Source organism: Sinohyriopsis cumingii, chromosome 9, assembly GCF_028554795.1.
Source record: "Sinohyriopsis cumingii isolate HCF-2022 chromosome 9, ASM2855479v2, whole genome shotgun sequence".
Classification (NCBI taxonomy): Eukaryota; Metazoa; Mollusca; class Bivalvia; order Unionida; family Unionidae; genus Sinohyriopsis; species Sinohyriopsis cumingii.
In genome coordinates this window covers 73,965,128-74,228,178 of record NC_142969.1, presented here as the reverse complement: position 1 = coordinate 74,228,178, position 263,051 = coordinate 73,965,128, and the positions used below count along the sequence as shown (strand labels likewise).

At 35.7% G+C, this 263,051-nt stretch overlaps 1 protein-coding gene, 2 long non-coding RNA genes and 1 pseudogene across 6 annotated transcripts; 1 reads left to right on the top strand and 3 right to left on the bottom strand.

Moving 5' to 3' along the window:
- Positions 1 to 32,626: 32,626 nt before the first annotated feature.
- On the bottom strand, positions 32,627 to 43,145 carry LOC149792030 (uncharacterized). The gene is made up of 3 exons (XR_016423252.1): positions 42,238 to 43,145; positions 37,440 to 37,512; positions 32,627 to 32,832 (listed from the first exon to the last, which is right to left on the bottom strand). It is a non-coding gene; the product is annotated as an uncharacterized LOC149792030 (long non-coding RNA).
- Positions 43,146 to 63,072: 19,927 nt separating this feature from the next.
- LOC149792028 (uncharacterized) lies at positions 63,073 to 210,442 on the bottom strand. 3 transcript variants are annotated; one of them, XM_089970520.1, is made up of 4 exons: positions 210,169 to 210,442; positions 132,279 to 132,497; positions 75,157 to 75,219; positions 63,073 to 66,078 (listed from the first exon to the last, which is right to left on the bottom strand). In XM_089970520.1, the coding sequence occupies exons 1-3, from the start codon at positions 210,349 to 210,351 to the stop codon at positions 75,172 to 75,174; spliced, it is 450 nt and encodes a 149-aa protein (XP_089826646.1). In that variant the 5' UTR covers positions 210,352 to 210,442; the 3' UTR covers positions 63,073 to 66,078; positions 75,157 to 75,171. The 3 variants fall into 3 exon arrangements, 2 of the variants coding, with proteins under 2 accessions (XP_089826646.1, XP_089826645.1); XR_016423466.1 differs by lacking the exons at positions 75,157 to 75,219; positions 210,169 to 210,442 and adding an exon at positions 136,850 to 138,867; XM_089970519.1 differs by lacking the exon at positions 75,157 to 75,219.
- On the top strand, positions 147,074 to 171,872 carry LOC149792029 (uncharacterized; annotated as a pseudogene). Its single transcript, XR_016423594.1, has 8 exons — positions 147,074 to 147,643; positions 148,022 to 148,270; positions 168,612 to 169,358; positions 169,528 to 169,746; positions 170,179 to 170,379; positions 170,674 to 170,993; positions 171,176 to 171,324; positions 171,646 to 171,872. The product of XR_016423594.1 is annotated as an uncharacterized LOC149792029 (transcript).
- Positions 210,443 to 223,731: 13,289 nt separating the features above from the next.
- LOC149792027 (uncharacterized) lies at positions 223,732 to 226,745 on the bottom strand. Its single transcript, XR_016423467.1, has 2 exons — positions 226,608 to 226,745; positions 223,732 to 223,910 (listed from the first exon to the last, which is right to left on the bottom strand). It is a non-coding gene; the product is annotated as an uncharacterized LOC149792027 (long non-coding RNA).
- Between the last annotated feature and the right edge of the window lie 36,306 nt (positions 226,746 to 263,051).

Here is a 263,051-nt window from a genome sequence, read left to right as displayed (position 1 = left end):
GACCCTGCTGAACATGTCTACGAGCGCTTCGGCTACACGTTCGGTTTCAATTGATGGCAAAGCTATGGCTTCTGGATATCTGGTAGCGTAATCTACCAGTGTCAAGATGTATCGGTTTTTCCGATCTGTATGCGGAAATATTGGTCCTACAATGTCGATGGCTACTCGTTTGAACGGAGTATCTATCAAGGGCATCTGACCTAACGGTACTCTAGTTACCCTGCCCTTAGAGATCGTCTTCTGGCAAACGTCGCACGAGCGACAGAACCGCGCTATGTCGCGATTGACACCAGGCCAATAAAATTCTCTTAATACCCTATCCGTTGTTTTCTTTACGCCTAAATGACCTGCCATCCTCGACTCGTGCGCGACCTTTAGTACATGTGCCCTAAATTTCTGGGGAACCACTAATTGCAAGAACTTCCTATCCGATGTAGAGTATTCCCTGTACATTAAACCCTTTCGAACAAGGAATTTAGAGGAACCCCCGTTCTTACACTTTCTCACGGTACCCGTTAATGCCTTCTCAGAGGTTGCACGTAAAGACGCGTCACGTTTTTGCTCATTTTGAAATTCTTCGCGGGATATATCAGTAATGGCTTCCGGTACCTTTAACTTACGCAAAGGTTTATTTTCCTCCCTTACATGAGCCCTAGTTTGCACTGCTTGGATGATAGGGAATCGGAAATCTGCTATGGTTGGGAGTCTAGAACCCGGTACGTTGTCAATCGTCAGTTCATAGATCGGGTTGGCTACGCATAAAGCTTCCACAGTCCCGGTTAAAAAAGGTGTATCTATCATTATCCTTGCAACTGGAACGTGGTCGATTGTCTGGTCAAGCAACATGCAAGGTGATTTAAACCCAAGCAATTGATCATCGCAGACTAAGCTCCGTTTCACGACTACAGTAGTGCATTTCGTGTCTCGTAGAACGGTGACTTCTTGTCCGTTAACAGTGCCGTTTGCGGTCGGCACCCGTGCCTCTGGAAAAATACACGTGCCGATTGATTGGATCACATCGCGACTGGTCTCTGAACGCACCACCGGTTCACACACCGCTTTCCGCTTAACTTGCTGGGAAACATTAAGTTTTCCATTTACCGATCTTCTGCCTCTAATGGCTACCGCTACTTTCTGGACTGGTCCCTTCCGCTTAGGACAATAGTGGGAGATATGACCCACTTCCTTGCAAATGAAACATTGCATGTCACTCCGCTTCCCTTGGTTACTCCTACCAGATTTTTCAGGTTCCCTGGGTTTTCTGTCGTTGACCTGATTCCCACCTTTGACATCTCGCGTGATGACATTCTGCGAACCTCCCCGAGCTTCGGCGAACAAATCCGCCTGTGTGGCCATTTCATGTATATTTGTGAAGGACCTTTCCTTCAAGAATAAATATAACTCCTTGCCACAAGTTGTTAACAATTGGTCACGAAGCAAAAAATCGATAAGACCCTCAAATGTCTTGACGACTTTACCACATTCCACCCATCGCTGCAAATAATTGCAAGTCCTACTGACGAACTGGGTGAATGTTTCGCCTCTCTCGGGTTTACTATACTTAAACTTCTTGCGAAACCCTTGCTCGGTTAGTTCGTATTTCTTGAGAAGTGCCTCTTTCAACACGAGGTAATTGAGCGAATCGGCCGTGGATAAACGCGAATACACGTCTAACGCTTTCCCTTTCAATAACGCACTAAGATGGAGCGGCCACTCGTCTTTCTTCCATTTTTGTACCGTAGCATACCTCTCAAACCTATTTAGATAGCTATCCATATAATCCTTATCATCTTCAAATGGGGGCAATTTTGGACCTCTCAGTTTAACATCATGTTCCCCCTCTTTTTTAGCTTGCAATAGCTCAGAATTTCTTAGATGTTCCCTCTCCCGATTTCTATCTTCCATCTCTAAAGTTTCTAACCTTACCTGTTTTTCCCTTTCTAACTTCTCCCTGTCTGCTTCCCTTTCCCATTCTATCCTTTCCCTCTCAGCCTGTTTCTCTAGTTCTATCTTACCCTTCTCTAATTCTATCATTTCCTTCTGGGTTTCCCTTTTTTCCCTTTCTAATTCCCTCCCAGCCTGTTTCTCTAGTTCTATCATTTCCTTCTGGGTTTCCATTTTTTCCCTTTCTAATTCCCTCTCCTTTAATCTTTGGTCCCTCTCCCGGGCTTGTTCTTCACGAACGAAATTTCTAAGGGACTCCCCCTCATAACCAAACTGTTTCCCCAGTTCTACCAGTTCTTTCATAGAAGTCATTTCAAAAGTTTGGTGGTGACCAACCTTAAAGTGCAGTTGTATACAAACCACGTAATTACCACAAACCGTATTTCTTTCACGAAATGCAATAAAAATATTAAATACAAAAAATAAAGTAATATTAGGTATCTACCTAACCTTGGTGCTTTGTCAAACGCATCTGAAACACACAGAAAGCATACAAATATAATAAAACAATTTCAGTGCTCTGTTATATCCGAAATGATCCCACTTCTGACACCATTTGTAACAAGATAACCGGGTGGGATATTTCGGATTAACAACAGAACACGTAATGACGACACATATATATGATTTCATGTGGCGATTTATATGAATAGTGGATTATGAAGATGTGTGCGTATTTATAATCCAAATATTGGATCTATTTAACATAAAAACGCACAGTTTCAAAGATGGAAAAAATATACAAATAAATTTAGTTCAGTAACCCTAAAATACAGGATAAATGATTTCACAAATGATTCAATAATGGAAAGATGAATATAGTTCACTCAAATAGTAAACAATGTAAGTCTTTACACATAGTAAAAAAAAATGTATTCGCTCAGGTAGCGAAATTATGTCACTAAACAAGAACGGATATACAAACTATCCTTCCAGTCCTGAATAATACCCTGGGTCTTACTAACCCAAAATTAGCATACAGCTAAAAATACATGTGTGGAGATGCACTCCGTCACCCGTGCACCATATCCGCTCCACAGCTCCTCCGAATCAATTTCACAACCAATATAGACTCCGGACCCTCGGAATACTATGATCACTTGAAACATTAGACCCTCCGGACACTTGAAATATTAGACCCTCCGGACCCCCTGGTCCTTTGACGGCTCTACAGCTGGGTCACCTTAGTCACTCTTGACATTCCGGACGCTAGACATTAGACGCTCCGGCACCTTAAACGCTCCGGACACACGGACGTTTCTACCCTCTGACAACACCGGACACCCCGGATATTCCTACCATCAAAAACTCACTCACTCACTCACTCAGCCCTACAGCTGGAATTGTGCGAATCCTTTTAGCAGGCCGCTTGCTGACAAAACCATTAGTATTGTAAAGGTCCTTTACGTGTAGTAACGTATTTATACCTTTAGAATTTTCGTTATTCTTTATCAAAGGCACCTTGCACGTGTGGCACAGGACGAATCGTACTCACGATTTCGAAATACATAGACCATATTATAATCACCCTCGGGTATCGTTGTACAGAGAAAAAGAAACGAAACCCGAGTACATGTATTTAATTAACAACATTTACACCATTCCGTGACAACTGTCACAATGCAGGCATCGTAAGAGCATGACAGAAAAATTGTTAAAGCTATGTTAAAAGTCCCGGTCACAAAATGTCCCACCCTCTCTGGCAAGTTCAAGATCAATTAAAATTTTTCATCAAGTTTCCAGCTTTATGGTGGCGTTTGCTATATAATGTACTTGATCCTATTACATCATTTCAAAAAATATTTTAACGGGAAATACTGCAATAAAAATAGATGTTTGTGAGCGTCGTAATTAATTTAGTAAATATATGGTATCTTATTTTGTGCTTTTTCACAACCTCTTGTTATACCTGTCACACGTCAAGTGTTATGCTGTGGCATTGTCAGTCTTTCCACATGTCCATCCGTTATTGTAATACTGGATAAATTTTCATGAAACTTTGCCAAAGCATATATCATTACCAGACTTTGTTGCCACATGCCTCAAGGTTAAGGTCATGGCAAGAGAAAATGTAATTTTATGACTTGTACACTGGTTCAAAGTATAGATTGTGAACCACTTAAGATATTTTAATGCAACTTTGCCTATGAAAATATCGTGATTAACTGGGGTTTCAAAATTTTATACACATGCACCTGTCTCACGGTCAGATTTGCATCAAGGGGTCCCTATTGTCCAAGGGCTGCAGTTTGCTTGCCCTTACAGATCACTGACATCTCACCTCAGTATGCGAAGTTTCCAATTTTGGCTCAAGTAGCTTATTGTTTGTGCACGGTTGTTGGTAGTCTTCCTTTGTTCTTTCTGCACCAGTTCCTAGCTACCGTATATATTATAAGGACAAATTTAAATTTGTGAGCAAGAATACATCACAGTATGTGGGATCAAGCAGTTTACCACCTGATCATTAAAGATGTAATTTATGTGGCAACTCAGAACATTTGAAAGATGGGAACAAAATTGAATGCATTTAAGAAAAGTAAATTAAAGAAATTTGTGTATAAAGCAAGGAATGAAGTAGATGTAAAAGAGCTTTCTGCTTCCACTCCTGGGGAGACTAGATGCAAGGCAAGTTGGAGGCTATGGCTGACAGTAGGTTGTGGGTAGAGGTCACGTAAATATAATGACGGTTGGTTGGTGCGTGTTATAGCCATGTCAGTGGAAAAGCAGAGGTTATTAGTCTGGCTCAAATGGGAAGTTTTGATTTGATATAGTGCCTGCATATTTAAAATGGTGCAAGAAACAACAAGTGTGCTTGGCTTACACTATGCATCAAAGTGATATTTGTGAAAAGCTGGAATGACTATTGTGATGCACATGCAGAAAAGCTTACAAAAGAGTTTATCCATGTTGGAAGTGCAGTACGTGAACAGATAGCAATTACGGAATATGTGCCAGCTGCAGTTGTAACCATGCAGCAAGAAAGAAGAGGCTAGATATTTGGACACTTAATTCTTATAATAAAGTTCTTTCTGAAATGTAAGGAAATCAAACCCCAAATAGTTAGGATGAACATAGATGTTAAATCATAATGTCTACTATAATGTATGTGTAAAAGTTGCTTACCCAAAGTGAGTATGTTAATGCATTGTTGCCTGGTTGAACAGTTGGTCCAAGTAGGAAAACGTTGTACCAGTCAGGCAAAACGTATATGATGATGATGTAGATCTTAGCGTCGTTAAAGCAGAAGCGAATTTTGGAAATGAGGCCATTGATTTATTGCGAACCAGCAAAGTAAAGAGGCTGATTAATAAAGCTAATGTCATTATACACTTGCATTTAAGAAACCATGATGGGTCAGGATAGGTATTAGATAGATATAAAGTGCTTGACCTACAAGGGATGCAGTACTACCAGTTTTGTAGCCAGAACTACATCCCAACACCAAAGTGCGTACAACTATGGTCAATTATTCATTTTAAGAACAAGGCCATAGTTGCAGAAGCTAACGACTTGGTATGTCGCAAACAAGAGCTTTTCAGCATCAATCGGTAGTTACAAGTAGGACCTATTGATTCTTAGGGCTACGATAGTTGAGGTACATTTATCTCCTTGCCACCGCAATAGCGAGATTGGGCAGAATATAAAGAATCGATAACTTAGATTGTCACTTTCACTTATTTGTACCTCAGACTGTTACTCCTCTTTATGTCAGTACTGTTTTCCTAATATATTGACCAAGTACCCTTTGTTTAATAGTCAATTGTGACTGCATAAACGTATATATATATATATATATATATATATATATATATATATATATATATACATAATGTTATAAAACCAGGCTGCTAGGCAAGCTCAACTTTGCCGGCCTTGACTTTCCTGTGAAGGTTAGCGATATTTAACAATCTGATCACCTTAACAATACTGTCACAGTTAATGTCTTTGACTGGAAAAAGGGCATATACTCACTATGCACAAATGAGTCTCAAAACACAAGGCAACATTCGAGACGACTAAATAGAGCTGCTATATTTGGACACAGAAAATAAGCTACGACATCACAACAATCACAATTAGTAAAAGCGTGTCTGCTGCCAGTGCCTCAACGTCTTCATTCAAGCATACCTATTGGAAGCTCACACAAAAGACTGCAGTGTTATTAGCAAAAATCTCCAGCATATATCCTTTGACATCATAAAACTTGTTGCCAGAAAGCCGAATAAGGCATTTTGATCACAAGGTTCAGTGAGCGCCGTCTCGAAACAACCGATATATGAAACACAAATGTATTATCATTTCCATAGCAGTTGTAAAGATCGAACTTAGTCACAATCACTACCTAGATTGCCTTCAAGAGAAAATATTTGGACACTCCATGACCGCCTTACGCAGCGACCACCACAAAATGGGGATGCACTGCATAAATATAAGCCTTATTCCGCTGAACACCAAAATGTGGATTGCCCAACATAATATTACAATCAGGGCATATGGTCACTACCACACCTGACCAGACCAACCTGTATGGGCGGAGGAGTACCTCAACCAACTCTTCGGCTTATGGCTATGGATAAGAATACATTTTTGGTGGGAAGTGAGTGACTTCAGGCACAATATGTTGTTTCTTACAACTGAAGGCTTTACGTGGAGAACCACTACACGAACAATGCTAACTATATGGCTGACCTGGGATGCCGAACTGTTAGCAAGGGTGAACACAATGAGCTAGTACAAAAAGGTCGGTAAAACAGTGCACATATGTACCGCACTACAGTATTTAAGAGCTGGCGTAACCGATGTAACTCGCGTCGCATTTTAATAACTTGGATCGAAGAGGTTGTTTTACCTCTGAGCTGCGTTTTATGCCCTGCGCATGATGATAGCAGGCGTTGCACCGCTCACAAGAAAGCTGTATTTTGCCAAGAGTTGCGACAAGCGCCCATAAATTCCAAGGTATAACAAAAGGTAATTCGCTAATACTCAAATATGGTAATACCCTTCTGCTGGAATATCGTTCATGGTTCTTGAAATGTGCGCTGCTCATGGTATCTCGCAGACATGGACTGTCACGAGTTTTGTCGTACCTTTTAAAAGGCAATGTCCACAACACACAACCCACCGCTTCTCTATCATAGACCTGACCAGCACAGGGCCAGTAAAATGTCGAGCTGGCCCTGATATGTAGTGGATTGTGTCAAAATCAAGTCTCCCGTCGTCTTACTAAAACTATCCACTTACCAAAAGATGAAGCGCGAAAGAGAAGACACGGATAATTCAGATGTACACGGCCCGTTGCAATGAGCTGCAAGATTTGCTAATCGACCATCAGCTCGCAAAAGGCTGGCACGCAGGTTTGAGAACAGCTTTTCACCTTTAAGCCGTGGGCACCGATGAAGCCATTGCCGGTGGCAAAATAGTCCATTGATGAAACAATTGAGGTCAGAGGCGTCAAGTAGATGGTCAACGATAGAGGGGTTGAAACCTCATCTGCTTTGAAAAGGCTGTCCAAACACCTCCAGGATTGGGCAATAATTACTTGGACTCCATTTGGAAAAGAAAAATCTATATGTTCTAAATACCTAATGTTCAAATCATATGTTCTTGTAATGGATGATCATGCTTTTCAGCTGACGTTGCCATATTGCCAAGTGGACTAATAGTATTTCCTTCGGTGTAGCCCACTAATCATATTTGTAAATTAATTATGCATGCAATAGAGAAATAGCTCTTAAAACATCTTATGAGTTGAACAATGTGTGCACACAAATAAACAAGAAGCAAATCTTTAAACTTGTATGCCACACATGCAAGCGAATTGGTGGTACTCATATGTAACTTGTATACTCTTATGGCTTTTGTCTGTATTACTTTTAGCCATTTCTATTCACACACCAGAACACAACCTTTTTCGCCTGATTCAGGTGCTAATGCAAAACTTATTTCAGTTGTAACTGAAGTATACATAATTTTTCCTGATGCTGAGGCCTGAGCTGTTAGTAATCAAATCAAATGGAAGACAAGGAAGAAAACGATATATACCCAGTACCATTTAGAGTTATCTTAAACAAAAAGTCACAATACACAATGATAGAAGTATTGAAAATGCACAAGATTATTTTCTAAGCCAAGCCCAGGATAAGTGGTTTTAGAAAATGCATTTGTTCCACCTATATTTTAACTTAACCCACAAGTTCAGTCACTTGCCTAAATTCAATCAGATTTATGCGTTTATTCCATAAAACACAAAAAAATAATGTACCAAATCATTTTCAGTATTGGGTTAGGGAGTATGCTGTGTTAAAGAGTGCAATCACTTTATTGATTTTTTCCATTTCATTCTCATTTATTATAAAATGACATTTCCTAGTGGAGTGCTAGCAACTGTAACGTGAGGAATATTTTGTACATGCTGGCCTAAGTGTTATGAATATACTGTGCTACATTTTCCTTTAGTAGGTATACAACTAGCATGAGACATGCTTGATTAAATTCTGAATTTGTCAGTTAAACTTACAAGTCCGCTGGTAGAATTTAAAATCTGTGACAGTTTGGGATATTTTTTGCAGTAACTGCAAATAACTTTGCCTCCACAGTCAATGAATTCAAGCCATTGATAATTGTCAAACTATTGTGGCTGAAAATGTGATTGTCTCTTGTGTCCTATTTGACAATTTTGCCGCCACAGAGTCTGGATTATGTCTCTGAAGAAATAGTTAATCTACACTCTGTTGCAGTCTTACATTTTCTATGTTCACTTTAATGAATTTTCTTTCTTTGAATCATCCTTATGTCATACCTTGCAAAAATAATTTACTTAACAATATTTATTCTAATAGAAAAGATCACATCACTTGACAAGCCCTCCTACTAAAGTAATCATGGCATACATTTTATCTTTGAAATTCAAATATTGCCCGCTCCTTAATTAGTACAACTATTTCATATTGCACATTGATGGTTATCCTATGTATAATCAGTTTAACAAAATAAAGACAATACTATCGTTTAATCACTGCATACAGGAAACACACACTTGTGTCTGTAAAGTGTATTTCATGGAATTACTGTGGTTTATTAAAACCAAACAACGATCCACTCGGGATTTTCTAGGGTAGATTCAGAGAATATAATATAGTCATTCAAAACACTGTCAATACATCAGGCCAGATTGTTTTAATTATTATTTAGCCAAAATAACTTAGTGAAGTCAGATGGCAAACATGAGGACGGTGATATATTATGTGGAATTTGCATTGAATCATCTGATCCCAGAAGATTTTATACAATGCCACTAGCTGTGGTAATCATCAAGTGCCTCTGCACGGCACCATAAGGCTTATCAAGATACCATAAGAAGGAAAGACGAAGAAAAAGTAAAACGATGACCCAAAGACAATTCCTGCAAATGTGTGCAAAAACGATTGCACAGATTACAGATGAAAACTTTACTATATTTAGCTTGAAGATATTAATAAATTCTGGATTACTTCCTCCAGTATGCTACAGTAATTCCTGCCAGTTACACTCATAAATAGATCACAATCCTTGCATTATTTTGTGTGTGTCACAATATCTTAATTGATGCAGCTGATGCTACATTCTCCCGTTCAGGGTTGATTCAAACATAGCAATGTCTCTTTGGGATGTGTGCATACATAAATAAATAATGCCTGTCCCTTCATTACCACTCTTGTTGAATTGTATCGTGTCTCTCTGACAACTGTACCTTGTGGGAACGAAATTTATAAACAAGCTGGACATACAATATTGCTAGAAATATACTCAGACCTGAGACTGTATAAAAGACTGCTCATTTGTGAGGCATTATCAGTGCTAGGGCTTGAGGTAATAACTTGCTATATGTTTGGTAAGGTAAAGTAAGGGGCCTTATGACTTAAATTAAATTGAAACTGTGAAAAAACAAAAGGTTCAAATGCAGTAAACTTTTGTTTTCCCCCATTTGTTATTTTACAGTGCCATGAATGGTCATTTCTTTTATCTGTTTAATCTCTAGCCAATTTTAAGACATCATCACTAACCAAGTCTCTAAATGAATTATTGGCATATTTAGCTAAAATGGTGTCTACTGTTCCATTACATAATTAATTGTTTAGCTTGCTTGTATGGAGCTTAACACCATTTTTCAGGACATTATAGGCTTTACATGGCAGCCAGCATATTTATTGGAGGAAATCAACACACATAAAGCTACTGGCAAGCTTTCTCATATACACGCATTGGGTGGACTAGAGAAAGTTGATTAGTTTGGGTGAAGTGTGTGCCTAGACCATCCTGCAACCCAGGGCCCCATGACTGAATACAGCTTAAATAAATTAACCCAATCAAATTCCTTTTTGCATTTAAATGATAACATCCACCATACAAAGTGACACATGTCTCAAGTAAGATTTTCCAATTTGTATATTTTTTGCAACTTTTAATTCTGAGTTGATGCATGTGGATGTGGGTATTCAGTTACTGAATACTTAGCTACTTATATAAGGAGCTTTCACATTGGGAAAAGCTTGCAATTGGGATTTTATTTGCAAGAGGGCAATTAATTGTTCAAAACACTGTTTTAGCTAACTACATATGCCAAGGTTGATGCATAAAGAGGATCAATAAATCCTAGCTGGTGAATATAATTTTGTCAAAACTTGGTAGAAAGCGAGAAGGCCTTTTAATTTTATACAGCAGTTTCATTAAGGAACCAACTATAATAGCATTAGAGGTCTTTGAGTAAAAAACACATTTAGGACCAACTAGACATCAAAACCATATGCAGAGTTCCATTTACGGCCAACTAGACATCAAATAGGTCATCTAGTGAAAGCACAATTTCAAAATGACCAACCATCTAGGAGAAGTAGCACTGAAAGGGCTTTCCAGATGCTCATTAAAACAGCCATATTGGATGTTAGATTGGCACTATTTGCATTAACGTCAACTAGACAGAAGAAGTCTTTCATTGATATGACGATTCATTCAGGAGTGAGTGGCATAATCATGTTTTTTGTTCCAGATATTTTCACACAAATATCATATTTAAAGATGACATGAATTCATACAAGATCTTATGGGTTTATTTCATAACAGATTTTTCCCCCATATTAACATAATCTTTTGAGGACATTTATACATTATAGTTCTAGAAATTCTAACTTTTCATATTGCCAGAAACTATTAAAATCACAACAGAAACTGTTATGTTCTATCTTTATTCAGCAGTAAAAAAATAATTAACTCTTAAAGTATTTTTTCCCCTATATTAACTTTATTTAATGAAGATTTTCATATTATAACCTTTCCATTATATTTTGTCTAACATGGCGTAAAGAGTGCATGTTATAGTAACAAACTTTTACATTGCCTTCACCATCGCATAAATATCTATTGTCAATTTCCTAGTAAAGAATGGCCAATAAAATCAACGGACAGTTAATATTCACTTCAGGGCCACATACTTGAGGGAAATGTGTCATTGTTAAATCAAACATTTTTATTGTGTTTCCTTTGACCTAAATATATATATACTTGCTGTTACTGTAAACAAATGCTGGCTGTAAGCGAATGCTGGTGACCCAGTTGATAACATAAGGATTTCAAAACAAATGTGAGGAAATGAAAACCATGGCCAAAAATGCATGCTAAGGTTCTACTTTGTAATTATTATGTACTTCTAACCAGCAGGGACTGGGGTAAAGAAACCTCGTAAAATGCCGATCTGAGCCTTGTATCCACCAGTCGGGTTGGGGTGAACTGACTTTTTGGGGGGTTTTAAGGGTCAGTCTTTAAAATTGAGGCCTTAAAAATGTTGAGATCTTATATCAAAAACGACAATTCGAGCCTTGTATCCTCTGCAGATTCATGTCAACAGGTGCCCAAATAAAAAGGGATGGTGGTGCAAGGGGCAAGCTTGTCGATGTGTTATAAAATAACTGACTTATCATTGGTGTGGTGACAGGTGATGTGTAATTAAATCACTGTTGTAATATTAATAATGAGTGAGTCTGCACTAAGGAATTTCATACCTCTAAACTAGCTCAACAACTAGAGCAATTAAGAAATATATCCACGTTCCTGATTCTGTCAAATGGCAGCTACAAAAGCATCAGGTAGCTCAAGTGGCATTTACAGAAGGTAAATAGCAGTTATATAGATTATTTTTTAAGGACGTGTTTGGATTTTGCCCTCAAACTGGAGCAGTCGATGGGTATATAAATCGCCATGGTCGGATTTTCCCCTCAGGTTGGGGTAATCGATGGGTAAAGTCTTATACAAGGTAGGGGTTTTCCTCAAGCTTCATGTGCAAGTGTTTGTGCATGTCCATGCCCTTGCATAAAACACAGTACACGTTTTTTATATAGATATTTTTCAGTTGTAGACAGGAATAATAAGTATTTGCGAGTGTTTGAATGGAATGGGTTCATTATGAATCGAGTGGCACTACATTTCAAGAGCAAAATTGAAATGAAATGCAAGAACTGTAATACTGAATTATTGTCGGTTCTGGATCGTAGAATGGGATTGTGTGCGTATGATTGCATTTTTAACGTAGCTTGAATAATTGTTCAGTCATATTGCTACGATGTCTGCATGTGGCAGTTTATAGTGATGTCTAGCACTGCGGCATCATGCTGCAGATGTCCCACCCAGTCACATTATCCTGACACCAGGCCGACCAGTCCTAACACTAACTTCTTAATGTTGAGCGTCTAGCAAGGCAGCTGTTAATACCATTTTTATAAGTCTTTGGTATGACTTGGTCTGGGTTCGAACCCACGACCTCCCGCTTCTGAGGTGGACGCTCTAACCACTAGAATACCGGAGCGGTCGGAATGGAATTGTAACAATTACAATGGATGCAATTTGTGTTATGCTTGTTGGGGTATTCCTCACTGATGGCCGTCAGTGACATCATCACGGGAATGTGTAACAGCCACATTTTGTAAGAACAAGGTGTAGTTGGTGAACAGGACAGCCACTTTTCTGCCATTTCTCCTAGCATCATATCATATGATCTTACCTCATTTTCCTCCATTTCCATGTAATCGGCCATGAAAGCAATAAAGACCTGGAGAGATTTAATAAAAGTTGTAATTGAACTTGCTTTCATAATAGTCTTTCGGAGGGGTCATCTTCCAAACTGCCAGTATCATTGTCGTGTAGAGGTGTAACCCAGCTAACAGTTACATGTTGCAATAACTTATAACTTTGCCATAAGATTGCGGCAACGTTATATCCTTGTGGCAATGTGATTTGGTGAACTTGCTGGAATACTGTTTAATGTTATAAAAAAAAACTTCCTACAACAACCTCACAATATACAAAACCTATTTGCAAATCTGATGAAAGCTGCTTGTGTATCTAAAACACATATTCCCTACCGGTGGCAAGAATGTCCAAATCTACATTACAAAAATGAAAACATTACCATCCAAATAGGAGTTGCGAATGTATGAAATCCTCTTGTTGGGTAGTTTTACTAACAAGATTTAAAGCAGTGCCTTCCATTAGATTTAAATGGGGATAATTAATTTTGTTTAAAGTAGCTTGGTGTAAGGTACTAGTAGATGGGCTGATAAGGAATCCACTGAATTTACAGACTGAAGGTTCAGACATTTGTTTTAATTAGACAAAAAGGAAAGAAGAAAACAATACAACATATATTTTAATATCACTTTAATATTTATTTTCAAGATTTAATTAAGATTATGAGTCAGAATCAGTCTCCAACTCCATGGAAAGTTTATCTGTTACTTCTTCTGCATAGACATCTGCAAATTAGAAAAAAATTGTAATGCTTAAAACAAGTCATATCATCTCAGCACTGCTTACATATGCAGAAGTCATGTTAACTAGCATTATGAAAATTTATGAAATTTTCTTCACTGCACTTGTGCTTCCCTTAATATCGTTAAGCCAAGATACAAGGTAACTTTGCACTTACTTGTCATGTCAGGCAAGTGGATGGTGCAATCAATTTGTGCAAAGATGAATTTAGTTTGTCCAAATATTTCATGTGAATAAAAAATCCAAATGGAGGCACTTGTCCGATCAGACAAGATGTATGTAAATTGTAATTAGCTGTACTCAAGCTCTGATAGTCCTGGGCAATAGGATAAGATGATTTTTTTATCAATTTAGAAATGCATCCGCTTTGCAAATGTCATGTTTTAAAATACGAAATTGAATCCAATATTGATGAAATAAGAGTCATTTGCATAACCTTGTATTTTATCCTTCTGCGTTGGTTGGGTGCATATGTGAGGGTCTCTGATATGGCCTCTTCCATTCCTTTTGCTTTTGCTTTGCCATTATTTTTCAAGCAGGCTTCTGCAAGAGCAATACAATGCTTTAAAATAAGTTTCCCAACAAAGGATGCATTGCATTTTGCTAAATGCCAGCAATAATCAATGGAATGTTTTTAAAACATGTACTTTGAAATGTGGTCTCAAGTTACTTTATCAATTCATTTAAAAATATCTGGCAAGTGATGTGATAAACAGACAATTTAAATCAAGCCATACTTACTTATCAAAACCTGACATATCGCAAGCTCTTGAAATGCTTTTTTCCCTTTACGTCCCTTTAGGCTATACTCGGGCCAGTCTTTTTGTTCCAAGCTTTTTTATCATCCTGCAGACACTATCCCGAATTGTATACCTGCCAAGGGAACTCAAGTAGCATATCTGAAAATAATAATAATAATAATAATAATAATAATAATAATAATAATAATAATAATAATACTAATAGTATTATTACTATTATTATTATTATTATTATTATTATTATTATTATTATTATTATTTGATTTTGATATTATTATTAGTAGTATTTCATCATCGATATGACAAAATATGCTTGTACATATTTCTTTTTTACCATGGTTTTGCAAGCAAATTTATTTTCTACAACTTGAAAACAATTGGTAACACTAACTACGCAACACAATGTACTAACAGCAATTATAAAACAAATTAACCACCGTGAATCTATTAACATCATAAATGACATTCACTCAAAGACTGAATTAAAATAGCCAAAACATATGTAATAGTGTATATGTAGTAAAACACCTGTTACATGTTCATCTCCAAACATGTTTTGGATTACATCCGGAAGACAAAACAGCTGACCACTACATGTTCACCCCATCCCCAAAAATAATTATACAGGCGCCCCAGAACTTGCATAATGCATATTGAGGTTCACAACAGGAAATGAAGGTTATTACAGTTTTTTTTTATAGAAAATAAGGCCCCAATTTACCATCTAGTTGGAGAGTTTGGGATTCTCCTCAAACATCTGGCAAAGGTCCTCTAGTTCCTCCACTGAATCACATGGCGTTGCAAGAACTTATTCTCTATATTCTGTGTCTGGGCCTCGTGTATGAACTAAACTTTTCATTACGAGGGCCAGCTGCTCCTGCAAATTTTCAATATTTGTGTCCAGTTTCATAAGTAAACTGAACTGCAAATCTGTAAAAGATTTGTGATGAAATTAGTTTTGAAAGATCAATACCATTATTATTAACTCCTTAATAAAATCTGTACAGTGAACATTAGTTCAACAATGAAAAATATCTAAGGAATGAAATACATGGTTTATGTACAATATATTTGAAAATAAATAAAACTTTGCCCTGTAATCCTTTATTTTTTTATTCCCTGGACGTGTTGTTTCACTGCTGGTGTCTGTAAAGTTTGTATTCACTGTAGATGGTTTAGGTGTCTGACTTACAGATGACAATAATATACCTAAGAAAGGAAAATAAAAAAACCAATGGAATGATGAACAGAGTCAGACACATCAATAAAAAAATTTATTGTTTATTTGCACAAATAAGTCTTGAACAGTATGTTTTATGACCTATACTTTAATTAATTAACATCTCACAATGTTCAGAAATAACAGCATCTAACCTACAACAGCTTGTGCTTTCATGTCGTAATCTTCCATTTTCCAAACAAATTTTTGCATAATTGACTTACCCATATTTAGAGAGCAGTAAATCAAATAAGAGATTATATAAAAGTCAACACCTGTAGTGTTTGTTTAATTATTATATAATGTACATTTTGTTCCATCGTCAATACTTATTACTTGCAGAGGAAATGGCAGCGATAAATCTTTATATTCTCCGCTCCAGAAGGGATGGGGATGGTGATGGTGTTGTCCATCAGGATGCAGCTAAATGTACAAAAATAATCACTAGTCCTTAATTGCAGTAAACAAGAAACAAAGAAATCAACCTGGATTTTTGGCATGCAAACAAAATGCATACTGGTCGCAATGACAAATGTATATAAGGTAGTGATACAATATGTCATAAAGTGCAGTCATTTTGAACAAAACATCTAATCTCATATATACAGCATCATGAGTAAGTAAGTACACTTAAATACATATTATTAAACACACATACAAATAGATGACCAGATAAACTAAATAGAACATACCAGCAGGAAAAGAGGAAATCTTGGAGTCTGCAAAATACTCTCCATTTCAGGGGGTTTTGGATGAGACGGCTGACCGGAAAGATTACCACTTGAGATTTTTATCTTTTTTTCAGTTCTTCATTCTCGTCTGAAATACTAATGAGAATTTGGAAATACTGTATGATTTATTTTATACACTGACTCCCTGTGAATACAGGGTTTGCAGATCAATCGCTAGCAATATTTGCCACTTTTAAATCCAGCTGGTGAATTTTCACAATGAAATGCATCCAATGCATGGAATAATCCTTGATTAAAGACAAAATAGTGTAGAGAAATGTCCAATAAATTAGTCAAGCTCCAGACAAAACAAAGATATGATTTATCTCTGATTCATAATAACGTTTCTTGTACTAAACATTTTACCAATGCAAATTTCATTGAATTTTGTAAATTGAATGGTACAATTAAGATATGTATATCAAAAGATTACTAATCTTCAGCTTTCCAATTAATGCTAAACACAAGTATCAAGACATGCATTTAGTCTCTCACCACCAATAAATATATTATTAAGTAATCATCCAATATTTACCATCCTGATGAAGAGTGTACCACAGTCATGTGAACTTGATCCAATTCCAACATCACTGCTGCTTGAGTGCTTAGATCCAGTAATGCCTTCACTAACTGATGTCATTAATACCTCTCTCTCATCAAGGGAATTCCCATCATTTTTCAAAAGTGCCATTGTAAAACCTCTGCTGAAGAAACCAACACTAGACCATAACGATTTAAAGAACTACCGCCCGGTTTCTAATCTCCCATTCATATAAACTATCTTAGTAAAGGTTGTTTATCCCATCTTGTATCTCATCTGAATTCAAACAGTCCTTTTAGCAATGTAAGATCTGTATGTCGCCGTTGCCACAGTACTGAAACTACTCTTCTGAAAGTAGTTAATAACATTCTTTTTGCGTTGGATAGCGGACAGATTATAGTCCTGACCCTCCTTGATATGTCTGCAGCATTTGACAAAATAGACCACGATATATTCCTTCACTGTCTCCAGCATGTATTTGGCATGCATGATACAGCCTTACTGTGGTTTAAGTCCTACTTGGTCAACAGGACATAAATTGTGTCTGCAAATGGAATACACTCCAGCGCAGTTGATCTATGTTGTGGTGTTCCACAGTGGTCTGTTATTGGGCCTATTCTCTTCATTCTATACACTCATCTGATCACAAGTATCATAGATCATTATCCAGTGTCTCAACAACTGTACGCTGATGACACCCAAATATACAAATCTAGCCACCCAACTGAAGTTGATGCTACCATTCAAGGTGTAGAGAGGTGCATTTTTCTGATGTGAAATCATGGATGACATGTAACAAGCTGCAGACGAATGATGATAAAACTGAGGCCATTCTGATCACAACACAAAGAGTTTCTCATTCACATCCTTTACCTCACACAATAAATATCACAAACATCAACATTAAATTCACACAATCAGTACGAAACCTATGTGTTGCTCTGGACAGTACTCTAAAATTGCACCAACATGTCATGAACATATGCAAGGCTGCATATCTTGAGCTGAGACGCATCAGCTCCATTCGTAAATATCTTTCAGATGATGCCACTAAAACACTTGTGTGTTCATGAGTACTTTCAAGACTGGACTATTGTAACGCAGTTATGTCTGGTTGATCTCATTATCTACTCCAGAAACTTCAAAAAGTTCCAAACATAGCTGCTTGGATCATACTTAGAGTACCACAATCAGAGCACACCAACAAGCTGCTCTGTAACCTACACTAGAAATTAATTAGATCCAGAATCAAACACAAATTTGTTTCTCTGTGCTACATTTCAGTGACGGACTCTAGTCCAACATACCTCTCCGACCTCACCTATGTGTACACACCAGCAACATCCTTAGGCTCCTCTTCCGACAATCGTATATTCATTATTACCACTATGAAAACAAGGTCATATGGACAGCGTTCTTTTGCATACCAGGGCACAGCAACGTGGAATGAATTGTCCACCGAACTTAGACACAAAGACACAGTGATCCCATTTAAGAGTGCTCTCAAAGCTCACTTATTCCGACTGCAAAAAAAAATTAAAGACCTAATAATGTTTGCTACCTTAAATATTCTCAGCATCTTTTTATGTTTTCTAATTTCATGGTGTTTGTTTTTGTAATCATATCATTATATATGTTTTTTATGTTATAGGTGTTGTTTAATTTTGTAAAGCGCTTAGAGCTTCTAAAGATTAGGCGCTATACAAAGTCCTCATTATTATTATTATTATTATATTTAGCTTGGATGAAAAATTTTGAAATCGGTGGCCATAACTAAAACAATGGCATTTTGTTTTATGATTATAAAGGTATATTGGACACCATCCATAATGTACAATGCTGTCTGACATTTCTGCGCACCTAAGGTTTAAATCTCCAATATTGAAGCAAAGTGCATACCGAATTCGACCGATTGACGAAATTAAGTAAAGCAATGCTTACCATTTGAAAAGAGGCAATTGTCACTAAAATATTGTATTAAAAAAAAATATTAATTTTGGACACAGGGGATACCACCCCCATGTTTTCCTGACTTTCGATGTGTCGGCCTATTCTGTGCACAACTTTGCAAAGATGTAATGTTTATCCATCGATAGATAGAAATGAAATACATTACTGTAGACTGTTTCTGTCAGCGGTTAAGTTGAATAATTAGGTCAGGTTTTTTGTTAGTTTTACAAACTTCAATGTAGAATGCCAATAAATGGCAAGATATATTTTTGCAAACTAAAGTGATCTTGTAAAAAAAACTAGTAAAGTTTAACATTTTATAAAAAATAAGCTATTACGTGGAAGAGAAACAACAATGAATAGGATGCAATGTGTTTACGTCTTGTTGATGAGGAAAAAATACTAAAGAAATTTAGAAACAGGCTATATGGTGGGGAATTAATTTGGAATTTATGTTATAGCGACAAGTTCACATATTGAGTAGCAGACGATTTTGTACGTGTGGGGCAACTTCTTGCAAAATTGGAAACTTGGATTAAAATGCAATATTGTTTCAAGTTATACATTTCGATCTTTCATATAATGTACTGTATGATTATAAAATCTGCATAGTTAATCGGAATTTCTGGGTTACAGATTCAAGATGGTCATGGAGTGGGTCTACATGTTGACGAATAAATTACTTTTTGATCCCGTAGGTGATATTTCAATTCTAAATTAAAACCAATAATACTTAATGGATAACCATAAATGCGACAGCCTGGTGGAGAGGCAAAAATGGAGATAAAAAAAACTTCAGCAGCGGGGGGGGGGGGGGGAGGGTGGCGAATCCTATAAAATTTATAAGGTTCCAAATCTCGAAATAAACCCTCAAAAAAAGGGCTTTCAACCGGAAATAAACCGTCGGCTACGTTTCAACAGGGACCTTTGAATCTTTGGAGGGAGAAACCTCCCAGGGGTCCTCCTGAGTTAGTCTAAATACGGTTTCTGGTTGAAAAACTCATTAATAGCGCTTCGATTTAAAAAATGAACCAATTTGTTGTCGTCGCCCTCCCCTGCTGCTACTCAAATAAACATTTTTTACACGATGAAGAGCGTAGTTTGAGTCAGAGATACATTTTATTATGGTGGGTTCACTCCCTCTGCTGCTCGATCTGAACCCTGTATTATTGTCATTGTAGGAACCCTCACAATGACGATCTGAGAGAAAAAAGTGTGACAAGTGTCAAAATTGTTAATAAATATATATAATTCTGACAGTCACAAATTTTACCTTCAGATTAACAATCTGAACCCTGTATTATTGTCATTGTAGGAACCCTTGGAATGACGATTTGAGAGAAAAAAATAGAGCAAGTATCATACTTACTAAAATATATAATCAATCATGATAGTTGCTCCAAACTTTACCCTCGGATTGACGATCTGAAACCTGTGTTATCGTCATTGTGGGAACCCTCAGAATAAGAAACTGAGAGAAAAAATGTCACTTTGCGCATAATTATATATATATATATTTTTTTTAATGATTATGCGCAAAGTGACAAACTTTACCCTCAGAATAACGATCTGAGACCTGTATTAGGAAACCTCGGATGAATTTCAATGAAATTATTTAGCTTTTTCCTGGCGTTGTCGCAAAAACTCTTCGATGGTCGGTATTTTGTCTGTTTTTTCTAGATCAGTACTCAACCATCGATCGATATCTCGGTCCACCACAATCAGAACAGAGTTGATACTTACCCCGGACACCTTTATTACACACTACACAGGGTTTCGGTCCATCTGACTTTGATTTTTTTGCAGATATCATATGAAGTCCACAGTATTTCCCGTAGCTGTTTTTTCCACACACTGAAGAAGCACCCTGAGGAACCATTCGCATTTATTTGTGGCCAAATACGGACTTAGCATCTATATTATTTTTATCTTTAAATTCAAAATTAAATGTAATTATCAATTAGATAATTAAATTTAAGTTATATTATGATGGATAAAAAAAAGATGAATAACAATACAAACCAGGGCGATAACGATACAGACAGAATATTTTCTTTAGGCAAAAATTTAATTTATGATTTTGATAAGATTTTTTACCGCATATCCGATCACACCAAGAAAGTGTTCGATGAAAGTGATCGTTGCTCGTATAAAGAACTTGCAAGGACCAATTATAATTTCTTACGCGAGTATTATTCCCGCGTGATTGTAAAGTCTCTCAGCGATGTTGTTGTTTTTTGATAAAAGAATGATGCGCTTGATTGTCTGACTGTTTAGTCACATCTGCTTCAGGGAGTTGTAATTCAGCATTACGATAGTTTTTACGTGTTTGTGTCCGATGAGGATTTTAATCGAGTCACAAGTGAATTTGCAGGAAAAGCTGCAGTGGTAGAAGTAATACCAAGACTACGGTCAAGATATCCCGTGTTTGATATTGATTAAAAAATCCCGACCCTCAATGAAATCACTGATCATTTATCAACGTTGTGTGAGTGCCCCGTAAATGTTTTTGTAACCACAAGCGGGTATGATGTGTTACGTAAAACCACTCCGGTGACTTTTAAAGACCGTCAAGAGTTAATCAACACTGCCTCGGAAGATAACCCCGAGTGGAACATTGACAGACAAGCTGGACTTCACAGCATCAAACTCGCAACGACAAGATCGAATAAACCATTATCGGTGTGTAAGAAACTCATCCGAGGAAAACTTAACGGCGCTGAAACACTAACCTGTCCGATTGTGATTCATCCGCGTACAGTTAGAATTTATGATGATGAGGTTACCAATTATCATTTCGAAACCGAAGCTATCTCCGATGAAGATATCGTTAAAATCTCTGTCGCTTTAACCGGAGAACCTGATCAACTTACCGCGATCACTGGCACACGAGGAAATATCGTTACAATATCAAGACGACCAGGACATTTCTGTGGTATTTGTCAACGGCGACACGAATATGATAGTTTTTACGATACGGTTCAATCAGAATGCGTCGATTGTTGCGTTACATGTTTTTCAGATGCGTTTGTGATCGGTTGTTTTCGATGCTCTGGTAAAAAAAATAACAATTCCACGTGAGTCGGAAATTCAGCCAAACAAACTTCCTCGCGAGTATCTGAAATACTTGGCAAGATCAAAATACCGTCGTGTAGGCCATCGCGGACATTTTATTGGAAGAAACCCTGATTATCGATAAATCCGGTCCGGGTTGTAAGGTTATTTCCGACGGTGACTATCTCGATGGATCAGCTTGTGGTATGGGAAAATCAGAATCAGCTTGGAAATCGATCAAACCAAACCAGTCTGTGTTGGTTATCCCGTATCGAAAAACTTTTACAGAGAAAATCAAATCCGATCACGGTATTGAGTCTTACAGCGATATGACCGGTAATATTATTTTTGAACCAGGAACCCGCAGAAGAGTTACTGTGCAAGTGGAATCACTCCATCGTGACCGGGTGCGTCCTGATGTGGTTATCATCGACGAGTGGCATGGGATTCGCAGGCAGATCTTTTTCTTGGTAACTTATTCAAGATCATATTGGACCAACTTTGTCAGATTAACAACGATATCTTCCAGGATAATTGTTCTTGACGCGGACGCCAACGATGATGATTTGATATTGTTCCGAGATATCCTCGGGAGGGTTTCAATGAAAGTTATCATCAACGACTATGAGATTGATCGCGGCAAGAAATTCACCGTGAAGAACTCTAACCGGGATAATTATGAGGATTTGTTAAAAATCTCGCAGGAAATCACGTTGCTGTGTTCACGCACAACAAATCAAACAGTAATTACTCCATTGAGAGCTTAGCTAAGCAACTTCAACACGCAGGATACCGTGTGAGGTATTATCATGCGGCTAACGATCTGACACAAAAACAACAGGATTTTTCCAACGTCAATAGCGCGTACAACGACATTGATGTTGTGATTTTTAACCTTACTTTGGAAGCTGGAGTTAGTATCGTTGATGATAAATTTAAACATCTATTTATGTTCTCGGAGGAATTGGGGTCAGTTGAAGCAACCACAAGCTGATCCATCGAGATAGTCACCGTCGGAAATAACCTTACAACCCGGACCGGATTAATTATGCGCAAAGTGACATTTTTTCTCTCAGATTCTTATTCTGAGGGTTCCTACAATGATAATAATGCAGGTTTCAGATCGTCAATCCGAGGGTAAAGTTTGGAGCAACTATCATGATTGATTATATATTTTAGTAAATATGATACTTGCTCCATTTTTTTTCTCTCAAATCGTCATTCCAAGGGTTCCTACAATGACAATAATACAGGGTTCAGATTGTTAATCTGAAGGTAAAAATTGTGACTGTCAGAATTATATATATTTATTAACAATTTTGACACTTGTCACACTTTTTTCTCTCAGATCGTCATTCTGAGGGTTCCTACAATGACAATAATACAAGGTTCAGATCGAGCAGCAGAGGGAGTGAACCCACCATAATAAAATGTATCTCTGACTCAAACTACGCTCTTCATCGTGTAAAAAATGTTTATTTGAGTAGCAGCAGGGGAGGGCGACGACAACAAATTGGTTCATTTTTTTTAATCGAAGCGCCATTAATGAGTTTTTCAACCAGAAACCGTATATAGACTAACTCAGGAGGACCCCTGGGAGGTTTCTCCCTCCAAAGGTTCCTCTTGAAACGTAGCCGACGGTTTATTTCCGGTTGAAAACCCTTTTATTTGAGGGTTTATTTTGACATTTGGAACCTAATAAATGTTGTAGGATTCGCCCACCCTGCTGCTACTTCCATATAGTCTCAGCAAATGTAAACTGAATAAATAAGGAAAAAATAATTAAACTAAACTACAAGACAAATTATGATATGATTTTTTTACAATAAACACATAATAAGTTCACTAAAGAACTAATAACTTTATGTGAGGAAAAATTAAATGTGGTTATAATTGTGAATGATTATAAAGGAGAAGATGTATGGGGAGGGGTATCTACTTTAATCAAGAATAAAAAGGGAGTAACTTGGGAGCAAAAAAAACGAGGGAAACTGTTTTGCGGGAAGATTGATACATATTGTGATAGAGGACACTCATTTTAAAAATGTATAAATACCTGCTAATAAAATCAAACATCAACAATTCATTGAAAACTTGTTTAAATATTTATAAAAATAATTCAATGGAAAACCTGATATTAGTAGGGGATTTTAATTGGGTGGGGGATAAATAGACAGGGTGGGTGAACATCCTACATTTTCACTAAAAATAATTTGATAAATATATACAGAAGGTTAAATTTGCTCATGATGGATTTTACTTATAATTAAATAGACAACCAAGGTAGTAGACTAGATAAGTTTTGTTGCACAAATTATGAGCACAACATTTACAAAAGTACATGTATCACATGAATAAAATATCTGATCATAATTTAATTTAACTAGAAATAAATACAGAAGGTAAACATAAATGGGGATAAAGGCATTGCAAATTAAACAATAAAATCCTGGAGGAAAAAGACTTTATTTTAGAAATCAGGGAAGAAATAGAAAGTTTTACAAACAAATGGAATAGAGATATAATAAACAAATGGGACAAATTAAAAACCACTTCATAAAGAAAGTGATAAGATACTCTGCAATAAGGAGAGAGAAACAGAACATGGAAAGAGAGCCAATTAAAAGGTAATTAGAGAAAGGAAATATAGGGGAATTGGGAAAAACACTTAAAGAGAAACTTGACAAAATACTTGATAAGGAAAGTTAGGGAATATAAATGAGAGCGAGAAAATAAACCGGAGTATATAAAAAGCGCAAGTATTATATAAAAAGGAGAACTTACGAAGTGGTGGGAAAAAATATATGGAAAAATTAAAAGGTAATGTGCATGAAGTAATATCGGGGTAAAGGAAATCTTAGAATAAATTAAAGAATTTTACAGCAGCCTATATACATCACAAATGATTGAAGATACAAATATAGATGAATATTTAGAGGGGTTAAAGTGCAGGATGATATCGTCAGAATATAAAAGCCCATGTGATGGTTTCATCTTCATAAATGAAATTAAAAAGAGTATAAGCCAATTAACAAAAGTGAAATCCCCAGGTGGAGATGGACGCACCGCAGAATTCTATCAAAAGTTCCAAGGTGAGTTGCCGCCCATCCTAGAACGGTTATATTACAACATACTACTGAGAAATGAGACAATGTCTAAAACAATGTTGTTGTTGTTGTTGTTGTTGTGGAGTTTAACGCCATTTTTCAGCTCACGATAGGCTATGTATGGTGGCCAGTATTAATGGTGGAGGAAGAACCCGGGAAAACCCAGGGAAAAACCACCGAGCCACGAGAAGCTACTGGCAAGATTTCTCATATACCCACATTGGTCGAATCTTAGACTAAACAATGAGGGAAGGGATTATAACATTAATCTATAAAGGGAAAGGGGATAGGGAAGACCTTAAAAAGTGGAGGCCAATCTCCCTCCTAAATACTGACTAGAAAATCTTAAGTAAAGTATTAGCTGAGAGAATTAGAAAAGGAATGGATACAATAATTAACATTAATCAAACATGCGGGGCAAAAGGGCGGTACATATAAAACAACATATTGGGCATAAGAACTATTATATATCTTTTACAGGAGGCAGGTTTGAAAGGTGCCATGGTACTTTTCGACCAGGAAAAGGTATTGGAGAAATTTGGATTTGGAATTAATTTCCAAAAATGGACTAAAATCCTGTATAACAAAATAAGTGCAAAAGTACAGGTAAATGGCGCTAACACTGAGAAATTTGACATTGAGGCAAGGCTGCCCACTATCAATGCTATTATATGCAATAGCGATTGAAATTCTAAGCATAAAAAAGACTTAACAGAAATATAGAAGGCATTAAAATCCCAAATATAAGGGACGAAATAAAAATGTTACAACATGAAGACGATTGAACAAACTCTATAAAAGACCCAAATTCCTTCAAACATCTAGAAAATGAATTTGAAAAATTTTGTAAAGCTTCAGGGACTAAAATTAATCATGTAAGAACCGAAATACTTAAAATATGGAACTGGTGGGGAAATCATCCAGGATTACCCCAACATTTGATCAAGGATCGAGTAAAAGCTTTAGGAACTTGTTTTGGAAAAGGAGAAGAAATGGAAAAGTAAAAAGTTATGAAAAGAGAGTAATGTAAATACCTGGGTACTTACGCCACTATATTTAATGGAACGGGCTCAATTGGCCAAGACATACATGTATTCCAATATTAATTATATTTTAAAATCCATTGACATAGAAAATTCAATATTACGTAGAATAGACAATAAGATTATTAACTATATATTAGGTTATGAGACCCATTATATAGACAGAGAAACCATATATAGAACAAAGTATGGGGGCTAGCACTAGCTAGTCATATCATGATTAAATGTGCAAACATCTTCAATATAATAAAGAAAATTAACTCGGAACCAAAATCACCGTGGGAGGGATTATACATTTATTGGTTTGGCATTTCAATGAGGAACGGGGGGATATTTACAAAAATAAAAAGTTAACTAAGAAACTAGAAGTTCCAAGAAAATTAAAATATATAAAGAACTTATTAGGTAAATACAGAGACAAGAAAGAAATATGGGAACAGGGTACTAAAAAGACGTACAACTGGAAAAGGGAGGATGTTACCAAACGTATACAATACAAATTTGATCAGGAACACATAGCAGTAAATTGGGATAGGGCTTGGGGGCACTGGTCAAAACTAAGCTTCTTCAAAATACAAAGCCTCTGCTATAAGGACATGCACAATGCGTGGCTAACGGGATAGGTAGCCATTAGGAGACACATGATTAGAATATTGCCAAAATGTCTGCCATTTAAACAGGCAAGCTTCAGCAAGTACCACACAATGGTACAGTGTGACAAAATGAAAGAAGAAAGAATAAAACTGATAATGGAAATCTGCAAGAAAGAGAGGTACTGGAGGAATATATTATATTTAGACTGGACATTTGATAAGAAAACTATATATAAAATCACGGATTATATTACAAGTACCATGTTAGCCTGTGGACAGGTTATCACAACTGGACGATAGCCTGACCTTTACAACAGCAAAACCAGGGAGGTGAGGTGGGAAACGGGCTTCAGTTTACCGCCCACATATGGGCTTGTACAACGAAGCGCGAGCTGGAGCCCTAGCCTCACCTCTTACCCAAGGGAAAACAAGAAATGAATCAAAAACCAGATAAGAGTCGGGGGAGATCCGGTCTTTCTCCCGTTTACGGGAGTTGTACCATCAAGCACATGCTGGATCCTTAACCTCACCTTCCACCTCATCGAGGAAAATCAAAATAAAAATACTTAGACAATTTCAAAACCTCTCCTGTGCCTCCAAACTACTCAGTCAGGAAAACTAACATGCTAATCAACAAATATAGAATATGAGTTTCTCTGAGCATGATTCCACTAATGTTTAATATATTTCTCCTCCTTTTTTTCTTCTTTTTTTCCCTATACGCTCTGACTAGTAAAAGGGACAGGGAACCAGCATGCTGGCAAAGTATGAGACATAGACGCTACAGAGCTAAGTCTCAAGGCGCCATGCGAAGTGAACAGGTCTGGAGCAGAGCCTCGGAAAAAACAGCATATGGATATGGACAAACAGTACATGGACAAGGGGTATTTTATTCTTCAAACCAACAATATATGATAATCCCTTATAAAAGTAGGGACTAACATTTTTTGAACCCTTTTGAATCTTTTTTAGGTAATTAGGATAAATAAAAAAAGAGAAGGCCTAGCCCGATTCAGGAGAAACATAACAAAATGAAAGAAATATGAACCTTCACTCGGATACAGCCTGCCTCATTTTAATAGATAATAGATTAATGCGAGAAGCGACACAGCATGAACACCCACATAAAACACTAGGTTTTCCTTTGAGTAACAAATTAGCCACTGTTTACTTGCCAAAATTCTGAATTGAAATTAATATATGTATAATCTGGAATAAAGAGGAATACTTAGACAAACCAAAGGGAAATTAATTTGATATAGAGGCTGCCCTTACACATATATCTATAGCATACACACAGTATAGCAAAATACACATAGCAAACGCAGGACATATGGGACCTCTAGCAAAGGTCACTGATAACTTTTGGGGAAGGAATTTTGAGCTGGGTGAATGAAACCTGGCTCGGATGAACAACCCTACAGATAACACTAAGGTCAATAAATACATACCCTATCAAAAATATAAGTTAAATAAAGTTTTGATCAAAATTCTTTTTTATATATAAAAAACAAACAACACACCTTTGGGGGAAACACATAAAACACCTTTTTCGGCAAGTAGTGTTGATCATCTGTTTGGTGGCCCCCCACCACCACCACCACCAAAACTAAATAAATATCTGAAAGCATGAAAGTAATAAGAGCTTTCAGATTATTACAAATGACGTCTATTTAAAACAATATTGAAGAAATTATGCTTCCAGAACACAAATCCAAAACCATTAAGGATATATTTGAATTTTCATTACATATATAAGTGATCCAAAACTGGATGTGCCTTTCTCCATTCATTGTTGTTCACTTTCAATATTTCTGACGTTTTGTTTGGTGATATCCATCTGCTGTTTAATTGTCGTCGGAGCAAAACACTAAAACTATTCACAAACTCTTTATCACATTTAATACATTTATTTTACTTGCGACATGTATGTGCTTTTTGCTATTTACAAATCTCCATTTGTTATATTTTACACATTTTTCTGTTCATGAACCATCCGCCATACATAGTTTCATTTCTAAAGAACATTTCTCTGTTACGTTTGGATATGAATGTTGTATGTATGAATATGAGACCAATCACTGTGACCTAGCAGACATTTCGGGATGTGGAGTACTTCTCGATTTTTATTTTGTTGATTTTTTTCTCTTTCCACCTCCTTTATAGTGGGATAAAGTGGGGTAATCTGGTGGTATGAGTCAATAAAATTATTGAGACTTGAGGGTGAGGTGGATATGTCATTTTTGAAGGAAAAGGTAGGAAGTGTGTTATGCATAACATTTTTCCTTACTCTTTGACTTGTTAGCAGTTTCAGAAAGCAATTAGTGTTCAATAATTCGCTGATAAGTAGCCATATGTTTTTAAAAACTACATATGACTAACTTTAAGTTTGAAAATTGGCTGATATGTATCAACACCATCCAAGAGGATTCAGCTATTTATGCTGCCTAATATGCAACATTGTTGGATATCAATAAGTCAGCCAAATGGATTCAGTTATGTTGAGATAGTCACTTTGTGATTGCATGACATAAATCACTATATAACTGTGTAAAGCAAAATGGCAGACAAGATGTGCTTCACATTAAGACACAAATATCTAAATTATAATCCAAAATACATTATATTATTAAGCAATATAATTATTGTTAGGTTCGTTAACTGTATTGGTCATAGAGTTTTTGTTTGTCCGTCTGCCTTTTAGAATTAATTATCAAAACTCCCAAACTACTTAAAGGAAGCTTTATGCATGCATTCAACCCATACTCTAGTTGGTCCTAGACGAAAATGGTGCTGCTCAGACATCCAAGTAGGACACCAGTGACCCTCTTGAAAATCGATTTGTTTCTGTTCAATCAAAGGTCAGATCAACAAGTTTTGATGAAAAGGCCTGTTAATTGTGCCTACTTGGTTCTAAATAAAAATGGTGCCAATCTGATATCCAACATGGCCACTATAGCAGTCATCTTGAAAATCTTCTTATCGCTGTTTCAGAATGGAAGTATGCACTGATGTGCGGTCTTCACCAGAAAACTTTTTATGATGCCTTATTTCTCCTAAATGTAAATGGAAAAGATCTGAGTTCTGATATGACTACCTTGGCATCCTGAAAATCTTGTCACCACTCATCCTGAATGGTGGTCATACAAACACAGGTGTTCACTTAAAGATTTTGTAGATAACTTAAAAAGGAAGTCATTTTGACATGCGCAGTTTCATCTAAATTCCTATGATATCTATTTGGTTATAAAGAAAACTGTGCTGCTGACACATCCATTAAGGAAGCAATGTTGTAAATTGTTGTTCATGGTCCCTACGCCTTTCTTAATATAAATTTCTAGGTTTTTTCCAGTATGAAATTAATTTTTTAAAGGTTAACATATGATTATTACTGAATGGAATTAAAGAACATTTTGGATTATAAAACATGCATTTTCCAAATATGAAGACGTTTCTCTTTCAAGACTCTCAAAAATATATATGTCAGAAAAGAATTGATCATATACAAAAATTAATAAACCACAAAATGAGTCACACGAAACAAATCTGACTATATTCCTATACACTGGCACTTAAAGCGATTTCAACGTACAGAATACAAATTCTAACTTTACTTTGCTGACCTGCATTATGTTGCTATGTGCAAACAACATAGTGAACATAACATGTTTTGCTTCATTTCAAACCTTTAATTCCAAAGGATTCGAAAGCAATATATTTGCATTTTATACAAAGTAAACATTTCCTATCACAGTATAAAAACCCACAATAAATGCAAAGTATTAGAATCTTATCTCGTAACAAAAAACGTTTAACCCTGAATTTGTGTGTGCCAATAAAATCTAAAACAAGATTTTTCAACCAACCTAAACTCCTTAATATGATTTGATTAAAAATGTAAAGACATTTACAAAAGGTTTGATTTAAATTTTGCCAGAACACCTTCAAAATTATATATTGCTGTATAAACAAGGGCGGAATTTTCTGTAAAATCAATTTGTCTTCTTGTAGTTTAAGAAACCGGTCCCCAAACCTGTATTGATACATGGGCTCCTATCTTTTCTTAATATATAATAAAAGAAACGACAATTTACCATTGCTCCTGTGGTCCATTTAAGATCTGAAACCAATGCTTCAAGCTACAAGTCACTGTGTAATAATTTCGCACCAAAGATCAGCTTAGAGATTCAGCAATTTTCTAATCCAGGTTTCTCCGAATATTCCAGACCCATTTTTCACATATGGACATTTAGAATGGAGTGTGGGTTCAGAGCAATTACATTTATAAAATTTGGAATCTGCCACCACAATAAGATAGCTTACCAGAAGACCTAGCAAATTTAAGCTAGTATGATAATAGTTATGCATTTAATCCAATGACGGACTAGACGAAACTAAGCATACATGAAACCTGACCCGGTACTTGCCATTTGCGTTAATAGTCACATGACTTCACAAATCTCAAACAACGACATCCGAAGTACAATAGTCATGTGATATCAAAAACAAATTCCTTTTCAATGTTGTAAAAAAATTGATTAGATTAAATTAAAGTCTGATACCTTTTGTAAAAACCAGAAAGAACATATAATTCTCAACATTTTTATGTCGAGAACAACTACAAGAAACTTGGCCAGTCTGATTCATCAAGCAGAGCAATCTTGTTCGTTGCTTCGTATGCTCCATGCGTGAGAGAGCACATGTCAACGTGGTAGTCGCGTGATACAACACAACTCCGGAAGTTGGTATCGGAATAAATATATATAATTTTGTGCCGTTTTGTCTTTGTACTTTCATTTTAACGACTTTCACTTAATTTTTTCTACAATATTTGAAACTGACGGTTGTGAGATTGTGTGTTAAAGTATGGCTAGCAATCAAGATCATTAATACCAGCTCAAATTTCATCAATGCATTAGTTGTATCGCTATTCAGCAGATTAAAGACATTACGATTGTAATACTGGCAATTTCCGAGAAAATAATTTTCATATCGATTTCATGCAGGTATAAATAAATTTAACAACGTTTAAGTTTGCTAGCCATCTGCTAAGCTGCTATGCTTTAACGCCACCATGTTGGCCTCTTGTGATGCTAGACTGGTTTTCATAAATCCAAGCTGTGAAACAAAAAGTCTACTAGATGAATCTAATCCACTGAGCGTTTGGATTGTCTCAACAAATATATCTATGGCAAGCACCCAAATGATCCATACTGCAAGCTCCTAATATACTGGTTACAACTCGATACATTTAACTCACGATCAGTTCAGTTACAACTCAATCATGTATTTTTTTCGGGTGTCAAGTTGAGGAGAAAAATTCCCAGGTTTGTGCAGACTTTCGTCAATATTTGCAAAATTCAAATACTTTTCACTGTTGGGAAAAAAAAATTATCGTTTCTGCCGACTTTTTCCAGATTTCCCAGTAGCGTGGGAACCCTGTGTTGTTACTCCTTCTCGGTGAATGGTGTAACAGGATTGAAATTGAATGGATTTTTGGACTGAGGGACAAGAAAACACAATGTGAGAGAACAGAAGTTTGTCAAATGAAAAATAGATATTCACGAAAATACATACGAAAGTAGATTCACAAACCCACCCACTATATATGATATATAACAACCATATCGAACATACTATAAAAAAGAAAACATATTCATATATGAAAAACATGAATATGGTTCATACATCCACAATATATGAAATTAAATGAATGTGATTCACAGAATGATGATACAAAGGAATAAGCATGAATATGATTCACAGAATCATAAGTAAAAAAAAATAAGCATGGTTCACACAACCATATGATACAAAGAAAAGTATTGCTCACACAGCCATATGATACCAACAACAAACAAATTATGGTTCATACAACCATACCACATGTCCTTGTAAACACACCACAATCTATACTGCCCTTATCCAGGGTTCGGAATTGCTATTCCTTGGCCTTCTCTAGAATCCGGAATACCTATTCAACAATTCCTATCATGTAACAGATACATTGTTGGGTGAAATGGCTTTGCTGCCATATTGCTGGTCATGGCCTCACCATTCTGGCTATTCCAGCCCATCCATCCATCCATCCAGCTATAAATATACCAAAATGGTCATACATAAAGTAAATGCAGAAAAGAAACTAATAAATACATGCTACTTCTTGTTTTACATCACAATCTGCAAACATTTTCTAGTGTTTTAAATCTGAAGAATGATAAATAAAGAAAGTATATTAAAGAGAGACATTTAAAATAAATAATATATATATATATATATATATATATATATATATATATATATATATATATATATATATATATATATACATACATTCAGTTACATATTATTATTTAACACTTATTACTATGGCTGTAGAAAGACATAAGTGTATCGACACTCCTTGACAAGATCCAAGCGACAATATGTCTCCTATAAATGCAGAGAAATTAAATGTACGGTACATGATCAGAGATAAATTACCATTGCTCATGCTATATGGGTACCTTGCCACGACTGACCTATGTCAAAATGCATGTATTCCCCAGTCACCAAAAAAAACAAAAACAAAAAAAAGTTATTAACTACCCTATGTGCATAATCTAATGTCCAATATGGCCACTATGGCAGCCATTTTGAAAATCTTGTTGCTAACTTACCTCAAGGAAAATTATTTTGACATGAGCTTTTAAATTAAATATTTTATTATTAATTTCCACCTGAACATAGAATCATATCAACATGGCATTTCATTTTCATCAGAAAACTTCTAACAATTTCTAAATGGTTCTAAATGAAAATGGTTACTCTATGACCTCCAATATGGCTGCCACAATGGCCATCTTGACAGTCTTGTTATTGCTTGGTCCTTGCTTGATGGTCATATCAGCATGGGGTTTTCATCAAAAGTCCTATGAGGTAAAGTTGGTCCCAAACGAAATGGTGGCAATTTGACATCAAATATGTTAACCACAGCATCCTTTTCGAAAATATTTATATTATGTCCACCGCAGACACAATAATAAAAATCTTGTGATATTTAGTTGGTACTAAACGAAAATGGCAACAATTTTGAAAATTAATTATTGCCACACACCCTTGGAAAGTCAAATGTTATTGTGTTCAGCAGAAGACTAATTATGATGTTTAGCTGGTCATGAATGAAAATGGTGTCGATCTCAAATATGACTGACACAACGTGCATATTAAAAATCTTTTAATTTTTTCCTGATTGAATGGTTATATCAAAATGTGGTGTCCACCAAAAGACTAAAAATGCTGTATGTATATTGTGTACTAAATGAAAATGGTACCAATATTGCATCACAAATGCTGTCATAGTGCCTAATTTGAAAATATTTTCACTTAAGAAATTTTATTTAAGGTTTCAACACATTCTTTTCAGACAGAAGAGTAATGACCTGTTGTAATTCTCTCAACGTTGATATCACAAAATGGTCCTTTTGATATTTTAACATGGTGTATGTCCCATCACCGTATATATTTATATGCCTGTTTTTTAACATGGCTGTACATCACTATACGGTGCTGATTAAAAGATGCATATAAAATGAGAAGAATCTTTGCTTTTGATCAACTTTCAGATATACTTATCTCTATTAATTAAATATAGTGCATTTGATTGGCAGAGCTTATCATTGCTCTCTGGAAGCAATCGGATTTTGATCAGGATGGGATTATGGTTTTTGTCACCAAACTCTTGGATAATATCAAAAGTGAAATCAGATCCATACATGTTAATAATGTGATTGGTTGATCGTGTTGCCACTCTTGAAGCCATATCTTCTGGTGATTTTAGCCAAACTTCAAATATAGATAATATTAATGAGACACATTGTACCTGATTAGCTTGACATGTTACCTGTCTTGATCTGGAGGCTATACTTATCATGCAATTTCTATGCAACATGGTAACTGAGTTTGCAATTTCTGGAGAATAAAAACAAAACTTTTTGGCGATATAATGACATGTTTTTTTATTTGAACATAGGAGTCCAACTCATGTGCTGCATGTGGCAGTCCTTTTGAAAATATGCATTTATGTATTTTAATTAATTCTTATTCCATTTTTCTGTAATCATTAGTGATTTTTTTGTATCTACTACAATATGTGATTATCTTATCAAACAATATAATAACAACCATGCCATAAGAATATTATTAGTGTCATGTAATAAATGTTTTAGATTTTTGTATTTAGTTATTAAACAGTTCTCACTCATGCAGAATGTGGCCTTAATAATGTTATCTCGTTAACACCCTCTTCTAAAAAAGGTTGGTTTATTTGAAAGGATTTGTTCCTACCTTTGCTTTTTGTTGGTTTTGCAATTTTTATCTTAGGTGAACTGACTGAAAAATTGTTAAAGTTACATTAAAAATCCAAATCACACACACTTTTTCTACCTTTACTAATACTGGCTACATACCAAAAGAGCTGGTGGGATGGTCTGTTGTCTATCATAAGTTTGTCTTGTATGACTCCTAAACTACTTGGAGGACTGCCATACAATTTTATACACACATTTATTCCATGGTCTAGTAGGTCTCAAATGAAAATTGTGCATCATCCATCTTAAAAACCATTCAAAATTAATGGTAATATCAATTTAATGTTTTCAATAAAGACTTCTTATGATGCGTACATGGAGCTGGTCCTAAATAAAAGTGTTGCCCGGCTGATGTCCATAATGGCCTACACGATAGTCATCAAGAAAATCTTGTTATTGCTGAGTGGTCATATCAACATGAGGTTTTCACTTAGAAACCTCTAGTCATGTCTAGATGGTCTTAAATATAATTGGTGTCGACCTGACATCCAATGTGGTCACCATGGCAACCATCATACAAATCTTGCTATCAAAATTATACTCAAACAGGAAGTTATATTGATGTGGCACTTTAACCAGAAGTCAGCCTTCTTAAGATGTCCAGTTGGTCCTACATGTGTAAATTAAAATAGTACCAATCTGACATTTGATATTTGTATCTACTACAATATACGACTATCTTATTAAACAATATTATATCAAATATATCATAAGAATATTATTAGTCTGACTTTCACAGCAGACATCTTGAAGATCTTATCTCTAGCCCACTCAGAATGGATGTCTATATCAACAAGAGGTTTTCACAAGCAGACTTACAATGATACCTGGATGGTCCTAAATGAAAATAGTACCAGTTTTGCATCCAACGTGGCTACCGTCACTGGCGCACTTAAAAATCTCATCACTGCATCCCATGAATGCATGATCATTATGACATGAGATTTTCACTAAATCACTTGTAATGATGCATACTTTGTCATAAATAAAAACAGTACTATGCTGACATCGAATATGTGTATCACAGCAGCCAAATGTAATTTGAAAATCTTGTTTTGGGTGAAGAATTCTGGAGATGGATCAACATTCAACCAACAAATGAAAGACATAGTCTTGTCTTTTTTGCAAAGTAGTGCATGTGGTGTCAATGAAGACCCATGTGATTCTTTTTAATGTTTAAGTAACTTAAGTAGCTTTTAATCTATACCATAAAGTCGATGTTTTGCTGACTCTCTGGTAAACTCTACACATGCAGACTTGAATGAACTACATGGACAGTGATGAAACTTGGTATGGCTATTTACCTTTATGAGTAATTGAATCTTGATACAAAATTAGTGACCCATTTTTCAAGGTCTAGTCAAATTCTGTTTGTCAACTCCATTTCAATAACATCATTGGGTGTACATTCTTGAAATGGTTACTTTCAACTTGATGAGGGGGCCCCGAGTTGACGAGTGGTCTAAAGCGCTCTCTGACACGGATCACTGCCATCTCACCTCTGTCTGCGTAGGTTCGAGTGTCTGGCTCGGCCAATGTGGATATGTGAGAAAGCTTGCAGGTAGCTTCTCGTGGGTCGGTGGTTCTTTCCAGGGTTTTCCCGGGTTCTTCCTCCACCATTAATACTGGCCGCCATGTATAGCCTATCTTTTGCTGAACATGGCGTTAAACCCTATAACAACAACAACAACATCAACTTGATGATGACATAAGCCTACTTTTCAAACTCCAGTCAGGAGCCGATCCAGACATTGTTGCGGTGGGGAGGGGGGCACCTACGAGTAGGCAAGGGCAAGTAGTATGGAACCCTAGCTCATCCAAGCCTCGAGAAGGACTAATATTTAAAGCTTTTTGGGAGCATAATTTAAACCATTGATCTAGATATAAAACTTGCCTTTAGAACATGTTCATGGCATCATTTTACAAAACAATATAAGCCTATTATTTTCGTAAGTTTTATGTATAACAATCGTACATGATTATAGGTGTTTCACTAATGAGAATTATGAATCTTTTTTTCTTACATCGTTAAATAGCTTTACGACAAGTCCCACGCTGGCAGTTTGATATGCGCCTTCAACTTCGAATATATACCAAATAGTGAGTCTTCTCTAACAAAGATATTTTAAAATATATTTATTAATGGTCTCTGTAAAAATAATTATGTAAACATTAAGATATGTTGAAGCATGAATGAACAGTGTATTTTTGTCGAGTTTGATCTAACAATTTAAATTAACTGAATCAAAAGTGAAATTAGAACCAAGCTGAAACTCTCTTCTTCATATTGCCATTAAATAAGTTCAGAAGGTTGTGACTGAAGCAAATGACTGCCTAACAGGTTGCATTTACCTTCTCATTTATAATGGTGGACTCTGTTGGTTTCTCACTGGAAATGTCAGCATGAGGGCCTTCAAGTATGTTCCTGTATTTGAAAGGCATAAAAGTCTATAAATATTACGATGGTATTAGATAAACATTTTGATATAGATAAATACAGAAGCAAGATACATTTTTAATATTCATCTGCTACTAGCTTGCCAATCTGTCTATGCACACACAGTGTTACAGTTTTCCCTTTATGCAGAAAAGGAAGCTGTTCAGAGTAGAAAAATTCACTGGCAGCAGATTTTTAAAGGACAAAATTCTGGATTTGTTTACAAAATGTATTTATTTTGCTTATAAAAAGGCTCTAGTTACAATTTTTAAGGTACTTCAAGGGCATAAAGGTCTTTATAGGTTCCACTTTTAAGGTTCTGTTTTGGGCAGGGTGGAGGTGGAATAACATCAAGACAGTGCCTAGGTGTGACAAAATCATAAATCTATCACACACACAATAAATATATGTGTATGTGATTTGGATTTTTAACATAGCTTTAACAATTTTCCAGTGATATCGTTACCATGTCTGCAGTGCGGAAGTTTATTGTGATGTCAAGCAATGAGGCATACTGCCACATACGTGTAGCATCAAGTCCCATCCAGTCCCATTATCGTGACACCATGCCAACCAGTCCCAACACTAACCTCTTGCTGATAACATACCATTATTACAAGTCTTTGGTATGACCCATGATTTCCCACATCCAAGGAAGATACTTTAACCACTCACGCCACTGTAGCGGTCACACAATCAATAACTTTTATGCATCTTGCAGAATTATAAAGAACTGAATTTAAGCTTCACATCTCCATTAATAGTTACATTTCTATATTCCAACATTTCGGTACTAACAAATTAGACTAAATGAAAAATTTAGTTTCTTGATTACCTTCAATGAATTGGGTTATATTGATTTGAGTGCTGACTTTACACATAATATTTGCTAAACATTAGATTCTAATTGAACCACCAAGAAAAATACAAAATGTTAGTAGAAATATGTGGTGATCGGGGAACAATTGTGAAAATAACATTGGAATGGTAATGCACTTCGGGGAGGGACAGTAACATTTGTTTCAAGTGGCTGACCTCAATGGGGTGACTTCTTAACAGTGTTGGTGTTACCTAGTGTTGCACTTATGGAACAGAAATGGTGATTTGCAACACCTTAGACTCAAACTGAACCACCAAGACAAATACAAAACGCAGATCTTTTCAAACCTAAATATAAAATTATATACTTAAGTGTCAAATGTAGAAAATTACTAGCAAACTATTTTCATGTATTATTTTTTCATTCCTACATTCTTACACGTGAAAAATATATCGTTATATTTTCACATTTAAAGAGATTAGCTTATTCCCATGTTGCATTTCCACTATTGGACTTCTTTTTGTATATTAAGCAAAAGCTGCTCCATTTGCTTATTCTATAAAATGCATCATCTGCTACAAGATATATGGCACAAGATGATGGTTTGGTATTTGGAATTAGAAATGTATATTTATGTAGAATAAATTCTTTCAATTGTTGATATAATTATAGTTGACTTAATTTAATCCATAGAAGATGCAAGTGTGAAGTAAACCTCTAGGTTTAGGAAATTGACAGAGACAGAAGTGCACAATTTATTGGATAAGCTGGAAAGCAAGACAATAATCAAAACATAATAATGATTTATTCTCTTCGCAACAGTCCATTACCTAAAGTCAATTGGATAAGTCAGGATCGTGGAATTGATCCCTTCTTTCTGGCTGTCAAAATAAAAATGTAGCTGAGTTTAAACAAGCTCTCTCTTTCCTCATTTTACAGGCACCTGAGAAAAAAACGTTATGGATTTTTCCTCATTAATTGTATTCAGTTTAGCAAATGTGGCAAAATGCTTAAATTGAAAATAATATCACTGAAAATGATGGAAAAAAATCTTCCAAATGCAGCGGAACATGTTACTGATGCAGAAATTGATGTTTTGTAACAACCAAGTCCTGACAATCCTAAATCACTTTAGAACTCGTTGTGATTTATATGCATCAAATGTTTTGGAAAGAGAACTGGAGTTGAGACACACAAATTAAAATGGGATGATACTATACTTATAATTTGATTTAGGCCGTGTGTGTAAAAACATGACAAGATCTGTTTAAGTACCTAATATAACATTAAGAATTATCACGATTTGGGAGTGAAGACATATGCTGCAAAAATTCTCTTTGACAAATTCTGTAATTTTATTTTCAAAATACAAGTTTGTTATTTCTTCATCGGATAAACATTGATATATTTGTCAAGACACTAAATTATATCTTTCAAGATGAAAATAGTTAATTTAATTAGTATGTCTTTTAACTCTGACAAATAGATAGTTACAATAAATTGATAAATTACATTGTGATTCCTTAAGTACAGTAATCTACAGAGCATTATAAAGACATAAACAATATATGCACACCGGAAAGTCATGCTATACATTTGTTCCTTGTGAACGTATTTGTGGGCAGTACGCTATATATTGTTCCCGCGGACGTATTTGAGGGCAGAATGATATATGTTTGTTCTTCGTGAACGTATTTGAGGGCAGAATGCTATATGTTTGTTCTTCGAGAACGTATTTATGGGCAGGTACTTTGTCAACTTCAACCTAAAGGTCAAAACTGCCCATGAAATTGATATATCTGCCCACAAACTGAACACATGACTAGGACTATAACATACGTATGAATACTTATTTTCAACATCATATACATAATTACTATGTAAGAAATAAAACCTATATATATATATATATATATATATATATATATATATATATATATATATATATATATATATATATATGTGTGTGTGTATTGATTTGAAATTTAGACTATATCATGTCCTTACCGTAGACCTACTTTCGGGATGACTGCACATAATGCACCTAAAACTGGTATATATATATATATATATATATATATATATATATATATATATATATATATATATATATATATATATATATATATATATATATATATATATATATATATATTTTTTATTTTATATATTTATATATTTTGCCAGTGGAATTGACAAAAACATGTAAGTTCTCTTGCTCTCGTCTCATGACTTAAACTATTTTACTTTTAACTTTTCTCTTCATTGTAAATATATCTTAAGACCAGAATTAATAAGGATTACATAGCTCACACCCACAAACGTTTAAATAGTCTCTAGTAGCGATGGATAAACATTAATTATAACGCTGAACTAAATCAGGCTAAAATGGTATTGATAACAACATATTGTCTATTTTCTAACTAATCATTTGTTTTCATTTACATGTATAGAACTCACTTTCATTTGTCACAATATAGTGTGCTCACTTGCAGTTAAACAATATAAATACATATATACACACATAATGTAACCGGCCATATACATCAAGCAAAACAAGAGCATTATTTGTAATTCACATGACAGCAGAGACTTTAAAATGCGTCCATAAAAGCAGACTTTAATTTTGTTTTCGTGTTGTATATCATTACTCTAAATCTTTGCTTCAGAAGCTATTATCATTGTCTGTTCCTAGAGGGCTCCTTTCATTCGAGAAAAGAGTCATGCTTTTTGAATAAAATTGGACTAATATACACAAGTAAATGCACAGTTCATGCAAAAGCATTTAATTATTTAGAATCACTACAGCTGAGGCCATACATGAAAGCATGTTGTATGTACTTCATCTTTCGAATTTATTTGTCAAAACATATAATATACGCATTTAACCTGTTCAGGGTAATCTATCACGATAACGAATGCTTGATCATTAATATGAAAAGATTATCACTGAGTTAACATACACATTCCTGCTTCCAACCGCACTGTTCAGAAAGGACTTTCCTCTGTAGGCTAGGATAGATAGCATATAAAAAGTCTAGCCATGGGATAAAGTTAATCATGGAAATTATCTAGACATGGGCTAAAGTCAAGCACGGACAAATGTAGTACCTACATAGATGCATACAGTTATCCAGTTTCATAACTATAACAGAAACATCAATTTAATAAATGATCTAACATTAAAATGTTAATAAAGTAAACTAACATGAAATATTGTCACAAATACCTCTTTGTGCAAGAATGGTATAGTACCAAGTTGTATGATTATATTGCTAACATTATGTAAACAAGTTGCTCAATAACTTATTGTGTCATGACCTAAATGTAAAACATACCTGACATATACCAAAACCAGTAACATATAAAATGTAGGGAACAATGACCTTTCCTGTACAAGTGTGGGTTTAATAGAGATAAGCATCTAGATATATGATTCAAACATAGTTAAAACACAAAATGTGTATGTGGGTCGTGAAGCATGTTAGATGGGTGGCAGTAGACCTATTGTTTGTTGTAAACTAATGCAAACGCTTAAGCGAAACCAGTGAAATGTCAAATGTACATGACAGTGCCATTCTTGTCTTGTAAATATATGGTGCTGATAGTTTTACATACTTGTTTACGCTGATGATTCTAGCATGAACATACCTTAGCAAATAACCTTCAAACACTAAACCAAGTATTTGACGTGTAAAATATGGGTCAAAGCGGACTTACGTTTATGGAAATTATCTAGTTTTCTTTAAAATGATTCTCTCATATAGGTGTATGATTCAACTTAACAGTGCATGCACAGGGTATAAAAACCTATTGGTCATAAGCAAAACACCAAAGCTTCACCTAAACCATTGCAATGTATACTGAAAATATACTAAGACCCAGGTACGCACCTTTTGTCTCACTTGTCCAGTACCGGCAACCACATCCAGAACTCGTACATTTTATCTGTTAGATACAGAGTACTCTCCGATTGCACGAACAGCTTGCATTGGTCCCTTGTAACAGATTGCAGTAAGATGCAGGTATATAATGCAAAGGAAATAAAAAATAACATTTCAGTAAATAACCTAAATTTATAATGGAATATAAAAAACATGTCTCCTCTTTTCAAGCACACATTTGTATATGCTGCAAAGAGGGATGAAATGGAACAAGTTCAAACCGATTCGATACGAAGGATAAAAAAAATTGAAATCTAGGAATTAGCTTGAAAGTATGAATTTGATCTCTAGGATATGGCCCAGAACGCACATGACTATGAGAAAGGGCACACGTAAGATTTGATAAAAGATCATAATTCTGTCGGAAAGGGAGAAAACTATACAGAACTTTTATATTTGTATTAGTCAAGCATATTTATATTCTTCTCAGTGATGCACAAACAAAATATCTTTTATAGCCGCTATTTTTCTGATGAGAAAATAAATCACAGGTGTGATATTGAGATTGTCACGATCAGCTACATTTATATTAATCCACAATGGCAATCAAGTCAGAATAAACTGAATTCGGTGAAAACCTCAAAACGGCACATCATCACGTGCCAAATTCAGCTAGATATCTAAAAAAGATTATTTCTGTTGCTGTTGCAATAAACGGTTCCAAACATATTCAATGTCGTCAGGAAAAACAAACACCATTAAAAATTAAAACATTAACAAACAAATTCTTAATCGTCACAAATGTCATGAAACCAGTAAGGACGACTAATGCATATCATTGGCACGAACGGTAACTTTGAACAACAAAATGTACGATAATTGCAGTGTCAATGGCACAGATGAGAACTTTCAACATGTATTCTACAACTATAAAATACGTTTTGTTTCTCTTTCAAGAAAGAGGGTATATTGTATAAAGGTATACGGAAACCAATTTATGATATGACATTTCCGTTTTCAAGACTGTTTGACGATCCTGCCTGAACGCTCTTATGGTGCCGGAATATTCTACCATGTGAAAGAGTCGGGGTAAATCTTTTTCACACATTAGATTTTTCTTACATGTGTGAATAATTTTTCAACATGAACATAAATAATTGAATTAAGTTGTTTTCTTATATTATAAATACCAAACAGTTCATCAAACTTTAAGCCTTTAAATAAATAAATAAATAGGTAAACACATAATTAGATTCAATAATAAATAAAGAGACGTGAAAAAGAAAGAACATATTCTTCAAAAGCTCCTTTAGTCAAATTAAAATCGGGTTAAGTTTTCAGTCATGGCTCTATCAACAATAATTTGCAACGTCGTATTTTTCGCTGGCGCCCCACTCTGCATAGTAAACACTAATTGGTTGTGATGTGAGTCCTCCCTTGAACGTCTGAACGGAGAAAAGGTACGCCTCGGTATCCTGACGGCTGGCAGAAACTAAATAGTTTTGGTAGGCGTTATTTGCCATCTGATGATACCCTCTGACAGATACAAGGTGATACATAAGTAATGCTAACGCCTGGCATTACACCCAAAAACAAAAAAAAATAGGTTGCATTATCTGAAGTAGGTGAATAACTGCAACACAGGAGGCGCTAGTCGTCAGACCCTCCATGCATTATCCTTTTGAAGTAAATGTCAAATTCAGGGCGAATGTTCCGCTGACGAACATGTCTTCTGCACGAGAAGTGTTTTTAAACAGCTATTTTTTAATGGATGTACATGTAAGCTGCTGTTTCTCTAGGACAAAATATTTCATATTATCACCGCAAGTATTAAATTATATGCATATATCTCTATATTTATTAGAGTTTAATTGGTACCACGGAGCCGTCATTGTTCTACAATACATTTGAACAGTAATATGTACGTCCATACATTCCTGAATAGCAGTTGTCTTTCCTTGTTAAGGAAGGAACATTTCCTCTCCGATTGCTCCCATATAGTAATATTCGAATACATGCTATAGGATCATTGGCCCTTAAAAAGGTGGCAACATTATTGTAGCAGTTATTAAAATGCCCATGACATGGATTGAGGACCGTACAATGTCGCTCCCGAGTGTGATTACCTCCAACATCGTCATGAAAGGAACGGCAAGGAAGAAAGTAGCAGATACAGCAATAGAAGAATCATAACCAGATGAATCATAAGCATATCAACCTTTTAGTTGTAGGATAAAAATAATAGAGTTTATTCAAACACATCAATGCAGTTTGAATTTTACAAAATGTGACCAATATTATAAATTAAGTGACTACACTATCTGACTTCGTATCGCCAATATCTTCGTTTCAATACTATCAGAGGTGAGATTCTCTATCGACCAGAAAACCTTTCGAGACAGTTGCTGACCTTGAATAAAGAACGAAACAGACAAACTAAGGGAGGTATAAAGAAGAAGGGACTAGTTGGAATTTACCTTAATACTGACTTTACACTATTCCATAGGTGTTCCACAGAGACCCGCAAAATATTCCGAATGGATATAACATCGATTGGAATAATAATTAGTGATTATAAAACTAAATATCACAATTATCCTGGGACCCATTAGAATTGCTCATTATAGTTATTACTTGCAGAGTGGTTAAGGTTAACCATAATCCTAGACCATAAGTGTTCCACAGAAAACAGTGAGGTATTCCGAATGGATATCACAATTCTTGAATAACAGTGGCTGTTTTGGAAATATAATATCCTGACTGTCCTGTGATACATTGATATACTCATTTCAGTTCGTAGTTACAGATTGAAGAAATAAACAAATGTTGTCAGTGTTTCTCACGAAGTGTCATTATCATAAAAATATCAGTTTATAAATAACAATTAGTTAGAACTCCTTTCCAAATCAGAAAGCATAAAAGTTTATTTTTTAAAAATTACTTTAGGCCCATAATGCTTTGTCCAAGATGACATGTGCATCCCTTTCTCGACAAATATGCGCAAGGGTACATTTTGCAGATGGGCGCCTTTTTCATAAATTTCCTGTAATTTTAAAGTGCGTCATCCACTGCTTGTATTTAATACTTTCTTATTTCAGCATTTAATATACTGGTAAGTCTGAGAAAGTTCATAATAATGCAATTCCTAAACTAATGCGTAGATTTGAACACAACTACAATACATTATTAGCTTTTTTATGACAATTAGCAAAGTGTTAATTGATTAAGAAAATCCGGTTGTATCAAAGAGTGATTGTTCTCTACATTATTAGACACGACCATGAAGCACTATAACTAACGCCAGTTTAAGCTGCGACTAAATATGCATGCTTGTTATTACAATTACACTCATCAACATTAAATCCTTCATTGTAAGCTTTTTGATTTTTTTAAAAACAATTCTGAGATTCTATTAAAAAAAAATGAATATAGTAAAACCCGTATGCAGCAAATATTTGTAACACTGTCATTTTTTTTCTTCAAAATTCAGTGATAACATCGACTCATCGCCTATTGTTGCATATAATATATGTAACTTGAAAGAAAGTACAAACATGCACCGCGTTTTAAAACAAGGTGATAATTTTGAATATATTGTTAGTGAGTGGTGGAAGGAGATATCATATGTTATGATATATGATATATCCACCAACATGCTATGGTGTTTGCTATGATGTTTTGGTTATCGTTATCTAGGAGATGATCGACCGCGGTGTTATTGTCAGGATCAATCAATTAATAGCATAAAATATGAAGTGAATGCATGTAATAACATAAATCTGAGCAAACATATAGAAAGAAACAATACGAACGCACGTATATACATTTTAAAACAATTTAATCAATGCATAAACACAATGAAATTGAACATGACATTTAAATGATACATTCTCTCTTACACATATAATTGCACAAATTATGCCAACTTCAATTAGCCTTACTGTCATACCGAACAAAAAAATTTCATTATGTAATCGAATAACTGATCGAACCCAAATTGCCTGCATGATTGCATTACCTGGTTGTTTCCGATCCTTTGCAAATCACTGTTGGTGACCGGTCAAGGCTGCCGTATTTCCTTTCCTTTTTTCTCTCAAACCTTTTCTAGAAATCAATAGCCGTAACTTGGCTGTCTGCTGTCCTTTCCCAAAATGTGGTGTACGGAGCTATTTTCCACTTCAAATACATATAATACACGCAATCCGCATCGAAGACGAATTTTTTGGAAAAATAACTCTTAAATTAGCGGACCTGCAGGGCCTAAATACATTATCGTTGTCTTCACGTTGACTTCACGTCCGCTCAAACACTACAATGACTCCCAAGAAATCAACAACTTGACTTCGATTTGATCTTTCAGCGAATGCTATCAGCGACACAACAAAACCGTTAGTATGTTCCCACTGCTAACGGCGATACTAGCACTAATTACAGCAGAGAATTCAGCTGTTGCAAAAACAGCTGCACTTTGCACTGTTGGAACTGCTGCAGGTATGGCGCGAAAAAAAATACAGAAAGAAAAACTGAAAACAGGACACATCATAAATACCTCAAAAGAATGACGGGGATTAAGATTACCAGGAACGTTTTACGGTCAAGGTCTGAAACTGCCAGGGACGCTTAATTAAAGCTTCCGATGTCCAATTTTGATTAAACATAACATCTTCATAGGATTTGTGATGTCTGATAAGTACCGCAAGAACCAAACTATGTTCAAACCGATGTCATTCATTTAATTGGAAGTTTCCTCACTAGTACTCATTGGGTTGTATACGCCGTTGACCCAAGCAGCGTTTTATTATTTTGATTGGTACGGACTGCCACCACTGAGAGAATTTGTGAGTGTATCAGCAGAGTGCAAAACACTGGAATCTGCTTTTCAACATTACCATCACAGACATTAACGTATCCACCTATATGCGGTCCAGATGTACTAGCTATACTTATAGCCCCGTAATTGTCATCAGCGCCGCCTAATAAAGTCCTGCATGAGTATTCTACCAGACGGCATATCCGTCCAACATAGATTTGAACAGGTTACTAGTTTATAATGGTAGATCTGTAAGCAGCAAGGCCCAGGGTGATATAAATTTATACAAATATGCAACACCAGATGAATTTGCTCATCTTGTGCGATTCGCAGATGTTGACACAAATGAGGTTGTTTTTCAGGACCAGAAAGGACGTTGGAAGACAAGCAATATCCCATTGACAGATATTATTCTGCGAGTTCCAGTCGCGACCGATAACAACTTAGTGGTGTTTATTAAAATCGGTAAGATTAAAGACGATGACGTGGCAACAAACAAATACGAGGACAACAACTACACCACGATCAGTAAATGTGTTGGAAAAGCCGATGATGGAATGACTGGCGATTTCAACATAAGGAGAAATATCATTACTAATTTGATAGAACCAGAATTAAACAATGACGCTGCGACGAAGAAATACGTGGACAACATCAGCATCCCGATGATGACCTCGTTAATAACAATCAACGATGGACTGGTAACATTCAGAACTGAATATAAGAATGTAAAGGCGTTTATAAGTTTTCGTAAAAACATACAGAGAACCATAGATAATTTCTTTGGAAATCGAACGGTCATCAACATTAAAGTCTCTGCAATTAACAAAAACTTGTTGATCTAGTCAACGTTAAAACAACAATCGAAATTATTAACAATGATCTCACTAGCATCAACTTTTGAATCAATTCGATAAACAGTGAACTCGATACAATCAAAAAGATTGTGGCTGGTGCATTTCATACGACCACGCTCATCAAGTTTACATTGTGGCGACTGGATTAGGAATATGGTCATATCAAAATAACACCATCAGATATACCGCTGGGGTTACCGGGGTGTATAAGGTCTCGTGTTTAGTGCTGCTTGATTTAAGATAATTGCGATATATCCATGGCGTCATTCCAACGACAGATTTTCTGAAACCTTCTCAGTCATGTTAAATCAAAATGCCGAGGAAACATATTTACTGGATCCAGAATACAAACAATTAACTGCAACAACGTATTGGTGGTGTCTGGAATTCGTCGCGAAAACATCTCAATTGGTATTGAATCCCGAACAATCCTTTCGGTCTAATCAAGCATGTGCGTGGAAGGCATCGCTAGAAAAAATATCGACGAGAACATGATAAACACAAAAATATATCGCAGACGAATTATCATCATCGACAATGTTGTATACGTAGTTTCCCCGCTGGTCACTGGAACAACGATGTTAATCGGCTTATTGTCAGCGACGCACGTGATAACGACCGTTGTTTGAACCGGTGCCTATGTTGTTGTTCGTGTTGCTGGTATAATCAATGTTATCGCGAAAAAATATGTACATGTGCCAGTACAAAGTAGCACGAGCACACGGAAATAACTTACGCTGCGACATCTGCGTACATAAATATAACATAATGTCAGCCTTGTTAAACGACCGTGTACTATAAGACAATGTATTTGCTGCAGTTAGGGATATTTACTATTGATATAACGATAATGCCACCACAACGTTTTCAACGTTGCCAGCGCCACATTTAGAATCTGACTTATATATAATAATGACCGCATACACAATCACACGACTGGAACAGATCATCGCTAACACAACGGCGCCGACGACCACATTGATATCATCAGCGTCAACACGGCCGGAGTTCGATGTTGGTTTACCACCTGCAATAAAAGCTCCTAATGGTCAGTCCCTTGAGATCCACTGTCACAATTACGACTTTATTATAGTTATCCAAATATCAAAGAAAAATCATTTGGTGAATTATCCTTTATACATTCACTGGTATTCTCGCATAAAACCAGCCCGGATGGAACGGTTCCCGTCTGGGAAGCCGTCCATGTGCCAAGAGAATCATAGCAAATCGAACAAATATATGATGATCTTCAGCTTAGAATTAAATCTATAATAGGAAAAGAATCAAAAGATCGCTATCAAAGTACACGAGCCAACGCTACGTGCCGCCATTGAAATATCGACTACGGATTACTCCCTTAAAATATGAAAGTCGTCTATCACATCCGTGATGGGACGGCCGCTGGAAGCGCCAGCTTATTTTGAACCACCACGACCACAACGATCTGATTATTGTTGTTGCAGACATGCATCAGTTACAATTCTAGAGCTTAGACAACACTATCAGTGGATGAGTTTGGTAGAAAGACATAACGAAAACAATAATAAATGCTGCAATATAGTGGTAACTTTGTTGGACACTAACAAATAGATTGGGGAAGTTCTTGCATAGGTTAAAATAAACGTAGATGAGGCAGCCTATGTTTGAAGAGGTAAAATATACCCAGATTGTCTTTATGATGATGTAAAAGCGACGAAATCAGAATTAGAGAAATTGCACAAATTGGGGTTTTCTGGTAAATCGTTTATTGATAAAATAACTTAGGAACATAAAAATGCACAGAGAAAAGTAACTTACCTCTTATACCTATTTTCACATACTCGTTTGATTGTAATAGCATATTTCATATGCAACGAAAGTAAAACGATATAAACGAACCAACAATAATTAATTCGATGTTTGAAAAGGGGCATTGCCAATGAAGTTATGTAGCTTGTAGAGTTACACGAATAGCATAGCAAGGGACATTAAATCAATTGGGGCAGATCTCTAAAATGGTTTCTTCTTCTTCCTATTTTTTTCAGTTTGCCATGTTAATATACACATAAAATTACAAAGTAAGTATGATATATGATCATGATACTTATGGAGTGCAAATATGTTGGCCTAAATTGTAACTTGAACGAATACTATGTGACCAAATGAAAACTATTACATGCAAAAATCGTTTATAAGTCTTTCACAAAGGAGGCTGTTATCCGCAAACACTGGTTTTGTGTATGGATGTATGACACATGTTTCTTTCCAGTTACTTGATTCATATAATGTAGCTACTATATCATTACTCTAGCCCTATGCAATTCTCGACGTAACTGTTATTTTGCACACAGGCAGAGCATCAACAGTTGTCCATGTTTGGGTTCATATATTTATGTTTTAATATATTATATAATCCTTACAAGTAGTGCACTCGTTAAGTTTCCATCCACACCCCAGCCATCAATGTGTATTTAAATATGTTTCTCCATTACTCAAACTTTTCCACGCTCCTTTATGCAAGCAAGATATAACTACAACAATAATCCCTTCCAGATATTTATCATTGAAAATACAAATTGGCAACACTTTCATTTAGTGGAAGCACGATATAGTAGGAAACCTTCTGGAGGAAACCCTTTGTTAAGATGACTTTCGAAGATAACAGTAACTATATTTTAAAGACTGCTTGGTGGACATATCGGATATAAAGTTGGCGCCATTTCCATTGACGAACAACAAAGCATCATGAGAACTTTGTTGTTGGAAGCACAATATCAATATTACCAACCAAATATGAGAATTAGATATATAAATATATCAAGATATTCAAGTGGCTATTAAAGTCTACATAGTAAAAATGAAATCGGCAACATTTTTGTTATGATCAAACAAACTTCGTAACTCTTTCAGTGCAAACCAAATGCTGATATGATAATTCATTCTCTGGAATAAGTGATGTTACGACTAAATGGGCATAAACAACAGAACGAAGCAAAACCAACATGTTTTTCTACTAAACAACTAGGTTAATTATCAACGTTATAAAAAAAGTGTAAGAAGGGCTTTCAGTATTATATATTTATTCCAAAATCATATTAACAAGTTCACTTAAGTCCAAAGGAATTAAATACTCAGAATGAAGTTTAGAGCATGGAATGCACTTGTCTGCCAGCAACCCTGGTTTATCAACATGACATTCGCAACCCTGATGTATCAAAATGGCATTCCTTAGAACTCCTTTGAATAATACACAATAGTCCCAGAATACTATTTTAGTCCAGTGAGCACTTTGTAGTTCCAATGAATATTCTAAACAATTGTTACCTCTAAAATAGTATCTAAATAAGAAATAAAATACGTCTACAGATTTGACGTTGCCACACATAAATAAAAATGAGAAATTTGTCCAACACTACCTGTTTATATACAACTGTAAGATATAAAACATACATTTCGAACGTCCTCTTACATTACAAATTATAAGTATCAAACATCGCAAACGAAAATATATTACATGATCCATCCAATTGGAAATAAATTAATTGTTCTAAGAACCAGCTAACCAACCTGTCCAATGAGAGACAATCCCAAACTTGTCATCATGTGTACTACTAATGTTATTCCCGAAATGTTGGAGAATACACACACACACACTGAGGATCAGCATGTACTCTCGAAAGATGTTTAAAGACGGAGGTCCATTTATTGCCGTATCACCAGAGTCGTTTATCCAGTTACATATCACGAAACTGGGTTCCGCAAGTGTCAGTTACAAATGTGAACAATTTTGATAATCGTTGTTTTGAATAGGCGATTTTGTCCGCGATATACCCAGTCAGTGATCACAAATATATGCCTCAAAAATACCGGCTACACCTGGGTAAACGCAACTTACGTGTTATGGAGTTTTCTAGGCAGGTTACCAAAGCCCCACTAAAGAAATTTGAAAACTTAACTCAGGTATTGCTGTTAATGCTTTCACCTTCGACCAAGGTTTTCATCCGCTGCCTCTTCTTTCCCTCGTGTCATTGATAAATATATTCAGATCCATTTGTTGTTGCTGACTGAAATGAAAAAAAAAAAAACAGCATTGACATCGCATTACGTATGGATCAAGGATATTGTTCGGCTTCTTGACCGGAACAGCAAACACCGTATTTAACACTCCCGAATTGCTCACCAGTGACGATTGTTACTGCGCTTGTGTCAGTGAAAAACTACTGCGTACGATCATGCCTAAGAGTTGTAAGACAATGTAAAATTTACTGCGGTACAGCGAGAGATGAAACACACGTATGTCATATATGCTTTGCTAACAGTGCAACAATACATTCCATAGGATGATGATATGTTGTGGTTCGATGTGGTGGAAAATCAGCGCTGCCAGTCCTTTATCGTGCCCAGAGTGCGACGTGCATAGCTCAAATCGAACGAAGTCACCGCGCAACGGACTCGACAGCAGGTCGATTCACCAGCATCCACAAATACGATTGTTGATAACATTTGTGAGTTTTCCGCAACAACTCAATGCTGGATTTGTGAAAAAGATTTCTTTGACAAAGAACAAAGGTTTTCACTGACGAAGAGCAAATCCCGTTCAACGTTGAAAGGAAAAGTCCTGCTTCCATAGTTCTATGTCACTGTCACATCACTGGTGCGTACAGAGGTGTTGCGAACAACGCGTGCAATGTGCAGTTTAAAATTTACCCCAAGAAAACCAAATTCTTTTGGTGCTTCGTAACCATAGTGGGTAAGATGGCCATTAGATAAGGCAATCAGTAGCGAAGGCATCGGACAAACCGATTAGCGTGATCTCCAACAAGTTGGAAAAATTCATGATATTTTGACTGGGAGAATAGCCGTTTTTCGATTTGATACAATTTATGAATTCGTAATTGGAGAAGTTAGTGAATAATCGTACGGCGTATAACTTTCAAATCACTTGTCGATACTGTCAAAAAATTACAGACCTGATAACAAGAAAAGGTGTGTATCCGTACTGGTACATTCACGACTGGGACAAACTTGCTGAAATTCACTTGCCACCAATCAAAGTATTTTACTCATCTTTGTCACGTGATGGAATTTCCACCAACGATTACGAACATGGAAAGAAAGTTTGGTCTGCGTTAGGGTTTCAAAAACCTCAGCAATTATCACCATCTATGCTCGCTGACGTGTTTGAATCATTTCATGACACCATCATGCACGTATTCAAGCTCGATGCCGCGCAGTTTCGTCGCCTTGTATGGGCTGGGATACTTAGTAGTCCAAGACTAAAATCGAGTTGAAATTGCTCACTGACATTGACCAGCATATGTTTATCGAGTGAGCACTTCGTGGTGGAATATCTATGGGAAGTCACTTATTCAGTCGTGCCAAAAACCGCAAGGTGTCCGCTATAACCCCACTGACAACAACAGTTTGGTCACGTGATTCAATACTAACAATTTGTAGAGTTTGGCTATGATGCAGCAACTTGTGGTTGATAGATTTCAGTGGATCGATCCTGTGTACATTGCGCTACAAGAAGACGTGCACGATCATGACATCCAAGGTGATCGCGGATACTTCCTTGAAGTTGACCTGGCACATCCCGAGAATTCACACTGGGCCAGAAGCGCTGTATGTGCCCTGTTCGTGGTTCTCCCCGAATCAGTCCTCGATTGTTGATGTGTCCGGCCGCAATACATCGAATGAACGAAACTGGTACCGATTCTTCGGAACAAACACATCTATATACTGAAAGTGAGAAATCTGCAGCTGTACTTGCGATTGAGTATGAGTGTTACCAAGATCAATCGATTGCTTGGAATTCGCCAGGGAGCTTGGGTCGTATGCTCCTATGACAACGGTCACCAACGAATTTCAAAAGGACTTTTTACAAGCTCAGGGTCAATGCCGTGTTTGAAAATATAACGGCTAATCTGCACGAAATAATTCGAGTCTATATTGTCCGCGATAATAGCGAGCAAGACAGACTTCGAAGGATCACTGCGAATCCGGCCATTGAGTTCAGACAAATCTTTGATGATGGATTACTTTCCATTCAAAGTAAAAACTCAAAACTCAAAGTGAAAAAGCCAGTCTTTGTGATAACTACCGTGCTGAACTTGTGGAAAGTACTCATGTAAGAGTTTTACTATGAAAAGATCAAACCACTTTGTCATGATCGGCTCACGATGCTGTACACCGACACTGACTCATTGTTGATGCATATAACCGCTGATGATGTGTACGCAGACATGGCACGGCCATGTTTGGTGCATGAGTTTATACTAGAGATTATCCGAAAGAACATGGGTTGTTTAGTGCCGCCAATGGAAAGGTGGTTGGCAAGTTCAGTGCGTGGGTAAAACTAATCGAAAGGTATGTTGGACTGCGGCCAAAATGTATTCGATTTTGGTAGGACAGCCGAGCTCTGCCAAAATCATAAAGTAAAAGATATTCCAAAAGAGATTGTCCAGAAGATCTCAAACACGAATTGTGTTTGGAATGTCTTCGAGACCGTCGTGACGTCGGACACGCAACAAATATGATCTGACCCAGGAACCATCAGAAGGGTGTATTCGGTATACACCAAAATGAATTTGTCCGCGCTGGATACCAAGCGATGGATACTTCCTGACTGAATCACATCTTACGCGTTTGTTCAACGTGCTCTTGCAATTGCGTCTCTTTCCATAATTATCTGCGATATTCCTACCGGACATATTTATTTTGGATGAATTTTGGGGTTTTGATTGTAAAATTGACGCATTCGTGTGTTCTGAAAACACGATACTTGCGTTGTCCACCAGTCAAATCAATCGCGAGAAAACTCTACAGGTTCGAGCTAAACAGCGAATCATGTTATGAAATTCTTCCCGTGTCCGGTGATTAAACCGACAAAGAAATTGCCGAGGCCTCCAAAACAACTGTAAAACAAATGGCATCGCTTACTTGTTGAAGAAACTAAAGACGTCCCAACCATGTATCAGTCGATGCTGGAAACACATATATAATTTAATAAAAAGGTCGCCAATGGATCTTGGAAGACCCAATTTTTCCTTGTTTGACTCCACCATCAAACCTGACAGATTAAGTGATACCAATGTACGATCTCAAAATATATGAATGATATGGACAAGGTGGATATTCAGGAAGTGTATTGTGTTTAATATGCCTCTGGTGAACATTTAGAGTATTATAATGACGTATTTAATGGATGTAAAGATGCGAAAATACTTTTTATCTGGAAAGAAAAAAGGTCAATTTCATCCAACCTTTGAAAATGATACAGACGAATATTCGGATGAAGCAGCCGCACCCTGGAACAAAATATGTGCCACTACTAGTACAACGGAAATTAAAAAATATGCAGAAACACCAAAATAAAATACAATGAACCTACACATACACCTATATATCATACATTGTAAAACCACTCAAAGTGGATAGAAGAATATGTAGAAAGTGTGGCGCATCAACCGTTATCAAGATGCAGAGGCAAAACAAAAACAAGGAAATGTCCATGGCGTATTGTTTGACATTAACTATTTTACGGATCTATTATAAATACATGTGGTGTCTGTTCATGCGGGCAACAAGTTATTAATGAAGCCAAATCTGTTTGACACCGGTTGCTCACTAATGATCTCCTGGGTTAAGATACATATTGCTCACTGGTGCAAGAACTTGTTGAAGATTTTCATGATGTATATTGCTACGACACCGATAATGAGTTCTGACACAGCAGAGGCGGCGCGTGTGCTGCGCGAAAGTTATACATCAATTCAACATGTGGCTGTAATTACAGCCCAGAGCGTGATCTAGATGATCACCATCTCATCCAAGAAAACATAATTCAGTGTGACATTTTCTGCACATGTGGCCGCTGGTGAATCGCGCACGCTTGAGATCGCACTAGCATCTCTTTGAGTGTACGAAAGCTTTCGCAATATCCAATCCCAACCGTATGGTGGCCTGCCTGAGAACAATTAATTTGTGTTTTCATCAGACACTCATGCGATCTGGCATACTATGGTACTTTCATTTTGGTAGCAGTCTATTTTGCATAGGATTTGACTGTTAAATGTGAACACGTCATTGTTAGTTTAGTCTAAGAGAATCTCGAAAGCAGGCTTTTGGCGGCCATTGAGAAACAGGTTCAACTCAGTAACATCGAGTTTGTCAAGTACAGTCGGGTTGTGCTCTTGGACGTTAAGCCATATAACATCCTGAAAGGCAAGGAATACATGCTGGGGTAAGGTGATTGTTTATGGGTACCGTTTGTCCAAAATAATTGTTCATTTGGCGCACTTTGCTGGATATCCTTCGTTTCGGCTTTAAATGCCACGGTGCTCATATCAGAAGCCGTCTACCATTACATCTTTCCAAGAACGCCAGACACAAATTTTCAACAAAAACAGTGGCCCATATGTGGGGATTGTATGACTAAGCTAAATATTTCTCCTTCTGCCACGTCATAATAAATAATTTTATCATTGGATAACATTTTCCACACTTGAGTTTTCACCTAAACAACAAATAATTGTGGATCATGCCTTTCAACAATAGCATTATTTACCGTGCTTCTCAATCACTCGCTGAAATATAAGAACAGCAGCAAAGGCAACAAGAAAATCAGTATCAGTGGCCAAAACTAGAAGAATCGAAATCACAGCAACCACTTGGAATTGCCTAAAAGTCATCAAAACTATACCAAAGCAATCGCTAATGCAATCTGGAGAAAATTATTGATCAGGGCAGGGAAATAACTATTTGGACCCTCAATAAAACTCCAGCTCCTCTCAAGGCAGAAGTGAAGGTACATGCTAGACGTACTTTGAGAAAGGAGTGTGAGTCTTGGAATGTCAACAACTTGATGATAAAGGATCCATTATCACGAACAAGAAGAGCATATGTATCTACAAAAAAGCCAAAATTAATGTTTCGTGAAAAAAGGATATTTGCCTTCAGGGTATCCTGAACACAAACGGAAAATGGACAAGCAAGGAAAGGGAGGAGAAAGCACATTTTAACTACAACAGTTAAAGGCTGTCTTGAACATTTTCCTTTCCAAATGTAGCTCCGCTGTCATCGTCGTCATTCTTGCTAAAATTGCAAAATCAGCTTATGATGTTGATAGTGGTTTGATTTCACGCCGACGAAGAACTTTTCTAAAGATGTTTTGTATAATTGTATTTCTTTGGGGTTATTTAGGATTTGGTTTATGTCACACGTGATTGATAATCATTGCGAAGACCCGATCATCACGCTGATACATTTTATTGGAAAGAACGATCTTTGAGTGATAATAAAACAAATGCTAGTGATCTTAACCATCAAATATAATATGTCCAATTTCACATGAGGATGTTTGTAAGTGTATAACTTGTGTCGAATTGTATCTATGCATGGCTACACTACAAAACAATATCATTTTCATCCACTTTCACATTAGTTTTTATAAATGGCTATGAATAGTACATAAAATGCCTTCAGTTGTAATTTTGACTGAGAGTAACTAGCGTCTTGCCCTATTGCAACTCAATTTGGTTATATACGTGTGTTTCATTCTCCATAAACATTTATGAACAGCTCCCGCCATTCCATCATTCGGCATCTTTGTACTGGTTAGTATTGTTATGTAAGTTTGTGTATAAATGACCTTTTAAATCAACCCCCTTTCATTATCCATTGTGTTATCGTGTATATGTGGGCATTGTATAGTCAAGATGAATATTGTATTGTCAGTAGAAAGTTGTCCCCATCATTTGTTAGGTAGTATCAAAAGAGTGTAGCATGTGTTAACACATTCCTTGGTATTTCTTTTCAATTGTTACATTTTTGGTAACCTTTGAAATGTTCTGGATGTTTTCCTTTCATGATATGTTTCAGTCGTTGTTAAATTTGCTAAAAATGTTATTATTATTATTACTCATAACGTCCTGGTCTGTCTAAAGCCATGTGTAAATCCTCATTAAAGTAGCTTTTTGACTGTTAGCCCTACCTTTGCACACATATTGGAAGGAATATATCAGTACCTATAAATGCTGGTTGGTAATACTGTGTAATGGCCAGTAAATATCAGAACTAGTCAGTTAAAATGTGTATTGTCTAACAGACATGGTGTTGGCCAATACATGTTGGGGCTGGTTAATACGACTGTGTATTCGTTATATAGTGTGGATATCGGTTTTGGATTAGAATACATGGGCACTGGTCGGCACGTGTTTGTGCTGGTCAACCAGACGTATATTGATTAGTAGGCGTTAGTCAGTATGTGTAGTTGCTATGGAGGAGTGTTGGTGCTGACCAGTAACTACTGATGCTAGTCAGTACGAATGTATGCTGGTCAGTAGTTTTGCGTGCTAGACAGTAAGGTGACATATTAGTAATTAGGCGTCGGTGTTCGTTAGTAGTTATGGGTCATTCAGTGTCTGCTGGTATGTGCGGGTATTGGTCAGTAGATGTGAATGCTGACCCATCAGACTGTGCTGGGTAGTAGGTGTCGGTGTTGGTAAATATGTATGGAAGCTGGTCGGTAGATGTAAAGTTTTGACCAGCATGTGGTGGATTGTTAGTCAATACTAATCTTGTAAGCTTTTCCAAGATTTCATTTCCCCTTATCGATATATATATATATATATACATATATATATATATATATATATATATATATATATATATATATATATATATATATATATATATATATATATATATATATATATATATATATTAAATTTATAAGGTAACATTATATTCCTTTTATCTGTATATGCTGCATTTCAAACGTACAATCATTTTTGTCAATTCGTATTATCCATATATGGTCCCATCTGCATATACATCCTATCATTATACTACACGCCAGGCTGCTAACCTTCTTCCTACAGTTGCTTTTGTGTAAACAACGATTTCGTTTCTTAGTAAAATAGTTTAATTCGTCATAAACATTCAAACAGTTTAAGTGTACATGGTATTTTACTTGAAACTTACGCAACTGTTGAAAAAGTAAATACAGTCTGCATTTTCCAGTTGATGTCTTGCGGGATAACAAGATTATATTCACTGATTTTCCATTTCAGGTAGGCAAACCCACCTATCTGCTTAAGAGGATTGTTTATTAGGATTTTACTTTTCATTATTTTCTTGATGTATGTATCTATGGTTTTCAGATTGAATATCACATAGCTCGGAAACCCAATTTTTGACAAGAGTTAGTTATAATAAACATTAAACAACATTTTATACATCAAGATGATTTACTGATAATGCTAGTCAAAAACTTATTCGACTACTGTATTTAACTTTTCAAACAGTCGTGTTAACTGAACCTTTGGTTACTGAGAACTTATGAAGAAATATCACTTCAGGTTAATTAAGTTTCTAATCATTTAAATTCAGTGACAAGATTCAGTTAGTTGGACCATATACATATTTAATGTGTTATTAATTACTTATTTAGCAAACGAAACTGTACATACATATAAGACAGAGCTATGTCATTTCAATAAAAACGTGGCACTGAAATGTTTATAAATTTATAATTGTATTCTACATATTTCCATTTGAGAGAAAGAAAAAGGGGCACATATCTCCATGCTACAATTAAGTTTACTTACATGTTAGGAAAAAGTATGCTTGCCTTTAACAGTCATTTATTGTAATAGTGATAATAGCTTTAAAAGGCTTCTCTTACGTTTCCATCTTACTGATTGTTTTCAATGAAAGTGAAGACGATTTTCCTATCATGTAATTAATCATATATAATCCACCGAAAAACTTTTGTTGAATAAATTTTGTAGCAACTTGAATGAATAAATAAAGTTATTTACTAAATTAATCCGAAACTAACCATTTTCTTGTCACTGTTTGCAGGCGAAGGAAAATAATAAATTCACTGAATGCATGCATTCACAAAAAGTAAAGAATATGTTCATCCTTAATTCAATGTAAATCGCATATTAACGTGCAATCGAATTTACACTTCCATAAAAATCAACTTGCTGTTTGCTACAATACGCATAAGAAACTAGTGCTGAAACTTTGTTGAGGGTAGTTTTATAGAACGTCTCCTGAATATACTTACAGTTAAAAATTTTAATTTGGAATACACATTCACATACTTCATATGATACTGTTGACGATAATTTTGCCATGTCATATGTTTGAAAAGAAGTTGAAATGCCATGTTGCTTTAATGAAGATGTCTATTAAAATTGTCCCTATTCACTTGCATTTTTGGCTTGTTTTCAGGAGTGACCGGTCAGAATTTTAAAGAATAATAAACTAATAAGTGATATTTAAAAATATAATGGTATGTATTTGTTTAGTAATAGCTATCAATTTCACTGAGAGTTATTAATATATTTTCTGCGAAGAAATATACATGCCTATGAATTGAATTTATTCCTAAGTCCGATTCCTGAGTATTAGCATTATATGTATTCTTTAGTAGTATTTCGGATTGGTTGCTCTTGTGTCTGTGGCATATGACCTTCGAATTTTAACGAAGATCCATGCTTCAAGTATATCTTACTTAAATCGCTTTATTTTCATAGTATTAGCCCTTGCGATATATATTCTTCCTTTAACAATCGCAGCCTTTCTTTCAAATCATTTTAGTTTTAGAGAGTTTCCAATGTACGCACATTGCTTTCAGTGCAAGAATTAATATATATACACTGAGCATTTTTAAACCACCCACACCATATATATTTAAGACATATTTTCGAGACACTTTATCAGATGTTGCGCTCTGCCAATTAAAAAACATTCGTATAATTGTCTTAGCTTTGGATTTAGATTCAGTTCTTGTAGAAAATTTTGGTTTGAGTGTAAACCAAATGATACACTGCTGGTATCTACAAAGTCTAATTGAAGATGTTACTAGAAAAAGTGTTACAAATGTATTACTCTTTGGAGTGCCTTTCCTTCTACAATTTTTATTATAATGCAAGTCTCGAATTATTAAATGACTCGTCAAATATATTTTCACTGTATCAAAACATGTTTCTGAAAAATCCATTATTATTGTAGCATTGGCCATAAATAACGTTTGCATGATAAATATTTCCCGAAACAAACAATGCGTTAGTAGGCAAACTTGCATTGTCATATATTTAGAAATAAACTATTCTGATACGTAATTAGCATTTCATGAAATGTTTTTAGCATTAACATACAAATGAAGGATCTAGTTAATTATATTGAGTCCAGATTGGGAAAATAAACGTTTTAATACGCGAAATAAGGATTATTCACCACATTCAACACAACTATGAGTACTAACAGGAAGATGTTTAACAACGTTCAAATGCAACCAAACATACAGTCTTGTGTATCAGTTTTTAATAGAACATGCTTGGCTTTCCTTAATAACCATTAGAAGAATGTTTGATATTATGTTTGCAGTGGTTTTTGAATCCACAGCGTAGTCTATATTCAGTAAATTGACTGGACTCCAATTAAATATATCGGTCAAATCATTTTGTGCTCAGGATATATATGAAGATTACGTAAAGTGCAAAGACTTCAGTTTAGAAACCTTAACTTAAATGCATCTATAAATTACATCTTCAGCACATGGCCAAGTAACTAGTCAAGCTTACAGGTAATGACGTCAGGACCTGGATGTTTAATTATATACATGCGTTTGAATGGTGTAGTGCAATCGTCGACTAATCACGGAGCTACGCACAATCTGATTTCATGCTCAGGATTCTGACTGTCGTTGGTAGATGAAAAGAAATGATGGTTTGTTTTGGACAGAATTATTTACTGCATTACAGATTTTCGTAATATTATATTTCTGTCAACATATATTTATTTTCCGTCATATCGTTAGTGCTGTTTTCACCTTACAATTGTTTATATGCATGATATTGAATTATTTATGGATTTTATCTCCACTCCTATGTTTTCGATATAAGAATAACACCTTTTATTTGTCATATAGTTTTGCTACTTCCTCAATTATGTTGTCAAGCTTACTTTTAATGTCTGTATCGTTTGTGTTATTTTCATGTTCGAATTGTAATAAATATTGTTTTCTCTCCATTGTTTTCTTTCCCATCCAAGTATGTTGTTTCTTACAATCCATATGTAACTCTTTCTTTCCCCAAAAATATTTCTAACAAATTCCAATTTTTTCACTGGGGGTCAGCTGCCAGATTTAGTACCATAATGGGTTTCACATTATCTCGTATTGTTCATTCATATCCTTCAGGTGATGAAGATTAACATTCAGTTCAAAGTTTCCTTGTCCATGTTTTTCTTTAAAAAGCTGTAAGTCAAATATGAATACTGAATTGAGAAAGAAAATAGGTGTTGTACATAAACTTCACCACCCCATAGATTACAAATATGTGCCAGGAAAAATATATAAATTCGGTCTTCTTTCAGAGTGTATTTACATTAAGAGGGAACAATCATATGAGTGTTAATATTTCTACTATTAAGATAGTTATTCACAAGATAAAACTAATTATATAAATTAGAAAACCAGAATAAATAAAAGCGTAACAAGGCCATATAGTAGATTGGTAAATGAAACATCATGAAATGACTATTTTGAATAAGGGCCATTTTCTGTCCCCGTTTATATGGGAACAAATTCTTGCAAATATCACAACTCTGTGTCTCATCGTATTATTCAATGTAAAAATCACCATATTCTGCATTAAATATGAATATACATGTCTTGTTCATACCTAAACACGACCTTTGAACATGGGCTGGTATGATAATTTTAAGAGAAAATGATACATTTAAGCAAATTCAAACTAGAAATAAGATCTAAAGTCAAGCTTGCTCAAACAAATCATTTACACTGATTGATTAACTTTTATGAAAAGGGTTGGGTTCTCATCTTAACGTATGTGCGCACGATTGCGCAAATAAAAAAAAACTAAACAATTATTGCATTACGTTGTTTATGTATCATTGTCTTGTTTTTCCTGTTGCATGGTAGCTGCCTACATACCGCTACGCGTGAGAAGTTAGACCCGCATTTTTAGAGTGCGCTTTTTTATTTCCTTCATTATTATATTTTTTAAAAAAAACATAACTATTCAGATATTTTAAGCACAATGTCATCCATTTGTTTCTCTCTTCCTTCATTCTTTCTATGTTGCCTTGGAAACACAAGTTTTGGAAGAGGCGCTGAATGGGCATTATGAACTATATGTAAGCAAAGACTACACGGAGTAAACATTAAATGGAAATGTATTTTTACGTTGATAATTGTTTTAAAAGCATGCTCTAAATGACAGGATAGGTACATATATATTATTTATTTTCTACATAAATAACAGAGTTTTTTCTTCATTGCATCATGATACCGTTTGCTACGTTTATTTCACTCACTGTTACAGTGAAGTTCCGTAAATGAAGTATTTAAATATATCTGTCAATTTTCAGATGGAAATAACAGTTACAACCATCAGCGTATTTTTTCATTAAATTTTGTTATCTGGGTCTTTAGTCGTATATTAACATGACTAATTCTTTAAATCTAAATCATTAACTGGGCAAACAAAAAAAGGAACGTCTGCAGTTATATAAATCTGCTTGGAGGAAATCCATAATATACAGATTGAAACAACGCAAGCTTAAATAGCTCAAATGGTATAGTATTATTCTGCCAAATGTTACAAAAAGTTCGATTCAAGGAGGTTACATTTTTTCTTCCTTCTTTTTAAAAATTAATATTCATAATATCAACAGCTGTCAATTTAAAGGTTTGAAATAAAATTAGCAACTGCTCAGTTTTAAAACCAACAAAGAATAATGCGCAATTTAAAAATCTTTGTATTTTTATGTCGTGCAAGATAAAACAAAATATCAATATGTTATTCAGCTAAAATGGAAATATACAAGGGTGGACAATCATGTCTGCATCAGAAAATATTGATTTTGGAACCAGTGTTGTGAAGCGGTTATTCTTATATAATTAGATAGTATAACTTTAATAATTTTATTTATATTCAATTTGTTCATACTGAATTTTGATCGAATCTCGTCTACATGTAACAAAATCAGTTTTAGACTGACATAAACATTTTAAACTTGCTTACTACATCAACGATATTACTAACATTTACTGAAATTAGAAACCATTTCCAAATAGTGAGAACCATGTCCACAGTCGTTATGGAAGCCAAGGAACTGAACTGACGTATGATTTTATTATTTGCATTTGCTTCTACGCCACAATACAGCAATTATATGAGCCTCAATTATTTGCAAATCATTTTATTTTTATGTTCCTAAAGTGTAATATTTGTATGGGTATGGTATTGATGTAAAAGGAAACTAGAGGAGAGTGGCCAAATATCTTTGCATCATAAAATGATTGTGTTAGAAACAGTGTTGTGAAGCGATTAATATTCCATAGTTATATAGTATAAATTTTTATACAATTTTGTTTGTGCTAAAAAAAGTTTGAGACTTAATGTTTTATCACATTTTCCTAATCACTCCTCCAAATCATGAAAAACTGTTTTTTGAATGACATCAATTTTTAATTGCCTACCCAATCAATGATTTTTCTAGCAATTACTGAAATTAGAAATTGCATATTTTGTTTCTAAAGAGTGGGAAACATGTCTCAATGTCAGGATGGAAGCTAACGTAACTGAATTGAAATATGTTCTGTTTATTGCAAAGGATACTTGTATTATTCCTACCCCCTAACTCGCAAAAATAAAAATAAACAAAATGAGTTTGTTCAATATATTAATTTAAATACTGCATATTGATTGCAATCAAATATTTTCGTTATTTCATTAAATGATAACCTCATAACCTTATACCCTTCCTGATAATAACAACATAAAACCATAAATATAATATCATTTACAGATGAAAATCTTTTATTCAAAGGACATCATGATTGAATATAGGTTCCACTAATATAACTACTATTGCTATTAAAAATACTACTACTACTACTACTAATAATAATAATAAAAATAATATTAATAATAATAATAATAGTAATAATAATAATAACATCATTAATACTAATAGGAAGAAAATGTTAATCAACCTATTTTTATAGAAAAAACAAATATGGGGGGAGTTGGCACTAACCATAAAACATATCAAGCATACACTATATTCTGACCAAAAACAATTCTGAAATTAAAATTTTTCGGACGTAACATGGCATAATGGATGACGTAATTATTTAGGATATAAAACAAGAATTATAATTAATGCATAATAACCCGAGTCTTTTCATTTTAGATCCTGTTCATAGAATCAGTTTCAGGATCCATCCCTACAAGAACTGATTATATGGAATTAGCAGGCTCTTTGTATGATTATATACTAAAAATAAATGTCAAAGGTAATGCTTGCAAATATATGAAAAGTACGAAAACAAATAATACTTTATCAGAGTTTATGTGAGATATGGCAATTTGGTGAATGGTCTAAAACACATCACATGCTGCCATAAAAGGTCCACAATCAATTCAACTTCAAATCCCACCAACATCAAGATCTCACATACATTGTGTTGTATGAAAAGATCATATGGGCATCAAAATCATCTTGTTAATGTCCCAATTTGTGCCATAATCCAGCCTTTCCATTTGGAAATCTCCTACTACGCTAATGAATCCCTGTGATCTATCACTGCAGCACTAAAAGTTTGAAAACTTTTCAATAACAGATATTAAATTACATTTACAAGGTAATTAAAACAAAGTCATATCTAAACAATAATGTTCCTTTTTCCTTATCCGATGTCGACTACTTCCACATTTTTTGGTTTGAAAATGAATCAACTCCTGTAACCAAATAAGGTTTATATTCTTGTTCAAGATAATAACTTGCTGAATAAGCACATATTGTACTTCACGATGGATGCATCCACTTGGAAATTGAATGAATCCCCCCAGGATATCAGATGATTACCTGCGTGACATCACTATAGGCATCTCTCAAGTCAAACATGCTCCAAAATATGAAATGAGCATCTCACAGAGAAGGGGAACAATGTGATTATGTCATGCATGGATTTTCCTGGTCTGTTCATGTAAACATTCATTCTCGCTACTCCAAAAATAAAATCCATTGGCTGTAAATCCAATACAAGGTGAAATATTCCATGGACTCCATCAAAGGATGGTATTGGACATTTCAGGTTGGTGCTCGGTTTGTTGGGTGTTGTGCCCATGTATTCAGTTTGCTATGGTTTCTTGGCTGAAAATATGAATAAATGATGAGTTGACAAAGAAAGCATCACTAACTAGTCATTTTCACGATGCATCATCTATTCCATAATGTGAATATGACACTGGGGAACCAAATGAGGACTTGCTTTTCTCCACTATGACCACTACTTTCACTAGTAGTCATCTGGCTCCTTTTATGATTGTATGACAAATGATAATTTTGCATAATTTGAATTGTCATCCATATTATGATTATTCCATTGTTATGACATCTTATTTTTGTGATACTGAGGAAGAAATAATGATAATACATAACAATTGACAGATTAATGCCTTGCTGGGCCATCATCGCTGAAATTATTATGGTACCCGACCCCCACTACTAAATGTGAAATAAAATAAAAAAACAAATATCTGAAGCTATAAAAGGCTGGAAAATATCAGTACTGCCCCCATTCCAAATTACAATATTCGTACATGCAGATCGAATGTTCATATATAATTCATTCAATATTTTCATCAGCAAACATTTTTTTTTTCTGGTGCAAATGTTGGGCTGATGTCCTAAGCACGTGCTTAATGGGTAATCTGGCAATGTACATAACACATTCAAATGAGGACAGAAGGCATGTTTATAAGACATATTCATTCATAATTTGACTTTTTATGTCCATGTTGGCCTGAATAGTTTATTGGTAATGCTTTGTATTCTCTCTGATGACTGTGCGGTCATTGCAAATTATGTATGGCACATCCCAGTGAAGCAAAGAGGAGTCCAAGGTTAAATACAAAAAAACATGGCAATTACAGTAACAGCTGCTCATCGCAATTGTACAAACGGCAGGAGTGTATCACCCCATGGTCATAGTGTGGGTGAATGAGCGGGGACGTTGCAATCATAAGGATTTGCTATTAATGTTGGTTAACTGCTACCGTTAGGTAATATGTGTTTAGTGAGTGCATTTCTTTTATCAGATGCTTCGTCTTCTCTGGCTTGCATATATTTTCATCTTAACACTTCTCTGAACCTAAAGTTATTTAGAAAGCCTTATGGCTTGATATTCGCATGATTTTTGCGTAGAAATACGGACAAGCATGTCGGCCAACATATATAGTAAAAGGTACATAAAATACTTATGCACACAATTTGCCTTCCAATCCTCCGTCTAATTAAAATAGTCAATATAATAATGTGACTAGCTTTGCGTTAATGGTATGTATGAAAACATATTCATATAAGGTAATTTTAGTCGTTAAAACATTTATATATATTTTTGAATTTTCATTGCCCCCAGGCCCCAGGTTGAGTCAACACAAAGAATTGAATGAATGCCTACATGTGCATTGGAGGACAGAGAGAGGTTATAGTTATATATTGATAATTTAAGCAATGAAAAAGTTGAAAATTCCTTACTTTGACTCGTTCATCCTAGTTTATGTGATGTGATGTGATTTTGATTTTTAACGTAGCTTTAACAATTTTTCAGTCATATCGCTACGATGTCTGCAATGTGGCAGTTTATAGTGATGTCTAGCACTGGGGCATCATGCCGCAGACATGTAGCATGATGTCCCACCCAGTCACATTATCCTGACACCAGGCCGACCAGTCCTAACACTAACCTCTTAATGCTGAACGCCAAGAGAGGCAGCTGTTAGTACCATTGTTTAAGTCTCTGGTATGACTCGGCCGGGGATCGAACCCACGACCTCCCGCATCCGAGGCGGACGCTCTAATCACTAGGCCACCGGAGCGGTCCCTAGTTTATGTGCAAACTTGCTCCCAAAAATTTCTTGAAAGTTGCAATCAAGATAAAAATCCCGAATCTTGAACGATGTAAATCACCATCATCGCAGACTCTAAATGCTAGTAAATAGCATTTGCAAAATCAATAATACAATGAATGTGTTTCCATTTGTTCATTATAGGTATATATTCTTTATAAACTTGTACATCATCTCATTTCACAGACAACTGTGTGCAGTCGGTGTAATGCAATACAAAAAAATAGACGCAAAAGGTATAGAGAGTACAACACCTATAGTCTGTTTCTTCCCTGTATTCTCCACTGCCATTACTTCTAAAACATGTTTCACATTTCTTAAAAGTTCATAAAAAGTGCTGATAAAATAGTTTTTTCTTTCTTATCAATGTCCATATTATATCTTTGCGGATGAATATATGGTTTATACATAGATTATATTTTGAATATTGGCTACCTCTAGGGGTGTGAAAGACAATTTATTTATTTTTACTTCTAAACATCGAAACACAGTAGTGTGTGTATTATATAGGCATGATAATATAAGGAGAAAAATACATAAATACATAAAGAACATTTGTCATTTCCAGTGAAAGTAACAAACCCATGTATTAGGCGAAGATAGTATTTTGACACCTTGTAACCATGGCAACGGACACATGAACATAACACTGATGTCAGAAATAAATGTTAATCACCCCATGGGTACAGTATACATAATATAAGGACATTCTGATTGGGCAGAAAATGGCCCTTTTTCAACATAGTGCTTTTGGTTAAAATCAATCAGCCTGAATACAGCTGCATTCATGTGTGTCAAGTATACACTTTGCATGTATTACACAGTGTTACATGATTAAACATACTTAGATATGAAACATAAAACTAAACCAAATTTATGGTATTTTCGACAAAGGTTAACATTAAAGCAGAACCTTCATAATCTAGCAAATCAGTAATTTTGATCCTGATTGATTGCGTCCATTATGATATAATACATTTGCTTTAGATTAACTCAACTGGATTATGCACTGGATATTCTGGGTAACTAACCTTTCAGTTCTATTATATTTCTCTCTGGTGGCTGTTTTTATACAAATTTAAATACACGTACGTGCAAACATTGATGGTACATGCATACTCCCTAGACCGCACCGGTGGCCTAGTGGTTAGGGCGTCCGCCTCGGAGTTTTATAAATATCTGGTATGACCAGGTCAGGGTTCGAACCTGTGACCTCCTGCTCTAACCACTTAGGCAACCCAAAACATAATATAACCATGAAGAAAACATTTGTAATGATATTTAATTTAAATGCAAATTTAAAGTCCTATAATAAAGACAACACTAAATTTTATTTTATATTCTGGAGGTAGTATGACGAATAGCTGTAATAATCTTACTATATCATATTTTTAAATGACAAAATGAATATTAGACTGTTACAATGGAAATATAGTAATGCTACTACGCGTGTTTTGGGATTAACACTGTAGTATAATTACTACATCCGGTTTCGCACATGCAAAAAATCAGCATTACAATGTCATGTGGAAATAGGGTAATGTTATTTTATGGGTTTTGTGATAAACAATTCAGTATTATTACTGCATCAGGTTAGGGAGACCAAAAAATAAATGCTTGGAAATAGGGTAACGTTACTACATGTGTCTGGGGGATGAGCTATGTAGTATTCTTATTACATCATGTTTTGGAACTCACAATATCAGTGCCTGGAAATAGAGTAATGTTCCTATGTGGGTTTGGAGGATAGCTATGTAGCATTGCTATTGTATCAGGTTTTGGAAATCACAAATTCAGTGCTTGAAAATAGGTTAATCTTGCTACATGGGTTTGTGGAATGCTCTGTAGTATTATTACTGCACCAGGTTTTGAAGGTCACAAATCAGTTCCTTGAACTTGGATAATGTTACTACATGGGTTTGGGGGATATCAGGAGTTCTATGTAGTATTGTTACTACATAAGTTGTAATATTGTTACTACATCACAAATATGTGCCGGGAGATTGTATGATGTTACTACATGGGTTGTAATTAACCATGTATTATTCTTTGTAGTAAAGTTCCCTTAACAAGGACAAGCAAGCAATTTTATTTTGTATTCTGGACTATATAATGTCCCATGTTGATATAGCCATCCATTTCACAATAGTAGAGATAACAACATTTACAAGATAACCATCATTGCTGTCATAGTGAAGGCCAATTTGTATCATAGTCATTTAAGACCAACTATACACTATAAGAACTCTCCTGATGAAAATCTCATGTAAAATGACTTTCCATGTAATAGTGGAAACAACAAGATTTTCGAGTTGGCCATATTAGCTGTCAGATCGACGCCATTTTTGAATAAAGGACCAATAAAACAGTATAAGAAGTTATCCAGTAAAAGAGAGGCAGTGATAAGATCGCACACTAAAAACACCATGCTGACACGATTATTCAACCAGGAAATTAAAATTAGTAATGCGATGTTTAAAACTGGCCACAGTGATGGCCATAATGAATGTCCAGATTGCATCATTTTCATTCAGGACCAACTAGACATTATAGCAAGTCTATTAGTGAACATACATAGTTAATATGAGAATGCTATCATGAAAGATAATGATAACTAAATGTGCCAGTTGATATACGAACATTATAATTTTATTTCGGAGAAACATAAGTCTCCTGCATGTAAAAAACAAATAAATATGGCTTCTCTCCAAAAGGTGTAGTGATAACAGTATTTTAAAGATGGCCGTTGTAGCTGCATGCTGGATATCAGATCAGCATATATTAAGAAGTCGTTCAGCAATACCCCGTGCATATATTACATTTGCAGTCTTGGACGGAGATCATAGAACTATGAATTTGAAACAAAATATTATTACAAACAGTTTAAATAAACCGATTTGACAAAGTAAACTGTGAAATGCAGAATGAATAAGACACTTTCTAACATTTAGGACAGATTAATACTGACAACATTATGTGCCTTGGATCATTAAGCTATATGCATGATGTACTTAGTTTAGCATCAAGAAGCATGACTATGATACTGTACTAAGTTTACCCATCAAGTTACATGAATATGCATGCTGTATCAAGTTTACCCAAGTAACACGACTATTCATGATATACCAAGTTTACCCATTACGTTACATGACTATGCATGATGTACCTTCTCTACTCAGTATGATACATGACTATGCAAGCTGTGCCTAGTTTACCCAATATACTACATGACTATGAATGTTGAACATTTTCTACACATTCAGTTACAAGACCATGATTGATCTTCCTAGCTTGCTGCAGATTTTCTCATTTTGAAGCCTCATTCTACTGAGAGTTAGATGAGGACACCTTTAAATGTGTCAGACATGATAAAATATGCCTGTAACTTAAATTCTAAAGAATAAGAAATACATTTGAAAAATGGAAACAACCAGTGATGTAGGAAATGGAAGATAAACAACAATATAAACAAATGAAGGAAATTAACTGCATTTTCATGTATTATTTTGACCTGCTTATCTTCATTTATTTATTTATTCTTATATATTTAAGTATAAAATTCAATTTACTATATTGAAGTTGTTTAAAAAATTTAGTCGAGTATTAATTGCTTGTTTCATTAAAGTAAAGTATATATATATGTGTGTGTCTGTGTGTGTGTGTGTGTGTGCGAGTGTGTGTGTGTGATAGAAAAACATATATAAGGCCACATATATGATTAACAAACCTATCTCTGTAATCCTAGCCTTAACTCTAACCTCATAACATACCTCTGACTTCTTGTAGCATTTTACATGTTTTAGGTTAGACAAAAATTGCAATAAGGTAAACTTTAAAGTAAGTAATATGTTTTAAATAAGTGATTTGTGTTTACAATTTCATCGTTAATCAATCTGTTCCTGATTTTGGGTTGACATGTTTTTGATATTCTAGTCTAATCTTCATTGTAAAGGGCAGTGGTAAAATTCAGTATGTCAAGGAAGAACAAATACATGGCTGGCTATGTGCCAAGAGGTTTAATACAGGATTAACTGTATTGCTTCACACAAAACTCAGGCATCCTAAGAATGAACTAAACCCTCTTATCTAACTTTAGTGCTGTCAACAAAGCATTAGCACATGGAGGAAAAGTGCTTCAATCATATTATTTCATTATAAACACAGGATGAATACAGAGGATATTTTAAACATCCTTTATTCATGTGTATCAGCTTATAACATTTGTAAAATGTAGAAATACACGTGACTGTATATATATATAGTTTTTTTATCTTCCTGTACGTCTCTTTCATACTGTTTTTAACTTATGATGCAGTCTTGTGCAATGGCGTGCAATTATGTCCTATCCTATTTTGAGCCTCACATGCATTTTATAAGAATGTTCTATTTATATATTAAGTGATTAAACTAGGAAGTTTTAGTTACCAAGCGAAATTAAGTGTCATACTGGAAGTGGTCTACAGAGATCGGTGAGATGGGGGTTGACTAGCTATGAAAATTCATTCCCAAAATTACAGATTGTCATTAATTTTGAATTTTGAAAGCTACATATACTACAAAATTGTTTCGATTGAAATATACAATGCACTAAAATCTGAAATACATAAATAAAGTGTTATTTACTAATGTGTAGGCTATATTGATTTTGACAACACCCCTTAATCCTTGGTGAATGACAAGTTACATGATGTTGTATGGTGAACATAATTCACAGCAGGTATCTTCCTAATTCTTGTGACCCTTTATATTTAGAGTAAAGTCAAGGCAACTTAAATGTGAGACATATTTGAATGCCATTTACATATATGAATTTTGTTAAAAACAGAAAGGATCTGTATTTAGTTGAAATATGTTTAGTTTGTTCAGTAATAATTTTCCTTTCCTTGTAGGCTATAATGTAAGTTAGATGATGATGTCAGATTGCGATATAAGATGGAAATATTTCTACAAGGAGAGATATATGACGCTCTATTCCATTGAATCACACATGAGTGAAGAAAAAAATATTTCCCTATGCATTTTTCAGATAAATACAATTAGAAACTACTTGAACTTAGTTAAAGATGTTTAGTTTGTTAGCACTAATTTAACATTTTCTTTACAGGCCTATTGTGCTATACGTTGAAGTCTTGAAATGTGGGAATGAGATATAAATGTTAATTCACACATGTGCTACACCAATAAATACATTATTATATCTATCTAAGCAGACCCCGTGTTAGAGCATACTTGTAATTCGTTTCAAACTTGTAGTATTTCATGCTAGGTTTGAAATTGCAATATGACAGAAATTAGAGTAAGATAAACATTGTAAATAACTGATTTGTTTTTTTCAAATTTCTTCATAGATTAAACTGGTCCTAATCGTGCCCTGACACATATTCAATATTTGGGTCAAAACTTCCTTGTAAAGAACAGAGGTAAAATCCAATATTATTTTATGTAGCTGAACATGTCAATTGTTACGACAAGGAATAAATAATATATGTGTAGCTACGTGACCAAACGCTGAACTCAAGATGGTTAATTTAAAATGTATACTGAATTGAGCTTTGAAATATATAATTATTCAGTGGTATCATTTTAAAGTGATAAAGTTTGCATATAGACTAATGTAAGACACCTGCGAATGCCAAATTCTTGAGTTTGATAACTACACCTAAATCAGACTAACTCGCATTATACAGCCAAGAATTCCCAGATTTTCTAAGTTTGCACTATCTGGTCTAAACCAGCAATACATATCCAGCATTTATTCATCTGCATCAAATCATAACACTTGTAAAATGCAGAAATACAAGTGACTGAAGATGATGATTATATAATTTAATTATTTCTTTCTTTCCTAATCTTGCTATTATCCACCATTGTGCACCATGATGATTGACCCTATTTGGAGCCTCTCATAAATTTTCCAAGTATTATGTTTAAATATTAAATGACAAAACAAGGAAGTGTTAGTTAGCTACCGAACTTAAGCATCATGCTGACAGTGGTTTACAGAGATCGGTGAGATGGGGAATGACTACAAATACAACCTCGTTTCCGAAATTCCTGACTTAATTGATTGTTGGAGTTTTTAAAATTGAAATATATTATAAATATAATGGATTGAAATATACAATCAATTCAAATGTGAAATACAAAATGAAAGTGCTGTGGAATGACGAGTTTCACGATAAAGCATGTTCTACCCAGTTTACTTCAGTTATCTTCCTTGTTTTTCTTTCATGTGGCAGGCATGATAATCATGATAAAATATGTATGGAATTTCGGTTTTGAGAATAATGAAAAGTTGGGCAAATATATCAGGGGTGAGAATAAGTGATGGTAAAATGGTAAAACAGATGAAAATACAGAAAATGTACTGGCAATTCAAATTAATTTATTAGACACACATTCTCATTAAATACTCCGGTTTTGTGGATTTAAGTCCATTTTGCAACATTCGCAAATCAACGTTTATAACACTTCAGAATGTATTATATTGATAGCACACAAGTGCAGAAGCATTTGATGATCATTTTCGACTGCCACATTTATCATAATTAAGACAAAACATCCTTTTAAAGGCCAAGGGTATATCAAAATATCAAAACAGATTCCCATTCAGATGAATAAAAGTCATTTGTTACAACATGGAATAAATATTCACAAGTGCCCAAAGGCAAAATTGGAGTTCGTCCTTTACTCTGAATCTCAGGCTTTGTCAAAACTTAATTATTCTGTGATACCGTTTAAAAAGTAATAAGTTAGTAGATACACCATATATCACTATTCCATGTATACATATTAGCAACCTTGGTATTCAATAATAAAGTGAAGTTTAAAACTAAAAAATCTGAGAATGACAAATACTTGATTTTGACAAGTACAATATAAGCTACCTGAATTATGATATCAAGTCAACAAATATTAGTTGTTCAAAATATACGGTACAGAGTGCATACTCCATGATTAAGTGTCCCTCTTATGTAACCCTTGTGCTCTCAACAAAGTGTTATTACAGGGGAAGTAGTGCTGATTTTGGGTAACGTGATATACTGGTGAGTGACGCAAATTATGAGACATAGGTCATACGGTGTGTATACATAGAATGCAGTCGTGTTTACTGGTTTGATAAAACTGGCAATTATGAAAACCATAAGACAGAGGACATGACTCACAGTCATGTAAATGCTGCTCGTTCCGATGAATGTCAATGGTCATTTATACATTTATTTATTTATAAACAAAATACTACTTATCTTTTCAATGATTACATATTAAGTTAAGCAACATTAAATTAAAATCTATTATAAAATTAATCATATCAACATACCTGGTATAAATGCAATTATATGTGGAGGTAATCTCTGGGTATATCTTCGGGTTGATTCGGGTTCTAGAGATTTACGAACGAGAAAGTAATTGTATGAAAAGTTCAAGGCAAAAGAAAAAGCAGAATATAATTATAACAATAACCATGATGATGGTTAATCTACCTCCTACTGTCCCTTCTAAAGTATCAAGCCTGTTCAATGATGGACTTCGTCACTTATTTTACAATCATTTTGTCTAAGAACCAATCACCCTAATTAACTGAAATAGCACTTTTTTGCCAAAATAAACATCAGCTATTAGACTACCCATGCATTCCCACACCTTCGATTTAATGTTAGATTAAGCAGATTTTTTATTCAATTTCAACAATATCTTTGCATTTCAGAACTTCAGAACTAAACTGAAGCACAAGAGCATATATATATATATATATATATATATATATATATATATATATATATATATATATATATATATATATATATATATATATATATATACATACACTATCATTTAAGGTGGGTCGTGGGCAGATTTGTCGTCCTCGGACCGGTTTCGTGGGCAGATGAAAGCTTCGTGGGCAGATGGAAATATGCCCACGAAGCACGTCGTCCTTTTCTGCACTCTTGCCATTAGTATCAATAAAATAAATACATATTTACGCTGCTGAATGTTAAATATTCGATAAATATTCATCTGCAAAATAAATAAATGCCTTTTTACCTATTTATTTCCATTTTTTCGTCAATGAATTGAATTGAATATCACAACTTGAGTTACCTCCCATTATGTACTAGCATTTCTTGCAGCGTAAAAATAGATTGACCCGGAAGTAGTATGTTTCAAATTTACTGCCCATGATGACAGGGGGTCGTTACAAAGAAAATCAAGGGATGGGGTTCTAACCTGTAATAATATAATATGTTAACATTGTTACAGTTTAGAACCCACATCTGTTGATTTTCTTTGTAACGAGCCACTGTGCCCGTGATTATTATTGTGAGAGATCACAACTGACCGGGAACCAGGAGTGAATGATCTGCCAATGTGGCCAACAAGCACCATACATATATACTATTTATTATGATATCTAAGAAGTTTTCAATAATGCTAATTAGTAACATTATAATGAGTGAGCTGTTGTATGTCTTTTGAAATACCTCTATTCACTATTGCTAGTCTTGAGCCCAAACTAAGAAGATTGTGACTGTCATTAGAAATACAAGTGATACCATTTATTTAAATCCAGGCTTAGTAAGTTCACAACTTCACTTAAGTTCATATTATATGCTGCTGCATTTTCTTCTCTCAGTCTACCATTAACAACAACAACAAAAGAAAAATGGTGTTTACTCAGAATTTGTTCCTACATTTATCAAAACGTTTGTTTTGGAACAGATTTTGTTGGAAAAGCTGAAAGAATAAAATTGGGGAAAATCATGATGGTATAATAATACAATTGTTTACTTATAATAAAAGAATACTAGATTTAGTGTACAACATCCTTGCAATAATTAATTGGCATTGTGAATATGCAGAACCCCAATTCTTTAATGTACATGTACTGTTTAAGGTGCAAAACTGTTTTGCATACTTCATAACTTATTTCTCTAATAATGCAAATAATAGGAGTCAGAAGACATTTAGAAAGAATTAATTTGTCAAAATAAGTTAAATATCAAGATTAGTTTAATGGACGTTTGAAAATTTACTATTAAAGTAAAATTGCCTATTTTTGAGAGAAAAATCCTAATAGTAATACATGTACTTTTATTTAAATTAGCAGTAATGTAGAGGATGCTGATTTATTTATGAAATATACCATAAACGTGTGTTTCATGTTCATTATTCCAAAGTAAAATACCCAAGAACCACCTCAGAAAATCAGTAATGACATATCCATGTAAAACACAAAACACAGTTCTAAAAAAGTGTTGGAGATGCAGTTATCAGCTGTGAGTCACATAGCTAACACATGCTGAGTAGCGGACTGGATGCTTGGTATGGTAGGAATTGTATTTGCCTTGTCAGAATAGTTGGTAAAGATTTTAAGAGGACTTCTTGGTTGGAAAAAAGTGAATTGGAGAAATGTATTATTTTTTTCATCGTATGTGTCCTTGTTTCACTTCATTAATAATAATGATATGACTTTTGACAAATCTTTTTGTCTGAGTGACTCAATGCTGATAAGTGTAAAAAATGTTGAGGCTGCAACAGATGTGTCCTCTGTAGAAATGGGTGTTTATTAAACTAGGTCAAAATTAGGTAGTGTAAAAATAGGAAGTGGAACAATACACAATGCTCGGACATACAGACACATCAAGATGTATTTAATAAGATTCATACACATATTATATACTGTTGCATAGCTCTCCTTGTATGCTTCAGATTTATACTATTAACATTGAAGTTTGTGGTACCGAGGCAAACGGCAATGGTTGATGCACGTATCAAGGATATGAAGATCGTTAAATTCACAACCGATACAGAGTCAAACATGCCAAAAATGTCATATTGCATTTTCTTACATTTCTACTATCACAGATCGATTTAGATTGATGGGAAACCTATCAATTTATATCAAATTTGTCAAAATCGGGGTTTCTTTACTATTGCTGTGAGTTATTCACCTGTATGGAAAACGATCGTATAGGAAGACATTAGGCGAAATGACAGACAAAGGAAGACATACTTAATAAGATACATACACATACTATTTACAGTTGTACGGCTTTAATTGTATGCTTTAGATATATAGCAATAGCATCGAAATATGTAGTACGATCGCAAAACGGCAATGATAGATTCACGTAGCAAGGATATGAAGATCGGTAAAGTCGCACCCGATATTCAGTAAAAAGAACAAAACCTTCTATTTTGAATTTTCACACATGTCTATTTGCACAGATCGATTTAGTATGATTAGAAACATATCAATTAAAATCAAATTTTCATCTGATATCAAACGTGTCAAAACCGTTGTTTTTGCGATTGTTATGACTTATTCGCCCATATGAAAAAGTTTCGTATAGATCGGTTCTAGCGCACGGATAGACAAATAAAGACGTGCTTATTAAGATATATACACACATTTTATAATATTGTATAGTTTTAATTCTATACTTCAGATCTCTAATATTAGCATCGAAGTATGTGCTACAATCACAAAACGGGAAGGATGTATTAAAGTAGCAAGGATATGAAGATCGGTAAATTCGCACCCTATATTCCGTAAAAGTGGGACTTTTTTATTTTGTATTTTCACTCACGTCTATTGGCACAAATCGATTTAGGCAGATGAGTACCTATATATTAATATGAAATTTGTCAAAAGCTGTGTTTGTTTACTATTGGTATAAATTATTCACCTATATGGAAACCATTCGGATAGGAAGGCATCGGGTGCACAAACAGGCATATGAAACCGTACTTAATAAGATACATACACATATTATTTAATGTTGTACATCTTTAATTATATCCTTTAAATCTATAGTGTCAGCATCCAAGTATGTGCTACTATCGGAAAACGGGAAGGGTAGATGCACATATCAAGGATATGAAGATCGGTAAAGTCGCAAGCAATAATAAGTCATAAATACCAACTGTTTTATTATTAATTTTCTCGACTTCTTTTGGCACAGATCTATTTAAACTGATGAGAAACCAATACATTGATATTATATATGTCGAAATATATGGTTGTTTAAGATTGGTACAACTAATTTACCTATATGGAAAATGTTTGTGCTGGAAGGCATTTGGCGCACTGAAAGACAAATGAAGACGATCTTAATAATATATGTAAACATGTTATATGCTGTTGTTTAGCTTTAATTTTATGCTTGAAATCAGTAGTATTAGCATCGAAGTATGTTGTAACCCCCCTCCCCTTAGTACGCTACTGCAAGCAGACTTTGTCAAATGCTAAGAGACACTAACTTGCTCGAAAATTATAATTTTAAAAATATTTATGGACTCGTATATTATAACCTTATAATGCGCCTTCATTTTCCATCAGGTAGGTCTCCAGGTCGAGTTGTCATGAAAAACAGGAACCAGTATCGTACATTCTTTTCTAAGCGACTTCTCCGATGGAGCAATGTGTCTATAAAGCGTCCGCTTCGGGTGACAGTGGTCGCGTATTCAAACCCCGGCCGAATCATACTAAAGACATAAAAATGATACTATCAGCTGCCTCTTTTGGTACCGATCATAAAGAGGTTAGTGTTCGGATTAGTCGGCCTGGTGTCAGGATAGTGTGACTGGGTGGGACAAGTTTGTCTTGTGTCCGCTAAAATGCAAAAGCCTACTGAACCAAGTCGAACAGGTTACGTATTATAGAACTTATTTTCGAGGTTTCAGCGCCCCCCCCCTCCCTTAAATGCGTACATATATTATCAGTATACCTCCATACGCAAGCCTATGCATCTGGGTTACCCCTACCCCATCTATGAGTACATACTAAATGGACGGCCCCTAACCATTCATGAGATGGTATTGATTCAAATTTACGAGTGCGATTGTGATGTATGCATTGCCCTACACAAACACGGGATGGTATTATTCAACCGTATATGTCCACAAATCTATATAGATTTATAGATATATGTATACAACCATGGTACATCAATTAGGTATCTAATTATATAATGACAGTGTAGTGGTTGGCAAATTTAAGAAATATACTTTTTTAATCAGACACCATGCCAAAAGGAAAGAACTAACTTACAGTTTACACTAAACTAAATTAAATTTACTATTTTTGTTTCCAGCATGGTCGGAATATGTTTAAATGTTTCATATTAGGAAACAATTTGCATTGTGGCTAAGTATATCTAAGAAGGAAATAAGATGTTCTTACAAACTCTTATTTTGTTGTTATATTGGTTACCTCTCAACATATGAACCATTCTTTGCCATCTCACGATTATAATCCGTATGATTATAATCCGTATGTACTCATGTGTTGTCTCATTTGTAGTATTAAATTTTAAATGTATACTTTGCTTGTAAAATGATCCCACTTTATATAAATGTGCAATCACCGCAATAGTGATGTGATTACAGGAATACATTCTTCTGAGTTCTACTGAAGTCAATTATTCAGTATAATTTGTAAAACGATATGGACTCATTGATAAAAGTGACTGTTTTCTTTACTTTGGTTTGTCGCAATATTTTTCTAACACAATACTAACAGACACTGGTCACACATGACGCCCCAAAGAAGCAGTTCTAGTTAATTCTTTTTACCTCTAGTAATGGGATTTTTACAATATATGGCAGTGGCAGATGTGCGTCGATTATCAGACAGTGGTCGGCTTTTGCATTATTCACTTATTTCCCTAATTGGAGTGCGGACTGATTGACCGTTAAGCAAAATCTCAATTAATCTCTGCGATTTATGTGTTATCGTTTTGATGCAACATACAATATTGTCAACAGTGTTTATTTAATTCCATCATCGTTTAACAAAACTTCTTTTCTTATCCTCTCTAAATCAACTTTTGTTGACCAAACACAAAACATTTTATAAGCAAGGCAGAACGCAAAATCACATTGCCCATCCACGAGTACAATGAAAATATGTAAACAAAAATAGTTAATAAAATTCCAAGGTATGTATAATATTGTAATATATTTTGGAGTATGCGCATTTGTTTACAGCTCTCCATTTTAAGGATTCCTTATATACTTCCTTGAATATGGGAAGTCAGTTCTGGGATTATAGTCTTTAGACCGAAATAATTAGCCAATTACTAGGGGCAAACGTTACGGAGTGAAGTGTAAGTGAGTTTCAAGATGACATGGTTTACTTTTGGTGAATTCGGGTCAGAGCCGCATGAGTGTCCCTGTCACTCAGTAGTCCCTATTCAAATCTAATTGCGTGAATTGATCATGTGACTCCAGGTGCAGTGTTCATGACTGGAGATTGGTAAATTATACAATGGAATCAACAGGAAAGGACTGTTCCGCCGTCGGCAGGCGCCATTTATTGTTGCTTTGGTGGTAAATATGTTACAAAGTTACAGGCGAAATGAAGCTAAAAATCATGATTTAAATGGCCTAAGGTGGCGTAGTAAAAACGGTTCCCTGTATTAGGTTGTTGAGTTGGATAGTTTCACGGCGTGAAATACTGGCGGTAAGTTACGGAAAGTTAACGAAGAGAAGCTTTGCAGTTGTGGCCTTGACATACAATTGGGAAGTTGGGATTTGTGGTCATGTATTAATTAGAGTAACATTATTGATAGAATGGACGCGTTGGACTTTCCAGTTTGCAGAAGTAGTTGTACAGGATTACTTTGAATCAGGGGAAACTTATGACTCGTAGCGGGATTCGCGCAAGGGCTTGACATCGCTCGGTCAAGAAACCCCTTTGGTTGATACAATATTTCTTGCGTGAGCATAATGCAAATATGTATACTGGCTTCCACTGTTTTCAGCTATGATGTACGATGTTGAGATCTCAGTCGGTCAGGATATTCTTTAACAACGGTATATTTTATCCTAAAACGTTTTTCAATACGGTTCCATTTCAATACGGTACCATTTACCCCTTGCAATAAAGTATATCAGTTGGAGATTGAGGATGAACTAATCGATATTGAATTTCTCTAAGTACTGTTTGGTCAATGTTCGGATCTCATTATCTTGTTATTGCAAAAATATATATTGGTTACAATCAATTACACCTTAAGTTTTATGATTATTTAGACATTCTATATAAATCCAGCATGGTATTAGTTAATATTTCGACGATATTGTTATATGTGACCAGTACATTTGAACAGGTATGATTATAAACAGTAAAATAAGGCATTTAAACTGTAGGAAAAAAATTCTACTGAAAAATGTTTCATCAGCATAAAAAACTAATGATTGTCAAATCCGAGACTAGACAACATTTTATAGTACCTATATTTGCTTTTTTCAGGCCAAGTCCTCACGTAATGGCTTGTTTTAGTAGATATTTGAATTCACTTGCCTGTTTTTGTGTGGGTTTTTTTTGTGCTCCTACACAAATTGCGCATGCGTGGAATTTAATTTCCGTTGCCATGACGTATAAAAGTTACCATGCACCAACATTTTTTTTTTTGCATCAGATTTGCATAACATGATTAAAAGTAGTTATACTTGAACAAAAAGAACCAAAAAAAAGTATCAAGTGTACAGAAAAAATAATTTAATTTCTCGAAATAAAAGTATACATCACTGTTACTTAGCTACGATTTTCCACCAGTAGAGGACGCTAGCAGGAAATGACGTACATTTATCCCCACAAGACAAAGTACTGGGGGGGGGGCGCACCAGACAGATCCCCCCCCCCACTTTTCCAAACAATTATAGTGTTTTATGTGTATTTATTCCCCCCCATGTATTGTATGTTTTATATTATGCAAAAGAATTTAGGTCAAAAAAATTTAATTCTAATTTTCAACGGGGTATTCTTTTTAAACCTAGTTTTATCTATAGGGTTGTTTTTCTGAGTAGGTTTCCATCTTTCGATCACCTGACTTGAAATCCCTTCCCTATACTCTTGGTTGACCTTGGCTAGAGGTCGCCTATATCCCGTGTGTGCTATATGTATATATGCTATAGATTGTGTATGCTATATTTTGCTTCCATGTTGGGATAGCCTATAGTTTTTTCCCAAATCTCCCCAGTAGTCTTAGGACCTTATAATCGGATCAAAAAAAGATTTATTTTTATTTATTTAATAAATTTTTTCATTTTGGCGAAGTAATGGTGTACTATAATTTAATTAAGAAAAAAAAACCTTATGTGTTCTGTGTGCAAATATATTGTGTCATCATACACATATTGGATTTGTATATTGAAATCCTCTGTACTCGAGTTTTGGAGTCCATACATTTTTTATTTGCTTGTATTTCTCCCACCTAGAGTTAGGCCGTCTCAAATTATTTATTGGATTTCTGCCAAAATCTCTAAAAATGGTTGTCCTTCCCCCCGCCCCCCGCACACACACTGTGGGGATTTACTGTGCAGTTCGAGAGCTGCACATTTAGAGCAAATATAATTAGAAGAGAGACTTATTAGATCCTTTGTTTTCGTGTTTGTATGTAAAGTTTCCTATATGGGGTGTTTTCCCCGACTCTTTCATAGCCCCAAGACGTCATTATCTCGTACTTTTCCCATATAGTGACTCTGTCCCGATAATTAAGATTTGTGATAGTTTGCGTGATATAATTAAAGTCTATTTAATTATTTAATTTTAATTTTATTGGATAATAAAAAGAAACTGAAGCTTTTTAGGAAAATTAATAAGAAATTAAAAGGGTGGCGGCTACAGCAGATTCTAATCCGGGATGGGGGTATGGGGGCAAGGGTTCACTTTGTGGTGGTCCCCTTTAAGGGGAGACTATCCATTGCCCCATCTCCCTCCCCTTCTTTTCACCCTTTGCAGCCCCGTCCCCCCATTCACAAATCTTCCTAGAAGTCATTTTTCTAATTAATTTGAAAGGATTACAAAAAAATTGGCCTATTCATTTTTTTATGTTCATGACTTGGTCACACGCCATCATGGTTTTAGTTATGTAATCTGTTATTTTTCCTATTAAATTTCTGTTAAAGTTGGCGTCTTGATATAAAATTTGGTTTCTTCTGTATTTTTATTTCTTGGATATCTCCATAATTAATTGTATCCTGTCTTGTTTCCTAAACTCGCACTGTGCTATCGCATGATATTTTGTGAAGTTCGCACATTTGCACATGAGATATTTTACATGTATGCGTATCATTCTCCTTCGGAGTGCCACTTTACCAGTCAGCCATATGTCGTGTAGATATTTGAATATCAAGCTTTGTATTTTTGGAGAGCCGATGTTGGTCCAGTACCTCCAAGGTCTGTCCCAATTAACCGAGATATTTCCTCCTCTACTTTATTTTTAATTTTAGAGGTTATATTTTCCCTTATCCATTTACATGTTTCCTTAGTTTCAATTCCCCAATGTTCCTAATTTTCCCTATATTTACATAAAAGTTCCTTTATACTTCTAAAGGTCCTTGGTTTTTCTAGTCTTTTTACCAGTTTATTATTTTTGTAGATGTCACTTATGTTTTTCATGCTAAAACCAAACCAGTAAATGTATAAAGCCTCCTAAGTGGGTTTGGTTGGATATTTATTTCTTTTACATTATAAATTAAATACTAGAGAGGAGGCCTAACTCGAATCGGGAGAAACACAAATAAATAAAGAAAGAAAGTGCGGACCCTGACTCGAATACAGCCTGCCTCATTTTGAAAATAGACTTTAATGTGAGAAACGCCACACCATTGTCACTCACAAAAAACAATAGGTTTTATTTTAATTTCAACTGGTAGTATGCCGTTCATCTCGCCGGAATTCTAAATTGCAAATTAGTTCAAAAGCAACTAAATTTATACCAGGACAAACAAATAAATTTGAAAAGTCCATAGAAAAATATATATTAAGGCAACAGGGACAAATTTGACATAGTTTTGCTGTCCCTACACACAGACTATATAGCATACACACACCATAGCATTGATACACATAGCATACACGGAACATAGGAAATCCTTGGCAAATATCACTAAAAATCAAGGATATGAAATCTGAAAATGGGGATAAGACCCATGTTTCAGACACTACCCTTTAGAAAACACTAGGTCTAATTATAAACTAAAATTTGATCAAAATTCCTTTTCTAAAACTTTAAACAAGCACACACATCTTGGGGTATACAAGAGTACATGAAAAAGCTTTCTCTGTCTGGTGCCCCCCCCCCCCAAAAAAAAAAATGAATAATAATACTTTCGTAACCCATGCTAGCGAAAGATTATCATTTGCACTCACATTGTATGTTCTTTAAAATAATGAATTTTTTTATTTGCGACATATCGTCGTATATTTAACCTGGATACAATACAATCTTGGTCCGTTTGCACCTTGTAACTTATCATGTGTGAATGGCAGGCGCCTTCAAGCAATCTGGTGATATTTTCGTCTCTTTTGCGATATTTTTTTTATCTGACATTAGCGATACACACACAGTAAGGAAGCATACGCCTGCCGGCATCTGCTACATTTACGGAGTTCGTTGATATATTTCGTTCTGTAAATTTCGCATGATGAAAAAAGAAGGAATACATTATAACAATGCAAGGTTAGTATCTTTTATTTTATTTTCAATCAAGTGTTTGTTTATTGTACCGTGCCGGGGTGGGGTGGGATGGGGGGGGGGCACAAATTCAACACAAAATTAGTTCCTTTCTTATCTGCATGGAATAATGGAGCAAATGTGATTGACGATTTTGATAGTAATAACAAGCTTTCAATATAAGCGCGCACACACGAAGACAACTTGAAAAATAGAAACAAACAATAAAATTAACTGGTAACTTCGCACTTGCTCAAGGCTTTGTAGTTAAAATGGGGGGGGGTCAGTGCTATTATATGGTTAGGCATGACTATTTCGCAGAAATACAAACAAATCTTTTGTGATGAGCATAAAAGACAATTATTTCTTTTCTTCCATACATTTACGATGCTCTCAAAGGACCCACATATTTAGGTAAAATTATGACCGTTACCAGGCGTTACTGAGTTGAAATGATGCCGAGTAAACTTACTAATTACACCACGTACAATGTTTAAACAACACTTGGCAACTTTTAATGATAAAAGTTGGTGTTTTTGTTTATTTATTTATTTATTTAGTTATCAGAACTCTTTCAGAATAACAATGTAATTGCCGATTATACAGCTCGCCTCTAAGAAGATTTTCGAAGTTTCCAACTGCCATGCATAAAATAAGTTTATGCCAAAGTGATCGTGACCTACAAAATGTTGGCTATTGTCACAGGGCATAACATTCATAAAACAATAAAGATCATTCCTTTTTGTTCTATCAAAGCAGCGGCACCATAATGAGTTGATAAAACACAAGGATGTGTGTTGTTGTTTTGCAAACCATTGCTAATAAAATCAGCTTCAGAAACTATTATTATTGTCCGCCCTAGAGGAAAGATTTTACAAAGTGGAAATCACTGACTGTCAGTATCCCTGGAATGACAACCAGTATGACAACTCTAACTAGTTTGTGCATCAGTAAATAATTTTGAGTAGCCACTGCACCTGAAATGCATGCAGTCCATTCATCGAATACCTCCTATTCATTCATTGTATAATACACATTTTACTTACTAAGAATACCCTATCACAGTATAAATGTTTAGTCATAAATCGGGAAAGTTTACAACTGGATATGCCTATTTATTTCTATTTTAACCGTACTGTCATAAAGGTACTTCTGTGGAGGCTAGTGTGTATATGTCATGATGAAAGCTTATGTCATCAATAGTTTTCTTTCTTTGCTCTTTACAAAAAATCAAAACAATAAGACTTTCGTTCATCTTTTTTTAGATTTCATATTTTCTTGAGAATTTTTTAAAAAATGTATCTGGAAAGTAAACATAAAAAATACGATAATTTAAAAAATGAAATTTGGGTCTCCATCTAAAGAATTTATATATTCTTAGTTACTACTCAGTAATTTTTAATTATTCATAAATGATTGTAAGAGAAATTAGTTTTGCAATGTAAAAGTGCGAGTTTGCTCCATTTAGAGAAGGGTTTACTTGCTATTCTCTTTGTATAATTCTCCCAGCTTTAAACTGCAGATACAGAACATTACATAAGACAGCGAATTTCAGTCTTAACCTAAAGCTCGATGCTGGAGAAGAGGTCACTAAATTACCGTTTCCATAGTTACACACTGTCAGATAGAACAGTCTCCCGCTGGTATCATTCCCTATAGATGAGTTACAGGCCAAGTAAACTGCCTTCATTCCATGAGCTATACTAGTGTAGTATAGATGAAATAAGTTTTAAATTGCAAAAGTTGTCTCTTTTGTAACCAAAGTGCAAATCAATAAAGGAATATGACATGTAAAATTACATGAACAACAATGAAGGATCTTTTACGAGAGTCACAAAAGATTGAAACTATTTAACGAAGCTCATAAATTTCATTTTAAATAATCTTAAATGTAAGATTATGTTATGTGTATCACATGACCTAAATGATATTCAATAAAAAGCATAAAAATAGTTACATAATTGACTTTAAATTACATTCGTCATTACACCATCAATTCATATGTCGTCATGCCGGCATTTGCTGAGTTATTGGATGTTATTAAACGTATCATATAGTTACGTATGATACTGGAAAATATCATATGGGTATATTAATCTTAAGAGGAGCCACACTGGTTCAGTGGTTAGCGTCTCAGACCTGCGACCGAAATGATGCAGGTTCAACCCCTGCCATCGGATCAAATCCTCGACCTTATTGGAAAATAATGAGATAACAAGTACATTCTACAAACACATGGAACCTATTACCTCCACTGAAACGTCCGAAATGATCATCTAAATTTGCAACAAGTGATCAGGAGAAGTGCGACCTGTTTAACTCGCAAGTTTGAGATGTTACACGTTTAAAAAAATTATGATAAACAGTTACCGCATTTTGAAGTTAGAAATCAAACTTTTATTTCTGCCATCATTATATATAAACAAGAAATTATAGATGTAATAACTAGTCTTGACCTAAACAAAACCGCTGGAACCAATCCAATAAGTAATAAACTTGTACAAGTTTAGTTGAAGAAATGTATGTTCCATTGCAAATACTTTTAAATAAATCACTCCCAGCCAGCGTGTTCCTAACATAGTGCAAGCTAACGTATGACATACCGATGTATAAGAAAGGAGATAAAACACTACCGTCTAAATACAGACTAATTGTTGACTTCGGCTAAATTATATACACTATTCATAAGTCCAACCTTAGAATATACTTCTGGAGTGTGGGATAATTGCTCTATTGAACATTTGGAAAGATCAGAATAAAGGGGGGAAAATCAGATGGAAGATGCACGGATCGTTCCAGATCTATACCCATTAATTCTTCTAGATAGTCTCTTTATGCGGAAACTGTTTGGTTTGCACAACGAAAGAAAAGGAAGAGATTATGCATTATGTATTCGATTATAAATACTCAGGTACCTAACTATTTAAGCGAACTTCTTCCACAAAGGAGATATGAGGCATCTAATTATCGTCTACGTTACTCTCAAAGTATCACACCAATCTCTACCAAACTTTATATTTTCACACGACCTTTTACCATATACGATTCGTCTTTAGAACTCTCTCCCTGATGATATCCGAAATCCTCCAAATCTTTCTATTTTTAAGAAACGTTTCTCTAATTTAACTAACGGGTCATCACACAAGCAGAAAGACATCTTATTGTAGGTGGGTAGTCACGTCACTTTTCAATGATAAATCTAGACTTAACCAAGAAGTGTGTTGAAAGGTAGACCGAAAGAGCTGGGATCTTTGGCATTAGGTAAGGGGCAATAGACAGTGTTCAACTTCTTCATTATCATAAGCACATGCACACGGGAAAGAGTTAACTAAATTCACCATGTAAAGGTCTGATTTCAAGAGACTACCTGCTTGTCTAAGTTTAGTATGTAGGATATTAAGATGACATTTGTCAGTAGCATAATTTTAGCGTGATGACCCGTTAGTTGAATTAGAAAAACGTTTCTTAAAAACAGAAAGATTTGGAGGATGAGAAACCTATAAATTGATATCAAGTGTGTTAACATCGGTGATTCTTTACAATTGGCATGACTTATTTGATTATATACAAACCATCAAAAAACGGCAAGGGTAGAAGCGGGTAGCAAAGATATGAAGATCGGTAAGTCGCAAGCAATACCGAGACAAAAAAGGCAATTTTCAAGGTAGCATTTTCACAAATTTATATTGACACGGGTCGTTTTAGACTAATGAGAAACCAATAAATGGATATCAAATATGTCCAAATCTTTGGGTTTTTTTTACGATTAACATGACATATTTAGCCTTATAGAAAACGATCATGTTGCAAGGATATAGGCGCACGGACAGAGAAATGAAAATGTACTTAATAAGAAACATACACATAATTTGTACTGTTTTATTGCTTAAGTATATGCTTCATATCATTAGTATCAGCATCGAGGTATTTGATACCATCGCAAAACAGCAATGGTAGAGGCACGTAACAAGGATATGAAGATTGGCAATGGTAAAGTTGCAAAGGATACTGGGTAAAATATATAAACTTTTCTAGGTTGCATTTTCACACATTTCTGTAGGCATAGATCAATTTAGACTGTGAGAAACCTATCAAATAATACCAGATTTGTCAAAATCTTTGTGTGCTTACGATTGGTATGACTTATTCGACTCTAAGATAAACGTTCGTGTTGTAAAGATCTAGGAGCACTAACATTCAAATGATTATCATTGAATTATATGGTACCATCTCAAAGCGGCAAGGGTAGAGGCACGTAGGTAGGATATGATGATCCGTTGATGATCCATAATATCGCAAGCGACACCGAGTAAAAAATATCAACTTTTTTACTTGCATTTTCACACATTTATATATTTCACAGATCAATTTAGACTGATGAGAAACCTATCAATTGATATCAAATTCGTCTAAATCGCGTTTTTAAAAAAAAATACTATTGTTATAACTTATTTGCCTATATGGAAAACGCTCATTGAGGAAGACATTGAGCGGACATACAGACACATAAAGATGTACTTTATAAGATGCCTACACATATTATATACTGTTGTATAGCTTTCCCTATATGCTTCAAATATATACTATTAACATTGAAGTAGGTCTTACCGTGGCAAACGGCAATGGTTGATGCACGTTTCAAGGATATGAAGATCGTTAAAGTCGCAACCGATATCGAGCCAAAAATATAAACTTTTTTATTTTGTATTTTCGCACATTTATGTTGGCACAAATCAATTTAGGCAGATGAGAAAATATCAACTGATATCAGATTTGTCTAAATCGGGGCTTATTTACTATTGTTATGACTTATTCACCTATATGGAAAACGATCGTATAGGAAGAGAGGGCGAAAGGACAGACAAATAAAGACGTACTTAATAAGATACATACACATATTATTTACCGTTGTACAGCTGTAATTACATGCTTCAAATATATAGTATTAGCAACGAAATATGTGGTACGATCGCAAAACGGCAATGGTAGATTCACGTACCAAGGATATGAAGATCGGAAATGTCGCATCCAATATTCTGTAAAAAGAACAAAACAATTGATTTTGCATTTTCACACATGTCTATTGGCAGATCAACTTAGTCTCATGAGAAACCTATTAATTGATATCAAACTTGTCAACATCGCTGGTTGTTTGCGATTGCTATGACTTATTCGCCTATATGGAAAACGTTCGGATAGGAAGGCACTGTGCGCACGGAGAGACAAATGAAGACTTACTTAATAAGAAACATACACACATAGTATTTACTGTTGTACAGCTTTGATTATATGCTTCAAATCTATAGTATTATCATCCAAACATGTACTACCATCGCAAAACGGGAAGGGTCGAAGCACGTAGCAAGGACACGAAGACAGGCAAAGTCGAAATCGATACCGAATAAACAGATACCATTTTTTTAGTTTGCAATTTTACACATTTCAGTTGGCAAATATCGATTTAGACTGACGGACAAAATATTAATAGATATTAAATTTTTCAACATCCGTGGTTGTTTACGATCGGCAGGACTTACTCGCCCGTATGGACAATGTTCGTATCGTTCGGATCTTGGCGCACGGACAGACACATGAAGACGTACTTAATAAGATACACATAATATGTACTGTTGTATTGCTTTAATTCTATACTTCAAATCATTGGTATGAAGTATGCGATGCCTTCGCAAAAGATCAAGGATATAGGTACCTACCCATGATATGAAGATCGGTAACGTCGCAAAGGATACGGGGTAAAATATACCTATTTTTCTAGGTTGCATTTTCACACATTTCTATAGGCATAGATCGATTTAGACTGATGAGAAACCTATCAATTAATATCAAATTTGTCAAAATCTTTGTTTGCTTACGATTGGTATGACTTATTCGCCTCTAAGGTAAACGTTCGTGTTGTAAAATGCTAGGCGCACAAAACAGACAAATGCTTATCATCGAATTATATGGTACCATAGCAATGCGGCAAGGGTGTAGGGCACGTAGTAGGATATGATGATCGGTAATGTCGCAAGTGACACCGAGTAAAAAATATCAACCTTTTTACTTTGCATTTTCACACATTTATATTGACACAGATCGATTTGGACTGAAGAGAAACCTATCAATTGATATCAAATTTGTGAACATCGGTGGTTGTTTATGATTGGTATGACCTTTTTGCCTATATGAAAAATACTCGTTGAGGAAGGCATTGGGCGCACGGACAGACACATGAAGACGTACTTAATAAGATGGATACACATATTATATACTGTTGTATAGCTTTCCTTATATGCTTCAAATTTATAGTATTAGTTTTGAAAAATGTGGAACCGTGGCAAACGCCAATAGTAGAGCAAATATCAAGGATATAGATCGGCAAGGTCTAAATCGAAACTGAGTCAAAAATGCCAACTTTTTTATTTTGCATTTTCACACATTTATATTGGCACAGATCGATTTCGACTGATGCGAAATATATCAATTGATCTCAAATTTGTCAACATCGGATTTTTTAAACTATTATTATGACTTATTTGCCTATATGGAAAAAGTTCTTTAAGGAAGACATTGGGCGGACACACAGACACATAAAGATGCACTTTATAAGATGCACACACATATTATATATTGTTGTATAGCTTTCCTTATATGTTTGAGATCGTCAATATTAAAATTGAAATATGTGGTACCGTGGCAAACTGCAATGGTAGAAGCACATATCAAGGATATGAAGATCGTTAAAGTCGCAACCGATATCGAGTCAAAAATACAAACTATTTTATTTTACATTTTCACACATTTCTGTTGGCACAGATCGATTTAGACTGATGAGAAACCTATCCATTGATATCAAATTTCTCTAAATCGGGGTTTATTTACTATTGTAATGACTTATTCACCAGTTTGTTAAACGATCGTATAGAAGACATTAGGAGAAAAGACAGACAAATGAAGACGTACTTAATAAGATACACACATGTATCATTTACTGTTGTACAGCTTTAATTACATTTTTCAAATTTATAGTATTAGCATCGAAATATGTGGTACAATCGCAAAACGGCAATGGTAGTTTCACGTACCAAGGATATGAAGATCGGTAATGTCGCACCCGATATTCAGTAAAAAGAACAATCTTTTTTATTTTGCATTTTCACACATGTCTATTGGCAGAGATCGACTTAGAATCATGAGAAACGTATCAATTGATATCAAACTTGTCAACATCGCTGGTTGTTTGCGATTGGTATGACTTATTCACCTATATGGAAAATATTTGGTTAGGAAGGCACTAAACGCAAGGACGTACAAATGAAGACGTACTTTATAAGATGCATATACACATATTATTTACCGTTGTGCAGCTTTTATTATATGTTTCAGATTTATAGAATTAGCATCGTAAAAATGTGATACGATCGCAAAACGGGAATGGCAGATGGACGTAGCAAGGAATCGATGATCGGTAACGTTGCAAGCGATACTGAGTGAAAAATATCAACTTTTCTATTTTGCATTTTCACCCATTTATAGTGGCACAGATCTATTTAGACTGATGAAAAACTTGTCAACTTATATCAAACGTGTCAAAATCATTCTTTGTTTGCGATTGGTACGACTTATTCGCCCATATGGAAAACGTTCGTATAGGTCAGATGTAGGCACACGGAAAGACAAATAAAGACGTGCTTAATAAGATACATACACATATTTTATAATTATGTACAGCTTTAATTCTATGCTTCAGATCTACAGTATTAGCATGGAAGTATGTGCGACCATCGCAGAACGGGAACGCTGTATGAACGTAGCAAGGATATGAAGATCAGTAAAGTCGAACCCAATATTCAGTAAAAAGTACACTTTTTTGTATTTTGCATGTTCACACATGTCTATTGGTACAGATCGAATTAGACTGATCATAAACCTATATAATACTATGAAATTTGCCAATATTGGTGTTTGTTTACTATTGGTATGACTTATTCGTTTATATCGAAACCGTTCGTATAGGAAGGCATTGGGCGCACGAACATACATATGAAGACGTACTTAATAAGATACATACAGATATTATTTACTGTTGTACAGCTTTAATTATATGCTTCAAATCTATAGTATTAGCATCCAATTATGTGCTACCATCCTAAACGGCAAGGGTGGAAGCATCAAGGATACGAAGGTCGGTAAAGTCGCAAGCACAATTAGTCACAAATAGCAACCTTTTTATTATTCATTTTCGCCATTTTGTGTGTGTGCGTGTGTGTGTGTGGCATAGATCGATTTAAACTGATGAGAAACCTATAAATATATATCAAATATGTCGAAACTTATTTACCTATGTGGAACATATTCGTGTAGGAAGGCATTTGGCGCACGGTAAGACAAATGAAGACATGCTTAATAAGATATATTAACATGTTATGCTGTTGTTTAGCTCTAATTTTATGCTTGAAATCAGTAGTGTCAGCATCGCAGTATGTTGCAAGCTCCCCCTTAGTACGCTACTGCAAGCACACTTTGTCAAATGCTAACAGGCACTAACTTTCTTGAAAATTATAATTATCAAAATAATTCTGGATTCGTATATTATAATCTTACAATGCGCCTTCATTTTCCCTCAGGTAGGTCTCCAGGTCGAGTTGTCATGAACAACAGGAAACAATATCGTACATTCTTTGTTAAGCGATCGCTCCGGTGGTGCAGTGTCTCTACAGAGCGTCCGCCTTGGATGCGAGAGGTCGCGGATTTAAACCCCGGCCGAATCATACTAAAGACTCGTAAAAATGGTACTAGCAGCTGCCTCTTTTGGCGCCCATCATTAAGAGGTTAGTGTTCGGATTAGTCTGCCTTGTGTCAGGATAATGTGATTGGGTGGGACAAAATGCTGTATGTTTGTGGCTTGATGCCACATTGCTACACATCGTTATAAACTGTCACAATGCAGACATGGTAGCGATATGATTGCATTTTTTTTAAAGCTACGTAAAAAATTGCACACACACACACACTTTGCTAGGGTATTTGCTATTTGAAGAGATGGAATCTTGTTCATATTTCAACCGCTTTTTATTAATGATCATCGCTGTGACCAACATTTCCGATAATAATACTCCCGATGATGATGATGATGATGGTTGCTGTTCATGATTTGTTTTGTTACTACTGCTCCATGGGTATATTATATATCGAACTTGAAAACAGAAGCACTACCAGCAATAAAGCAACTTTGAAAACAAATCTCACTTAGTCGATATAAATATACATTGACATCAAAATGAACGTCAAATGCTCTTGTGCAAATGTATCGAAATGAACTATCACAAGCTGGGTTTTTATTTTATTTGAATAATTTTTTATTTTTTTTTTTACATTTCTAAACCGAAATAAGTAGTACTTCAAGGCTCTGTCTATGGTATAAAAATGTTCATGTACACTTTTCCATTGTAACTTTAAGTGTATAGACTGCAAATACGATGAAGCACAAATCGAGGACGTCGAGTGGTAACATTGGAACAATATTGCTTCGGTCCAGAAGGATAGCGACCTATATATGTATTCCTGCCCACTACCATGTAGGATGTATCAAACTGTATATTACTCAAGCGCTCTTTGTCGAGCGAACTGGTGTGTGTGTAAATAAAAAATGGAATATAATAACTTTAACTGAAATATATACAATTAAATTCTATATAAAAGTGATGCGGCACCTGGGAGTAAAGCAAAAATGGAAGAAACAAACTTCCGGATCGCTACTATCAACAGCAATGGGATAGACAAAGCGAAAGCAGACAAAATACCAAAGACACAAACTTTGATATAAGAATGATACAAGAAACACACTATGGAATTAAGCCAGAATTCAAAATTTTAGTAGAAGACAAACTTAACGCAATAAAGATATGCAACAATTTTACAAATAATGATATTAGAGTGGGTTGAAACAATAATATTTTTAAAAAAAAACAGGGAGTAAGCTACAGAAGGTTTGAGGTGGTGGAATTTTTTTTAAGGGACGGTTGCTACATGTTAAAATGTTTAATTGGCATATTATAAATGTGTACATGTCAGCTAATAGAAATAAGAAACTAATTTTAAACAAAACTTATATACCTACCTACAACAATATTCGATGGAAAATCTAATCATAGGGGGAGATTTCAACTGGGTAGGGGACGAAATTAACAGAACGACTGACCTAACAAGTGACAAAATATACCGAACTGAAATGGTAAATTTATTAAATGAACACAATTTACATGACATTCATAGAAAACTGAACATTTTAAGAAGAGAATTTACCTTTGACTATAAATAAAACCAGTCTAGTAGGATTTATAAATTTTACGGGAATTTTTATGTTCCATTAATATATATTAATACTGCAATAACCAACCAAAAACTATCAGACCATTTCATGGTCACTATTGACCTAAAAATGAAAAAAAAATAGAAAAAATATGGGCCAGGACTATGGAAACTAAATAATAAAATTTTAAATGACAAAGAATATGTCGAAATAATAAAATAAAAAGAGAAATTGAAACCTTCAAAAATGAAGAAAATATTAATATAATAATTGCTTGGGATGTTTTTAAACACATAATAAAGTGAATATCTATTCAGGACTCAAATAGAGGGCGGAAAAACAGAAAAAAGACAAACACGAACTCAAATTTGAACTAAGCAAAACAACAAACGACGATGGAGAAAAAATAACGATTGACAGACAAAATTAAAATAGTTGAAGAAGACGAAAATCAGGGGCGAATAATAAGGGCGGGAAAATTTACAGAGATCTACAACAAGGCAAAAAAGGTATATAAACGAGAAGAATTTAAAAAAGAGGGTGATACAATTTTTAAAAAAATCAAAATAAACAATGTAACCTATACTGTAAAAGAAGATATCCTAAATAATATTTCCCAATATTATAAAGAACTATACACCACACAGAACATATACTTCAGCACAATCGACAGCTACTTAAAAAATGTCGTCTGTGAGATGACATCAACATTACATAGAGACCAATGTGATGACGTCATCTCAGATGAAGAAATCACAAAAAGTATATCTACACTCACAACAATCGCCAGGGAACGATGGACTCACCGTGGAATTCTACCAAACGTTCCACGGTGAACTGACGCCGATCTTAAACGCTTTTGTATAATAATATATTTTTAAGTAAAAGTAAAATGACTAAATCTATGAGGGAGGGAGTTATCACAATTATATACAAAGGGAAAGGGGATAGAGACGAGATTAAAAATTGGAGGCCCATATCACTTTTAAACACGGACTATAAGATTTTAAGTAGGATTTTAACAAGTAGAGTAACGATTAGGATAAACAAAATAATTAATGTAAATCAAACCTCTGGGGGAGGGATATACAAAACAATATTTTAAACATTAAAACTGTAATTAACTACGTAAATGAAACTGGTATGATGAGTGCTATTCCGAAATGGACCAAAATCCTACAAACTGGGATAATTTCATGTGTACAATTAAACGGGAAATGCACTAAAGAATTTGAAATACAACGATCAGTGAGACAAGGATGTCCACTATCAATGCTACAATACGTAATGACAATAGAAATCCTAAGTCACACGATAAGAAACAACCCAGAAATACAAGCAGGGGCGTATTAACCATTAGGCAGACTAAGTACTTGCTTTGGACACCAGGGCCAAAGGGGGCACCACAAAGTTGAGAAAAGGGTGAAAAGAAAAAGAAAGAGAATGAAGATTTGTAAAAAAATTTTTATAAAACTAGTGCCAATTGATCATAATGTTCTGTTTCTTGATCATGGTACAACCTAGGGTTATCTTCCCAGGTGTACGTGGAAAGGAGGGGGGCACCAAGATTTGTCAGTGCTTAGGGCACCGGTGAGCCTTAATCCGCCCCTGAATGCAAGGCATACAAATACCAAACCTAAAAAAGAATAAAAAATGCTCTAACATGCATATGACTGCACCAACTTTATAAGAGAGGGGAAATGTTATAAGCATCTAGTAGATGAATTTGAAAAATTTGGTAAAACGTCGGGTTCCAAAATAAACCACAACAAGTTCGAAATTTTAAAAATAGTTAACTGGAGGGGCATCCAACCTGGATTGCCCCCCCCCACACACACACACACACCTACTGAGAGACACGGTAAAGGCTCTAAGGGTTTACTTTGGTAAAAAAAAAAAGAAGCTGTAGAAAACTATGAACATATTATCAAGAAAATAAGAAAAAATGTGAAAATCTGGCCATGGCGCCATTACGTATCATGGAGCGGGCCCAAGTGGCCAAGACTTATTTATACTCAAATATTAATTACATAATTAAATCCATATATATGGATAATACAGTTTTAAACAAAACAGACAACGAAATAATAGATTATATATGGAATCATAAAATGCATTATGTAAAAAAAGAGACATTATATAGGGCCAAAAGTAGAGGGGGCTTGGGGTTGCCGAGCCCCCTACTACTATAATTAACTAACATAATCAATAGATTAAAAAAAAAATTGCAATCAGACCCGGCTACAGCGTGGGAAGCACTGTACATCTACTGGTTCGGCTTCACTTTGAGAAACCGACCAGAGATATACAAAAATAACAAATTAATATAAAAAATTGAAGTGCCACGCAAATTTAAACATATAAGAGAACTAATTTTAAAATATAGAGACAAAACAGATTTATGGAAAATAGAAATAAGTAAAAGTGACTCTAGGATTAGGGAGGAGGTAACCAAAAATATAAAATGTAGATTAGAGAAGGAAAACTGGGGTGGGGGGTAAATTGGACAAAACTTGGAAAAATTGGTGATAATAAGATCTGTCAAAACACAAAGTATAATTTTTTAAATACCTACACAACACCTGGCTAACAGACGAAGAAGCAATCAAACGTCGTATGCTCAGGATAATGACGAAATGCCCTTTATGTAAAACAGCGAACTTCACCAAACTACATACGATTGCCCAATGTGAAAAAAACTAAACATAATAGGATAAAGTTAATAATGGAAATTTGCAAAAAATATAAGTATAACAAAAATGACATTTTATTCATAGATGTAGACTACGAAAACAAAATCGTTCTAAAAATGTATAGACTATATAGTAACTACGATGATATCCTGTGGACAGGTGATAAAGAATTTCAAATAGGATACGTGGTAAAAATAAGAATATTAACCACAATACGAACTCAGTACGTCTTACGACGAACAGATACTTACCGTCAAGCTGATATAACGCAATTTATGTTGGAATTGGGGGAGAAAGGAATAGGTATGACAGACCGAAGGGTCGCGTAGCGCAATTGCGAGCTGATGCCATACCCATACCCCCTCCTCGCACCCCACAACAACCATATTTTAAAGAAAATTTCAAATTATATTTCAAATATTTCAAAAAAAAAACCATATAACTTTTTTTAAAAGAGAAAAGGGAAGAAAGGAAGAAAGAAAACAATAAAAGAATTTTGTAATTTATTTTGTTTTTCTTTCTATAAAAAAAATTCTAAAGACATTTAGTAAGGGATACAGGGAAAATATAAGGGGGAAGTAAATAGCGATGAAACCATGGGGCTAAGTCACATGGCGCTAAGCGAAGTGGACAGGCCCATCAAGAGTAAAACACCCCATGTAGAACATAAACAGACAAAACAGAGACACCAATATATACTGTTTAACACTTAGTTTAAAACCCTACTAACTTCTTCTATATCTTAAAATCCATACAGCTCCCGCACTGCATGGTTGACCACTGCACAATAATGTGGTCTCATAAATACGTTTGGATCTTTCAATAAAGCATAATCAGATAAACTAAAGGAGGCCTAACGCGACCCAGGAGAAACACATAGAGAATAAAGAAGCGTGAACCTTGGATCGGGCGTAACCTACCTATCAACAGCTTTAAAACCTATTATGAGGAACGACACATATTATCACTCGAATAATGAAATGGGAAATTATTTTTTTAAAACAAAATCTAAATAGTACACCATTCCATCGTCAAAATTAGAAAACCATAAAACAAATTAAAGTATATAATATAACATCATAAAGGAAGAAATGCAACTGGGAAAGATAGTTGATCTATACTTGCTGTCTCAAACATAAAGAAAATATAGCATACATACAATATAGCACCATTACATATAGCAAACACTGAGACCTAGGCGACATATAGCAAAGGTCACAAAATAGTTCAAGGGAAGGAACTTCGAGCAAGGTGAGGGAAACCAGACTCGGACGAACAACCCTTTAGATAACACTATGGAAACATAAATACCCCATAAAAATATCTACAAAATAAATTTTTTATATAAAATTTTGTTTTAAATAAAACATACAACACATCTGATGTGTTGTATGTTTTATTTAAAACAAAATTTTATATAAACACACAAACATAAAATACTTTTTAATTTTTTGGAAATGGAGGCCCCCTCAAAATAAAGTGTGTGTCTGTGTGTGTGTGTGTGTGTGTGCGTGTGTGTGTTATTATACCCATTACATTACTTGCAAAATATATATGCTGCTGAAATTTTCGGCAAGAGGGAGACATACCGATATTCTGCATATAATTATTTTAATGTTTTTCAGAGCGAGAGTATTGGGGCCTGATCTGTTCAATATATTTCTCAACTGATATAGCGGGTACAATAGAGCCCCCCCCCCCCCCGAGTTCGCCACAGAGTGCTCGTGTAATATACGGTTTAATACAAAATACATGATCGTGGGCAGGAATATACAAATTTTGGTCGATATACATGATCGTTGGTATCTATTCAAACGAGGGCCATGAAATACATTAGCAAATCCCTACAGTATTTAAGATTACGAATTATTTAAACGACATTCTTCATCTGTCACAGATTTTATAATCATTTTGAAGTGGCTGCTTTATCTCGAGGAAAACAAAATCTTAATAGCAATTTGATCACTTTTGCGTCATTTTACAGTAAGAATAGTAACACATAGAGGATAATTTCTTTTTCTACGTATGGCCTAATACCAGGTATGTTTCTTAGTATGGTACACACACACACGCAAACCAAAACAACACCAACAACATTTTAAAAAACCCACAGAAACGAGTGGCGCGCCGAAGCCACAGGCTAAAATGTTTTTTAAATATTTATTTATAGTATCAATCACAAATTGAAATATATCCAGTATTAGCGTTGGAAAAGAAAGTTTTCTTTTTGTTATATTTTTTTTAATTATCTCATCCTAGCGAAACACTTTCTGCAAATGACTTTAATAAAGGAAAATAATAAATTAACCTAAACCACTTTGAATGTCGACCGTAACTTTTATTTAAACGGCATCATGCGCGGAAGAAAATACCAACTGAACAGGGATTTCAGACAGCAGATGAACTTGATTCATTGAACTTCAATAGCAATTGTACAATCAAACAAATGCAACAATGAAAAAGTGGAACTATGAAAAATCGAGAATGTTAGATTTGCGGAGGATTTATTCCGAATTATTTTCTGCTAATAGAGAATTCATGTCAGTTGCTGTGTCAGGGATGCCCACACAGCACGCCGTCCAAATGTGAAGTTGCGTCGTGCTGAAAGACATCACACTGTGCCATAATTTATCTTATGTCATGTAAAGAAGCTGCTTAAATTATAGTATTATAAATTTTCTTCATTTTGTAAGAGCTCAAGAAATTAATTCTGGTTTGAAAGACAAGATGACGGTAAAACTCAGAAGATGTAGCTGTACAGTACCGTTGGTGTTGGAGACATCATAATAAAGGTAACTGCGTTAACTTCGCTTTTTGTTTGGTAATTTGTTGGATATTATCTTTTGCTGATCTTATTTGAGCTTGGAGTAACTTTTACATTCTAAACATTTTTATTTGCACTTATCTGCTTATTATGTATTGCTGGGATGTCATGTCGAATATGAAGTCAGCATAATGGTACTATATTTTACATATTTGAAAGATAAATTACTGGTAAATGATATAATGATAAACTACAAAATAAATAATTTGCCCATTATCCCAAATATGTTAATCAAAACAAACATTGAATGTAAATTCAGATATAATGAGCAGTTGTAAGAAGTAAGAAATAACATTTTATCAATTGAACCAGTTATGTGCTATCATCATCAGTTTAAAATAAACACATGGAGACAATTATGCTTAAATTCTAAAATGAACACACACACACACATATACATATGGCATTTTAATCTAATACAGAAAAGGTGACATTGATCTATGCAGACCAATATGTTTTTCTTCTACAGATACAAATTAAAAAGCCTAATTATGAGAGTTTCACCTACAACATTCATGATGGGAAAGGGCCACTAATTAAGAGCTGACATATGTGGAAGACAAATACCGTCCATGTTGAAAAGGGCTAGAGGTAATGTGAGAAAACATAATTTATCAATCTGAATTAACATTATTGTTGCTATTTTATCTCAACTCGTCAAAAGGCTAAGTGGGTTTATGTAATGGTCCAGAGTGTGTTATTTGTTTCACATCCCCTTCTGTCTTTCAACAGTAAGAAATTAGCTACTTTGGAGTCCATAGTTCTGATCAATTTGTTTATATAAAACTTGGTTTTGGGCTTAGATCAACATCTTGGATAAATCTAATAATGAGCAAAATCCAAGTATATACACGAGGTGATCATGTATAAGATTAGTTGAGTTTTTTTAACCAGCCTAAAAGCCATACTTCCACAATATAGACTAAAATCATTAAGTTGTCCTCGAAGTTTGATGAGTGTTAACCATTAATAATAATAAAGTGATCTTTCACCTGACTGAGCATGTTACCACCGCATGCAATATGTATACATATAGTGCAGTTTTTACTAAATTTAGAATACATGCTTGCATAAATGAGATCTAGATTGAAGAAGTGAACATGCATACAAATACACGAGGTTATAACCACTACTGCTGATTCAAGTTTGATCATACTTGGCCATTGGGCTTATATAGTCAAGCTTCACAATGATGCTTATTATGAGTGTGATAAAGATATGTTAATGAAGTGACCTTGCATCTGATTGGCAGAGTTTCTTACGACTTGCACAACAGTGTTTATGATCCAATTTAGATCTGACTTGTTTAATTATTTGCTTGTATGTCTGAGGCTGTGAGCAAATTCTATGTATATAATGTGGTGGTTCTAGATCTCACTAACCATTCTTGCTACTGCTCTTAAAACTATTTCTCATTAATTTTATCAGACTTTATAAATAGATTTATCTCATCAAGATATAGCAAAAGAGCAATTTTGTATAAAAAAAATATTCATTCATATTAAACTCAAATTCTGCATCTGTTTGGTTGACCTTGCAAATACTATAAGGGCTTTATTTCTGACAAAAAGATTATTTTGATCTAATGTAGCATAAATGCTTATATGATCAAAACATCGAAGATATTTGATAACAAATAAGAAATAGTTTTTCATGTAAATTTGATAAACATTGATAAATCGGTTCATATCATTAAAAGCTTGGACGAGTTTGATTACATGCGAGACCTTCACATATTAATCATGCTTTATTTAGAGAATTATCTTTGTCAGGATTTAGTAAAATAGGTAAGATCAATATGGACTGGTTTTGTTATGTACAGCAACACTAGTTGTTTACTGAGTACTGAGGGAATTGGAGTAAGGCAAGGGTACATCGCAGTTGGTAACCTGGTTGACGTGATAACAGGATTGTAACACAAACATTTTTATCAGGAGTCTAGCATACATACCTTTGATTGACTGCAGATCCCGCTCCCGTTAGTTACCTTTTAATACATAAAACATTTGGGTTTTTTATGTCACAAATCCCATAGCGATTAAAATTAACATCATAGGTCTCACTGGATAGTTTCGTATTTTGACATACACCTAATTTTTAAGATAGAAGACATGAACCTAATGGAGTAGTCAGGTATATCTAGTATTGTAAGAACAGAACCTAAACAGTAATCTCCAAACTTTTATCAAATCAATTGCATACATAGGTTTGGAAAGTATTACATGGGAATTATGTTAATTTGTAAAGATCAAAATGTACCTGCATGTTTTGACCCTACCAGAACCAAACTAAAAGCTCGAATGTGTGCAGCTGCTTTCGCTCATCACAAACATAACTGGGAGTATAACTGCTAACCCTACCCTCTAGCACACATTTAAGATCTTTAGAGTTTTTAAATACAGCCTTCAAATTATATAAGTTTCATTACATTGGTTGATAATTAGTCACATGTGATGACACTTGTAACTAATCAAACCACAGCCACTGAGAGCAGACTAAGCACTGATATTTATATGGTACAGTGGCAATATACAGTCTGTCTGCTGCACAGTAAGTTACCTGCCCATTAAACTGACAACACATGAAATAAACTGGAAATTCTGAAAGCCTTGAATTTGACTTTATTTATCTGTATGGTAGAACAGAACATGAGTTGAAAAGCTTTTAATGAAAGACGTTGATATCAAACCTAATAATAACTGCATGAGTTATATTATGGATAATTAACCAATCTCTCAGTTTCAAACTGGGCATTCCATCCTATGGGGTTTTAAATGTAAACCAAGTGTAACTGATATCCTAATCAACTGTAAAGACCATAGCAGCACAACAGCAAGGGACCATATATGTCCAGATCCAAGAATCATAGACCAGTTTCAAACTGATAATGAGCTACATAAAAATTACATTTGCTAGAACGTATGTGATGAAGACAACTTAAACTGCATTAATATTAATCCTCCTCCTCCACATCATCATAATTGAGATGCATCATATATGTTTTATTGTAAAATAGTTTATGCAACATAATTCAGTGAAGACCTTTGCTGCCAATTTACCAGTGAACCATTTGTTTCAATGAACATATTTTATGTTGTAACAAGGAGCATCATTTAAACATTATGATACTCTTATCATACCTGTATATGAAATCTTAATACTAACACTTATACTTGCAATACTACTACTAATAAAAACACCTGCAATGATAATTTGATTATGTTCAATTGCACTTGTATCTAAATGATCACCAGCTGTATGAAAAGACATATTTTAATATATATATATATATATATATATATATATATATATATATATATATATATATATATATATATATATATATATATATATATATATATACTGGATGGAATACTAGTTACCACAATTGAATAGTCATATGATAAATGATATATTATTATTTTAAACAATTTATATTTGCAGTGAAACATACTTTTACATTATCTTCCCTTAAATTTCATTGATAGAGCAGTATACTCTGCATTCATTAAATTACTGAAATGGTTAATAATACAACAACAAATACTGCAACTTCCAGAACCACATAAATCAAAAGATATAAACAAAAACTTCCCTACATGTATCAACAGTTGTCACTTTATAGACAGAACCATGAAGATTTAGGACAGGATGTTAACAAATTAGGTATTCAAGTTAAAAAGAAAAAAAAAATAAGCTTACTACCAAAAAATCAAACAATAACAGTGAATTTTAGTACATTCCCAGGAAACAGAATATATGATTTTTCTTAACTTGATCTGATACATCTTAAATCTATAGAAAATGATTCATATTGTATGACTAAAATATTATGTAAACAAAAATTGCATCACTTTTTTCAGATGTAACATGCATACCCCAACCCATCCTTCTTGATCATAAAGTATACCAGCATTCCACTATAAGATGGGGAGCTGTAGTGGCTCAGTGGTTAGCTTTCTGGACCTGTGAAATAAGGCAGGTTCAAATTCTACCATCGGACCAACCTGGGTTGGCTACCATGGTGTGTCCTTGGCCAAGGCACTATACTTAATGTGCCTTGGTACTAAATATCTTACTTGTGTTGCTTTACCATAAAAAGCCAAACCAAACACAAAGCAACAACTTTAAAATATGAGTTTTGTCACTACTAAGTAAAGGAAAATCATACTGAAAAAAATGTTTTTGTTAATACAGTTTAATGGATCTAAAAATCTGTTTCTTCTGCAGGAGTTTAAAATGTTAAATTAAAAAGGTCATAGTACACATTGCTTTGTTCGTACACATCAGGCTCCGTATCCCATATCCAGATAAAATTTTCAGTAGAGTCTGAATAAAAAATAGTTTAATCTGGATGATAATATTCTTTCTACATTCATATATTACACCACCAAGATTGATCCAGATAAGATTACATTTTACTATAACATTGAGGATGAGTATGCCTCTTAACAACTGACAAATGTGGAGAGAATGGAGTTAAAATGAACTTTGATTTCTTTTCAGCCATAACGCAAGATGATCATTTATTATGAAAAAAACCTGAATAAAGTTGGAATTCATAACCATGACAGTCTTGATATAATATAAATTCAGTATATTATTGTTGTCTTGAGGTATAGTTCTGTATATTACAATCTCACACAAGATCAATGTATACCATACAGTTAATTCAGGATTGTATTAATACCTATTCTGGTGAATGAAAATTGAATAAGATTTACTATTTTGGAACCAGTTGCAATAAAGTTTACTACACAAGAGAAAATATGACTTTACTGGAATATCTAAAATGTAAAATCTGCAAACAGAATACTTGCTTGACTTTACACTTCAACTTTATCATAATATTTATTTGAAATGAATTTATACAAATGGCATTAAATTGGGTTTCAGTCTGGTAATGACAACGGTCACACTGACTTAGACCCAGGGTGGGCAACCATGTCACCAGTTGCCACAAGTGGCAAATTGGCCATGTAAGTTTGGCTCAGTTGTGGCATGGTATGATGTTTTTCACTTCTCATTCACCACAGCTGTGGCTTCATTGAAAAATAGTTTGCCCATCTCAGACTTAGACAACTAGTAAATTATGAAAGAAAAATGTCATTAAATTATGCTTTTCTGGATTGCTAGATTAATAAGTTATTGTTGACTTGAAGTTAAAATATTATGTCAGTGAAGATAACACTCACAGTGATTTTGAGCTTTTTGTGAAGACATTGGAATTATGTGTATGAAGTGCTAGATTAAGTGTGTGTGTGTGATTTGGATTTGTTACATTACAAAAAAATGTGATGTAATTTAACAAATTACTAGTTTAAAACAAACTCAATCATATCATGGATTAAGTAATTATTAAATTGTATTGCAAAGATCAAATCAGCAAGGATAACACTCACAATGACTTGGGTATTCTATATCCCTAAGAACATTTTGGATCTATACTGTATTAGAAATTGAATCATGTATTGCAGCATAAGAAAAATTTCTCAGGCATGGAATTAGAGTCTTAAATACAGAAAATCAGTACATACAAAATAAATGTGTTGGTATGTGAAGATAACACTCACTTGACAATATAGCCAAGTTCTTATAACAAATGATATAACTATATGTAGTTTGCTTGTAAAATAAGTTAGGAATGAATATTAATTATATAATTTAGAATAGAGAAAAGCACATTCAATTCCATCAATAAATATTTTATGCTTAAATAAAATCTTAAACAAAAAAGTACAAGTCCAAAATATAGTTCTACAATGTAAGACATAGCACTTGTTGTTTTTGTTTTAGTGCTATGTCTTACTACCCAAATAACGGCCATGTATATGTGATCCAATGTCGATTGACATCGGAATGAGTAGTCCAAGTTTCAGGAATAGCTCACACACTTGGCAGCCTATATCGACACTCTTCCACTAATTTATGTGTAATTAATATACTTACAGTGCTGTCTTTATGTCTTTATCCTGGTGGAGTGAAAATATGACACTAGCAAATGGATACATTTTCCTGTTCCATTAGCATACATTTTAATTTGTTGCAGTGCAACGGTAGTCGAGGTACGCCAAAGTATGTTTAAGTAGGTTCATGTGGGGGATATGTTTCTTGAATGAAACGAAACATTGCTTACAGTTCCAATAGGCAAAACATATTTTTATTTGTTTCCTTAAATAATCATGTTTCAGCTTAACCCGATTTTGGCATTCCTGACTTTCATCGCTTTCCAGCCAAATGAAATGTAGGCCAACAAAACTTGAAAACAGGTCCGGTTCTTTTGTGAGTATTTGTATTTATTAGAGAAAAGACATCAGGGTAAGTAAAGTCTGACAAAAACATTATAACGTTACTTTGTAGAAATGCATTGTTATTGGTTACCAGTTGTGTGTGATATTTCTGAAAATTTGACTTTCATTACACTGTTAGTCGACATCAAAACGCTCCACACAGCACCCTTCGTTAGGCCGTAATACCCATCAGCCCCCCAAATAAAATATTGGGTGATGTGCCTTATGTTATCGAACTAGTCCAAAATATTGCTTAAAGTTCCTAAACTATATACAGAACAGTAAAAGACAACTAAAAGAAAATAAATAACTTTTAAAAAAGCTCATAGTAATTGCAGTATTAGTTAGGAAGCTGCTGAGCTCTCTTCATACATGCAGCCCACAACACCTTATATACTTATGACATATTGCATAAAAACCCCAGCTTGTTAGAACCTTTAAACAAACATGGGACTTAGTATCGCAAAAGAACATTTAGTAAATCTGCACAATAATTATATTAAAAAAATTACCAACTTAATAGTTTACACATTAGTACCTAATGATTATATAGCCAAGAAGAAAAAAAAGTTGATTTCTCGTTGTACATGCCATGTTTACTGCTGCTGCTCATAGCAAGGGTTCGAAACCTGTGTTATGCTATGCACTTTTACAGTATCATCGAGATACACCACATGACAAGATTAGTGAGCATGTGTTTGTATCAAGTGAAATAAAACAGAGAAAATCAAAACTTAAACAGTGACATACAGAAACTTAATATTGGTATAAACACATTGAGTATATATTGTAAAGTCTGAAATGGTTAAGTAAAAATAGTTATTAGTCAAATTATCAAGGATGCCCGGTACTAGCTTTGATACTTCGTTTTTGTTAACTGAAAACATGTTGACTCAAGCCACATCTATAATGATAATTTCTGGCACTTTCAAGGCTGATATAGCCCTTTAATTAAAACCTGCAACATTTTTTGACAATCTTATCTGCACACATTGCTGTAAATTTTATACACATCTGACTTGCCAGTATTTCTCCCAGCCATTGATCTACCATTGGCAGAGGAGATCTTTGTGCGAAAAATATTTCCAGATCAAATCCTGTTTGGTGACTTGTAAATCGACGTGGAATAGTACAACCCTAGCGCAAATATTACTACCCCTGTTTCGTGGAGACATTGTGGCTATGACATTGTAGCTACTCAACCTTCTGTCCTATGACCAGTTTGAATTTGGCGCTAGATATGGCTATTACCAAATACCGGTGTCTAAACAGTACATAGGTGCTTTCTGGAAAGATTTGCATGCAGTAAGATTGCACATCAGATCCACAATATTTCCATCAATATCAACAAATATTGGGGTGGGGGCCATTGAAATTGTTTCTACATATTTAAACAGGTTTTCAATGAATTGTTGCTTTTTGTTTTTATTAGCAGGTATTTATACATTTATAAAATAAGTGTCCTCTATCACAATATGTATCAATCTTCCTGCAAAAAAGTTTCCCTTGTTTTTTTGCTCCCAAGTTACTCCCATTTTATTCTTGATAAAAGTAGCTACCCCTCCCCTTACATGTCCTTATAATCATTGACAATTATAACCCCATTTAATTTTTCCTCACATAAAGTTATTAGTTCTTTAGTCAACTTATTATGTGTTTCTTGTATGAAAATCATATCATAATTTGTCTTGTTGTTTAGTTTAATTATTTTTTCCCTATTAATTCAGTTTAAATTTGCTGAGGCTATATGGAAGTTTTTTTATATCCATTTTTGCCTCTCCACCAGGTTGTCGCATTTTCGGTTATACATTAAGTATTATTGGTGTTAATTCAGAATTGAAATATCACCTAGGGGATCAAATAGTAATTTATTAGTCAACATGTAGACCCACTCCATGACCTTCTTGAATCTGTAACCCAGACATTCCGATTAACTATGCATCTTTTAGAATCATACAATACATTATATAAAATATGGTAATGTATACCTTAAAACAATACTGCATTTTAATCCAAGTTTCCAATTTTGCAAGAAGTTGTCCCGCACATACAAAATCATCTGCTACCCAATATGTAAACTTGTCGCTAGAACATAAATTCTCAAAAAATTCCCCAGCGTATAGTCTGTTTCTAAATTCTTTAGTAATTTTCCCCCATCAACAAGACGCAAACACATTGCATCCTATTTCACTGTTGTTTCTTTTCCACATAATAGCTTATATTTTTTTATAAAATGTTAAACTTTACTAATCTTTTTACAAGATCACTTTAGTTTGCAAAAATATATCTTGTCATTTATTGGCATTCTACATTGAATTTTGTAAAACTAGCTATAAACCTGACCTAATTACTCAACTTAACTGCTGACAGAAACAGTCTACAGTAAATGCATTTCATTTCTATAGCTCGATGGATAAACATTACATCTTTTCAAAGCTGTGCACAGAATAGGTCGACATATCACGAGTCAGGAAAACATGGTGGTGGTATCCCCTGTGTCCAAAATTAATATCATTTTGAATAGAATATACTAGTGACAATTGCCTCTTTTCAAATGGTAAGCATTGCTTTATTTTATTTTCGTCAATCTGTCAAATTCGGTATGCATTTTGCTTTAATATTTGAGATGGAAACCTCAGGTGCATAGAAATGTCAGACAGCATTGTGCATCATGGATGGTATCCAACATACTTTTATGATCAGAAAACAAATCCCCATTGTTTTAGTTATGGCCACTGATTTTAAAAATATTCATCCAAGCTAAATATAATAATAATTATAATGAGGACTTTATATAGCGCCTAATCTTTTGAAGCTCTAAGCGCTTTGCAACATTAGACAACATAAAAACATACACAATGATATGATTACAAAAACAAACACCATGAAATTAGAAAACCTAAAAAACATACTGAGAATAGTTAAGGTAGTTAACATTATTAAGTCTTTAAGTTTGTTTTTGCAGTCGGAATAAATAGTATTGAGAGCACGCTTGAATGGGATCACCGTGTCTTTGTGTCTAAATTCAGTGGGCAATTCATTCCACGTTGCTGGGCCCTGGTATGCAAAAGAATGCTGTCCATATGACTTTGTTTTCATAGTGAGAATAATGAGTATATGATTGTTGGAAGAGGGGCGTAAGTATCTTGCTGGTGGGTACACATAGGTGAGGTCGGATAGGTATGTTGGACTAGAGTCTGTCAGTGAAACGTAGCACAGAGAACAAATTTTGTGTTTGATTCTGGATCGAATGGATAGCCAGTGTTGGGTACAGAGCAGCGGGGAGGTGTGCTCTGATCGTGGTACTCTAAGTATGATCCAAGCAGCTATGTTTTCAATTTTTTGAAGTCTCTGCAGTAGATATTAAGATGAACCAGTCATAATTGAGTTACCGTAGTCCAGTCTTGAAAGTAGTAATGAACACACAAGTGTTTTAGTGGCACCAACTGAAAGATATCTGCGAATGGAACTGATGCGTCTCAGCTCAAGATATGCAGCCTTGCATATGTTCATGACATGTTGGTGCAATGTGAGAGTACTGTCCAGAGTAATACCTAGGATTTGTACTGATTGTGTGAATTTAATGTTGGTGTTGCTGATATTTATTGTGTGAGGCAAAGGATGTGAATGAGAAACTCTTTGTATTGTGATCAGAATGGCCTCAGTTTTATCATCATTCATCTGCAGCTTGTTACAAGTCATCCGTGATTTCACATCAGAAATGCACATCTCCACACCTTGGATGGTAACATCAACTTCCGTTGGGTGGCTAGATTTGTATATTTGGGTGACATCAGCGTACAATTGGTGAGACACTGGATGATGATCTATGACACTTGAGAGCAGCTGAGTGTATAGAATGTAGAGAACAGGTCCTAGAACAGACCCCTGTGGAACACCACAACATAGATCAACTGGGCTGGAGTGTAATCTATTTGCAGACACAGCTTGTGTCCTGTGGCAAGGGCGATATGCAGATTGTACATTGCTAAAAGGACTGTTTGAATTCAGACAAGATACAATCTGGGATCGAACAACCTTTTCTAAGATTTTTTTTATATGAATTGGAGATTAGAAACCGGGCAGTAGTTCTTTAAATCGTTATGGTGTAGTGTTAGTTTCTTCAGCAGAGGCTTTACAATGGGAGTTTTGAAAAATGATGGGAATTATGCTGATGAGAGAGAGGTATTAATAACATCAGTTAGTGAAGGCAATACTGGATCTAAGCACTCAAGCAGCAGTAATGTTGGAATTGGATCAAAATTCATATGCCTTTGGTGCACTCTAGGATGATTACTTAAGAATGCATTTATTGGTGGTGAGAGACTAAATACATGACTTGATACTTGTGTTTAGCATTAATTGGAAGGCTGAAGATTAGTAATCTATTGACATACATATCTTAATTGTACCATCTAATTTACAAAATTCAATGTAATTTGCATTGGTAAAATGTGTAGCACAAGAAAACTCATTATGAATCAGAGATAAATCATATCTTTGTTTTGTCTGGAGCTTGACTAATTTATTGCACATTTCTGTACACTACTTTGTCTTTAATCCATGATTATTCACTGCCTTCGGATGCATTTCATGGTGAAAATTCACCAGCTGGATTTAAACGTGGTGAATATTGCTAGCGATTGTTCTGCAAACCCTGTATGTCACAAGGAGTCAGTGTATTCAAGGACTCATACAGTATTTACAAGTTCTCATTGATATTTCAGATGAAAATGAAGAACTGAAAAAAAGATGAAAATCTCAAGTGGAAACCTTTCTGTTCAGCCATCTCATCCAAAACCTTCTGAAATGGAGAGTATTTTGCAGACTCCAATATTTCCTCTTATCCTGCTGGTATTTTCTATTTAGTTTATCTGGTCTCTTTTTATCAATGTATTTTATACCATGCCACAATTTAAAATTCCTTATCAAAAGTATGTATAAATGTCATCATTTTTCTGTCTGTTTAATAAGATGTGTTTAAGAGTACTTACTTACTCATGATGCTGTATATATGAGATTAGATGTTTTGTTAAAAAAGAATGCATTTTGTGATATATTGTATCACTGCCTTATATACAGTGCTCATTGCAACCAGTATGCATTTTGTTTACATGCCAAAAAATGCAGTCTGATTTCTTTGTTTCTTTTTTTTACTGCAATTAAGGACTAGTGATTATTTTTATACATTTAGCTGCATCTAGAAGGACAACACCATCACCATCCCCATCCACTCTGGAGTGGAGAATATACAGATTTATCTCTGCCAGTTCCTCTGCAAGTAGTAAGTATTGAGGATGGAATAAAATGTACATTATAGAATAAAGAAACAAATACTACAGGTGTTGACTTTTATATAATCTCTTATTTCATTTACAGCTCTCTAAATACGAATAAGTCAATTATACACTGTATTCATGAATTTAATTCTCATCTAAGGTAATAGAACTGTTTTATGTTTGACAAAATGTTGGGTAATTTGTGGCAGTACACTAAAAACACATTTTGTTGCATTTAAAAATGCTTATGTTCAATGCACGTAAAACGCATTGGTTTGTTGTCACTTCAGTTGATAATAGTCTTGTCATCGTGTAGACATTTTGAATGTTAGTGTTCAATGCTACGGTCATATACATTGAGACAACATCAAAATTTGTTTGGAAAATGGAAGATTAAGACATGAAAGCACAAGCTCTTGTAGCTTAGATACTGTTATTTCAGAACATTGTGGGATGTTAAATAATTAAATTATAGGTCATAAAACATACTGTTCAAGACTTATTTGTGCAAATAAACAATGAATTGTTTTACATTGATGCGTCAACTGTTCATCATTCCATTGTTTTTTTTTTATTTTCCGTTCTTATGTATACCATTGTCTTCTGTAAGTCAGACCCCTAAACCATCTACATTGAATGCAGACTTTACAGACACCAGCAGTGAAACAACATATCCAGGGAATAAAAGAATAAAGGATTATACGGAAAAGTTTTATTTATTTTCAAATAAACTGTACGGAAACCATGTATTTCATTCCATAAATATTTTTCATTGTTAAACCCATATTCACTGTATAGATCTTTATAAGGAGTTTATAATAATGATCTTGATCTTTCAAAACTAATTTCATCACAAATCTCTTACAGATTTCCAGTTCAATGTACTTATGAAACTGGACACAAATATTGAGAATTTGTTGGAGCAGCCGACCCTCCTAGATCATACACAAGGCCCAGACACAGAATATAGAGAATAAATTCTTGCAATGCCATGTGATTCAGTGGAGGAACTAGAGGGCCTTTGCCAGAGGTTGGAGGAGAATCCCAAACTCTATAAGAAGATGGTAAATTGGGGCCTTATTTTTTATAGAAAAAAATACTGTTATAACCTTTATTTGCTGTTGTGAACCTGTATAATTATTTTTGGGGGTGGGGTGAACATGTAGTGGTCATCTGTTTTGTCTTAAGGATGTAGGCCAAAACATGTTTAGTGATGAACATGTAACAGGTATTTTACTACATATACACTATTACATATTTTGTGGCTATTTTAATTCAATCCTTGAGTGAATGTCATTTATGAAGTTAATAGATTCACGGTGGTTAATTTATTTTAGGATTGCTGTTAGTACATTGTGTGACCGCTCCGGTGGCCTAGTGGTAAGAGGTTAGTGTTAGGACTGGTCGGCCTGGTGTCAGGATAATGTGACTGGGTGGGACATCATGCTACATGTCTGCGGCATGATGCCCCAGTGCTAGACCTCACTATAAACTGCCACATTGCAGACATCGTAGCGATATGACTGAACAATTGTTAAAGCTACGTTAAAAATCAAAATCAAACATCACTGTAGATTGTGTTGCATAGTTAACCCTTTACTTCCCATATAAAAATCTAACTCTCTTACCTGTGCGTCCCATATGACGTTCGCGACGTCATACTCTTGCTCCCCATAAAAAAACACATAAACCGTAAATCAACGTCATCCTTAAAAAAATTATTCTCGCATTCCTGGAATAGCCTCAAAACAACCTAAATCATTTCTACCGAAAGTCTGCATTTGTTATTAATGCCGGATTACTGTAAGTTATTATTTGAATCATTTCGTGATAAAAACAACCATCGAAGCACAACTTGTTTTGTTTAATCAGTGCAACTTTTGCTTCGAATCTTTAAACATTGATATGTAAATACAAACATGTATTTAATCATCATACTTGGTAAAATTATTGTTAAAAATATTTAACTAAAATATTTCACTGCCGTGTTCCCGCTATATTCTTCATAATATCAGTTAAAAGTCACAAGTGAATCTGACAAGAGGCAGAAACGTAATAATGGCGGACATCGCATTATCTAGGCAGTGCCTGTTCATTAGACAGACTGTAATTATAATTCATTTGGTATATGCGTTAAGGAATATATAAAATTCATAAGAAACATGATATAAACATTCAGTTATTAAATATTTAGCTCTTTAAAAAATAATAGTCTGAACTATATTACACAATGCGACGTTGGATAAATCAATGTGGTATAGAAGGTCAAGGTTACTTTTTCATATGACTCATTTTGTAATGATAATAACATAACACAGCCAAGAAAATCATATCTAACAAATAGAAAACAATATTATCAGTACATACTAATTATTACAACCTATAATTATCAATAGTTTTTTTTTTTAAAAACAGATTTAAAAAGTGAGTGGTCATATTAAGAAAATCCCCGTTTCTAAAGATAGATGCACCCACATGGCATGCGTGGCACCATTTTACTCTTGGTCGTAATGTGATTCAGTTGGATATAGGAATATATTTCATGCAAGGATGTACTTTAATGATTCATTTCATCGTTGATGAAAAACTCAGGTACTGTTTTGTCGGAAACAATGAAAGTCAGCATCACATTTTTGATTTTATTACATCTTTGGAGCTTGAAATTATTCGTACTTTACGTGTGACTAATATTTTAGATTTTTTTCATGCGCAATTCAATGTTCTTCACAGAATAATATTTTATAAAGTTTATACATGGCCTTATTAAAGCTTATTACAAATATTTCATAGTGAGTTCTTGTTATTTTTCATTAGTGATGTGGTCAAGGAAATGTAATTATATCTGCTGTGAGAGGAGGAAAAAAAACTTAATTAGCTAATGTTTCATTTCATTGAAGAGCTGATTTAAAATATAAATATGAACTATTTAGCAAATCACTTGTTCTCAGACTTTCACGTTGATGAACAAAACAAACAAACATGAGAATAAAAAAAAAACTATCATTGTATTGGCGCACATCACAGCTACTCCTCTACCATGACCATGCTTTGATGAAACAGGCTGTGACATTCTATGCAGCATAGATGGACGTTGCAAACGACACAACCAGATTTGGTTTCTTTACGTCTTTTTTCTGCATGCTTGGTACAGTATTTGCAGGTAGATTTTTTCCTTTTAAGTGTCTGCAGTCTGTGCGTCTCAATATTGGCCTGTGTCACTGGGGTACAGATTTTTGATGCATGGCAACCTGCACTTGAAACTTCCTATGAGCTGCTTTGCCAAATTAACTCGAAAATCTAACTGTCTGAATCTTTTTCTTCTTTCATGACTCTCAGGATGACTCTCCACCATTGTTATAAAACCATTGATGATACATATATTTATAATGAAATGAAACATATATCGCCACCATTTCTTTGAAGATCGTCCACCTGGATATTTGGCCCTGAGTTGGTCGCACATGTCAACCCCTCTGTAGTACTGTTGGTAATTTGTGATGGCCTTTGGACAGTTAACCAGTCGCACTGTCCCATCTATCTGTTTCCTGTTAGCAGTATCAATGATGGTTGGATCTGCTGCTGTGGATAGGACTATCACTGGTTTTTTGTCCTTCCACAGTGTGGCTGTCAGGTTTCCATCCTGTCTGACTAAATGGTCCCCTTGCTCCATATATGGTGGATATTTAAATTCCTCTGGGAAGCCTTTACGGTTTTTCCTCATGGTGCCACATGCATATATTCCATGTCTCAATAAACTTCGAACCAGTCGAATGGATGTAAAAAAGTTATCAAAATATACATGATAAAATTTTCCTCTCAAAGGCATAGTAAGCTTTTGCACAACTCGATAGCCAAGACCCTTCATGCTCTTATTCATTTCACCTGTATCTTCCTTCCCCTGGTAAAACTCGAACTGGTGACAAAACCACACAAATTATCACAGCGCATCCATACTTTCAGGCCCCACTTGATTGGCTTTGATGGAAGATACTGCTTGGCCTTGTGTTGTCCCTTGAATGCAATCATACCTGTAAAGTGCATTATCTTCTTAATAAATCATTTAATGAAGTATTGTTTGAAATTTTAATCTAACCTTAAAATAGGATCAGTGAAATAAAAGTCAATTTATGTTTATTTTTAATTTATTTGTATTATTATGAAAAGGTATGCATTAAATTTCAGATATTCATGAATCTAATGTTTAGATTTATGTATGGTGATTTGATAGATTAGAGTTGTGTGGTTATGGATATATAATGTATATTTTTGTGTGTATATGATATGCACACATGAGTGGTTCTTATTGGACATACAAATTAACATGAAGTTATTTGTTTTAATTTTTATAATTATCACATTAATGTAAAGATGAAAGACAATATAATATGTATGCATACATGTATGTATGTGTATTTCTTTAAATGATCTCTATATGTGAGTCTTTCTGCTGTGCAATTTACTGTTGGAAAGAAATACAATATTTGTAATGAATGTAGAAATGTATAAAAAAACCTTCATCAGTGGTTTGATGTTGGCGAGGCTTGTATGTATTCGCAATGTTTGACAGAACTTCATCCAGTATTGGACGGATTTTGCGAAGTTTGTCATTGTCAGGGTGATCAGCAGAAAAATCGGTGTTGTCATCATTTAGGTGAAGGTACTGGAGGAGTTTTTCAAACCTTTTGAGTGGCATTACATTTTTGATTCCTTCATTTGATAGAAAATTGTCATTCGACCAATACAAACTATAATCAGGAGCTTTCATTATCCCCATGAATATCAACATGCCAATAAAGGCAGACATCTCAGGCACACTGGTCTCTGTCCAGTTTGCATCACTGATTCCTTGATTCACATGTTGTTCAGCTGCAAATTGATTTGTTTCGCTAACAATCTTTTCAAAAAGTCCAACTGGAAAATATAAATGGAAATAGTCTAGTTCTGGTGCTGTTTCCTGCAAATTATGTGATGGTTCAGACTGCTGAGTAAATGGACTTCTGTCAACATCTTGCACGTCTGCAAACCAATTTGGCTGATCATCATCAGTGTCACTTGAGTCTGATGACATTTCAATGTCGATATCTGCTGACAGAATTTCAGAACCTTCGTCATTAAAGGCATCATTGTTTATAAAAGCTGGTATTTCGTTGGAACTGAATCCAGAAAAATCGTTTTCACTGCCAGACAAATTGCTGTAAACAACAGACCCAATGACGAGATCAGGGAATTCCTTTCGTAAATAAACAATTTCACTTCCGGTATCGTCTGTTATACGATTTGATTGAAACTCTGCATATTGAAATGAATGGAAGAAATGAACAACAAAGATGTTCTTAATTTTGTTATTTTATTTTATATGACACGCAAATATGACAGATATCTTATTTTAAACACGTTAAAACTACATTATACATGGGGCCCCGAGTGGCCGAGTGGTCTAAAGCGCTCTTCGTTACGGATCACTGCCATCTCACCTCTGTCTGCGGCGGTTCGAGTCTAAGATTCAGCCAATGTGGGCATGTGAGAAAGCTTGCCAGTAGCTTCTCGTGGGTCGGTGGTTCTTTCCGGGGTTTTCCGGGTTCTTCCTCCACCATTAATACTGGCCGCCATGTATAGCCTATCGTGCTGAAAAATGGCGTTAAACCCCACAACAACAACAACAACTACATTATACATTACAATGTATGGAAGAAGACTTGCCGTATTTGCCGCGCATTCGGCGAATATGATTTTCCACATAAAGAACATGATGACATCATGAATTTATACTAGTAATGTAAACATTCGCATTATAATTGGCAAAAATGACAAGTATGAGTAACATACATCTGTTGAAAAGGCCATAATATTTACATCGAACTGAGGTATTTTTGATGCGGCCGTGGAAAACCCCTCTACGTATAATTGTTCGGTTAAATTTAGATTTATAAAGTTCTGATGTTAAGTAATACGTCATTTAAATCGAATGTTAGTAAAGATGATTTATGTTTTGACCAGCGTTTGGTTACCTCACGGCGAATCAACGTTTAAATAGAAACTTGTAACATATTCATAGCATATATTGTGTAATGCGTAGAAATGCGTAGATGGGGCAAAGGTAAAAGCGTAGTTAGGCGTAGACGGGGAGCAAAGGTAAAGGCGTAGAAAAGCGTACTTGGGGAGTAAAGGGGTAATGTTATCAAATTTTTTTCAAGTTAGAGAAAATGAATTTGCTTGCAAAAACATGGCAAAAAACTATATACAAGCATATTTTGTCACATCGATCATGAAATACTACTACTGCTAATAATTTTAAAATCAAAAAATAGTAGCATTATTATTATTATTATTTTCCGATATACTACTTGAAATCCCTTGGCAGGTTTACAATTGGGGATAATGTCTGCAGGACGATGAAAAGGCTTGGAACAAAAAGACTGGCCAGAGTATAGTCCAAAGGGACGTAAAGGGAAAAAAGCATTTCAAAAACTTGTGATATGTCAGGTTTTGATAAGTAAGTATGGCTTGATTTAAATTATGTTTTTCATGTGACTTGCCAGAGATTTTTAAATGAATTGATAAATTAAACTTGAGACCACATTTCAAAGTACATGTTTTAAAAAATATTCCATTGATTATTGCTGGCATTTAGAAAAATGCAATGCATCCTTTGTTGTGAAACTTATTTTCAAACATTGTATTACTCTTGCAGAAGCCTGCTTGAAAAATAATGGCAAAGCAAAGACAAATGGAATGGAAGAGGCCATATCAGAGACCCTCAAATGTGCACCCAACCAATGAGAATGATAAAAAACAAGGTAAACCGAATGACTCTTATTTCATCAATATTGGATTCAATTTCGTCTTTTAAAGCATAGTATTTGCAAAGCGGATGCATTTCTAAACTGATAACAAAATCAGCTTATCCTCTTGCCCAGGACTATCAGAGCTAGAGTACAGCTAACTACAATATACATACATCTTGTCTGATCGGACAAGTGCCTCCATTTGGAATTTTTATTCACGTGAAATATTTGGACGAAATAAATTCATCTTTGCGCAAATTGATTGCACCATCCACTTGCCAGAAATGAAAGTAAGTGCAGAGTTATCTTGTATCTTGGCTTAACGATATTAAGGGAAGCACAAGTGCAGTGAAGAAAATTTCATACATTTTTATAATGCTGATTAACATGACTTCTGCATATGCAAGTAGTGCTGAGATGATATGACTTTATTTAAGCATTACAATTTTGTTTTAATTTGCAGGTGCCTGAGCAGAAGAAGTAATAGATAAACTTTACAGTGGAGTTGGAGACTGATTCTGATTTATAATCTTAATTAAATCTAGAAAATAAACATTAAAGTGATATTAAAATATATGTTGTATTGTTTCCTTCCTTCATTTTTTTCTTAAAAACAAATGTCTGAACCTTTAGTCTTAAATTCAGTGGATTCCTTACCAGCCCATCTACTTTTACCTTACACCATGCTACTTTAAAAAAATGAATTATCCCCATTAGGGTACGTCCCCCAACCCCCCACCCTACTTTGTCAACTTACCTGCCACATTTAAATCTAATGGAAGGTCCTGCTGTGAAGCCTGTTAGTAAAATTACCCAACAAGAGGATTTCATACATTTGCAACTCCTAAATGGATGGTAATGTTTTCATTTTTGTAATGTAGATTTGGACATTCTTGCCACCAGTATGGAATATGTGTTTCAGAAACACAAGCAGCTTTCATCAGATTTGTATATAGGTTTTATATGTTGTGAGTATGTTGTAGGAAGTTTTTTTAAATAACATTATACAGCATTCCAGCAAGTTCACCAAATCACATTGCCACAACGTTATATGACGTTGCCACAATCTTATGTCAATGTTATTTCAACATGTAACTGTTAGCTCTGTTACACCTCTCCACGACGATGACACGACAGCCTGGAAGAGGAACCCTCCTACAGACTATTATGAAAGCAAGTTCAATTACAAATTTTACTAAATCTCTCTAGGTCTTCATTGCTTTCATGGCCAAATACATGGAAATGGAAGAAAATGAGGGAAGATCATATGATATGATACCAGTGGAAATGGCAGAAAAGTGTCTGTATTGTTCACCAACTACACCTTGTTCTTACAAAATGTAGCTGTTACACATTTCCATGATGATGTCACTGACAGCCATCAGTGAGGAATGCTCCAACAAGCATAATACAAATTGCTTCCATTGTAATTGTAACAATTCCATTCTGACCGCTCCGGTGTCCTAGTGGTTAGAGCGTCCGCCTCTGAAGCGGGAGGTCATGGGTTCAAACCCCGGCCAAGTCATACCAAAGACTTACAAAAATGGTATTAACAGCTGCCTCGCTAGACGCTCAGCATTACGAGTTAGTGTTAGGACTGATCGGCCTGGTGTCAGGATAATGTGACTGGGTACAACATCATACTACATGTCTGCAGCATGATGCCCCAGTGCTATACATCACTATAAACTGCCACACTGCAGACATCGTAGCAATATAACTGAAAAATTATTCAAGCTACGTTAAAAATCCAATCACACACACACAATTCCATTCAACGATCTAGAACCGACACTAATTCCGTACTACAGTTCTTGCATTTCAATCCAATTTTGCTTTTGAAATGTTGTGCCACTCGATTCATAATGAACCCATTCCATTCAAACACTCGCAAATACTTATTATTCCTGTTTACATCTGAAAAATATCTATATAAAAAAACGTGTAACTGTGTTTTATGCAAGGGGATGGACATGCACAAAAACATGCACCTGAAGCTTGAATAAAACCCCGACTTTGGATAAGACTTTACCCATCGATTGCCCCAGCTTGGGGATAAATTCAGACCATGGCGATTTATTATATATCCATTGACTGTTCTAGCTTGAGGGCAAAATCCAAACACATCCCTAAAAAGATAATAAGTATAACTGCTCTTTACCTTCTGTAAATGCCACTTAAGCTTCCTGATGCTGTTGTATCTGCCATTTGACAGAATCACGAACGTAGATATATTTCTTAATTGCCTCTAGTTGTTGAACTAGTTTAGCTGTATGGAATTCGATAGTGCAGACTCACTCATTATTAATATTACAACAGTGATTTAATGACACATCACCTGTCAGCAAACCAATGATAAGTCAGTTATTTTATAACACATCAACAAGCTTGCCCCTTGCACCCCCCTTTTTATTTGGGCACCTGTGGACATGAATCTCCAAGGCTCAAATTGTCATTTTTAATATAAGATCTCAACATTTTTAAGGCCTTAATTTTAAAGACTAATCCTTAAAACCCCCAAAAGGTCAGTTCACCTCAGCCCATCTGGTGGATACAAGGCTCAGATCGACATTTTACGAGGTTTGTTTACCCCTCTCCCTGCTGGTTAGAAGAACATAATAAATACAAAGTAGAACCTTAGTATGCATTTTCTTTGGCCATGTTTTTCATTTCCTCACACTTGTTTTGAAATCCTTATGCTATCAACTGGGTCACTAGCATTCGTTTACAGCCAGCATTCGTTTACAGTAACAGCAAGTATATATATATTTAGGTCAAAGGAAACACAATAAAAATGTTTGATTTAACAATGTCATATTTGCCTCAGGTCTGTGATCCTGAAGTGAATATTAACTGTCCATTTATTTTCTTGTTTTTTCTTTACTAGGAAATTGACAATAGAGATTTCTGCGATGGTGAAGGCAATGTAAAAATTGGTTACTATAACATACTTTTTACGCCATGTTTGAAACAATAAATCCAATGGAAAGGTTATAGTCTGAAAATCTTCATTAAATTAAGTTAATATAGGCGAAAAAACTTTAAGAGTTCATAAATATTTTTCAGTGCTGAATAAAGATATAACATCACACTTTCTGCTGTGATTTTCATAGTTTCTGGCAGCATGAAAAAATTTCTAGAACTATAATGCATAAATGTTCTCAAAAGATTGTGTTAATATGGGGAAAAATCTGTTATGAAATAAACCGACAAGATCTTGTATGAATTCATGTTATCTTTAAATACGATATTTGTGTGAAAATATCTGGAAGAAAAAACAAGATGGTGCCACTCACACATACAATGTGGTTGCCACAGTGGCCATATCAAGAAACTTTTTATTGCTACTTCTGAATGGATAATTATGTCAGCATGACAACATGTGTACAAAATACTTATGTTGATGCCTAGCAGGTCCTGAATGAGAATTATGGTACTGTACAGACATCCTATAAGGCCACCAATGTGGCCATCCTGAAAATCTTGTTATCACTACTTCTCCTGAATGAATCGTCATATCAGTGAAAGACTTCTTATGTCTAGTTGGACGTAAATGAAAATAGTGCCAATCTAACCTCCAATATGGCTGTTTTAATGGCCATCTGGAAAACCCTTTCAGTGCTACTTCTCCTAGATGGTTGGTCATTTTGAAATTGTGCTTTCACTAGATGACCTATTTGATGTCTAGTTGGCCGTAGATGGAACTCTGCATATGGTTTTGATGTCTAGTTGGTCCTAAATGTGTTTTTTACTCATAGACCTCTAATGCTATTATAGTTGGTTCCTTAATGAAACAGCTGTATAAAATTAAAAGGCCTTCTCGCTTTCTACCAAGTTTTGACAAAATTATATTCACCAGCTAGGATTTATTGATCCTCTTTTTTATGCATCAACCTTGGCATATGTAGTTAGCTAAAACAGTGTTTTGAACAATTAATTGCCCTCTTGCAAATAAAATCCCAATTGCAAGCTTTTCCCAATGTGAAAGCTCCTTATATAAGTAGCTAAGTATTCAGTAACTGAATATCCACATCCACATGCATCAACTCAGAATTAAAAGTTGCAAAAAATATACAAATTGGAAAATCTTACTTGAGACATGTGTCACTTTGTATGGTGGATGTTATGATTTAAATGCAAAAAGGAATTTGATTGGGTTAATTTATTTAAGCTGTATTCAGTCATGGGGCCCTGGGTTACAGGATGGTCTAGGCACGCACTTCACCCAAACTAATCAACTCTCTCTAGTCCAACCAATGCGTGTATATGAGAAAGCTTGCCAGTAGCTTTATGTGTGTTGATTTCCTCCAATAAATATGCTGGCTGCCATGTAAAGCCTATAATGTCCTGAAAAATGGTGTTAGGCTCCATACAAGCAAGCTAAACAATCAATGATGTAATGGAACAGTAGACACCATTTTAGCTAAATATGCCAATAATTCATTTAGAGACTTGGTTAGTGATGATGGCTTAAAATTGGCTAGAGATTAAACAGATAAAAGAAATGACCATTAATGGCACTGTAAAATAACAAATGGTGGAAAACAAAAGTTTACTGCATTTGAACCTTTTGTTTTTTCACAGTTTCAATTTAATTTAAGTCATAAGGGACCTTATTTTGCCTTACCAAACATATAGCAAGTTATTACCTCAAGCCCTAGCACTGATAATGCCTCACAAATGAGCAGTCTTTTATACAGTCTCAGGTCTGAGTATATTTCAAGCTAAATATAGTAAAGTTTTCATCTGTAATCTGTGGAATCGTTTTTGCACACATTTGCAGGAATTGTCTTTGGGTCATCGTTTTACTTTTTCTTCGTCTTTCCTTATTATGGTATCTTGATAAGCCTTATGGTGCCTTGCAGATGCACTTGATGATTATCACAGCTAGTGGCATTGTATAAAATCTTCTGGGATCAGATGATTCAATGCAAATTCCACATAATATATCACCGTCCTCATGTTTGCCATCTGACTTACTAAGTTATTTTGCCTAAATAATAACAAAAACAATCTGGTCTGATGTATTGATAGTGTTCTGAATGACCATAATATATTCTCTGTATCTACCCTAGAAAATCCTGAGTGGATCGCTGTTTGGTTTGAATAAACCAAAGTAATCCAATGAAAGGCACTTTACAGACACAAGTGTCTGTTTCCTGTATGCAGTGATTAAATGATAGTATTATGTCTTTATTTTTTAAAACTGATGATACAGATGATCACCTTCAATGTGCAATATTAGTTATATTAATTAACGAGCGGGCAATATTTGAATTTCAAAGATAAAGTGTATGCCATGATCACTTTAGCAGGATGATTTGTCAAGTGAGGTGATCTTTTCTGTTAGAATAAATATTGTTAACTAAACTATTTTCGCAAGTTATGACATAAGAATGATTCAAAGAAAGAAAATTCATTCAATTGAACATATAAAATGTAAAACTGCAACAGAGTCTAGATGAACTATTTCTTCAGAGACATCATCCAGACTCTGTGGCAGCAAAAATATCAAATAGGACACACCTAAGAGACAATCACATTTTCAGCCACAATGGTTTGACAATTATCAGTGGCTTGAATTCATTGGCTATGAAGGCAAAGTGATTTGCAGTTTTGCAAAAAGGGTTCCCAAACTATCACAGATTTTAAATTCTACCAGTGGACTTGTAAGTGTAACTGACAAATTCAGGATTTAATCAAGCGTGTCTCATGATAGTTGTGTACCTACTAAAGGAAAATGTAGCTCAGTATATCCATGACACTTAGGCCAGCATGTACAAAATATTCCTCAAGTTACAGTTGCTAGCACTCCACTAAGAAATGTCATTTTATAACAAATAATAATGTAATGGAAAAAAAAATCAATAAAGTGATTGCACTCTTTAACATAGCCTACTACCTAACTCAATAATGAAAATGATTTGGTTCATTCTATCTTTGTGTTTTATGGAATAAATGCATACATCTGATTGAATTTTAGGCAAGAGACTGAACTTTTGGGTTAAGTTAAAATGTAGGTGGAACAAATGCATTTTCTAAAACCACTTGTATCAGTGTGCATTGTGACTTTTCTTTAAGATGACTCTAAATGGTACTGGGTATATATCATTTTCTTCAAATGCACACTGTTGTCTTCCATTTGATTTGATGACTTACAGCTGTACTGTCTACACAGTAGGCCTCAGCATCAGGAAAAATTATGTATACTTCAGTTACAGCTGAAATAAGTTTTGCATTAGCACCTGAATCAGACAAAAATGGTTGTTTTCTGGTGTGTGAATATAAATACTAAAAGTAATACAGACAAAAGCCATAAGTGTACACAAGTTACATATGAAAACCACCAATTCGCTTGCATGTGTGGCATACAAATTCAAAGATTTGCTTCTTGTTTATTTGTGTGCACACATTGTTCAACTCATAAGATATTTTAAGAGCTATTTCTCTATTGTATGCATAATTCATTTACAAATATGATTAGTGGGCCTCACCGAAAGCGATGCTATTAGTTCACTTTTGGCAATATGGTAACGTCAGCTGAAAAGCATAATCATCCATTAAAAGAGCATTATGATATGAACTTTAGGTATTTAGAACACATAGATGTTTCTTTTCCAAATGGAGTCCAAGTAATTATTGCCCAATCCAGGTATAATTTTGTACCAAGTAAAGAACAAAATAAGATAAATCTTCATTTATTTGCAAGTGATAATACACTTCTTAATAAATATACACTTTTACATTTATTTTGTATCACTTGAATAAACAATATTTCTTTCAGTTCATTTTAAACTTTTAATTTATATCACTTGAGTAAACAATATCTCTTTCGTTTCATTTAACACTTAGAAACAGGTTCTTCCAGTTACAATAATCAACTTTGGAAACAATAAACAAACTGGAACTTTTGACCTAATTATATTATATTTGCTAGGGTTAAAACAATAAATTCCTTAACATAAAAAATTAACAGTTCCAGTTAATCAAACACAAAATCATATTTTATAAAGGGTGTGAACTGTTAATATTTACAGGATAAAGCTTATAGTTGCAAATCGATTGAAGCTTACATGTTGCAGTTGCTGACACATATCTATTTCCAGCACGGTTTGCATACATTCCACCTTTAATAATTTTGTTACTCACCCCCCTTCAGTAACAAGTATCAAAAATCAGGTACATTCTAAGGCAAAGTTTGTAGCTTGTGTATCACAGTCATCAGAGAGACAAAGATGCAAAACTTTATGATGCCTGTCAAAGGAAGAAAACAGTTTGTTGTTTTCCCAAGTTTTGATCCAGTTAACTTGTATTCTCAGACCATCAATTGCTACAGCCCCACTAATTACAATTGTTAGGGAATAATGAGAACTCACCTTCAGTTATATGTGTATATATATATATATATATATATATATATATATATATATATATATATATATATATATATATATATATATATATAATTTTAATAACCAAGAATACCGCTCGTCTAGGAACATTATAGCATTCAATGGTAAAGTCAGAACTGAGATGAAAGAATTAAACAAGCATAGTACATGACATAATATATCCATAAACGATTGACTGGGAAAAATACTACAGAACACTATTTCTGCTGGCAGTAAGATGTTGAACCTATATGTCATAAATATTAGGTTGGACATCTAGGACCAGTAATATTCATAACTGGCAGTACCCACCACAACCCCCCCCAACCGCCCCCCACCCAACCTATCACAGCCTTTATAGTACTTGAAACAAATATTGAGTAATAGTAAAACAAACTCTGAAAGTTATTAAACCAATTTGTTATATTTTCATAACTCTGCTTAGTAAACTGTGCAAGCAGACTTAAACATATCAGTGTATGACAGTTAAATTGAGCTATAGCATCGATTAACAGAAGCTACGAATTCATCAACAAGTAGTGAACAATCATCTTCACAATAAATGTCAAACATTAGCATCCATAAGCTGTCAAGACAAGTTTTTACACTGGATATATAATCATCCATTTATTTCAAACAAGCTGTGAAAAACGAACCTGACGTCCGCTATATGTACGCTGGCCATTGCAAAGGATGCTTTAATAGATTAGTGTTTATGGTCGTGTCTTGAGAACCATTTTGCGCGCGCACACCTGAAAGTCATGCTATATATTTGTTACTTGTGAACGTATTTGTGGGCAGTACGCTATATATTGTTCGCCGTGGCCGTATTCGCGGGCAGAATGCTATATGTTTGTTCTTCGTAAACGTATTTTTGGGCAGTTACTTTGTCAACTTCAACCTAAAGGTCAAAACTGCCCATGAAATTTATATATCTGCCCACGAACCGAAAACATGAATAAGACTATAACATAAGTATATATACTTATTTAAAACATATACATAATTACTATTTAAGAAATACAATATATGTATATATATTTTGATTTGAAATGTAAACTATATCATGTCCTTCCCGTAAACCAACTTTCGGGATGACTGCCCATAACGCACCTAAAACGTGTATGTAATTATGTAAAAGAAGATTGCGATATGTGTAATCATACACAGAGGTGATGATGTATGTACTTTGGGGAGATCGCAAAATATCAAAATTACAAATCATAAAGAATAACTAACTGTGCAAGACCTCTCTTATTGTCTTGCCTTTCCCACAGGATAATGTCCAGTACAAATATGAACTTATTCCTGGCATCCGGCAAGTAGACTATGAAAGTCATAATAACAATAATGCGAGTGTTTATTATCTTCAGCATCAAATTGATGCTAGTAACTGATGACGAGATTTACAACTATTACAATTGTACGAGATAGGTGAGGGGGAGCATGAAATTAAATTCAGTTATTTTTTATTCCTACTTTTTGAACATCTGACATTATCAGTATTCAATTGTTTACATGTAAAATATTGCATTGAAACCGTTTCAGATCACATATCGTAACAAGTTCATGATGTCACCTCCAAGAAGATCAAACAAATAGGACCAAAGCAACACTGCTGAATCTATATTATACATCAGATCAGCACCATTTTTGTTTCAAACAGACTAGACATCATACTTTTTTCCGTGAAGACCCAATGGCTATATAACTGTCTAGTATGAGGTAGAAAAACGATTTTCAAGATGCCTACCATGCTGGCCGTACCTAACATCAGATCGGCGCCATTTTCTTTTAGGACCAAGACATTACAAGACGTCTGTTGGTGAGAACCTAATATTGGTTCGACTATCCACTCAAAAGTAACGAGAACAATATTGTCAAGATGGATGCTGTGTTGGCCATGTTGACTGTTTAAGTGGCATCATTTTCAATAAGAACCATTTAGACTACGTGTGGTAAACTTTTATGGCAATCCTCAAGGTGGAGTGGTACAAGCAGACAATGCTTCTTTACAAGTTGTTATCTTCAAATTTTTCTATAATGAATCCAATGAGCATAGTTCACTTAAAACGATTGTGCATGTGAATATCCGAACAATTTCATTGAAATTTATTGTAAAATATCACCCCGGAAACAAGGCATTACCGTAGAGGAGGATGACAAAATCTAGGGACTCTCCATCCTAAATTGTCCTAAATTATGCACCAATCACTTTTGGACTACGGATGGGAGCGGAGTTCTGTACAGTTGTACATTTCCGTTCACTTTCACAGCTCTCCTTGATTAAAGACATACTCTATTTCAGTTTGAAATACATTTTTAGACCAATGGTAGCAGGGGATCCCTGTAATGCTGTAAACGTCAGGTTACTTTTCACTGTTCTCAAAGGATCCATTGTTACAGCGGTATTTTGCAATAAATCCAAACTTGGTGGTGGTTTGTCCTTGTACGTATTATACAGGTGGTACAATGCAAGAATTTTTTCTCTCAATAGATATGTGGGAAGTAGCCAAGACTCAAGATACCGCTGACATATAGAAAAGCTTCTTTAAAAACATGTAACAACGCTTGTGATGTATATTTAATTTGTATTTGTTGGCCATTATGATTATTTGTTACGTAACTCTAAATTGTGATATTGACCTTGGTCAGTAAGTGAGTTTAATACATACCTGACAAAGCTCTTATTTTTGTGTAAACAAAATAATACATAACTAATATTAATCTATGATTTTAGGTTATATATTAAGATAAATATTACCTGAGATAACTGTTTACTTGAGTTTGAATTTAGGACAATGGTGTTCCTCTTGGAAATTCCAATGTAATTGCTGCATTACATGTTCTTAACTGAAGTTATAGTAAGAGACCTGACCTTGTTTAGAACTTAAAATGTTCTCAAAATAACCTTCATACTGGTTCTGTTATTAAATTTTGGGATATGTTTACAATGGGAGAAGTAACAGAACTTCTTTATTGCATGTCTTAACTCAATTTAGGTTGCATTTCAGTTAATATTTCAGAGGGAGGATTCATTTCTTTAAAGTATTCACTGGAATTTCAAGGTACTCGTTCTCACTTCATAGACTGAATCAATATTTTGGAAATGTACTGAATTGATTTAAGACATTTTATATTATATCACCCCGATATATGAAGACTGTTGGCACATTATCACAATCGAGGCTATTGACATATCACGTTCAATATTGGCATTTGTTTGCATCGCTACTGGAATTCATTTGAAGAAGAGAAAGAAAACCGCAATTTCAGAAAATGGAAAGAGAGAGAGAGATAAAGAAGATGTGCAAATGGAGTGTGTGTGTGTGTGTGTGTGTGTGTGTGTGTGCTATTTGAATATTTATCATAGCTATAACAATTTTTCAGTCATATCACTACAATGTCAGCAGTGTGGCAGTATATAGTGATGTCTAGCACTTGGGTATCATGCTGCTGTCCTACCAAGACACATTATACTAACACCAGGATAACAAGCGCCAAATTAAACTGTTAATGCTGAGTACCTAGCGCGGAAGCTGTGCCATTTGTATGTCTCTGGTATGACTCAGCCAGAGTTCGAACCAGCAACTTGCCATATCCAGGACTGATGCTCTAGCCACTAGGCCAACGGAGTTGTCTATAAGCAAATGAAAATAAAAAAGAAGAGATGACAGTACAGAGAGAAAAGGAAAAAAGGGAAATGCAATTTAGATTTAAAACAAATATAACTGAAAAGTAGAAAGCGACTCTGCCATCACATGAACGGTTTTATTTTGACGCTTTCATAAATAATAGGTTAGTATCAATTGTTAGAGAAGAGGATGTATATGCATATGGCCAAGAGAGCATTGAAATATATGTACAAAGTGTACTTATTGGCAAAACGAATACAATCTACACTTCGTTGTCATTGCAAAAAAGTATTAATTATGATGTGGTTAAGGTATATATCTTGAGAGATGATCAGTTGGTACCTGACATGTATCAACACAGGTAAGGAATTTCAAAATGGAATATTGCAACAAGTAACTGCGTGCTATTTCTGATTGCAGAAGATTGAAACATAAGCAACATAATACAGACAAACTTTAGAAAGGCTCCTATCTTAAGAGGCCATGGTCACAGTCCTGTACTGAAAGCAATAAATATGTTGGATGAAACAAATCAGTCTGACTTTAGTTTTGAGAATTATAAGCGATTTATGTTGAAAGGTTCTATATCATATGTAGGTAATTCTAGCAAACCTATCTCGATTAAAATATTAAGGGACATATGAGCTTCTCAGACTCCTTCATTATCACGTGCATTTCCTGTATCTGAAAATAAAATCTGGCTTGAGTTTTCTTATTTAGGATGTAAAGTCAAGCTTTGTTTTTCCTCTCAGTGTAGTGAACTCATGCCCAGTGGATTAAAAACGCAGTGATACACTTACTAAGCTGATATGGCCACCCACCCAATACTTTTTGAAACAAAAGAATTAAAACTAAATAGCAGTAGGAAGTTGAGAAGAAGAAGAAAAACATGAAATGGTTAAATTTCATTATAATTCAATTGAGCCAGATAAGCATGTATAAATATGACATATTTCACTGCATACAGTACATGTTCATCACCACAAAAATATTTAATATAAAGGATGCAGCCCAAATAAAGTCACTTCAGTCAATATGTATGTCATTAATAAATAAATGCAAAATGCTGGCCACAACTCACATATTGAGCCCACTCATGAACAACATTCTAAATGTTGATTACAATGGTATTAAAGTGAAAAAAAGTATTAAAAAAAAAACTGTACGATTGAGGGTAATCAAAGGGTGTTGACAGGTGAAAGAAAGGACATCAACATCCATCTAAAAATGGCATCACAGAACACAAATGCAATACTGCTGCATTGTTGCCTTTAAATATCATCTTACTTTTCATTACTGCATGCATGGACAATCTCTATTATAATCAGATTAGGTAGTTCTTTCCAAACTTGATGAAACGTCACACTGTCAATTTGATTATCGAAGGAACATCAAGGCGCAAAACAATTTCCTTTGTAAACTGTAAATGTATTTATGTAATTCAAATAATTGCATCTTAACATATTCAAAGAAAGAAGCAAAGAAAGTGTAAGTTATATGCGCTATAATAACAATTAGATTTTTTCCGTAAGTGCAAAAGAATGATAAAAATGAGACGAGGGAATCAGACATTTGACCACACTTGAAACAGGTGCATAATACAAGTCAAGAATATGGATGTGATATAATCTTATCGATTAACATTTTACACATCTGGAAACAGAACCTTTGCATCAACAGATTTATCTGAAAGATGTTTAATAAGTTTTGCCTTCAGAATATTCAGATAGACTTAGGTTAGAGCAATACAATAGTACTAGACTTGCATTTAAGGTATAGAATGTCCCATTAATCTGGCTCCATGGACACCTTGCCATAATAGGTTCCTTCTTCTTTGCCTCTTCACATGTTACTCTTCCTGGTAGTGAAACAGTTATTATAAGTTGTCCCAGTTGTCTTTCTACAGCTGCTTTCTCCTCCATTGACCATGCTATTCTCGTCATTTTCTTAAGTTTTGCTTTCACACTTGACTTGCAGTTTTTTTCCTAAAACGAAATATTCCCTTTTACTTTCAGATATTACATTCCCCAAACATTGATATCATTCGAAATAGGAATTGTTCATCTGTTTACCAGGTAAGAGTTGTTCCATTTAAACATACATGGAACCCAGAGAAGGCACTTTTAATGTGGTTACTCACCCAAAGATATAACTTAGAAATTTCTTATCATTTTAATATATACTCTGTGAAATCAAGGTACCGTGGCATATAGTTTTATAACACTGCCTTCCCTGGGTACAGGTACGTTTAAATGGAACAACTCTAAGCAATGTAAAGAAACCAATACTGACAATAGGAAGCACTAACAATAGGGTCTTGAGTGCACACTGACTAAAATATTATTGTAACATAATATTAATTTGTTTTAACAGCAACAGCTACTAGTGAATATCATCTACAAGCACATCAAATGTAAACGTTTTAACCTGATTATCACAGTCATAAATTTTTTGAGTTGTAGCCAGTAGAAAACGTAAACTAGTTGAATTGTTAACATCTCTAGCAACATATCAAATCAAAAATGAAAGCATGCACCATTAACCAAATATGATTTAGATATACTCGAACAAGTAATTTTGACATAAGATGTACTCAGTTTAATATTGTGAGATTCAGTAATCACAATTTTTTGTTAAACCATCTTGAAGGTACAGATGATAGCATTAACAGCGATTTATTTATTTTCATGTGAAATTTTGTAGTATGTAATAAATGTATTTCTGATGGTGCTATAATGTTCGGAAATATAATTATTTTGATACAACAAAAGATCCAAGCAATCTAGAATGATGCATTTATATAGCATGTTATAATCATGTAATTTCAACTTATAGATGTTACTAAGTGGATATCCTTAATACATGAGCTCGTCTTCCAATACAGATTATGACGGGTTCTTGCAATTAATTGTTTGTGGTAACCATCAATAAAGGAATTCACAGTGTTAGTGTATTTTTCTGATCACATCTGATGATTTGTTTAAAGCATTGCACATCAATATATTTCAAGTACTACACTCCAGGGGCAAGAAGTTTAATATATTATCTTCATAACATTCTGCTGTTATATAAATTTTATTCTCACTGTTTTTTTTAGTTTTTTGTTTTTAAATTTGTATTTCATTACATGCTATTGTAATGTAACGTTGTATGTTGGACTTGACCTTGTCCAAAACTGAGTTCATCGTCTGGTTGACCTGAACTGATATTTTATAAACTTAGTTTTGTAAACAAATAATACATAGCTAAAATATTCTATATGTGTATACGCTTAATATCAGGTTCAATATTAACAAAAGAAGTAGATATGTTTGTTTTGGTCTGGGTCTATGTTTTGAAATTCCCTTAGTTTAATTCGCATAGTCCAGGTTCTGCTTTCTAATAATAACTAACATTTGTCATTTTGTAAGCATCAGGATCATTCTAGAAATTAACTGTCAGTTATGTATTAGGTTTTCTTTAGAAAATGCTAATAGTGACCTGAGGTCAAGTATAGTACTATGTAATCTTGTAATTGAGAGGATTTTTCAGTCATACTTTAAGATCTAGCACTTTCAAGTTGAATTATTAGTTGTGTTCGGTATTTTATTCTGGGTTGGAATCTTTTTCTTCAAATTATTAAATTCAAGTGATTATTTTCTCTGGAAACACGACAGTTCTCTGAAAAAAATCTTGGATAGAGACAGTCACTGGAATACATAATGAATTCAAACCTGGAATTATGCTACTGTGATTCAACAAAAGACTGTTGGAACGTGAACACTCCATAAGCTACTACAGGAACAGCAACACCCACAGTTTTGGATTTAACTTATTCAGGCCTTTAAATAATTAAGACTTGTGTCTGTAATTCTAGGATTATTTGGGATTTAATTAATAATACCATACATTCCTTTTAATTACAATAATCAGAAATATTGGATTGCAATGGGAAGAAAAAATGATCTATATGTAAAATGAGGTCATTAAAAAAATCAAAGTGATTATATTTAATCCAATTAACTCAAATGCCTTTAATTCAAGCTGAATGTTATTTATACCTAAACCTTGTGTTTTACATCATTTTCATTTTTTCTAGGAATAGTTATCAAGCCCAATTTTGATATCTTCCAAGAAATCAGGATAATCAGTATTTTGATGCATCAACAACAAATTTACGTTTTTACTATGCAATAGAAGTTAGAAGACTTATAAGAAGCTGCTTCTAGGGTACCAGCCAGTCATACCAAGTAGGGAATCACCCAGATACATACTGGTGGAGGGTCCATGTACTGCCTGAATAATCATTGATCTATAGCATAAACTATCAGCATTCAACAACAAGGACAAGTTTCCAAGAAATTCTCGCATACAGTCCATATGGGTTAAACTGCTCATATTTGATTCTGTGTGAATCATACAATGTTTACTATGATGCCTTTCTCCTTACAGAAGTAAATACAGATCAAATCGGGTATTTTTTTTCTTCAAAATGTGTTGACCATCATTTTAGTAGACTGAAGAGTTGTGGAAGACGAGATATGCCTAATATTTGTGAACTAATTGTAAATTTTCTTTAACAAAGTGGTTAATAACTCTTGGTGGTCCAAAACTTTAAAAAAAATAAACTGCTTGGTGGTCCAAACATTTAAAAATAACTAAATTAACCGATTCTATCTGGATATACTTCCTGAAATAAAAAGGCGTAATGGTAATTTCAGTACGACCAAAGCAATTAGACAACGTAACATGAATGCAACAGATATTATTTAGGAAATGTCTGTGTGATTTAAATTTTTAATGTAGCTTTAAAATATTTTCAGTTATATCGCAATCATATATGCAGTTAGAAAGTTTGTAGTGATATCTAACAATAGGCATTATGCTACAGACATGTAGCATCTTCTCCCACTCAGTCACACAACACTGGCCTTAGCAAATATGAGGTCCGATTCAGATTATTTTGTTGAGTCCCCCTGGATTTATGCACGTGACTCCTTGAACAATGTATTTGTAACAGAATCTTTAAAACAAGTTTTTTTTAATGATATTGAACTTAAAATCGGTCCTATCAGACTAAGACCGACAGTCACATTATCCTGACACCTGGCCAACCAGTTCTAGCACTAACCTCTTAATGCTGCGGCTGTTAGTACCATTTTTATAAGTCTTTCTTATGACCTGGTCGTGTATTGAACCCATAATCTCCCTCATCTTAGGCAAACACTCTAACTACTAGGCCACCAGTACGGTTTGTTCAGAAAGTAAGACAATTAAAAGCCCTAATCCCACTATACTTACCAGGGCGAAGGCTTACACAGTAAAACTAGGGTAACAGTGTTAGGTTGCTCAGTTAGCAACCTTAATGATATAGTAGTCCCTCATTCAAACATTAATTTCTAATTTTGGAAACAGTAATGCAGCCAGTGCTTTTAAAATTCAATTCTTTACTGACCACGCAACGGGGCCTTCAATGGGGCAACTACTTAATTCATAAACATCAATTAACATTCAAATGAAGCTAATCATAAAAACAAATTAAATACTGCATATGTAATAAAGACTATGCAATATTTATTTGATTTTGTAGAAAGCATTGATAAGGAATCTAAATAAAGAAACAATCATGCTATTATTTTTACAAGGTATGTCCTCCTTACACACAAAGGCTGGGTTCACAACAGATTTCCAAACTAATGAGTCATTTGACAATTAATTCCAAAATCTCAAGGGCATTTTATTACATGTCTTCTCAAAGGTTGTAAGTTAAGGCGTTCCTAACATTATACTGTATAAGTCTCGATATTGCAGCTATATTAATGTGCTTTATACACAAGAAATCGTGGTCTAAAAACAGTTGCATCCTACCCCATTTTGATGATGCACTGTTTTGAGTCAAAGTCATAAGCTCCCAGTTCAAGCAATATGACTGAAAAATTGATAAAGCTACGTTAAAAAATCAAAATCACACACAACTCCCAGTTCTCATGAGAATGAATCTCCCAATGAGGAAAACGTTATTTGCCATAACAAATCTATTACACTAATTTCGTATTTTGAATTAATAAAGTTCTCATCAAAGTCCTTAGAACCGATTTCGATGAGGCAATCCAGCCTCTGCCTAAAACAGTCAGCTACTAAACTTGTGTTGGCAATGTGACAGACAGTGGAAACCTACATCAGTAACACTGTTCAGAATACTGTAATGAAATCTCATGTTTCACGAGGAACTGTTGTAACCTGTTTTCTAAGGTGATTCTTGTTACTGTAAATGCGTTTATATTACATGTCATAGCTGTATCAGTGGCTTTTATATATGTTTTAGGGGCCCCGAGTGTCCAGTGTCTAAAGCACTCACCGTTTCTGATCACTGCCATATCACCTCTGTGTCTGTGGGTTTGAGTCTCAGGCTCTGCTAACGTGGGTACTTGAGATATCTTGAATCCATCCTCTATCAAAATCAATTATCCATTATTTTTTCCAACGGGTGGAATCTGTTTGTCTCTGCTCTCTGTCTTCGTCTGTTTTTCTCTATCTTAATAACTGTCTTTCTCTCTCTCTCTCTCTCTCTCTCTTGTCTTCCCTCTGTCTTTCTCACTCTTCCTCCCTGTCATCCTTGCTTCCTATCTCGATATTTTTTTGTTTTCTGCTCATTCTTCATCTGTTTCTTCCTCTCTCTATCTTCCTTTCTCTCCCCCCGTCATGTGTTCTGTTGTCTCTTTTTTCCGTTCTATTTTCTTTTTTCCATTTCACTTCCTTAAATCTTCCTCTTTGCCTCCTCTCTTGTCCCCTTAATCCCTTTCTCTTTCTTCCTCCCTCTTGTCCTGTCTTCCTCTCTCTCTGTCACTTCCTCTGTGTCTCTCTTCCTCTTTCTTTCTATTCCTCTACTCTTTTTCTTCCTCTGTCTTCTTCTATCTCCTCTATCTCTCACTTTTCTTCTATGTATATTCCTCTTGCCCTCTCTTTCTTCTCCATCTCTTTCTTTCTGTCATCCTCTCTCACTTTTTCTCTCTCTTTCTCTTTTATTTCACCATCTGCCTTAAGAACTATCATATACTCCTCTTCATGTCATTCTCTCTCCTTCTATCCCTCTCTCTTTTCCTGTCTTTTCTATCTCAATTCGTTTCTCTCTTCTTTCTCTCTAGCTCTTTTTCTTACTCTCTTTTTTCTCTCAGTGGTACACAAAGTACATAATTATAATTGTAAACATTCTTTTCTTGTACTTTAGAAAATATAACTGAATTGTTATATTTTTATTGTAACAGGTAAATACACATGGTGGACATGACAAAACATGCAAAATGCCAGGAAGGGTATTACTGGATGGGGATGAAACAACATATAATGCAATATGTCAGTGACTGCAATAAATGCAAAAGAGTGAATCTAGGCCAATACAAGCAGTACCTCCTCTGAATTCTTTACCAGTGCCATCAAGAGTGTTGAGATTAGTTGGAATCAGTATTATCTGTCCTCTTCCAATAACAGACAGTGAGAACAAATATATTGTTGCAGCCACAGATAATTTTTTCAAATGGTCTGAGGCTGAATGTCTCCCAACAAAAGTGCCGATGAAGTAACAACAATTCACTTGATATCATATGTCGCCTTGGTCCTATCGATCAGGGAAAAGAGTTCACAAACTTTCACTCAGTCTGGAATTTATTTACAAAACCTTGCAAGTGACCATTTTAATATAGTGTTAGGTTACTAAGAAGAAGTATGCACAATAATTAAAAGCTGTATTTTATTCGATCTAGGTGATTTTTGAAAGGTTATTAATCTGAAATTGTAATCTGTATTAAATTTAATGTAATGGCTCATTTAAAACAAATCCTATATGAGTTTGTTACATGAACTTATTACATGTATCATATTTCACATGTGGACCCTTAAGCAGATTAAGAAAAAGTCCATTGATGAAAGAAATAAAACAATTAGTTGTAGTGGGGAAAAATCGGTTAGCTGATTCTGCCCACCCCACCCCATTTGTTAGGTGACCCATTCAATGTATGGCATTTCACTTGTAGGCCTTAAGTATATTACGAAAGAACCCATTAATAATAATAAACTATTTGGTTGGGGGTTGGGGAAAGAATCAGCTAGCTGATTCTGGCCCCCACCATTTGTTAAGTAACCCATTACATGGATGATATTTCACATGTGGACATTAAGCTTATTACAAATTAATCCAGCAGGGGGGAGAATTGGCTGTTAAACTGGTTGAGCTAAATTATGCTCAGATATATATGAATATGTGGTGGCCTTTACCCCTACCACTCTTGCCACACCACCACACATGCTAATAACGGGAAGGTGATTGCTCTTCCTTACATGTTAAAAACAACAAGTTTCGTGAAGTTTGTATTACTAGTTCTAGTGATTTGGTATTGTACAAAAAGCTTCGTCATGAAGTTGTTGATGGTGTTACCTAAAATTGTGCAAACCTAGAATTCCTTTGTATGCTTATGTTTATACTTATTTTTGGCATGTGCTTTTCTACATGTAATAGTAAGACACTGAATGTACATGCTTGTTAGAATCTAACTGCAATGTCTGAATATAATCAGTAAGAGAAATTAATGATTTTTTTGCAGTGACATGATATACCAAGAGATGTGGGAAAAGTTTGGGGTTGAAAATCATCTCGATCCAGATGGATTCAGCCTAAAATATGCATCAAACAAATGAGGGATCAAAGCCAGTTATCTTCCCTTTAAACTGATAGGTGGCAGCATGGAACAAAGCAGTCCAAATTTATATGCGGTATACTTCTTATAGCATCTACATTTCGCTTTGCAAAATGTCTCAATCATACGGATCTTGGATATTATCGGCAGTGAGAGAGGAGTTTAAATGACGAGCTAATTTATCTATGTGAAAAAATGAGTTAAGCAATAAGTTAAGCAAACTAGGCATCGGTGATATTGTTGCCTGGCTCTGTCAAAAGGTGTATTTATTGTAAATTTATACCAAGTCTTATTTACCTCTCCGTGACCATGTATTTCACATTTGTTCACCAAAATAAATGCTATGTTATAAAACTTTTTTTTCATGGTTTAAATACAAAACTGTTCTCAAAGTTGTTTTGCATTTCTAATTGTCCTATGATGAGTTAATTACAATATTATATCTAGACTTATCAATAATAGATTGATCTGAGGAATGATAAAATCCAAGGATAAGCAAATATTGGGGCAAGGTTTTTCTGTGGCTCCACCTTTTGGAAAGAAAGCTGGCTATGATCCGTCATTGAAGCATGTTCATCCATGTCAAAATTTGTGTGTGCACGGTAAGACATTGCTGTTTTATAATGTGACCAGGAACATTATATTTTCATTTCTTCTTACAAAATATTTGAAAACAGTTGAGTAGATTCATTGCACTTGGTAACCATTTTATTAGTCTTACATAAAATGAGGCTTTTTATACGATTCTTTAAAATTGTTAACTCTTTTATCATATAGTGTTGTGTTCATGTAAAATGTTTTATAGAAATTATAACTAAGCAACTGTACACTGAATTGTTGTATTATTAACTGAAAGGAAGAGTTTCCTTAAGGTGGAGATTGAATTTATAATTAATATATTTACATTGCTCCTATTCTTAATGTTTGGAAAGTTGTACTGTCCTTAAACTACATTGTTTCAGGAAAAAATATGGGCATTTACTATCATATATTGGTCAGTATGACTGGCTACATTTATTTTCAAACCTTGGTTAATTGCCTGTCCTGGTAAGGGATTTTAAGAAAAGTAAATAAATAAGGTAACAAACAGGGATGCTTAGAAGAAAGTTTGAAGATAAATGTGCAAAAAAATAATACAAAATTTGAGATGAAACTAACAACCTCTTGCTCGACAGTGGTGACACACATAAACAATGTTACTCTTGTTGTACAGTAATCAACTGGCAATGTTAGTCACAAAGACATGGTTTCATCCTCCCATGACTATATATATCGCTATCGTTTAGTTAATATTTCCTCACAATTTTTGTTATAATGTCATGAAATTTAATTTTTTATTTTAAGACTTTGTTTTACCCATTTGCAAAAAATATAAGACCCTGACCTACATTTCAGGTTTGGTTAATTATGTTCTTTGTTTACATGAAGCTGACTTTCTGAGATCTTGGATACTGTTGCCTGTTGAAATATGAAACTTTTTTATTTTTATATTTATTAACTGAACCAATTGCTAAAAAGAGTTGGTCAAAGCAGCATATTATTGAACATTAATGCATATTTATCTGTATAAAAAATCATGACACTCATCATTACATGTATATATATTTTCATTCGCGTCGGTTAAAAATAGGCCACATTTTTAGTTGGACAAAGCAACCAAACAACTTGTTTATTTTGTTTGTGGTGCTGATCTAACATCAAATGTGACTGTTATTGCAGCCATCATAGAAATATTGTTACTGTCATCTCAGGAATGGAAAATCATATTAACATGTGGTTTTGCACCAGATGATTTATTATCAAGCCCATATGAAAGTAAATTAAAATGGTTCCAATCTTCCAATCAGCATGGCTACCATTGAAGCCATCTTTAATTTTTTTGCATTCTTCTGAATGGATAGTCATATAGTCATTTGTTTTTCACCAAAAGGATTTTAATGGTCATAATGAAAACATTGTGGAGGTGACATTCACAATGGCAACTATGACAGCCATTATACAATTTGAAACTATTTATCACATTGCTTGATTTTATATTTTATTTTAGTAAATTTATATTTTGGAAGACTTGAATGCTTGTTTGGTTTTACCTGGAATTGTCACCTAAGTTCAAGCCCTATGACGTAACATTGGTCTTTAATGATGCCAATCTGCACTATCAGTATAGTTGCTAAAATGACTATGTTGAAAAACATTGTATCTCTACTCTTCCTAAATGAATGGTCATATCGACATAGGGTTTTCACCAGAACATTTCACACTAAAAAAATTGTCCCAATCTTGCACCCATTATGGTTCTCATGGTGACCATTTTGAAAATTGTCTTTTTCCTCCAGAATATCAGAGATAGTTTCCACACCATCAGTGAACATAAAGAAACAGTCGTTTGTTTCTGGAAATTCATTTCGGCCAGCGGAGTATCATTGTTTGAGGGAGATCTTGTTTTACTTAACTTGGCTGTAAAGCCAAGTGAGCTTTTGCTATTAACGCCTTTTTTGTGCTTTGGTATTGTCTTTGGTCCATCATGCATCATTTTGTGTCCGTCGGCAACTGCTACACTATTCTAGACACACTCATTTCAACCAGACTTGTCAATCTTGTAAACATGTTCAGGTTTAAAACAATGCATGTTTATTTTATGGTTTTGAGTTCGAGACGCTTATTTTTATTATTAAATAAGGTGATTTTTGAAAAAAAAGAAACGGCTTTTTAATTTATTGAAAAGAAATTGACATGCTCTTTCACATTTCTTTCTTTCAGTCTTGGTTATGTTTTCTTTTTCATCAATCCAATTGGAAGGTTGTATTCCTTTACATCTGTGCTTTTCCCATATAAATTGCTGGTCTTACCACCAGTCATTGGCTCATGAACCAAACAAAATAAGTAGATCAGTTGAGCCCAGGTACACATGCGAAGGGTCTGACAAGGTCTTATTCAGAAGATGATGGACAAAAAGACTTTCATAACTTTGCTTGTATAAGCAATTTTTCATTATAACCCTGATCTCCATTAATGCATGTGTGGTAAAGAAAGTGACCCTTCTGCATTACACACAGCTGAAGTTTTCAATCAGGCATATATTATTTATTGTGGCTATACTACAAATTCTTGTGTACCTGCAGAAATAGGAATGTTGATCACCACCACAATGATTTTATTTTCTTTGGCAGAGGTAGTTTGAAATTATTTTATACAAACTGCAGCAGAGGATATTTTTATATTAGACAATTTCTGCACTATTATAAATGGCAAAAGGTCACAGATTGATATTATATTATTTTGAAAGAATCTATTGACATATGAAATTGTGGTTTCATTTTACCAGATCAGTGAATTATGCACAATGCTACAGCTGAAGATTAAATTACTGTTTCGCATAAATATATCATAAAGATTAGTCACATACTTGTTAAAGACATAGTCTGGACATATTAATAATTTATTAAACTTATAAATTGTCTTGGAGTAGCAATGATGTACCGGTAAACATGACTTGGGAGAAGAAAAAAATCTTGGAAAGTCCTTTGATATTGTACAGGAAATAACTGAAGTAGTTAACAATTTAGAGAACCCAAACATGAATAAATACTGCAATGACGATGATAGTGATGCCATTGAAAACATTAAGTGAATATAGTAGCCTAAGAGTGATGATCATCAGGAATGAAATAATTAGAGGAAGATATATTTAGCATTAATATATTGAAGTACGAACAACACCTTTAGATGAATATGAGACTTTTTTCGACGATGAAGAATCTAAGCAAATCATGAAGTGTTATAAATTTTGCGGAAAGAGATTCACAAGCAAAGAGAAAAGCGATAGTGTCAGTATACATGCTGTGCTTCAAGAACATCAGATGTAATTGTACAAGCGGTGGTCACTTATGTTTTGTTATAATACATTGTGATCATAGAAATCAGCACTCAGTGATTTCATCAGAAACTGAATTAAATAAAACTGTGTTGAGACACCAAATTATATTTGACATTTATCCTTCGTTGATGCAGACTGGTGTACAAATGTTTGTAAAATGCACTACCACTGGATTGCATATTACTTTCACAGCGGTGTATTTTACAGCAAATGGCTATATAATCAAATACTGTCCACTGCGAGTATTTTGAAGACCATATGTATATGCTGAGGAGCACATACGCCTGATAATACGTCCACCATCATTCAAAAAAGAACATGGGTCCTGGGGGTGACCAACTGGTCTAAAGGGGTCACCTTTACTGATCACTGCCATGTCACATTTGCATGGGTTCAAGTTACAGGCTTGGCCAGTGTGGGTATTTGAGAAAGCTTGCCAGCATATACATATTGTCTTCAAAATACTCGCAACAATTAGAGACATAAATGATGATTTTTATGAAAACACAGATGATTATTTATGTTAGAATACAATTTATCAATATATAAAGTTCAGTGGCATTGGTATGTAATGACTCTAGATGTGTTGGCCATGGAAAATGTTAACTATCAAGCAGAACCTGCCATTATGTATACTGCAAATTACATTTGCTCTCCATGACATGTTGGAATATGTGTCTCAAATGCGGCATCCGAGTTAAATCACATAACCAGCTTTGCCGACCTTGTGGATCTGTTCGTGAGTATTATTGTGCACTCCGACAATGATTCGCTAATATAAATGTGATTAAAAACACCCTGTAACGACAACACTGTTGAGGAAACACATATATTGATGAAGTAACATCCAGGGTTGAAGCGATTGCAGTTATGATCATGATAGAGTAAACAAACAAAACGAAAATTATTGATGGAATTTGTAATTACAGAAAGATTTTCATTTATTTACCAGTGCCAGTAAATGCAAAAATTCAGTGGGATATTTCCATTCATCGCAGAGATTTCAGTGCTGTTAGCATTGCTAAAATCAAACATTTTTTTATGTGTCTTTATGCGGCGTAACATGCGTCGAGGATTCCGCAAATAATACAAAATGGCATTGTTAACCTAGATTTGACAACGGGACCTAGAATGCATTGGGTAGCATACATACTAAGACCCAAACATATTTTATATTTTGACTTGTATTGGCTTGTACCTCCGCCTAAAATTGTTGATTATTTAACCCATGGCGATAGCCTAGACTGACAGCCATCATTGTCAGATGCGCCAATATATGGTCATGTTGTTGTTAAAGAATTGCATGCACTTGAGCATTCACCATCCCACCAAATGTGTATAGAAATTACGTTTAGGTTGGCTTAACATTATTCAAAATGTATGTTAATATTTACTCAAATGTTGTATTGATGAAAATCTGAGCAGATTTTCCGCCAAGGCAGATTTGGCTGAGATTTGGCTTAGTTAACCAGCCACATTGTTGTTGACATTGACCCATGTGAGATTGTGAATTTTGAAGATCGAACTGGTAAACTTAAAATGTGTGACATCCTATTTGTGGAATTGACACGGTAACAACCTTTGGTCTGAGTGTGATATGAATCGCAACCACATTGACTATTATACTACACCCAGTGGAATTGTCGGAACCAATGTCACAGACGGTGCTGGTAAAATTATTTCGTTATGGCTGCATTTTGGAATACGTGTCTATTCCAAACGTTTCATGGCATCACAAAGCAGTTTCAGTACAATGCATAACTCGATGGCTATTGAGGATCACATGATTAGCATGGCCGAGCTTGAGTTAGTGTTGGTGGATATGGAAAACCACTGGCAAGTCGGTGCATATGTACGAAACCATGAGTTTGTGGATTTACAGAGAGTACAAGTCGAGTAATTTCCTTTTTTTAAAAAGTTTATATATACCAAAAACAAGCGCAGTTCATTGTATTTATCATGTCACAATCATGAAGACGTGGTTTTCAAGTACAGTGGTAAGAGCGGTATTCTGCTGATTTCCAATGTAATTCACAATCTTTTACTCTACATGACTATCCTCTTGCATGGATGCCTGTTGGTAACTTTCATGGATTATAATCCACAGTTCACATGCATACATGTGTGACTTCATAAGATATGAGGACTAAGTCATGTTGGATAGAGGGTTGTCACCTGTATCAGTAACTGTTACAAGTCTATGGTCATAAACTAAGTCATAGAAAGAAGAAAATCTGAAAAGTATTGTAAAACTTAATAAAATGTTTAATTGTCAATGTTTTAAAAAGAAAATCTAAGAGTAACATATAATTATGAACTGAACCCAAAATAATCATATTAAGGTCCAAAATAATGAAATGTTCCGAATAATTTTCAGATCCAAGAATATAATTGTTTGCCAACAATCCTGATGTTCCGAAATGGTGTCTTCTAGAACTGTTTTGAATAATTCACACTAGTTTCAAAATCAAATTATAGTCCAATGAGCACTTTATATGTCCACTGAATAATCCGAACATTTCCAAAATCAGTTTCTTTTTAACTTTGTAAGGACAGTTAATATGTAACCTAAATAGGATTTTTAAGTATTGGAGACAGAAGTTTATCACCAGGTTGAAAAAGTCTTACCTTTGTACTTTTGACCTGCCTTAATTGTAATTTTGAGTAAGTAGACAGGATATTATATCTTGCTACTTCACAATCAGAGATATAGTTTATAAAGATTAGTATCAGATTACTCTGCATAAAGAAAACATTTTCTTTTAACAAGTCCATATATAATAGAACTGAAACCAGCCATTGACAAATTAAACAAGATCTACAATATTTGGAAACATGCTGTAAGAAGATTTAAAAATTATGCAAGAACTTCTGATAGGTTTCATTGACTCCTAAATGACCAGCCAAGATAGTTTCATGAGCTTAACTATGAATCTCCTGTCTATATGACATAAGAACAACAGTTTGATAGCTCACTGACCACTCTTCACCAGCGAGTGCCTCAGATGGTCTCGATTTTATCATAACGACCCCATTTTCCAAAACTATCAAGTTGTTACATCTGCAGAATCAGCTTCACTAATAACGCTCTGAAACACATAGGAAATATCAGGATGTTTTTCCTTTTTGACGACAAGTGGATGTCATTTTCCAGCCTGATTAGAAATAAAGGAATGAGTGGTTAAAATATGATCGCAATGATCAATACCTCTTTATTGATCAGTAACAGGAGCAAAGGTGTCCTATTCAAAAGTCTGACCAACGCATGTGTCAGGCAAAGGAATAATTTCCTGAACAAACATCTTTCCCAAGAGCGTTTATTGCGATAGCTTTACTAACTGCACAAGCATGGTATAAATAACGGATTTCGTTTTCAATATGATCATATTTTTTTACCCAAAGTAGGATTGACAGTTACAGGTGGATTAACCACAACCTTATCTCCAGCTAAGTCGTTGCTTGTCAATAAATAAACATCCTCAATGGGCAAGGAACTCACAGAGCTGATAGTCGTTGGTCCTGAAACTAGGTGTGAAGACAAATTAACGTTACGGAGTGGATTTCGAAGAAAAACGCACTCTACTCCCTAAACAAGAACACTTTCATCAGAAGAAGACTTCTCGGAAAAAGGCAGAGAACCTGATTAAAAAATATTGCGAGAAGCTCCTGCTTCCCTTAATATTTTTATTGGGATAGGATTGACACAAACACCAATAAGTGTTATAGAACCTTTTGACATAAATGGTTTATAATTATCCATATAATCTGACCGGGGTATATTTGACCCAGCAAATTTATTTTTCCAATACATGACTGTGGCATTGACCTCAAAGAAATACACTTTCTCAATAGCTGCCTTTATTCTTTAGCAATACTAAATAATGTACCCGTTCTATTGCACTGAACAATCCAAACAACTGTTTTTCTTCTTAAAGGGGACCAAAACCCTGACCTGACAAAAAAAAATGTAAATCGAAGGATATTTAGTATTTTGTATATATAATCTATCCCGACTAATCTTTTCTTTGCATCTGCTGTATTGGTACGATGATTTCATAAAAAAAACTAGTCCTGTATTCCGAGATCGAAAGGAAAGAACCTGACTCGAATTTGTTATCTCCCTTCCATATAAACAGGATGTGACGTCATTTGAGACGATTAACTTGGAAACGTCATATTCAGTTTGTGCAGCGAAGTGTAAAGTATAAACAAGATGGTTCAGTGCGCAGCTCTAAATTGTGTCAACAACAGCAGTTCGGGACAGAAGATTAGTTTTTTCTCATTTCCAAAGGACCCTAAAAGGAGATCTGTATGGGCGATTAAATTAAAGAGAGAAGGCTTTATGCCAACTCAACACACCAGGTTGTGCCAGAGACACTTCGAGCCCGAGTGTTTCTCAAAAGACCCGAGACTCGCGCTAAGTATTGGGTTTGAACCAAAAAGTTTGCGTTTGAAACCTGATGCAGTGCCGACTCTTTTTGATTTTTCTACTCCAACAACACGACAGAAGACGGGAAGCACGCCGGCGAATCGTAGTCAACATAGGTCAGGGAGCAGAGCTATACAGAAGAGGAGGAAGCTTGAGGTAATGAGCATTTTTTTTTACTGCTTATCTGGCAGATCATAAAAAAACGGTCTGCCCACATCTATGCTGATGCTAGCAATGACTAAACGGCAATATGGCAATACATATCAATATCAATACAATGTGTCTTGCAATGAAAACATTAGGATCTGTGGTAGTCGACCATAAAGTCCATGACAACAGCTAGTGTACTTTAGTTTCAAGGTTAACGTCACATCAGTGGCAGGAATGTTTACATTTATTTTAAGATTGAATTTATACTTAAAAGGACTTAATTTATGCATTGTTCATTTGTCCATTGAAATTGTTGTGTCAGCCAAATATGGAGAGTAGTGGAAAAAAACTAAAAAAAAATTTATTTATTGTTTTCCTAATCAGATCATGGCTGAGATTACAGCTGAGGTCACCGACATGGAGTGTGTGGATCAGACCTTTACAAACGTGTTGCAGCCACAATATGGGGTGAGTGATGAAGCCAAAGCACCAACACCAGTCAGCTACCGTAAGGGCCAGGTCCACATGGAGACCCAGACAGACTCCTGTATCTCTTTGATAGGAAAGTGTATTCAACAAGATATACCACTGGAAAGATTTTCAGTTAGCACTCAAACATCATACAACTTAGTTGTAAGTATTTTAAGTTTATGTGTACTTTTAACACCAGTAATGATACTCTCCATTTCTTCACTGCATTCATCCGTCTATAACCTGTGTGTGTAAATGAACCTTCATCCGTATGGTAAACATTGTTTTTGATATAAAAATAACACAACTGGAATCAAATAACCATGTTTTTAAATTTGTGAATGCAGCCCACCTCATCTAAATACATGTATATACACTCATAGTCCTGTATTGTTATTTATTTTTAAATCCAGGAGTAACGCCATGCAAAACTACAGGCCAATTTTGATGTGCCCAGACCTAAGACCAGCACATGTGGAGTCCAGGTAGCACCAGATTGCAGATCATCTGCTGTGAGTAGTGAATGGGGATACCCTACGGACAATGGGAATTAGCATTAAAAACACCCTTGGGACACTCTACGGACAATGGAAATTTAACATGGCGAAAAATCGTGGGACACTCTACGGACAAGGGGAATTAACATGGGAATAAATCGTGGGACACTCTACGGACAAGGGGAATTTAACATGGGATTTTTTTTTTTAAAAATTTTTTTAAAAAAAGGGGTAGGCAATGGAAAGGCTATCTCTTTTCGAGAAATATGGGGGCCCTGAAAAGGGCCTTTGGGTTTTCTTCTGCTTCTAATTTCTTCTTTTCCTCCACCAACTTCTTATTTTATCTCCAACACTCTTTCTCTTCTTTTTTTTCTCCTCCTTCTCTTCCTCCTCTTCTTCTTTCTTCCTCTTTTCATTTTCTTCTTCTTTTTCAATTTTTTCGTTCCATGTTCTTATTCTTATCTTTTCCTCTTCATCCTCCTTCTCCTCCTTTATTTCCTTCATCACACCACTAATCTTGTCCTTTGCTTTTCTTAAGTTGTTAATTTCCATCTTTACACGATGGGGACTATAGGAATAATGGTCTTCAACCAGTCTTATTAGCATCTGTTCCATTATTCCTAAGTTGTCTAAAACGTCTTGCAAGGTTTGTATTTTGTCCATTTGGTTTGACGCCATCTTCTTTTTATTCTTTGCAGAATGGTTTGAACGACGAACGCTGTGGGTTGTTATAGTGAAAGCGCGAACGTGAAGGAAAACATCCCCCTAAAAAACATAAAATGGATCTTACCTAGATCATGACCGAACAACGCGCGGACGTGAAGGAAAACATCCCCCTACTTTTTTCATATAATAAAACCCTAACTATACTCTTCACATACGCTAAGAAACCCATAATCTACTATTCACACAAACATACCTCAGCTCTTACAAACACAAACACACAAACACACTAACACATACACTTCCACTATTCATAAAGAGTTAGTGTTTATTTTCACACTACTCTACCTACACACATTGGCAAATTAATAGTTATTTCTTTTCTAGAGTATTGGGTAGCCCTGAAAAGGGCTGTTTTTTAACTTCAGAGACCCCTGGTTAATGGTGGCACCTTCCGGGTCTGGCACCACAGACACAACGTCTACTCCAATCATTAGTCCAATTCACATGACTTGTTTGAAGAGCAGACGGGGGGTGAGTGGCTTCACTATCCCACTCCTCCGTTTGCGGAATAGTGAACACTTCTTCTTCCCTCTGTCTTCGTTGTGATTGTGGTTCAGCTACAGGCTGGCGAGATGTCCTTGCCTCAGGTGTCACCTTGCACACAGGGTTCATCATAGGGTGACACCTGATCTCTCTCTTTCTTTCATTCTCTTCTTTCATTTTTCTCTCCTCCTCCTCCTGTTCTATTCTCACTTCTTCCACAAGGGCCTCCGCAGTCAGCTCGTTCAGTAGGTATCTGGCATACTCCAGATGCATCTGAAGTTCCATCAATTTAGTCAGTCTGCTGCTCATTTTTTACTGTTGATCAATCAAAAAGGGTAGCTGGACTGCCGAACGAGTTTCAATTTATAGTGAAAGCGCGGACGTGATGGAAAACATCCCCCTAATAACATAAAATTGATCTTACCTAGATCATGACCCGAAACAACGCGCGGACCTAAAAGAAACACTCGCTCACTTTTTTTTATGCTACCCATCACTTCAATAGACTATCCACATACGCAAAGCAATCCAATCTAACCTAAAATATATACCTCTAACAGCCAAAAAAAACAAACATCATTTTAATCTACTATCCACACCAACCTATTTTATCACTTACAAACACAATCTCACAAACTCATACCCTCACATTTTTTAAGAAAGAGTTAGTGTTTATTTTCACACTACTCTACCTACACACATTGGCAAATCTATCGTTATTTCTTTTCTAGAGTATTGGGTAGCCCTGAAAAGGGCTGTTTTTTTGTTTTGCTATGGCATTCTTTTTTAGTTTCTAAGAATGCGATGTCCTCTGAGGATAGACTTTCTGGCGATAGGTCTGCTTCTTCGGAAAGAGAAGAAGAACTCTTTGGTGTCGATACGACAATCGACAAAGCCTCTGTCAGGTTCAGGTTGCTGCTGCTGCTGCTGTTGCTGTTGTTGCTGCTGTTGCTGCTGTCTCTGAAGTCTGTACTTCTCTGTCCATTCTTCTTTCTCCCTGTTCATTTCTTCTCTGAAGAGCTCTTCTATCAGGTCTTCAGTGATTTTTAACATTCTCACATTCTCTATTTCTTCTGGCTTCGGTATCAGACTGTGTCTGACCCTATGCAAATTCACGTAGGCTTCGTTGAGCTTAGCTAGTTTGGAGCACATCTTCTTAGGAGGATGAGTCGACAATGGATGGTTAGACTGGGAACAAACCGGTTCTTAAAGTCAAAGCGCGGACGTGAAGGAAAACATCCCCCACACCGTTTTTCGAGCCGCAACGTTCATGAGAGGGATAGTAAGAAATCAAAGAGCATCAATCCAACATTCTTATAGCTAAACAAAAGACAAAAGCATTTTTTCAAAACACATTTTTTATTCAAAAATCACTTAACACTAACCAACAACAACTCTAACATTTTTAACAATAATCCAGCATTATAACATCAAACAATTTTTTTCAAATCACAAACATTTTTTTCTCATTTTACAACCTACTTTAAACAGGGCTGACAACGTTGTGAATGAAATTGTGATTTCCACTGTTGGAAATCATTAGGCCATTGATGGACACTACGTTTCCTAGCTTGAGACAAAAGATAAGCATAATGGTCACAAAACCATCGATCTACTTTCACATCGTTTCTAGCAGAAGAACGAGGATCGAAATGAGTCACTAAATGTTCTAAGGAATAGCCCAGGCTGCGATGATGCAGAAAATACACACAGTACTGTCCACACACCAAGGAATCTGTGCCTTGTAATTTCACATTATTGAATTGGGTGGTTTGAGCATTTCTTCTCATAAAGTCGATGATATCGTCTTCCAAAGGGGGCAATCCGTACGAATCGAAATATTCCACACATCCTTCTTGAAGAAAGTAGACGGCTACCCAGTGGGTTCCTGGGAGATGACTGTCGTCCGTGTTGATCACGTAAGCTTGATGGTCTTTAGGTTTGCGATGAGGGAGTTCATCTTTAGCACAGACGACGGGATTCCAAGAAGCCGTATACGAACTGTGGTTCAAAAGGTAATAAAGTTCCCAGGTATCCATTGTTTTGTGTTTTCTTCTTCACAGGTAATAATAAGTCGTCAATTCGATCCTGACTTTTTGCTTGAAAATGTCTGACGAATAAACGGTTATTCGTTCTGTTTCCTCACTCTGATTCAGGAGAGCTTCGATACGATGGATCTCTTGAGTGGTTAATGGTGGACAAGAATGTTCACGCAAGTCTTTATACCACTGGTGCAACACGTCTTTGTTCGAGATGAGACTCCAAGCTTCGTCCAGATACTCGTCCAATTTTTCTTCTTGACTTAACATTAGGCATTTATCGTGTTGAATTTGACTGGGATGATCGTTTTGACATCCATAGCAATTTTTCTTGATCAATTCCGTCATTTTATCGACCAAGTGTTTGGCAAAACAGGAGACTAAATGGGCTTCTTGTTCTGGCCATCTCGACTTCATCATGACAACTTCTTCGTCTTTATCTTGAGATTCTTCTCCTTCCACGGTCTCCTTACATTCCATCTCCAAAGTTTCTCCACTAGGTAAAGAGGGATAACAGTCTTCCATGGCTTTCTAATAATCTAGAATGACTTCTCTCAAACTGTTGATTTCTATGGTATTATCGAATTCTGCATACAGGATGACGTTCACTGTCTGTTTCAGTGCTTCTGTAAACTGAAGTTCCACACGAATCTGGCCTGATTTTATAGGGTGGAAATGTCCCTCGTCGCTGCCCTGGTCTGGAGTGAAATCGAAAGCCCACAAAGCATAGCCTCCTGCATAATCGTCGTACGTAATGCCGTGACTGGTGTTGGTTCCTAACTGGCCCGTGGCTTCGTACAGGGACAAGTACGATCTCAAGTAATTCTTCTTGGCAAAGTCGGGTTCGAAAGGTCTGGTACACAAGGTCTTGCCATCGCGACTGACTTCGATCTTGGACACTTTGAAATGTTGAAAGTTGAAAGGATTTTTAGCGAAGGCTCCGTTGAAGGCTTCATTCTCGACTATACCAAGGATTAAACGCTTGGGTAACTGTCCTTGGAACAGATGATCTTCGATTATGGATTGATTGTTACGGGGAATGGTGAACATTTTCACTTCCACGCGTCGGATGGGATACTTGGCGGTCGTTCTGCTCAACGTTTGACTGATGTCATTTCCCACTTTAGGTAACACTTCCACGCGCCGTACGTAGAGTTTGGCCTCCTCGATTTTGCTTTTGGGATTGACATTCTTAGTAGCATCCTCATCAGCCAACAAATGGAAAGCGGCACTGCTACGATTCAGTCTCAGGCGAACATTCACTCCGTTTAGCAAATATTTCTCTTGCAACCACATGTCCAAATGCAAACGATTCATCAGTTCTAAACTCTCTCCATCTTTGATTTTGTTTCTTCGTTCTACAAATCCCTCATTGCTATCTTTTGCTTTGGGGTCTTCACTAAGACCTGTTTGATCAAATTCGCCCGCTTCGTCATCTACCCACAGCACACAGGCATTGAGATGACTTGTCTTGGCATCTATTCCGTACGTCAAGAGATTTTCCAGGTAGGCACGGTAAGGGTAAGTATGCATGCTGCTGCTGACCAGTTTGTTGTTCAAGTACAAGTCCACTGAGCTGAACAAGGAATGCATGAAATTGTTGACGGGAGCTACTTTCTCTTCGCCGCTTATAGGATCTCCTCCCTTATCTTGAACGTTGACTTTTAAGTACAAGTAACTGCTATTCAAATCGATGTAATCTTCGGGTTGTCCTTTGATTTCAAACTCGATGGGAGCGGAATCGGTCAGTGAGGAGACGGGATAAAATTCCACCCATTGGGATTCTTGCATGGTCATCATGGTGGGGGGCATGGCAAACAGATCCAGTTCCGTCTTGGAACAAGCACAAGACTCTCGGTGCATCATTTTTTCTGTGTTTCAATAATCGAAAACGTCTAAGTCTCGAACGGTTCTTCTTTTCTTGGCCTTTCTCGCTTGAAGTCTGGTGAAAGGGTGTTTTCTTCTTCGTCGTCTCTTTCTGCCTTGTCCTTGCTGAATGCTTGACTCGGTAGCGTGCAGGGCATTTATAGGTGTGTCTCGTCGGCCTAAAATGTCTTTGCCTGTTTGCAGCAAGACATTTTTGCCTGCCCTCATGAAGGCTTCTTTAGGGTTTTGTTTGTCGATGATGACATTTTGGAGAAATTCTTTGCCTTGTGTCAGTGCCGCATCTTTCAAGGCGTGCAATCCTCGTGTCACCATCGGTTTCAAGACTGGAGCCACCGAACGAAAGGCCGATTTTAACATGTCTCCTAAACCGTGTCCTCGCTGTCGAGCAACCCCTCGGTACACTGGATACATGACTTACTTACTTACGAGTCGTGAGAGAACCGTTTTCGAAAATGGAGTTTCACCGTGACTTTTCCTTTGGTGAATGGAATATTTTGTCCCAAATCTCCTTTTATAGTAATGTTGACCGTGTCCAAATACGACTTGTTGACCGGCAAATAGTGAGGATGGACAAATTCGCGGTGGACGTGGTAAGTGTTTCCACCTTCCTCGTCAGCGATTGTGGCAGAATCCACTTTGAAAGGAATGACACGCAGTAACGGCACGGAGGTGTGTCCCACCACGTTGTATTCCACCACATCGGAATACACAAAGATCAAATTCAGTCCTTGGTTCAGTTCTACCGGGGTATGAAAATACTGGCCAAAAGACTCGTTGCTGTAAATGACGACTTTTTCTTTTAGTGTTTGTTCTACTTTCTTCCTCATCTTTATGTTACCACCCAACATGTCAAACAATTCATCATTAAAATAGAAACCCATGATTTTTTCCCCCTCAGGAAATTTCATCAGGAAGCGACGAGCTGTTTTGTGGTATTCCAGGGTGACAGCTTTGGACTTGAAAGTCTTAAAAGCTTCCCCAAACACGCCATTAAACTTGGAGGCTATGGCGCTGACCAAATGTTGACCACTAAAATAATAGCCTGAGGGAATGAACATCTCATAGTCGGTCCACTTTGGATTGACTTTGTTTTGTTTTTTATGGGGATATTTGTTATTGTCATTCATCCACTTTTGCAATGGTTCGTCATAAACTTCCACCGTAAATTTACTTTGATCGTCAATGACATTGAGGACTTGGGTCGGGTGAATCATTTCTACCAAAGCCACTTCCCAATGGGCTTCATGATCTAAGGGGATGGCCTGAGGTAATTTGGCTGTGTAACAGCACAACGTGTTATTGGGAAACACCTCCATGGAACTGTCACTGGGTAAGGTTAAGTAAAATTGGTTTTGGTGACTCATAATTCCAGAGTTCTGTGGCTGTCCGAGGGGTTAGTGGACGTCAGAGGCGTGTCTCCGCCCAAAATGGGGTTCTGGTTGTGGTTGTTGGAGTGGTGACTGGCACTGGCACTGGACACAACGTTCCCGTTCGAGGAGAATTTCAGGGAGGGATTGGGAAGCAGGTAACCGATGCAACTGCTCAATAAAATGGTCCACAACTGTTTGTCTCCTTGTTGCAAACTCAAATTGGCGATGGCTGCCCCGATGACACAATACACCACGAAGATTTGGCAGAAAAAGACGATTTGCGTTTTAGGCACACGTTCTCCACACCACACCCACAAGGGTTGTTTTTGTAAATCTTGCACAGAAGAACTAGGGGAAGAAGGAGTGGTCGACGTAGCTGCGTCTGCTGCTGTGTGAAAGGGCATGATGGTCACTTCTTCTTTTTATAGTCGATGACTTGCGAAGCGTCGATCCAAGAATCGAAACTGGGTGGATATCCTTTCCAACGTACTTTGACTTCTTTGACACGTCGTTTGCCCACTTTACGGGTTCTGCGTTCGAGAATGCTTTCGATGTCGTACACGTCGTCTTCTTTTTTGGTGACACGTTGTAACTCGGGCAAATAAAACGTTCCTTTGAGTACTTCTCCGTTCATGTCTTCCAATTTATAGACGGCAGGATGACGGCCAAGCACTCGTCCAGTGACGCGAAACAATTCGGTCGTCCAGTTAGGTAAGTAACCTTTGTCGAAAGTGCGTTTGGTTTTGCCAATGCGCACCCAATCTCCTACGGTCAACTCTCCACTTTTCTTGGGGACAGCCCTCGTCGGGGACGTACCGAACAGGCGCTCAAACACCAGCACTTCGTTGTCGGGAGTCACGTCTTGCGGGGCACGTCCGATGCTTCGATGGTAAGATTGGTTGTACGCTTGCACCAGGTGCGGTAAGATGTCGATGTACTTCAGAGTGTGGTGATGCGTAAAATATTTCCACATGCGTTCTTTCAAAGTGCGTTGAAAACGTTCCACGATGCTGGCTTTGGTTTCGGGATTCTCGGTGGTAAAAAAATGAATGTCACGTTTCTTTAATTCTTTTTGGAAAGCTTGGTTCAGAAATTCGGTGCCTTTGTCCGTTTGCCATCGAAGAGGGTGACGACCGCTTTGTTTCAACACCCGTTGCAGGGCTCGCACTAACTCGCTGCTCGATTTGGAAGTCAAGGGCACGACCCAGGCAAATTTGGAAAAGACGTCGATGACACAAAACAAATATTTGTAGCCACGATTGTAGCTGGCCAAATGAGAGACATCGGCTAAATCGGCTTGCCATTGATGATCGATGCCTTCCACTAGGGTGCGACTTCTGGCAAACTTGCGTCGAATGGGTTTGTTTAAAGTGTAGGTAGCTTGTTCTTGTAACCATCGTTGCACTTGAGGTAAACGGAGACTTTTCAGTTGCGTTTTGGCAGCACGATACAATTTTTGAACTCCTGCGTAACCTGCAGGATGCGAGGGATCGTAGTAAATGCTGGCTAAGACTTTTTCCATTTTTTATTTTGTGTTGGTGTGTTAATAAGGCACCCACTCTTCGGTGATGCTACTTTGGGTGGGTCGAAAGGGTGGTTTGGAAACGGATTTACGTGTCCGATGGGCTACGGGAGTAGAAGTCGAAGGTAGTGGTGGTGGAGGTGGAGGTGGTAATGGAATGGCTTTGGTTTTCTTTTCTTTTTTCGCTTCTGGTTTCCCTTCTTTCTTTTTCACTTCTGTCGAAGGAGGCGTGGACATCATCTTTTTAACCCAAGCTTTCATTTCTTCTCGTTGGGGTGTGGGGGACGGGGTCAATAAGGATGCTGCAATCTTACTCGAAATGGGAGCTGCTGACGGTGTTTGAAACACTTCGCGCGTCTCTTCTTCCTCAGGTCTTTGTGGGGTAGCATCTCTGGTGACGGTTGGGGATGACAGTAGTGGTGGTGGTGGTAATGATGATGATGGTGCTGGACTTTTCATCAAGGTCTTAAAATCTTTCAGAGTGGGTAAAGCTGTTTCGTCTAAAGCTTTCTGGTGAAAGAGTTGCAGTCTTTGCAAGAGGTGACCGTACTTTTGCGATTTTTCTGTTTCGGACAAATCTTGGCGATCCATCAAGGATTGCAATTCGTGTTGTAACTGGGACATCTCGCTCAAATTGGGATTGGGAGGTAAATGCGGGGTGCGTTGTTCTTGCCACCGATGGTATTCCATCCATCGTTTGTAAGGCACTAAAGCTAGTTTTCGTCCTTCCATGGGGTTGTCAGGGGTCGATTCTGAGATCTTGGGACTTCCGAAGGCCTTTTTATCTTGCTCCCACCAGTCCTCCCAACATGGTTCCCAAGACTCCTTTCAGTATGGGGCCTAACAAGAGAGGTAAAATGCCTCCACGTTGGACCAACATCTTCTTTTTTTGACGAATGGGAATTTTCTTTTGAACCATTTTCCGAAGAACGTGACGATGTTTGCCTAAGCATTGTTTCTGATGTTTGGACAAAGGGATCGTGCCTTTCAAAACGTTCAAACAACATTCGCACACGGTATCGATGACCTCTTTGGAGGCCGTTTGAATGAGTTTTTTTTCGTAGGGGTGGAGAAGCTTTGGACAGGACAGATAACATGTCCCCATGTTTGGCTAAACGTGGTGGCAGTCCTCTCCTTTTCTTTCCTTGGGGTTTTCTGGAGGGTGACATCTTTGAGTCTTTAGGAGCACCTAAAAACACTGATACCCTACTCGGTCACAGGCCTTTTTTATACTGGAACGCGTCGCCATTGATTGTCTTTACGTCGTATCAGTTTGAGGACAGGCATGACACGTCGTGCAGGGGTACGTAACGGACTAAATCGAGCCAGTTCTTGCTTGGACAAATCCAGTAAACTTTGTAACACGCCCGATCTTTCATGGACTTTGATTTTGGGAGAAGGTACTTTGTGAGCAGCAGCCACTGCCGCTAAATTGGAAGGTCCTGCCACTGGGGAAGTTCTTTTGGGGGTCATCAACGGAGAAGTTCTTGGTGTGATCAACGTCTCCAAGTACTCTTCAGTTCCTGGTGACATCAACGGAGAAGTGGACAAACGTGAGGCTCCCGGAGACGCAGTCACCGCTGTGGCAGGTCGTGGTTTGCGAGTGTAAGGTTGCGTCCTGGCCGAAGTGCCTCTCTTGCGACTAGTTTTCTTCTGTGGACTTTTCTTTTTCTGAGGACTTTTTCTCTGTTTCTTTTTCTGGGGGCTTTTTTTCTTTTTCCGGGGTGGTGTTTGGTAAGAGGAGGGTCCTGCCACTGGAGAAGTTATTCTTCTTGGGGACCTGGTCTTTTTCTTTTTCTTCTTGGGGCTTCGTTGGACTTTTGTCTTGGGGATAACTTTGGGGGCATTAGGATCCCATCTTAAGAGTGAGCGAATGATGACCCCTCCTAGAGTACCGCTCCCTCCAGGTTTCAAAATGATTTGTTTTTTGGTTTGAGTGTCGATGCGGGGATCGGCCAGTTGGACCAAAGCGACTTTGTTTCGATCGAAAAAGCGTTGGGTTTGATGAGGAATCTGAATGATTCCTTGGAGTAATTGACGTGCCGTCACCGTGAACCATCGTAAGACTTCTTTGAGACTAGCTTCTAAGACACGAGCTCGTGTTTGTGGATCTTTTTCTCGACTGATGCCATACAAGGCACGAATCAATTTGACGGGAAGATGCGACTGAAGGGACGTCATGTTCACACTGTGTGAGACAGACGAAAAAGGGTCTGAGGTTTTTATAGATTTTTTTTTCATGGGGAGTGAAATGAAGTCGAGGACGGAGACGTGTACAGGACAGGCCCTCCGTCTTGGCACCAGTGGTGAAACAAATGGGTACGAAATCGCAAATCCTCGGGAGTCGTAGGTTTCAAATCGACGAGTAAATAGGCGTGTGGCGTTTGAGTGGCATCGTCGTACGCCTGAGTCAGCCAAGGCGTTCCTAACTGTTTGGCTAAGACTTGCACTTGCGATTTATCTCGAGGGCTTTTAAACAAGACCACGTAATGCGCATTGAGACTGATGGTGCGATGGGCTTTACTTTGTTGAAACAAATTTTGGGTGATGTAAACGACACTGGCATTACGGTGATGCCCTTTGCGCGTGAACCACAATTTAATTTCTTCTTCGTCTTCTCCTAACATGTCGTCGAAAATGACCAAATGGGTTTGACGGGAGTCAGAGACGATGCCGTCGTCTTCTTTAGGAATGCCTTCCACAAACACGATGGAATCTCCTTGACTTTCTCGCAAGAGACTGTACGCCGATTGCCACTCTTTGTAACACCACACGATCCGTTGAGGGGGCCGATCGATCAAATGATGTTTATGTTCGATCAAACGTTTGACGAATTCGGTTTTGCCTGAACCGCTAGGTCCAGCAATGAGCATGTTAAAGGGATGGCGAAGATACAAAGCCTCCCAACTGGCACGATCTAAGTGTTCGTCGATGACTTTGACAGTAGAGGAAGAGGGAGCAGAGACAGCAGAGGTAGCCATGGTGTGAGAAATGTCACTTGTGACACGAAAAACAAACAAGACAAGAGTTTATATACTTTTTCAGAACACGTTTATTGAATGTTTTTTTATCAAACATGAATACGAAAGACAAAAATACATAAAAGCCAAAGGCTTAAGTACAAGGATAAAAGGCACATGATAACTATGAACGTGGAATAAACACAAGTGTCTGTACAACAAACACATGTTTTGGGTAATGTTCTAACCAGTTCTACAGTAGGGGGTAAGGTCACACAAGTGTCCTCCCGAAAGGGTCTTTCAGGTCTGTCCACGACAGTCCTGTCCTGGGTGACGGGTTCTTCTGGCACCGTCACTAACACGGGTTGAAAAGTAACTTTTTTCCTTGAACAACTCTCGTGCATACTGGGCCACTTCTTGGGTCCAAGCCTCAAAACCCCATTCTTTCCAGGCACGGACATCTGTCCAATGGGGATGTAAGTCACAAGCTACACACACATCGTCATACACGTCTTGGGTAGCTAAAAGTTGACGAATCTTTTTTTCCTGTTGAGGTCGAGAAGTATCCAGATGAAACCGCAAGGCTTTGAGCAAAAGGAGTTTTTCGTGACCATTTAAGGCCATGGAGGTGGTAAGTACTGATCGTAAAGAATCCACAAAGAATCGGCTGGTAAACGAAATCCCAAAAAACAAGTCACTAAGACACACACCACTTGTCGTCCCAAATTGAACGGATACGGTTCTTGTAATAATTGATGGTAATGATCCACGGTTTGAATATGGTCATTGAGTTCCTTCCACGGAATCTGTTGAATGATATGTGACATAATCCGTGGCATGACAACTTGATTTTATAGTGTCTTTGTTTCGGAAGCAATAAAGGTAATTTCTAACCAAACACGTTCGTTCTCCAGTAGGGAATTTAAATGTTACATACTGTAACTGAAACGTCAGAGTTTGTCTAGATGTTTCGTGTTTTTCTAAGCAGATTCCATGTAACAAATGTTGGTAATCCTTTAACTCGTCTTCCTCAATACGTTGCAGTAAGTGAATCTCCAAGTAACCAAAATTACGAACGTCTAGCCCATCATCATTCATATACTGAAAGTATTCAACAAGGTCTGACCAGTGAAACAATTTCTGACGAATCAGTCCTCTTATACCATTCAGGTACCAGTGGTTAAAGATCTGGTGACGTAACGGATGCAATTGTTCTTTACGTTTTACTTGTATTTTGACCAGCTCTCGATAAATCCTTTCTCTCAACTCCTCAGGCAAACCCAAAATGTTCTCTTGTAAAGTATCCATAAGTATATACACTGTTTTTGGAATCGCTGGGTGGTGGCCAATAGCCTCGTTTAACTTTGTGCCTAATGTAATATCCACTCATAATCAGTCTTCTTGTACTTTGGAACATAGCATAATTTAAAAACGGATCAATCACTTTGAGTTTGCGTTTCACTTGTATTTTGATCAGTTCTCGGTAAATGCGTTCTCTCAACTCCACAGGCAAAGCACGAATGTTCTCTAGCAAAGTATCCATGAATAGGTCATACTAAATCCTCTTTGGTCTGACACAAGAAATGTACTCTTTGCACAAACATGGTTTTACTTCAGTGTCGAATTTAAATCGTTGAGTCACTAATTTGCACATTACAATTCGTTCAGAAGTTTCCTCTTTCACCAAGTTGACATTGTGTTCAAGATGTTGGTAATTCGTTAACTATTCCTCTGGAATTCGATGCAGTACGTTTACAATGATGTAGGTAGAATCGTCCATACCAAACCAATCCTTTTTAAAACTAGAGGATCGTTGATCAATGTCTGTCCGATGGAACACTTTCAATTGAATCAATCCTTGTATAGCCTTCAGGTACCAGTGGTTAAAGATCTGGTGACGTATCGGATGCAATTGTTCTTTACGTTTGACTTGTATTTTGACCAACTCTCGGTAAATGCGTTCTCTCAACTCCACAGGCAAAGCACGAATGTTCTCTTGTAAAGTATCCATGAACAGATTATTATGGTAAAAAGTTACTTCAATGTCTCGGTCCCACTAAAGGTAAGTAATGACAATTCGGTGACCATCGAGCATGTTCAACGTAGGCCAAATCTTGCGGTTCCCAGTGGTGAAGTGACACACCGCAACTGAAGCACTTGACTTTATCTCCTTCGCCCAAGTAGAAAAATCCGGCTCTGGCTAATTCTTCGGGGGTCGGTCCTCCCAGATACTTTGGCCATTTTCCTTTGAACGATTGAAGGCGATTTTCAAAGTCGCAGTATTCCGACAAACGCACAGGGAACGAATATTCGTCTTTCACAGGTTCGTTTCGATGAGGGTTGGGTGACAGGAACAGGAGTTTGCTCAGGGCTGGATGACATCCGTAGGGAGGTAAACGTGAAGGTCGACATTCCCCTTTAAACCCGGTAAAATGTCTAAGAGGACGAGCGGCATCGCTTTCGCATCTCTCAGGTTTGACACGCACAGCATCACTTTCCATGATAGGGGTAGTGAGAACAAAGTTCCCATGATGCTTTACGGCATCGCTCAGGTCACAAGGTACAGCATCGGTCCCATCGCAAGGCTCACAATCGCACTCGGCTGCAAACTCCGTTACGCAATTACAATGGTAACCACATGGACAATCGCAGTTTCCTTCCGGACATTTTCCGTCGCAATGCCTGGGTCTTATCCATCCAATATTAGTCACACTAGAGGAAGATACAACTTTTTTACAATCCCCAAACTGAAACGATGTCTTTTTCAAAGTATTCATCTTGTTCGCTCGGTCTTGGTAGTCCCAATGAACTATCAATCTTGTCTAGGGTTCCTTTTTATATACAGACCAATACCGACGTGACCGTACGGTAAGGTGAAGTGATTGGGAAGTCGCACTCGCTTCTGGTACACGATTTGATAGACTTTTTCCAAGGGTCGACTGACGATGTGGTGAGTGGGTAAACGTACAATCTTGTTCGGCTGCTAAGTGGTCACTTTAAAGTTTCCATCCTCTCCCGATTGCAAGGCTTCTTTCAATACCCCAAAGTTGACCACTCGACTGGTACGATAATTCAGAGTCAGTCCTTTCACTTTGCACGTCGTGTGCACTTCTCCTTGTTTGTCACGGTATTCGTAGCCGTAATTTTTGGGACCGCCACTGACGAAACTTAGAATCTTGTCGTCGGGATGCTCGTCTGTCCAGGCTCCTAAACGGTCTCCTTCGATGTTAGGGTGATGTTGAATCGGGTGATGGATGTAAATGCAACTGTCCGTGTCAAAGTACAGGACGCGTTCCCCTAACAGTTCTAAAGCTTCGTACAATTTTAAGCGAGCATGGGCTGTCACGTAAGCCGCAATGATGACATTTCCAAAAGGGTCGCCTTGTACAAAGTCCAGATCTTCTTCGTAATTGACCAAGATCAAATTCTCTCGAACGACGTCCACGTGTTTCATGTATTTGGTTTTGTCGTGAATCATCTGGAAGTAGCGGGAAGGTTCTGTCAAATATTCCGTCTTGGGTAAACACGGTCGTTGTGCCATTTTACCCCACAAGCAATTTAACATCACTTTGGCAAACGATCGCCTGCCTTCGTTTTTCTCGATGTGGTCTAAAGTGATGCCTTCTTGTTCGTAGTATTTCTCTTTGAATTTTATTTGGTCTTCGGGAGTGTGACACCAGGAAGGATAGCCGCTGGCTTCTTGCTTCAGTTTCAAAAAGGCATCCACGTAGTCGGCGAAAATGCCTTTCTGCGTGGGGTCACCCTTGTGGTATTGTTGTGTCTTGGGAAAGTGGCAAATTTCGTACACTTCTAACAGTTGGTATCCCATGTCCAGAGCTTTGAACAATTCTACGCTGACCCAGGTTCCCGTCAAGGCCCGTTCTTCCTGGCTGTGATGGCAAGGTTGGTCTTGGTTGCACGTTTCGGCACAAGTACGACACAAGGGAAACATCAGTTTGCCTTGACAATGGTGAGGTAAGACGGGATGGTATAGGTTCGTGGGAGGCAAAACTTTACACTTGATCAAGCCTTCGTATTGTCGAATGTTTTTCAGGTCGATGTGTTCCGTCAGCAATTGCGGGTGCCCTACGGGAAAGCGACAATATTTGCACACGTAGGGATACAGCGAACACACGTCCAAGTATTTGATTTCTTCTCATTTCTCTTCGTCGGCTTGGTACAGCAAACAGGTGGCATTGGTCCTTCCTCCGTACAAACTATCCCTCGGGTTCAGGGGGTCCATCAGCTTGTAACTTTCCACGAGGCGTTTAAACTCGGGATCGGTTTTCATACGGTGATCGTACTCGTGTTCCCACATTTCCACCACTTGGTATCCTTGCTGTTCTAACTTTAGGCGCCGCTGACAAGTGTCCTGGTACAAGTCTTCCATGGTTCGTTGCAAAAACTGATTTTTAGTGCCACGGTCAGGGTAACAAACAGGACATCCGTGAAATAAGCAACCGTTAAACTCGTACACGATCTTGGGGTTTTCTAAGTCTCAGCAATCGACCGAATACGTTCCGATGGTCTTTTCGCCCCCTCCGTTGCGAGCATGCTGAATCCACTTGTCTTCCTTGTCGCACAAGTAATGTAACCAACGTAGGGCTTTGACCGAGTATTGACGTTTGACAAAGTGGGTCGTTTGAGGACTGATGACAGCCACGGTCTTTTCAGGCATGAATCGTTGTCGACACACTAAGGAACACGCTTTGGCAATGGTGCAAGCTTCTTTCAAAGGATCGACCCCTCCGTGTTCCATGAACAGTTCTCGAAATTTTCCACAGCAACGCCGTAAAATGTCCACGTCGGAACGACAATACTTTAGCATTTCTTCCTGAAAGTCGAAAGGGTCCGAGGCGTGAATCTGGTACCAAGCGTAGAAAGCTTCTCGTTGTTCGGTACGCATGTTGTCGGGGTCGTAATAGTGAGCCTCTGGTAAATGGGGTAGAACGGCATGTTGATTGGCTTCCGTATTGAAAAAGTGTGGAAAGTACCCTTTAGCCATTTCTGTCATTCCAAACGTTTTAGGCATTCGACTCAAAGGCATGGCCAAATAGCTCATCGAATCTTTAAACTGTACTTGTCCCACTTGCATGAAAATGATTTTGGCTCCGTTCAAAGTCACTTTAGGACGTTCGGTGCCTTGTTCCGTATAGTACCTCAAAAGAAACTGTCCATCGTATCCGGAGAAATTGTGAGCCATCACCGTGGCATGACGATGACAATCTCCGTAACGTTCGATGTCCTCTTGGCTCCACGTCTTGTCGACGGGGTCTAAGACCCATTGGGCAAAATCGGCTAACGTGTTTGGTCCCCGAAAGATTTTTTCACGCCCTCCGGGAATCTTGCTACAGTGAGGGCAATGACTGAAGATAGGTTCTTGAATGCACTTCTCGCACGCTCGATGAGCCACGCAGAAATTAGGAATGTGAATGCCAGTCTCTTGCATGCATTCGAAATCGAAAAAGATGAAATTGCCTTTCTTCCTGTGACCGTCCTCTTTCTCTGGTGGGGGTTGGTATTTTTGCACGTAACATTGGTGTTCCAAGTCCACGATGTGGTGACAAATGTGACATTTTTTCTTTCCTCGACATACGTGTGCCTTGGTACTATTGGTACGTATGACTTGTTCACACGTAGGGCACAATCTCAGGAGTTGACAAGCGCATTTTTTCTGTGAACCTTGCGTCTTCAAATGTTGTTGGTAACAGGTAGGGCTGACAAACGTGCGCAGACAAGTGGAACAAGGCACTGGTTCTTCGCTCAGACAGGGTTGAGAGGCCAAACATCCTGTGCATTTCGATCCACAATGCTTGTGTTGCTCTCGATTGTTATAACCATGGTCACATTTCTCACAGTAATAACCGTATACTAGGAATCCGGTGATACTGGTAATGGTATCGAAATGGTCATCGTGATGATAAACATGAATGTATTTTCCGTCCTTAAAATCTTGGCCTCGAAACAATAGAGGCCCGCGCATTTCTTGAGGGTGCACTTTCAAGGTGTATCGTGGAGCTAGGACATCTTGCAATTTTTGCATCTCAGGAATGCCGCAGGGTGTGTCTTTGGGCAGTCCGGCTTGTTGTAACAGGAGTTCTGCTTCGTTTCGTTGTTTGGCTCGGTCGGAACGTTGAATAGTGTCCCAGGTTCTTTTCCATTCTACCGTGTCGTTCTTGTTGGCATAGGTTCGTCCCACCACGATGGCACGGGCTAAACACATCTGGTCATGAGGGTTGTTAATTCGGACGAGACTCGTTTTGGTGTTGCGAAGGTCGTCCACCAATAACATCTTTTTGCGTCCTGTCCCTTGAGGAGGAGAGACGTGGGTCATGTCCAGTGTGGCTTTACCATCGGTGATGTCAAACTGATCATTAGGTTGTTGTACGTGTTGAATCTTGTCCATGACTTTGGAAGCAGTCAATTTTGCAGGGGTGCTAAACTCGATCCAAACAGGGGATTTCAAACCGTCGTGTTGTATGGAAAGTCTCAAGCGATCGTCTTCTTTGGGTTGACATTGTCGCTTGAGTGCAGTGAGCAAAGAATCCCACACCTCGGTGATGAACACTTCTGCTTTCTCTAACGGCACTTCAGCCTTGAAATCTTTAAACTTCACCGTGTATTTGTAAGCCGTGGTTCTAAATTTTCTAGAGGAGCGCTTTTCCGTCTCTCGAATGGAATAGTACTTTTCAGGGTTGACAAAGGGTGGTGGACTTGGTTTAGAGGGTTCGGATTCTGGTTCACTCATGTCCTCTTCAAAATCACTGGCATGAATTTGTGCCAAGATTTCAGCCCTGGTACGAGGCGATAGATCACGTTTCTGCCTCTTACTTTCTTCTTCTTTCTTCTCGAATGAATGGGATCGTTTCATCTTGAAAGCAAAAAGTCAAATGACTCAAGTTCAAACACCATAAACTACTTTATAGTCATAGCAGACCAGCGTATATAAAAGGGTGTGTGTCTTGTCCTTTCACTATTCATTTCACTCTCAAGCCGAGCACAACGATGGAAGAGACTAACCAGATGGAACGTTTCGTCAGAGCTTTGCGAGGGGTCGTTAGAAAATTCTCTTCAGACCAGCCTACGGACTACTCTCCTTCCTTTAGAGATAAAAGTCAAGATACTTGCTATATCTGTCAGAAGAAAGGGCATTGGTCTTCAGAGTGTCCAGACCGTCAAAAAAGAACAAAAACAGGGACTAAAAAAGACAAAAGTCAAGATACCTGTTATTATTGTAAAGAAAAAGGACATTGGTCTCCAGATTGCCCAAAAAAGAAACAAGAGGAGTCAGAAGAAAAGAGGAATTCTTCAGAAGAAGAAAGGGATTCTTCAGAGGAAGAGAGGGATTCTTCTGAGGAAGAAGAGGAAGAAAAAAGACAATTCTATTTACAAGAGGCAAAGAAACAGGAGAAGAAGAAAAGAAGAAGGGAAGAAAATGAGGAAAAGACAGTGAAGAAATTTAAAAAACAGAGAGAGTAAACAAGGAGAAAGAAGAAGTCAATGAACTTTTTATTAAAGTGTTGTGTTGTGAATTGGATTGTAAAAAAATGGAGAAAAGAATAAATGAATGATAAAAGGTAAGTGTCTTTGAGTTGTGATTTTAAAATAAGAAGCTACACTCACGCACTCATACACAGACACGTACTATAAGGGTAAAATGGGTGGTTTTTTTCTGAGTTATTGGCAAATTGAAATTGTATTTCTTTTCGAGAAATGTGGGTGGCCCTGAAAAGGGCCTTTTTCTTCATGGTGAAGGGGTGAGTTTAAGCAATCAACTTTAACTGCCTTATGCCTTTGCCACGGCCAAGGCCTACTTCTGGATTGCGTAATGTTGATGATGATTGGGTTGAAATCACTAAGGGTGGTACGGTAGGCTTAGTCACAGGGTTGACGTGTTTAGCTCGGGAAGGTCGTATTCTCTTCGGTCGTGATAAAGAAGTCTGATACATTTGTTTCAGACTTCTTAACTCCGCTAAAATGTCCAACAGTACCGTGACCGTTTGATTTTCACCCTCTTGTTTCTTTGCTGCTACTTCTTCTTGCTGTTGTTGCTGTTGTTTTTTTCTTACCTCTTCTTCTTGTTGCTGTTGCTGTAGGAGAAAAGCCTGTTCCGCTTCCTTTTGTCGTTGTATAAATTTCTCCAATTCTTCTTTCTGTCTCTGTCTAAAATTCTCCACTTGCGGTAATGAAGAAGGTAACGAAGGTTCCGGAACAAATTCTTGCGAGGAGAGAAAATCCACAAAATCCCAATTCACCTCTTCTGAAAGTAAGTCCGAGTTCCCTTGGGCAGTCTCCCCTGCAGGTGCACCCCAATGGATCGTTTTCTGAGTTTCCGTCATGTTGAATCACTGTCGCATAGATTGACTGCACACAAGCGCTAGCGAATCTATATAGACTACGTGACGTCACAGACTGCACTCTTCGGATTGGATGCGGGCTGACTGAATTCTGTAACGCGTGTTCGGATTGGTGAATGAACTCAATCCGTTTCAATCCTTCCTGTCCCTATAAATAAGCGCCGTTCACTGCATTGATTCACCTATTCTCGGAGCCTCAACATGTGGACAGACGTTGAATCTTCAACCCTTGTGTCAACAATGATGTTCAGGACGGACATGCTCATGTATGTCCGATCCAAGTGGACCGTTGTCCACAGGACCAACAGCAGCCTGTGGATAAGAAGAGTCTATATAGAGAGACAAGGTTGCCTCAAGAGGACTCTGATGTATGGCCCTGCTGTAAGACGAAGTTTGAGGACAAGAAGATGTCGCAAATGCCCTTTATGTTAAGGGCATATTAACATAAACCAAAGGCCCTTTTCAGGGCCCCCATATTTCTCGAAAAGAGATAGCCTTTCCATTGCCTACCCCTTTTTTTAAAAAAATTTTTTAAAAAAAAAAAATCCCATGTTAAATTCCCCTTGTCCGTAGAGTGTCCCACGATTTATTCCCATGTTAATTCCCCTTGTCCGTAGAGTGTCCCACGATTTTTCGCCATGTTAAATTTCCATTGTCCGTAGAGTGTCCCAAGGGTGTTTTTAATGCTAATTCCCATTGTCCGTAGGGTATCCCCATTCACTACTGCTGTGCAGTGCAATCGCCATCATAGGACAAGGACCCAACCAGGCATCAACCCGAGCTCTGACGAAGAGGTGCCGCGTGTGGAAAGTTTATACGAAGCAGACTCTGGTGATGATCCCAGCTGGACTCCTGATGTAGCCGAGGACCATAATGAGGAATCAACAACAGACCCACACAAGGCTTTGAAATATATTGTATTTGAAATGTCTTTGATGGAACTGCTTGATGTTTGCCCCAAGTGTACAAAGACAAATTTGCAGCATCACAAGTTTAATATTGGAAGTTGTTTTTGCGTTAAGAGTTATTGTCTATGTGGCTTTCATAGAAGTTGGACAAGTCAACCACTGCATCATTCCATGCCATGTGGAAATTTAATTGTTGCAGCAGCAGTATTTTTAAGTGGCAACAGTCCAGCGAAGACTTTTAAATTTTTGAGTCATGCTGGAATTGTTGGGATGAGCATGAGCTCTTACAATACCATCCAGTCATGCTATATTGTGCCTGCAACATTGTCACTATGGGAATATAGACAGCAGCTCTACCTAGATGAGGTGCGGGCCACAAGACAGTCGTTGAAGCTGGGTGGAGATGCCAGGTGTTCCTCCCCAGGCCACACTGCCAAATATGGCAGTTATACTTTGATGGATGTCCAGACATCAAAAGTTGTGGATATCCAGCTTGTGCAGGTATGTGATTTTGTTATAAATTTTGTTCAATGAATTCTCTTGTTTAAACTCGTACATTATAAAAAAATTAGTGAGTACATAATCAGAGATATATGTACTGTATAATAGTGTTTTCTTCTTGGAAAGAATATTACTTACAACAAATACAAATCAGAATAGTATATTTCAGTGCAATGAGGTCAAGAATTCTTATGCCATGGAGTTGGAAGGATTGATACGCAGTCTTCAATTTATGCAGGAAGAGGGAATTTCTGTATCTGATCTGGTAACAGATCGCCATAGTCAGGTGAAGAAATACATGAGGACACAGCAGGAAGGGATCAACCACTGGTTTGATGTATGGCATATGGCAAAAGGTAAATATGTTCCAGAGATCTTCATGGGTTGTGTAATGTACTGAATTCTTTTTTCTCTCCAGAGTCTAAAAAGAATGTGGTAAACTGGTATGCACTGATTCAAGACATTATACATACTTTATTTGTTAATGCATTTAAATCATGCATAACAATCAAGTTTTGCATATTTAGTCTAAAGTTATAAGAGTATTTCCCCAGCAATAAGTACACAAATTTTCTAACAGGCTGCATTCAGTCATTTTAAATCCGTACAATTCTTTCATGGCATTCCATACATGTTTGCTCATTACAAGAATCATATAATCAAGCTCACCCCAAGTTGGTCATCTTCACTAAGCCGCTTTGCACATTTATAGGGAATTATAAGCATGTTTGTGATCATAACAGTGTTGTATCAGTTACACAGTAGTATTTTTCAGCTATGTTTATTTAATCTCTGTTTTTTTTAAGGAGTCTATTAAAAGCTGGAAGCAGTGGGGAAGAAAAAAGGTACAAATATTGTGTCACAGTGGGCATGGTCCATCAGCAACCACATGTATTGGTGTGCCGCTAGCAGCCAGGGCAATGGTGAGTTGGTGACACAGAAATGGACCAGCATCTTGAACCACATATCAGATGTCCATGAGGGTCATGGAGACTTGTTTCCCAAGTGTTTACACGACGATGTGACATGAAACTGGATCAAGTCAGGCTAGTTAATTTGTTGTACAATGTATTCATAATGTTAAATTTTAAATGAAGCAAACATATTACAGTTTAGAGCATATGAATAGCCTACTCATCACTCCTTGAAATGATGAGTATTTGATAACTCACAGCATATACTGATGTAATATTTTCTTTATTTTGTCAGTATGTTCTTAACAAACGCCATTTATTAAATCCTATTGAACTTTCATTTATTTAAATTAACACTGCTTTTATAATTTTTCACTTGGATGTAATAAAACAAACTTTTAAAGATATTGAAATACATTTTATTCTGCTGCATAGATCACACACACAGATTATACAATACTGGGGCAATCTATCTATTTATTATGCATCAATATCAGCAGACAGTATGCAATAAATTACTGACATTGTGCAATTTACATTTCTTTATAGGCAGCAAGGCTCATGGGGAGGTAGGAAAAATTGTCTGCGGAAGACTACTGCTCAAAGACATACAGAAGCTGTCACCTGCAGAACAGACATCTAGTCTAGAATCCTTCCACAACACCATCTGCTTTTTTGCCCCGAAATCAAGATATTACTTTTATGATCAGATGAAAGCAAGGTAAATAATCAAAGTTTCATGTTTTTATTGCAAGATCTAACATCCATTTTTGAAATATATGTATGAAGCTGACTCGTATAAAATTAAAAGTATTGAAATTATATAATTTAAAAGTGACAGGTATTGTACATCTGACTGAAAACATTATTTTCAGTTAAGGGTTATCATTTTTGTATTTCCAGACTCTGTCTCGCCGCATTACACTTCAATGAAAACTCATCAAGAGCTCCAGCTGTAGCCAAGGATGGGAAAGCACAGTATAAAATTTCTTTTCCCAAAGCTAGAAAGGGTGATCCAGTAGCAAAGCAAGTAAAGGTCAAACAGAATTATGGTAAGCAATTTAATACAGGTTAAATCATGTTGACATTTTTTATTAACAATTCTGAAAAATTGTCCATATAAAGCTGAATATTGACCAAACTGAAAATGAATAACTGCTCATCCTGTATACATACATAAACTAGTATCAGTTATTTTAATGTAAATTCAGTTTTTTCAAACATTATTTTGCTTTCAGCAAAAGAAGTAGAAATATTATAAATTGTACAAAGTATTTGGATCACTTTTCTTTTTGGACGAATTTTATTTTCCATATAAAAATGTACGACACTGTTAGCTGGCTGCATGATTATAATAAAACTCATACTTTCAGATTATGTCCAAAAACTGATGGAGGAGGTTGTAATGCGGTGAGAATTATACAGCACATATCGCAAGGCACATGAAGCTAGGGCCCGTGAAATGAACCATCCACCACCAGCTGTAGCCTCTTCATACAGAAAGAATTTGGTTCTAGATAAGGACTCAATAATTCAGGAACACTGTCAGCGTTTTAATAGCTGAAAGTGCAATCTGAATCAATAAAGTTTAGAACCTCAATAGCTTCTGATTTATTCTTTTGCTATTATACACATGTATTCACATATTTCTAGAAATGTCAGAAATTTTCATATTTGTCAGATGCGAGGATACTTGAATCCTGTGTAGGTTTCAGATGGGAAGGTCTTGCGAATTGTGCTCACTACACATGATGGTAATATCTTTCTATTTCTTCTACCAAGTATCTTCCACACCCAGCGTACAAATCGTCTATATGCTATGTGTCGGTAGACTCTGAAAGGACAAAATACAGTTTACTGAATAGTATAGTTATTACACATAATTTCACACCAATCCAATCACAGTATACATGGTATTTTAGTTTTTTAACATGTGTTTTGGTGCCTTGGAGGAGGTGGGGGTGTAAAGTGTTGTGTACTCTCTTTCTATCTATGTCTCACAAACACACATAAAATTCAGCTGAATTGGTCCTTAATTTGTCATTTTCATTCGCAGACCACCTTTCTGTTTTTAAATTGAACTTACCAAAGTGTGTGATTATAAAAATGTTCATAAAAAAGGATTATACACAGGTTTTCATTGTTCTTCAAAAAAGATTTTGTTGTTGTTGTTGCAGCAAGATTAATACTCACATGTGGATCTGGTTGTTCTCCCTTAATCTACCATTTTCTTGAATGTACTCATAAAATGACGTTTCTAAGACGTGTATGTTCAAACAGTTTGCAATGAATCCCTCGTGGTTTGTGATGCAGGTAGAGGAACATTCTTCAATTTTCTCTTCCAAGATAGACTGAGATTGGCAACAAATATTCTCTTCTTGGTTGGACATTGGCACACATTTACTACACAAGCACCTGTGTGTGAAAAAGGTTGAAATTATTAGAAAAGCTATTGCCTGTTTGATATTTGAAATGTCCATTTCTTGGAAGAACATGCAACCAATGACATATACAGGTCCAAATCAATAACTGTTGGATTAATCCAGGCTTTAGAAAATGAAAATCAATTTCCAGCCCTCAAAAAGACTGCAACAAAAAATTCTTCATGTGACTTAACAGAAAATTAAAAAAAAAGAGAAAAAAAAATAACAGAAAATGATTTTTTTAAAACGTGATCAGTACAAAATTCTAGCTCCCTACCCCATTTATTCCACGATTTGGCACTCATATTCAGTTTGATATTTAAAATTAAAAGTAGTTTATAAATGCTATTTGCAGATTTGTTCAGACTAAGATTACTTACCAATTTGCGTTTTCAAGCAACTGTGCTTCTTCTACACCAGGCCGACGATATTCCACTGGAGTCTCCAGATCATAGCCATTGTCAGACTCTGATGAGCCCTGTTCATCTTTGTCACACGAATCTATCTCTGGTTCATACATGTAAGGTTGGATGTTAATGGAATATTCTACTTCGGGAATATCATCCACATCACTGTCATCGCTGGCAGTCGCCATAATTTAAAAATTCAAACACAGCCAACTCCTAGAACGCTCGACTGATTTATCAACAATGCCGGTGTGTACACAGTGTCTCAAATGACGTCACATCCGCTATTTGTTCAGGGGGAGGGAAGCGCGTTGCTATGTTCAAGACGGATCGGGAAAGATGATCGGTTTTTATATAAATATCTTTGTAACGAGTAAGAATGAAAGATACACATTTTCAGAAAATTAATCTTATACATATAGCAATTTATTCTTGAAGTTTGCGCGAATTTCAGTTTTGCATGTTTGTCCCCTTTAAATAATAGCTAAATACAACATATAATTCGTTTGCAAACTCATTTTAACATAAAATTATAATCCAAAGCAGGAATGAATTTGATTGCTCAGTTCTCTTATATGAACCTTCAAGAGTCTTATTACGACTATTTGTCGCAATATAATCCATGGTACAGATCTAATTACTTAATCTAGCATTTCAAAATACCTGTCCACGTGATCTAATCTATCAAATAGGAAATGATATTTCTTCTAAGAACCCACCTAACCGACCTGTCCAGTGGGAAACAACCCAAAACGTGTCAATAGATTTACTAATTTTATTATTAGTAACAGTAAATACGCGTGTCAGCATCTATTTATAGATACTATGCAATTTCACATTCATAATATCTTAATATAGAACCTATGACGGTACGAATTTTCAACTAAAGATAATCACTGCCATTTTCAGTCATGAATACAAATTTAAATTATAGACCTACATCAATCAAAAACCTCTATTAGTTATCTACTGTTTGTGTGTATGTAAGTATAACATGTGTGCATAAATATTCCGACATTTCTCGCAGGATAGCAGGATTGTGTGCTTGAACAGTGATCCAAAAGCAGTTGCTGGATTGATTAAAATCAGATCTCCACTGCTGCACGTGAGGATCTGACAGCGACAACTTCAGGATCGTGTTCTGGTAACATGTTATTACCATAATCGCTAATTTTGTCAGCCAGTCAAATGAAGTCTTATATTTTTGCGTTTGGAAACTGAGCAGTGTGGATGAAGAATGAAAATGTGTACGGAACGATTTGATTCACTGTCAGAATTTGTAAAGCTGCGTTTCTATTGGCAAATTCAAAGGTCACCAGAACATGACCCTTAAACGGTCGTCGTCATATCTTCACGTTTGACAGAGGAGATCTGGTCATATTGAGATTGCTGGATTGTAGTCTGTGTCTTTGGATAGTGATCAAAAAGCGGTTGCAGGGTTGTGGGACGCGAGTATGGCACTAAAAACAAAACAAGTAGCTAAATTGTAACTGGAGCGTTTTAGATTTTAATTTTAAAAAAATAACATTACCATTCCCGAAATTCCCGTTTGCCTCCAGGAACACACAATGTTAATTCCTGTTTGGCTGTAGAGTACTTCTTATACAAACCTACAGTATGGCGTAATTTTTAAGACAAACTTCTCATCTGACTCTAGGGTGACCCATATATGAACTCGCCGGCAATAAAAAATTTAGAACAAAATGGAAGCGGGTAAGAGCTGAATGAGTGTGTGTGTGTGTGTGTGTGTGTGTGTGTTTAAAATTTAAATTTCACACAACTACATCAATAACATGAACGGAAGCCTAACATTAGATTCTAAATCATGCCGGAAATACATGGAGAAAAACAAGACGCACACGACATTCATTCACCAAAGACAGACACCAGACTAGTAGAAACCGATACAATGAACACACAATTCTGCATTGTTTTAACTACTATAGCGATATGGCTTCGTCTTGTATATTCCCACAGGTAGCGAAACGAGTAATGCATTAATGACATGTTTAGGACTAAAAAAGTTGCTATGTGATTTAAACCTATCAAACACTTAGGAGCGGAAGATAAAATAAAAGGCACTTAAGGCACTATCTTCTGAGTTGACACAAGTACTTACACACCTTTAAACAATCACTGGACATTTACAACATCCCAAGGATTGGCATCTGGAAAATAAATGGCATGGCCACTACTGAAGAAAGGTAATCACACAATGACCAATAATTACCGCCCGTTGTCACTCACCAGTGTTCTTTGCAAAGAGCTTGACCCTATTATCTGTTCTAACATAATGAAGCACTTGGACAACTATATGATAAACATGTTGCATTACGGAAATTTCACAGTTCGAAACACACCTTGCTAAGTTATTAATGATCGGGCTAAATATGTGGATATAAGTGACCAAGTAGACAATTTGTATTTTTGACTTTGACATTTTTATTTGACAGGTTCCCCATGAATTGTAGAATTGCAAGCAAAGCTCAACGATGAATATGCGCTTTTTATGTTTCCGAGAAAATATGTAGTGACAAATGGTCCCAAATCTGGCTGGTGTTACGAGTCTATGCTCTTAAAATAGTAACAAAATAAGTGAAAATCTACAAGGTTTTTAAAATTCAACGATTAATTTATTTGCCTTAGATACAAAGTGAAAATTAAAAAGAACTTACGATATTACAAATTAAATCCAAAATAATCATATAATTATAGATACAAGTCCTAATAACTAAAGATTTTGATTAAACTTAGTAGAACTCAAAATTAAGTTAAATGCTGAAGGAGTTGGTGTGTCTGTGATGACCTGTATCATGCTGATGTGACAATAGTCTTTTATTGAAACACTAATAAAGTTCCAGGTTTTAATTCACTGCAAATCTTAATGAATGTCTCTGTCCAATAATAATAATTTTTTTTGAGCACATTGCATTTCCAGGGAAAAGAATCTTTGAATTTAATAATTTGAAGAAATAAATTCCAAATTAATAATGGACCCAACAGTAATACAAATTAATTATTTGGCACGAGTGAATAATCTTTCCACTGACAAGATTGTATAGTCCCCTACTTGACCTCACTTCACAATTAAGCGGAAAAAACAGATGTAGAATAACCTTTAAGGAAGTTCTGAATGATTACAAAATAAAATGTTGTATATTATTAGAAAGTCTGTTACAAAAATTATAATATATAACCTGGACAATATCAGGCAAATTGTAGGGTAATGCAAATAACATAGACCCAAACCCAAATAAACATATTTGCTTCTGTTAATAATGATCCTGATAATAACGCATGAATATAAAGAATATTTTAGCTACATATTAGTTGCCTACAGAATAAAATAAAAGCATAAAATAATTCAGGTCAAGTAGAAAATAAACTTGATTTGGACATGGTTATGTCCAATATGCAATGTTATTTTACAGTAGCATATAATGAAATATAAAAAATAAAAACTAACAAACAATGCAAAGTAAATATACATAATAATAGTACAACGTAGGTTCTAGAGTACCGCAAGGAACAATACTTTGACCAGCACTTTTCTCCTAGCAATAGCAGTGACATCTTAATTGAAACTGACTAATATCCTCGACTATTCGCAGATAAATGTATATGCTACAGATTAATCAAACCAAGTCTGATAGTAAGATATTGCAAATGACATTAAAAAAGCTTTGACGATGGGTTCGAAAATGTGGCATGCGATTCCAACTTAACAATGCAGCATATGGTTATTGACAAGAAAGAAATGACATAAAACCAATATGTCGTATTTACTAGAAGATACTATGTTAGAAAACCTCAATCAAACAAAATAGTTAAAGCTCACAAGTATTTGTGATCTGCAATGGAACCTTCAAATTCAACTCGAACTTTAAGCCAATAAAGACGTATCATATCTTGTCATCTTGCCCATGCAATGCGAAAGAACTCGTTAACAAAGGATTAGTAAGACCTATTTTAGAATACGCTTGTACAGTACGGGACCCCAATTCCCAGGGTTTAGAAGAAGATATTGAAAAGAATACAGAAAACGAGCAGTCAGGTTGGTTACATCCAATTTTGACTATATGCCAGGAAGTATGACTTCGATATTGGATAAGTTGTCTTGGAAGCCATTTTAAATACGTAGATCGAAAAATAGATTATTTTTTTTATACTAAGGTCTAAAAGCAAAGGAACTATACTCTTCCATAACTTAATGAAGCCTAAAAGAACCAGAGAATAAATCAAGACAATATACATATATGATATCATACGCACTAACATATATTTACCAATTCAGCTTTATCCCCCCCAAAAAATATTATCCACAACTGCTGAATCCTCAGAAAACCCAATTAAGAATGTTAGAGGCGACACGTTTTTTTTTTAAAAAGTAAGTTATTTTTGTTGTTGTTGTTGTTTTTGTTGTTGTAGGGTTTAACGCCATTTTTCAGTACACGATAGGCGATACATGGCGGCCAGTATTAATGGTGGAGGAAAAAACCGGGAAAACCCCTGAAAGAACAACCGACCCACGAGAAGCTGCTGGCAAGCTTTCTCACATAGCCACATTGGCTGAATCCGAGACTCGAACCTACGCAGACAGAGGTGAGATTGAGGTGATCCGTAACGGTGAGCGCTTTAGACCACTCGGCCACTCGGCCATTCGGGGCCCCCAGTTCTTTTTGTAATGAAGCAAACCCAAAATTATGATGTAGCACCGAACGTAACATGATACACGAAGAACGAGCTTATAAGACTCAGTTTTGTACATCCTACTATGCGACCGCTCCGGTGGCCTAGTGGTTAGAGCATCCGCCTCGGATGCGGAAGTTTGCGGGTTCGAACCCCGGCTGAGTCGTATCAAAGACATAAAATATACGCTCAGCATTTCGAGGTTAGTGTTAGGACTGGTCAGCCTGGTGTCAGCATAATGTGATTGGGTGGGACATCATGCCACATGTCTGCCTTATGATTCCTCAGTGCTAGACATCACTGTAAACCACCACACATCGTAGCGATATGACTGAATAATTGGTAAATAGACCTTAACAATCCAAATCACACACACACACACATCCTAATCTGCGAACCTAACCCTTTTCACTACAAGAGACATGAAATGATTGTTTACATAAAATTAAAAGTGAAGTCATAAAGCTGCTTTTAGATACTGCTAAGACGTTTTCTTTTTCATGTAAAACCTAATTAGATGTAAAATGAATCTATACTTTACAGTCACTATCAAAACTTAAATTAAATTTTTACCAATTGACATTATGTCGATTAGTCGGTATACATGTATATTGGATTCGCGGTACTAATTATATACACAACTATGGACCAATCTACAAATGGGTGACCAAAACGCAGAGTATATTAGTTATAATGGCCCATAATTAATTCTGAAATCTAGAGTATTTGCGAAAGAAAGTGACAATATATTTTTGATGTAAATTTAGTATTTGTATAGACTTGACTTAGGGACTAGCACCTGATTCGTTGGTCACTGCATATATAAAGCATTTCATGCGCATGAAGATGACAAAAATATTGTTGCAGCCGGACATTTCGTTTTCACCACAGGGGCTTGTATCTTTGCTTACAATTGACATGTAATACATTTACTATATAATAACTACAAGAAGGAAACTTGTCTCCTTGCTCGCGCTAATTATTTAAGAATAAACGCTGATATTTCAAGCTAAGCTTTGCGTAGCTTAATAAATTTGGTACCGATATTCAGCTCTGGCAGTCGACAGTGTATCACTATCAAACGTTTGACTTAATATCATACTATTAAGGAATATCAAATCATTTTCCCAAGCTACTGCTCGACATGGCCGTGATCGCGCCCGCTTAATATATGAGATCCCGCTGAATGGAATACTGTCCTCTCATTGATTAAAATAAAATGATGTCCTGTATTTATTTATAACTGATTAACAGTTGGCCAATGAGAAGGTAGCATTCCATTCAGTGCGGGGTTCTTGTGTTGGTTTTGCTTCATTATGTTGCTTATTTTAAAACCAATGAGTCCTAACAAGCCAGATAACTTTGAAAATAGGACTCTTAATTTTGACCTGAGTAACAATATGTTGTTGTTATACAGATATAATATATTCAATCTTAAATTGTACTAATAATTTCAGTTGAATGTTCATTTATAAGAAGTGAATTGATTTAGTTTTCGGATCCTTGGGAAATGCATCCAGGGCCATTCGCAAATTGTCGTATTGCATCATAGCGATTGCCGAAATAAAGGAAACCATCGGGTATTTTTTTGTTGTGTTGTTGTTGTTGTTGTATGGGCTTAACGACATTTTTCAGCACAAGAGAGGTTATACATGGCGGTCAGTATCAATCGTGGAATAAGAACCCGGGAGAACCCTAGAAAGAATCACCGACCCACGAGATGCTACTGGCAAGCTTTCTCACGTACCCACATTGACCTAACCCGAGACTCGAACCCACGCAGACAGAGGTGGTATTGCAGTGATACATAATGGATAGCGCTTTAGACCACTCGGGACCCCTGAGTATGCTTGAAAGGTACACTCCCGTAACTACACGCATAAAGGGAAACGCCTTGTGTCTGTTGTTTGTTTTGTGCGTGGAGGTGCTGTGTATATTTTGTTTACATGAAACTAATTTTTTATGTAACTATGAAATTCTTTTGTCATGTACCTAACTCGATGCCTTATGCAAAATTTCTTAATGGAGTAAATACAGTTTAATGAGCCAAGAAATAATCTATACATAAATATTGTTAATGTCAGCCGTGTTAGAAAGAAACATGTCGATATGACTATTATCTTCGGATGGTAGAGACAATAATATTTCCCAAATATATTCCCTAGTGACCATATCCAATGGATAAGTTGTCTGTATATAAGTAGACTTCAAGACAAACATTGCATATAATTTCATTACGTTTTACCCAGATATATTTGATACTGGTGATATGGCCATTTTTGTTTGCTTCGGTTTGGTTGGAGTGTAGAGAAATGGGATTGGGTACGAGTAGGGATTTAGTTTAGGTGTAATCGATTTTTATAATCACGTTCCCTCAACAACAAAACCTTCCAACCCCATCACCTTCTATCCGAGTTTGAGTTGAATCTCCTTTGACGGAAGTCCTTCCAGTTTACCCACTGATTTTTTTTATAGTAACGTTTACATATAACATATAATCCACCCCCACCTCGACGTCCCCATCATATTTTGGTCATAGATTTAACGTTGTTGTAGTGTACAACATGAGAAACACGTTGACCAAGTGTGTTAATCAGCAACATTCTTAGCTTCCGAATGGTTGATTATTAGAAATGTACACACAATAAGGTTACCTCCACTGATGTCTAAACTCTGCTGATAACCCTTCATACCATTTCTATATTTCTTCAAAGTTAGAAATCGGAGATCACGTCTGAGTGGTATGCTATTTTGAAGTAACAAAAGTTTCTCTCATACATAATGCAAGAGCCAATCACTAAAGGAACCCAAAACATTTACGCATGTTGATGCACTTTGTTTCTTTGGTTGTGTTGTTCTTGTTGTTGTTGTTATTATTGTTCATCTGATTCGACGCGTTGGTGGACGTAACGATGGATATGTTTTCTTAAATTCGTGATGATCTCTTACGTTAAGAAATCCATTTGCAATATTGTGTTGTTATGGCGAAGGCCATTTTAAGTTTTAAATGATCTTTTAGTCAAATTTGAGATTATATGAGGACAACATATAAAATATTATGAAAGCTTTACTCTCACTGTAAACTTGCAAAGGACATTATATATAAATGATAGGAAATTGCAAAATTCGATTTATTTCTTTGAAGAATCAGTGTTCATGCCCAGAAGACAAAAAGTGCATTTTATGTTCCCTCAAAATCAATTCGATAGAAGTGCAGATAGCACCACCAAAGTTGAAAGGTATGCCGCATTTCCGACCATTTCCTTATATTCCACTCTCCATCTCAAATGGAAAACGAATTCATGCAAACCGTGTCCTAAGAGAAATTTTGGAATGCAGGCTCAGTAATTGGTCTAATTCCTTTTCATACCAGCAGATGGTGTGTATACAAAAGATCAAGCTCAAGCCTTAGGTAAGATTAGAGAAGAAGACAAAACAATTTGTAAATTCAATTTCAACTAATTAAACATTAGTTTGTCAACTATGCTGCAGTTTTAAAACGTTAAGCCAGACTCCACACACTGTGTTGTATTTCGGGTATGATTCGTATGCGGCAACTTTAGAAACCTGTTTCCATTCTGCATAAATCGATTTTTTTGTTGGTTTTTGTGAGATTTGTTCTTCTTCTGCTTCCCCCCACAGAATGATAAAAAAGACCCACAGAGTCGTCGAATCAATTATGAATTAGTGTGTGGGAGGACAACTCAGGACTGGATGTATGAAAGTTGTGAGAGACTGAGAGGATAGTGGAGGGATGATAAAATATGCTTAACTTAAATACAGGTTGGCAGTGATTATATGCTTAACCTATATACATGTCGACAATGATTATATCCCAGGTCTTTGTTTAAACCAGGCAATGGACAATGTGCAAACCTTTTCGAGAAAAAATGGAAACCTCGGTAGCTCAGTTGGTAGAAAACTGCACTCGTAATCACCACTCAACCTACAACCTCCCGCATCGTAGGCGGACGCACTACCAATAGGCCACCGTAGCGGTTTGAATGAGTTCAAAATAATCCCAACCTGTTTCTTTAATCCGTACATTAATTTAACATAAGTAATTCAAATAAATGATTCCTCTCAAATAAATCTAAACACAACATTAAATACATTTGCATATTGATATTAAAATATTAACAATTAAAGGCAGGATTCCATTCAGCGCGCTGTTCTTGCATATTAAGCGGGCGCGATCATGACCATATCAAGCAGTAGCTTGGGAAAATGGTCTATCATTCCTTAAAGGTATAATAGCAAGCTAAACTATGGATACGCATTAAAAGTCGAATGCCTGAGCTAAGCATCGGTCCAAATTTATAACGGTACGCGAAATATAGCTTGAAATATCAGCGTTTATTCTTAAATAAGTCGCGCGATTAAGGAAGAAGTGTCCTCTCTTCCCTTGTAGTTATTATATAGTACATGTATGACAGGTAAATTGTAAGCAACGATACTAGCCTGTGTGGTTAGACCCGTACTACCGCGCGTTAGCCAGTAGCATTGGCATAACCCCATCATTTCTTACTGAAAGGGGCACTTTTGTTGTTATTTAGTTTCTTGTATATAGCGTTCGTATTAATTATTGCTAGGATCTGCAATCTTCCTATTCTTGTCGTCGTTGTTGTTGTTGTTGTTGTGGTCTTAACGCTATTTTCAGCACATGATAGGCTAAACATGGCGGCCAGTATACATGGTGATGGAAGAACCCGGTAAGCCCATGGGAAGGTCCACTGAACATCTGGAAATTGATGGCAACCTTTCTCAAATACAAACTTTCGCCGAGCCCGAAATTCGAGTCACCTGAGGCGAGCGAGATGAGAATATTTTGCTATTTTAAAGACGAGCATCTTAAATCTACCTAGTTAAACATATACCATATGTTAATATACATATGTCTGAGCGACCTGCATTCGATCATTTATATTCAAATTTGCATGCGGCTACATTTGTAAGCTAATTCGTAGTTTTTCTCAGTTGTGTTGAATTTGTATACTCTTATATCCCCCCTCCATTGCACACACACACAAGTCGCTCCTAAACCTTTTACACGTGTCGTTACAAGTTCTGGTTGGAGTCCAGGGTTGTTCCCCTGCCAGATACTTATTAACATAATTTCAGATTTTTGCATGATTAATTTTAGATCCGATTGCTTTACCAAAGTCCATAAATTCCTTTTCTAAATGTTTGAAGATGTAGGCATCGGATGTAAAATTTGTATTAGTCACGAACATGCTGTACCATTTTTAGTTCCTTTCTGAAGTTTGGGAGTTAAAGTCCCTTTATATTTGTATTGTTATTTATTTTTATTCCGAGGGCTTCTATTGATATTACATATAATATCATCGTTAAGGAACAATCCTGTCTCGCGGAACGGTCTATATTAAATTTCATCGTGCATATATAAGAAACTATATCTATGTAACTACACTCTATTCTGTCAAAAGCCTTTTCTTGATATATAACATCAGAGCCCCCTCCTCTCCTTTAGTTTCCAAAAAATCAATCGCTGTTTTTAAGGTTAGAATTTTGTTATGAATATAATGTTAATTATGTTTCCGACACATGTTTTAATTCTGTTAGCAAGCATCTTAGTACGTGTTTTATAGTCTATATTTAAAAACCCATCTGTCTGAAAACTAAAATCAGACTATTGCGAGCTCTAGTCATCTCATTCTTTTTGTATTCATGTGAGGCCTGGACCCTAACAGCGGAATTACAACGAAGAATCCAGTCACTTGAAATGAGATGCTACAGAACCATCCTTGGCATCTCTTACATGGACCACATCACAAATGAAGAAGTGCGTAACACCATCAGGCTCGAAGTAGGCCAATATGAGGACCTCCTCACCACCATCAAAAAGAGACAGCTGAAATGGTTTGGCCATGTCACTAGAGCCAACAGTCTATCCACGACAGTCCTGTAGGGCAGCGTCCAGGGTGGTAGAAGGAGAGGTAGACAGAGAAAAAGTGGACTGACAACATGACAGAATGGACCAGGAAAGGTTTTGCGGAGACACAGACATTGGCACATCATCGAGACAAATGGAGGGAACTGGTCAGATGTTCAGCTGCACAGTGCCTCGACGACCACACTATGTCATGAGACTGATGATGATGATCGATATCCAACTCGTTATGTCTTTTACATCTCATTTCCCCATATACATTAGTGTTTCTATCTCTTCTTTCATCGTGGACGTCATTTCATTATTTAATAGAATATTAACATATCATATAAGGTAATATATAAATCTATCGTTAAGCCACCAGAACCAATTGATTTTCAATTAAGGAGTTGCTTGAATGCTGAAATTATTTCATTTGATATTATAAGTTTTTCGCAATGAGACCTAGAGTCCTGTGGGATTTGCGACAATTCTCTATTCCCAGCGTATTTTTCTATCACCCCAGTGATATATTTGTGTAATGTTTAGTTCTTTTTAAAAGCTGTATATTTCTTCCATTTTGTGTGTTGGTTTAGTTATGGTAACGTTATCATTTTAGTTTTTCCGTATGCCTGCTATTTCCTTTTCGTATTTCTACCATGATTGGCATCCTTCATGCATTAAAATATAAATTGGAGAATTCTCCTGCCCTTATTTTGTGCCAGTTAATTTGTAATCTTATAAAGCTTCGTACTTTCATCACTTTTATTTTATCCTCTTCTTTTTGTATTCTCTTTGCCTTCCCCGTCGTATGTTTTGTTTGACTTGACAATATGTTTTTGTTATTGATTTCATTTTCTTCTTAATTCCCCTCCCCAACTCTTCCATTAGGTTGTAATATTCCCTATTTAAAAATATTTCTGACAGTACTTTAAGTAGGGCTATTTATTTATCGTCTTCTACAACTGAGTTGTTTAATTGCTATAGGTTCTGACCCAATTTTGCACAGCTTCACTTGGTAACAGGTAAATCGTAACTAAATTAGCGGTCGAATAATTCACTTTTCCTGTATTTCTTTGCAGTTTTGACTGCATTATACAAATCTGTATTTCAGGATGCCTGAAACATCTGCGATCAGTACACGTACCGATGAAAATAAAATTCAAACTTTCGCTTGTTATTATGGTGAATTTTTGTAACATCTAGCAAAACTGTATAGGAATTGGACGGTGAGGACTGCATTTGAAACTATTGAAGTCAGCCAAGTCTAAAACTTTCATCAAACTTTTAAACAAATCATTTAATTATCAGTAAATTGTTTAAAGATAGTATATATCCTTTGTGTTGTCCCGTTGCTACACAGTTTCATAGAGCTTCTCCATTTACCATCATGGATATAAAATAAAGGTATGCTGTTTATTGATATAGGGTATTTGCTTCTATCGAGTGAATAATGGATATATTTCATTTATTTCATTTTTTGTGGATGGAATATACCCGTTATTCACTCAATACAAGCCGGTTTTACTTTATGTTCTGCTCGAACGTATTGGGGAGTAAAGTGTTTAATAAATTGAAGTAGAAGATCTCTTACTGGATAATGTCAGCTGATCACCATTTATTTTCTGCGGGGTTTTGCTTGATATTGGTATAGAAAATAGTAGTAGTTACAGAGCCTGCTTTTTGGCCGATTGGACCTATCTGGCCCAATTGGGCCCCGCATTCAATCTGTACCGCGCGTTAGTAATTTTTAAAAATATATCTATAGAGAGAAAGTAACTTTAAATCGATGGAAGAAATGTTAAGTTCGATATTCTATATTCTTAAAACTTAAAACTTGTTTAAAAGTTTATTTCCAAATGCATTGCCCAATAGGAGACCCCTCGCGTAAATCCAAGGGTCCCGCCAAAATAATCCAAATCCAGCCCCGCGTTTGCTAAGGCCACCGCTTAGTAATAACATAGTTCTCTTTCATAACTCAACGTTGAATACACATAATAAAACAGAAACATGAAAAGTAGGTTGCTGGATTCCAACCTGGAACACCTGCGTGATATGTGGATATGTTTGCCATAAAACTAAGAATATTACGAAAATACGCTTTGATGTTCTTGGTCATAATTTTATCAACGTCTATAGATTACATTAGGACAAAAACCAGTTTAATTGGATTGGTTGGATGGGTGGTTGTTATGTGTACGTGTATAACACAAATTTATATGGCTCTACATGGCGGTCAGTATTTGTGGTGGAAGAAGAATCCGGGAAGAACCACTGAAACACATGAAGCTACTGGCAAGCTTTCTTGCATGCCAACGTAGGTAGAGTCGAGACTCGAACCCATGCGGACGGAGGGTGTAGTGTAAGCCTTAATCTAATTAGCTTTGAAATATCACTTGACAGTAAAAGTAATCAGACATTCCACACTGGACTAGAACTGATACACACCAACAGCTGGTTTATGTTATACATTCACTAGGGTTAAGTTCCATGGGAAATATACGCTCAGGGCAGACTTTACCCCCCTTCCAAGCTGTATTGATGTCTTGTATATAATAAATACTATAGAACGCCTTCTGCTGTTATTCTTCAATAACAAATAATATTACATGGTGGCAGCGGTGAAAGCACATAATTGAAAATATCAGAGTTGAAAATGGTTTCATTTCAATTTACAAATCCGGACAAATTTGACTTTTCGAGACCTGAAACTTGGGAAAAGTGGTTTCAGCGCTTTGAATGTTTTCGTCAAGCGTCTGGACTTAGTGAAAAAGAGGAAGAAATTCAAGTGAATACCATGATTTATTCCATGGGAAGTGAGGCTGATGACATGTTGTCTTCGTTCAACCTGACAGAGGAAGATCAAAAGAAGTGGAAGCCCGTGATAGATAGATTCATGCGATATTTCATTCCAAAGAGGAATGTAATTTTTGAAAGGGCGAAATTTAATCAAAGAAAACAGGAAGAGGGAGAAACAGTGGACAGTTTTGTTACAGCTATCTGCGTGTTAGCAGATAATTGTAATTTCGGGCCACTACATGATGAAATGATCAGAGATCGACTTGTAGTTGGACTGCGAGTTACAAAGCTGTCATAAAAAATGCAGTTAGATGCAAATTTAACTCTAGAGTCAGCCGTTAGTCAAGCTCGACAAAATGAAGCTGTGATAAAGGAACAAACAACGATACGAGCAAGTGGAGAACGAATGTCTGAAATGAAGGCAGTAAAATCGTCTTCACTGAAATACGGGAAACAGAAAAATAAAATCCCAAATGTTCAACAAAATACTGTCAGCAGAAAAAGATGCATGAGATGTGGAAAGAAAATTAATCATTCTCGAGACCAATGTCCAGCAAAAGAAGCAGAATGCTACAAGTGTAAGAAAAGAGGACACTATGCAAAATGCTGTCTGTCAAAGTCAACAGTTCGCACAATAGACTCTAAAGAGAAATCTGGATTTCTAGGGACTATTAGCACAAAGAAGGGTCAGCCGTGGATAACGCGTGTGAGATTGAACAACACTTCACTTGTATTCAAGATCGATACTGGAGCTGATGTGACTGTAATTCCTGAGAGTGATTTAAGAAAAATCTTAGACCAAAACCTGTCAAAGTCTGATCGAAAACTGTATGGACCTGGAAACTTTGAACTTAAAGTGCTGGGAAAATTTACATGTGGACTTGAATCAAACAATGCATTCAGTGTACAAGACATATTTGTTGTAAAGGGACTGAATCAGGCACTCTTGGGCAGGCCCGCGATTCAGGCTCTCAAGATTATTGAACAGGCAAATATATCCTTAGTAAATGCCTAAGATAAAAAATCACAAAATGCAAGCAAAATTCACGATAAATCCATACATTTAGATAGGGATTATCGTGAGAAATATCCAAATTTGTTTAAAGGTCTAGGTTAAAAAAAAAATGGTTCTATAACATAACTCTGGACAAAAATGCCAAACCTTATGCCTTATCTACCCCAAGAAGGTTCCTATCACTTTATTGAGTAAAGTTCAAGAGGAGTTGGATAGAATGGAAAAAATAGGTGTTATTTCAAAAGTAGATGAGCCCACTGAGTGGTGCGCGGCAATGGTTGTTGTTCCGAAACCAAACGGTACGGTAAGAATTTGCGTGGATCTAACACAACTGAATGAATCGGTTAAAAGAGAATACCACCCACTACCATCAGTTGAAGAATCCCTTGCAAAACTAGCAGGTGCAAATTTTTTCACCAAACTTAATGCAAACTCAGGCTTTTGGCAGATAAACCTGTCAGAAGATTCACGCCACCTTACAACTTTCATTACTCCTTTTGGTAGGTTTTATTTGAATCGCCTTCCATTCGGAAACAGTTCTTCGCCTGAATTTTTTTCAGAAAAGGATGTCAGAAACGCTGGAGCGACTTGACGGAACACTCTGTCACATAGACGATGTTCTTGTCTTTGGGGAAACGCAGAAACAGCATGACGAAAGACTAGAAATGGTAATGAAATCAATTCAAAAAGCCGGCGTCACTTTGAACGCTGAAAAGTGTGAATTTTCTAAACCATCAATAAGGTTTCTTGGGCATGTTGTTGAGGAAAATGGTTGCCGACCTGATCCAGAAATAGTCAAACTCATCTGAAACTGAGCAACGCTATGCTCAAATAGAAAAAGATGCCCTTGCAATCACTTGGGCTTGTGAACGCTTCAGTAGCTATTTAATTGGGTCACAATTCAAACTTGAAACTGACCATAAGCCATTAGCACCACTAATGAGCATAAAAAATCTTGGGAGATTTACCCCCTAGAATTCGGCGCTTTAGAATGCGTTTGATGAGGTTCAACTTTTGTATAGTTCATGTTGCTGGCAAAAATCTATTAACTGCTGATGCTTTATCCAGAGCACCTTTAACTTGTTACCCTGAGAGTGACAGAGAATTTCAGGCTGAAACTAACGCCTACGTTGATTTCGTAGTTAGCAATTTGCCTGCATCAAATACTCGACTTGAACAAATAAAGTCTGAATATCGAAATGATTCGATTTGCAAACAACTTGTACAATTCTGTGAAACGGGCTGGCCAGAGAAATCCGCTATTGACAGAAAACTTCAATCGTACTGGGCAGATAGAGGTGAATTTACAATTCAAAATGGCTTTTTAATGAAAGGTACACACCTTGTCGTACCAGAATCACTTCAAAAAGAAATCCTAGAGAGAATTCACGATGGTCACCAAGGCATAGTTAAATGCCGAGAACGCGCCAAAACGACAGTTTGGTGGAAAGGACTAAGTACTCAGCTAGAGCACTTTGTAAAGTGTTGCCAAAATTGCATCGAAAACTCACGAGATCAAGCTGAACCAATGATACCAAATGAATTTCCAAGTCGACCTTGGCAAAGAGTCGCTTCAGACTTGTTGAACTGAATGGTCAAACATATCTCTTGGTGATTGATTATTTCTCACGATACATCGAAATAGCAAAATTGCAAGGTACAGGTTCGAAAGCAATTGTCAATCATCTCAGATCAATCTTTGCGCGACACGGTATACCAGAAGTTTTAGTTTCAAATAATGGTCCGCAATACACATCCGCAATACTCAAAGATTTTGCGAAAAGTTATGGATTCAGGCATATTACAAGTAGTCCAAAATATCCACAGAGCAATGGTCTCGCCGAAAGGGCTGTTCAGACAATTAAAAGAATGCTTAAAAAAGCAAACGATCCTTACATAGCTCTTTTGACATATCGCGCAACACCATTACCAAATGGATACAGCCCTGCTGAATTACTGATGGGAAGTAAGATAACAAACTACTTTGCCAATGGCACCAAACAACTTAGAGCCGAAATGGCCAGATTTAATGAAAGTGAAGAAATCGGAAAACTATCAAAAGCAAACTCAAAAGAGAAATTATGATCGTCGACATCGCGCCTGAAATATGAAAAAACTTCAGGTAGGGAATAAAGTATGGATTAAAGATAATTTTTCTTCAGGGATAATTAAATCTGAGGCATATACGCCTCGTTCATACATGGTAGTAACTGACGAGGGAGAGATACGGCGTAATAGGAGAAATTTAGTTCCCATGCCTACCACATTATCGGAGCCTCTCAAAGTGACTGCTTCAGACCCTGATACTTTGACTGACTCAGATGAAAGCAAAGCAGTGCCAACCAGTCAAAACGGATATTTCACACGTTCGGGAAGATTGTCGAAACCACCTGAGAGTCTTGTAAAATAAATTAAGCTGATGTAGCTTGTTTAGAAATGCAGTCATCAGATCACGTTTCGTTTTAATGTAAACTTTTCAGGAAGGGAGATGTAGTGTAAGCCTTAATCTAATTAGCTTTGAAATATCACTTGACAGTAAAAGTAATCAGATATTCCACACTGGGCTAGAACTGATACACACCAACAGCTGGTTTATGTTATACATTAACTAGGGTTTAAGTTCCATGGGAAATATACGCTCAGGTCAGACTGTACTCCCCTTCCAAGCTGTATTGATGTCTTGTATATAATAAATACTATTGAACGCCTTCTGCAGTTATTCTTCAATAACAAATAACATTACAGAGGGTAGTGCCAGTGATATAATAAAGGTGAGCGCATTAGACCGCTCGGCCACCCGTGACCCCATTCATAATTGACTCCAGTGAATTGTGAAAAAATATTTTAAATTTAAAATCCACTGATTCGCAGACTAGCATATAATAAAAATATGTATAATCATCTGAAATTCATGTAAATAATGATTGCTATATACAGTTAAAAAAATAAAACAAATAAACAACAATCTATCCTACAAAATATTTTCAGAATCGATCTATATCTAAATAACCACTCCTATCTTTAAAATTAAAACTTTATACAGTCCGAATTAAAACCATTACGCTATTCCGGATTACGGCCAGTTATTTCAGTTCCGTTTAATAAGTATACTAAAACCGTGGCCTGATTACGAGAAGTGATCACATAGGCCAATATTGTATGGATGCCGACAGCAGAACCCCGACATTCAGACCGTCCAACGCATGCGATCACTTTATTTCCGTCTCGCTGGTAATCGTAATACACTGTCTATTATACTGTTAGGTGAGACATATAAATTATACCTGAGCGAGATACGTACTAAACCTTTGGGCGACACATACACCATTCGGCGACTGGTCGCCCAAAGTTTGGTTTTATGCATGAGCGTACATAGTTTTACCTTTCGGCGACAGTAAATGGGCGACACAAAATGTACGTTTGTCATTTATTTTATTTTACCACTTTTTCGTGTATTTTATTATTCCGTTCAGTATTATATACAGCTTTCACTATATAGGCACAATCATAACTCACACATATTCAATATACTACGATGTCACGATTCTAGAATGGAGTTAGCCAGATAAGTGAACTTAAAACCAAATCTAACCCAAGCGAATGAAGTGTGAAATACATGTCACATTGAAGTATCTTTGTGTTGTGCATGTATTATGCATCATGATGCATCCCCACCAAGTTTCATGATTCTATAAAATCGTGTAGGTATTCTTGGTGTAATAAATCTATATTTGGTTTTGAGCTAAGCGCAGAAGCTTAACTTAAGCCAGTGACGTGTATTTTACAGTGATGCGTATCATCGTCTACTTTAATGATTATAACATGAACAAACATTAAGAGATAATCTTAAAACACAAAAATGAACTCGAATATCAAATGTAGGGCAGCAGGACTTACTTTGGTAATAAGGAAGCATTTTTTATTATGATGCAACCAATTATTTGCTTGTGTGACTCAGTGTATGATATTGCTTACACTGGGTTCAGAAACATTGGTCATGAGCTGAGCACTAAAACTTAACCTAAGCCCATAGGTTACAGTGATATTTTTGGAGGGGTGATACTGACAGGGATATATGATGTCATTTAACCTCATGATTTTAACATGAACAGAGTCTGAGAAATAAACGTAAGATACAACATTTTACAAGGTCAGTCAAACATGAAATGTGGATTAAAATGATATTGGTGATCTCTTGTCAAGATGCATCCCATCAGCAAGTTTCATGATTCCAGGTATAACGGCATGTATGCAGACTGCAGACTATATCTGAACACGTATATACAATGCTAGCCACCTTAGCCCACATCTCATTGGGTAAGTAATATGAAAACCAGTTGAAACTGTTGCCTAGGTCGTTAAACCTCAAATTCCGTGGTAGTATAATATCTCTTTTATACCTCGTGGATGATAAACGGTATTTCAAAAATATCATAGAAGAAAGAAATGGTTAACATGGCACTTTCGTGTTACATCTAGAGAAATTGTTATGCAAGTACATTTTAGCCATGACATGTGTTCATGTCCATACTATTACGTATTATCCGGAAGCTGCGCTTGTAACGAACAATTGATTTCGCTGTACAAGCTCCGTTTGTAATATAACGTTAAAGACCATATTATATACCAATGAGAATGAATTATTATGTTTAACCTTTTAATGTACGAGAGGTATTGTTTTTCTCTGTCCTATTTCATTTCATACCAGGCTTAACAGGACGTATCATCCCAAGCACAGACTAGGCAGGTAAATGGACTTCACCCATTCCCCCCAAAACAACTACACAGTCACATGAATCTGTGGAAAGAAAGAGTGCAGATGGCTAGATCTGTTAACGAGGAAAGTATGCTATCAACAAGTACGTATGAGCATAGTGTTTGGAACATTTTTCCTCTTCTTTTAGCTTTGTGCATGATGATGGAACGTATCCCAAAACTGACACGTTTATGCTCAGTTCAGTTTTAGCAACACAAACTACATTACCATTCATTTATATTTGTTCAAGTTGATCAGGATGTAGGAAAATTTGTCATCGTTATTGTTCCTCTAAATCATTGATAAAGATATATTCTAGATTCATTCTCCTACCGCTCTTAGAAAGGAATGACCTTCGTGTGTTTTCCGATGTCACTAAAGACCTTAAAAGCACGGAGTAGATGTCTCTTAGTTTCTCACTAAACATTGTCAATTGTGCACTAAGTGACGGCGGTATGTCCGTGGAAAAAATCAAAAGCATATTGACAATGATGATGCCTTATTTGTTCTATCGACCAGCGCTACAATGAGAAGCGTTCGTGATGAGTAGCAATGTAATACAAACGGTACGTGACCACCACAACACAAAGGATGTTGACCCCCTTAAATTTGTCACTAATCGGATACCAGACGCAGAAGCCGTTGTCAGGTCCAGTGCGTAGTACTATCATCCTCTTTTGGTTTGGCGCCTGCCGTGGATTTATTGTATCATACACATTTAATTTAGTCAATACTGTCTTTTTATTTACAGGAATGACACACTTCAGTGGGTACATAGTGGACGACAATTTCACGTCCGTCAGATGAAATTCAGGAATAAGTGTCCGGTTAGTCACGCTGGGATACAAAATAAAATCTTTAGAAAGTTGATATATTTATCCTCTGCAACAACAACGACACTATCATCGTCCCGGGCGCCAGTTTTTATGTTATCAGCCGAAACATGAATCATGGTAACAGAACATGGACAACGCTTTCAACCCGTGTAATCGGACCATAATGGCATGTAATGGAAACTGATCAGTTTGTCGATCACATTAGCTGTGGTCTGTATTTGTCACTGTAAACACGGTAATGTGTGAGGGCTGCAATGTCAACGATCAAGCTTCGGGATTTCCAACTACTCTTACCATATATAGCTTCCACAGCTAGAAACTGCGTTATGCTTGGTTACAGGCGATAAACAAAGTCAAGTGGAAGCGAACAGACATATACAAGGAGTCTGGATGAGCTGGATTGGGGTATTGGTGCAGCTCACACAACGTACATGACATCAACAAGGAGTATAAACCATTGGTGAGAGAGCATGTGTCAACTCGAGAAGCGTAACCACCCCCCTCCTTTATTCACAACCACGCAAAAGAGCTCAAACCTGTTTACACCTCATGCACGCAAAACCATTGCGACACACGCACATTAAACGATATTTCTCTATCTGCCACTAGTTTAAGTTCTTCCAGATTTTCAGCTACACATGTATGATCTTGGTGAGGAAAGAGTTAAATCATCAAGATACATCATAATAATGTTCTTACACTATTGACATTCCTCAAAAATGCTCGACTATTGTCTATCTGATGTCAACGTTTGATGTTGTTGTTGTGGAAAATGTCAAACGTTTACTGAGCAGTGATATCGATATTTTGAAGGAAACATCTTATACTGCCAACGCTTGAACAAAGAGAGAGAGAGAGAGAGAAAGAGGGGGGAGAGAGAGATTGAGAGAGAGAGATAGAGGAGAGATAGGGAAAGAGAGAGATTGGGAGAGAGAGATTTCTTAATACGTATCTTGTCTATACAACAAAAGCTTTCCGCAACGTATAGAATGAGTCGAATAGACGGTTCAGTTGTCGGCGTGATGTTGTCTTTAAGATGGGGGACACAAGAGACCGCAAAGAAAGAAATGAATTTGGAAGGATAAGCGCTTACTCTTGTACGTGTCACTAAGGTTCACGGAGATGGAATGCGATCGCGGTTCAAATTGGACTTTTAAGGTCTGGCTGTACTTATTCTGACGGCATCTAAATATCCACCCATCTGTCTGGTAAAGAGAGCATAGTTGTAAGATCCAATCTTGTAATATAATTTGATTGTAGAATACATTTTATCATGAAAACAGGTTTTAGTTTTGAACGTATAACCGTATTTATCCACGTGAGGTATAAACAAAATTTCAAAGAAACTTGATGTCTTATTTATTTTAACATTATAAATGCACAAAAATAAATTTTGCGGCAAATCTAGACTAATCATCTATCCTATATTCTCTAAAAAAATATATGCAATAAGGTTTGTATCAATGTTGTCTATTCTGTCGTTTCCATGGCATTTTTGAGAGTGGTAGAGCATGGTCATTGTGTTATAGAACTAGGTGAAATAGCACTCTGACACAATGACGGCAAACGTTAATCACTGATTGCAATTAAATCACTGATATAAAAGAGATGATAAAATTGTTTATAACATACTATATTTGCAGGAGGAATATGCCAAAATGAGTGAATACATCTCGCTACCCCAGCATTTGGAAATCAACATACTTAAATGTGTTACTGTGGAAGTATTGATTGGGATACAGCACTAAACATACAACTCTCTCCAATGAATGTCACGCTCTACAGTATTTGACTAATACGGTAGAAAAGTGGACATCTACATTTTAAATGACTCACAAGCTCCTAGTCGCCAATGTCGACAGCCTAAAAACATGAACAACTAAAATTAAAAGATATAACAATTTAATATATATAGTAATAATAAATAAACTATTCAAACAATTTATGGATATAAATCTTACAATTACAATCCACTCGTAAATGAACACATTTACTTTTCCTGTTAGAAATCCATCATACGAGAATTTATATCCTAATATGAAAGAATCTCCTTTCAGTGAGAACTCATCCTTGTACACATCTGTGTCAATTCTCCTGTCTCCCTTCTCCTTCCCTCCTTCTTCTTTCAGTCCCGCTCCTGCTACTATTCTCCTTCATCCTGTATCCTTCTTTGCCACACTTGTACTCCACTACTCCTTGTACTATCCTGGTACTTCTCCATACCTCCTTAAGGGTTTAGTTCGGTCTCTAAATGCACCCAGGGAGCTTCGTCTGGAAAATATAAAGTACGTACATCCGGTTCTGTATATACTCATCTCGTAATCTTCCACTTTTTCGCGGACTTCTCATCAGACAAATGGAGAACACTTTAGCAGGTCTTCGCACACTCTAACGTCTGTCGTTCCATATACACCATGCCCTATATACGAATAATATTACTTAACGAAGTTGCGTAACACAGGCACACGCATATCTAAATACTAAACTCCTACACAGCAGTCTACCGTTGTTGCGGTAATCGTTCACATTGTACATGTCCTACGATTACAAGAATGATACAAATAAATACATACATATGCATACATATTCACTGTCCATTTTACATACATCTTATTCTACATACTGGACAATGCAAATACCATTCTAATAAATTCATATTTACTCGCGATGTATCAATCTGAGACCTGTATTATTATTATCATAGGAACCTTCAGAATGACAAACTGAGAGAAAAAAATGTCACAAGTATCATAATCACATATTAATGATTCTGATAGTTGTGACAAACTTTACCTTCATAATGACAATCTAAGGTTTGTATTATTATCATGGGAACCTTGACAATCTAAGGTTTGTATTTCATAGAAACCTTCAGAATGACAATCTGAGAGAAAAAAAATGTCACAAGTATTATAATCATATATCTGATAGTTGTGATAAACTTGAACTTCAGAATGACAATCAAAGGCTTGTCTTATTGCTGTTGTAGGAACCTATAGAATAACAATCTGAGAGAAAAAAATGTCACAAGTGTCATAATTGTTAATAAATATATACAATTATGACACTTGTGACAAACTTTACCTTCAGAATGACAATCTGAGACCTGTATTATTATTATGATAGAAACCTTCAGAATGACAATCTGAGAGACACAAATGTCACAAGTGTCAAAATTGTTAATAAATAGATACAATTGTGACACTTGTGACAAATTTTACCTTCAGAATAATAATCTGAGACCTGTATTAGAAACCTTCAGAATGACAATCTAAGGCTGTAGAAACCTTCAGATTAATAATCTGAATTATATCGACTAAACCAATTATTGATGCTCCAGATGTGAAATTTTAATAATTTGTTGTGATCGCTCATTCCTAACTGTGTTAGATCTGTATCATTACCACCGTAAAATCCTTGGTCGGGTATGAAAGTATTCAACCATTTTTCGTTGATGATAAAATCCGACTTGGGCCATTCAGGATAATATAACGTGTAATCACCTCGATCAGCACGTCTTTGGTCTGGTTTTAATTCTGCACCAAATCCTTTGTAGGTCAATTTGATTTTTTCGATGATATTTTTCACGGTTAGCTTTTTTGATGGTAATCTTGTTTCAGGAAAGATATCACTGAAATGTTTCATTAACAGGTTATATTTTTTCATCTGATCAGTGTTTCGCATCATTGTTTCGATGTTCGCCACGAGCTCGTGACGGATTATTCGTATTATTGTCTCGCCGAGATCATCCGGAACCACATCTGGAAGTTTTAACATTTCAAGGACATCTCTGATGATTTTTAGTGCTTGTTTGGGAGAAATTTTATCGGATCGAAATATTGTTCCAGCTACAGCTTGACCATTATTAACCTTGTCCCCGGCAACTCGTTGTGATCGTATCATCTGCGACGATTTTTTATAGAGACGTTCAGCAACATCTGCATGTAACTTGCCTACGTTACATTGAAACACACTATTGAGATATCTTAATTTTTTCTGATATGGTTTTAGTTGCTCGGTTGGATCCTATTTGTGACACCGGAGAATTTCATCTTCAGGAAGTTTATCAGGAAAAACTATTTTGAGAAATTCCTCGAGAAATTCATCTTCGGGAGATTTTATCTCCGGATCCTGAATATCTTCAGATTGTATCAATCGAGCGCCAAGTTTAGTTGCCAAAAAACTCATCGACGGTTACATCGTCGTTGTGTTGCGTGATTTTTTTTCTGTCGTTGCAGCAACGTTTCGTATTCATCTGGAATTGTCTGTGCGATCTCATATCCAGTATTTCGCATCATTACAACTAACCGGTGGGTAAAATACAATTTGGAATTGTTTTCATCGATGATGTTACTGATAAACGCGAACGCGTAATGAGATCTAATTTCACCGGGATCAGGTGCTCGAAACGGTAAAGTTTGTTTAGGTAAATTAACTTCGTTGCACATTATCGCTTCGATGATTTCATTGCGAGTACAAGGAAGGTCTTTATCGTAATGTGACACCGCGGAATAACTAATTTCAGTGACACATCTGAAACGATGCAATGCTTGTTTGGTTGCTTCAACTGACCCAAGTTCTTCCGAGAACACAAAAAGATGTTTGAATTGTTCATCAGCCATACTAACTCCAGCCTCCAGGGTGAGGTTAAAAATCACAACATCTATGTCGTTGTAAGCGTTATTGACGTTGGAAAAGTCTTGTTGTTTTTGTGTCATATCGGTGTCCGCGTGATAATACCTCACACGATATCCTAGATGCTGAAGTTGTTTAGCTAAGCTCTCGACGGAGCAGTTTCCACCTGATTTGTTGTGCGTGAACACTGTAACGGGTTTTTATTAAATCCGCATAGTTATCTTTGTAAACTTCTTGCCGTGATCGATCTCATAGTCGTTGATGATAAATTTCATTGAAACCCGACCAAGAATATCCCGAAACAGTATCAGATCATCATTGTTGGCATCCGCGTCAAGAACAATTACACGATTAGATATCGTTGTTAGTCTAACAAAGTTGGTCCAATGTGATCTTGAATATTGTAGTAAAATGAAAATTTGTCTCCGAATCCCATGCAACTCGTCGATGATAACTACATCGGGACGTCCCCGGACGCGATGAAGTGACTCCACTTGTACAATAACCCTTCTTCCACTTCCTGGTTCAAAAACAATATCTCTGGTGATATCGTTGCAAGGCTCGATGTTATAATCGGATTTGATTTTCCGAGTAAAGGTTTTTCGGTACGAGATATATAACACAGACTGACCTGGTTTGATCGATCTCCAAGCTGATTCTGATTTTCCCATTCCCCAAGCTGATCCATCGAGATAGTCACCGTCGGAAATAATCTTACAGCCTGATCCAGATTTATATATTGGTGCTGCAGTGTAGCGATAATCAGGGTTTCTTCCAATAGAGTGTCCCGGATGACCTACATGACGGTATTTTGATCCTGCTACGTATTTTAGATACTCACGAGAAAGTTTGTTTGATTGATCTTCACGTGGAATCGATTTTTTTTACCAGAACGTCTGAAACAACCGATCACAAAGAGATCCAAGAAACATGTGACACAAGAATCGATGCATTTTGATTGGACCACATCGTAAAAGCTGTCATATCCATGTTGACGTTGACAAATACCACATAAATGTCCTAGTCGCCGTGATATTGTAACGATATTTCCTCGTGTGCTGGTTATTCCAGTAAGTTGATCAGGTTTCATAGTTAACGCTGGAGAGAATTTCGTGATATCTTTATCGGAGATATTTTCAGTTTCGAAATAATAATTGGTAACCTCATCATCGTAAATTCTGACTGTACGCGGTTGAATCATAATTGGACATGTTAATGATTCCGATCCGCTGAGTTCTCCTCGGATGAGTTTTTTACACGCCGCGAATGGTTTATTCGATCTTGTCGTTGCAAGTTTTATACTGTGAAGGCCATCTTGTAAATTTACATTCCACGTAGGATTATCTTCCGCGGTAATGTTAATTCCTTCTTGATGATCTTTAAAAGTTACCGGAGTGGTTTTACATAACACATGCTACCCAATTGTTGTTTCAAACACGTGCACGGGACAATCACACAATGTCGAGAAATAATCAGTAATCTCATTCACGGTAAGGATTTTTGAATCAATATCAAATACGGGATATCTTGACCGTATTCGAGGTATTATTTTCGTAACTGCAGCTTTCCCCGCAAATTCATTTGCAACTCGATTAAAATCCTCATCGGACAAAAGCACGTAAAAACTATCATAATGTTGAATTACGTTTCCCTGAAGCAGATGTGAATAAACAGTCAAACAATCAAGCGGATCACTTTTCTTCTTAAAAACAACAACATCTCTGAGAGATTTTGCAACAACGCGGGAATAGTACTCCTGCAAGAAATTATAATTGGTCTTTGCTAATTCTCTATACGAACAACGATCACTTTCATCAAACACTTTCTTGGTATGATCTGATGTGCAGTAAAATGTCTCATCAATGTCATCGGTATATTTTTTTAATTAGATTTTTGCCTATAGAACATAGTAACTCATCGCTCGTATTTTTTTCATCTTCCATTAAATAACTTAAAATATATTGTCTAATTAATAATTACTATTTAATTTTGAATTTAAAAACGAAGATAGTATAGATGCCAAGTCCGTCATTGGCCACAAATAAATGCAAATGGCTTCCTCAAGGTGCTTCTCCGGTGTGTGGTAAAAACAGTTACGGAAAATATTGTGGGGCTCATATGATATTTGCAAAGAAATCAAAATCAGATGGACCTAAACCGTGTTTGGTGTGTAATAAAGGTGTTCGGGGTAAATATCAACTCTGTTGTGATTGTGGTGGACCAAGATATCGTTGTGTCATCGAATACTGCGCTAAAAAAAAAACAGACCAATACCGACCGTCGAAGAGTTTTTAAAACATCGCCAGGAAAAAAGTTCAGATTGCAAATAGTTTTTTAACTTCATAACTATTGACTGAAGATCTTTTTTGGCTCTGATAATAGTTAAATAATTTAAGTAGACGGATACTATAATGAACAATTGTGATTGGCTGCTTCAAGGGACAAAAAACAAATACAATCGAAGATGCCGCGGAAAATACTGTAAAAAACATAATTACGCGCTAAAAAATCCCGGTTCAGGTCCTCGTCCTTGTGTTGGATGCGGTAATGGAGTCAGGGGAAAATATCAGATTTGTACTAGATGCGGAGGAAATGAGTATCGTGTTTTAATGGATTATTACAAACACAGACATGAACATCACGAAGACACCAGAAATGAAAATGCCCCCACGAAGATTGAATATTTATCTTCGAAGCGGAAAATCCTACAAAACCCTAAACGCTGTGTTGGATGTGCTAAAATGTGTACGGGGATATTCAGCTTTGTCTTACTTGCGGACGCAACGATTATAGGATTTATAAATCACACAACGTAGAACCGCTCACTGAAAAACAATTTTACCACCAGCAGCAGGGAGGGCGAACCGACCCTCCTCGTTGCGGTCATCTCCATAGACAAAATTTCACACAGCGAAAACAATAAAAAAATAGCAAAGTAACGGAATAAAATTACCCAAATTGGGGTCCTTTAAGAAAATATTTCGATGAGACCCAATTTGGGTAATGATGTGGGTTTATCCTATGATTTTTTTTTCCTACCGTGAAGAAGTGTGTCTCAAAAGGGTACCAATTATATTAGGTCGGTTCACCCTCCCTGCTGCTGCTGGACATATTACTTACGTGATCTGGTATCTGAATTTCTGATCTTGCTACCTCTCAATCTTCGTAAACCAAGGTTCCGATATATTAACCCTATCTACACCTCGGTGGATCGAGCATATATTTGAGTGCTATGTCCTAGCAACATATATTGGATTGTATGAGTTGCCTCCCTTAGTGTGTAATGTCAACTAATCAATAGCGTGTAAATGCGGTGCATTGTACATCGGTGAAAGTGGTGGAGGCAATTGACTTCAAAAGATACTTTGTATGTTTAATATCGAAAGTATTACTACGAACCAGAAAGAAGCCATTACATGCGTATTTAAGTGAAAGATATTTGTACCATCACGGACCGGCAGTGAAAAATTGTTTATTTATGAGTCAATTCAAGATGTGTGCTCCAGTTGTCGCGATAATGTTGGAAACGAGTTCGAATTTGAGCAAGTTAATTGTGACTTGATGCGGTGGCTTGCAACGACCCGAAGCACACAAATCTCTGCTCGATGAGCCAAGTTGTAGATAGGTTTAAAGTATCAAAACTTTGGCTAGTGAAGTTGGCAAACTCTTCAAAGACTATATTTCGCATTCGATTTCGATAAAACAGTACAAGTGTTTTTTACGACCAGGACCTTGCTAAAGTTCAGCCATGACTGAGATCCTTGCATAGTTAAGCCTTATTCATTTTAATAGTTGCATCATTCACAGTAATATGAAAATCACTATACTTAGGAAGCACTGTATGATATCTTTTGGGTGATATCGACAAATTAATATTTATATTTTTCATGTATATTATTTTCCAACACAGCTAATTTTGACCATAGTTTGGTCCCATTTATACTGGAGAACAAATATACATTATTTCTGGATACTGACACAGAAGCTCTGATATTAAACACGTACAAAAGTAAAACAAATTTTAAGAAAATGTATCTATGTGAAAATTACAAAAGATATATTTCACGAGGGTGCGATTCTACCAAATATCTAACTAGAGGTATATTACGCGTGGATGGTTTTGAATAAGACCGAATTTTATTTCTTATACCTCTCCCAACTCCCGGATTCCGTCGTCCGCCCTTTACAACGGTCTGATCGTATCCAAATAAAAGAGGGTAAATATCAACAAGTCTTCCTGTTAAATTGTATTTTTAGTGCTGTTGCATATTTAAAATAGAAGGCGAATACACTCAAGTTTGGCTGGTCTGCAATCTTATTATTGTATCTACAAGTAAACAAAATCACAAATGTTTTCAATTTCTTGTTTGTCACGTTGATATGCCTTTCTAATGAATGTAGTTATTTAGCTTGGCGTAGCATCGGTCTCTGAAGTGGTGTTCATTGTGAAAAGTAAGAAATTGTCATAATGGACATAGTCAAAATCAGGTAACTTTGTTATTGCAAAACCAAATGAAAGAAACTGACAAACTAATTCACCTATTTCTAGAAAGTACAACTTGTCTTTCAGGAAACATAAATTAATAAAGTGACACGCAGTAGCTCAATTGCTAAAGCTGTAATCCAGGGGTCGTATTTTCAATATGGGCCTAGACCATAATGTGTCGACTCCATTGGTGTGTCCATGAGAAAGGTACTTACCAGTCTCTCTTCCATGCCATGTTGTAGCCAATAATGTGTTAAACGTGCCGATAATATCCAACAAGCCAACTATTCATTAACAAATCATTTTTTTAAAAATAATAGATGTTACTAATAGTACAGATTTTGAATACAAAATAAATGTATATCTTAACATGGAACATCATTTATTGATGACTCGATAGAACATTGGCTGCTATTGCTAACAGACAGATGAGCTATTTTAAACGTTTGATATATCTTTGGACATCCCCATTGATTTCGCCATTGTGCAATTACTGCCTTTTGCTGAGGTAAAGTGGAAGTAGTTTTGAGTGCAGTAAGGATTATTTTTGTTTCAGTTGGAAATGTAATCGGAAGTACAGTAAAATTTCTACGCTTGTTTCAAATTTGGTTATGTCATTTGGATATGCATAACTAAGAAGATACATTCTGAGGAAATTCAAGATGCATAAGTTTATTGCCATTCTTATTAATATCTAAAGGAGACATATGTTTATGCCGTGTCCCTTGCATACTCGCTGTTGGAGGGACCCACCAATGACCTTCCTCGCTTCTCTCTCATATTCATATTGGATGTGCTATTATAGATGCATTTCTGATTTTTAATAATTTAAATAGTAGGTGTAAGATACTCATTGTCAGCGTGACGTTTGATGAGGAGTGAAACCTTTAATATAATTGATGATGATATCTTCAATTAATTAGAAGCCTCACAAAAATAACATTTTAAAAGATGTTTTAAAATTTCGGGTAATGTAGCTGCAGGTAGCAGAGACTAGTCTCAGATCAAAAATAAACTGACAATATTTTTCTTTTCTGCGGTGGAAACATATTGTAAGGGGTGTCAACGAAAGCAGATTTTAAAGGGCTTTCTATATCGTTTATTTATGTCTAATAGTTTTAAAAATATAGTCAAAAACCGAAAATCCGACAGTTCGATCTGACCTGATCCGACAAAGATTCAAAATGTCTGTCAACATTAATTCATCTAATGCATGGTTACTTGATATCAGAAATATATAATAAATTAACATGAGGCTAATAAAAATAATTATGTTTCCTGGATTTCTCTCAGCCATTGTGGACCAATCACTAGTTCGTTACTAACAAATTCGCAATTTGTTAAATGGTGTTAGAACCTTTGACAAGTTTATCTTTTCTTAGTAACAGCAGCCATATTGGATGGCAGATTGGAATAATTTTATAAACGTTAAAGTCATTCGTGACAAACTGTTTACTGTAATAATTGGCCAAATTATGTTGAGTAGTTTTTCATAAGAAGTAGCTTAAATGATACCCCATTTTCAGACATTTATTTCAACTTCGTGCAGTTTCTTACATATAAAATGTTTCCATATCTGATGTCATTTATGCCCATTTTGCACAAACTTTAAAGTCATTTAACTTTAAACGTTAACGGTTGTTGAGTTCCACGCAGTGGCTAAATACGGGTGAATGGCGCCCGGGGCAACGGTCATACCCCAAAGGGGTTCTGGCGCCCCAAAACCTCTGACACCCGTGGTTTTGCTGCCCTAAGATCTCTGGAGTCCTATCCGTCATCCCTCCCCACCCAACCAAGATATCACGCTAATGGTTTCACCTCAAGAATCATAAATATATTCGCCATTATCGGTCCAATTACAACTTGCATAGCTTTGCACACTCGGTAATTGTCTATATGTGACTTCAGCTTCTGTCTCCACTTAATCTTCACCAAGACTGCTGTAGTTTTGCACATTCATAATTTACAAGTGGCTATAGCTTATGTAGTGGTGTTCGGGGTGATCTGCGAGGGGTAGTACCTCTTGTTCATGGGCACGTCGTGCTCCTTCGGGAGTAGCTTGTCCATCTTTGGTCCTCAGCAGGCTCTCAGCCCTCACCTGTGGCTCCAAGTAGCTGTAGCATGCGCAGCGGCCACACCACGGGCAACGGCTTCGACTGGCCGGCTAAACCAGGTAGAGGGTAGCCGACTTGCCTCAAAAAAACTCTCGGTGACTTAGGAGCTTGCCTATCCTTGGATGCAAATCCAGTTTCGGCAGACTGGGCGGAAGAGATCAACTGAGTGATCCAACGGCCACGAAGGCGAATCTGCAAACGCTTTGTGGAGAGCGCAGGTATGACAAGGCACGGAAGACGTCATTGCCATCCAATGCATCCGAAGTAGTCCCCAGCCGTGACGAATCTTACCAATGAGTTCTAACTACCAAGGCCGGCAGAGTGAGGCTGTCTCTGTGCAAGGGCTGTTTCACTTTAATCTCCTTCACGCACAGGTTATGCTGTGCACCTATCATTCATCCTCATCATCACACTCATTGTTCCTTACCTGCACCTACCAAAGTCCTACAGCGATGGGCGTCTGGCGACGCAACAGGTGGAGATGACCACTGGGATTTGTAGTCAGAGACCTGTACGTAGGCGGCCCTTGGACAAGTGGTCGTTTTGCTCTGCACCCAGGGCAGCAGAACAGTTCGGCAGCATCCAGGGGCAACTGAGCAGACCTTTTCAGGACGGCGCTGCTCACACTGAATAGGGAGAGGCATAGAAAAGGTGGCCTAAATAAAGCTTGCCCTAAAATATCTGGCCAGAACGCCGCGGCTGGCAACATCATCTATATCCGCGGTCGAAATAATCAAAGAAAAAACTTTTTATTGGAACATGGAACATCCGTACTCTCATGGACAAAGAGAACGTAGCAAGACCACACAGGAGAACAGCTCTAGTTGCTAAGGAGCTTTCACGCTACAATATTGATATTGCAGCCTTGAGTGAAACCAGGTTCGCAGAGGAGGGTTCTCTTACTGAGCTAGCAAGTGGCTACACATTCTTCTGGAAAGGAAAAACCCAAAATGAGGACAGGATCCATGGAGTCGGCCTGGCTATCAAATCATGTCTTCTGAAGCAGCTTCCGGAAATGCCTGTTGGTATCAATGAGAGGCTAATGAAATTGCGAATACCTATCAGCCACAAACGCTTTGCAACAATCATCAGTGCCTACGCCCCTACCCTATCGAGCCCAGCAGAAGCCATCGAGCAGTTCTTTACCGACCTCAGCTCTGTACATAGCTCAGTTCTAGCTGACGACAAGATCATATTACTAGGGGACTTCAACGCCCGTGTTTGCTGTGATTATGGTCGATGGAAAGGTGTGCTTGGCAAACACGGTGTCGGCAGAATGAACAACAACGGCCTGCTGCTACTCAGCAAATGCGCAGAAGTTAACCTCCTAATCACAAACTCAATGTTCAGAATGGCGAACAAACACAAGAACACCTGGATGCACCCCAGGTCTCGCCAATGGCACTTAATCGACTATGTAATAGTCCGCCAGCGTGATGCCAATGATGTCCTCATCACAAAGGCCATGCGAGGAGCAGAATGCTGGACAGACCACAGACTTGTCCGAACTACCCTATAGCTGCACATTGCCCCTCAAGCATTCATGGACTGGCAGAATGACACAAATTCCATCAACAAAAAAGACCGCTTCAAATTCAATCAAGCTCAGGCTTAGAGGGAAATCCGCAAGATGCATGAGTACTTGTAGTAGGTTATATTGGTCAGTAAAACGTTGATGTCACTGTTTGTTTGTTGGTGGGTGTTGGGTCTGCGTTTCAGCGAAATTATCTGGCCATATCGCCACATTTGTTTCATATCATCGCAATCATAGCAAAAATGTTGATACTAGATGAATGCCAAGACCAAGGTTACACGGCTTGCGGAAATTCCATTGTTTTCTTCAATAAAGGTTATAATTAGGCCGGTGATTGTTAGCGGAGATGATTTGAATGTAGCTGAGTACGTAACACTCCTTTTTGTGAGGTATTCATTACTATCCTACCGTCTATACAGATGAAATACTTAATATTGCCGCGTTTAGGTGACAAAAAAGAAAAAAATATATGTAACTTCAACATATTGAAATATAAGTTATGAAAAATGGCTTATATATTTATACCGTATTTTTACCAATACTGATCAGGTCAAAGAAAATGATGAAAATTTCGACATTTTTAGCAGTACAGTAGATGCACATGCTAGATAATGGAATGTGAACTTGAAAAAGTAGAAGAAGGAAAAACTATGCCTAAAACAACGAAGAAACATAAGAAGTTGAGTAAAATACCCACCCTACAGCGTTCTTTAGAACCACAACCAGAGCCACACGATGAACCACCTGAAGGAGCAACGTGAAGTGGCCTTGCCACTCGCGATCGACGTCTTATGAAACAAAGTGATAATATGATCGGAGAATTGCAGGTGATTCAAGGCAAATTTTGTCCCAATAACATCCTCGCTGAAGTTGATCAGCTAGAAATTCTGATTGTTGGAAGACCAGTCAGTAATAATTCCCACGAAATTATTAATGAAGCAGCCGCTATTTGTAAGCGTTTATTTACCGGTGGCGTCATGGACAGTAGCGTCAATCGGGCGCTGATCTATGAAATTACTGACGATTACTACGGTGAGTGATCAATTAGAACGGCGATAACAAAATGATATAATAATGCACAACGACCAACGTGGACCTGAAAACATCATGGTGATGAATTCACGATTAAGGTTTATAAAATGATCTACTGAGATGGATTCGGCAATATTATTCAAGATTTATTTAGAAGGATAGCCCCAAAAGTTATCCAGATTGCAAAACATTTAGGTATGAAAGCCATCGCAATTGTTCGTGATAAGGGTATTATCACTGTTGGTGATGTTGCTAGTAAAGCATATTCGGCTATCAGAGACAGACTCGCACGATTAGTAAGACGAAAACCACAGCCAGCAAAACTGCCCAGCACCTAAGTGATGCCACCAAGTGTCAGCAAAATAATAAATCAATTAGCTGGTGGGCCATCTCTGACAAAACAAGCGGCCGAGGAGATGGAAGAAAAAAACATAACCGCAAAACTAACTGGTTTGATCCATCGTCGTTGGAGATCGACCACTTATCGATCAATTTTGGAACGTCGTTTAAGACAGCAGAGAATAAAGCAAAAATGTTCAAGCGTGTGTCTGATCCCGCATTTGACATGGATGTACCAGTACTCAAGGATGAGTATGTGCGTGATTATCAGTATTATTCTTATGAAGCACGAGAACCAGACCAACGTGGACGAATCGAATTACAAGTCCAAGATACATAAAGTTATTTCTTGCCCGCCGAGACATTTCTTGAAGTTCATGGTAAACTTGTGAAAAATAATAGTACCATATACGGTGCAAATGAGCGAGGTGTATTCATTAACAACGGTGTTATGGCGTTGTTTACTAGTGCCAGATATATAATTGATGGTAGATAAATCGAAACATGTTTCGATATCGGTGATGCTGCAACGACAATTATCGGTCTTGCAAAATTCAACATATGTTCAGACAAAAACAATTCTAAAATAAACATTTTGCGATGTAACATGACATAATGGATGACACACGCATTCATGATATAAAAGAAGAATTATAATTAATACATAATAAGCCGAGTTGTTTCTTTTTAGATACTGTTCAACAAATCAGTTTCTTGCTCCACCCCTACAACAACTGATTGTATGGAATTCGCAGGCTCTTTGTATAATTATGGACTAAATATAGCCAAAGTTAATAGTTGCAAATGTATGAAAAGCACCCACCAAATGAGACTTTATGAGACTTTATGCAAGATATGACAATTTGGTGAATGGTATAAAACACATCAAATGCAGCCATAAAAGGTTCACAATCAATTCAACTTCAAATTCCTTCAACGTCAAGATCTCACAGACATTGTGTTTTATGTAAAAGACCATATGGTCATCAAAATCATCTTGTTAATGTCCCATTATGTACCATAACCCAGTCTTTCCATTTGGAAATCTCCCACTTTGCTAATGAATCCCTGCAATATATCACTGCAACAAAAAAGTTTGAAAGCTTTTCCTAATCCAATGATGATTATTTCCACCTATTTTGAATAGAAAATGGATCTATTCCTGTAACCAAATACGGTTTAAATCCTGGTTCAAGACAACAACTTGCTGAATAAGCACAACTTTAACGTCAAGATGGATGCAGACACTTGCAAACTGAATAAATCTCCCAGGATATAAGTTGATTACGTGCGTGATATCACTATGGGCATTTATCAAGCCAAACAGGCTCCAAATTATAAAATGAACATCTCCCAGAGGAAGGGCAAAATGACGTTATAGCATGAATGGATCTTCCAGGTCTGTTACATTTACAAATCCAGTCTCGCCACTCCAAAAATAAAATATTTCGATGTGGATCCAATACAAGCCGAAATATTCTATGGACTCCATCAAAGGATAGTATTGGACCTGCAAGATTGCTGCTCGGTTGCTGTGTATTGTGCCCATGTATATATAGTTTCCTTTGGTTTCTTGGCTGCAAAATATGGGTAAATGATGAGCTGTCATCTTAAGGATGCATCATATATTCCAGAATGTGAATATTACAACGAGGAATCATGTGAGGAGTTGTTTTTTCTATACTCTGTCCACTACCTTCATCAGTAGTCATCTGGCTCGTTTTATGTATATATGAAAATGATACTTTTGTGTAATATAAATTGTCCTCCATATCATGAGGTTTCCATTATTATGGCATCTTATATGTGTGATATTGAAGAAGAGAGAATGATAATACATAACAATTGCCAGATTGAGGCCTTCCAGGGCCCTCATCACTGAAAATATTATAGTACCCCAACCTCAGCAACTAAATTTTTAATTTAAAAAAAAAACAAATATCAGAAGCTAAAAATGGCTGTAAAATATGAGTACTGCCACCATTCCAAATCAAAATATTTCTACATGCAGATCGAAATGGTCATATATCATTTATTCAATTTTATCATCAGCAAATAATTATACTTTTTCCGGTGCCCATATTGGGCTATTGCCCCTAAGCACTTGCTTAATATGCTTAATGTCTAGTCTGGCAATGTACATACCACATTCAAATGAATACAAAAGGCATATTTTTAAGATATACTCATTAATAATTTGACTTTGTATGTCCATGTCCATGTTGGCCTGAATGGTTTATTTTAATGCTTTCTATTCTCTCTGATTACTGTTCAGACATTGCAAGTTCTGTCTGGTCACCTCCCATTGAAAGTATGAGATGTCCAAGGTTAAATACACGAAAAATGACAATTACAGTAACAATTGGTCATCTCAATTGTACAGGCGGCAGGAGTGTATCACTCCTGCGTCATTGTGCGTGGATGAGTGGGGACGTTACAATCATCAGGATTTGCTATTTATTTTGGCTAACTGCTACCGTTAGGTAATATGTGTTTAGTGCATTTCTTTTATCAGATGTTCATCGTCTAACTTGCATAAATTTTCAGTTTGAAACACCTCTGAGAACCTCCAGTGATACAGAAAGCCTTACGGAGAGATATTCGCAAGATTTTGCGTAGGAATACGGACGAATATGTCGGTCAACATGTATAGTATACAGGACTTAAAATCTTTATTCACATAATGTGACTATCTTTGCTTTAATGGTATATATGAAAACATTTTCATATAAAGTTATTTTATTGGTTAACATTTTTCTATACGTGTTTGAATGTATACATTGCCCCCATCGATGGCACCAGTTTTGAGTCATTACGAAGAATTGAATAGATGCCTACATGTGCATTTGGTGTTTATTAGAGAGAGAGAGAGAGAGAGAGAGAGAGAGAGTATAATCATATATAGTTACTTTAAACAATGTAAAAGAAGAAAAATACTTACTTTGTCTCGTTTCTCATCTATGTGTGTGTGCAAACTTGTTCCCGACATTTTCTTGAAAGTTGCATTCGTTATATAAATCCCCGAATCTTGCACGATGTAAATCATCATCTTTGCAGACTCTAAGTGCTGATAAATGACACTTACAAAACGATTAATAAAATGATTCTGTTTCCATTTGTTCATTATAGGTATATGTTCTTTATAAACGTGTTTATCCTCTCACTTCACAGACAACTGTATGCAGTCAGTGTAATGCAGTATTCCGCGCTGGTTTAAAAATAGGCGCAAACGATCTAGAGCGTACAACACCTATATTCTGTTTCTATCCTGTATCCTCCAATGTCATTTCTTCTAAAACATATTTCACATTTTTCAGAAGTTCATTAAAAGTGCTGAATCAATAGTGTTTTCTTTCTTATGATATATATATATATATATATATATATATATATATATATATATATATATATATATATATATATATATATATATATATATATATATATATATATATATATATATATATATATATATATATATATATATATATATATATATATATATATATATATATATAAAGATGTTATATCTTTATGGATGAATATAAATTTTATAAATAGATGGTAGTTTGACTATAGGATACCTCAAGGGGTGTGGAATACAATTTTGTTCTTCTTCTAAAGATAGAAACACACTAGTGTGTGTGTTATATAGCCATACTAATATGATGATAAAAGTACATAAATACATAAAGAACATTTGTCATGTCCAGTGAAGGTAACAAACCGATGTATTCGGCGAAGAAGCGAATGAACAGGCCCCTGTTAACGCCTGCTTTACAATCATATTCAATAACATCAAACAATCATTTAAATAACTGAATAATATTAAGCATTATTCAATATCATTAAACAACATTTTATTGAATAACGGTTTTTTATTTTATGATTAAGTACCCTTTTGTCAACGTATTTTAGAAGCAGTTTTCAGTTGACGTATAAGTTCGATATTCTATTTTTGTCTACGATGGACCATTTTGGATTAGTTTTAGAAACTAAACTTTATTTATAGAACTTCATAACCGATAAAATTAATAAAAATGCATATGGCAAGTTTTAAACTGAGTGAATAACGCATAGTAAAGCAGTATCTATGAGCAGTAAATGGAAAAGATGAATACTTTTCATGTCTTTTTTTAGTGTTTTGACACCTTGTAACCATGGCACCGGACACGTGAACTCACAACTGATGTCATAAATAAATGTTAACCACCCCATGTGTACAGTATACATCATATAAGGACATTTGGAGAGGGGGAGGGCAGAAAATGGCCCTTTTTGAATATAGTCATTTTGGTAAATGTTGCAGCATGAGAACAACTACATTGCATGTGTGGCAATTATGAACGTCCATGTATTAGACAGCGTTACATGATAAAACTTATTCAGATATGAAACACAAATCTAAACCAAATTAGCGGTATTTTCGACAAAGGTTAATATTTAAACAGAACCTTCATAATCTAGCATATTAGTAATGTTAATCCTGATTGATTGCGGCCAATATGATCAAATACGTTTGCTAAATTTAGATTCGCTCACATGGATTATGCACTGGATATTCTGGGAAACTGACCTTTCAGTTCTATATTTTTGTCTCTCTGGTGGCTTGTTTGTACAAATTTAAGTACACATACATGAATACATATAGGGTACCTGCATACTCCCTAGACCGCGTCGGTGGCCTAGTAGTTACAGCGTCCGACTCGGATGCGGGAAGTTGCATGTTCGAACCCAGGCCGAGTCATACAAATGACTTATTTAACAATGATACTAACAGCTGCCTGATATGCGCTCAGCATTAAGAGGTTAGTATTAGGACTGGTCGTCCTGGTTTCAGGATAATGAGTCTAGGTGGAACATCATGCTACATGTCTGCGGCATGATGTCCCAGTGCTAGACATAAATATCACTGCAGATATAACTGAAAAAAACCTTAATGAAACACACCCGCACACACAAACACACACATTTAAAAATCAGGACATAATATATACAGGAATTATATTTATTTTGTCAAGACAGTATTTGACACTTCCTATATTTTGCTTCTTTCCAAAAATTGGATCTCACTATGGTAACCATTACTCTCAACAGCAATGTTCATTACTGAATTGAAAGTACCACAATGCTCAATGCACTTTTCACGGGAAGAAGGTTTTGAGGATGACAAACGTGATGTAGGAATGACATATGTTTTTGTATCCAGATGTTTTTTCAAAATAAAGCCCGCAACTAGTCACATTTAACATGACCAACTGTTGGTGCCAGCAAATATTAAATGCTTTGTAAGTGTATTCAGTAATTACATTAAAGTCAGTTAAGCATGTGACATGTTTAAAACATTCTCATACAAGGTACATGCTATTTTCTATGTATCAAAAATGTACTGATATGATTTTTAAATGTTTCATTATTTTGGTACCATAGAAAAGTCTATTGACATATTTTAAGGAGACATACTAAACGTAAAATGTAGTAAGGAATTGTTAGATGTTGTTCATTTGACACTCATGCATACACTCATGTAGGTGGACGAAAGTATTTATAGTAATTGACTGCATAATGGCATGTTTTTATGGTAGAAGTTTGTATTGTTATACATGGCAATATTAGAGGCTTAAGTAGCTCTTTACAAAATTTTAAATTGAAATATATTTAAAGTCTATTAAAATATCATATTACAACAAGGAGTTTGATTTACAGTCTTGTATACACATCTAGGCTATGTAGCAACCTTGTTAAACTAAGTTTAGATATCTATATTTTAGTAATATTATTGTGAGCCAGATCAATTCTGACATAGTTGAATCTGCTATGTAGTAATATAACAACACTAAATCCGGTTCATTTCACCAGCCTTATAAACCAATACTTTCACAACAAATATAGTCTTGTACAAATAAACATTTCATATATGCCATGCGATAATAATAGAGGCTACATGCGTATACTAACTTATTTCTCATTTCAACTCTTTTCATGAAAACAAATATCAGATGTACATACATACATGCATACATACATACATACATACATTCATACATACATACATACATTCATACATTCAGAAATATCACTACTTAAATATAGTTTATCTCTCTCTCTTTGGGAGCTAAACATCACCTAGATTATGAATGAAATACTGTACATGATTACGATGACTTCCAATCTGTGTTCGGCTGATCCTAACTTACTTAAATCTATAGTGGCCCCAGCAAGAAGAAATTATTTTGATTTTACATTACATGCATCCTAACAGAGTCTAATCACCTGAACTGACCCCAAGTAGGCAATATAGAAATATTCTCACATTCATATGTGTATGGCTGTATTTTCAACTTAAGAACACCAGTGCAAGATTGCTACTCATGCTTCACATCTGACTTTTATAATGACTTCCGAATATATTGACAATTTACTGGGAACATAGGGCACACAAAATATAAAACACTTCCTTGTTTACATCGCCATGTGAAAATATTGGATTCCAGAAATCAAGTTAAACATTAATTGCAACATGTTTACATATTGAATCGAGCTGTGGTTTACGTTAAATGTAACACATGCATATGGTTGTTTTGCAACTTGAAAGTTAAAACAGTATTCACGGTATTTCTTTTTGACTTAGTGCTTTAGTGTAGGATTGAAAATTCCATCATTGGGATTACAAAATTGCATCTAACACTCAGTACATCCTTGTGTATGACTTTAAATCCTAAGCTTTGAATTGAATTTTGGTATCCTAAACAAGATCATATGATGGGTTATATCAGTATTACATTGAGCGTTTCAATGTCAACTTGGGAAGGTAGTCACAACTGATAATCAGTAGAGTAATATTACTACGTGTGTGTGATTTGGATTTTTAATGTAGATTTAACAACTTGTCAGTCATACCGCTACAACATATGCAGTGTGGCAGCCTTTAGAGATGTCTTTCACTGGGGTATAATGCTGCAAACATGTATTATGATGTCTAACCCTGTCACATTACCCGGACAGCAGGCAGACTAGTTCTAATACTAACCTCTTTTAGCACCATTTATATAAACTCTGTTATGACTAGGCCAGGGTTCGAACCAGTGACCTCCTGCTCTAACCACTTATGCAAAATGTAATATGACTATGAATAAGGCATTTACAATGAGATTTCATTTAAATACAAGGTTAACGTCCTATAAGAAAGACAACACTGAATTTTATTTTATATTTTAGAGGTAGTATGAAGCATAGCTGTAATAATCTTACTGCATCATATTTCTTAAATGACAAAATGAATGCTTGAATGTCACTATGGAAATAGGATAATGTTACTATACGTGTTTTGGGATTAACAATGTAGTATAATTACTACATCAGGTTTTGTATATCCAAAAAATCAGCATTACACTGCCACGTGGAAATAGGGTAATATTACTTCATGGTTTTTGTGATAAAGAAAGTAGTATTATTATGACACCAGGTTTAAGAGATTACAAAATAAATACTTGGAAATAGGGTAATGTTACTACATGTGTCTTGAAGATAAGTTATGTAGTATACTACTACATCCGGTGTTTGAGCTTACAATATCGGTGCCTGGAAATAGGGTAATGGTACTAAATGGGTTTGGGGGAATATCAGGAGTGCTATGTAGTATTGTTACTACATTAGTTGTAGTATGTTACTACATCCGGTTTTTGAGCTCAGAATATCAGTTCCTGGATTAATAAGGTAATGTTGCTACATGGGTTTGGGGAATAGCAGGAGTGATATGTAGTATTGTTACTACATCAGTTGTAGTATTGTTAATACATCAGGTTTTGGAGCTCACAATATCAGTGCCTGGATTAATAGGGTAATGTTACTACATGGGATTGGGGGATAGCAGGAGAGCTATCTAGTATTGTTACTACATCAGTTGTAGTATTGTTACTACATCAGGTTTTGAAGATCACAACTCAGTACCTGGAGATAGTGTAAGTTTACTACATGTGTTGGAATAAACCATGCAGTATTCTAAGTAGTAAAATTCCTTATCAAGTAAAAACAAGCAATTATATTTTCTTCTCGACACAATAATAACAATAAATCTTTTGATGAAGGTCCCGTGTTGATATAGCCAACCATTTCACAATAGTAGAGATTACAACGTTTGCAAGATAGCCATCATTGCTGCCATAGTAAAGGTCAATTTGTATCATTGTCATTTAGGACCAACTAGACGCCAAAATAACTCTTCTGATAAAATCCTCATGTCAACTGACTTTCCTTTTAATAGAATATACATCACGATTTTCGGGTGGCCGACACTGATGGCAATATTAGATGTCAGATCAACGCCATTTTTGAATAAAGGACCAATAAGACAGTATCAGAAATCGTCCAGTAAAAGGAGAGGTAGTGATAGATATAAAATAATCGTACAGTGAAAAGACCATGCTAACACGATCATTCAATCAGGAGATTAAAGTTAGTAATAAGAATTTTAAGATTGGCCACTGTGATGGCCGTAATGGACGTCCAAATGACACCAGTTTCATTCAGGACCAGCTAGACAGTAAAGGAAGTATATTAGTAAACATCCTGTGTTAATATGAATATCCTGTCATGAATGAAAATGTGCAAGTGGATATGCGAGCAGTACCATTTTTAGTTAGGACAAAGATAAGTCTCCTGATGATAAACAAATAAATAAATATTACTTCTGTCCACAAGGTGTAGTGATAACAATATTTTTAAGATGGACGTTGTAGCTGCAATGCTGGATATCAGATCAGCATATATTAAGAAGTCGTTCAGCAAAAACCCATGCATATATCACATTCGTAGTCTGGGACAGAGACCAATGAGAGGGAGATTAACTACAAAAAAATACTTATTTTGGACAACAATGTCTTATAAATGATTTTGCAGTTTTTGAATCAAAACATTATTAGAAACAATTGCAATAAACTGATTTAACAAAGTAAATTATGAAATGCAGAAGGATAGGGACACTTCCTAAAATTTAGGACAGATTAATACTGATAACACTGTGTGCCTTGGATCATTAAGGTACAAGCATGATGTACCTAGTTTACCCATAAAGAAACATGATTTTGCATACTGTGCCAAGTTTACCCATCAAGCCACATGATTATGCATGCTGTACCGAATTTATCTATCAAACTAAATGACTATGCATACTGTACCAAGTCTACCCGTCAGGTCACATGAAGTCATGCATGCTGTATCAAGTTTGCGCATCAAGTTACACGAGTATGCTTTATGTACCTAGTTAACGCATTAAGTTGTATGACTATGCATGATTTACCTTGTCTACTCAGACTATACGAGCTGTGCCTAGTTTACCCATTATGCTACATGGCTATGCATGTTGAACATTGTCTACACATTAAGTTACATGACTATGCTTGATGTTCCTAGCTTACTGCATATTTCCTCGTTTTGAAGCCCCATTCTACTGAGAGTTAGATCAGGACACCTTTAAATGAGTCAGACATTACAAAATATGTATGTAATTTAAATTCTGAAGAAAAGGAGATATACTTGAAAGATGGAAACAAGGAGCGATGTAGGAAATGGAAGATAAGGAACAAGAGATACCAGTGCAGGAAATGAACTACATTTTCAATGAATTTATTACAACCATGTACTATTTTGATCTGGTATATTTTCGCTTATTCATGTATTATGAATTTTTAGTATAAAATTCAATTTAGTACATAGAAGTTGTTTAAATAATCTAGCCGAGTATAATTTTTTGTCTCATTAAAGTAAAGACTGTAGTATATGCAAAGGGCTGATTTACATACATACATACATATATATATATATATATATATATATATATATATATATATATATATATATATATATATATATATATATATATATATATATATATATATATATATATACGAGTGTGTGTGTGTGTACGTGCGTGTGTATGTGTGTGTATGTGTGATATAAACACTTCTATAAGGCCAGATATATGATTGACGACTCTATCTCTGTAACCCTGTCCTTAACCCTAACCGCATAACGAAATTTTAATTCCTTGTAGCATTTTACATGTTTTAAGTTAGACAATAATTGCAATCAGGTAAACATTGAATTAAATAAGATGTTTTAAATCAGTGATTTTTGTTTACAATTTCACCGTTAATAATTCTGGTCCTAATTTTGAGGTGACAGATTTTCGATATTCTAGTAAAAACTTCTTTGTAAAGGGCAGGGGTAAATTCCAATATGTCAAGGAAGAAAAATACATGGCTGGCTATGTGCCAAGAGGTTCAATTCAGGATTAACTGTATGGCTTCACTCAAAACTCGGACATACTAAGAATGAACTGCATCCTCTTATCTAACGTTTGTGATGTCAACAAAGCATTAGCACAAGGAGGAAAAGTGTTTCAATTATTTGAGCTTATTATAGACACAGAGCGAACACAGAGAATATTGTAATCATCCTTTATTCATGTGTATCAGCTTATAACATTTGTAAAATGTAGAAATACAAGTGACTGTTGACGTATATTTTATCTTCCTTTACGTCTTTCTCTCCTACTGTTTGGAACTTCTGATGCAGTCATGTGCAGGGGCGTGCCATCATGCCCTATCCTATTTTGAGCCTCACATACATTTTCTAAAAGTGTTGTATTGACAGATTAAATGACACAACTAGGAAGTTTTAGTTAGCAACCGAACTTAAGTTTCATATTGGCAGTGGTGTACAGAGATCGGTGAGATGGGAGCTGAATAGCAATACAATCTAACTCCCAAATCTACATATTGTCATTGATTTTGAATTTTGATAGTTACATATATTACGCAATTGTTTTGACTGAAATATACAATGCATTAAAATCTGAAATACAGAACAAAAGTGTTATTTATTAATGTGTAGGCTATATTGATTTTGACAACACCCCTTAATCCCGGGAGAATGACATGTTATATGAGGTTGTATGGTGAACCTGATTCACTGCAGGTATCTTCCTAGTTCTTGTGACCCATACTATTTACAGTAAAGTCAAGGCAATTAAAATGTGACAAACATACTTGAATGCCATTTTCATATATGACTTTATTAAAAACAAAATGGATTTGTAGTTAGTTGGAAATATTTCTACAAGGCCAGACATATGACGATATGTTATATTGACAACACACATGAGCGAAGACAAATTTTAATACCGATTCATTTTTCAGATACATACAAATAGAAACGACTTGAACTTAGTTAAAGATATTTAGTTTGTTAGTGCCAATTGAACATTTCCTTTACAGGACTGCTGTGCTAGAAGATGCAGTCAAGATATGTTGGTATGGGATAGAAATGTTAAGGCCAGACATCTGATACACAAAGCAATATATTATTCCATATATCTAATCAAACCTCATGCTATAGCATACTTGTAATTCTTTTCAAAATTGTAGTATTTCATGCTAGGTTTCAATTTGCAATATGACAGAATTTAGAGTAAGATAAACATTGTAAATATCTGATTTGGGGTTTTACGATTTCTTTATAGATTATTCTGGTCCTAATCATGCACCGACACATGTTCTATATTTGGGTCAAACTTCCTTGTAAAGAACAGAGTAAAAATCCAATATTAGCTCATGCAACGTGGCATGTATTTTGTTACGACAACGAAGAACTAATATACGGGTAGATATGTGACCAAAGGCTGAGTCAAGCTGGATTACTTGTAATGTATACTGAATTGAGATTCGATAAAAAGAATTATTCAAAGGTATCCTTTTAAAGTGGAAAGGTTTGAATGTAGACTAATATACGACACCTGAGAATGACAAATTCTTGAGTTTGACAAGTACCCTTAAATCGGCCAAACTCGCATTATACAGCCAGCTGTTCTACGTTTGCACTATCTGGTTCAAATCAACAATAACTGGGTGGTTTAAACTGAAACACAGACAACCTTAGGTTGAATTGCCCACCCTTATCTAACCTTTGTGCAGTTAATAAAGCATTATCACAGGGGTATCAAGTGCTCCAGTGATAATACAAGACTCTTGTAGCTTAGATACTTCCATCTGAACACATGTATCAGTTTTAAACTATCATCATCATTTATTCAGCTGTATACAAAATCATAACACTTGTAAAATGGAGAAATACAAGTGACTGAAGTTTTTGATTAAATCTTCATTCATTTCAGTCTTTCCTAATCTTTCTATCTTCCAAAATAGACGCATGCAGGTGTGCACCATGATGATTGAGCCTACTTGGAGCCCCTAATAAATTGTCTCAATATTTTGTTTGCAGAAGAAATGACAAAACTATGACGATTTAGTCATCAACCGAACTGATGTTGGTAGTGGTTTACAGTGATCGGTGAGATAGAGACTGACTACCAATAAAACCTCATTTCCAAAATTCCTGACTTGATTGATTTTTGAAGTTTTTAAAAGTGAAATACATTAAAAATGGAATTGATTGAAATATGCAATCAATTCAAATGTGAAATACAAAATTAAAGTGTTGGTTATTAATGTATAATATATATATAAATGCTGATAACACCCCTTAATCCCTGGGGAATGATGAGTTTCACGACAAAGCGTGTTCTACCTGATTTACTCCAGTTGTCTTCCTTGTTCTTATTTCATGTCGCAGGCCTGTGAAGCATGATACAATGTGTCTAGAATTTAGGCTTGGAGAATAATGAAAAGTTGTAAAAATAGAATCAGGGGTGAGGGATATTGATGGTAAAATGGTAAAACAGAATTACAGAAAATGGACTGGCAATTCAAATGAATTTATTATTCCCATTTTCTCATGAAATGCTCCCGTTTTGTTTATTTAAGGTAATTTTGAAACATTTGAAAACCAAAGTTTATAACACTTCAAAATGTATAATACTAATAGCACAGAAGTGCAGAAAAATGTGAAGATAATTTTCGGCTGTCACATTTATCATAATGAAGAAAAAACATTCTTCTTCAGATGAATACAAGTCATTTGTTACAACATGGAATAAAAATGCACAAGTGCCAAAAGGCCAAACAGGAGGTCATCATTTACCATGAACCTCAGGATTTCACAAAACTTAATGATTCTATAATATCATCTTAGAAGTAATAAGTTTGAAGATAGACCATGTATCGCTATTCCATATATAAAGATTAGCTACCTTTATATTTAAGAGTAAAATGAAGATTTAAAAAAAAGAAATATGAGAATGCCAAATACTTGATTTCGACTAGTACGCTATTAGCAAGCTAACTGATGCTATCAAGACAACAAGTATGAGTTGTTCAAAGTACAAACTCGAGGACTGACTGCCGCTCTTATGTAACGCTTGTGCCATAAACAAAGTGTTTTTACAGGGAAATATAGTGTGATTTTGTGTGACCTGATAAACTAGTGAGTCGTGCAAACTAGGAGACAGAGGTCATAAGTGGTGTGTACATAGAATGCAGTCATGTTACTGGCTTGATAAAACTGGCAATGATGAAAACCACAAGACAGAGGACATGACTCACAGTCATGTAAATAGTGCTCATTCCGATGAATGTCAAGGGTCATTTTTACATTCATTTATACATTCATTCATTTATAAATAAAATACTACTTATCATTTCAATGATTACATATAAAATTAAGCAACATTAAATTAAAATATATTGTAAAATGAATCCAATCAACACACATGGTATAAATGCACTTGAATGTGAAGGTAATATCTGAGTATATCGTCAGGATGATTCAGGTTCTGGAGATTTACGAACGAGAAAGTAATTGAATACTGAGTTTTTTATGAAAAGTTCAGGGTAAAAAACGGAGAAAATAATTACGACAATAACCATGATGACGTTTAATCTACCTCCAAGTGTCCCTTCTAAAGTAACAAGCCTTTTCAATGATGGGTTTCAACACTTATTTTCGAATCCCTTGTCGAAGAACCATTCAGCCTAATTAACTGAAATATTACTTATTTGCAAAACTTAAAATAAGCTGTGAGACTACCCAGGCATTGCCACACCTGTGATTTGATTTTAGATTGATCAGTATTTTTCAATTTCAACATTATCTTTGTATTTTAGAAATATGCTGAAATACAGGGGCTATATATATATATATATATATATATATATATATATATATATATATATATATATATATATATATATATATATATATATATATATATATATACATATTATATCTTTATAATATAAATATTTTGTATGTGTACAAAAATTATGCCCACTGTGATCATAACTCAAAGTGTATATTTGGATGGAGTAAACGAAGTGCACTTTGGCAAGATAACTTTACAAGAGCACATTGTAATTAATTTGAACTAATGTGATTAACAAGATTATAGTCTTGTAATTCAGAAAGATGCTTAATCAACTACCTCTTAAATTATTTCACTTCTTGAAAGTTATGTATCAAATGACATTCAAGAAATTACCAAATTACTTTGTGAAAAAACCTGCATCATGTAAATTGAGCAAAAGCTCACGTAATTTCATACCATACTGATCTTCCTAAATGCATTGTTGCCGATTAAACATTAATCAGACTGTTCAATGCCAACACAGAAGATCATTAATTCCAATATATGACCGAACTAAACCCTTCTTCCAACTGAATCGACACAACCAAAAACATGTATCGCTCCATGCATAACATGTAAGTGGAACTATATTTAGATTGAGGGATTTTTTTTAATATAACCACAAACTATCTAGCTTGGTTACATCAATCCATCGATAGGATTGCAAATGTATGGTTTTATAATTTGCCAATGTCCTGCATTGGTTAAATATTATTTTCTTCGCTGCTATTTTCATATTTTCAAAAAATGGGTGCCAGAACACAACCCTGACATTAAAATACCACGCCGGTGGCCTAGGTGGTTTGAATGTCTACCTAAGATGCGGGATGTTGCAGGTTTAAACCCCGGCCGAGTCATACTAAAGACATTAAAATGATACTAGTAGCTGCATCGCTAGGTACGCATCACTAAAATGTTAGGATTGGTCGGCATAGTGTCAGGATACTGTGACTAGCTGGGACATAATGCTATATGTCTGCGGTATGATGCCCCAGTGCTAGACATTACTATAAACTGCCACATTGCAGACATCGTGGCGGTATGACAGAAAAATTGTTAAAGCTACTAATTGTACGTCTAAAGACAAATCACAGGGTGAAGTCGTTTGCACTTTCCTAACTGAAAAAGGTGAAGTTTACATTTTTAGGTGACTTAATCGCTCACATCGCCTGATAGCCTAAGCAATGAAACATTCATGTAAAAATACAAAACACATATGCAAAATGTAAAATGATTTGACATTTTAACCCACTTTTGATATGAGACTGGTAACATTTGATGGTTTACATTTGACTTACATGTCACAATTACTTCCCTATATAGTGTTTACGTTTGTTTGTTAATACAGTCTAAATCCTCATAAACAATGTCTTAATCTAAATTCTCTTCAAAGAAGAATTCTGTTCTTGTCATAGATTAACAAACATTTTCTTGAGAGACTAAACTATAAACACAATAATGTACCATGGGTCACAGATTTCACTTCTGAGCATGCATCTATGTCAGATTACTCAAATTGCTGGTGAAATGCCGACAGCCAATAATACAAAAGTGTGCATGCTCTATAGGATAAGCAAGTTCCTTTAAATCAATTACAGGAATAAATAAATTTAAGCCAAGCATCAAGACGAAAAAAGGGAGGAAACAATAATCTAAAACTAAATTGTTACTAGTGTCATGGGTACTGACTATGAAGCATTAATTGTGACCTAAGTCCAACCAGGCCAACTTATATATGGCTGATTATAGTCAGACTTATACCTGGATGCCACACTTATTTCAACTATAATCATTAAATCTTATTGATGTTCATAGCAGGTAAAATGTGTGACAACTCTAAGAAAGTGAGTGGTGTTGTTCAAGAAGGTGCAAATTTTGGACCAAATGCTCTGTGACAAAACTAAATTTGCTTTTATCTTCCCTAATTATAGGGCATTTCAATGCAGCACAATCTAATTATGATAAAATATAATTTGCATCAGAAAATATGTTTGAAAGAAACATTGCTAAAATTAATTGCATTGTAATTTTTAATAAAAAAGTAATTTTCAACAAAAAAATAAACACAATGTTCTCATAAATTTAAAACAAGCAACAGTCAAATTTTAGACATCAAAGTTGACTTTTGATCGATATTTAGGACAAGTGGTAGTTTGGGTCAATGCAAGTTCAGCAGTGAAGCTTGATAGCTAATGGTGATTTCTGAGGTTAATTGCAATGTTCCTATTTAAATTTATATAACCTTCATCAGTAACACTGTTAAGAATACTATAGTGAAATATCATGTTCCACCAGGAGCTGTTGTAACCAGTTTTCTTAGGTGGTTCTCTGTTACTGTAAATACGTTATATTACATGTCATAGCTGTATCATTGTTTTTATATGTGTTTTAGGGGCCCCGAGTGGTCAGTGTCTAAAACACTCACCGTTCCTTATCACTGCCATATCACCTCTGTCTGTGTGGGTTTGAGTCTCAGGCTCGGCTAACGTGCTAACTTGAGATAGCTTGCCAGCAGCTTCTTGTGTTTTGATGGTTCTTCCTAAGGTTTCCCAGGGTACTTCATCCACCAGTTATACTGGCCGTCATGTATAGCCTATCTTGTGCTGAAAAATGGCATTAAATCCTTCAAAAACAACAATTGTTATGTATGAAATTACTATGACCTTAAATCTGATGATAAAAGCAAATTTATTTAAAACGTCAATTTCCATCAATCCGTTACGATGATCTTGAAATTTAACTCAATCTGACCTATATACTTTAGTTCCTTTGAAGATAGTCATGATAATGGTAAGAATGATAATAAATTGAAATCAAAATCTACTCCTGTAACTATGTCTTCTGTCTATGATTATCTGCACTTCTCGAGGAATGAGTTATGATGGATGCATATGCATTTTGCCTATTTATTTTTTTAAAACGGGTTACTAGCTAAACCTGATAGGCTATTTGTTACTAACAAGTGAGCAATTTTATTATAATACCATCATGATTTTCCCCAAATTTTATTATTTTTTCTTTCGAGACAAAATCTCTCCCCAACCAAAATATAGAAAATATATAAGAAAACCTTTAGGAATGTTAGAGTTTTTAGTGTCATTTTTCCGGTAAATTTGAGTTTTTTATGTACTAATGTTGTTATTTTAAAACACTTCTACTGGAGCATATATTACAACAGTGGCACGGGGAGTCGAAGACTTGTGTGTAGGTGCGAAGTTTGACAAATCTTTAAAAGCCATATATTTATGGATGACGTCACCAAGATTTGTATGTAGGAACTGTATATGTATAGTCAAATATCACGAAGCTCTGTGTATGGATGATACGTGTATATGCTTATGACACAGGACAGTGACGTCTTCTGATGTCCAATCTAGGCCAACTATTAATCATGTGCTAATAATAGCTGGGAGATAGCACATGTAATAGTCCATAACTCCGTATCACTTCAACAGAACATCAGTGAAACAAACATTACAAAAGACTTATTTGCCCAAGAAAGATTTTGTCAACACTGTACATTGATGTTGGCAATGGTGATGCTGCTGACTACTGTATATATGTATGGGAAAGTCCTGAGTCGAATAAAGTTCGTCAGGGTTTAGTGTTGAAGTGTAGAAGTATAAATAGCAATAGGCAGAGTTTCCCAAATTTGAGAATTTATTTTCTGCAGGAATATACGTATCAATGTGAAAGTGCCATAACATATCACATGCTGCCATGGCCATCCTAGTCAATAACAACTGCAAGTCCCACTAAATCCAGCTTAAACTATAGTCTAAATATTCTTCCCCATTTGTTTGTAGCACCCTCCAATTTAAAAAGCAAAAGGCACGAATGAGACCAGAGATGTTCAGAACTTAATGAGTTCATTTATTGATTTATTAATTTTAAACCTGATTATGCCAAAGATGGTCCTAACATAGTTATCATCTGAGCATTACACTTCGAACGAAGTTTTCAGTTTAAAAGACTGCCATGCTTGTCAATCATTTCTGGTTCATGGACAAGTCCAGTTTCAGTGAAGTGGTATATACAGGACTAAACATGCATGTACATAGAAGGAAAATGCTATGTTGTTTGCTTCCGACATTTACAATGTCAAATCAAGCACACACAAAATAATGACAAATGCAAATTTGCCTTTCATATGGATTTATCAAGCGGTGTAATTTTTATTTTCATGAGTGGAAAGAGATATAAAACTAAACTCTCAACATTATGGTAATTTACGGAATTATCCGGCACTTACCGAATAGGATGAACTACATCTTTATTCTGTCTGAGGACATCTGTATGCAATATGCTGTCATGATATTATGAAAAGACCGTTAAGCTCGAAAGGTGCGGAGGATGCTGTTGTTATGGTCACTCGGGTTACAGTCAGGTTAGAAATTAAATGAATTAAATAACTCAATCACACCTTGGCATGGCTATTAAGCAACGGACGGTGTGTGATCAAATATTAAAGACGGAAGTGATAGGACAGTCAGAACAGCATTGATAGGACGGGCAGATATAAGTAAAATAATGTCAGTGTATGTTTCGTCCCTTACTATTCAGATCAATCCGGCTACAGAATCAGCGATGAGATAAGGAACTCCAACCGGCATAGTGAATCACTAGGTCTTACTTGTAGCTGACTAGTTCATTAGAACGTCATTTTGGAACACTCCTGCTTGTGAGATACCAAGTCAGAATTCAAACTATAGTAACCAAGTTTGTTTATCAACGATTTTGTCATGTGCAGAGCCTTATTTTCTGTTGGGGGATATATTGTTTCATCAAGAGAGAGAACTGTACTAGTTTGAAAGGGATTAACTTTTCAAAGGTATCAGGTACTGACACAGGGGTATTCCATTTTTCTTTCCTTGAAAATCTGACTTTTTTAAAACAAATATTTTTTTTATTTCGGTCTTTTTGGGAATAAAAAAACAAGAACAACCACAATATTCTTCTTGCACTATAAAGTTCATATTCTCTCTCGACAATCAAGTTAAAAAAGAAATGGAGCGAGAGAGATAAAGAGAGAGACACAGAGAGAGAGTGAGATAACCGGTTCTCCGTTTACCAAGTGTAATGACATCAATGTGAACTGTTTTGACATGAAAATATAATAAACAGGACCTTATTTATTATATAGTACATGTATCACAGGTCAATGTTAAGCAAATATACGAGTCCCTGTGGGTGGAACGGGATACAACAAAGTTGTCACAGATGATAACTAATGAAAGAACGAACAGCTCTTTTGGACGAATATAATAAACAATTTTATAAATAATCTATTTGTTTCTTACCAGTTTGATCCAATACGTTTTGCCATCATCCAAGTGTTAGGTGCATTTCAGTCTCGAAGAAGTAAAATCCATGTACACACCAAATCACGCGCCACAAATACTGCACTATATCAGCCGCACCGGGCTTAAAATAAGGCATTTTCTGCTGGCATCACCAGTTTACCATTTTACAAAAGTATTTCTTTTTAAAAATGACTAATAATACTAATAATAATATAATACCGTTACACTGCACAGTAGCAATGTTCTCATTGGATGACAACCAATCAAAAGTCACGCGCCTTCTGATTGGCTAAGCGTTTGCACACCAGTCTACAACCCAAGGAGTGTCGCAAATTGTGTGAACAATACACAATGAGTGTAAATGTCTGTCAGACATTATCGACTTTGTGAGGACTTTCACAATAACGCGTAATTCATCATGTATCTTCATTCTCAACCGTTTGCCGACGAAACATTTCGAGGACTGTTGTGTAAGTTCTCACAATGTAGTCCAGTCGTCTAGATGTTGGTGTGCATTCAAACTCAGGTCCTCACAGGTATACCAAAACAGATCCCCCCCCCCCCACACACACAGACAAATTAAACCAAATTGATAACTTAGTTCATTAGACAAAATGCAAACCTTATCTATTCTTCTAAAAATGAACATTAAAGCTGCTCTACCTGAAACACACACAGGCATGCAAACGCATATTGCTTCAACATGTTACGACAGTGATTTTCGAATTTCCCACTTCTGTCAATCTGAAAATGTTATCTACGTTTTGTGAGACAATAATTTAGTATGATAGTAATATTCTTCTTGCCTATTGTTTATTTGTTTATTCGCTCAGATTGAACCTACCAAGAGTTTCATTTCCTTGGTGATTTCGCCACTAGTTAGTCTCATCACCGACCATTGTCAGAATTTAGGCGAACGTGGGATTGAGTGTGCCTGTATCTCAAACTAGCTGAAAGGAGGTGAAATATCACGGACAGGTATTATTGTTTGAACAACATAAAACAAGTTGATAATTCGATGCAATCCAGCAACATGCGTCAAAACTTTCGTCTGAATTATAAGTCGCCAACATTTTCAGATGATTTGGATTCATACAAGTTGACATTACATCGCCCATATCAGGTTGAAATAATAACTAATTTGTTTCTTAATATGTTCATGATTACTTCGTACTCTATACGTTTTGTTAAAAGATTACTCATCTTGTAAAGATTGTCTTCCTAACTGTAGATTCTAAGAGTAAAATGCTAACATTTGTGTGCTTGTTTTTCTTAAGCTTTCTCCCCCACGTTCTTAGATTTCATTGTGGAGACGACGCACGCACACACACACACATAATTTAGTTTAGGTTATGCGCACGATTCACCATAGATCAACAGTGCTAATGGTATACAGAGGAAATAAATCCAACTGACGATATTTTAATAATGTTGGAAACTTGGTAAAACAGGATGTACATCGACTTGCTATATTTCGTTGCGAAATATTATTTGTTAAAATATATGTTGCTGGTGAAAGTTTGGAAAAGACCTAGCTCATACTTGCATCACCTGAAACAATAATGTCCAGTTCGTTATGGTTAGATGAGCCACATCGAGATCAGTTATGTCTGATTGCTTATGATGAAACTCACTGCGTTTCAGAATGGTATGTATTGTTTTGAATCGGTTGAAATTTAAAGCTCGAAATTTTAACCGACCAATCATCATGTATAATCTATTATAGAAATGTGTTACCTTTTTCATTTAAAATTAATTATATTGTATACGTCACCTAATAATATTGTACGGTCTCGTACTGGTTGATACTGGTAATGAATGAGCACATGAACGCAATGGGTTGTAATGTATTGACACCCTTAAAAGTCAACATTCCCAAAGAAAAGTTTTCAAAGAATTGAACATAAATCATGTATCATCAATTTTACGGAAAATAATAAATGAACGTTTGATCCAGAATAGTTCTTCTCTTGTAGCCAGGTTTTTGTATTGTTGATGTTCATGCTGTGTGCTGTTGCTATTGTTGTTGTTTCTTTTTTTTTTTTTTTGCTAGTGTTCTCCATTCGACCGATCTTCGATTATTGTAAGTATTCGTTATATCACCAATTGTATCTGTACTCGCTCTCTGTCTGTCTCTCTCACACACATACACATAGTATATAAATTCATATCTTATCATTTCGCGGCTAAAAACACTTGTCATCATTGAAGGGGTGAAAAGTTCAGACCAGAATTTCGAGAGATTTCAGTCCTGAGAAATTTCACTGGCTGTCCCTGGGTTGCGCTCACAGCTACAGGTACCTCAAAAGTGAAAGAAGATATATTTAAGTATCTTTTGTTTGACCCAAGTAGAACAATCACAATCGCAGTCTTACCAGGTAGGTATTTACCCCACCTCTCTTTCTCTCTCTTATCTTTGGTCGTCCCTGGGACTTTTAGCTATGTTAAGCTAAGAGGCCGTTGAGGCAACCCCCTTTGTTCTAAAATTGTATATAGGATGTTATATCTGTAACTTTCCCCCATCGCCTGTTGTGGGTATTGCATAAAAATTCAAAAAGAATTTGGAATAAAATATATTTGTTTTATTTTTGATTAGGGTTGGTCTTTCCTTTTTTGATAATTGCATACTTAAAGTTATTTCATTTTGGCTAGTACTCCCCTCCGTAGGCATTACACCTTTTGGCTGGTTTTCTTGACATGTTTGAAAGTAATATTTCTAGTGATCCTTACCATGGATCTATGGTTCATTGTTTGCTATATGTGTGTGTTGGTATACTGTTCTGTATTTGTCATAAGCCTTTTGTGTTTTTGTTTGGACTGGCTGCAGGTTTCTAATCGTTATAGTTATATTCTGCTCTTCCCCAATCTCGATTTATATTGGTGTGTAATTTGCTTAGTTAATAATTTATATATTATATATACAAGCCCGTACTGTATGTTTGCTATAGTAGCCACTTTATTTAAAATATCTTTCCCGCATCTTATCATTGCATCACTAATATAGTTTATAATTTCATCATAGATTTTCCTATCATTAACATTATTAATATATAAAATATGTCTCCATTTCGTCCACACTGTCGCCCATTGCATCATTGGGTTTGTGATTTCTACCCTAACTTGAGTTTTCTTATGAAACTCCTGTTTTATGATTGTGTATATGATCTCATCTTTCGTTTCCGTCCATATTTTGTCATTATTTATATATCTCAAAATGATATATTTTATATGGTTCAAATATCTTGGAGGTTCTATGAGTTTGGTCAGTCTGTTGTTTTTGAAGATTTATGGTAGAATATTTAATATATATTCGTAAAAATAAAAGTATGACGCTGTCCATGCATATGTATCTCCCTTTATTCATATTTCTTATCCTATTTAAGACAATAGTAGTTTCCCTATATGTGAGTAGAGGGATGCCAAACCTCCCACCAGTTTTGATTTTTCTCTCTCTCTCTATCTATCTCTGTCTCTCTCTCTCTCCCTCTGCGTTGACTTCTCAGACCCCGACTGCTCTTTAATACCTCTTCTTTTGATTACCTTGGGAATAAAATGAATGACAATGATATAGGAACATAATCTTGAGTATAAACTTGTTATTCCATAGAGAACGAAGGAAAGCGTCTGTTGTTATTATCCAATTATCCAAATTATTCATAAAAGGATGGAGTGTATATTATAAGGTGCATATAAATTGCTCTCCAGCTATTAAACAGATTAACCCTACATTTTGTGCATTGCGATGACAGGAGATCAAAGGTAATGTTTCCACCCTTGCTTACCTATTTTTTGGAACGGGAAAAGAAATACAATTACATATATATGTCCTCGTCAATACTTGGCCACTCGTACATAACCGAATGGCTGCACACGAGTATAATCGAAATTAAGTAAGTCGTACTGGATTGTTTTGGGCATCATTGACTGACCCCGCCTTCACCCTCCACTCCACTCCCACCTTAACGCCACTAAAGATAAGTGAAAAGAAAAAACAAAATTAAAATAACTAGATAAGAATATCCTTGCTGCCTCTGATATCGATTATAATCTCATTTATGTGATCTTAGTGGAGCAAAATAAAACGTAGGATGTTTGATAGATTTGTTACACTAATATTTAAATTTTAAACCTGAGCAACATATAATAGTCATACGCAGGAGAAACTTTTCAGGCATTTTGTAGTCATTCTTTATTACGACAAATAGTGATATAAATAGTTTGTAGTACTCCTAGCACTAATGACAATTCTAATTGTGCAGGTCTAACATATTCCTAGACATTGCTGAAGCATCAGCAGACTGTGAAGAAGACCTCAAGTGGTTTCTTCATCACATCAAAATAGACGAGGCTGTCATCCAAAAATACAATTATTTATTGCAGGTACATATATAATACCCCACCACAAATGCGACAGGAAATATTCATGTATTATTATTATCATTATTATTATTATTATTATTAGTAGTAGTAGTAGTAGTAATAGTAGTAGTAGTGTTGTTTGTGATGTTGTTGTTGCTGTCGTAGTAATAATTGTGGTAGCAAATTTCTTGCTTTTCATAATGAATCATTGTCTTTTTCGTAGACATAATAGTCGCAGTAGTATGCTTTAGGAGAACGTATTAGCCCACGTTTGTCAGTAACTCAGTCTGATATATTCAGCAAGCTTTGATAAGTTATTCCTAGAAACTGTCTGCTTTCTGTGTGTTATTTCAGGGCTGTCTTTGTCACCATTGTGAATTTGTGTGTGTGTGTGTGTTTGTGTGTGTGTGTGTGTGTGTGTGTGTGTGTGTCTGTGTGTGTGCTCTTTAAAAACATCAATAAATATTTCATGCTGTGGGAGCGAAATGTCTTTCACAATGACACATTACGGCAGTCGACCCGTGCTGGTCTTCTATATTGAATTAGCTACTCTTGAATTTCGAGTCTGACCTTCTTACAGTTGAGATGCGACGGCTCTGGTTAAACACACAATGACAATTTGTGTGCTTGTGTATGTGTGTGTGTGTGTGTGTGTGTGTGTGTGTGTGTGTGTGTGTGTGCGTGCGTGTTCGATTTGTTTCGCGAGGGATTAAAATATGAAAGAGAAGGTTTATATTTGCAGTCAAAACAGGAGATGGGGAAGTGAGTCGGATGTACATGCTCTGATATCAGCAGTGCGGGGAATATTTCATATGAACAGGATCGTTATTATTATTATTATTATTGTTTCAGAACATACAGTGCTGTTTTTAATGTTTGGTCCTGGTTGGTTGAAGAAATTGGAGACCAAGTATACACAGGCGAAAAAACAGCAAAGACACTTTTGATTGACATGTATCATTCCTCCACGGAAAAGGAGACTGTCTGCTTTCTGTGTGCTATTTCAGGGCTGTCTTTGTCACCATTGTGAATTTGTGTGTGTGTGTGTGTGTTTGTGTGTGTGTGTGTGTGTGTGTGTGTGTGTGTCTGTGTGTGTGCTCTTTAAAAACATCAATAAATATTTCATGCTGTGGGAGCGAAATGTCTTTCACAATGACACATTAGGGCAGTCGACCAGTGCTGGTCTTCTATATTGAATTAGCTACTCTTGAATTTCGAGTCTGACCTTCTTACAATTGAGATGCGACGGCTCTGGTTAAACACACAATGACAATTTGTGTGCTTGTGTGTGTGTGTGTCTGTCTGTGTGTGTGTGTGTGTGTGTGTGTGCGTGCTCGATTTGTTTCGCGAGGGATTAAAATATGAAAGAGAAGGTTTATATTTGCAGTCAAAACAGGAGATGGGGAAGTGAGTCGGATGTACATGCTCTGATATCAGCAGTGCGGGGAATATTTCATATGAATAGGATCGTTATTATTATTATTATTATTATTATTTCAGAACATACAGTGCTGTTTTTAATGTTTGGTCCTGGTTGGTTGAAGAAATTGGAGACCAAGTATACACAGGCGAAAAAACAGCAAAGACACTTTTGATTGACATGTATCATTCCTCCACGGAAAAGGAGATACAGCACAGATTATCAAGGAATTTCGAAGAAACGAAAGCATAATTCGCTGTCTCGTTGCTACGGTAGCACTCCAAATGGGGATCCAAATCAGCGATATAGATATCGTTATTCACTGGGGATGCTCAAAGAGCATTCTGAGCTATTGACAAGAGATTGGTAGATGTGCCAGAGATGGGAGAAAAGGTTATGCTTGTCTCATTCCTTACAGGACAAGCATGGTGAAGTCGTAAACATGATAGAAATTGCCAAAGGTCGGCATGTCCGTTTAAGAAGACGAATTCTTTAGGCATTGTGGATCCTCGAAATGGGTACACTTCCCGCTGACTTGAAAGAATGTTCCTTGGGAAGTTGCAATATATGCTCTTGCGACAAATGTAATTTTTGTGTAAATTTTTGTAACACTTCTCAATGCGGTAGACACAAAGGAAGAAGAAAATATTGTCTTTGATTAAAATATTACATTATCCACATGTTATAAGTTATGATGTAAAATTATGACAGACGTATGTATGTATGTCTTTATGTATGTCTTTATGTATGTATGTATGTATGTATGCATGTATGTACGTATGTATGTATTCATAAATACCATTTTAAATGTTATTAATAAAGTTCATCATACTAATCATGTTATAAGTAATGTTAAGTATTAACATGTATGCATGCATGTATGTAGGTACGTATGTATGCATGTATTTATGTATGTATGTATGTATGTATGTATGTCTGTATGTATGTATGTATGTATTCATAAATACCATTGCAGATGTCTTTTACTAATGTTCATCATAATAATCATGTTCTTCTTATAAGTAATATAAAGTATTATCATGTAGATATGTATATATATCAATTTTCCATTTATGCCATTGTAAATGTTATTTAATATGATTGAAAATAGGCCCACTAGTAATAACAATAAATTAATAATAATAATAATAACAATAATAATAATAATATTATTATTATTATTATTATTATTATTATTATTATTATTATTATTGTGTATCATATTTTCACATCTGAATACAGTTTGTGGTCTTTTTACAATTTAAGTATCATTCACTGTATCTCACATTTCTGACATGACGTCTCTCTCTCTCTCTCCTAAATTTATGCCGTAACGGCACAGTTCCCACCCAAGCATTAGTCAGTTCCCAGTGATATATGCAGCGCTAGACGGTTTCCACGCCTTGCTCTTAACTTGTGGTGATGCTGCTTTACACGCATGCGTGGGTAATTCAAATATGAGGTCAACAGCAGATGAATACACAGGTGTTCTGTTCTGACAGGGATTTACACTAAAATGTGAGTGTTCTAAACGATTCAATTCAGTGGATCATTAGAAGAGGGATTATACTTACCGTCTGGGTACAAAGGTTAGTCAGAATCAATTTATTAATTAATAGCTTGCGGTCCGATCATCCGATTTATACACAGGCGGACGCTTCAGCACAATTAGTGCATTCCGCCGTTGGTCTCCGCCGCCAGTCAAAACAAAAATAAAAGGTGGAGAAGAACTTGTTGGTTTAATCTAAGATATGATCAGGCTCAATAAAGGGGCTGTGTTCCGTGATTATCAAATGACTTAAATTAGTAGAAATGTGCAAATGCCTAAATTGCCTTAGAAATACTTGTGAACTATTTTGTTGGGCATAAGTGTTCAGTGTGTAAATATGATTTAGCTGACTAAATTAAAAAAAAATAAAGTTTTATATCTCATATTTAATTTTATATAATGTGAATTCGCGATGTCGTAAAAGTACTGATACGGTAATATAAATTCTGTCAAAACAACAAGTTCATTGTAATCTATATGAAGAAATTGAATTGACTCAGTAGCATGTGGGACACATGTTTTCAAAGAGGGGAGGAGTGTGACGAAATTAGATACCTGCGGAGTGTGATGCTACAATGATAGGGGCAATTATGTTTTCCCAATAGGACTGGTTGAAATAATTAGAGCTATTAATTACTGTCTGTCTGAGGGCAGTGATCCTTGCTTTCGTGTGTCACATATCCGGTTTTAATTAGACTGAAATATGATCTGGGAAAGTGGTTTTAATAAGATTCACATACTTGAGAGAGGAGAGGTTTTGTAGCTCTCAGTGTGAAAGGATTAATTAGATTTCCTCTCTCTCTGTTCTAACGGATGGTTAGATTGTAATTTTCTACAGGAAAGTATTGGTTTTCTTGTGTAATGCTGCACAAGGCTAAAGTAGTGTACATAGTGCATATTGTGAATAAACATGCAAATAGCAGAATTTTTTAATGGATTTATTTCTGAACCCATCACGTTACAGTATAAACATATTCTATCAACACAGTTGGGTTTAAGCAACATTTAGTTTTCTTTCATTCTTATCTTCACACGAGGCCAGAATATCCGTCCCAACTAGCCAAGGGTCATTGATCCACTTCTTTCATCGCTGATGTGGAACTATGTGCATCTGCGACACTTTGCTCACTAAGACGATTCTGGAACCGGAATATCTACTCCATATAATGTAACCAACATGTATTGGTCCACTTATTTTATCGCTGATACAGAACTATGCGTTTCAACTAACCTTTGCTCGCTAAGATGATTCTGGAGCGAGAACATCCAGTCCCATCTTCTCTAGCCATGGTCCGTCGATCCAATTCATTCATCGTTGATGTGTAACTAAGTATTTCAACAACTATACGCCAGCTAGAATGACCAAGTCTGCATAGAATCACAATATGCATTCACGAGGGTTACAGCCATTGTTTATTGAGCAAAAATTACTTACATGATTAGCATTCATTGTTCTTGCTTTCTTACATATATTAATCTTTCAAAACAAAATTCATGACTACTTTAGCGGGATCCACTGCTCCTTGCAGCATATTGCCATGATATTGCAGAACAACCGATTAATGCAAATTATCAAAGCAAAAATACAATAATTTGTGAACGTAAAGGTACTCATGAAGTCTGCTAGTGTGTGTGTCTTGTGTGGCTACGGGGTGAATATTGGAGAGCAGGAAGAACTTTATGATTGCTGTTTGAAATTAAAACTTATTTGATTATAATTAAAGACTAACTGCAAACAACAAAGATCCTCGTCAGCTGTAGCATAGTGCACCTTCAGATCAGAGGTTATGTTGTTTGTTCTGCTGATAACTCCTAACGAACTGCGCATACCCATTTCTGCCATTATATAATTTGATGGCTATAGTAAGTACCAACATATTGCTTCCATGTATCGCATGTTGGTATCTTTGATGTCGCCACAATTCCTGTTTTAAAGACTGCATCAAATGCACCTGAAACACGTTGCTCTAGAAACCACTTGTTCAAACTAATTAAAAAACATAATTGTGCCAATTAGTGGGTGAATCATTTTCAGTACATGAAGGAGGTATGTTGGTATTATTTAGTGTACCTCGCACCATCTCTCCAGAGACAGGGATATATAAGAATATCCTATGCTAATACAAGCATACATTCAGGAAGAAAAGCGAATAATAATATTTTTAATAATGACTTACCATCCTTCTGTTCATCCATCCATCCTTAAGTCACAATCTTCTGGATGCACCTAGTCTCACACATTTAGATGGATTACCATGAAACTATGGTTATATTATAATCATCATATGTCGATGCATGTATAAAAAAAAATCACTTTGCTTACTTTATGTTTATACCAAATATTGCTCTTTTAACTTGCATCGAAATGCAGCATATGAATATTTTTGTAATGAAACTTACAGTATTCACTGGATTGCCCCGAAAAATTACAAATGTTATCCTGGCATGATGGGGTTTTTACATTTGTACAAATGATGGTAATACGCCATCAAATATGGCCACTTCCACTATCAATTACAACAAATTACGAAGCTTATCTAACAAGATCACTAACTGAATTAGATCAACTTTAACAGAACAAATCCTGGCATAAAGCTAGGCATTTCAGTATTGGGCAAATCATGTGCTTTTGATAAAGATTGGAATAAAACCTTTAAGCAACTGTTTTCACAATGTATGCTATCTACTGGAATAAATTGGTACAGAAAGCACCGTAGTGATCCAGAGTTCTTGACGAACTGTTCTTGTATTTGATGGTTGGACAAATATCAATGAGGTGAGACATTTGTTTAAATAATGTTCTCTAACTTCTTCATTTTATTGCTGGATTAATAGTGAGTACTTGTGTACAAACTTCCCAAATAAGCAGGCATAATTTCAATATTTTACAACTTACACCTTCATTATGTTACAATACACTTAATATAACCTGTGTAAATAGATTATTAATTAAACATTTATGAGAAAATATCATTGACTGAAATAATGCTTAATATTGAGAAGTCATAGGGCACACAGCTGCATTATAAATTTTCTATTAGAATTTAACCGATTTGTAGCCCATGTCTTCTTTGGAAGTTCGTCCCTGCATTCGATCACGGTTTCGTGAGTGATGCCTTATTGGCTTGGACATCATAGTTAATCCGGTCATTCATGTAGCAGGTCCTAAATGAATATGGTGCAGATCTGACATCAGATATAGCCCATATGGTAGCCTTCTTTTAAATCTTGTCATAACTCTACTTAATAAGAAAGTCGTATTGATATTGGGCTTCACCAGAAGCCTTCTTATGATGTCCAGTTTGTCTTAAATGAAAATAGTGAGGATCTGACGTCCTATATGACTGCCACAGTTAACATTCTTGAAAATCTTATTATTGATACGCCTCTTGAATGGAAAGTCATATCTTGAAAATATAGTTATCTCTACTCCTCTCCAAATGGATGACAATATCAACATGAGGTCTTACCAATAGATTTTATATGACACCTAGTTGGTCCTAGAAGAAAATGGTGCCGGTTATACATCCATTATGGCTGCCATGACAACTGCCTTCATGTTTGTGTCGTCACTGCTTCCTCTAAATGGGTGATCATCATGACATGTGGTGTTCTCCAATAGTCTTTAAATACTATCAATTTTGTCAAAAATAAAAAATGGTGCCAAACGACACCAATATGTGTATCGACAACTTTGGTGGCCAAAGCGGTTAGAGCGTCAACCTCAAATGAGGGAGGTCCGGGGTACAAACCCCTGCAGATTCAAACTTATAAAAATGGTACTAACAGCTGCCTCTCTTGGTGCATTAAGAAGTCAGTGTTAGAACTGGTCAGCCTAGTGTCAGGATAATGTGACTGGTTGGAATATGATACTATATGTTTGCGACATGATGTCCTAGTAATAGACATCAGTATAAGTGTCATACTGCAGAAATTAGCGATATGATTGAAAAATTGTTAAAGCTATGTTAAAAATCCAAATCATTTAAACACACTCAATATGTGCATGACAACCATAAATATCGTTATTACTGAGGAGTATATGGGATAGTTTTAACACTTAGCAGATGAAAAGACGAAATGGTCAGAAATTCTATTTTACCAATATATCATCATTCCCTTTGAGGGACTCTTGATATTATTAGCAAGATTTATGGATATTAAGGAGTTGATTTTGTATATAATTGTCAATGTACCACTCCTGCGGTTTTAGTTTTGTTGGGATTTTTATGAAACTTGGTAATTAGGCTAAGATCATTAAGTTATCAGTTGAGTATGATTCAGTCTAAGATCCACATATATTAATGATGTGATCTTGCATATGATTTTTTAGAGATATCCACAACTCTAGTAGCTATATTTCTAACTAGGTTTTGATCAGACTTCTTCATTAGTCTTAAATAATCAAGATGTTGGATGAGTATGGTCAAAGAGCAAAATCAGTGCATATTTATATGAAAATATTGTATCCAGTTGGCTGATCTTATAACTCTGGAGAAAAACATTCGATCAGATTTAGCTCTGACTTGGTAAATAACTCTATACTGTATCATCATATTCTTATATAAGATCTGTTATAAGTGAGATTTGCATGTTGTGAAGGGGCAACTTTCTGGCGATCTATGAAGAACAAATTAGTTGAGACAGAGAACAATTCATTAGATTTGTGGGGACAGGCGCGTATCAAATCGCCACACTGTAATGATCTGCAATGTCTTTTCGAGAGAAGAATTTCATTCTTAGTTAGGCATTTGTTTATACAGCAGACAGATAGACTATTATTGACACGGTAAACTTTGATTTCATGTTAAAACTGTCACAAATTGAGAATTTCCAGTGACCAGTAGTCAAAACGTAGAAGGTCAAATTGACCCCAGATTTGGCGCCTCTGTAAAAAAGCGGCAAATATATTTACTCCTGATTAGTTACGCTACATAAAGGGCGTGTTTCCCACACTGAATGTCCTAGTTTTAATATCGCCACATGGAAAATTTGAATCAGTCTAAGCTTTGCTGCAAGAGGAAACAAGTTAATAAGAAACCGGGAGAATTTGGAAGAAATTCTCTCGTAAAACTGTTGTCAAGAAAAACCGACGAACAAATTTGGCAGTAGAAGCGAGGAACGCTGAAAGCTCAAAGATTTTTGTGACAATTCCATGTAATTTGTTGATGCCATATATAATGCTTTACTGAATTTATTTACTTATATTTGCATGAATTTAATTTCTACATTCGTATATGAATTTGCTTTTTTGAAGTATAGCTGTGTTGAGTTTATGCAAAGGAAGTCGTACAATAATATTCTTAAGATAAGTTTGACCAATTGCTTGCATAGTAATTAGGTCCTAAGAATTTCATGCATTACATTAGTCAATATGAGTTACTAGAATCCGTGTGAATTCACCGAATTTAGAAGATTTTTTGCATGATTAAGGATGAATGTGTATTCGCCGTACAAGACGTGGAAGCCATGTAATGTATTCCATTTATTCACTTGTGTACATTGAGACTGGCTCGGAACCGTTATGCCTCGTGTGGTGTTAAGGTGTGATGTTAACGTGTGATGAATTAGCCATTAAACTAACTAGGGTCACTATAGGACATGTGGAGCCGACTGATAGCCTTAGCATCTGTTTAGCACCGATAGTAAGATCTGCGAACGATGGGGAACAATGCAAAAGCCCCTGTTATCATAAACAACAGAAAATTTAGGTTGTCTCTATTTATATTTTTAAATGGGAGAGAATAGCTCATGCGACGTATGGTACGACTTATTAATTCTTAGACGAATTCTGAGATGCATTCTGAGACTTATCCTGTAACGTATTTGTGAATCTATGTGCTACGCACAGAGTGAGGACCGAAAGAGGCAAGACCGACAAAAGTCGAAGGAACACCTACAGTGGAAGTAGAGTGAACCGGAGAAACAGGTTATGCAATCGTACAAGGCATTGACTTCGATTGTTCACTCGATCCTAAGATGAACTAAAACTATCAGTAGAACATATCGGCTACTTTATTTAAATATATTTGTTTTTTGTTTTTTTGTAATTCGGTGAAAGTTTTATATCTAACAGCCAAGTTTATTCCTGATGTAATGAATTCTCACAGTTGTTTTATGTAATTGATTAAACTGTTTGTTTATAAGTACGGTGGCTCATGTTGGTTTGTTCTATATATCTGTTCAGATCTCTATCTATTCCACCTATAAGTTTCACCACATATTTATATTTACTCGAACCGGGCAATACTATCGAGGGCGGTCAACTTCTAGATAACGAAAACCAAATTAAGCGGACACCTTGAAAGAAGGTACAGTCCGCCAACCAACACCTCTTGCAACAAGAGGGGACTTTGTGTAAGGTTTCTACAAAGTAGACCGTGGGTAGCGTGACACTAACGCTTACACATGTATTCTTACTATGCTCTTGCATCAGCTTGGCTGTGCTTGTTACCTCTCTTGATGTTGTCTAATCTAATTCAGATAAAACTTGGTCAAGAGCATGGGCACCAAAAACAGATACAATTATTAAGGTCAAACAACTCATTATCTCTTATTATGCATACTAATTAAAATGCATATTTTCAAAATGATTGGCATCATGGTCATGGCCGAACAATTTGCAGGCCTCAGTTTTCACACGCCTGGTTTAAATCATCGAGCTGTTGGATAAGGAAAAATATGAAAATGAGACTCTGCACATAAAGTATGGACATAGGTTTGGAAAGAATGTATTTTCTTCAGAATGTTGTTAAATAAGTAAAATTGACATGATACGCCAGTGAAGTTTAGGTATAGTTTACCTTGGGTAATATTCTTAAAACAAAACATATGAAAATATTGTGACATGGTCAGCTGTTAGATTACCTATTGCCAGGTGAGTGATATCAGGTCCACTTGTGCCTTGTGTTTATATAACAGTTAAAGTAGAAAATACTTTGTAAAAGTGTATACATTATATACCAGGGCATACCACCTTTTTGGCTAGTGACTAAAACAGATAAAATGCTTAAGTTCGCCTGCAATAGTAACTTGTCACTAATTAAGCACGTTCATTAATACGCATATTTTCAAAAGGACTGCCTACATAGCTGCGGGCTGCACATTGTTTAAGAATGGCTTCTGTATACATTTTGACTAAGAGGGAACATGCATCATTCAACCTCGATTTGTTTTTCCCTTCAACTTTAGATACTAATGTGTTTATATTAGGTAATAATATGTAACTGAAAAAGGCAATTTAATTAATGGTATGGTTCTTCTTCTGTATGTTGTCCTGTGTTGCATTATCTGTCTATTACAGTGCTAAATGTAATTATTTAAGATGGTGATATATCTATATAGGTCTTAGACGAGAATATACATTTGTATACAATTATCTAAATTCTCGTGATAAATTTAATAATCATGTGTCTGCAATAGAGGGATATGTCTTTTTACTGTCAATTTTAGTAGCAGTGATTCCTGATAATTAAGGTGTTATCTCTAGCCACTCTGTCGATGCGGGTTAGGCTAAAATTCAGGCTGACAGGCATTTGAAACAAGAAACCATTTTATTGGCAGCATTGTGTGTTTGTCGACTTAAAACAATGACAGCATGTGCCCCATATAGCCAAATATTTAGTTTGATGACCATTTGTTGTGAAATTTGTAGTTCTTACTAGGTGTACAATGCTTAAAATAGAGTTATGTAGTTACAATTTAATTGGGAATTAATTAGCTTATACGGATATATTTTTCAAATAAGTTACCACTTAATATAACATTTTTAGAAGTTCTAATACACGTTAAATGTTGAAATAGTGTGTGTGGAGAGTGAATATATGGCTATAATATGGTTCTGTAAAGTAGGTTTTGTTCATTTTCGTATGTATAACTGGGTTAGTTAAAGGTCAACTCTATCAGACCATAAATTAGCTCAGCATCAAATCTAGAAAGGTTTGAAGGGAATGCTTTCTTAATAAGCAAGGGTCAACCCTAGTGCAGGGCGTCAGCGTGTAGAACTAAAAGGTACACAAGTCCAATTCAATGTGAACAAGAAAACCCTGTGTTGCAAGATATCAACATTTGCATTAAATTCAACTACTTCAGGTCTGTAAGGCAGATTTCACTAAATTGGGAATGCTAATTATAATATATCTTCATTTGGTGACCCATCTAGCAATCATTTTGGTTCTATAACCATCTTCTGAACAAACAGTAATAAATAATGATGTATTCATATCTTCCGATAGAAAGTGTCAAAGAAATAAATAAGTTCTGTTAAATGAATCTATTATTTTGTTTATATGCTTGCCATGCCGTTTAGCATATTATAATGTCCATCCTTCTGTCTCTGTATCTGGACATCTCTTACAATCATTGTTTCTGTAGAATAACTCGGTCTTCACCATCTTAAGCTTAGTAATAGCTTGCATTTGGGTTATTAGGAAAGCATATTGATTCTGGGGTCAAAATTATGCAAAAGGTCCAATATCAAGTTCATTGAGGCAGACAGAAGAAAACTGGTTTTAGCACATATAAAGTACTTATACATCACATACATGGACCAAATTGTGTGGATGGCATGCGATTCGGGTAAGGAAGTAGCCTGTCAATTTTAGGGTAAAAAGAAAGAGAAGGGTCAAAATCAATGATCGAACAACGATTGATAGTATTTGAATATCTTTAGTTGTACATAGCAAACCCATATTATTTTAGCGTCAAAAAGATCAAAGGAGAAGGTCACCATGACGGAAAGAATGTATGTGATTAGGAGTTTTAACGCAGCTTTAAAAAATGTTCAGTCGTATCGCTATAATGTCTGCGGTGTAACAGTTTATAATGATGTCTAGCACTGGGGTATCGTGCCGCAGACATATAGCATCGTGTCACACCCAGTAACATTATCCTAACACCAAATTGACTAGTCCTAACTCTAACCTCTTAATGCTAAGTGACAATCAAGGAAGCTGCTAGTACCATTTTTATGTCTTTGATATGACTAGGCTGGGGTTCGAACCTGCGACCTCCCGCATCTGAGGCGGACACACCAACCACTTAGGCTACCGGTACAGTCCAACCATGACTGAAACAAGGGTCACTACCTTAAAATTTAATTTTTGACCATATACTTTGATCAAAGTTTATGGCCATGCAATTTTGCAGATGTATGGTGTAATGAATTTCTGGGATTGAAATTTTGCTCATGTATGGTGTAACGCAGTTCTTGGCATGCAATATTACAGATGTATGGTGTAATGCAGTTCTGGGCATGCAATTTTGCAAATGTATGGTATAATGCAGCTGTGGGCATGCAATGATGCAGATGAATGGTGTAATGCAGTTCTGTTCTTGCAGTTTTGTAGATGGATAGTGTAATGCAATTCTGAGCATTAATTTTGCAAATGTAAGGTGTAATACAATTCTGGGCATGCAACTTTGCAGATGTAAGGTGTAATACAATCCTGGGCATGCAAAATTTGGCAGATGGATTTGTATTGCAGTTATGTTCATGCAATTTTTGCAGCTGGGTGGGCATTATCAAATTGTGTTAAGTAGAATGAATTCATATTTCTTCCTTACTAAACACATATTTTAAAACTTGACAATTGGATAAAAGTAACATATATGCAAACTGATTAGTTGGATAAATGTACAGTGTGTCAAATCACGTTATGTTGACATTAACCAGCACCGAATTTATTTATTAGCAAAAGGAACAAATGAATATCAGGCAAAAAGTGAAATCCACTGATGTGACATTTGGATGTGTGCAACATTTGTATGGGTAAATATGGTTGAAACGATGGCTGATATTTCTGACCAAAAGACATTATGATCTGCAAAAAGAGACATTTTGAAGAATATTAAAAATAGTATAATGTTTTAAACAAATTAATAGGGAGATTTCAAAAATATTTTTAAAAACCAAAGTCTGCAAAAATTCAGTTTCATTAAAAAAGGAGCTATTTATAGTACTACAATTGATGTCAGCATCTGCAGTCATAAAGGCATACAAATATGTACAAACTCACTACATTTCAACCATTCTTTCTTCCAATATTATATTCAGTAGTTTGGAGTGGGTTTCGTATCACATTATTGGTGAAGTCTTTGCATTCCGATGAGGATTCTTTTGCACCCAATGAATATATTGTTATGCCAAGAATTATGAATCTTGGTCAGGTGTTGCGCCTTGATCAGTGCTACACTTTTATCATAAAATTATTAAACTGTGACCCATATTTCATGCTTCACTGACTTTCGTTATATTGTTTTAAATTTATTTCCAAATGTTCTGTGCATGGTAGAATCATCGAACTGGATTATTTTATTTATCTCAGTTCAACACCGTTACAACAAAGGATGGTCACTATGATTCACATTTAACATTTTACTGGCATATTTTTTCATTTAGCTCATGACCGCATAGGTTTTTATTAGCACACTGTGTACTAGTCAATTGAATCAATCTTTAATACCTGTGTTGATATTGATGGATGATTTGTGGTCAAAATGTCATCAGTTCATAAAATCAAAGATATTTTGCAAATTTGTTTATATCACATAGGTGTATATTTTAGAAACTTAAGATAACTCTCGTGTCCCTGATTGTCTAACCCACCCACTTTCACAAGATCTTCTGTTATCATCATTGGGTTTCATTCAGATTAGGAAGGTATGCAGTTTGATACTGATGAGCTTTGGTCTGCGTTTGATTGACAGTTCTCTCTATTATTATTTGGTGAAATGGTAGCCACTGACTGTCTGACCCACCCACATTTGTTTCTCAACAGTAACTCTTTTAATTATCATCTTTGGATCAGAATCCAACTTGGTATACAGCGTGATACCAACCAGACTTGTAAAGAAATATATTGTCACTGTGTTAGCTCGTCATTCATTATTTTATAGAAGTTATTGCCACCTATTTTTGTTTTGACCCAATAGTAGCTTTATGTCAGTTGTGATATTGAGAATTGTATGAATAAGGTTTAAACGACCAGCTTACAGTGTATGCTATTCATAATTTAGCTTTACATAATCTAATTTGAAACAAGCAATCCTTGATAGAACTCTTCCCGTGATGGCCTTTGAAAAAGTGTATGTGTTTTGAGAGTGGGGCGGACATCAGTTACTCGAATTTTATTGTTTCCGAAGTTGGATAAGTGGATGAGTACCTGCTAAATGTTGCCCTATGTTAGTGTTGGACATTATCTAAGCACCATTAGCCGAGTAATTTACCCACCTAAATCTGTCAGAGCAACCAGTTACCCTGTACCCCTGTTGGGGGACGACCAAATCCCTCATGTTACTTTAAAATCTGTATCTACTACTTCCAGTTTTATGGAATGCCTTGTATATGTTGATGTATACCCTACCATATACAGTTCACACCCTATAAGAACTTTGATTAAGGTATGTGCTAAATTTTTTATGAAAGAATGTGATCAAATTACATGGGCATTGGTTCCCAATTGGTGAACCTTGACCAGAGTGCAATCCCTTCCTATCTACTGGCATTGTAATAAATTTTCGTCAAGTGCATCAACTTCCAAACTGCAAGGCAAATGCTTCTTATGTGAACTAAGATGAAGAAACTTTAGGGTGATGTACCGCCAGAGAAAATCATAGATAGGGGGCATGAAGTTTATATAAGAAATTTTGTTCCTGTAATGTAATGATTTTTTTAACCTTTACAAAGCTGTAACACTACATTTTATCTTTTATCTTGTTGACATGTTTTTGGAGAGGTTTTTTTATTGCAATTCTTTGTTATTTCTTTATTATTTACTTTTAAATTGGCACCATGTATCCAATATTGTGCTGACAGGCCCTAAACCTATATACATACATACATCCATACATACATGCATGACTACATTACTTTCTGAACAATATGCCATTTTTGTATATCTCCCAATTATTCAATATATATTATTCCCTTTAGATCTGAATGCTCCCGTATCCTAGTGTTTAGTGCGTCCGCCTCGGATGAGGGAGGTTGTGGATTCGAACCCCGGCCGAGTCATTCCAAAGACTTATAAAAATGGTACTAATAGCTGCCTCGGTAGGCGCTCAGCATTACGGTTAGTGTTAGGACTGGTCGAACTGGTGTCAAGATGATGTATCTGGGTGGGACATGATGCTACATGCCTGTGTCATCATGCCTCAGTGCTAGAGATCGCTATAAACTGCCACACTGCAAACATCGTAGCGATGTGACTGAAAATTTTTTAAAGCTACGTTAAAATCCAAATCACACACACACACACACACCCCTCCTAAAGATGTTGATGGGAGCCATGGAATATCACCTTGTAGTTAGACAACCTTAAATGAAATACATTGTGCATACAAAAATGAGATATGTGACTATAATCACAGTATAGCAATAAATGTGTAATAATAAATGGCCCAGTAGTGAGGGGGTGCTGTACTTACTGAATTACTGTGTCCCCAAATAATTCAGTATAGACTGTAAATTGTTAAGTTGTCATTTGTTCTCTATTTAGTTAGTGTCTAATACACCAACGTAGTTCACACAACCTTGAAACATCACTGAATCTGAGGAGTTACATTAAAAACTCCTTGAAATCTGAAGCTCCATGAATTTGTGTGAGGGAATACAAAACGTTAATATTGTCTGAAATATATCAGACTTTTCTTTATATGTTTTCCTAAAGTAATGAAATGGGATAAAATTGTGAGGATCAAATTAAACAACAGTTGCTAGATGGAATAAAGTCCCTTTGCAGTAGTTCCTTCCTAATTACATTAATAAAAAGGATAACTAATTTATTAAGAATGTGGCCCAATTAGGAATGAGCTGTATGCAGTTCAGATTGGGCGCATGATCCATTTTCTGTAAGATAAAGTACTCCGTAACAACTTTTGGATGTCCTGACATTTTTTAAAGTCCTCGCAAAGTCCTTATAGAAAAGATCACCTGGCTATCTAAACCATAACATGCACACATATTTCATGACCACGAAGCATCCACTATATTAGATTAAACAACCATGTATTACGGTCATCTAGTGTATATATATAAGTGTAAATATATATATATATATATATATATATATATATATATATATATATATATATATATATATATATATATATATATATATATATATATATATGTACTAAATTGCCATGTCCCCCAACCATTCAGTATATATATATATATATACATATATCTATATATATATATATATATATATATATATATATATATATATATATATATATATATATATATATATATATATATATATATATATATATATATATATATATATATATATATATATATATATATATATATATACATATATCTATATATATATATATATATATATATATATATATATATATATATATATATATATATATATATATAGATATATATACTGAATTGCCATGTCAACCAAACATCCATGCCATGTCAACCAAACATCCAGTACACATATATCGAATTGCCATGCCTACGAGCCATCAAGTACAGTACTATATTTGTACTTCTACATACATATATTTAAAAATTTTGAGACTGATCGTGATGTTTGCCAATAAACTTAATGTAATGAATTTTTAGTGTCTTTGTACACAGACAGACAAATTGACACAAACACTGATAAGGACACACAAATTGTTACCACAATAGATATCTCATTTAGGCACACGTGTTTAATAAACAAAATGTGTGGGCTTCTTTCACAGTTCAATTGTCATGATTGCTTACTTGAAAATTTCAAGAAGATAAGAAGCAAACATTTTCCAATGTATTTTTCTGGTGGACCGGTGTAAATTTAAATGTCATTTCAGCTAGATAACTCTTCTTCGTGAAATGAATGCTTGGTAAGATGTATAAAACAAAAAGAAAAAGAAAATTAAACAACACTTATTTGAGTTTCTTATTTCTTGTGATTAAATTATTTTAAGGTGGCAAGACAATATACTTTACAAAAGGTTTTCGGGCATAGATGGACATATGCTTTTCAGATTTGAAAACTGAAGCTTGCTTGAACAAGATTTAAATAGGTTTTGTTGTTATCGAATTCTGAATAACTGTACTGTGTATTTTGCTTGCAGCAAAGAAAAGCTTTCTCTATACTCTAAGGCAGAAACACCAATAGATATCAATATTATTTTAAACATTTATTTAAAACGTCTTTGCACTTTCCTAATATGCATTAATAACCTGTTTTCATGTATTGATGTGTAGATAGAGCTGATGAACCAGTGAAGATATTTAAATGAAACTTTAGCCTATTATATAAAATTTGTATTGACATTGTCTTGTGTATTAAGTCATACCACTCTTCCTTTCAGGTCAAGGTCACAATAAAGAATAATGTAAGCCAGTTGCTAGTTTTAAGGCTGTCACTTGTAACCCCTACATATATTCTGATGAAACTAGTTTCACACCCTACAATAGCAGAGTCAAATCCCTCGCTCAAGGTTCAAAGTTGGGAAAAAAACTCAAAAGGTGTGCATGTCATTTGTCACTTGTGGCATTCGTGTTGTAATTTTATTTTATGTTGTACGTTGTAAATTTTGATAACTGTAATATCAATCACTCAGATGCTTTGGTCTTAGTGTATCTGTATGACCTTTTAATCATGGAAAACTTGAAATAAATGAATTTTTACTGATAAATCTACTCTTAAACTACAGAGAGTTTTTAAAGTTATAATCATGTGATACCATCATAACAATAAGTCTTGGAACACGAAAAAATGATGCCTCCTAAGACTTATATGCAGGTACAATATATAACAAATTTGGTGTCCCAAACTTTGTAGACACAAACAAAATGTGAAGACAAAATTATGAAGATCACCATACACCACAAGATCATGTTTATTTTCCATTAGGTTATGATAGATAAAATATAACGATCGATCAGTAGACAAAAAAACGTTTTAGGTGTACCAAAACTTATAGTACATGACAAATTAATTCAACCTCATGTCCCAATTTGCATAGGTCATAAAAATATTATTTTTAAAACTAACTATGGGTGTCCCAAGACTTATAATGCCCCAAGACTTATTACGGTAATAAATCTTATTTATGAAATATACTAAGGAACAGATAAATAATGTACACCTTCATTTATAGACTACAAATTATGCTATACAGTTTCATGAACAAATTATAATAATTTTGATATGTTATAATTTACTGAACTTCCCGAGAAAGCTGTTGTCCAGTAGAAACTAGAAAAGATTACAATGATGACATATAGACTTGGGTTGTTTCAGCTTTCTAACACTGTTGTCGTATATATGAATGAATTTTGATCAAACTTTGCAAGTAAGCTTGTTGCCCAAATTGGAAAGGATTTTATGCAAAGGAATTCTTCTTCAGGTATAGAGATAAATGTCACATGGACAAACGTGCATTTTCATATTCCATTCCAATATCATTGCTAGCTACTGAAGTGATACAGTAGATACCAGCTTTCAAGACCTGTTGAACTCTTTGAGGACAGATGAAGTAGGCTCTTTATGTCAAAGAGACTTTAATATAAAGATGATAGGCACACGTTTGTGTGAAGAAAAAAACAACAACACAAAAGCAGAAAAAACAATGGACGTGAGAACAACTGTGCACTCAGACATTAGAACATTGGCAATACTTAATGTAGAATTCAAATCGTTTGAGAAAAATGAATGCATAGAATCTGTAGAAATGTTCAACCGTGAAAAATTTAGTTCTCTTGAAAGAACTATTTTAAAATAACAAACAAAGAAGATTCCAGTACCAAGTGTGGCTCAAAGGAGGATATATACTACTTATTGATAACAGGTGCAGAAATCTTGAAAGGAGAAGCATTGCAGGGTAAACAGGGAGAAGCAAAAGCAACGGAGTTGGACTACTTTGTCTCAATTTTAAAGTTTTCAGACAAACACTTTTTGGAGATGCAAGATAAATGATTACCCAAAGTAGGCAAGAATGGCTTCAATTGCCAGATAGACTACCAGAGATCAACCAGATAAAACGTTTCGAAAATGCACACTGTAAGTGATAACACAACTCACTGAAGGCAAATTTGATTTCATTGGAAAACATGACTTTCTAGAACTGCCCAATGCAGTTAGTTCCAGACTAACTCTGTTCAATGCTCGTTGAGGTGGACAACCCAGTATATTAAAGATTGATCACCGGTGCAAGAGAAATCAATGGATTGCAGAGTCCCAGATGAAGAATTTCGAGTATCTTTCAACAGTTGAGAGTAAAGTGTTTTATGATATAGAGGTCAATTTCCCACACGGAAAAGGGACACAACTGGTATCATGCTTGACACCTGGCGATTGCAAGAAGGCAATGGACATCCTCTGTGACAGAAATATTGGAATGGGTGCAGGTATTTTATCAACAAATTAATTCATCTTTTCAAACACCGAGTCTTCGCCAAATCATGCCATTGGATGGGACAGCATAGATTGCATGTGTAAAAAGACTGGAATTTAAAATTAAAACATCACTGTCACAAACAAAAGAGCTAGGTTAAGTACTATGTAGCACTTGACAATTCAAACCAGAAGATTAAACCAATTTTTACCAGCACATGGGGCATACAAAGAAGTGAATGAAAATATCTACCAAAGATCATTGCCAGTTATGATTATCGCCAAAAGGGGATTTTTTTAGCAGAGTTTTGACAACGGTAAGTACCTAGGTGTTTTAAAAGTGTTGTAATCTGGAACAATTTCAAGTGCCACTATTAGCTAGTCACATGCTCTTGTTTTAATACTGGCACTTTGGTAGTATTATGTTAAAGGGTGGTTCATTTATCAGTGATAGTATTGTTTGTACCAGTTACTTTAAAATTGCCTACTGTCAAGAGACTTTGACAAGCAAAATTAATGAGGGCATCTTTGTATTGTGTTTGGCCTGTAAAAGCATTTATGGATAGTGGACCTCGAGAATTTCATTATGGTTTGTTTTACTCGTATGTCTGCTGCAAATGATTCACCTACAAATGAAATTGACCCTTTAAGTGATACGTTGAACACCCCTCCAAGTAATACCAATAGCAGTCTAACAAATAACACTACCAGTACCCTCCAATGTGAAGAGGCTACCATTCCCACAGGGATTGCGAACCAAGCTGCTTCAGCTGACACTGCTAGTGCCCCTCTCAGTGACATAGCTAATATGGCCAAGCAGGTATATGTTTTAAATTTAAATAAATTGTTAGAACCATGTTTACACTTTTAAACCTGTTGCTACTAAAGTTTAAGTGTGGGTGAAGCCTGATGTAAACATTTGTTATACTTCCAGAGCTATTTACTTCTATGATTTTCAGATGACTGGGTCAGTGTGATAGGCTGCTTGCTGTTTTTAGACAATATTAAATATTATGAAACCAAGAAACTAGAAATCTGGGTTGTCTATATATTGGACCCCAAGAAAACAAGTCCCACATGATGACATAGTGAAATATTGACAATAATGATAAACATTAAACCTGATCTAATCTGGTATTTCTTGCTGTTAAGTTCAATATGAAATAAGAATTTAATGATATGGGCTGCTGACTAAAATATAATGATATAATGCACCTCTCCTTCAATAACTCGCACATAACAGGGTCAACAAAAATAGACTGCAATATAAGCGAGGGCGCTAGATAAGGTGGGACCTCTAAAAATTGAAGAAAATAAAATCCGCTTATACACTGAGAAAAGCGCGTGGAGGGGGTATGAAACATGGCTGTTTAATGACTTAATCCTCGTTTAACAATCACGTCAATACTACTTGTTAATAGCCCGCTTTTTCCAATGAAGTTGTTCGTTATTCTGTATAAATAAGATTTATTTTAAATATGTCCAGCATGTGAAAGATCATTCCAACTGGTTTCAGCAACCATTACGTGTGAACAAAAATATTGATGGTTTGCACTGGGGTATGGAATACAGCTATTGATTTTGGGGTCATAAGGTCAATCTTTTATACATTTTTGATGGTTGATTGGCTTGTAGCTGCTCTTTCAACACATTATTGGCTATTGCATGCCAAGGAAATGGGTGCTAAGTGTCATTCCGAAGAGCACACCAAGGCAGCTGATCTTGACTAACCAGAGCTGTTATCAAAACATGTGGCCTTTGGAATGTCGGATACTGCTAAGTGAGCTGCTGTCATAGACTTGGACTTTTTCTATGAAAATGTTCTGACCAAGATTAAACCGAAAGCACCTAATATAGACTAATGAAATGTTGTAGGCATGTTTGTAAGCATATGTGTAAACAACCTAGTTTTATTTGTATGCCCGTTATAACATTCTGTCACACTTTTATGATTTTTTTAAGAACTTTTTAGACTTGGACCTTTTATAGTGCATACATATCTTGCAAACACAGATCTAGTGTTGGTAGTTGAACAGTGACACAAACAATTGTTTTATATCACTAAAAGTGAAAATTAACGCTAGGTACACAAGCTCATTCTCCTTTTGTTTTCTCTCCTGCTCACTATCTTGCTTATCTATATATGCATACATCACAGAATGAGCAACAAATAAAGATCTAACCACATACAAAAATCTGCATTATTTTGAATTGGGAAAAACAAGTCAATGAGATGAATTTATCATTATCATTTACAAAATTTGGATAGTACGGAGAATAAAGAGATCTATTTAATTTACATAGTGTGCACAGAGTGTATTGGCGATATATCATTTGCATATATTTTTTGTAGTTACTGAGTTACACTCCTCTTTGCAAAGAATGTTCAGTGAATAATGCACATTATTGTCAGCGACCTGGTTCGTGAAAATAGGTGCCTATGAGTGAAAACAGTTAATCCAGAAACTACATTGATTGTTATCTGCAACAAATGTGCTTCATGAAGTTCACACCTGTATCAACATAACTTGGCAGATGGTTACCGTGAGCAAATGTGGTGACCAGTGAAGCTTTGCAAAGGGCCGTCAAATCAAACAACCACATGAACCGTTTCTATTCATAAAGTGTTTGCATATGGAAAGTTGCAAAGTTGTGAGAAGGCTTTTTGCTTTTCTTTTCCAGCAGCTGGTTCGTTTCATTTTCAAAGGATGCGTTTATCGATGCAATTCTGTTAGTGAGTAGGAATGATTTTACATCCATGCAATGTCCTGAAAAATTGCTGATACATTAACATAAAATGATGTGATGTGAGTCTACATGTTCATGCTATTTGCCTGTAAGACCTGTAGTTCATTTTTTCATCGAATCTTTTTATTTATCCTTGCATTTATTGGACTCCATGATATTAAGGCATATTTGATTGTCTGACATCTTCTTGTTGTGCGAACGAGTGATCGAGCACCCTTATATTTTCTAGCATTGAACAAAAACTTGCTTTTTATAAAGTTGTCTCAAAGAAATTATCATAATTATTCAAGATAAATAATATTGGGATCAAGAGTTTTGTTGCTAATCGACTGGTCTTCACATATCTAACATAAAGTTGTTCGTAAATGATAATGGAATATAAATAATGTTCTTCCTATGGAATTTATCAGATATGAATCATTAAAACAGGTTTCAGCATTTAGAATTTAGTATTCATGCAAACTGCAAAAAGGACTGATTGAATATGAATCCAAAATGAATGAGAGAGAGAGAGAGAGAGAACTTTCAAGATATATAGGTTGTTTGGAGTACAATCTCAGAAGAAGCACTACAAAACATGCCCAACACCTGCAAGATTGTTGTCTAGTGCAATGCACTGGGATGCAGCATTAGTCTCTGGTCTCTATCTTTCAGGTAAAACGACAGTGACACAATGGATACTGAAAAGGAAAATCAAAGCACCTTACAACAAAGTCAGAGTAAAACTAGTGAACATGAAGAGGCTTCATCAATACAAAAAAACAAGCAACAACTACAGCAAATTGGTGTACCTTAAGTGCTTCTTCTTGGAACCATCGTGTCAATCCATCCATCCTTCCATCCATCCATCTGGCACACACTCATGCTAATTAAGATAGTCCTAGTTTTCAATGAATTGCCATGAAATTTTTTAAATATTATAGACATCACTCAATGGTGATCATATAGACAAATTACTTTGTTCCGCAATTTTTATAATAATTATCATTTCTTACTTGCAACTGAATTATGTGCATGACAACGTGTTCTAAAAACAATTGTCTTACATTTTTGAGTGGATTGCTATGAAACTTTCTACATTTTGCTGTCATCAACTCAATATGTGGATATCGACAACTAACTTTCCTCTTTAATTATTGCCATTTGTTTTAATATAGCTAGATACAGTCAACGCCATAATCGCGTTATTGCAAGTAGTCTCTTTTTGATGGATCGCTGTGAAACTTGATACATATTATGGTCATAATCTGAAGATGTACATGTCAACACATTACTTTACTCCTGCAGCAGTTGCTTGAATTATTGTCTTTTAGTTGCATACTGATGTATTGCAGGATTGAATCTTGTGAATGCAACTACTGTCAAAGTTTTCAGTTCATCTCCATGAAATATAATTTGAAGATGCACATTTCGCTAAATTACTACCCGCCTGCAATTTTTGTTGTTGAATTATTGCCATTTTTATCTTAAAATGACAAGTTCTTGTGCAAGCCACTAGTCCTGCAGCTTTTGATACATCACTGTGAATTTTATGGTATATATAATGTAAATATGGTGCAGACATGAAAACAATTATATCTATACTTTTGTGAAGGAGTTTGAAACCCAGACATAATTGATCTTGGGTTCCAGTGAAGGTCATAGCTTGTATTTTTGTACTTGGCTGTACTTGGCTGTAGCAAAAATCTCCATATACAATATGAATCTCCACATGTTTTCCATATGCTTATGGTATATCATCAATCCATCCATTAGCACAAGCTTGTTATCGCTAAGCCTCCTAAACTACTTCAGGATTGCCATGAAACTTTATACACCCCTTCACCCCACACACTAGTCGATCGTAAATTAAAATGGTGCCATTTGGACATTAGTATAGCTACCACATTGGCAATCGTAAAGGTGGTATAGCTACTCCTACTGAATGCATGAACAGGTTTTCACTTTAAAACATCTTATGATACATAGTTGGACCTTAATGAAAATGGTGCCGATCTGGAGTCCAACATAACCACCACAGCAACCATCTTGAACATCTTGTTATCGCTACTCTTTCTGACCAAAAAGGAATATAACTATTGAGTTTTGTCTATACGTCGTCTAGTTGGTCCTAAATTAAAATGGTGTTAGTTGGTCCTAAATAACAAAATATGCTGCTCAGACATCTTATACATCTACTGCAGCTACCATCTTGATAATCTTATTATCACTACTACTCCTGAATGAATGGTCATATTGGCATTGGGTTTTCACTTAACGACTTCTTCCTATGTCAAATTGGCTGATCTGACTTTCAATATCGCCACCATAATTGTCATCTTGACAGTCCTGTTGCTACTTCTAGATGGCTAGTCATATCGATATTGTGTTTTCACCAAAAGATTCCTTATGATGTCTAGCTTGTCCTAAATGGAAATTGTGCCAATCTCATATTCAATATGAGCATCATGACAGCGATCTTGAAAATCTTGGTATCATTACTCCAAAAAGAACAGAAAGACATTTCAGCTTGAGATTTCCACCAGAAGACTTCTTATCATGTGATGTTGGTCCTAAATGAAAATGGAGCAACATGACAACAGCTAATATGAAAATCTTGTTATTGCTGAAGAATATCAGAGATGGTTTCAATACTATGCAGTTAAAATTATTTATGGAATATTCTCATCTTGAATTCCTGGAAATTTTTAGGCCAGTAGATCTTCAGTCAATGTGAAACTCTTCTTTTTCATATGGAAAACATAACACTGAACTTTGCCATTTTCTTATGTAGGAAATTACGGAGTGTATGACTTGCATATTTTGTCACACTGGAGTAAAAATGTGGCATGTGCACTTGCAATTCAGTATGGGCAGAAATCAGAATTTCCACCTGCAGAAGACTCCACTATACACATATTGTAAAATTGGTACATTAAAAATTAAAAGTACATATATTTAAAAAAAACGAAACAGACTCTTGTTAAAAAAAAAAATTCTGTTGAATGATAATCAAATTCCTCAAAATTTGCTTTTGCATACATAATGAGGCTAATATTTTTCTCTTATATGATGGGAAAGGGGGAAAAACTTGGTTGTGGGTGTTGAACGTTCAATATGTTACTTATGCAGTCCAGTTTCAATATTAGTCCCACCAAATAATTGTTAGTCCATTTACGATATATTGATCATATGTACATATACACATGAATTTTGAGCAGAGTTTGGATTTAGTGTATTCCTATAAAGTTGATAGAGGGGACTTGGACAAAGGTAAAGACTCGGACAGGAGGTTGAGTGACAGTAATGTACATAATTGATGGCGAAAGGGAGTATCTATCTGATTCACTTATTTGATTCGAAGGATCTATACTGATCTCTTTTACAATGCTGATTATGTAAATATATATTTGTTCCATGAATTTTGAAAGGACTCTGATCTTTAGTTGCACTGGTCATAAAACAGAAAATCTTGTGTGATGGCCTGTTATCCATCTTCCATCTGTGAGCACAAGTTTTATTATCGTTACTCCTTCTAAACTACTTGGAGTATTGACGTGAAACTTGACACATTGACCATCTTGAAAATCTTTGTATTGCTTCTTCTCTTAAATGGATAGTAATGTCGGCATGGAGTTTTTAGTAGAAGACTTCTGATTATGTCTAGTAGGTCCTAAATGTACATCATGATGATCTGACATCCGATATGGCCACCAACATGGCCATCTTAAAAATCTTATCTCCACTCCTTCCGAATAGATGGCCAAATCAACATCGGGGTTTCACTAAAAGACTTCTTACGATATCTTATTGGTCCTAAATGAAAATGGTGCCAATTTTATATCCAATATGGCTGCTATGACATCCATCATGGCAATCTTGTTATAGCTACTTCTACTGAAATGATGGTCATGTTGACATGGTGTTTTCACCAACTTCAGATGATGTCTAGCTGGTCCACAATGAAAATGGTCACAATCTTGAGCCCAATATGGCTGTCACAGAAACTAGTTTGAAAATCCTGTTTTTGCTAAGGAATATCAGCAATTGTTTCAACAGTTATTGTTTAAAACGAAAAAATGCTCTTGTATTGATGACATGAAAATTATTTTCGGCCAGTATAGCATCAGTTCATTCCAGAGGCTCTTGTTTTCTTTTTGAATTGCCATTTATTTGTAGAATCCCCAAACTTGTGAGGTGTGTTGCAGTGGAAGTGACCCTCTTATGCTTAATATTAACTATGACAAAAGTGAACACCTATTAGGCATTGAGCTACAAGATTCACTATATCATTTAAACCCTTGAATACCTCACACAAAACTGTAATGAAGCCGTGTCCTTTAGTTGTATCACTCCTTCCTCGAGTTACAGAATATTACTTGAAGTTATTATAAATTAACCTTGTACCCTAATTATTTTGTCAGCCAGGTGAGTGATCTCAGTCCCATATGAGCATCTTACCTCTAGTATGGTTTATGATAGGATCACAGAACTTGGTAAATGTTTTCCGGCTTATATACTGTATTTTGCTATGTAAAATCAGTCCTACTCGCTAATAACAAATAAACATTTGCCTTCTCACAGACACCATTTTGTTTTAATGTGCATGTTTTAACTCTGACTATATGCAGCTAGAGGCTTTTTATTTTGTGAAATGTATGGGATCCCTTACCCAGTACACAAATTCAGTATCCATGAAAATGTAATTTACCCAGTTAACAAAATTAGGTATCCATGAAATTTAATTTTTCACTAAACCACAAAATTAAATGAATTTACAGTTTCTTATTGCTTTCTTAAAAGTGAGCTTTTGGTGTGGTTCTGCATTTGTTGTATGTTGTCAATCATCAGTGTCTAGTGTGTACCTTGAGCAGAAATTTATATTTTACATCCTCGCCTTTTACATTTTACCTCACCTGGCCATAAGTTGCACATGTATGGTTGTGGATGAAATATTATGCTGATTAAACGAATCTTAATTTGAATGTGTGCTCTTTTTTATTGCTTTGTTGAAACATAGAATGTAATAACATTTACGTAAGACTCATATGAGTATAGAGTTTTTTTGAAGCCAGGTAAAACTTGATGCAAAAGCGTTTTTGTGTATCTGCCTATCTATCCGAACATCTACATACAATGTCACTGATGTAACTCACTCTATGAGAAGGGACTATTCACTGCCTCTTTTCTAACTTTCTTCATTTCTTCCCCTTTCCTTCCTCCTTATGTAAGCAACTTCATACACAATGCCATACACGTTTTCATTAAGTTTCTACTTTTATCTTCTTTCTTTTAATTCTCATCTTATATCAACTCCTTCATTGTTCATCTTTGTGCTCTATATACCATGCCTAAGTGGTTATGTTTTAGCTAAGAGAATATTCACTATGTCTTCAGCTATTTAAAATTGTTGTCATTACAACTCAATTTCGTCTGCTACATATTCACACATATTTAAAATGTTTCTATCGTCAAAAGGAGAAAAATATAAACCATTGTCTTTCGTTCTAATCATATTCCTTCTGTATTACAGAACTTGCTATTTCGAACTACACATTTATGAAATCAAGTATGTTTAAACTAAAAGCCATATTTAGAGTACTGAAATGGCTTATAATGTATGAAAGGATTGATTTTCACAAGACATATCTTGTGCATAATGTCTAAATGGAGCTGCTCCAGAGCACCTACAGGATTTATTGATATGTTATTCTACACTTAATACCAGTTGAGATCAACATCACATATGAAACCTTCAACATTCAAAGACAAGAATGTAACAATTTTAAAAAAGTTTCCAATACTCTGGTATAGTTCTGTAGGAAAAGCTTTCGGAAGCTGTAAAAGCTTTCGAATTTATTATGCTCTAGACATGTTGAGCTAATTAGTAATTAGTAATTTTCAACAACGCACAATGACTTGAGTTCTCCACTTTCTTTCATTAACAAACTTTCTGGATGGCTTGAACTTTGATGGGTCAAAGGTCAATGTCACTGACTAAAAGAAGAAAATTGGTTTCTACACAATATCATCAGCCTTTTCATCTCAACCAAACTCTGTGGACTGCTTGCACGTCGGGCAAGAAAGAAGTCCATCAGTTTGGGGGTAAAACAGATCAGCTGCAATAATTACACTCTGGAAATGGCTCTGTGTAGTGTACTGCCCCCCCCCCCCCACTCAACCAGCAGATCAATTTGCGAAGTGTTTCTTAATAGCTGTACAATTTGTAATGTAAAGATCCATGCACTTCACATATGAAAATATGCTTGCAAATGAATATAAAATTACTCTTTGTCTAAATTCAAAATATTTTCAAAGTTGCACCTGACCCAAATATCTTCAAAACAGCCCATTTGACCATCATGTTTCTATACATGCCTAAAATCAAATATCTGATTAAAATATCATAAAAATAATGATATTTGTTAATATTTAACATTAACTGGTGCCAAATACAATTCTAAAAATATAATAATTTTAATAAAAACATTTCATGAAAAATAAAACCATGTATTTAATATAAATAATGCTTAACAAGATTATTTGGAAATTTGCATGTATTCCAAACTGACAGAAACTACGGAAGTGCTGGTACAGTGAAAAACTACTGTGGTATGTCCTACTGGAAAAAATTACCTTGGTAAGCCAATATATCGGTAATACAACACACCTCTAGAAGTCAGCTCTAAACTCTTGTTATTACTACTTCTGAATAAATGGTCATATCATTATGGAGTTTTCTCTAAATGAATTATTATACTGCATTGCTGATCCCAAATTATAATGGTGCTGATCTAACGCACATAATGTGGTAATCTTGAAAATATTTTGTTTGCTTCTTCTTTTTAAATGGAAAAATCAGTTTGACATGAACTGCTTCATCAGAAGAGTTCTTACGGTGACTTAACCATAAAATGGGCACTGTCTTGGCTATCTTCAACATATTGGTATATATGCTAATTCTAAAAGGATAACTATATCAAATTATGATTATTTGATGGTCTTGAATGAAAGTGGTACCAATCGATCATCCAATATGGCTGCTACGACGACTGTTCTCAAAATCATGTTCTCACTACTCCCCTTGACTGGATGATTATTAAGAAATAGGGTTTTAACCAAGACAATTATAACGATGTCTGCTTTCTCCAAAATGTAAATGATGCCAAACTGATATCCATTATTCACACATCAGCAGCTAATTTAAAAGTCTTTTTATCGTTGAAAAATATCAGTTTTCAACACTCGGCAGTTGAAAGTAAGAAGGGGTCTTTCTTTGAATTCCAGGAAATTCTTTTCACCCAGTAGAGTGTTAGTCCCTTTGAAGGACTCTTATTTTCTTCTTTTATTTTGCTGAAACAATAACTTAGATGCAAATTTTGCTCCAGAATGAAGATTATTAATATACACTATATACAAAGTACACTAGAAGCTTATGTTTGAATGGGTATTGTCCATCTTTATCTAAATTGTTACTACTTAATACTGAAAATTATTATAGACTGTTAATTTAATGTCTGATTGTTAAATGCTGCACTTCATTTTGTAGCATAATAATTTGTCATGACAATATTGTCTCTAACATTATTGTTGCAGACTGAACTTTCTTACTATATTTGTGATATGTGAGTTTATAGTTTCTGTCCTGCAAGGTCATACATTTCAAACTGATTAAATGGTACTGTAAAAGAGTGGTCGTTCTTGTCAAAATGGTAAAAATAAACTATTGTGGTGTCAGTGAGTGGCGTTTCTTGAGAGGCCTTTCTCAGTATTAGAACGGTGACTCCCAGGAGTGGGACAACTGTACCAAATTTACCAGTATATAATACCTTTCAAGCTCTGAACAGAATGAACTACAAATCTTGTCGCATAATATGGCAGCCTTGTTTACTGCAAACATTAGAATGAACATCATGGGTCATGTTCGTTTGGAGCATTATCGGATGGCAGGTGTTGGTCAATACAGTTCACAGCCGGGTTATTGCTATATAAAATAAAATTTGGGCTTTATTACTGACCATGATATCACCTCATTAGCACACCATATGGCAAAATGTATGGCCACATTAAAATGCCGTGATAAATAAAACTCAATTTTATTCTTCTAAAATTCGACAAAATTTCAAATATTTTTGTCAAAATGCCAGAAAAACTTGGCTTCTTAAAATTTTTGTATTTACGCAAATTAGATAATTGGAAAATATTATCGGTGTGTTTTTAATGCAGAGACATCTAAAATGTGTGGAATACAAATTGATAACTTCAAAATCTAAGCATATGTCCCACATGTCATAACTATATTTTTCTACTAACCAGATATTCTTTGGAAGGAGTGCTGATGACACTTTTTTAGTTTGCATGAAAGATCTAATGTATTATACAAAAAGTGTAGATGTGGCACAGTGTTAATTCTCTAAAGCCACTAGTGTGATGTAACAAATAGTTGGGTGAGATATATAGGCCGTATTATAATTATGGTACACGTGCGCATTGTCCTTTCTGACTACCAATATATATATATATATATATATATATATATATATATATATATATATATATATATATATATATATATATATATATATATACCTTGCAGTGTAAGTGACAGATAAATGTGATCTACGTTATCAGCAAACATTCTAATACAAATTAGTGCTGATTAACAAGCTTTAAATTAAACCAAATTTTACCATATTATTATAAAATTGTTCTCATTATTATTTTACAACATGATTGGTTCTTGTGTTCATGTTACTACATATATTTCTCCATCATAATCCATACATTGTGATCGATGCACCACCATCCCCCATTTAAATATTTGGATCTTTCTGTAATAAATTGTACTCACGTATAAATTCCCAATGTTCACTGTATTTACAAGGCATGCCTTTTGAGAATGTTCCAGGAAATATGCTGTATTGAGACAGAGCATTGGAAGTTTGATCAAACTTTGTGGCAAGGATTTTCAAGTTTGTGCATACTGTGCTTAAAGGACGTCAGATAGGGCTGCATTTTATTGGTAAGAAATTGCACGAAGTTGAAATAAATTTCTAATGAAGGTGTATCATTTAACCGAAATCTTTGGAAACACTGTCCCGCAGAATTCGGACAAATATTACAGTAAACATTCTGACACAAAATTTTAATTTTGATACAAATGATCCTAATCTGGCTTCAAATTTAACTGCTGTTACCAAAAATAGATAAACTTATAAAAGCTTCTAACACAACGTAGCAAACTTTGATAAAACTTGTTAGATATGAATTAGTGCGGTGTCCACATGAGCTGAGAGAAATCCAGAGAAGATAATTATTTTTATTAGGTTCAAGTTAATTTATTTGTTTGGACTAAAGGTTATCTTGGGCTATAAATCAGAGCAAGAATATTTTCTTAAAGCTATTTGAGGGTCGTAATTGTTATTTATACATTTTTTTCCTGCCCCTCACCTCACACATAGAAAATGAAATGATCAATCCCGACAAGGCTTCTTATGATGTATGGTGGCTTTAACGGAAAATGGTGCCATTCTGATGTCCAATATTATCACCACAGCAGCCATTCTGAACATTTTGTTACCGTTTCTCCTCCTGAAGAGAAGTCATATCAACAAAGAATTTTCACTAGAGGACTTTTTGTAAATTAGGACAATGTTCGCAGGGGCTGTAAGAAGTTCAGTTGGTCCTGAATGAAAATGGTTCTGCCATGGTAGCCATCTTGAAATCCTTGTTTTTCCTGCAACTCCTGAAAGGAAAATTGTCTGATTATGAGATTTTCACTAGGAGACTGCTTGTAATGTCTAGATGGTCTGAAAAAGAGACTTTGCCATAATTATAACCATGACAGCATTGGATTTCACCAGAATACTTTTTATAATGTCTAGTTGGTATTAAATGAAACTTGGTGTCATTTTTAGAATATGATATGGTCATTATGACAGACATCTTGAAAAGCTTGCTATTGCTTTACATCCTAAATGCAAACTATTTCATAACGTAGTTGGCCCTGAATGAAAATAGTACTGATGTGACCATAT

Coding starts and splice junctions, on each gene's coding strand:
- LOC149792028 (XM_089970519.1), bottom strand. CDS start 210,351: ATGAACAAATGGAAACAGAATCATTTTATTAATCGTTTTGTAAGTGTC. Junction 132,498..210,168: donor TAGATGAGAAACGAGACAAA/GTAAGTATTTTT, acceptor ATTTCGTTTTAG/GAAAAAAACTGCAAGTCAAG. Junction 66,079..132,278: donor GGACATTCTATACCTTAAAT/GCAAGTCTAGTA, acceptor TCATATTTTCAG/CCAAGAAACCATAGCAAACT.